At 47.1% G+C, this 214,959-nt stretch overlaps 2 protein-coding genes across 5 annotated transcripts; one reads left to right on the forward strand and one right to left on the reverse strand.

Annotated features, from left to right (window-relative positions):
• The first annotated feature begins 71,619 nt into the window (after positions 1-71,619).
• Positions 71,620-200,005, forward strand: Schip1 (Schwannomin interacting protein 1). 4 transcript variants are annotated; one of them, XM_077700618.1, is made up of 12 exons: positions 71,620-72,062; positions 80,165-80,212; positions 82,178-82,338; positions 160,179-160,243; positions 161,283-161,366; positions 163,152-164,174; positions 165,007-165,385; positions 180,062-180,349; positions 182,566-182,895; positions 187,967-188,078; positions 190,217-190,316; positions 196,098-200,005. In XM_077700618.1, exons 1-12 carry the CDS (start codon positions 71,936-71,938, stop codon positions 196,177-196,179), a joined length of 2,799 nt encoding a protein of 932 aa, XP_077556744.1. In that variant the 5' UTR covers positions 71,620-71,935; the 3' UTR covers positions 196,180-200,005. The 4 variants fall into 4 exon arrangements, with proteins under 4 accessions (XP_077556744.1, XP_077556745.1, XP_077556748.1 ...); XM_077700619.1 differs by lacking the exon at positions 80,165-80,212 and having other exon boundaries at positions 71,623-72,062; XM_077700622.1 differs by lacking the exons at positions 71,620-72,062; positions 80,165-80,212; positions 82,178-82,338 and adding an exon at positions 106,998-107,239.
• On the reverse strand, positions 91,711-92,938 carry LOC144170957 (uncharacterized). Its single transcript, XM_077700948.1, has one exon. The coding sequence runs from the start codon at positions 92,905-92,907 to the stop codon at positions 91,711-91,713; it is 1,197 nt and encodes a 398-aa protein (XP_077557074.1). The 5' UTR covers positions 92,908-92,938.
• Positions 200,006-214,959: the final 14,954 nt, after the last annotated feature.

Here is a 214,959-nt window from a genome sequence, read left to right on the forward strand (position 1 = left end):
TCTGACGAAGGCCGGTCTCTCGGCCGAAACGTTATTAAATCTGTTCTTTTTTTACCGTGGTCGAAACCATTTTTGTGTATATTCTACCGGCGTCCAGGAAAACTTTGTTCCTGTATATATATATATATATATATATATATATATATATATATATATATATATATATAGAGAGAGAGAGAGAGAGAGAGAGAGAGAGAGAGAGAAGAGACAGAGGGAGTTTTCTTTCCCGCAATTTTTTCTGTGCAACCCTTGTTAAAGGGACACTAAAGTGAATTTTCCGAGGTTCCGTTTTTTGCTTGCACTGCGTAGACTGGCTCAAATTAACACAATTTTTTATCGTTTATCTGGTTGATAAGTCGGTAATTATTTTATAAAGTCTGAAAAAAGAAAAACTACTATGCGCGGTCTGCGGCGGCCGGACCAACTAAACGCTGTGACGACGGGAGGAGGTGCACCGTGATTGGACGATGCCCACGATTAGCATTCAAACAAGTTTCGGTTCCGGGTCTCAGAAACAACATGCTTGACATCCGACGTTATCTGAGGGGCATTCTCGATATCTCAGTAATCGTCTTACGGCGCTTCTGCCATGTTGTTGGCGGTAAAATTCCTAAGATAAGCCTCCCAGGAAGGCTTGGAACCGTAGCAATCACTAGCCGAGGCCTACGCAGTGGATGAACACCCTCCGCATCACCGCAGACGCTAAAATGCATTGGGCTTTCCCCCCACATTTGGAGCATGCCTCACTCATGCCTGTATCGTAAAAAGCGTGTTCGCACCAGGCCAGGGGTCTGTTGATTCTGGCCTGTGCCCACTTCCCGCAAGCAGTCGGTGCTTATGCCAACAGCACGCCAACGAGAACTCGCAAGCGCGTCAGTGCCAGTCTACGCGCGGTCTGAGAACTCGCTCGTGAAGCAGTGAACGTTATGGCACAAAAATGGTGACCTCAGTATATAGAAAAGATCGGCCGAAAACGAAATCAACCTACAAAAAAAGAAAACGATTTACCCTCCGGGATTCGAACTTGTGATTTTCAAAATAACATACCTAGTGCCCCAGACCACTCGACCATGGGACCTTTTTTTAGCCTGCTTCTAGTGGAAATACAAGCTATATAACGTATAACCAGGTTACAGTTATGTAGTTGTAGCGTTTCAAGTAGTTTAGGGGACTGTTTGTTCTACAGCTCTCGTGCAGTAAGCGTTCCCCGAAATTCCACAATATCTCACGTCTAGCAATTGCATTGCTTAGACTGAAAAGCGTTCGCAGATGTGGTCGTGCTGCTGATCGCTGTGCTTGTTCACCCAGCGCAAAAAAGTGCTTCCTGCTCCCTAGTTTTACGCTGTACGGTAAAAGTTCCAGTTGATGTTATTTCCTTAGTCCCTATATGGACTTCGCTGACTCTTTTCCCGCCTTCAAGTGCCCTTAGATTTCCCTACTAGCGTACCAGTCAGCGAAGCGTCGTATGTGCGTTTGCGCAGCGCTTGTGTGGAGCGACCTGGACTTGGAGCTAGATACAGTGTACAAACTAATAAAGCAAAAAAAAAAAAAACACATTTTTCCATTCACAAACGTGTCGTGACTGACTCTGCCGGAATGTCGGCGGGCCGTGCAGTAGCGCAGTCAGACCAAGTCATCTCCTCCTGATGTCCCACGAAGACGCCACAGAAAATGTGCGAGGATACAGAGGGGAGGACGGCATTTTCGAATTGATTTTTCTACTAAATAAATTCGCGTAAACGCGTCCAGAATGGTCGAAACATGGCCTATGGACTCCGGACTACAATTTGCGCTAGTAATCCCGCAATGTTTAGAAATCACTTCAGTGTCCCTTTAAAGTGTGCAACAGCCTTCTGCATCTGCATAATAGAAGAGATGACGCACTTTTGTGCCTCTTAAGGTGAGAATGTTGCGTCGGTTCTGTGGCAAAGAATTTCCTTTTTCATCCCCCCTTCCCCTTCCCCCGGACTGGGTTGTATGCTGGTGAGCTCCCAAATGAGTTCAAAATATCCCCTGTCCACCTCTTTTCCATTTTCTATATCAATAAAGCACTCACTCACTCAATTTCTGAGTGGGACCGCATTAGGACGGCCTATAATTATTTTATAGTTTTCATAATTTTTAAAGAGAAAAACAGCTCTAAAGACAGGAGAAAAAGGGAGACTAGACACGCGCAGCGCTGACCGCCAACTGAAGTTTTGTTGAAGAGAAAGGGGGTTTTTAAACACGTTCTTTCAGAAAAAACATATGCAAAAAATAGTTATACCAGTACTAGTGATTATGAAGGGAGATACCTAAGATCCTTGTCTATTCCGACTTACTGCTGATGCAATCTTTTCCCGTTTAAGCATAATGCCCCAACTGGCCCGCGTTACCGCTCTTTCACAGTTAACTTACAATTTCTTGAGCCAATTTTTTAAAAGAAACAATTCGCGAACGGGTTCCACATCAGTAACCTTTGTTGTAGGGTAAAAAGAAAACTTCAACCGTCGAGCACAGGGCGGCAAAGAAACGATAGCAAGGCGGAATAAGCAGCATCCACTAAATCTATACAACTGTCCACACAAGGAATGACAACACGAGATAGCCTGAAAGTTGAAAATCTCCTAATTGGAACTTGCGATGTTTTTGTTCCTTCTGAATTATTACAATCAAGTCCTATCAAGTTTGCGGAAATTTTCACCGCTCCATCTAATTTCTTTGCGCAATGTTGGATTGCGGTTACATTTTGCTATTATGCAAAGCTTATAACTTCTTCTTTTACTCCAAAGTTCCTCAGAGCAAGTCAGAGAGCTCGCAAAGCATTGGATGTCGCGTTGATTAAAATCCACTAAACAATTTTTGTATGGTTGGCTTCCTACAAATTCATTTATCTGGTAGACAGAGCGTTTCGTTCTGCCCGGAAGAGCTGCAAGTGCTCATCTGATTCGTGCGCAGTAAGGATGCGCTGCAATGGGCACTGGGCCCTGCCGCTGCACAAATATGCTGGTTCGACTTCCGGAGGCTGTCTTGCAGTGCCAGCTGTCAGTGCCAAAATTGCTGCGATCAGGTTGTACGGCGTAGTTGATGTCCGCGAAAAAAAAAGAAGCTCGAAAGTTTACCAGGTGGCTGAGGTGGGTCGTTTCCTCGCTGGGGATTCGCCATGAAATTAAAGAGGGTAAATTTAAACTTAAGTGACCAACCTGCTAACGCTGAAGTCGACAGCACATCAGTGAAGTCACCCGCTTGATTTTTTTTTTCCCTACCTGAAACGTAATACGAAAAGCACCTATGTGTATGCGATTTTGGCGCACGTTGAGGACCGCAGGCGTCCGTACTAACTAGTATTTCTCGACTTTTGCAGTGTGTTTCCTAACAATGGCGGTCCGTCTGACCCCGCTATTTCTTGGTATTTTCACCGCAAGGAACGCATGCGAAATGACTAATAAACACAATTGGTTTTCTGGAATTAACTTCAACAAAATGTTTTACGATCCAACTATTTATTTGTATCCTGAAGCGCGATTATTGAAGAACAAAAAAGTTTGGTGAAAAAAAAAAAATGAAGCTCGGAGTAATTATAGGCGTAGGACCTGACGACTCGATTTCTTAGTCTTTGTATTCATTTTCTCGAATGAAGAAAAAAAAAACGTACGCACGCTTGAACACAGTCCCTGAACACTGGATACAGAGCTCAAAATAATAGATTTTCGAGCCAGCCTAAAACAAAATGCACCCTACCCCCTCCTCATCGCTTTACTTTTTTTTTATTACAAACTGAAGGGACTACCAACTTTAACGTACGATACGGCCCCGCGATGGTGGCTTATGATGTCTGTAGAAAGAGAGAGCACGTGAACGGCCATAAACGCCTTTTTCGCAGTGTTAGCCATTATTGGGCAAATTTTTACAAGGGACAAATCTCTCTGCGTCTCAATAAGCATTATTGCTACTGATAAATATTTCCTTATTGATAAAAATAAATTTCACATTTCAGAAACACCTTAATAAAAACGCGAGTTTTCCCTAGCTTGCAAGCTTCAAAAAAAAATAATAGTAATAATAAAGCAGTTCCACTCAGCGCTAAAGCGGTCGGAAGTGCAGAGCAGTCACTAATCGGTGCCGTTGTGCCGTTATTCACTCATTGCTGCTACCCCTCACGCTATTTCCCTCCCTGTCTCACTCCTCTCTTGATGAATTGAACAGAGGTTTGGTCCAATGCAATTCCAATTTCCCGCCTTCGCAGTGCTAGCGCGCTCTCTGCCTGGTGCCGCACGAGCGGGAGTTCTGTTATTTTAAATGCAGAGCATTTCAGTAACTCACGATGTCACCCGCGTTGGCGTCCGTAGTCCGCACGCTCACTGCGCATGCGCGTCGAGTCGAGGCGAAAGCGAACACATCTCTCGCGAGGGGCATTGGATTGGATTCGAACACTGTCTCGCGAGGGGCATTGGATTGGATTGGATTGGATTGGATTGGATTGGATTGGCTTGGATTGGATTGGCTTGGCTTGGCTTGGCTTGGATTGGATTTGGATTGGATTGGATTGGATTAAAGTGAATTGTGTTGGATTGTGTTGCGTCATAGCCGCGGCACGTTGCGTCATAGCCGCGGCAGACGCGCTTGGGCCGGCGCATGTGCAGTACTCTCTCTTCCGCGGTTTCCTCTCCTTCGGGCGCGCTGCGCATATAACCGGTGTGCCGTTCTCCGGCCAAGCAACATCCGCGGTTGGCTCAAACACCTAGAGTCCACGCCGCTTTACAAGTACGCCAACGCGGCTTACGCAGTCCCCTCAACGTATATAAGCGGCGGAGCGCGCGTTCGGAATTCAGTCAAGGGCGTCTTTGCATGGCTTACGCTTGACGTGACGCTTTGCTTGACTCGAGTAGATGCGACGCATTTACTCGAGTTCCCCCCGTGGGAAGATGCGGGCGGCTTTTGTGCTTGCTTTCATCTTGCACGTGCACGCTCTCGCACTGCGCTGTTTGGAAAACGTGATTTCTGGCCGCCACTTTTTTCCCTTATTATCGTAAAAACCAACCCAACGGGCGTTCCCAACTAAAGAGGCTGTCGGTTATTTACACAGAGTTTATCTGAAATACACCTGCAGTTTTCTTTGCGCTAAACAACCGCGAGGTGTATACGACAAGCGCCAGCAGTTCTAGAGTTTCGAATGGTTGGGACAGATAAACCGCTTGCTTTTCTAAGCCTCGCTTTGGGCACGTTACGCCGTGGGGCTCTGTTTGGGTGCGTTACATTGCTACGTCGCCTGATTGCGGCGGTGGCTAGACAGCGTGACAGCGAAGGTGCTACGACGACAGGGCGGGACCCTAAAGTGCTCTGCACTTGCCTTGTAACCACCTAAATTAAGAAAATAATAATAATAACCGTAAAAGTGGTGTACCAGATAACGGTACTCAGGGGGCCGCTTTGGTACAGAAAGACCCAAATTCGAACGTTTTTATGTTTCGAAGACAAGAAGGGAAGACAGCGTTCATAGTGCCGATGCGTGAGCTGGGGTGACTTGTGACAGCTTGAGGCTGCTGCATTACAGACTGGCCCTCCTTATCACTAGTGTGATCGCATTTGATTGTTATATATATTGCGAAAGAAGTAGCGAAATTTAGGTTATAAAGAAAATGCTGAAGTGTCCGAAACGACAAAGCTTGTAAAGGGAACGTAGGTGACTGTATTGGCTACTACTTCTTTAATTGAAGAGCATTTGGGGCAGGTGGTATCAAGGGGAAGCGATGTGCCGAGCCGGTGCGCAGGCCCATTGCGATTTGCTTGCTTGAAGAACTCCAAGCGTGACAAACGACACAGTGTTTATAATACAAAGCCTCTACGTTCCCGTTGCTGTAACACAACAGAACTAGTTGAAAGCAGAATAGAGTTAAGCATGTCTTCGCGTCATGAAGGATAGGCGAACATTAAAAAAAAAAGTACGTCGGGGAGAGAGGGCGGGGACTACCTGAATCAATGAAAAAAAAGTCAGATGCACTGATGCCAGGGGAAGATGAGGGGGGTCTATTTATAAAGCGCAGTCTTTGTTAGGCGGGCACCGCCAGCACGATTTCGCACAGTTGACGTCAACCTGTCTTCTCGGTTGATCTTGCCAGACAACGCGTTGACGTTTCCGTGGAGTCGCTTGGCAACAACGGCACTGTCGAGTCGATGTTTCCTCCGCGTGATGTGGAAACAATGAACGCACGCACCCCGTGGAATTACAGAAATATAGGGGGAAGAGAGATTTTGTGGAGATAGACGGATAGAGAGTAGGAGGGAGGGAGAAGGAGAGGGAGACAGGGATTTCATGGAATAGGGGCACACAGAGGGGTCGGTCTGCTGGCACAAGCTCTGGTCAGCTCTTGTTTCAGTTGTCAGCCGTTCGGTTCAAAATCCCCCCCCCCCCCTTCCCGGTGCGAATCCGTTCGGGGCTGCACGAAGGCTGCAAACAGTGCAGCCTACCTCAAGGCTATGAAAGGTCAAGTACTGAAACAGCTGGCATTGAAACGCAGTGCGAATTTTTTGTTTACTGCGAAGCTCTCACGATACAAAAGGTAATAAGACTGTTTAAATCCATATAGAACCTTGATCCATATAGAGCCATGTAGAAACTATAGAGCCTACTTCTGGGTCCAAAACGAAAACTGCCCTAATGCAGGCAATTCAAGGGAGATCAGTCATTAAGAGTCAACTGCTGAGTGAGTGGGAATATATTTTTTCTCGGGCGTCGAAGTTATTAACGAAGGGGTGAGGTAAATAAATGATCTGTGAAAAAATTTGCGAGCGTTTCAGAAGGTTAGATTCCCCAACGACAAGCAGCCGTGAGTAAAGCAGTGTTGCCTGCATAACCGTGGGTTCCCCTGTCGGGCGGACGCAAGCCCTGTACGAGTTGGTCGTGGGCCACAGCTGGCGCTAATTTGGTCCGGCGTGGTACCGCGCTGCCAAAGCAAGGGGAATGGTTTGGGCCTCTCGGTGGGTCCGAAATGGGAGAAGCGTGGCGCTGGCACCAGCTGGGAGGCCGAGGCACTCGTGCAATGGCCATGTTAATGAGAGAAGTGCTTTTTTTTAGTTACATTTATTCTGCAAGCCAATGTAGACAGTGGGCTTAAAAATCTTCGGAGGATTCATAGGTGACACAAGGGGGAAAGACTTTGGTAATATAAATACCAAGAATGGCGCAATAGATAAGTATAACAAGACTGTCACCGTCATCGTCGTCTATAGCCCAAACTGTTCGAAAAGCATAAGGTGTTCGAAAAACATAAATATAAACATAGGCCCGCTACTAGAAAGATCACGAAGCCATGAACTTTCCCCGTAACGGTGCAACACGCAGCCTGCACGACATTATTCGCCAGTGTGCCCCATCGCCGAGGCATTTGGCTAAGGCGGACGGCTGCTAGCTGCAGGGCTTCATTGCTAGTGTCCATGGCTCTCGGCAGTGGCGGCACCTGTTTCGTTTTATACATACAGCGGAAATTAATTCTGCACAATGACGGCCGCTTGCGATTCTTTTAATGTCATTTTTTTTCTCTTGTGTGTATGGGTAAAAAAATTTGTTCCAAAGGCTCCCCAGTGGGAGTTGCCAGATATGCGTTAGCACTCCTTCCAGGTGCTCACCTACATACATATGTCTTTCCATATGCTTGCCTCTCATTAAAATGAATTTTATTATTAATTTCGATAATAAACCAAAACAATTAGGTTTTTATTATTAATAATTATTGAAAAGCCCTAGGGCCTCCTTTTAAATAACCCGTACGACCCATATCCCAAATCGTGTCCCGCATTGCAACCAGACGAACGGATAAACGGACGTACGGACAGACAGATTTCTGAGAGGAGTCACCGAAGAATGCTTACGCATTAAAATATAACAACGCCGAACTTACAGCAATTGCAAACATTAAAGCATGCCTGAGTTTGCCGACATGGCCTTGTTCTCTGGCTGTACCATAATCTGCACGTCATCGCGGCGAGGCCAACTTTACATCAAAAGCTAGCATCAAAGGTACACAAAAGGCTGAAAACCTTTTTGAGTTAAATAGATAGAATATTCTGTGGCTGGTTTGGTTTTTCATCGGTGACAAATGATGCGCCATTTGAAATTTGTCACTCCTTCCTCTTCCTTGAGTTTTTTAAGGGGCGAAGCACCTCAGGGGCTCAGGCTGTCGGCGTTTCCTGTAGTCGTCTCGCGTAGTCACGGTACTGAAACACCGGGACACTCGTTTTCCAACGCCTCTCGCTAGACACTCCTTTTCCATCGCCACGTGCTAAAATGCTTCGTCGTTCAAAGACACGATACTTTTACGCGAAGGCGCCAAGGCCTAAAACGCCGAGCGCTGAGCATCACAAACGCATTATGGATGATAAGGCGCCTGACCCGCCCCCACCATGTGTTCCTGGTAAACATTATGTTTACACATTATTTTCGAATGCTCGGGAGGATCTAGCGACACTAGCCGAGCGCAAGCAACAAGCCCGTCGAGACGACGAGGAACGTTTCCGTCTCGAATTCCGAAACGATTCCGTCTCGAATTCCGTCTCGAAAATGATTTCAAACGCCAGTTTTTCTCCAGTAATGCGTACTTCTTAGTATGCTTCGGCGTGTGACACGAAGACAACTTACGGCCAGCCTGTCTCTAATTTAATTGCTTAAATCCGGTTTAACACAAGAGAGGGCCCCGGAGCGTCAGCAAGCGCGCGATTGCTCCTCCCACCGGCGCTTCTCAGGCACCCAATCAGCGCGCGCCGTGTGGAAAGAGAGAGACTTACAATCTTTGATTACATTTATACACTGCATGCTTCGTCGCTCCCTAATTTTAACGTTAGCGGAGATGGCCGGGAATTTTTTTTTTTTTTTCAGGAAGTCAAAGTGTGAGTCACGAAGTGCACAAAGTGGGCTCCATCGACGACAACCCAGCGGACTGATCTTACAGTTCTTCGAAATGTTCCGCGAAGGGCACATCCTATAGAGGGGCCGTAATAAGGAACTTTGGCCCCTCCCATGCGGTACTGCCACCTAGGAGAAAGTGCAGAAAATATCTACGCCAGTGAGATGATCAGTTAACTTTGCGGCGAGCCTGGAGCGTATTGTGTCTCGATTTCACCTTCATATTATTTTAGCCACCTTTATACACCAAGGCGAAGAAGTTACGAAAAACCACCGCCGGTGGTAACGGGACAACCTGTTTTACTACGTTTGCTACATAAGGTGTGTGCCTTTTTAACACGCGCGCAGCACATGTTGTATCACATATTTACATTTACACCATAGGAATATATATATATATATATATATATATATATATATATATATATATATATATATATAATATATATATATATATATATATATATATAATATATATATATATATATATAATATATATATATATATATATATATATATATATACATACATACATACATATATTAAGTGCAGATCACTTTATGGGAACGCCTTGTCATCGTAGCTCGCTAGCGGTCGATGTCAGCGACTGCCGGAATCAGGCGGCGCAGCGAAATAACGGACCCAAGTAGAGCCTGGTGTACCGTCGTCAGAGAGTCACGCTGAGGCTTCGAAAACTACGCGGTTTAAATGGTCATAACCGTTGGAATCTCGTTAACCGCTGGCGCTTCTCATACATCTCCCAGTGGTTTAGCGCAGAAAAAACTGCAGGTACATTTCAGGCAAAATCTGTGTATAGAATCGGCAGCCTCGCGTTCATTTAGTTAAAAACGTTCGTTGGGTTGGTTTTTACGATAGTAAGCGAAAAAAGTGGCCGCGCAGAAGTGGCGTGTTCGAAATTCCGCAGAAAGGCTCCAGCCGCGCAAGAAAAAAATTATGCTTTCGAAATGAGGCAAAACAGCTCCAGAATACGAAATTAAAGCAAGCATAAAAAGAACAGAACTCCCGCTGGCGCAGTTTCAGGCAGGGGGCGCACGAGCACTACGGAGGCTGAAATTTTGAATTGCTTTTGGTGGTAGCAGTGAGCGGATAACGCGTATCACTTTCTATGCACTTCCGTCAGCTTTCAGGTTGAGTGAAACGGATTTAATTTTTTTACATTCCTTAACATGGCCGCACCATTCTTTCTTCTCTCTCCCCCCCCCCCTCCCCCCGCCCCCCATCCCCCCCCCCCCCCCCCCCACACACAAAAGGAACACTTTACATTCGCCCTGCCAATTCCGTTACACCATCCATTATATCTGATATCATGAATTTTAGCGCGACAAAATGTATGGGGCGAGGATCTGCGTGGCCAACCGCACGTCGCTGCCATGGTTAACCTCCCTAGTCTTTCATGTTTCTTTCCCTCTCTCTCCTTTCTCGTCCGTCCGTGCGAGCTCACGTGCTCCATCACCTTCACGCGCTCGCCCCCGTGTTTCGCATGCATGATGAGAACGCGCTTACCACTTTGCGTGATTGTCCCATAATTGACAGCGCTTGTTCCTTTATTGTGTACCACCCGATTTTATACAGATATTTCCACACGAAAATGTTTTATTCTGGGATTCACGAAGATTTCACTTACGTTATGTCCGTCACGAAAGTGACGCCAGTACAGCGAACCAGCGGCCTGTAAAGGGTGCACCCCTGAACACAGGGTCTTCTTGCGGGGAAGCAACCTTTAGAACTGAAGAGCACGTTATACTTGAGGTTGTTCGTTTTCGGGTTTTATATTTTAACAAGAGAGTGTTTTATGCCGGGATACCCCAAGATTTCACTTACGTCACATCCGTCATGAAAATGACACCATTACACCTTTGCCGAAGCGACCCGTCACCAGGACGTCGTTCACCAAGCACACCCACAAGACAGCCGCCGACCCACAAATCATGCTCCACTGCAGATTTCGCTGCACATTCCAGTTTCGTGTTTTATCGATTCCTATGACAGAGGAATCAACAACAGTTTTTCTTTCTCGTTCGGCCCCAGCTCGATAAAAATTCTTTTGTAGTCTTAGAAAGTACTGGAAACAATAACCTATCGCTTTTTGTCGATGTTTGCAAGTACAACCAATAAGAGCCCGGAGGAGGGAAGGGGGAAATTTCAAAGCGATCTCGAATAAATTCCTCACGCGGTTCATTTTGCTAACTCATGCAGGTCCTCTCGCACGCGCAGTTATTTCCTCTCCGTTACCTGCGCGCGACAAGTATTTTGCTGCCATACAAGAATGAAGCCTCGTGCGCTGCTTTTCCTGAAAAGGCCCAGTTTAGGGTTTTATTGAAGCCGAATTGGTTTCAATACAAAGATATATGTACCGCTTCTGTTAAGCAGCGCGAAACGATTTGGCATGTTTTTGCACTCATCGGAACAACGTCATTTTTCTCGGTTTTCCTCCTCCGTCTCGTGTTCTCTCGCGAATAATTTCTTTGAACTTGGTTATGCTTCTCAGGGACGCAATTGAGCGAAGAAAGAAAAAGAGATTGAGCCAGTCATTGCTTAAAGAAGGTGCCTCCTGATATTGGGGCAGAAAATGCAGGAGCAGAAAAAAAGCCGAAAACTTAACAAGCCAACAAGAAGGCGTACAACGTGAAGATCAAAAGGAAGATCAACAGACGACGTTAAGAGAAAGAAGGGATGGGGCAAGGGAAGCACAAAAGGAGGGGGCCTGGTAATCAATCTTATAAAGCTCCTTGGTTAGTAAAAGGCCCAAATAGATGCGAGCGAGAGTGTGTGTGTTCACCGGGCAAACGCTTTAGAGGTTACGAAACGCCGTGAGCTTCGAAAAATTTAACGACCGGAGGAAAATGGCGGGCGGCCCGCCCATGCGAGAAAACAAAAGCGGGAAATGTCGATGCGGGAAGGAAGATGACCACAAGGGCTGCGTATCTAAAATGTCGGCCTTATCGCGGGATTGTAACAGAGTCGCTGGATGTCGTAGAGCCACAAAAACGGCCTCTGCGAGAAAATGTATAGCTTTCAGAAAAGGGAAGCCGCAAAGGCGATTGAATCTATATTGTTTGTATCAAATTTCGCATATAGTGCGCTTCGAAAGCTCAGAAAATTCTTCTTTCAGTAAGAGTGAGCAACAATACAGTTGACGAGGATATGTACGACTGAAAAAACTTCCTTTCGGTGAAATTTCTCGCTCAAGGCAGAAAGCATAAACTTTCCGGAGAACCCGAGGACGCTCGCGTTTATTATCGAGAAATTCGCAGAAGTTTTAGCGCCAGGTTACATAACCCGGAGAAGACCCCCACGCATGGTTACCATGGGTGCACCCTACTGCTTTAATTCAACCTGAACACTGCTCAGACAACTCACATTCAGTGCTTGCTTCTTTTCTTCAGTGCTTGCTTGCTTCTAATGGGGACAACTAGACCACAGGTGACCTCGAACATTTCCCCCCCACAACCGTGTAATAACCCATCTGATGATATTCTAGTTTGGCAATGGAACTGTAGAGGACTTCGAACCAAAAGAGGACTGCTTCTCCAACACCTTCAAAATGTTTCACGCAAGCCCGACGTAATTCTCCTACAGGAAACAATGACAACGGCACGTGTCGCTGGGTACCAAACATTTGATACCGCGGACATACGGGACAACACATGCAAGATAGCCACACTAGTAAACAAATCACTAACGGCCACCGAGGTGCACGCGCACGCCGACGACAGCCTGCACACCGTAACAATTGAAATTATACCGCAGCCTACGAAAAAACGGAGTAAGCCGCAGACAATATTAATAACAAACCTGTACAGTCCGCCGCGGGCGTATGGAGCGAACTTCAATCGATTATTTGAGAATATTCCAAATAAGCGCGTTGCGCACCTTATCGGGGGTGACTTCAACGCTCCGCATGCGGCATGGGGGTACGGCCGCATCACTGCGAAGGGACGTAAACTCGACGCGCTTGTCAACAAACACGGGTACACTCTACTCAATGATATAAATCAACCTACCAGAGAAGGAAACTCGGTCGAAAAGGACACAACCCCTGACCTTACCCTGTTCAAAGGACAGTACACATGCCAGTGGAGCAACTCCCACGAGTCACTTACAAGTGACCACAATATTATCAAAACTGGAGTCCAAGTAGCCAACCTCAAGCGCCGGAGAAAACAAGTCAAGATTACAAACTGGCACAGCTTTCGCTCACAGCAAGCGGAACAGTCACCAGTCAGTTTAGACGAATGGATAAACGAATTGAACGAGAGGCTCGTAAAATGTACCACCATAATTCAGACAACAGAAGAGCACCCGGACATCGACCCTCAGCTCTTTCATCTCTGGGAAGCCCGGAGGGGACTCGTGAAGAGATGGAAGAAGAATAAGCACAACCGCAAGCTCAAAGCCAGAATAGCTAAACTATCTGTTGCAGCACAGCAATACGCTCAATCTCTCACACGAAACAACTGGCACTCACTGAGCGAACGTCTCAGTGGGAGGCTTGGAATGCGCAGCACTTGGGCTCTCCTACGGGCTCTCATACAACCTAAAGAGACGATGGCGGATCAAACCAACTACGTCCTCCGTCTCTTACATCAGCAGGGCGTACAGCCCGATGTGCTGCTCCAACAGCTCGCTGCCAAATACCTACCTTCCGCAGACACGCCACGTTATAGTGACTACACTGGACTCCAGCCAGATGACCAAGAAATGGAAGCCGACATCACGGTAGCGGAAGTCCGAGCAGCTTTACAGCTAAGGCGCAACACTACTCCGGGTCCCGACAAAATCACTTACAAATTACTCCGCAACATAACGGACAAGGACTGCGAAACACTAACGGAGTATATCAACAGCGCCTGGCGGACAGGGCAACTCCCCCAAGCCTAGAAAACAGCGAAGGTAGTCCTCATCCCAAAGCCTGGGAAGAAGCTCAGCTTAGACAATCTCCGACCAATATCCCTCACGTCTTTCCTCGGCAAACTGATGGAGAAGATAGTACTAGACCGGCTCCACAGACATCTAGAATGCACGAAATCCTTCCCTCACACACTAATTGGTTATCAGAAATCTATATTTACACAAGACTGTCTCCTGCAGCTCAAAGAGGACATCCTGGATGACCCTAGCTTAGCGCAGATGCGGGCAATACTGGCATTAGGCCTATGTAAAGCTTTTGATAATGTCACACATGACATCATCCTACAGAATCTAGAAAGCACGAATTGTGGCCTGAAAATGTACAATTACATTTGAGATTTTCTTCGAGACCGCAGCATAACGCTCACCCTCGGACCTTATGAATTGAGCATCCAACAACCCCCAAACAGAGGCACACCGCAGGACTCCATCTTGTCTCCAACGCTTTTCAATCTTGCAATGAAGGATCTGCCCAAAATGCTCGCCCGCATACGTGGCGTTAAACATGCCATTTATGCGGACGACATAACAATATGGACCAAGGAAGAATCCCCGGCTGAAATAGAGCAGGCGCTACAAGAAGCTGCTGATGCAACCGCAAGATACGCGACCCGGGGCGGCCTCTCTTGCTCACCCGAGAAATCCGAATTCTTGGTGGTAACGAAGCACACGGCGCATCAGAAACAAGAAGAACTGCACATCACCATAGAAGGCAGACCAATTCCCCAACGCTCTCACATCTGGGTTCTGGGTCTCACAATCCAGAGTAATGCCAAAGCAACTATGACCATACGGAAGTTGCTAGATCAAGGGACACAGGTGATACATATGCTAACTATGACCATACGGAAGTTGCTAGATCAAGGGACACAGGTGATACATATGCTACGCCGCATAGCCATTCGGCACAGGGGAATGCGAGAGGCCGACCTTGTGCGACTCAGCGCAGCGCTCATCGACTCCCGTATATTGTATCACCTCCCATATCAAAATCCCACGAAGACGGAGCTCGAACGCATAAATGTAGTTCGAAGGAAGGCCTTAAAACAAGCACTAGGAGTGCCGCAATATACATCGACGCAAGCGCTCCAGGCCACCGAAGTCACCAACACACTGGAGGAGCTCCTAAGTGCGCAGCGCCTAGGACATTTCCACCGACTCCATAGCACCGACCAAGGCAGGGCCATCCTGCAGGATCTTGGCTACTCTGCGGACCCACCATCATCCGCATCGCAGGAAAAAGATGCCTCTCTCTTGAACACCGAGCACGCATCACCATCGCTCCCCTGCCAAAGAGACCCCGACCGGCATGCTGAACGGCGCCACATCAGGACCAACGTCCTCTCGAAAACGCTGCAGCGCCTCGGCCCCGTCAAGCACGTTTACTGCGTTGACGCACATCCTGGGGAAGATGAGGGAGGCATCACGGCTGTCGTCGGACCCCTCAACTACGAACTAGTCACGCTTGAAACAGATGTACACGCTTGAAACAGATGTACATGATATAGACGACCTAGAAACTCGATCTATTACACGAGCTATATACGCCGCTACCACCCATATAGTTCGTCCGCAAACACCCATCATCATCGTAACCGATTCGCAAGCCGCTTGCAGACAATTGATCAGAAATGATCTGCACCACCGCACAGCCCGCCTCATCAAAGACGCGCTCGACTACAAACCGTACACGTGCCACATTATTTGTACTCCTGGGCACGAGGGTTTGGCAGGAAATGAGTGGGCACATACGCTCGCCCGAGCAACTATTTACCGGGCAGCTGACCAGCTCTCATCAACCTTAATTAAGCGGTACACAGCCATCCTTAAGTGATGCACAGCCGTCTTTTAGCCCGCGCGAATACCTCGAGTCTTTTCGCGCGCAGCGCAAGGTGCATCCCTCCCCCCATCGTACACTCACAAGGCGGCAGTCCGTCCTCCTCCGACAGATTCAGACAAACACATTACCCACTGAACATCTCACACATCGCTTTCGAAATTTACCCGGCACCCCTACTTGCTCGTTCTGCGGAGGTTACCCAAACATATTCCACACAATATGGGCCTGTGATCGACATCCAAAGTTGAACCCCATCCCGAATCCAACTCTAGAATCCTGGGAGGCAAGTCTGGCTGACCCCAGCGCTGCGACACAGCTCCTGCTGACGTCCAGAGCGGAGGAAGCCATGGACACGGCTTCCCAAGACGGCGCCCTGGACTAAGGGTGCTCAGGAAAATAAAGTTTACGTCCTTTCTTCCTTCTTTTTCTCGTTATCTTCAATCTTTCTCCAGGCATCGCAGAGCGCAAGCTGAATTTTCAGGCGATTGCCCACAAAGTAAAATTTTCCTACCGGAGTCTTCGCTACAACCCAAAGCCTCGGTAGGATTTCATCCTTTCTTCCCCGCAAGGCCAAAGCGGCGTAAAAAATCGAGGCGAGCGAGTAAATGAACGCGAACAGCGGCAAGATGAGCGAGCGTGGGTGTTAAAGCCCCATCTCTTGGTTCGCGGCGCAAAGCGGTCTCGCCACTTGTCGTGGCGTGGAGGCTGCGCCGTCCTCTTTGCTGCTGCCTGCGGGGATTACGCGAAACGAAATCCGCCGGGACGACGACGTGCGATGAATCGGTAACAAGGCAGGTTATTGTAAAACGCACAAGAAATGGAAGGGTGAGGAAGGGCGGCGGAAGACGGTAGACGGAGGGAATGGGACGGGCGCTTTTCGCGTGTGCTTGGCTTGCGATAGTAACAGCTCGTGACTGCTCCGGCGCGCGGACGTCGGAGAAGCGCAGTGTCTCGAAATTGGAAGGAAGCTTTCATCGTCGAAGACGATTGTTAGAGGCCCCTTGGAAGCCTCCGTTCACAAAGCGCGCGCGATCAAAAGGCCCTTTGTGCCGTTACCTTCTCAACTTTGCTTTGGCTTTGCTCGTTTCCTTTCTGCGTTAAATGGAGCGAGTAGTAAGGACTGAACACCTCCGGGTACGTCCAAAGTTACCGCACTTAAGCCGCCTTATCTTACTATTTGCTGCTATCGCCATATGTGCCTTACCTGGTTTTATTTTCCACTTTTTATTGCTCTTTCATTGTGTTTTTACCCCTAGGATTTCGAGTCTTTGTCTGAATTGAAGAGCATGGTCGCGTAGTTAGCTGGTTCTCCTGGGAACCACGAAACTGCCCGCTTTCATTATTCTAGACAGCGAATACCCTTCCTTTGTCCACAGTGTCTACAAATAAGAAAAACTACAGCGCAAGCTATACCCAAGAACGTAGGAGTCAAAAGGCCCAATTGAGTCCTCGTGGGCTTCGAAAGGAAAACAAGTGAGATATATCGGGCCGTCATATAAGGTTGTCGGGACCAGACGACTAAATCATGTTCGGCTCTTTGTTTTTAGGCCGGCACTTCTCGGTCGGCCAGCGCTTTCATCGAACAATGCGCTGCAGTTTGATTGAATGAGGCGCAATTTAGGCTTCTTGAAGGAGTACAAAGCAGCAAAAAGTGGTCGTCTTTTGCTTCGCTAAATGAAAAAAAAGTAACGCTGCAATGAATTTAATTAAAATACAGGTTTTTGTATCAGAAATGACAGGACGAAAACGCAAGCGCCGGTGTTTAAAAAGGAAGCGCTGCAGAAACCGCTAGTCGGATTGTCTGTATGCGGTGTGGGGAGCATATCCCGCATGATGACGTACGACTTCACTCGCAAGAGGAGGCCAGGTGTTGTAGTCGCCGTCGCCTCTCAACGTCCACTTGCGTTGCGTATCGGCGGCGCTCGACGAAACCTCAATCGCGCCGCAGTCAGTCGGCTGCGACATGGGCGCTCTACGCACGCATGGCGCGGATTTAGCTCCTTATTTTGTCATTAAGCCAGATATTCCAGCAGGTACCGAATGGGTTATCCACATTTAAACATAACAACACAGCAACTGCGAGATCAAGTTACGCGAAAAAAAAATGTTGCAGGGAATTTTAAGCACATTCTTATGAAATTGGAACACGAAATCAGTTCTTTTGGCTAGTTTCATTAAGGAGTATGATGTCTATACTAAAACAGAAACGTCCACATCGTATTGACTGCAGCGAGTTATCGCACAAACTCTATGCACGCTGCTGCGACAATGCTTTCCCACAGGTTGAAGGCCAACTGTGGCTGCAGGAAAAATTTCCGATTCACTTGCTGTTCCTCTTCTTTTTTTTTTTTTTTTTTTGCGATACACATGCTATGAAACTCGCCACAGGCAATGGTAATTGAGGTGTTGAGAGTTTCGCGTCGAGCGCGCGTCGAGGGGTTCCTTGTATTTTATTTTACTTTTCTGAAGCACGCGCTACGGCCAATGAGGATTGAGCGCACGCCGAGGGTTACGTATTTTTTGTACGTCAAACGGTTAGGAACTTTGGTGTTAGAACCTTACAAACGACCAAGAAAGCATACCATTGGAATTCAAAGCTCGTATAAATTAGCTCTGTATGAACGTTACAATATACAGAGTGTTTCAGCGAACACTGCCAAAAATTCTTAAAAATAGGCTCTTCGAGAAAAAAAGAAACCCTCTTCAGAAGGAGATTGCTAGCTACGGCGGACGCCAGATAGTATCAAGGGTGTGCACATTAGTTAGGTGGGTAATTAAACTCTACTAATTAACTTCTTAATTAGCAGAGTTTGGTGGTTATTGTCAATGGTGATTTTGTAGCCCCGGGGAAGACGATTTCATATCAGGTTTTAAAACAACGAAAAAGTCGGTGTTTAAAGCCCTGTAGCGCGAGGAAACCTGCGTTTGTTTTGCGCTCAAAAACGAAACTCGCCGCTCGATGAGCGCTGGAAGTGCTGAGCGAAAGCAACGTCCGCTGGTGACGTGTTTCAATAGATTTGGCGGCCAATTCGAAATGTAAGTGCAATTTTCCCTAGCTAGGGAGCCTCGATGCGAGGCATAGGCAGCAGTGCATCATGTGCAACTTTTGCTTACTCACTGGGCGGAAGCCAAAGTCTAGTAATCGCCAACTACGTAGCTGCGGATTTTGAAATGCTGTTAGGAGCCAACCTGGGGCTCCGCCAGTGCACTTACCTCCGGAAGCAGCCTTTAATTACCATTTACAATGCACTAGCTTTGTTCAAAGAATAAAGGCACACTTTTGTGCCAGTGCAGAGCTTGTTTTGCGGCGCCGGTATTGCGGAATGCAACACTCGAGTTATTTTTACGTGGTATCGGCTTGACGGCTAAAATCGTAGCTGACAACTTTTTGGAATTCCAGTGCGACATTGTTTTGTACCAGCTTCCGTTCCATTTGTTGTAAGAAGTGCTGACATAGGATTAGTAAATCCTGACCTCATACTTTTTTTGTCTGTTTTGAGTCATGTAACAAATATCAATGAACAAAAATGGTTTATTTCAATGTTTCATTTGGTTGTAGGCCTATTTGGGCGCTCCACAACAGTAATATTTTGGACGACTGCACAGAATATTTTACATGATGTGCTCAAATTGTTTTCCGTCCATTGCAATGCACAGACGAAGGCGCTCTTTCATGGAGTTCATAGTGGATAAAATCATCTGTCTGGGAATGTTGTCGATGGAGCTCCTCACACGTTGCTTCATATCCTCGAGGTTGGCCGGCTCAGTCTTGAAAACCTCATTTTTAACATATCCCCAGAGGAAGAAGTCCAAAGGTGACAAATCGGGTGACCTAGGCGGCCATGGTGTGGTTCCACCACGCCCAATCCACTGGTTGGGAAAGGACTCATCGACGAATTTACGAGCCAGTGAGGAAAAATGCGGCGGGGCTCCGTCGTGCTGGAACCACATTTTTTTCAGCGCAGCCAGTGGCAACTCTGAGGCAAACTCGGAGACGACGCCCTTTAAGACGCACTCTGTGTACTTCTTTCCGGTAAGGTTTCCGTCAATGAAGTAAGGACCAACAATACAGCCGTTATAAATACCACACCATACGTTTACTGACCACCTTACCTGGTGCTTATGCTCACGGAGCCAGTGGGGGATCTGATCAGACCAATAATGTGCGTTGTGCAAATTGACATTCGAATTCCTACAAAATTGGGCCTCGTCAGTCCAAAGCACTCTGTTGAGGAATTCCCGATCTTCGTCGCATTGAATAAGGCACCAGTTATAAAAATCAAGCCGTTTTTGAAAGTCGCTTGGTCTGAGCTCTTGGTGAAGACACACATGATATGGGTGGTAGCTGTGTCTTGAAAGTGACCTCCAAACTGAAGCTGGGCTCGCTCCATATGCGCTGGCAATTTCCCTGACGCTTGCTTCCGGCCTGACAGCGACGTATGCCAGCACATCGATGTCAAAATCTTCGGTTGCACTGGCTGGCCGCTTCCTTCTCTGAGCATGGACTGATCCAGTGGTTCTAAACCGATTAAATATCGATACAAATGTGGCGCGAGCTGGCACACGACGGCCAGGATGTTGGGCAGCATACAGCATCGATGCCAGTTGCGCGTCCTTTTGCGCGCTCACATAAGCCAGTAAAATGTCCACTTTCTCGGCAACGGAGTACTGGAGTTGAGCTGGCGCAGCCATTTTCACAATAATAACGCGGTGGCTTTGAAACCTTGATCCTCAAATGGAAGAGGTGACACCAGTGGTACGGTCTTGGCTATGTCGCACGCACACTGCGTAAAGAAGCATTTTAAAGCGAAAAGCCGCAAGCACTACGCAAGGCCGCAAGCTATAGCCACGAAATCCCTCCTGGCTCAGCAAACAAGCCTTTCCTTTATCTGAGGCGCTTTCTAACACGCAGCGATTATAAACGAGCAGCAGATAAAGCTAACGAAAAAATGAACGGATGGTGACGTTTCGCACTTTGCACGTCTGGTAGCCACTTAAGATGTGGTCAAGACAATAAAAAAAAATAAAAGCAAAACTGTCGGCAACGTCCACTAGGGCTGCCGAAACGGGCGACCGTGTAGTGGGCGATGGCCTTTGTTTCTTGCGCCTACCAACGAAAGAAAAGATAACGCTGAAAAAATACAGGAGGCGATGGCGTTGATATCAGCTGGTTTCCTAGCGTGGGGAATCACCAGCCCCTTCTTGAATTGGGCGACACAGTCACAGCAACACGTCATCAGCGGATGTTGCGTTTGCACTACACTTCCGGCGCACCATGTGCGCTGAGTTTCGGTTTCATGGGGGAAAAATGCTCGATTTTTTGCGGGCTGCAGGGCTTTACACAGTGCCTTTTTCTTTGCTTTGAAAACTGATCGGTTATCGTCGTTTCCGTGGCTACAAACTCGCCATTGGCAATAACGGCCAAACTTCACTAATTAAAAAGTTAGTTAGACAATTTTAGTTAATTAACTATGTAATTCGCATGTTTCTTATAACTGCTGACGTCCGCTGAACCTGATAGCTTGTTCCTTAAGAGAATTCCTATTTTTCTTGAAAAGCCTACCTTCAGGAATTTTTGAAAGTGTTCACTGAAACACCCTGTATATATGACGCCACGACAGCGGCACGAAGTGTCTTTTAACGCACGGTAGGTGTTGTGGGCATATCGATAGGATTACATTAAGGAATAAAATAACGCACCGTCGCTATTCTCACTGCTTTCGCGCAGTACCGAACTGCCGAGAGACTCTGCCCACAGCGGGTTCGAGAGCGAGCCACGGCTCTCGCCGCGCGTGTACGTCGTCTGTCACTTCAAAGACAAGCAATAACTTTGGGTTTATTACGTGGAATACCACGATACAAAACAATACACTGCACAACGCACCTAGCCCCTGGGGCATACACCCGTCAGCATGTGCCCAGCCCGTCTTCGGGCGGCAGTGAGTACCCTCCGGCGTATACATTGGCCGCAACGCTCGATGAAATAGGGGACGAGGGCTCTCTGTGGCCGCTATACATTTTAAGCCACTGGACTCTACCGGGCGGCATCGGCGCTCGTCCGCTGACCTTAGACTGCGTGAGCCTTCACAACGCGGACGCGGGGGCAACCCACCAAGGAGTGTAATATGCCCGGAGACTCGCCGGACATCCTAGATAAACGCTCTGACGCAAACAAGGCATGCGCAGATCGGCACGGTGGGTTCCGTGACCCACGTGGGTGGAAAACAACGGCCAATACAAGAACGGACAAAAGTGGCCGAAAGTCATTTACGTACCCGTGCTCTGCGGTTCCGATGGCGGTCTCTCACCAGGGGTCTCTCCCACGCGCCCTGAGTCTCCCGTAGGGAGAGGAGGGAAGCGCGCGAGGTTCGCCCTCGCCCCACTAAGGTGGAGGGCGTCGCTAGCGCTAGCAACAATTTATCTCCGCAAAATTCTTGATTCCACCTGCCCACCTAATTTTCTGCCGCCCCCTGCCACGCTTGCCTTCTCTAGGGATCCACTCTGTTACCCTTAATGACCAACGGTTATCTTGCATTCGCATTACATGCCCTGCCCACGTCCATTTATTTTTCTAAATTTCTACTAATATGTTCTTAACCCGTGTTTGTTCCCTGGCCCACTCCGCTGTCTTCTTGTCCGTTAACGTTACACCTATCATCTTCCGTTCCATTGCTCGCTGAGTCGCCCTCAGTTTAAGTGTAACCCTTTTAGTGAACATCCAAGTTTCTGCCCCGTACCGGTAAGATGCAGCTGTTATAGACTTTCCTCTTCAGGGTCAATCATCATGACATTATCATCACCAGCCTACCTACTTCCACTGCAGGGCAAAGGCCTCTCCCATTAATCTCCAATTACCCCGGTCCTGTGATAACAGCGACCAATTTATCCCTGCAAACTTCTTGATCTCATCTGCCCATTTAACTTTTTGCCGCCCCCTGCTACGCTTGCCTTATCTAGGGATCCACTCTGTTATCCTATTACCCTTAATGACCAACCAGGGACAATGGTAGGCTGCAATTCATTATCTGAGAATACCTGCCGAATGCACTCGACCCCCTTTTTATCCTTCTAAGTATCTCTGCCTCGTGGCTGGGGTGCCGGTCCCTAGTTGGCCTAAGCAGATATATTCGCTTAGCACTTCAACTGCTTCGCCACCTATCTCAAACCGCCCTCATCTCCCGAGGGTATTGAGCATTACTTTATTTTCTGCATATTAATTTTCAGGCCCACGGCTCTACTGTGCTTGTGCAGTGCGTTAATCTTGCTTTGCATTTTGACCCCCCCCCCGCCCCCCCCCCCCCCCCCTTTCCCGGCTTGCTTAGCAAGGAAACGTTATCAGCAAATCTGAGGTCACTGAGGTATTCTCCATTAACCCTTACTCCCACCTGTTCCCAATCCAATGTCCTGAGTACCTCTTGTAAACATGCTGTGGATAACATTGGAGAGATTGTGTCTCCTTGCCTGACGCCCTTCCTTATTTATTACTGTCCTAATAAGCGGTTACCGTTTATTAGGACGGACACAATGTGTTGTTCCTAGGCCACACCGTGCGCGTGCTGCTCCATATACCAGTTGGACAAGAACGCAACCTTGATCATCATGGTCTATGGTTTGAGCCGAGATCATAAACTTAAGTTCCTATTGTTATCATAAGTAAGTACAATAAAATTACATGATTTCGCTTACCTGTCACAAGCCCACCGAGCCGGCAAGCTTGATGCGAGTCGGCACGTATAAACAGGTTCGGTTTTGCAGAGCGCAGAAGCACGTGCTCCCTCTTTTTCTCACCTTCATCCGTAAACAGATGGCCACAAAGCGCGGAAGAAAACAAATGGCCACCTATCTGCTCCTTTCATTGCAAATGTCGACGAAAGGCGATAGTCTTTTGTCAACATTTGCCAAGTAGATGCCTCCCTTCACTTACCCGTCGCTCTCCTCCCAAGGTAAACACGCTAGAGGTTTGCTCAAGTCAATTTAAATTTACTGCGTTCCACTCCTTCAGGCTGGGTTCCTAGATGCCAGTGCTGCCGTACGGCGTAGACGCGCGTGAATTGAGGTGCCCTACTTCAACGTATATAGAACCACGTTGCCCTACGTGGGTTTCAAGCGGAACGTGGAACCTGTCTAGTAAAACCTTCCGTAACTGTGGCCATTTCATTTCTTAAAATGCCGCCAGAAGCTATTGTGGCGCGGGCAACAGCAGGCGTCGGAGTGAATTTTTTTTTTCTGCATGTAGTATTTGCTATCGCAAAAATCAAGCAACCATGAGTTTCTTTTTATAAAAGAACACTGCAAATATACCTTATGTATTGATTTTTTTGCCTCATATTTACGTACTGTCTTGTTCTTGTTAAACAATGTTCACAAGTATGAGCATTGCCACTGGACTTAGACGTTTAGTTTGGCGGTGGGTACATAAACAATTGTGCAGCGTCTGTTTCACTTTGACCGCCTGGCTGAATCGAGTGACAGACAGACAGACAGACAGACAGACAGACAGACAGACAGACCAAAATTTCTGCTTTTATGTAGCCCAAGAAAGACTATCGTCTTTAAAAATTGTTTGGCTTGTTGCTTCTGAGCAACGCTGGGCATCAAAGGGTTAGAACAAGAGAGGGGGGGTGAGAGGCTGCCCCCCTGCACCAGGTTGTCCACCTCCGTGTCTGGAGCTCTTCGCGGGTCTGCTGCTCCTTGGACAGCGGGCACTTGAGCCGCGACAGGGAGCACCGGAGGCGCACCAGTTCCGTACCAAAGGGGCTCTCCTGCAGCACGCGGGTGAGGGGGGAGGGGGGGGGGGGGAAGTGTCTCGCTTGTGCATTCACAGACAGAAAACTTGGAAAATAAACTAAACAAATGGTGCAGCTTCCACAACTGGTGCAATGCTGGAGAAACAGCAGAGCTGAGAGTCAAACTAGCTGAGAGCCAACCCCACACTGACAGCGGATCCCAGGAGAGAGGGTGAAGCTGGACATCAACAGTGCAAAGACGTTTTGGACGGCGGCGTCAAGCAAAGATCATTAAAGTATGCATAGGGTTGCTCGTTTATGGTAGCTGGAGTATATATTTGCTGTGAACTGTTGTTTAATCATATAGTAGCCGTATGTCGTTTATAATTAGCGTGTGGTGTACAGTAGCTGGTCCCAGCAAAAGCAAGCAACTTCAAGTTGGGAATTTAACCATAAACAAGCTGGGACCAGCTTCCGTTTTCTTGTGTCTTGTATATTTTTAAAATCGGGGGATAAAAATCAGGTGCCAATTTTTCAAACTGGCAATCGGGGAGAAATGGAAATTTTTGTAAAACCATTCCGAAATTCAGGTTTTTCGGGTTAAATTCACAGGTGTACTCAGTAATGCACTCACTTTATTTTATTTATTTTTCATTTATCACTATACCCATTATTAGAAGTAATAACGAGCTTCTTAACTCTGCCACATTAAAATTGGTGTTTGTTTCAAGCTGGCAATCGGGGTGCAACAGGATTTCCTAGCAAATACTCGCTGAAATTCAAACTTTTGTTTGGAAATGAATCAGTAATGATGACAGTAAAGAGCAATGATAACTTCTAAGAAGTGAAACATATTGTTACACAAAATGTCAGGACTGCTTCACTGTACGGGCCAATCCTCCCCGCCAGCTGCACGGCCGATGAAGAAGGGAACGAAGCGCTTTTTTTGGGCGGAATCGTTGTTTGCTGCACGCTCTCCGGTGAACCACCGCCATTACTGTGAATAAACCCCACTTCGCCTCTTACACGCCTGCTTATCCCCGTAACAGTCTTGGTGGAGGAGCAGGGTAGTCCCAGCGGACAACGGCGTCACTGGATCTTCGTCGAAGCCGTCGCGTAGCTGGTCTCTCGCCCATCCGAGAAGACATGGCCCCTCCGACTCAAGGCAACTCTTCGGTGACACCTCCCAACTGCTGGCAGCAGCCACGAGAGCCGCGGAAGTTTGAAGGGAAACCCGAAGAAGATGTCGACGAATGGCTCACCCATTACGAACGAGTGAGCAAGTACAACCGCTGGAACGCTGCGGACCGGCTTGCGAACGTCGTTTTCTTCTTGGACAAGACAGCGTTGACGTGGTTTGAAAACCACGAGGAAAAGTTGACCACATGGGACGGATGCGTCGAGGAAATCAGGAAGGCCTTTGGTGATTCGGAAGCGAAAAAGAAGAAGGTCGAGCAGGTCGAGATACTGAAGTTGTGCCGGGTCGTCGACGCTAGGATGCCGGAGGACGACAGAGTTGGGCATATACTTAAGGGCATCGCGGAAGACGTTTTTTATTTTCTCATCAGTAAGGACAACCTGAACACCATCTCTGACGTAATCCAACACTGTCGCAGGTTTGAAGCGCTCAAGATGCGTCGGATAACGCCAAAGTTTGGTCGACTACCCAACGTCACAACGGTCGCAAGCGTGGACGTCAACTCGTCTGTCGACCTTGCGTCGACCATACGGCAAATAGTCCGTGAAGAGCTGCTCCGACACAGTGACGTTGCCCGTCCCTGGACCCCATCTCACAACAGCGACTCACGGCACGAGGTACCTCCGAATTCCTACTTTTCTACAACGCACGTGGAATCGTTACGACCATCTGTCAACGTGGCCGACTTCGTTGACGACCGGCGAGGTGACATGTATACTAGCCCGACACGAGATCGCTACTATCAATCACGAGGCCGTTTCCATCGTCCACAGGACGCCTACCACCCGGACGAGTATCGGCGTGCAAGCCCTTCCAGTCGCCAATTCCCATCCGGGCGGTTCGACTCTCCTCGCGAGCCACCTGTTTGTTACCGATGTGGGGTCGCCGGTCATATCTCGCGGTTTTGCCGGCGTCACAGCCCTGGATCAAGCGCGGGTCCGCGGTTTACCTGGCCTAGGGGTAGTAATTATAACCCTAACCGTTGGTCGTCATCATTTCCACCCACTGGCAACAACCAGCATCTTAATGGTCCCCGCAACGGCTCTCCCGCCTCCGACAGGAGTTTGACGCCACCGCCCCTACGCCAACGCCAATCTCCGTCGCCTCGTCGGCGCCCCTTGTCACCGCCGCCGGGAAACTAGCCGGCGCGGCCGATGGGGGTGAGGTCGCCGGAAAGTCTCTAGGAAACATACCTCTGCCCGTCTTTATGGTCAAGAACAAAGTGGAAGTGTTTATTGATGGTGTACAGACGATGGCTTTAGTTGACACTGGAGCAACAGTTTCCGTTATGAGTAGGGTTTTTAAGGAGCGTATTGGGCCTAAAGTGATGTTCAGCTGGGACCGTGGTGCCATATTTCGAGGTGTTGGGGGCGAGTCATTATGCCCCATCGGTATTTGTGCGGTTGACGTTTTCCTAGCCGGCAAACACTTACAGGCTGAATTTGCAGTGCTTCCGAGGTCCACACATGATGTTATTCTCGGTATCGACTTCCTCCGTGAATGTGGCGCTATGGTGGACTGTGCGACGGGCGAGCTCTCCATAAACAGCATGTTCCATTCAGTACTCGCCGAGGAGCCTTCTATTTGCGAAGAACGCGTTCTGGTTGTATCGGAAGACATGCTTCTGCCCGCCCGCTCAGCGTCTCTTGTTCCCGTGTTGGCCCGCGGTGCTGATGAGCCTACTTTTTGCGCTATAGCTGAGCCCATTGCATCAAACTGCATCAAAAAAGATGTTTTGTTACCGCATTGTTTGATTTCGGTAAGCGGTAGGCGCAGTCTTCTATGGGCCGTTAACTGTTCAGCTGCTGGTACTGTTTTGCCGCGGGGAATGAAACTAGCGGCGTTTGAAAAAGATGTGAGAGTATCCCTGGCAGCAGTGACAGAAGAAAATTGTGATTCTGGTGGGAGCTCGGCTACCCTCGACGGACCATTCCTGCAAATGATAAGCAAGGGTCTTTCTTCTACCGAGAGGGAGGCACTAGCTCGTGTCCCCTGCAGACATGCATCGGTGTTTGACTTCTCGCAAAGAGACGCCAAGATCGACATTCCGTCGTGCCGCTTGCGACACACCATCGATACTGGAACCTCCCGACCAGTGCGACAGAAACCTTACCGGGTTTCTCCGAGCGAGAGAAAGACTATTGCGGACCAGGTCAACGAAATGCTGCAAAAGGGGGTTGTGCAGGAATCAGCTAGTCCGTGGGCAGTACCAGTGATTCTCGTAAAGAAGAAGGATGGCTCTTGGCGATTTTGTGTTGATTACAGGCGCCTGAACGCAGTCACAAAGAAGGACGTCTACCCACTACCACGAATAGACGACGTCATCGACTGCCTGCACTCTGCTTCGTATTTTTCGTCAGTCGACCTAAGATCTGGTTACTGGCAAATTCCGATGGATCCAGCCCACAAAGAGAAAACGGCTTTTGTTACCCCCGACGGACTCTTCGAATTCAACGTCATGCCGTTCGGCCTCTGTAATGCTCCTGCTACATTTGAGAGGTTCATGGACACAATTCTGCGAGGCTTGAAGTGGGAGATTTGCTTGTGCTACCTCGACGATGTGGTAATTTTCGGCCGTACTTTTGAAGAGCATAACACACGCCTTGACACTGTCCTGAACTGCCTAGGAAAGGCCGGTCTTGTGTTGAATTCGAAAAAGTGCCACTTCGGTGAGCGCCAAGCACTAGTTTTGGGCCACCTAGTTAACAAACATGGCGTTAGACCTGACCCGGAGAAGATCGCAGCCGTCAGCCATTTCAAGCCGCCCCAGTCTTTGCGTGACCTTCGAAGTTTCTTGGGGCTATGCTCCTATTTCCGCCGGTTCGTGCCTACATTTGCAGAGCTGGCTGCTCCTCTGTCGTATCTTTTGCGCAAGAATGTGCCTTTCAACTGGATGCCAGAGTGCGAGGACTCATTTTCCCAACTTAAGTTTTTGCTCACTTCTGGCCCAATACTTCGCCACTTCGACCCATCGGCTTCGACCGAAGTGCATACGGATGCCAGCAGCATCGGCCTCGGAGCAGTACTCGTGCAGAGGCAACACGGGGCCCAACATGTCATCGCCTACGCCAGCCGCACACTCAGCAAGTAAGAAAGAAACTATACTGTGACCGAGCAGGAATGTTTGGCGGTTATCTTCGCTGTGCAGAAGTTTCGCCTTTACATTTACGGACGTCATTTTACGATTGTCACGGATCATCATTCTCTGTGTTGGTTGGTTGGACTACGTGATCCATCCGGGCGACTCGCCCGCTGGTCTCTCAGACTCCAAGAATACGACTTCGTTATATCCTACAAAAGCGGCCGCCGTCACACCGACGCTGATTGCCTTTCCCGGCTACCACTTTCAACGACTGCGTGCGACGCGGACAATTTCGACGACTACCTCGTGCCAGTATCTGAGGAATTTCCCAACGTTGAAACCTTTCGACGAGAGCAACAGAACGATCCCAAGCTGGCCCCATTCTTCGCCAGTGCTCGTGCATCCGCCCCTTCCAATCGCTTTTCTCTTCGGGACGGCCTGCTTTACAAGGCAAACTACGGAGCATCTGGTGCGCGGTTTCTTTTGGTTGTACCAGAGAGTCTGCGCTCTTGCGTACTTCGCGCTATGCACGATGATTTGATGTCTGGACACCTTGGTTACGCTAGGACATTACACCGCGCCCAAGAGCGCTTTTACTGGCCCAACATGCGGCGCACGACTGAAAAATACGTCGCCACCTGTACAGAATGCCAGCGTCACAAGCGTCCTGCCGCCATACCTGCCGGTCTGCTTCATCCTGTGCAACCACCCACTGCTCCTTTCGAGCAGGTTGGGGTTGACCTTGTAGGCCCACTTCCACTAACGCCTGGCGGCAACCGCTGGATTATCGTCTGTGTTGACCATCTGACGCGTTATGCGGAAACCGCAGCTGTTCCAACTGCTTCAGCAACCTCTGTGTCTGTATTCCTGCTGCATGCCCTTATTCTTCGCCACGGCGCCCCTCGTGTGCTTATCAGTGATCGTGGCCGCCAATTTATTGCGGATGTTGTGGAGGAATTACTTCGGCTTTGTACTTCGCAGTTCCGGCATGCTACCCCGTACCATCCACAGACGAATGGATTGGGTGAACGCACGAATCGCACACTCATCAACATGATCTCCATGTACATCTCCTCCGACCATAGAAACTGGGATGAAATACTACCATTCATCACCTACGCTTACAACACCGCCCAGCACGAAACCACCGGCTACAGTCCCTTCTACCTCGTCTACGCCCGCTCAGCTAGGACGCCTATCGACACCATTCTACCATTTTCCTTGCACAACGAGGCACCCATTGCCAAAACCCTTTGCCTGGCTGAAGAATCCCGCGAATTAGCCCGTCTACGTACACTGTCCTCGCAGCGCCGTTCTAAGGACCGATACGACGCTCGCCACCGCAGTATTGCATTTTGTAAAGGTGATCTGGTGCTGCTATGGACACCTTTAAGGAAACGCGGTTTGTGTACCAAGTTTTTGTCCCATTACACTGGCCCATTTGTTGTTGTGGATCGTGTCAGCGATGTCACCTACGTCATTTCACGTCTCACTGCGACCGGTCGCCGGGCAAGCAAGACTCAGCTTGTACATGTTGCACGCCTTAAAACATACAACCCGCGCGCTGCTGAATGACTCTCCCTGGAGGTTTCGTCTGCGAAGGGGGAAATGTTACACAAAATGTCAGGACTGCTTCACTGTACCGGCCAATCCTCCCCGCCAGCTGCACGGCCGATGAAGAAGGGAACGAAGCGCTTTTTTTGGGCGGAATCGTTGTTTGCTGCACGCTCTCCGGTGAACCACCGCCATTACTGTGAATAAACCCCACTTCGCCTCTTACTCGCCTGCTTATCCCCGTAACAATATTATTTATAAAAAAAATTGTCATCAGTTTTTTAGACATCCTTGTTTACATGCATATTATCTGCATGCGCAACGTGTGGGACTCCATTCGCGAGCTGTCCGGTTGTTGAACGTATCTCAGTTGGGAGAGAGTTTTCTTGACACCTCAGCTTCGGTTAGCTAGGCACAACAATGTCATTGCAGCATCTGCAGCCTGGGGTAGCTAGCAGTAGAGTCATTCCAATACTCAATGAGCTTGAAAGCTGCGTTTGTGGGGCTTGCTTCCAGCAAGTACTGGTTGAGAACGGCAGACCGTCAGCCTGTGATTGTGCAGATTGCTACTTTGGAAAGGTCCGTCCGGGAAGAAATGGGATTTAACCCGATTCTTCTGAAACATGTTAGTGGTGTTAAAATCAGGTAAATCGGATTTTACCTGAAATTGAACCCTAGGTATGCACAGTGCTTTATTCAGTAGCAATCGTCCTGGTCCCTTTGGTTGTTGCCTTCCTACAGCACAGCTGCATAGGGCAAATCGTCTTGTAGCGCATCCTCGCTTCGATAGACCTCCACTTCTTCATCAGCTGGTCCGGTGGTGCGTAGATTCTGAAGGGACGGCTTGACAGATTCGTCATCATCGGCATGGTGGTCACTACACGGCGACGATGACGACGTCGGGAGCTCCCCATGTGGCGTAAGCCATCGCGCAAGCCTGGGAAACGCCGGGCGGTCGCCGTGAAGCATGCGCTCGCATGCGCTCACATGCGCTCAGGGTTTTCTGTATACGCCAGATGGATTTGTGTTGGCCTAAACAACTCTGCTGTTAAAATATTTCCAGAGAACCCTGCTCACCCATCGGGTTGGATAACCTCTCAGGGCGATTTGGCTATGGTTGGCTATTTACAAAGAACACCCAAAGGGGTCCAGCGACTACAGATCGCACTGTAAAATGGTCCAGTCACAAGTAAGCAGCGCTGTGGCAAATTGGAAACTCTGTGGAAAGCTTAATCCTAAATGCTAATGACAATTGAAGGTACTAGGCACTCGGCATAAAGGACTCTGCAGTGCTTTATTTGTACGGTTGCAACACTACTATGGCTACAAAGTCAAGGCTCCGAATGGGGAGGGCGTCCCCCTGTTGTAAAACAAAATGGGCTCAGCTCCCTTAGTGTTGGCCTAATTAAGCAAGTCATAGCTCTGAGGAGGAGGAGGAATAAACTTTATTTATGCGAGCCTTAGGTGCTGCTGTCTGGGCACCCGCCTGGTGGGGGGTTTCCTCTAGTCCGGGATACCCTGGCCTGCACTGGCCACCCGGGCCCTCTCTACCAGGCTACGCTGGGAGGAGAGGTCGGAGCTGGTCAGTTGTGCCACCCACTGCTCGTAAGTAGGTTGGAGATTGGGAGTAAGGGACGGGGTTTGTTGACACCCCCATACCAGATGGTATAGGGTGCCAGGATGGGGGCAGTATTTGCAAGATGCGGGGTAGAGGGTGGGGTAAATTGCATGGAGTAGGGTATTGTGGGGGTAAGAGTTTGTTTGTAGTCGCCGGAGTATTGTACCTTCGGTTCTAGATAGGTTTGGGTGGGGTGCTGGGTATTGTTGGCGCCCGCGCCGGTAGTGGGCGAGTATATCGGCATATTTTCTCAGGGGCGTGGGCTTGAGGATGTCGCCATCTTGAAGTTTGTCACCCTCTCGGGAAACGGCCCGGTGTGTATGCGCGCGGGCGGCGGCGTGTGCCGACTCATTTCCTTTGAGGGCTTCGTGGCCAGGTGTCCAGACAATCTGTAGTTCAGGAAGTTGCTTAATTTGTTTTAGTATAGCCAATGCTGGTAAGGAATGAAACAAAACAAAAATGGCTGAAGTGTGCGTAAAGCGTGAGGCTCAATAGCATAGAATGCATTTTGCCATCCCGAATGATCAACCTGAAACGGCTCATTATTACTCAATTCCCGATCTGCATTGTTTCAATCATTTCTTCCTGTAGCTTGCTGCTGACACATTACTATCACTAGAGTTTCTGTGTTCCTGTGAACAGGAGTAACCAATTTTCTTTCAATAATTTTACTCAAGATGATGATTGTGTAGCCCGTCAAAGCGAATTGCAAGTGCAGTTCGAGGGCCAAGCAGGCAATACAATAGCGCTTCCCTAACCAAATGAATGATACTGAGAGGGCAAAGTAGGGCTAACAGCAGGAAAGCAGGCCACAGAACCAACGCCGATGGTGATGGTTGAAGAATAAGAATCTACTAATACACAGACAGATGATGGATATGAACATGGAGTGTAGAAGATCTGCTGTATGGACGTACCAGTTCACTCAACATTGTTCTCACGATACTGAGGATGTCGGAAAAAGTCATAGTTTGTTGGCTAGCTGTTAGACGAGGGCACATACCCACACAGAAGATTGCCCAAGATGTCTACCAAATTAGGCTCACTGCATGCACGATCCTCGTCTTTATTACGTGTCAATAAACACCTGATGTTCGCTGGTGTACCTGACAGGCTCGGGACTCTGGTCTTTTCGCGGAAGTTTAACTCTGAAAACCCCGAAAAGATGTGACGATCCTTCTTCTGAAGACCACCGAAGAAGCATCCCCAAGAATTGCAGCAGCAAACGGCACTTCTACATTGTTCCCAGTACAGACCCGATGCTTCTAGCTGCCCACAAGCTTCACTATCCCCACCTGAGCGCAGTGGCGTACCTCGCCATTCCTGGTTATGCTCAGTCTATTCCACGCCCAAGCCTCCCAGAAAATGGATTGAATCGACACAAGCGCAAGTGGGTCACCCTTCGAGCCGACGTGATGAAGACCATCAGCGAAGACCACCGTCTTCGATCGGGACGAATTTTTCTTCAACTGCAAAGTTTCTAAGAAAGCTGTATAGCTTTCCTATGTAGCCGTAGGGCTGCATTGAGGTGGATGTTCCCGCAGAGACGTTCCCGCAGAGCTGCAGAGACGTTCCCGCCGTACCTTGTCAGTGCGGCGGCGTGCAAAGACTACGTCATACAACACATGGCCGTCTAGCAAGTGTCGGACGCCCTCGAGCTTCAACGCCCGGAAGTGTCACCCCCACCCGGGGGTAAGGCATTAGTAGGTGACGGAAGCCGAGTAGCCGGCTGACACGACGTGAGGCCGCGTCGCGTTTGCAGGACAAATAAAGATGTTTTCTCTCTCTCTCTCTCTCGTGATGAAACAAGCAGCGCTTTGAGACACAGACAAACATATTGAGGACATCGTTACTGATGAGAATTTCGAACTAGAATGGGAAGCTGCGGAAGCATATGACGTTTCGATGTGTGTGGCAAAATCCAAAGCTGTCCCGAAGAATCGAAGAAAATCAGCGCCCACACATGACAAACCCCCCAATGAACAGCGTAGGGTCACTGAGCGCACCTTGTTATGACTCAGGCACCAGTGTGAAGCTTCCTCGACTTGAAATAGGAAAGTTCGATGGAACGATTCAAGGCTGGCACTCCTTTTGCGAACAGTATGAGGTCACCATTTTCTCGTTCCGTCAGTGGCTCTCGTAGCGGGATATGTCGACCGGAATGGAGATCCAGTGGTGTAACTTTACCACTTTTTCAAGTACCCGGCCCTTCGTGTGTGTGTGTGTGTGGGGCGGGGGTGCAGGGGGGGTGGAGGGGGTGGTATATAGAAGGTTGAATTTGTGTTGAAAAGAAGACACTATGTTTTTTGATCCGCAATACCATGTATTGTAGTGTTTTCCTAGGGAGAAATGAACACAACGTTTGTACTGAAAGTGACTGAAATTATGGCGATTGCTCTGAACGCGCGTTTCGCCCGCGTAATCTTCTCTGCTCGCGTGTCTTTATGCAGTTTTTCGACACATATTTACCTTCGTAGTTGCTGAATTGATGCTCATAAAACGCTCAAAAGAAATAATCGTGGCACGACAGCCAAAAAACCGGCCAATGTTGGCTGTTTTTAAGTAGGGACTGGCAGCCGGCCAGCTGGGTAAAAAATTCGCCGCGTATCAGCTACTTTAGTTCCAAATGTCGACGAAAGATTATAGTCAACCGCTAGGCATGTTCTTGGTTTTGTTAATGCCTTGCAGTCCCCGCATGGCCCGGGCTCACATGCGCGCGTTCGGCAAATTCCTGGTATTTTTAACTGCCGACACAAAAAATTACGATTTTCTAAACATCTTTGCTGTTAAAAACCTCTCTTTCTAGCGCCGAAAAAAAAACGAACGCGTTTTTAGCTCCACAAAATCAGCATCAACATTATCATCATCATCACTGATTGCTTTAAGGCCCCCACCGTCAAAAGACTATTAAAGCCATTGACTGCTTCAGCCGGGTTTGAATGGGTAGGTATTTCTGCTTGCACAAATTTTCTGGCAGCAGTGCAACTCCCAATTGACCCTGCTGCAGCATTGCAGACACCATTGTATGCCCACAAATTTCTGTCAATGGTCCATTCACCAGGTCCTTGCTGTTCCCCTGATTAGTGTTCCATCCCCCTTGCGCCATAAAAATCCAGTCATTATCATCTTCATCGTTTTCAATTCCGTAGTATTCACTATGCCAGACAGGTGGCCCAGCGGTTGTTACCCCTCACCTACACCACACGGCCCGCCCAACCTCTCATGTAACGTGTCCTCGACCAGCGTGCATTGCAGGGTCCGAGGCTGCGCACTCGACGACGCCGACATCACTGCTTCCGGTCGTCGCTCCTCCCAGACACCGGGCGAGCCTGCTTCCGAGCTGGGCTGCCCTTGTCTCGACGCCACTTGCCAGATGTGTGGAGTTGTTGACCATGGCGTAGATGCATCCGGCCTCAATGCGGCCATGTTCCCCAGGCGCCACGTAAGCACCGTTTGCATGGCAACGAATTTCCGGAGCACCGCTGGTGGCCGCCGAGCCACGCTTCTGCCGGGCTGGGACATGCTTCTACCGACGCTCACCTATGCATACGCTCACGCTCAGCTACGCTCACCTATGCATACAGGCGTGGTACACCGCACTTATGGCGGTGCACTGTGTACATGACACGTACACGGAGTCTCTAGACCCCAATGGACACTTGGAGCAATCTCGGTGCGGTGCGTGGCGAGCGCCGGGTAACCGTAGCCCCCACATTCAAGTTATGGCCCCGTGACGAGGAATTGTAAGCGGGAGGGAAGAACGCGCGAACGGGGCATTTTTTACTATCGTGCTCATGTTAAGAGTTCGTGTTTTATAGTACCCCCAGTATTTTCCCGGCAGCAAACGATGCTTTATTCACTGAGAAACAATCTGGGTTAAAATTTTCATACTCCTGGCAAGTGGTTTGTTTTTGTGACGTCTGCCATGAAGTCACAAGGGCGGCTCTTCAAGCCAACCTTAGGTGCACTGTTAAGTCTGCAGCAGACTGCTATGCCCTGTTTACCGGATGTCTTCCTAGGTGGCGACACCATACTGAGCCGCGGAACGTTGTCCACCTTTGCTTTGTTTTTGACCATATTTGCACCTGGCTTGTTTTTGTCACGGAAAAAAGTAATCGTTTCATGAAAAATGGGGTATGCTCGACAAACAGGGTCACGTTAGACAATGTCGTTTACGCCAATCGGCCAGTGTCGTTTGAGACAACCTCCAAGCGGCAGACATGTAGTGCACGTAGTACCAACAGCAGTATGAATCAGTACTTGTACGTGGGCTTTCGTAACTTCTATTGTTTACACCCCATTCTTACTTCTATAAAATAGACATGCGTAACGTTAGGTGAAAACAGGTCGTTCTGGAAGCTTATTAGCCCTGCCTAACTTGCCTTTGGTTTTCCCAGCCTCAGCCAACCACACGGCTGAGCATATGGCGTCATATGTTTTAGTACGGGAAATGTGCTAGTGAGTCGCATGGCCATTCCCTTTTTCCCTAATTTTATAGCTTACCTGAGCGAAGATTGCGTTAAAAGTGGGATCGGTATGATTCTACCGACGCGATCTTTTGAATGAACCAAACTTGCGTTTCGTCTGCATGGCCGCTTTGAGCCCGCCACAGGAGGTTGCTCTTAGAGGAGGAGTCGGCAAAGGCCACGGATGCCTAGAAATAGTGACATCAGACCAGAGGTCGGCGAACTCACTCATGAGTCCACTCACTCAGGCTCATTTGGACTCAAACTCACGCGTGAGTTTGAGTTTGAGTGAGCGCGAGGCTAGTGTGGCATGGTGAGTTTGAGCTTGAATGAGTTTGAGCCGAGTGATCACGACTGAGTTTGAGTCCGATTGAGTTTGAGTCCATTTTGAGTTCTGAGTACATTTTGAGTTTGAGTCCATTTTGAGTTCTGAGTACATTTTGAGTTTGAGTCCATTTTGAGTTCTGAGTACGCTTTGAGTTTGAGTCCATTTTGAGTTCTGAGTACATTTTGAGTTCGAGTCCATTTTGAGTTCTGAGTACATTTTGAGTTTGAGTCCATTTTGAGTTCTGAGTACGCTTTGAGTTTGAGTCCATTTTGAGTTCTGAGTACATTTTGAGTTCGAGTCCATTTTGAGTTTGAGTCCATTTTGAGTTCTGAGTACATTTTGAGTTTGAGTACATTTTGAGTTTGATTACATATTGAGTTTTGAGTACATTTTGAGTTCTGAGTAAATAGGTGTTATAAGTCCATTTGGAGTTTGAGTACATATGAGTAGCCTAGCAGGCAGCTATGGTTGGCTGTTAAGTTTCATGCGTCACTGTAGGCTCGGAATTCAGGTTACCTGCGGGTATGGCACCAATCGCGATCTGCATGATCGGTTGGGAGGGAGGTGGTGTCTGATTTTTTTTAGTTTCTTGTTGAATTTTTATGGCCATAAGCACTTGCTGTATACCTAATTTTCGCGGCTGGGCGCGTGAGTGATAATTGACTGGTGAGGTCATAAAAAAGGGTTGTCTTAACTTTTCCTCCTGGCGATCCACTAAGAGCGTGGGAAAGGGTGGTGGGAAAGCACACGGCGGCGCTGGCGTGCTGGTTGTTCGCCTGCTACTGTTAACGGCTTGGTATACTAGGGGTCACAAAGGAAGAGGTGAGAGCCGGGGGAAAATGGGGGCGGGGGCTGTCCTTTCTACTGTTTCAAATGAATTAGCTGAATTGACTGGGCAGCGCCCCTTAAGACAGAATAATGACAACATTAGATTGGGTGAAAAGTGAAACTGATGAGGCTAAGGCGTGTAAGGTATCAAATGAAAGGTCCGGATTAACGGAATCACGCGGGGTAAATAAAATAAATGCTGCCTCATTGTAGTCATCAGGCAGTCATAATGAGTCATAGATTGGGTTAAAATTCAAAATGACGCTGCGAGGGCATGTGGGGAATCAAATTCAAGGTCTCGATGTGGGGAATCATTCGGGACGAACATGAGATATGGATATATCATGACGTAGTCATGGTAAGTCAAAGATTCGGTTAAAATTCAGGTTCATGACGCTAGGGCGTATCAAATCAAAGGTCTCGATGAGGGTAATCACGTGCTTCCTGATTATTATCATGACATAGTCAAAATGGGTCATAAATTCGGTTAAAATTCACAATGAGGCCACTGGGTGTCCGGGGCATCAAATTGAAGGTTCCGCTAAAAAAAAATCAAGTGGGACAAAAATGTGGTAGGGCTATATCATGAGATAGTCATGGTTAGTCATTGATTGGTTTAACGTTCAAATTGATTCCGCTAGGATGTGATGGGTATCAAATCAATGGTCTTGATGAGCCGAATCACATGGGAGAAATACAAAAATGCTTCCTGGTTATAACCATTAGATTGTCATGGCGAGTCTAATATTGGGGTAAAATTCGAAGTGACCCCGCTAGGGCGTGTAGGGTATCAAATGTACGGTCTTGACGATGGGAATCACCTGGTACAAATAAAAAAGTCGTCGTAGTTCGAATCATGAGATGGTCATTATGAGTCATAGACGGGGTTAAATTCAAGGTGAGGCCGCTGAAGCATGTGGGGCGTCATATTGAAGGTTCCAGTTAGGGGAATCATGTCGGACACCTAAATAATGCGTCCTGGTTACAGTCATGAGAGGCATCGTTAGTTTGACTGGTATGAATTTTGTATGACCCTCCTAAGGTGTGTGGGGTATCAAATTAAAGGTCTCGTCGAGGGGGATCACGTATTACAAATATAAAAATGCTTTCTGGTTATAATTATGAGGATATAGCAAAAGGTATATAGCAAAAGGTACACACTCACACTCACACGCTCACTCACTCACTCACTCACACTCACACTCTCACACTCTCTCACTCACACTCACACTCTCACTCTCACTCACACTCACACTCTCACTCTCACACGCACACTCACACTCTCACACTCACACTCACACTCACGCTCACTCTCACACTCACACTCTCACTCTCACTCACTCTCACACTCTCACTCTCACTCACACTCTCTCTCACTCTCTCTCACTCACACTCTCGCTCTCACTCACACTCTCACTCTCACTCACACTCACACTCACTCTCACTCTCAGTCACACTCACACTCACACTCACACTCTCACTCACTCTCACACTCGCACTCTCACTCTCACTCAGTCACACTCACACTCACACTCACACTCATACTCTCACTCTCACACTCACACTCACTCTCACTCTTACTGTTACTCTCACTCACACTCACTCTCACTAACACTCACACTCACACTCACTGTCTCACAAACTCACGCTCTCACTCACACTCAAATTCACACTCTCACTCTCACTCTCACCCCACTCACACTCACACTTACACTCTCACTATCACTCACACTCTCACTCACACTCACACTCACACTCACACTCTCGCTCTCACTCTCACTCTCACTCTCACTCACACTCTCACTCTCGCTCTCACTAACACTCACACTCTCACTCTCACTCACACTCACACTCACACTCTCGCTCTCGCTCTCACTCACACTCACACTCACACTCTCACTCTCAGTCACACTCTCAGTCACACTCACTCTCACTCAGTCAACTCACACTCACACTCTCACTCACACTCTCACTCTCACTCACACTCACACTCTCACTCACACTCTCACTCTCACTCACACTCACACCCTCACTCTCACACTGTCACTCACACTCTCACTCTCACACTCACACTCTCAATCTCACACTCTCGAACTCTCACTCTCACTCTCTGACTGTCTCAATCTTTGTGAGGCCATGAATTCATTTTGAGTTCTGAATTCATGAATTCATTTTGAGTTCTGAATTCAGTTTGAGTACATTTCGAGTTTTGAGTACATTTTGAGTTTTGAGTACATTTTGAGTTTGAGTACATTTTGAGGTTTGAGTACATTTTGAGTATTGAGTTCACTTTGAGTTTGAGTACATTTTGAGTTTTGAGTGCATTTTGAGTTTTGAGTTCATTTTGAGTTTGAGTACATTTTGAGTTTTGAGTCCATTTTGAGTTGGAGTTCACTTTGAGTTTGAGTACATTTTGAGTTTTGAGTCCATTTTGAGTTTGAGTTCACTTTGAGTTTGAGTACATTTTGAGTTTTGAGTCCATTTTGAGTTTGAGTCCATTTTGAGTTTGAGTCCAATTTGAGTTTGAGTACATTTTGAGTTTGAGTACATTTTGAGGTTTGATTACATTTTGAGTTTGAGTAGATTTTGAGTTCTGAGTACATTTTGAGGTTTGAGTACATTTTGAGTATTGAGTTCACTTTGAGTTTGAGTACATTTTGAGTTTTGAGTGCATTTTGAGTTTTGAGTTCATTTTGAGTTTGAGTACATTTTGAGTTTTGAGTCCATTTTGAGTTGGAGTTCACTTTGAGTTTGAGTACATTTTGAGTTTTGAGTCCATTTTGAGTTTGAGTCCAATTTGAGTTTGAGTACATTTTGAGCTTGAGTACATTTTGAGGTTTGATTACATTTTGAGTTTGAGTAGATTTTGAGTTCTGAGTACATTTTGAGGTTTGAGTACATTTTGAGTATTGAGTTCACTTTGAGTTTGAGTACATTTTGAGTTTTGAGTGCATTTTGAGTTTTGAGTTCATTTTGAGTTTGAGTACATTTTGAGTTTTGAGTCCATTTTGAGTTGGAGTTCACTTTGAGTTTGAGTACATTTTGAGTTTTGAGTCCATTTTGAGTTTGAGTCCAATTTGAGTTTGAGTACATTTTGAGTTTGAGTACATTTTGAGGTTTGATTACATTTTGAGTTTGAGTAGATTTTGAGTTCTGAGTACATTTTGAGTTTTGAGTCCGAGTGAGTTCTGAGTTTTGAGCTCAATGTGAGTTTGAGTTTGAGTGAGCGCAGATGTGCTGCCCAGCATTGAGTCAGAGTTTGAGTGAGTGGTGATTCGAAAAAAAAAATTGTGAGTGAGTTTGAGTGAGCCGCGCCAACTTTGCCGAGGTATGCATCAGACTGACAGGCCGTCAAAGCTGGCTGCAATTTCATGAGCCAGTACTTCGGATTGGCTTGGATAGCTGTTTCCTGCTACGGACGTCCTTCGGGGGTTTGGTTTGGCAGGCTCCATAGTGGTAGCAGCTATGGGACATGTCCTCAAAGCATACCACTCGCCCACCGACATCGGGCTCTGTGGAGCTAGTATGGACCCTAGCCCCCTACTGACATAGGCAGCAATGATATAGTACATAAAGCGGCTTGAGACCTCCTACTCCGTGCTCCTGCTTCTTTTGCGTGTAACAAAATTAGCACACATCTCCGCAACGCACGACCGACGCGGCCTCCATCTCACAAAGGCTTTTGGAATCACTCGCTCCCACTTTCTTCGTCATTTCAATATTTTCTCATTTAAATATTTCTTTATTCTAACTATTTCGAACCACTGGGCATCAAAATGCAGTACCTCTGGCACAGCAAGTGGCTACTCCAGAGTCATTTACATTTGGTACCACTAAATAGCCTGGGGCCAGATGTCGGGACACGAGCGATGTTTGGAGTACTGGACAGTGGGCATTCAAAGTGTCGTAGTACCTTATCCGCAGCAAAATTAAGCATTCTCAGAATTTCACATGCCACAAGTTGTTTACCTGCGGCATAGGCAGCGCACTGACTCGAAATCCCCTGCTATGACTGTTTTATAACCAAAATAAGCTTGCTGGCACATGCAAGCCCAACTGAGCTGATTGAACAGATCCCCCCAATCATTCCGAGCATTGCTGGAACATTAGGCATCGACCCACCACGATGGCTCAGTGGCTCTGGCAAGGTGCTGCTGAGCACGAGGACGCGGGTTCGATTTCCGGCAACGGCGGCCGCTTTTCTGATGGAGGCCAAAAGTGAAAACGCCCATGTGTTCGAGATTTCGGCGCACGTTAAAGATCCCGTTAAAGATCCCGTTCGGCGCACGTTATAAATATTTAACGCGTAGTACGGAATTGTTGCGCCTAGAACTCGGCACACCTCTCAATGTGCAGTGTGGAGTAAAACCACTGAAAGAAGAACGGGCAGAAAAGCGGTTTTTACATTACCATTGGAGTCGCTTTGACAATAACTCCGTTAAAACGCTGTAGAGAAAACACAGGACGAGTGAGACAAGGACCAGCGCTGGTCCTTGTCTCCCTCGTCTTGTGTTTTCTTTACTGCGCTTAACGGAGTCACCATGGAGTACCAACTAGCTCGTACCTATCACTTTGACAAGTTGGGGGGACCCAGACGAATTGACACAGCGGGTTTCCAAAAGCTCTTTGTGCTTAAATCGCACAGAATCCTACAGAAAATCGGACTGTGGGCTGGGCATCGTGCGCCAGAAAATGGAAACAGCAGCGCTGGAGGGAAGAGGTTGCTACCACATGTCAAATACGAGACGCCTTGAGATGTGAAGGTATCGACAACGGTGAACAGGAGGCTGCTGGCAATGGCGCGCACGTTAAATGGGCTTCGCAAAGTGAACTACACCGAGCTTCTCAAGCGGGGATGGTCGCGGCTGCACAGTTCAGCAGAAAGTTCAACAGCAGAGCAACAGAAAGCCCAAATAGGCTTTAGCGTCCCCTGTAGTTCTTTTAGCCTCTAGATGAACTACTATCATGCATAGTTGTTAGCCTTGGTGTCTGTAGTATGGCTGGTATTCAATGGCGTAGAATGCATGCAGGCAACCATGAGAGTGCGCCGCCATATCTGTGGCCAAGCGTCTGTTGCTAGGCGACGTTGTGCGCACGGACCCCAGATCAGGCACCCCTCTTCTCCTCCATGCAACCGTGTGAGTGCACCGTCACTCGTTACGTCGGGCTCCGCGGAATGGCGGTACTTGTCCATGTCCGCGGCGCATCGGCCATGTCTGTGGCCATTTCCAGTGTTGCCAAGCGAAGAAATTGACCGCTAAACTTTTCAACGAATACCATCTATACGAGTCTATAGATTCATCACATCGTACGTTTCATCCCTCTTGGTCAATGCAGATGATTATGATTGCTACGACGACAGGACATGGTGTATCTACCTCCCTACCAACCCATGCAAAATCCTTTTTTTTTACTAAGTGCAGATCAAACCCCAGAGATGTCGCCTCAGACAACCCCTTCCAGGTGATTACCTCAAAGCCGATGAAATGAGTGCCGGCGTCCCCGCTAAGGCAAACGGAAGGAAGGAGCTGCTCGATGATGCTGGGTCTCTTATCCATTGGCGGTGGCGCTGGCTGCTGGCATTCCGAGGTCGCAGCAGGGTCGGACGTCTCAGGCGGGTAAAGCTGGCTCAAAAATGTGTCTAAACATGAATGCCGCCATGATGCCACGCTGTAGTTGCCAGATCAGTAGTTGAAGATATGGCTAACAATTTTTCTTGAAAATGAGGCACAAATTTAGGGCCCTAAGCTAAAATTAGGCAACTTTTATGGCAATAACTGAGTTTTTTTACGAGTTTGTATGCTTTTTATTAGTTTTCTTGAAGTATTTATGCTTGACAAACAAAAATAAATGAAATTATAAGCAAAAAGAAGACGTCGGTCTGAGGCGCCAAATTCAGTTTCGGTATATTGTGAGGAGCGTCAGTCGTGTGGGGCTAATTTACAAAGGTTCACTCTAACACGCCTTAGTGTCTGCTGTGTCACTCCGTTGCTTGCGAAGACACGCTTGCGAAGACTGCCGATGATACGGAATAAAGCCACCGCCGCCTATCTTCAAGGACACCTTCTCTACATGTCTGTAGTGGCTGCTGCCGATTTGAACTCGCCGTCAGCCGGTCATATCATGTTACGCGAAACATGTCTGGGCAGATCGGCTCCTTTTAATCGTATATGATTCACAAATTAAAAACAAACAAATGTACGAACCATTTTACCATGCCTAGCGTATAACTAGGCTCTTGTTTACGGGTGCTGTTATACTTTCACTGAACGGTTTTTTACTCGAGTCAGAGATAAAACAACCGCCAACTAATAATAATAATGGTAACTTTATTTGCACGATAAGGTGGTTTTCTAGAGGAGGACAAGGCGAAGCCGAAAGGTCATCCCGAATGTAGGTGCAGAAATCTCCTGTATGGGTGTGTGCGATTGGTGCATGCTCCTTCGATCGCTGAAACACGCAATCTGAAATTTTCGAGAATATATTTGATGCTTTGCATGACACATTTCTTAAATTCGGCGGATCAGCGACGTTGTTTAATTACGTATACTTGCACCTCTGCTCTAATATGGCCCATGTATTTACCTGCACAGAGGAGGTGGGGGAGGAGTAAACTTCGTTCATGTGAGATGGGCACCCGTGTGGTGGGGCGTTAAGAAAAATTATTCTGTCCTTCCCTGGGTGCCTTCGCCAATGAACGGAAACGGCCACTTCTGTTCACGCCCAATTATCAGGACCACCCCACCTGCAGGCGGTTTTGCCTGAAATGCCTGCGGGTTCGGCCGGAAATCTGTCTGTCAACAGAGACCGCCTAGGAAGCATGTTGAGGAAGCACGTTGAGGAGGCTATGGGTAACACACATATGCGCTTTCTTGGGTCGCGATGGGACCGTCATGTATTTTGTGCAAGGCGAAGTCGACGAAGGATATACGTCTCCCTTGAAAAGTAAATTAATTTGAGTGCACCTATAAATTGTTATTGCCGCTCATTAGTTCAATCATAGTGGTTAATTTTGAAACAGCTGCCAAACATAACTATGGCAGGTGAATCAGACTGCCTAGCATGAGACTATCAATCGCTAATATAGAGTATTCAGACAATGTGCATTGCATGTGGCAGTCATTAAGATAGCCGACAATAAATTGAACTCTCAATTTTATTATTTGCGACAGTTACATCTGCACGCATCGGTTCAGCCAAGGCCATCTGGAGACGTTCTTCAGCTGTATACACTAGATAAAAGGAAGGAATGCAATATGCGAATGCGATAAAACGAAGGAATTCGATATGTTAGCACAGCCTTCTCATTTATGCCAACATCAAACCGGTGGCCACAAAGGTGCCACACCAGACCTTGTAGAATTTCCACGCTTCCATTCCAGCGTGCTCACAACAACAAGGATGATGACAAAGTTGCATTACCGAAGCTGGGTTCCAGTAATGCTGTAGCTGATTATGAAAGTTCTGGCTAATGCTCATTCAGATTGTGGTCATCAGCATTCTTATTTTCATCAAAAATAGTGGGCCATCGCAATGCCATCAGTCCGTGTATCAGAAGCAAAAATAAACACAGAAAAAGCAAGAGGGTCATATGTACAAGCAATTCTTATCCAACAAATTTTATTTCACCACCAGTAATACCACCAGACTTCTAGGGAAGTTTGTGATGGTAAGAGCAAGGCTAAGATGACCTAATGTGCGACTTCAAAGAAAGGAAGAAACTGTAGAAGAAAGCTAGGGAGGTTAACCAAGGAAAGAAGAAGAAGAACTGTCCAGCTGGCTGTGCTACATGTGGAAATGAGAACAGCAAACTTGAAAGGAAAGGAAAGGACTGGCATAAAATAAAGGATAAAAAATTCGGGAGAAAAAAAAACATGGCGAGGAAATGGCCAGTACAAAGACAGCACCATGGGCGAAAAAAAGATAGGCATAAAAGAAGCAGGCAAAATGACAAAATGGGCAAACGAAGGATGCTGCATGCTGGTAACACCCCTACAGCACTTGTGACTGTTTTTCTCTCTTAATCACTGCAATCTGCTTCTTCAAGGCAAGAACTGATTTGGCTACTTCAGCTCCATCTTGTCTAAAACCACTGAAATATGTCTGATTTTCTGTGTACATAATGTAAATAGGGTACATAATTTCTAATTTTTAAAAATTTCTCCTGAAGTGTCTGCTCCATCGTGGAAGCTTTCGTGACTAACTGCCTTTGCTTTGTTGATTTTTTGCTCTTTTATGCTGCCTCTGCTTGTATTTATTTCGTTCTCCTCTTCTCCAGTGCTTAGGTTTTTTATCATGAAATTGTTTTTTCTTCAAAAAGGTTTTTTGGCTTTTAACCCTGTCTGTTTATTGGCTTTAAACCTGCCATAGCTTTGCTGGAAATAGTTAGTTCCTCACACAATTTTCCTCTTTCTTTATTCTGGGAGAGGAGGCATGAAATTTTAAAAGGTAAAGAGCCCTGCAGCGACTAATGAACACTTGCACTACTTTCTTTGTAGTTGGAAGTACTGAAAGCTATAGTTCCACAAACCCAGAATGGAAATGCGCGTTCTACATGATATCTTCTAGTCTCTGGTTTGCTTTTGTCGAGATTTTGTTTAAGCTGCTATTAAATAGAATTATTGCGACCTAATGTAACCTGACAACATTAATCATGTACCTTGTGTGACGTCCCCAAGCATATAATCAATGACAAATCCTCTAAGCGTATACCTAGAAAAACAGAAAATCTCTTGAGAGAGTTTCTTGATGCACATAACTTAGTAATATTAGGCTTGGGTATTTCACGGTTATTCAATCTAAGCTAATGCAAGGGCCACTACCTAGAAGCATTTCAACTGGAGAAAAAAGTTGACACACGTGCTGCAGGGGCCTCATAGACAGGCACAGGAACAGGCACAGAAAGCATGTTTGTTTAGCATAAAGTGCAGTCACAAATACGATTTCCATTTACATGCATTTCTTGGAAGCATTGTCCAGTTCGAACTTCCATTCGCTAGAAAAGCAAGTAGTTGTAAAGGGCACCTCAATAGATTGCAAAAACAATCAGCTGACGCATACAGGGGGGGGGGGGGGGAGGCCTGTGAAACATGTTAAAATAGCGCTGTACAGACGGGACAACAAAGAAAAAACTACACAGGACTAGCGCTGCATATCAACTGAACTCTTTTAGCACACACAAAATGACATATACAGAAACAGCGCATGCGCGAATACAGGGGAAGCCACCAGGAAAAAAATCAGGGGAAAAAAGCAATCAAGGGGAAGGGATTTCTCGTTAAAGGAAGCAGGAAAATAAATGGACTGGGGATATTATTAAGCTCTCATGGGAGCTCACCTACATTTAACACAGTCCGCAAGCGGGAATAGTTGGGGAAATAGGATAGGAGAAAGAAAAGTAAAGATTAGAAAGGTGAGGAAAGAGTAGAGAAGAGTAGTTCCACTGTGGTCGATTCCGTCGCACACAACACACCACGAACACTGTTGGCTGGCGTAATGCTGCGTCCGGGAGACGAGAAACCCCGAAGGGAACAGTGAAGCGCGGAGGCGAGCATGGTGCGACGACGAGCGAAGTCTGCGGCGGTCCCGAGCGCTTTGGAGACGGGTACTGGGAAAGGGGGGGGGGGGGGGGGGGGAGCTGGCACTCGACCACCCACACCAGCAGAGCGCGAAAGCCAGGCGACGTCCAACGGCCCGCGAGCGCGGGCCGCCGAAATGAAGCCCCTCCGAAGCACAGGAGCACGAAAAAACACGTCCGCTCAACTCCGAAGCGACGACCGAACTCCCCTGACGCACCCGCAAAAGCTACCTCTCCGAGCGTACGAAGTACTCGCTAATCTAGGCGCTACCCTTCTCAGTTGCGGAGAATGCAAAACTGCATCTAACGCGGCAGCATGGCACAAAAGTTCTCTACCTACCACAGGAAAAGCTTCACACAACGTTTCTGCACAGCAAACTTTTCACGGCGCACTCACAGCAACGGTGGCTGCCATGATGGAATGCGTTGGTTACTAGGTGAATACCGACTACTGCCGCCAACTCTAGTAGGCAAAAAGGCAGCGGGCAACGCTGTGAGGGTGGCATCATGTCAGCGCCCGGGTGTAGCACGGTTTCAATGCACGGGCTGGCCGGGCAGCTTTTGCTCTAGAGTCAGTAGTATTAACTCTATGGGACGTCTCGTCCCCTTAGTCCTTGGGCCTGAGGCTGAGCCTGAGGTGGTCGGCGATCTCCTGCAGCTCCTCACACTTCTTCTCGAGCACGTCCACACTCGTGCTCCGGATGTGTCGTGAAAATTAAACGAGAGCGGAGGGAAGGGATGTAAAAATTTCCAACTTCAGGTTTAATGCGCCGAACCTGCACATGGGCTATTAGGCACACTGCAGCGGAGGGCTCCAGATTAGTATTGACTGCCCGGGGATCTTTGATGTGTGCTGTACGAGGAAGCGGGTTTGATTCCCGGCCGTTGCGGCCGCTTTTCTGATAGAGGGAAAAAGCAAAAACTCCCGTGTGTACGAGATTTCGGCACCAGTTAAAGATCCCCACGGGGTCAAAATTAATCCGCAATCCTCCACTACGGCGCGCCTCATCGCCTGCATTGTGTCGTCGTGTTAAACCCTACAATCAATCAATCAATCAATCAATCAATCAATCAATCAATCAATCAATCAATCAATCAATCAATCAATCAATCAGTCAATCAATCAATTTAACGTGTGCTGAAATCTAGACACACTGATGTTAGCTCTTCAACCCGCATTTTGGGCTGAGCAGCATGTCTTAGCCACTGAGCCATTGCGATACGTGGGGGACGGGCGTGATGTTACACAATCTCTGAAGATCACCGTGCGACAGAAAGAGTCCAGACTATACATTGTCAATTACAGGAAAGTTTTGTCGTGTGAGTAAACAGACGCTCGCCAAAATAAAGAACAATAAGATAAAAACAATGACAGTTCATATGTACAAATATGTTCGAGCCGGCTTCCGGTCCGTATGTGAACAAGGAATCCATACAGGCCCAAAAACATCGTTTTTACGCAATTGTTCTTTATTTTGGCGAGTGTATGTTTGTTCCGACCATGTTATTTTGACGCTAGACGAGCTCTGGTCGAATTTTGAAATAGGGAAGTTTTATGCATCAATTAACTTTCCCAGGATACATATTTCTGTTGAAACGAAAGTTCTCTAAAATCCCTAGCGAAAGGTTTTATCTAGTAACATTACCTTAAAAAAAGTTTGACTTAAAGAAATGTCGTTCATCAAGTAAAGCTATAAGCCACTTGTAAAAAGAAATTAGGCCTTTCAAGACATCTTGTGCAGTTGTTTTGATGTTTTTAAACATTGTTTTTAAATGTTTGTGTTTTGTGTGTTCTAGGTTCAAGTTGATAAATATTCAGATGACAGTCAGCACCCATGTAGTAGTTTCTCACTTTGTAGTGTTTCTTGTAGCTGGTTCCATGCGTCGAAAAATATGCAGAGCTTTAATCACTCCTACAATCACGGGAAAACGGGTACCAGGGCTTTGAAGTTTGGAAAAAACTGTTGCAATTATAATTTATAAGTTCATAAAACTCTGATTGATTTACCGTTATTCACTAATTCAAACAATTTTCACAACGATAAATATTTTGCTGCTACGTACTTCACCGGTGGTCGTTGTGGCGTTTACAACACCCCGCTTCACTATCCCTCCGTAAAATAAACTGTACATGGTCGCTGTAACAATGCGCTAATTTAAGCGAAGGAAAGAGGAATCAATCCACTGCCTCCCTCCCTACTCTTCAAGCATTGTGCATATAACAGTTGGCACCCCTTTGTTGATGGTGGAGGGAATGCTTGCTTGCGACAGTGTGTAGAAAAAAGTTGGCCCCGTATCTGCTCGCTTTGGTGCAAATTTCATCATAATACTATAGCCTTCTGCCACCCCTGCCATTTAAAAGCCGCTTTTCTCTTACCCGCCCACCTCTCACGATCTTCCCCTCCTCTCCCGCTCCTCTCATGATAAACACGGTGGAGGTTTGCTTAAGTCAATTCAATTTTCCCGCGTTTCTCTGCCAGCGCTTCATGCGCTGGAACCTTTATAGTTACTGTTGGACTTCCTGGAATGGTGCCATGAGGTCTTGGGTCGGGCACAAGCTCTTACTGTATTTTTTTAGTCGAGACAATGCTTTAAAGCGTATTTTTTTTTATTTGCTATCGCTGGAATTGAGAAGTCGTGTATTTTTAATTAAAAGAACACTGCTAGTACCAGCCTCAAACATGCCTACTGTTTTCTTTTTGTTGAACATTTTGAAACGTATGCAGTGTGTTAGTGGTTTGGTGATTTGGAAAAGTTCTGCTTATATACGTAAATTTCTCGGTCCAGAATTCAACTTCTGTACAGACGGACGGACGGACGATTGGACTGACAGAGAGATAAAAATCTTCGCGTTTAAGTAGCCGCAGAAAGACTACAGTCTTTAAAATTTGCCCTTGCGTTAAAATTACTGACTCGCTAGCCCACAACTTTCCGTACAGTGGGTTTTCCGGCACTGCTTTGATGTTGTGCAAAAGAACCAAACAATTTAACTGCTCCGATTATGCGAAGAAGCCAGGTAGACGAACCCTTTCGTGTGGTGAAACAAACTTCTTGCACTGCGACGGAATCTTGCACTGCGACAGAAGGAAAAAAGAAGGGGAGGAAAGGGGGGGGGGGGGCGCTCTCTGAGAGGTAGCTCTACAGGAAGAAGTTACTTTGGGATTTCGCGTTACAAGTACGTGAGAAAACGGCAAACACGGTTAGTATGGCAATAGATACAGCGAGGTGACTGTCGTAAATGTCGCCATGACGGCTTCTTCCACAGAGATGTCACGCAGCAGCGTCGCATAAACGGTAGGGCCGTGGCCCGTGCATTCCGAGAAAATCCCGGGTCATCTCCACAAACGTGAAACGTGGGAAGGGGCGAAGCATGCAGTGTATAAGCGTATTCTTGGCGCCTTGGCGTTTTTGCCAACGGAGATAAAACCGTTGGGGGCTACAGCTATACAGCTTTGCTGTAAAAGTCTCAAGCACGAAGCGTTCTAGCGCGAGGCGTAAACCGAGTGTCCTGGTGTTTTTGTTAGTACGCGTTACGAAGATGAGCGGATGTCCCGGTATTTTTTTTCAGTACGCGTTACGAAGCGTTCTAGCGCAAGGCGTTAACGGTTGTCCCGGTGTTTTTTTAGTACGCGTTACGAAATGTTCCGGCGCGAGACGTAAACGAGTTTCCCGGTGTTTTTTACTACGTGTTACGTTCTAGCGCGAGGCGTAAACGAGTTTCGCGGTGTTTTAGTACCGTGGCTACATGAGACGACGTGGCTAAGGCGTGGCGCTACTGAGCACGAGATCGCGGGTTCCATTCCCGGCCTCGGCGGCCGCTTTTCTGATGGTGGCGAAAAGCAAAAACTCCCGTGTGTACGAGATTTCGGCGCACGTTAATGATCCCCAGGTGGTCAACATTTATCCGGAGCCCTCAATTACGGCGCGCCTCACCGCCTGCATTGCGTCGGCGCGTTAAACCCTACAATCAATCAATGCATGAGACGACGATTACGACGACGACAGAAGACGCCAATAGCCCTAGACCCTAAGGGACTTCACCCTTAAAAAGAGTCGCTCTGTGACATCGCCGTGCTTGCGCTGCACGTTGTCGCAGCGCAAACAATAGGTGACCGGTAAAAAGCGCAAAGGCTCATGGGTACATTGTTTTCTCCCGCGGAGAGCCGCCACTTCCGGTTCGGGAGCTCTCCTGGCCTCCCGTACGTCATCGGCTTTCACGCGCGTGTGTGCTGGTTGTTTGTCTGTTTCCACCGGGGGAAAAAACGCTCATGCCTCGGGAATTCCATAAATAACAACGATTGACCCTACTGAGGGTTTATCTGACAGGTAAGCCCCCTGTGACAAATAAACAACACGCACACACGCGCCTGAAAGCCGCCGGCATACGCAGTCATACGGGAGGGCAGAACAGATCTCGAACCGGAAGTGGCGGTAGCAGACGACGTACCCGTGAGCCTTTGCGCTTTTTACCGGTCATCTATTCAAACCGCACACCTTCACGGGTCCTCGATCAGATAAGCGGATTTAAGAACCGCGCGTACGCGAGCCATATGTCGTATACACCGCATGACCACTCACATGCGAATACGCTTTTTGTCGGATCCCGACTCCTGCTGGAGCCGCTGGTTGCTCTCCTGCAGCTCGGCCATATTCTGCTCGAGCTGCTCATAGATCTTGAGTCGAGACTCGTTCACCTCCCGTAGGCTGGCCGCTTGCCGGCTCAGGTGCTGCGAAGAATAACAACGAAAAACACCAGCGTGAGCTAAAGTTCGCAACCTGCATGTACAGGTGCCGCCAAAAGTAATTGGAACACGGTCTCGCAAATTTACAGGAGTTCCCTCTTCCGGAAACTGCCTGGCTGCAATGGTGTGCGTTTAAAGGAGAAAGAGCTTTCTGTAAACCGGTAATGGCTGTCATTAAGCCAGTAAAAGAAATATTTTGTGATATTCACAAATTCTTGTTCCAATTACTTATGACTGCACCTGCCCGGCATACCTCAAACGGAAGTAATGTTTCAAACCAGATTAGTGCAAGCAAGTGGCTACAGCGCAGCTTCGACAATGTGGAAAGTCCGTGAACTTGGAGTCTTGGATAACGAATTTTTTAGGTTCCGTAAAGACGGTTCTTTCCCCGTGCTCAGAAAACGGGTCTGAGCGGAAGGGGGTTCCGTTAACGCAGGTGCGGCTTTTTACGGAACCCGTTCCGCTGGGGCCCGCTTTAACAGCCCGGAAAGACGGAAAACACCTCATGCCATTAACCTTTGCAGGGGCGGAACAGGGTATGTGGCTTTGGGAGCAGTCCTAGGAGCAGGCCAAATTGCCTTTTGTAGCAGGCTTGGAGCAGCCAGAAAGGCATTTCGGAGCAGGCTTGGAGCAGCCAGAAAAGCCGTGTGGCAGAGGGCTGGCCAGTTTGCTCTGCCAGCCCCCTGCCAATTAAGTTAGTCTATTTATCTACTATATAAGAGTTCTGCCGTGCACTACAACTATACTCCGAACGAGGGACGCAGTTCTTGTACTATACCTGGAAATATACAATATGCCGAGCAAGTGCACCGTATTATCACAGTTCGAAGGGTAAATCTGACTGCAGAGTCAAAGGGAAACAGCAAAACAGACCTCTCTTTGTGCCCAGTAGACGGCCGTGTTAAGCGAAGTCACGGCGGCATTCAGTAAAGCAAGGCGTTTGCTTATAGTTTTTCTATGGAGCAGCGGTTTCAGTGCGAGCAAATCAGAACATAGCTTTGTCATCGCCCGTAACGGTGATGCGGGAGTCGACAAACGTACGCTGTAGACTACGTCAAGTGAGCGTGTAAGAAAACATAATTAATGCTGGACCATACTACACATAAGCTACACTAACCACAAAGCTCACAGGTTAACAGAAGTAGTTACCTCACAACATGGGCAAACAAAATTAACTAGCAAGGACAAAGCTTCCAAGACTGTTTGTTCAATACATGCAGCTACACTCGTCTAAAATGGTCGAATTATTGAAGTTCACCTCCAATAAACTAAATTTTTCGAGCCAATATTTTGTTTTCTATCAGTTTGTGATGTGACACAAAAACATTTCGGTCACTTTTGGTCATTTTTCATTGATTGATGCGCAGTGGCCGGCACTAGCTAACAACACCGTGCTAATGTATTAAAAATAAATCCAAAGTGAAGGCGCAGAAGCTGCGTTGTGCCTCCGGCCTTACAGCTCAGCAAAAGACAACTTCCATACCCACTCATAGCCTTGATGAAACCGAAACCGAAACCATAACCGCATTGAAAAAGAAAAACACGTTGTTTCAGCCACGTTTTAGAGCACGGGACATCATGGCAGTCGTATCTCGCTGTCTGCGGCGCAGGACGGCGCTGATAAAAGAGGATGGCGCAGGTAGAGTGTAGCGCAGGTAAACAAGTTCGGCGCTCAAGGGCGCAAATGGCGCAGCTGTACCATCCCTGTAAAGTAACATGTTTTCAACAGTACTAGCACCGAATCTATCGACGGGTAGAGCAACCGGCACAATGTGCTAAAACATCTGGAGCCAGAACTTTCGCGCATATGGACTAGAGGATAGGTGACGTGCTGCCGCCTGCCGTTCCTCCCTGCACCCGAGCGGTGCACACTTAGCTAGACCGACAATGGATGGCGCTCTATTTTCTTTCGTCCAGAGTTCGTGCGTATAGCTGTCGTAAGGGAGCGCTGGAGGCGTACCGAGAAACCTGCGGTCGTTGCCTGCGGTGGCCTGCGGCTGCGATGTCCATTAGGTCAACGGTTCAGTGGCGTCCGCAGGTTTCATTTCGGGGGAAGGACTCCTTAATGAGGCTCTGCGAGTGATTGATTAATATCCCGATTGATTAAATAATGCTTTAATAATCTTTATCATAGAGGGCAGTGGTTATTTCTGTCTGTCGCGTAACCTGGTGAACCAGACGTCCCTCCTAAGTTTTCGGGAGGTTATTGTAGGAAAACTCCTGCGCCCGCTGTCATCGCGGCATCTTCTTGCGTATGTATAACGCCGCCATGAAAACGACAAGTTCAAAATAATTTTGTTTTGTATGACGTCATATTGCCATGGGAACAATCTCGTGAAAGTATGCCAACAAAAAATTCTTCATAGAGTTGTCAGATGTAACCGACGATGATTTTGTGGAAAAACCAGGAAATGTTTGGGACAGCCAAGGCACTTAAAAAAATCGGTGAATAGAGATTACTAAGATTTGCAAATAAGCGAACCTTCGAACACTGAACAAAGAGCGTGCGCTTTTCGATTCGACTCGCAGTACAATTTTAAAGCCTGAATGATGCGTTTTGTAATTATTAAAGAGAAGCACCATCTCCGTTGACTCTACCTGTAGACATGCCCATCGTAATGGCTTTCCTGCGCGGCATTTGTTGGCTTCTTGCATGAAAACAATCTGTGCGGGCAGGCCCCGAGCCGATAGGATTAATACAAAACAATCGCTTGATGCGATAGTCTTTCATGAGCCACCAAATGCGAAAATTTTGGTCTGTCTGTGTGTCTGTCTGTCTGTCTATCTAACCAAATGCGAAAAGTTTGGTCTGTGTGTCTGTCTGTGTGTCTGTCTGTCTGTCTGTCTGTCTGTCTGTCTGTCTGTCTGCCTGTATGTCTCTCTGTCTGTCTGACTGACTGACTGACTGACTGACTGACTGACTGATTGACTGACTGACTGACTTTGCCTCTCGACTTGTCCGTCCTAATGGCTTTGTTGCACGTAATGTGTTCGCTTTTTTGTATGACACAAAAATTACGCAAGAAAACCTCGACGCCGAAAAAAGGCAATTGTTTAAAGGCGATGCTCTTTCTTGGGCTACCTAAACGTTAAAATTTTGGTTTGCTGTCTGTCACGCACACACCCCAGTTGGCCACGCCACCGCCGAAGGAGGGCGCATTGAGCAAGTTCCAGAAATATGCCCCCACCTTCTCCCTTTGGCAGATCTAACGCCACAACTTCGCCTTGTTGTTGCATATTCATGAAAATAGCCCGAATCTGTTCCTTTCGATCACGCCAGGGCACCCATTTTATTGTAATTTAAATATTACGTTTAGTTCTTAAGTTCACGCAGAATTTCGAAAACCAACCTTCTGGGTGTAATGAATAATCTTAAACCCCAATTTAATAGTCATTCTTAGCATAAAAGCTCTATAACCGTCAAACTCGGACCGTAAAATTAATTTTACGGACTTTTCCTTAAAGTTTTCAAGTTTACAATGAACGTCCACTAGACCTGTTCTGCACGCTAAACCCCTAGCTCGTCGAATACGTCCTTTGTTGTATGCCTTATGGGAGGAGAGAAAGGGGAGTGGGGGGGTTACATGGCAGCGGAAGCAGAAACGGCATCATCCTCCTCTGATGTCATTTTCAGCGATGCAAGCAGATTAGCCGCCATAACGACGCCGTTGGAATGCGGTAAGCCCTGCAGAAAGGGACCTCCCTATAACGCACCGTTCGAGTCCAGTTGCTTGCACCCAGGAGCTGCTGCGTAGAGTTGAGAATCTGTTAAAGGTGGCGTTCTTCAAGCTCTTGGCGGATGAGTAATGGCTGGAGGTGCGTGCTCTACCGTGGCACATTCCAGAATACTCTGCTTAAGTCGCTGTCGTGAGGAACTGCCCAAAGCTGCCTCCACGACGTCCGCCACCTTTTGGACTACATCAGAAAACGGGTAGCAAAGTGGTGAAACCGACAAGTATAAGACGTGAAGCGGTGGGGATCCAAGGTGGCTTTAACTTGGGAGAACTAAATCGGCCGTTCTTGCCCAGAACTTGCAGAAATGGGGCTGCGTTGCTGAAACGTCTCTTGGGCAGGAGGTTGTGTCAAGCGGAAGAAGTCCTGAGAGCACTCTCGGCCATCTCTTAGGCAGGAGTGACCATTGCCGGGAACCTGAAAGCCGCAGTGGAGCGCCAGAGCAAGGGGACCAGCGTAGCAGCCTTCCTGGAAATGAACTGCTAGCACGGTGTTTGCGCACCAGGCACGGGTCGCTTGTCCTGATTCTCATCTTTTCGGAGCAGACATCAAGACGCCGGCTAAGAGTGCCAATATTAGCGGTCTCCCATTGTGGCGTCCGTGGGCGCAACGTTACCTTCTCTCACTTCACTATAATGCGCCGCTGTGACCCCACACAATTTCTTCCTCACCCCTCGTCTGTATAATTCTGCTTTGTTACCTTCATCTTCTTGTAAGATTGAATAAACTTCTTCAACTTCTTCTTCTATATATATATATATATATATATATATATATATATATATATATATATATAACACAGAAATAAGGGTTGGCAGTCGAGAAAACCTCGGAAAGCAAAGGGGAGGATGTGGTAGATCATTGAAACAGATTAAGAATTTGGAAAGAAAGAAAGAAAGTGAAGAAAAATGCCCGCCAGGTGGGATCCGAACCCACGACCTCCAGAATACCGGTCGCACCAGAATCGCACCAGACCGGTATTCTGGAGGTCGTGGGTTCGGATCCCACCTGGCGGGCATTTTTTCTTCACTTTCTTTCTTTCTTTCCAAATTCTTAATCTGTTTCAATGATCTACCACATCCTCCCCTTTGCTTTCCGAGGTTTTCTCGACTGCCAACCCTTATTTCTGTGTTATTTTCAACGAGCCCCTCATTTCCTATTCTGATTCGCTATATATATATATATATATATATATGTATAGCCGCGAACCATGAATTGTATTTGTTTATGTATCTTTTGCTTTTACGGCCCGGCTGCGCCGGTCTGTGTTATCTGTTTGCCAAGGAAAGCGCGTGTTCCATTCTTATTTCTATGCCGCACGTGTTATCTCTTTCTCTTTTGATAGGCAGAGCGTTTCCAACGAACGCCAACAGCCCAGAATAATCTTCTTTGATCTACAATGTTCTGGATGTAAATAGACAGTTCCAGAAACACTCGCACTTAAACATAAGACACCCCGGTATTCGATTCATCGACGCTCGCCTACGCACGTCAGTTTGTTGAGTGCTGCTTCGCCGCCTGTCTATTCTTTGAGTGGTTAGGGGCGCACAAGTTCGCTGCAATAAACTTGTTTCCTTGAAGACAACTGCGTCGTCTTTAGTTTCGTGACAATATATATATATATATATATATATATATATATATATATATATATATATATTTTTTTGACTGCCAACCCTTATTTCTATGTTATTTCTACGAGTCCCTCATTTCCTATTCTGATTCGGTACATACATAGCGAGGGCCTCTGTTCTGGCAGTCTTGGTGCCATAGGGAGCTTAAGGGGGTCCAACGCTGGTTGACCACTCTCGACATGTTGTAGACACTCGAGTCACGGCGCGGGGATTAAAAAGAAGGCCCCCTTCACCCCGAGAAGTCAGAGTGGCGCTGGCTACCACCCCCAAGCACAGGAATAAATTACATTGATATAAATACCCCAGAAAACGGGGGGGGGGGGGGGGGGGGGGGGGGGAATTGCCCCGCCGGTAACGTAGTCGTTATCGCACCAGACCGGTATTCTGGAGGTCGTGGGTTCGGATCCCACCTGGCGGGCATTTTTTCTCCGCTTTCTTTCTTTCTTTCCAAATTCTTTATCTGTTTCAATGACCTACCACAACCTCCCCTTTGCTTTCCGAGGTTTTCTTGACTGCCAACCCTTATTTCTGTGATATATATATATATATATATATATATATATATATATATATATATATATATATATATAGTAAAAAATGGGTATAGCTTCTAACAAAACTGTTTATTGGTCGACGTTTCGATCGGATGCCGATCTTTCTCAAGGTCTTGAGAAAGATCGGCATCCGATCGAAACGTCGACCAAAAAACAGTTTTGTTAGAAGCTATACCCATTTTTTACTATTTGCTACGGCAACCAAAGACAGCCCTTCTCGCAATCAATCTATATATATACACACACATCATCCCCATCAGTTTAGTTGTGTCCACTGCAGGACGAAAGCCTCTCCCAAAGATCTCCAACCACGCCAATCCAGTGGGAGTTGAGTCCATGCCTTCCCCCGTTTCGCCACTCATCTCGCCATCTTGTCCTCGGCCGACCCCCATTGCGTTTGCGGTTTATTGGAAGCCAATCTGTTAAACGGATGGTCCACCTGTTGTCCGTCACACGCATTATGTGACCCGACCATGCCCATTTCCTTCGCTTAATTTGAACCAGAATGTCCTCCACCCTAGTCTGTTCCCTAATCCACGCGGCTGGTTTCCTTTCCCTTAGCGTTACCCATGGAATCCTCCTTTCCATAGCCCGTTTGGCCGATCTAAGTTTCCTTTCAAGTCGTTTAGTGAGACCCCAAGTTTGTGCCCCGTGCGTCATTACTGGTAGAATGCACTGATTAAGTACCAGCTTTTGGGGGCCCCGCAGGGACACCTTGCGTTTCAAGGTGACGGTAGTGGCGACACCGCGGACCCCGAGCCCATGTGGGTTGGACCCACCCACGCCCTCGGCTGTGCGTGGCTTTGCCGTGTCCGGGGAAAAGGGCATCCTGGTGGTTGAGCCAAAGCCAGGTTTGTTTTGGACCTTCATGGCCCCCTGGCAGAGGCAACACACCACTTCGGCCCCTGCTTCCCGTAGACGGTGCCCCCAGTCTGACCCGACCTGGGGGGAATCAGCCAGTCGCCTTTTCCTGTCCTCTTCTTCATTTTTTTGCTTTCCTATTGTCTTTCCTAACCCTCTCCTGTCATCTTCTCTCTTCTTTATTTATCCGTTTTTTTCTCCTGGCGGCGAGGGTGAACCCTGTGCGAAGGTTTCACCCTAGATCCCGAGCATAGGGTTATAGTGGCTAGGTACAGTTAACGTGCGCTTCAAAGCCACGTTCCCTTGTTGGGCTCGGTGGTAGACGACTGGCCTTGCCACCGAATTGATTCCATGTTCTATGGCTATCTTCTCAGCTCCCGCAAAACACCCTGATCGACCTCCTAAAAGGGGTCGCACCGAAGCACTCCGCACCCAACCACCTCAGGCAGCTTTCAGCAAATACCTTGTTGTACACTCGACCGACGAAAAACCTATCACCGACCTGTCAGTCTTCTTCATTGCCAAGTGTATTGAAAACATTGTTGGCAAAGACTACAACGCCAAAAAGATGCCCTCTGGAGACCTCCTTGTTGAAGTTATGCGAAAAAACCAAAGTGAAAACCTCCTGAAGCAAGAAAAAATTGCCAACTTGACTGTCACAGTTACGCCACACCGCACGCTAAACACTGTCCAAGGTGTTATCTCTGACAAAGAACTCCTCCATGAGACAGATGATGATCTCCTTGAGGGACTGCATGACCAAGGTGTTGTTGGCATCCGTAGAATCATTATGAGAAGAGATGGAGTAGAGATCAAGACCCGACACATCATCCTAACATTTGCTAGCTCTACTCTGCCAGAGACAGTGAAGGCAGCTTTCCTTAGCTGTCGTGTACGCGCCTACATTCCAAACACGAGGCGATGCTTTAAATATCAACACTACGGTCATAAAGCTCTAGCTTGCTGTGGCAAGCTCACCTGTGCGAAATGTGGCGAGAATGATCACTCTTCTGATGACTGCAAAAACACAATCATGAAATTTCCGAACTGCAGTGGTTCACCCGCTGCATACTCACGATCTTGCCCAGAATGAAAAAGAGATCATTCAGATTAAAGTAACCGAAAATATCAGTTTCCCTGAAGCACGCCAAAAGCACAAGATGTTTTCGGCTGCATCCTATGCAGACGCCGCCCGCCGGCGGTTGGGGCGACGTTTGGTTAGTACTCCGACACAATGCAGCTTAGCTGATGTGTCCTTGTCGTTAACCCCCTCCGAGCAACCACCAGTTCCTGCCTCTACAGCAGAGGTCCTGGTGGTTCCTCCTCCTGCTGGGCTGCCGTCCACAGCCGAGCACCCCGCCACTACTTCTGCGGAGCCCGTGGAGGATGTGGTGACGGGCGCTGTTGGGACTGGTCCGGCCTCTTCCAGTCCAGCTCTATTGGCCCGCACGACACCCGAGGGCATTGAGAGCATGAACTCAGGGGGCCCCACACGTAATCCTTCCCTTCCCGCACCGCGGGTTCCAACCAAGAAGCCTGCGGCCACCTCAGGAACCAATCCACGAGGTGGATGTCGGATGGACACCATGTCGGTGCCGCCTGATTTGTCGGACGAGGACATGGACACATCGGCATCTCAACCTGCCCAGCAGACGCAAAATGAGCGCCGCAGCACTTTTGGCCGTGGGAAAAAACCACCTCCTCGTATCACAGGCCCTAAACAGGACTCACTGACATTAACCAAAATAGGCAACTTCTCAACTACATCTTTATTATCTTTAATCCATAATTGCTGTTGAAAGCATAGTTCAATGGAATTGTAAGGGTCTCATAAAAAACTTAGATGATGTATATGAACTCCTTTATAAACATCAATCCAGTATTGTTTGCCTCCAAGAGACACACCTGAACCCCAAGCAAAGTAACTTTCTTAAACAACACACTGTCTTCAGGAAAGATAGAGATGCCTTTGCTCATTCATCTGGTGGGGTTGCCATTGTGACGCGAAAATCCATTCTATCCCAGTCCATTAGACTACTCACCAGCCTTGAGGCAGTTGCTGTCCGCGTGATCATTTTTGGTCGGCTGATTACAATATGTTCCTTACACATTCCCCCGGATCATCAATTGTCTACCTCAGACTTTGAGTCGTTGGTGGATGAGCTTCCTGAACCATTTATCTTAGTTGGAGACCTAAATGCACACAACAAACTCTTGGTTTCTGGGCGAACTGACGCTCGTGGCCGCTTGATTGAACATTTCCTAGTATCATCTGGTGCGTGTTTGTTCAACAAAAAACAGCCCACATATTATAACAGCACACACAACACGTACTCACACATAGACTTGGCAATCGGTTCTGCTGTTCTTTTTCCACGCATTGAGTGGCAGGTGGAGAAAAACCCGCTTGGAAGTGACCATTTCCCAGTATTCCTGAGATGCCTAGACAGAGACCCCTACACTCCCATCTCAACTAAAAGGTTTAAAGAAACCGCTGCAGACTGGGAGAAATTTAAGCAGAAATCTCAACTCACACACAGTTCCATAGAACACTTGGGTATTGATGAAGCTTGTAATCTTGTCACGGCACATATCCTTGACGCTGCAGAGAACTTCATTCCCCAGACTTCTGGTAACACAAGTAACCCAAGGCGGCCCTGGTGGAATGAAGAGTGTCGACAAGCACGCCAGGCAAAGAACAAGGCGTGGGGCATTCTTCTGCAGACAACCTCGTAGCGTTCAAGCGCACCAAAGCCATGGGAAGGCGCATTCGCCGTCAGGCCAAAAACAATAGCTGGAGGTCCTTCTTAACTTCAATAAATTATTTCACCGATGCAAGAAAGGTTTGGAACAGGATAAGAAAACTAAATGGACAAAGCACACATGGCTTACCCCTTGTTAACACCACTGGTGGCACCCTAGAGGACCAGGCAAACGCGTTGGCACAACACTTCGAACACGTCTCAAGCTCTTCACATTACACAAGCACATTTATACACTACAAAAAGTCAGCTGAGCGGAAGTCCATACGTGACCACAAGCAATCAAACGACTCCTATAACTCTCCATTCTCCCTTCACGAGCTCATGACTGCGTTGGCTGGTTGCAAGCCTTCGGCGCCAGGTGCAGATAACATTACGTACGGCATGATCAAACACTTTCATACAGACACAATCAATACTCTCCTGTTTTTATTTAACAGAATATGGCGTGCTGGGCACTTTCCTAAGGCATGGAAACAGGCTATTGTTGTGCCACTGCTGAAAGAGGGAAAGGATGCATCCTGTGTTTCAAGTTATCATCCAATTGCCCTGACCAGCTGCTTGTGCAAGCTGTTCGAAAAAATGATCAACAGAAGGTTACTATACTTCCTGGAATACAATGGTATTCTTGACAGCTGCCAGGCAGGTTTTCGGTCGGGCAGATCAACAATAGACCAACTTGTCGCTTTTGAATCCTATGTGAAAAATGCCTTTGTTAGCAAACAGTTTTGTATGTCCATATTTTTTGATCTGGAAAAAGCACATGACACTGCCTGGCGCTACGGCATCCTGCGGGACCTGAAATCTTTTGGTATTTGTGGGAATATGCTTAATGCCCTTGAAAGCTATTTGTCTGAACGAACATTCCGAGTGAGGGTCGGGGCTTCAGTATCCGCGCTGTATATGCAAGAAAATGGCGTTCCTCAGGGTGGAGTACTTAGCTGCACACTTTTTATAGCTAAGATGAACACACTTGGAAAAGCTCTGCCCCGTACCATTTTTTACTCCATTTACGTAGATGATGTTCATATCAGTTTCCGGTCCTGTAACCTGTCTATCTGTGAACGGCAGTTACAACTTGCCACAAACAGGCTTGTAAAATGGGCTGACGAAAATGGCTTTAAGCTAAATCCTCAAAAGAGCACATGTGTCTTATTTTCCAAGAGGCGTGGTATTCACCCTGAGCTTACCGTCCAGCTCAGTGGAGTGGCTGTGCCTGTGAAGAAGGAACACAAGTTTTTAGGGATTGTGCTAGATGAAAAGCTGTCATTTATTCCACATATAAAGCTACTCAAAATAAAATGTATAAAGGCAATGAATATCCTAAAAGTCCTATCCCACCACTCCTACGGCGCAGATAAGATGTGCCTGCTGCGTCTCTACAACAGTTTAGTGAAGTCGCGGTTGGACTATGGGAGCGTAGTATACGGGTCAGCTTCGAAAACCGCTTTAAATGCTTGACCCTGTTCTGCACCTTGGACTTTGCCTTTCGTCAGGAGCCTTCCGAACGAGTCCTGCACAAAGCCTATATGTGGAATGTGACCAGGGGTGCCTGGAAGACTAGCGCTTATACACAGACCTATTGTATGCCATGAAGGCAACATCCATAAAAAATCACCCTTCTTTGTTTATTGTCAATGACACCTCTGCCATGCACTCGTTTCTCAGTCGGCCCTCTATATCTATGCCTTTTTCGTTGAGAGTGAAAGTGCACGCCGAAGAGCTTGGGATTTCTTTTAGCGAGACTTACAAAACTTCGATCACAGACCTTGTTGCTCCCTGGGAAATGTCCCCGATTTCTTGTGATTTATCTTTTAGAGCCATTAACAAAAGCACTGCACCAAGAGAACTCATCTTGCAGCACTTCCTACATCTACGACACAAATAACCCTACACAACGTTTTACACAGATGCCTCCAAGTCCGCCCATTTCGTGTCATGCGCTGCACATGGCCCAAACTTTGCTATCACAAAGACAATGAACAAAAATACCAGTATTTTTACAGCTGAGGCACACGGCATTTTAACCACTGTGGAACACATTACAGAAACCAGAATACACAGTTCCATTATTTTTACAGACTCCCTCAGTGTAGTACTAGCTCTCCATTCAGGAAAACCAACGAGAAACATTATTTTAAACCGTCTTATCAAACCCATAATGTCTGCTTACGCTCTAAAATCGACTGTAGTAGTGTGCTGGGTACCTGGGCACAGCGGAATTTCGGGCAATGAAATTGCTGACCAGAATGCTGCTGTGGCGGCTCTCCGCAGTGTTGTAGATATCCCACATGTGGCCTACCTAGACATGAAGCCACTAGTTCGGAGTATGCTTCGGAGGCGCTGGCAGGTACAGTGGGACACACAAATCGAAAACAAGCTGCACATTATAAAACCACACATAGGGAAATACAACACAGAGAAACGGAACAGGTTCACAGAAATATCAATATGCGGATTAGGAATAGGTCACACACACGCTACGCACTCATATCTTTTAAACGGAACCCCACCACCTTCTTGTGAGAAATGCGGACGAAGACTTAGTCCTCCACGTATTGATTGAATGCTTGGCATACCATGAAGCAAGGAAACGACACTTCCCAGAACTATACACCTACACGATACCCTTACACCCATCCTTGTTTTTATCTGATCAACCCCCGATTAGAAGCGAACGCCTTTTAGCCTATCTCGCGGACATTGGATTTTTAGCACTCATCTCATGCCATGTGTGACATCAGGGCCACCCGATGCAAATAGTGAGGGTGGTTCTGAGCGTTTTCATAACGAGCCAGGGACGTCACCGCCATCCCTGTTATGTTATGGCGCTCCCAGCACACACATAAACATCGTAATTGTTACCTCTCATCTTGTTCATCTTCGCTTTTTAGAGTAAGGGCCCTTTACACCCATATATACACTATTTTTATCAAGTACATTACAATCATCGCCTTGGCATTTTAACAAATGTGACAAAACAAACATTGTCTTGGCGCTCTTTGGCCTCAGACGCCCTTGCGCCAATAAAATATACATAGTAGTAGTAGCTTTTGGGGGGACATCGGAAGCTTGCTAGTTAGGATATCTGAATTCTTACCGAAAGCAGCCCATCTCATGGTAATCCTGCGGGTAATTTCCGTTTCATGGTATGGATCAGCAGATCTGATTTGCCCGAGATACATGTACTAGCGTACGTTTCCAAGCCCTCGTTACCTACCTTAAAGTCTCGTGTTGTTGCATGCTGATTGAACATTACCTTCGATTGGTTTGTGTTGATTTTTAAGCCTGCTGCCAAACTTTCGGAGCACAATTGGCAGAGCATGCGCTGCAAATCCGTGCTGCTTTGATTGAGCAGGACGATATCGTCTGCAAACGTTAGGCGGCTGAGATATTCCCCATCAATCCTCACCCGTGTTTTTCTCCAACTAAGGTTTCTGAACACATTCTCCAGGCAGGCTGTGAATAATTGGGGGAATATTGTATCCCCTTGCCAGACACCCTTTTGTATAGGAAACTTACACGTTCTTTGATGATGCTGCAAAGTTCCCGTGCCCCCGTTGTATATATCTTTGAAGACCGCCATGTACGGCTCGTCTACTCCGCGTTCACGTAACGCCGCCATTAGTAGTGCTGTTGTGGGCACTGAGTCAAATGCTTTTAGGGGCGAAGCTCCTCTTGCTCGGGCCCTGTCCCGTCCCTCGTTGCTGCTGTACACGGCACCACGATGATGATTGTGGCAGGATCTTCCTCGGGATTGGCGAACCAAATATTGGCGGAAGAGGTCAAAACTTTCAATGCGTTCGTTGCTATCCAACAAGGAGGAGCGGAAGAAGAAGAGGTTTGCGTTCGTCGCCTGCGAGCTCAAGACACGTACCGGGGGTACACGACACAAGACGCTCTGTAGAAGGAACGGCCAAGGTGCCTAAATTTTAACACACCGAATTCGCCAACTTACCCATAGAGATTCTCATCGTCCCAAACAAGCCCTACATAACCACCACAAACATCGCCGTCGTCGACGGGCTTGTCAACGGAGCGGTGGGAAGTCTTAAGTCCAGGCGCCGCCGCTTCAAGTCCACCAGTCTTGAAGCGGTGGCGCCCGGTTTTGATCCCACGACTCTCTGGCCGCGACGGGAGGTACGTGGCGCAATTCCCACTGCGCTACAAACCGAGACGCGAGTATGGCTACGAACGTGCCTTATGTCCTTCACTCATTCAGATGCTGCGCGCTGTCAAGAAGACCTATAACAATGTTTCACGGTTTCACCGATAAGCATTTTAGCTTCTCCCCTCTCATCATCATTCACTTCGTGGAGATGGCGGGATTTTTTTCATAATCTATGAATGCCATATAAGGCGGAGCATTATACTCCAAACACCTTTCGATTAGCTGGCTGATAGAGTGAATATGGTCTAATGTTGAGGAACCTTTCCTGAAACCGGCCTGTTCTCGTGGCTGTTGAAAGTCCAAAGGGGCACTTATAGGATTGAGAATTACCTTTGTAAATTATTTGTAGGTAACGGATAGCAGGCTGATGGGCCTGTAATTTTTAAGCTCTTTGACATCACCTTTCTTATGAAGGAGAACTAAGTTCGCATTTTTCCGCGCCTTTGGCACCATGTGAGACCTCAAGCACTGCGAGAATAGTGCTGCAAGCTTTGCTAGCATAATGGGCCCTCCGAGGCATAATATATCAGCCGTAATGCCATCTGTCCTGCAGCTTTGCCTTTCTTCATAGCTTGGAGCGCCGTTGCGACCTTATCTGTGGTAATCGGCGGAACCCGACCGGCACAATTAAGTTACGGAAAACCTTGGCCCGGAGTCAGGGGCACAAGCGAAAAGCTTTATGTAGAATTCCTCAGCTTTTTTTTAGTATATCATCAATATTGTTTGTTATGTTGCCATTGGCGTCCCGGAGTGCGTATATACTATTTTACCAATAGCGAGCTTTCAAGTGGATATTAAAGTTCCCTCGTGTTTCAATGTTGCTTCACCTTTTAAACATTGAATGCGCGGGTGTCGGTAGTCTTGATCTTGTTGATCAATTTGGCAACTCTGCCATTTCTGTTCGGTCCCGCGCACTGCAGGCTAACATTTTTCGGCACTTGTCAATAAGGTCCTTGGTTATCTGGGAGAGCTTGGATTCATATAAGTTGGGCTGCTTTCCTCTTATGGCTAGGGCTCACTGATTGACCGCATTTGTGAAACGAGAAGTGACAGTGTTCAGATCGTTGCTTTCATTGAACACGGGGAATTTGTTCTCAAGTAATAATCTGAATTCTTCCACTTTCCTTCCCGCAACGGGCACGTGAGGCCTCTTCGGCTTTTGCATCCTTATTCTTTCCTTTCCTAAATCCAACCGGATACGACTACTGACCATTTTGTGATCACTTGTTCTAACCCTGCCAATTACTTGTACGTCTTGTACTATGCTTGGAGTTCCAGTTAAAATGAAGGCGATTTCGTTTTCGGTTTCCCCATTTGGGCCTTTCCAAGTCCATTTCCTATTCTTTTTTTTTTTGCGGAAGAATGTATTCATTATTCGAAGGCGGCAAAAGCAACCAGCCTTTCCCCGCGGCTGGTTCTAGAGCCTAAGCCAAATTTCCCTAAGCTTCCTTAGGTGTTGTGCCCCAATTTTTTCAATTGAAATGGGCCATAATGATAGACTGCGAAGATTCAATGGCTGCGTAAAATGCGTCCACAGTCGCGTAATTGGATGTAGGTGCATAAGCCTCTCTCTCTCTCTCTCTCTCTCTATATATATATATATATATATATATATATATATATATATATATATGTATAATATATATATATATATATATATATGCACTTACAGGGTGACCAAACGATTTTTAAAATTAGGCACTTTGATTTACGTGAAAACCACGTCTACAGTAAAGTTTGGTGCCCAGGGTGATACAGAATTAGGTGGTGATTATTGATATCGGTGGCTTCATTAACTGAAATTGAATAATTAACTTTTTAGTGGCTGCTGTAAGCAGGCATGTTTGTATTGAAAAGTTGGACGCAATCGTGTTTCTACGCAGTTGCATTTAGCAGAATTCTTCTAGCGCATCCGCACTCCGAGATATCGTACTGCGAAGTTTAATTATCATTCTCATGATTACGCATGCAAGACAGTGAAGAACACGGCAAAGCTCCTCCCTTTTCTATCGTGCCTGGTGGGTGCGGTCTTTAGTTTGACAACAAGGTGAAGGCATAGGCAAAGTGATAACTGGCACCCTTTCAGTATTGGCTGGCGTTATCGCAATCTGCAGTACTCGGAACCGCTATCGAAACACAGAACAAAGGGGAAGAGCTTTCAGGCTGTCTTCGCTGTCTAGTATGTGTAATCATGCGAACGGCAATTAAACTTCGGAGTTCGATATCTCGGAGTATGGATGCGCTAGAAGAATTCTGCCAAATGAAACTGTGTAGGAAGACAATTGCGTCTAACTTTTCAATATAAACATGCCTGCTTACTGCATCCCCTAAAAAGTTATTTATTCAACTTTAGGTAATTAGGTCACCGACATCAAGAATTACCACCTAATTATGTGTCCTCCTGGGCGCATAACCCCACTGTAAAGGTGCTTTTTATGTAGATTTAAGCACCTCATTTTAAAAAATCCTGTCAACTTAATTTTGATCACCTTGTATATATATATGTATCTTTCTGTTCTGCTACATGCATTACGAGGGCTCTGGCTCCAGCAGTTCGGATATGCCAATTGCTAACCCCGACCTCCGACCACGTCTTACGTGGCGGCCGCTGGAAAAAAGACGTTCTACGTCTCCCGCGGTGGTCGAGGGGCGACGCTAGTTGGCCGGCCTCGGAGCACTTGTAAATATAAACCCCCCCTGTAAAGTCGAGAGAGGAGCCGCTGCGGGGTAGCGTAATTGGTTAACGCACCGCACGCGTTATGCGGAGATGTGGGTTCGACTCCCGCTCCCGGAAAAACGGCGGATTTTTTCTCGACTTATATTTTCGCCCATTTATTACTGTATCAAAGAAACATGACGAACACACGTTATTCGGCACTATTAAATATTTCGGAAACAGCCGAATAGCACTGGCAATGACGACTGCAACCTTGATATATGTCCTTACAGAGTCCCTCGTCCCGTATCTTTCTGTTCTGCTACATGCATTACGAGGGCTCTGGCTCCAGCAGTTCGGATATGCCAATTGCTAACCCCGACCTCCGACCACGTCTTACGTGGCGGCCGCTGGAAAAAAGACGTTCTACGTCTCCCGCGGTGGTCGAGGGGCGACGCTAGTTGGCCGGCCTCGGAGCACTTGTAAATATAAACCCCCCCTGTAAAGTCGAGAGAGGAGCCGCTGCGGGGTAGCGTAATTGGTTAACGCACCGCACGCGTTATGCGGAGATGTGGGTTCGACTCCCGCTCCCGGAAAAACGGCGGATTTTTTCTCGACTTATATTTTCGCCCATTTATTACTGTATCAAAGAAACATGACGAACACACGTTATTCGGCACTATTAAATATTTCGGAAACAGCCGAATAGCACTGGCAATGACGACTGCAACCTTGATATATGTCCTTACAGAGTCCCTCGTCCCGTATCTTTCTGTTCTGCTACATGCATTACGAGGGCTCTGGCTCCAGCAGTTCGGATATGCCAATTGCTAACCTCGACCTCCGACCACGTCTTACGTGGCGGCCGCTGGAAAAAAGACGTTCTACGTCTCCCGCGGTGGTCGAGGGGCGACGCTAGTTGGCCGGCCTCGGAGCACTTGTAAATATAAACCCCCCCTGTAAAGTCGAGAGAGGAGCCGCTGCGGGGTAGCGTAATTGGTTAACGCACCGCACGCGTTATGCGGAGATGTGGGTTCGACTCCCGCTCCCGGAAAAACGGCGGATTTTTTCTCGACTTATATTTTCGCCCATTTATTACTGTATCAAAGAAACATGACGAACACACGTTATTCGGCACTATTAAATATTTCGGAAACAGCCGAATAGCACTGGCAATGACGACTGCAACCTTGATATATGTCCTTACAGAGTCCCTCGTCCCGTATCTTTCTGTTCTGCTACATGCATTACGAGGGCTCTGGCTCCAGCAGTTCGGATATGCCAATTGCTAACCCCGACCTCCGACCACGTCTTACGTGGCGGCCGCTGGAAAAAAGACGTTCTACGTCTCCCGCGGTGGTCGAGGGGCGACGCTAGTTGGCCGGCCTCGGAGCACTTGTAAATATAAACCCCCCCTGTAAAGTCGAGAGAGGAGCCGCTGCGGGGTAGCGTAATTGGTTAACGCACCGCACGCGTTATGCGGAGATGTGGGTTCGACTCCCGCTCCCGGAAAAACGGCGGATTTTTTCTCGACTTATATTTTCGCCCATTTATTACTGTATCAAAGAAACATGACGAACACACGTTATTCGGCACTATTAAATATTTCGGAAACAGCCGAATAGCACTGGCAATGACGACTGCAACCTTGATATATATATATATATATATATATATATATATAATATCCTCTTTCTTAGGTGCCCCTTTTCTCTTTTCTCTTTTTTGTACACCGTGTCAACAGGGCACTGTAGCGCACCTTCCTCTTTCCACACGCACCTTTAAAGGAGCCATGAAGAGAAAATGCAAGTTGGTTTTATTCGAAAGATTTCGGGTTTTATAGTGCCCCCAGCGCTTGTCCGGATACAAACGGTGCTTTATTCACTGAGAAATTAAACAATTTAGGTTAAAATTTTGATTTTCCCGCTCAATCGTGCGTTTTCGTGGTCCCAAGTGACATCACAGGAACCGACCGCTCTGCAGCCTACAATACCTTCGTTCACGCATCCGCCGTACAGGGTAGAGACACGTATACGCTGGCGCCGCCATTTTCGGTTGCTCGCTCGCCGCCGAAGCAAGTCATTATGTCAAAACCGCGCTAAAATTATCGCCGCAACGCGGTTTACTGAAGAAGTTTGAATCATATTGTCTGTTTCGCGTTGCTAGGTCTCGTGGGAAACGAAAAGAATAACGCGTTGAGCCCGTTGGCCCAATCGCGGCGTCACGGGACCGTTCAAAGGTTGTCTCCACCCTGTACAACGGTGTTGGTTTTTTCCCGCGTTTTTTTACGTTCCGTAACCTAGATGGCGCCACTATACCGTGGCAAGCGTTTGGTTTGTTTTTGCCCGCATTTAAACCTGGCTTTTTTTGTTCTGGGAGAAAATATTCGTTCCCTGAAACAGTGCTCGCTCGACAAATGAGGTCACGTAGGACACCGTTGCTTGCGTCAATCGGCCAGTGTCGTCTGAGACAACCCCAAGCCCCGTAGTGCTCTGCAGCTAAACCAAGCATGCTGTGCGCAGTACGTACAGCAGAACGCATCAGTACTTCTATGTTTACATGTGCTTTCGTAACTTCCACTGTTTGTCCCATCATTCTTATTGCTTTGTAAAGAATGTGCCCTAAATTTAAGCGCAAATCGCTCGTTCGTCTAGTTTGTAAGCTCTACCTAATTTTCGTCTGCTTCTGCCAGCCTCCGCCAATCGCAGAGCTTAGCTCATGTGACATCATAGGTTCTATTGCGGGAAATGAGCTGGTGGGTCGCATGACCATTCCCATTTTTCCTAATTATGTAGCTTATTTGAGCGAAGTTTACGTTAAAAGTGGTGTCAGTATGATTCTAACGAGACAATCTTTTGAATGAACCAAACTTGTGTTTTCTCTTCATGGCTCCTTTAAAAGCGTGCTGCAGTGTACTCTACTTGTTACTGCGATGAAGATTTGTCCTCGAATCGAAACGTTAGTAAACCTTCTTGTTTTCGTTTTTTGAGACATGCGTCGGACACTACTTTATATATCGATATACATATATATATACATATTTTTGTACATATAAGTATACATGAGGTGATGTTCCTTGTCTATTGGAACGGTAAAATCAGCGTAGAAAAACAGCAACAGAGCACACAGTTCGAATTTAGCACATAAACGATTCTAAAAATCGTGTTATGTATGGGCTGGTGCCACTGCGCCCCACAACAACGGTAGCGTGACCAATTTCCCGAGCCCGACGTGCGCGACGACCACCAACGCCAGCGGAGCCACTCCATCTCATTGCGAAATGAGGAGCGCTGCGTGGCTTCCCTCTGTTTTTCTCGTTCCCTGGACACGCGCGGCGCTCTCGAAAAGGGCGTTCCATTTGGGCGACGGGCCACTCTGAGTCATGCCTCTTCGCTTGCGCTTATTACGGACACGATCGAAAAGCGCGTACGGGTACGAGCGCACCAGCGGCCACTGGGCCCAGGTCCGGCGCAGTCCGCGACAATCTGGCAACCGTGGTCTACTCGCCCCTTCAAGCTGGCGCGCCGCTTTCCACGGATCTCGTAAACGCGTAGCGCACGATCTGGTCATGCAGTAAAGCGCTGAAGTTCTACCGACTACACCAAGCTTTTACTACGCCATGTTCTCGACGACTCGGCCCCGAGTCGCGGTTGCGTATCCGAAGAGCCTCTCGGACGATGCGCAGCCGTACGGAAATGCTTAACCGTGGCGGCCCAGGAGACCGCCTTTGGCTTCTTTGCATTTAGTTCCGTCGTTAGGCAACGCGGCTGCGGGCTGGATTGGGTCCGACGAAAAAATGCGACGCGGTTGGCGACGAGATCTGCCGGACCATTCGCCATTCACTTTGCGGCGGATAACACCGTTTCTGCACCACTCCGAAGACGACGCTTTCGAAACGCAGGATTATATCAATTGTCGTCGAGGTAAGAGCCTTCTCGATCTATTGTCCGCCCCGCAATCTTCGGTCGCCGTATTTTCCGGGCAGAAAATAGCGCGGCGTAATGGTTGCACGGCAGAGAAGAGACATTCGAGTCGGAGCAATTGGTTGAGGGGCGTAATCTTGTCGAAGATTTGGGGTACAGTCATCGCGTCGAGTTCATTTTACAGAAGTTGGTGAACTGGTACTGGCTGTACATTAAAGCGTGCCGTCTGAATACTGTTCAAAATGAACGGGTAATACCACTGTTACGAATTCGTTTCTTTTGTTTATCCTTGCGCTCTGCGTTACTGCTATCGGCACGACAGTCGGTTAGCGAACGGTGTCGACGACAAAATTTAATATTCTTAACAGCTGGATATTTTTAAATGCTGCAACAAGTAAAATTGCTGGCCCGTCGCAGTTGCTTTTCACCCAGCATATAACGAATAGCCTCCGTCACTACTGTTAACTACAGACGAAATTGCGGTCCGGCACCCCAAAAAGCGGGGGGGGGGGGGGCAAACTATGATGCTGGAGTAGTTTAGTACTGCAAAAACTACTGGAGTACTCTTCGAGAAATTTTACGCCTCTGCCCACGTGTGCGCGTAAAACTGTAATGGCGAGGAGACGTACCGCGGCCGCATTTTGAGACAAGTATGCTGGTGAACGTTGCATTTCAATAATTGGTATACCAATGACGGCAGGTCGTAATGTACGTACGGACAGACGAACAGATTTTGCTTGAGAGCAGACTTGTGTGTCACATGCTATATAAGATGCGGCAGGACAAGCCCTCTTTCATATTAATGTGAGGAAGCACTCGCAGAGGCCACACTCATGGCTACACACATAACGTACGAGCGCACGTGCGAAGGAACGCACGCAAGTTTATATATATATATATATATATATATATATATATATATATATATATATATATATATATATATATATATATATTTATTTATTTATTTATATATATATATATATATATATATATATATATATATATATATATATATATATATATATATATATAACAGAGAGATAGGGAGAGAGAGAAAAAAGCAAGTAGCCAGGAAGGAAGGCATTGGGGAAATCGTTCATCGTTTTCTGGGGTTGCAACAACATTTTTGCTCTGTTTAAAAGACAGAAAGCGGAGGAAAACATGCTCTCCGGGTGGGACTAGTACGTACGAGCTTCGGAATTTTGGTCCGATGCCATACCAACTACACTTGATTTATTGATTATGAGGTTTAACGTGCTAACGTTATAGAGGCAATAAGCCGCGCCGTACTGGAAGGCTCCGGATTAATTTTGGCCACAAGGGGAACTTTAACATGCGGCGAAATTTCGAACGCATGGTTCCAACTAGACTACGGGAGGCTACGTACCCCCTACTTTTCTGGGTTCAAGTATATATCTACAGCAATCATATGACGCGACGAATAGGCTACAACAATCTATTCGTTATCGATTGCACAAGAACTTTTTCTTCGAGCCTGACAAATTTAGCGCCATTAGTGAACTGCCCTCGAAACATTATAAAATGATACGGACATGTATATAGCAAAAAAGCCGCATAGAAAAAATTTGAGACTTGCAATGAATAATGGAGAAGAGGAATTACCTACAACATTGCGGCGTGATGAGTATTGCCATTGAGATTTATGGAATGCCGAAATTCGCCTGCAACCCACGCCAGGCCCTTCGCTCACTTGCACCACAGTAATCTTTATTCACGTTGTATATTCAAAAACAACAACATGCAAATCTTTTCTGAAATAAATGAAGTGGTATATAATAATGTGTAAATAATAATATTTACAGTTTAATTGCAAAGGTGTTTCGTAAGGCGAGTTGAACATAATGTTGGATGCATGTGCAAACATAGGGCATGAGCAATTGGTTAGCTCAATACGATAAACATGTTGAAATGATTCTTGCGCCTTTTTATTTTTGCATTTTGGGCCGTGCTGTGTTGGGTCTTTGTTGAATTCGGCGCTCTTGCAGGGTAATTTTTTAGACATGCAACACTGGGTCCGCAGAGAGCATCAACCCATTTCAGGCCCCGAGGGGCACTAAACTAGTTATCTTCTGGCGTTTCGAGCGCGAGGGAAAAAGAAACACGAGCCGACTTCATTTTAAATGGACTAATGATGATTTATTACCCGTACACGCACAACCGAAGAATACTGAGTTACGGGAGACGCCGCTCTTCCAGTTTCGAAATTTTTTTGACCGAGGCTCGGTGACTGAAGGTTCTGGCTAGGCAAACACCCTTGCGAGGTCACCATCTCCTTTCACTCCCAGATCTTATTTGCGTAGCCTCCGGCAGCCCGGCCGTAATTGGATGCGTCAATATATGTTCCACCAACGTTTTTATTTTAACATACTGAAAACATGATGCAACGGATAATTAATTCTCCCCAAACAGGCAATTTCTCAAAAGAGGGCGGCGTTTTTTAGCGTAAAAAGCCTTGCCGCACCAACAATAAAAAATGCACGATTACCGCGAAAAATATGAATTTCATCGTGCGTCCAATCGGCCCCTTCATAACTCGTACGTACGCCAAGGATGAAGTCTTCTTCTAGCTTTCTTTCCTTGCTGGTCTGCGCTTTTCGGCGCTTTTGTTTCTAAGATGCTGAATGGGGCCGGCGAGGTACTACTTGATGTGCACACAGCCTGTAGTAGTATATATAGTATCGCTACGTCGGCCAGCTTTAGTATACACTAACAAAGCGTTTTCGATCGGAATTCACATAGCGATTGGAAAAGTGCCTGTTAATGCCTTCGGCGAGACATTGCTCGCGGTCTTGTACTATTCGTACTTCAATGCTTCATTGAGCAAACCTCCATTGCACTCATCGGGGGAGGAGCGAGATGGAAAAAAAAAATGTGGTTGATCCTTGTTGCATAGAAATCGCCAAAAAACACGAAAGGGAAATGTTTCTTCACAGGAGCGTTTGAATGTTTATTGTGCATGGGTATGAACTTGCGCATCGCTATTTATATTTCATCGGAATGGCACCGTTAGACGCATCATCATTAGACGATGGTTTACACGCACCGGAGCATTGCGTAAATCCGGTTGAAACCCCAGGCGCTCGCAAACCATGCGAACGAAACCGAACGGGTTGTCGGCGAATCGTTTGGTGAAGTCTCAGTGCGCTATAGCGAAAGGAGCATGACTTGCGGGTCGGCAGCAGTCTTGTGGGTGTGCTTGGCGAGCGACGTCCTGCTGGCGAGCGACGTCCTGCTGGCGGCGTTCCACAAGCTGAGCGGCGTTCCTCATAGGCGGCGGACGGATAAACGCAGCAGCTTCCGCTGCTATACGCTGCCCTATCCAGGCACCAACTGTTGGCGCTCATTAGCGCCATGACGCACTACTTCGCTTCACCTCTCCTAGACGGCAGCACCATCTGAATGAACAAGTTAGAGGGAAGGACATAAGGCGCGTTCGTACAGCTATCCGGGCAGGACTTCATGGCTTAGTTGGCACAGCGTTACACCTCCCCGCGCGGCCAGTCTGATCGTGGGCTCGAATACTAGCGCCGCCCCGCCAATGGAACTTTTTCTGGTGATGTTATTTCCGTGATGTTTGTGTACCCTGGAATAAAACACTTTCGTGTTAAAAGAGCGTGAGGGGTGGGAGAGGGGGAAGAAGAGGTAGCGACGTGTCATGGGTGGCAGTAAAATATTGTCTTTCGATGACATTTGCAGCGAAGCAAGGGCGCACGCGGTCACTTTTTTAACAGCTCACAGAAGGCCGTGTGCCTCCCTACAGCGTTTCATACAAATGGGTCGCTCGGAAAGAAATTACAGTGGTGCGGGCTGTTCAGAGCGCAGACGTTGTAATTTGCAGCCTCGTTTTTCTCAGCCCAAAGTAACATGCAAAGTATAATCATCATGCAAAGCAAGTTTTTAATGCATCCGGTTTTGCGCGGCATCGCTATACTTTTACACGTCAATGAATCACAGCAGCCATCGCGTATAAACGTGTGCACAAATTTCAGTTCTGTCTACTTGCCACTTCCTTTTAAGGTTTCAACATTTCCCCGGCAAATGAACTCGTCGTAAACCCATTCCGCACAGCCGTCTCAGCAGCTCGCAAAATTTCCCCGAGAGGAAGGTAATTTACTGCGGCTGCTGGCGAGACGCGGTACAAAATTAAAAGTCACTTATCTGAAACCATTTTCCCGACAGGCGCATTACACGTAAGCGTGCTGCCGTTTTGTTAGCTTGCGCGAAATGCCTTATTTTACAGGGGATTCTGTGCAGGCGTTATGCTTACAAGCAGCATGTACTGGCTCTCGACCTGGCGTTGTTCCGGGGTTTTTATCCATTGCGTGAAAGGTGAACTAGCAGTGTAATATGTTCATGCTTTCTGGACAAGTTCAAGTTTTCGTTTCCTTGAGCCATCCCTTGCGACACAGTGGTGCCTATTTGTGTTTGCCTCAGGTCCAGGGACGGTTTCAGCATCGACACGCGAATGAAAATAATATATATATATATATATATATATATATATATATATATATATATATATATATATATATAGCGAATCAGATTAGGAAATGAGGGGCTCGGTGAATAAGACAGAAATAAGGGTTGGTAGTCAAGAAAACCTCGGAAAGAAAAGGGGAGGATGTGGTAGGACATAGAAACAGATGAAGAATTTCGAAAGAAAGAAAGTGGAGAAAAAAAAGCCCGCCGGGTGGGATCCGAACCTATATATATATATATATATATATATATATATATATATATATATATATATATATATATATATATATATAAACCGATCGCACGATGATTATGGTTAGGTTGTACACGAATTGTAATGACGATGGGCGACTTACTATTACTATAGTGATCGGGGAGCGTACCCTCTTGGTGGCCACAATAGATGATGACGATGCCGAATTCACAGGGGAATATTCTGAATGCCCATCCCTGATTCTCGCACTTCTTCCCCTGCGGCTGAAAGCGGGCGCCTGCCACCAGAAGGTTGCATTTGGCGACGGTTGAGCGGTTTCAAGGGCGAGACGAGCACAGTCTCCTTCCCACGACAGCGACGATCTGTTGAAGGATTAACTTGATGACACGTAATAATTGACTGGAGCAGTCTGGTCGATGAATGCGTATTGGACCCGTGAAGTAACTTCTCGAAGAGTGTTGGTGTTCGCACAGGTGTAAAAAGCACCACCTTTTCGCCTTTCTATAACTTAACGGTGCGGTGGGTGTCGTCATATCTGGCCTTTCGATCTTGCTGGTTGGGAATCGAACTTCGGTCTTTCGCGTTATGCAGCCGACGTCTATCTGATTGCGCCATTCTGATACGGTTAAAGCAGTTTGGACTTTGACTTTGACTTCACGTGTCATGGCAATTACAAAAAATATAATTATTTAATTAATTAACTAACTAATTAATTTATTTAATTCAAACAAATCCCTCCCAAACGCCCACTTATCTCGCGCACAGAAAGCTTTGCGTTTCAACCTTATTTTTCCTTAGGTAAAAGGGGCTTTGATTTTTTTAAATAAACACATTTATTTAATCATTAGGCGTTTCCTTCTACAAACGTGCCTTCGCAGCCCTTTTCAGATACAAATACTGAAGCGACATTTTTACTGGCTAAGGAATGTTGTGTGAGTATATGTGGAAAATATGTTCAATCCATGTGTATCACTTGACGCCACCGCAAGTAATATTTCTTTTAACCTTGAAATTAGTTTTCTGCATGTGTATGGTAACCCTTAGATCCATAAAGTAAATAGGCAACTATAGTGGTTCAGTGAAGATTGTGGGAGTTGTGAAAGCACGTCAACTCTTTATGTTTTTGCCTAACCTTGTAAATGCTGGAATTTACAAAAAAGCCTTAGCCTTAATTTCAAATGTTTGCATTCGTAATTTTTTCGCGAAAATGAGGATATAACATCTAAACATCATGGGCGTTTTAAAATGCATTTAAGTCAGATGTTACTCAGTTAACCTCGTTAGAAAATTATATTTAGCAAAATGTTGACTTTTTTGCATGTTGTCACAAAATATAACGCAAGAATGAGTGCGATAACTTCACAGGCGTAAGAAATAACAAGGTGTCTGAGAAAAACACATTCATGATCAGCATCATTGTCGTCGTCACCGTCGTGGTCTTCTTCTTCTTCTTCTTCTTCTTCTTCTTCTTCTTCCTCCTACTCACGTCCACTGGAGGACGAAGACCTCTCCCATTGACATCCAACCGCTCCTGCCCTGAGCTGCTCGAGTCCACAGTATACTCCTGGATTTCTTTATTTCATCCCTCCATCTTGTTATTGGTGTTCCCCTTCTTCTACAACCATGTCTTGGTATCCACTCGGTTACCCTAATTGTCCGCCAGTTGTCGGTTCGTCTCACCACATGACCAGCCCAAGTCCATTTCTTTTTCTTTATTTGAACTATGAGATCGCCAACTCTAGTTTGTTCTCTGATCCAGGTAGCTCGTTTCTTGTGCCTGAGTGTCACTCCTAACATTATTCGTTCCATGGCCCGTTGAGCCTGCTTTCTAGTTGTTCTAATAGCGAAGCAATTGCAGATAATGACGGTCCCATTGTGTTAAACACCTCGTTTGTATTGAACTTTTCTTGTTCCGATTCTTCCGATATTCCATTGTTTAATGCTTATGATTACCCGGACATGCTTCCCATAACAGTTGATGCATTTGGCGTTGATAAAATTATAGGCTCTTTAAAGACTTATTCTGCTTTGGTGTCGATGGAATTAACGCGAAATTTTTGAAAAGTACTTGCACCTACTCATCAATAATTCTTTCAAAAAATTTTCAACAGTCTTTGCAGTCAGGAATTCTTCTCGACGATTGGATAATTGTTAAGGTCGTTCCAGTATTTAAATCTGGCAACAAACAGTCTCCTCTTAATTACCGACCTATATCCCCCACAAGTATTCCTTGTAAAATATTTGAACATATCATATTCTCTAACCTCGTTAATTTTCTTGATTCAAATTCATTTTTTACACAAGCACAACACGGATTTCGTAAGCACTACTCCTATGAACTGTGAAACGCAGCTTATATCTTTTACACACAGAATACACGCCATTCTTGATAACCATTTCACTGTAGATTGCATTTTTCTGGATTTTTCAAAGGTGTTCGACAAAGTATGTGATAAATTACTACTCCATAAACTCAGTTGCCTTAATATAAATAACCACCTTTTAAAATGGATCGAATGCTTCTTACTTAATCGACAGCAGTTTGTTACCGTTAACAACTATGACTCACCCTCAATTACTGTCACTTCTGGAGTTCTCCAAGGGTCCGTGCTTGGCCCATTATTATTGCTTATATATGTTAACGACCTTCCCAACTGCGTTACATCCAATATTCACTTGTACGCTGATGACTGCGTTCTTTTTCGAGAAGTTACCAATAACAATGACATGCATGCACTACAATCAGACCTAGATAACATTTCCACTTGGTGCGAAAATTGGCTGATGAATTTAAATATCGCGAAATGTAAGGCAATGAGGATAACACGCACATCGAGCACCATACCTTCTTACTTCATTAAAGGACTACAATTGGGAGAAGTAAACAATTACAGATATCTTGGGGTCCACATATCCGACAATTTAACTTGGAATGTCCACATTGATCACATTATTAATAACGCTAACCGGACCTTGGGATACATTAGGCAAAACTTCGCTCTGGCCCCCTCCTCCTTAATGTTACTTTTTTATAAAACACTAGTTAGAACCAAACTTCAATACGGAGCCGCGATATGGGACCCAGACCAAACATACTTAATCAATAGACTTGAAATGGTTCAGAATAACTCTGCTCGTTTTATTCTCTCCAACTTCCATGGCACCGCCAGTATATCATCCATGAAAGCCAGCCTCAATTTGCCTGATTTAGTCACCCGTCGCAAAATAAAACGACTTTGCTTATTCCACAAAATATTTTATAATCCCACATTAAGCAACAACCTAATTTCTCCACCAAACTACGTATCATCACGTTGTGATCATGTCTACAAAGTTGCCATCCCTATGAGTCACACGCGTTCGTACGCATGTTCATTCATTCCAGGAACATCACGCGACTGGAAACGTCATTCCGGCAGCAACTGCGACTATCGTAAGCAATGACGCTTTCCGATCAGTTATCAGCAATCAAAACCACTCCAATAACTATGAATGATTATTTTCTCTTGTGTTGGCTTGATCATTCTTGTAAAAGCAATGTTGGCTTCTTCTTGTAGTTCTTGACCCTTTGTGCACAAAACTTGTGAACATTTTTTATTGTGTGTTCTCGCGCAACTCCTTTTTGTATGTTTGCCTGATATGCACTGTAAGCTGTACTTGTTCGTGAATCCTAAAACCCACTCCCCTCTATAATGCTACGGCCCTCAGGGTACCTGTAAATAAATAAATAAATAAATAAATAAATAAATAAATAAGGTGCCAAGTTCTAGCTCCGTGTGTCATCACCGGCAGTATTCACTGGTTGTAGATTTTTCTTTTGAGTGACATAGGTAGCTCACTTTTCATTATTTGGGAGTGCTTGGGGAGTGCTCCCAACCCATTAACTACTCAGCGCCAGATTTCTATCTCATGGTTGGCATCAGCACTAACCATCTGTCCGTGATAGTTATATTCTTTTGCTCCTTCTAGAATTTCGTTTCCTCAGCTCAACGGGACGTTTTTACCCTGTTCATACTCGTATATAATGTTGAAATTTCGAATAGTTCATGCATTGGCTGACGGGGTTTTTGTGTGGAGGAAGGAATCGGCTCTAGTAATTTCATAACTTTATAACTAGTGATTTGGGTTGTACGATGAGCTCTCAGCCAGTCATTCATCCAATGAGTCAGTGGGTCTGTCGGTCGGTAGGTCACGTCAATTTTCCTTTATTTCCTTGGATAATGCTTGCGCTTATATTATAACGCCTTGGGCAGTCTTACGTAGAAGCACTCGGTGTTTACTTGTGGTGTTCACATGTAGTAAACCGCTGGCCAGCCCTTTTATGAGCCCTTTGAAGATGAAGTCAAACATCCCTCCCTTCAAGCGATTTGTAAAATTTCAGCGTTGACTCCTAGGTGGCAATGGTACAACTGATTCAGTACCATCTAAATATATAACACACATTCATTTGTGCGCGCGCTCAGCTTACGATAAGTATGTCTTAGGCCAAGACCGCGGCGGAGGTACATATACGTTTACACTGTATTGAAGATATCAGTGAGCAGTTGTTTGGTAGCCTTTGAAACCAAGGCACCGCGCTGCGTCTTACCCCGACCACTAACCCTGAAGCCTTGGAATCCTGTTAACCAGGCGACGAACTGGAAGGACACGTACAAAATTGATAAAAGTAGGCATATAAATGCTGAAGCAATTAATAATTCTCCTATCATGAGAAATCCCGGAATAGCAGCAGACGCATTTTATTTTGTTATTTTGTGGTGCTTAAGGCGCCATGAAAAAGTACAAGTTTGGTTTATTAAAGAGACTTCTCTGTCCAGGTAAAAATTATAACAATTTTATTACAGACTTTAAACAAACAATCAATATGTTAAAGGGGACATGAGGACAAATTCCAAATTTAGTTCATCAAAAAGACGGCTTTTTCCCGGAAACAATGGTGTTAATTTTATCTCAAAGTATAACAAATAATGGAGATAAAAAAGAAAATGTGTGAAGCAGTGGCGACTCCCTAGCCACTTTCCAGCAACTTTTCTACGACGTCACAAAATCTGGTTTGTGCGATTAGCAGCCGTCGATCGTAACCAGCGCTAAGACATCACTGGGTAATTTTATGGTGCCCTTAGTTATGTTTGATCGCATCACTTGAATGCTAACGTGCAGTTAACACACTGATAAAGATTTTTTTAGTGCTGGCTCACATGACGTCACTCCTGCCTATAACACGTCACTGTAGCGCGAAATTTGAAAGTGTTTCAGTACTTCTTGGGTTTTTCCAATTAAGAGACGTCTGTCGTGGCTGGAATGGAGCTGAGTGAAGTACTAAAGTCTAGTTTTTTTTTTTCTTTCAAATTGAGCAAAGTTGTATTTGGTCGCCCCTTAACAGAAGTTGTTGTCGCAGGTGAGCGGCAGGCATGGCCACGCTGGAGGGATTATCAGGAATGTCCCAGGGCTCCGCCACCGGCACCGGACTACTACTGGGACGGGGCACTGCCAGCGGAATCGATGACAGACCCCTTGGGAGCACTCTGGGAATCGGCTGGCTACCCCTGCAGCGAAGAGGTGAGTGTTTTGTGGTTGCTGATACCGAAAGACTAAAAGGTGACGGCCCTTCTTTCGGATCTGTGCTGTGAACGCCATGTTTGGAAGCGTGGTCATCTTCGACTGAAGCTGTGTGAACCAATGAAAGCATTGGATGGATTGTAGGGTTTAACGCGCCGACGCAACGCAGGCGATGAGGCGCGCTGCAGTGGAGGGCTCCGGATTAATTTTGACCACCTGGGGATCTTTGTCATGCGCCGAAATCTCGTACAGACGGGCGTTTTTGCTTCCAATGAAAACATTAACTGGAGGACCACACACATAGCCTTTTCATGCAACAGCCTGCCTACAGCGGTAGGCCCGTTGGGGTCAGGACGCTGGCTTGAGCAACGATTTTGTAACTTTATGGGGAAAACGGCGAAGTCTAATAGCAATGCTATAACAATACCAATGAAACGAGCGGAAATGAAGAAAACCTAAGATTTTACATTTTTATCACTTATCGTTCAAGTCATGAATTGCGTTGGGTTCGACAACGCACTTACTGCGCAAGCGTGGTTAGGTTGCAAGGACGAATGAGGACATAAATACCTCACTCGCACAAGTTCAAAATTGCCGTATTATTAAATTAAGTGCCTTTCATTCTTTCTGGGGTTACGTTTGTGTGGCCCTATGCCTCGCTCCAGTCCCGTCAGATATGAATGAAACAATAAATGCATCCATGAGCGGAGGCAACGATGCATGCTTTTGAAATATGTTCTGCACTCGCAGAGCAAAAAGAGAGGCGGCTGCCAACCAGGAAGATTCGAACTATTTTTGCAGCGAAGCTGTTAGCCTCCGTTGGTCGGAAAATTTCGTGTCGTAAACGAAAACCCAGGCAGGACCCAGCAGTTCCCGCCCAAGACGCCGAGCGCATGCGTGAGGACCCAGTATTTGTCGACAGAGAAGCCGAGTGCAAGCGACAAACCCGCCGAGACAACGAGAAGCATCTCATAACCTCCCCCATCAGAATATGTAGTGGTTTACAACCGCTGCGCTGGATATCCGCTTTCGCAGGGCGGGATTGTGTCCATTTTTTTCGTAGTTCAGTTCTTTAGCCTTTAAGGGTAGCCCAATTACAAAGCGCCGGAAAGTCAGTCATCCTAAACTCCCCGTATTCGACAGGCTGTTTAAGATAACAAACTGCTGGCCCTAGCAGCAGAGAATTAATTTCCACGAGGTGCGTGCGGGTCTTGCTACACGATCTACGATAACACAAACGTACAAATAGGATGAACATGGAGGAATACGGTAGTTTTCGCTATCATGTTCATCTCCCGCAATACTTGCATGTGGCCGGAAGTGCGCGGGTAGGGCAGGGATCTCTTCTTCGCGACGCATAAGTGCGGCGAAGATGCATTAATTAGAAAAAAAGGTGGCAGGAATTCGAGATAAACGCGGGAAAGTGGTGAAAAACCCGGCAGCGAAATTGTGAGCTTTACGCTGTTCGCGAAATAGTGATATTCGCTTCAGGTGCCCTGTAACACGCCACCTCGCGACTGGGCCAGTTCATTCATCTCGTTCAACGCATGTTTCGCAACCCGTTAAATGACCGTCAATATACAACCGGCCACTTTCTTAATAATATCTTGAGAGCGTCGATAAGCGTGTAAGTCGGCGCCTTATCACGATGTAAAGCGGCGATATGAGCGATACTAGTCGCATGAGTTTTGCCATTCTGCCAGTGCGACTGCCGTCAGCTCGGCTGTCCCGCCAAGCATTAAGCGAGCCCCTCATTTCTTAATCCGCCGGTTCTACTCATAGCCGAACAATGCCAGGAGCAATACCGTTAAAAGTCTTACTGAAATTGATAGTTAGAATAATGCCTTCCCTTTTTTTTTTCACTACCTGTTGTCGCTCTGAGCATGGGCCAAGAAACAAAATCAAACAAAAATAGGAAAAGCTTAGCTGTGACTCACGCCATCGGTCAGTGACAGACGAAATATAAGTGCACGAAGAATTTCCCCTCGTGAGCGCGCACGCATGTGTTATGACAACAAAGAAAGGAAAAAAAATGGCACCATCTACACTCTGTGGATGATGGCGAGGCTGTGGAGTACGGGGACTCGAAATGACATCCACGTTGCGCCCTGAGTGACATCCGATTTGCGCCCCGACCTTCATTCGATTTGAGCCGTAGGTTGCACCTTGATTATTCCCTAAATGAAACTACAACTCACGGCCCAAATCGAATTTCGCTTGATTTTCGTTTGATGGTGGTGTGCGCACTGATGGAGGTGGACGCACATTGGGAGGTCTTAAGGTACTCCGCACCGTTACAGGCGAGAGAGTAAGCCGTTTGACTCTCGGGTACTAACTCACGTTCGTAACCCATTAGGTAAGACGACTGACACTAACTCTGTCTGGTCTACCAGACACAGGCTCGAATCCTGCCGCTGTCTGTGTGCTTTTTTGCGATTGTAAATGCGATGCGCACGGACGCGGACGGACATTGTGCGGTCCTAAGGTACTCCGCAACAAAAATAACAGTGAACAGGGCGCATGCAAAACATCTGTCAACGTTCGGTGGTCAAAGGAGCCGGGTTATCAACAGCGGAAGGATATGTGTCGTTTTTGAGGGAGCAGCTAGCCCAGCAGACGGAAGCCGCACTGACGTGATCGTCCTGCACATGCGACTACTCTCGCTTATTTTGCCGCTTTCCACCGCGATAGGGCGCTGGCCGACGCTCCGGTCGATGCTCCCGCATGATTTAAAAAATGCCAAGCTGTACTCCGCTCTACACAGCGTCTATCTACAAGAAGCGGTCGTGTACGTGAAAGGAAATACACTGCCTATTAAACATCTCAATTCACTTGGTGCTGAGCAACTGCATCTAAATGGCGGGCCAAGTTATGTCGCCTGACTGGCAATGCATAAATAAAAAAGGACGCTAAGATTTCACTTGCTCCTTCCTCCTCCCTTAATGCGTTTTCCTGGTAATGCACGGCCGGAGCAAGATAAGTGCGTCGGTAAAAAAATAATCGCATCGTGAGGAAAGTCAGCGGCGTGTTGATGGAAGCTTAATGCAGCGAACACCTCCGAATAAGGCGGGGAAGTGCAGCCAAGAACATCAGGCCACCGAGAACGCCAGACCGCGATCCGTGCGGTGCACAAGCACGCACGCACCAACGCACGCACGCACCTACGCGCCCACTCTCACCCAAAATAAATAAAGACACTGCATAATGTGTTCGGAGCTGTCGTTGTGAATTTGCCCAAACTAGGGTGACGTTGATGTGGCTTGCACTGACGACTTATGGATTTTTGTTTGAGCCGATTTGCCGGCGTCGCAAGTTTTTTTCTTCTGACTTGATTTTGCGAGTACTTGCGCCAAACACCCAACACGCCAGCTGTTTGCATTCCTGCTGTTTGAACACATTTGGCCGAATTGAACAGTTCTCAAATTCAAAGATGCCGCAAGCAACTCACACAGAAGAAAAACGTGTAACGCGTTCACTTGGTTTGACGGCTTTGGCTAGAATAAGTTGGGATGTTTACTTCTTGTTTGTCTTTTCACACCGAGAAACGCAAGCTGGCGCCGTTGTATGACGACCGTTTTGACACGCGTCTGGTTAAAAAAACGCATAAGAAAACTAACGTTTTCGAGCGTGATGGCGTTTTAATATCGGCAGACGGCTTTTCGAGCTCGTGCAAAATGCTTGCGCGAAATATGGCAATTCGATAGGTGCTTTCCTGCTCTTGTCAAAAACAAAATGGCTCATGATGCGGAGGGTATGCGGCGGCGTTTGCGTAACGTTACTGGATTCAATAAAAGTTTGAACCTTGATCACCTACTTTTCGAGCTTGCGGCCGTACTTCAGGTGAACGGTAAATGTAAACATCTAGATGGTTTGCTCGGGAGTATGTGCAATAACGAATGGTTGAGGCCGTGCGCTGTGAGACTTGTTCGTGATGTGTCAGCTGCGCTAGCCCGGCCCAGATTTTGTTTTTCTGTAAAGGGTACTTCACCGCAGTTAGACCATTAATGTGGGGAAGCTTGCTAAAAAAAAAAAACGCTGTGTTTAAAGATACGTCGGACGTACCCGCAGCATTTCTTAAAGATACGTCAGACGTACCCGCAAAATTTCTTAAAAATACGTCGGACGTACCCGCAAGATTTCTTAAAGATACGTCGGACGTACCCGCAAGATTTTTTAAAGATACTTCGGGCGTATCCACGAAACTTTTTTAAGTACGTCGGTGTATTCGGTTTCACTCGGCCCAATCATGCAGCGTACGTTCAGCGTTTTCTCATGTCGACGTCGCGTCGCCAGAAATGCAGACGCGAGCTGAAACTCGAGCGACGCCGATGTCTACGCTCGCCACATATCGGCGTCGACGCAGCGCGAGAGAGCACCGGAAAGCGAGCGGCAGCGTCCGTCTTCGCGTATTTTGGGGCGTTCCTTTCAGCAGAAAACAATCAATTTCTTTTTAACTTACGGTAATCGGTTGCCTTGCGACGAATTGCAAGCTATTTCTGTGCGCAAGCGCTCATCCATTTGTGGCTTGTTCGGATTTCATCGGGGAGATCGGGGATCTGCGATAGCTTTGTGTGAGTTAAATGAGGGAACTCTGGTTACATCGCATCCAGTATTAGCATAATGTGGCTTGTCAGCCAGATCCGTGCGTGACGAGCAAGCGTTATCAACGCCAGAATTCTGGCGCATTCCATTCCATTCGTAGCTCCCGTGGCTTGCGTAGGTGAGACCGGGGATGTGCGATAGCTTTTTTCTACTCAAATAAGAGAGCTGTGGTTTCATCGCTTGTAGCACCAGCATTATTGTCCTCGCTTCCAAGATCGGTGCGCAAGAAGCAAGCGTTACCACTGCTCAAATCTCTCAAATACGACCAAAAGAAAGCACACCCGACACTATTCGTGTGCAGCTTCAGTTGGTACACCGAATTCTTCAAACCTTCTCGGCTGCTCGCGTGGTCGAGCGGTTGAGAGCAAGGCTACTGTTTTGAAAGTCCGTAGTTTTTTTGCAGGGTACAGACAGGGTGCCAGAGTACCCTGCCTTTCAACCTACAAATGACGTTCGACGGTAACCTCAGTATCAAAGCAGCGCTGAAATTTGTTTTGCTTACAATTTGAATTCATGAACGTGCAGTCGGTACGCAACATGAAGGTTAAATCAAGTAGCAACTAAAGCAGTTTTGCGAGGTGCGTCTTCGTTTAACATTCTATCTTATTTTGTTCTGATTTGACCGTGATGGCTCGAGATACATTTCGCAGCATTTCAATATTTGCCCGCCAACATAGCAATAAATAAAGACGCCAAGTGATTTTTTTTTTTGCTAAAGCTAAAGTCTTGATAATTGCAGTTCAAGAAGTGACAATAACTGCTCATAAACGACTTCAACAGGATGGCATACGTGTCCAGCAACGCCCGCCGACGCAGCGACTGGCGCGCGACTTCGTTGGTCTCTTGCGCGCCCGCGCGTTGACGCCGAACGACGCCGACGCTCGCGCGACGCGTGATTTCGCGTCCAAGTGGTTAGGGCTTTAAACAGAAACATATGAGGGGAAAACAAAGAAAGATACTCGCGTCGCACATGATTTTGTTTCCCTCTTGCGAGAACCCGTAGTGGTCCGCATTCGATCTCTGACCTCAGCGAAGGCTCTAACCGCCCGTTCAAATAAGGTCAAACTAGAGAACACGAGGAAAAAAATACATTCTGCGTCAGGTTAGGCATCGTTAGATTGTTGGCTTATATACAGCAAACGCGTGATGGTTTTGCCGTCTATGGTTCTAGATAACCACGCTAGTTTCGAGCGACGCCGCTTTCGAGCCACTCTGGGCCCTGTACGTCCGACGTATCTTTAAGAAATCTTGCGGGTACGTCCGACGTATCTTTAAGAAATTTTGCGGGTACGTCCGACGTATCTTTAAGAAATATTGCGGGTACGTCCGACGTATCTTTAAGAAATTTTTCGGGTACGTCCGACGTACCATAAGACACAGCGAAAAAAAAACGTAGACGGGCTATTGTAAGAAAGCAAAAAACGTGTAATTTAAGGTCGTGTCACATAATTTATGACTTCCCCATCAACATCATCATCACCACAGTAAACACCTGCACCTTGTTAATTCCCACTGTAGGAAGGAGTCCCCCCTCATACTTCTGAATACATGATGATGATGATGAGAAAACTTTATTTTGAAATCTATGGTTGGACGGAATCCCGTCTGGTCGGGGTGGGTCATGACACAACGAGGAATAAAAACTCCCCCCGCATTTCCCCGAGTGGGAGAATGTGAAAGTGCGAATGCACGGTTGTCGGCCCGCTTGCGGCGCTTGCGCTTGGCACCCGCAGCCCACCGCCTCGCCGCCTTCTCTTCCATCTCTTCCATCGGGTTTGTAGTATCACGTGTACACCACGCAGTTATCAAGCCGCTATAACGCCGCTGAGTCGCCAACGCAACGCCGCTGACGACGTAGTTTGAATGCGTTAAAGATATAAGCAGCGTTCCTAACTCTAAAATCAGCTTGGCTTCCGTGGCTTAGTCACTTGAAGACACAACAAAGTCAGGCAGCACATTTTTCAACCGCACTTGAATTACAGTGCGCAAGAAGGCGTCTTTTTGATCCCGCACAAAACAAAACCTTGCGACAACTTGTCGTAAAAATAAATGACAAAGACCAAGACCCCCCTTTTTGACTGGGCGAAAAATGTTAGAGCGACTGGTTCTTTCCCAGCTGGAAGACCAAATAAAGACCGCAAATACTCTGTGGATTTTTTGGACATTAGCACGTGACATACACAACACTTGCAGCACGTACCAAACTTTGGCTAACAAAAAAAGGTTGCAGATAGTGGCACGGGCAAACATAGAAAAATTGCGCCCTTGCCAGTTTCTGGTTTTGTCTCTCAACTTTTCGGTTTCGTTAGTCCAGTAGTCTCGGCTATCCCTATAATGATCCAGAGGCACCCCTAGATATTTTGTTGGTGCCGTGGTCCATTGTATACATTCAAAAACGGTGGGGGTTGAGCACCAGTTCCCGTGCCACAATCCCGAACATTTATCCCAGTTAATTGCAGCCCCAGATTTTTCACAAAAGGACTTAACCACCTTAACTGCTTCGCTTATGCTCTTTTGATCGCGACAGAAAACCGCTATATCATCTGCGTATGCAAGCAGTTTTACTTCAGTGTTCTGTAATGCAAACCCCCGTATTCGTTCATGCTTGATTATTTTTAAACAGAAAGGCTCGAGATACAGCGCAAAAAGAAGAGGCGATAACGGACAACCTTGCCTGACCGAACAACCAACATTTATACTTTCACTTAAATTTTTGTTAACGATTATGCTCGCCTTGCATACGGCATACGCCATCTTTATACCATTCAATATAACAGACCCAACATTCGTGTATTCTAAGATTCTGAAGAGTATGTCATGGGACACCCGGTCAAAAGCCTTCTCAAGGTCGAGTTGCACCATCGCCACACGACCTGAGAAGGCATCACAGCACTCTAACACACTTCTGGCGACGTGCACATTGGTACTTATCCTGCGACGCTTAATACCGCAAGTTTGATGCGGTCCTACCAAAAACTGAATTACGTTTTGCAACCGTCTAGCTAAGACTTTCATGTAAATTTTGTAGTCAACGTTGGCTAGACTAATTGGCCTATACGCCTTTACGGACAGCAGTTTTACTGCATCTTCACACTTCGGTATCAAGATGATGTGTGTCTCCTTAAAAGACTGCGGGAGAACATGTAGTTTGTAAGCCTCTAACAATACTTCATATAAAGATACAGCTACTTCCCTTTTGAAAGCCTTGTAAAATTCCGCGCTTAACCCGTCTGGCCCGGGTGACTTACAAGTGTTCAGATCATCTATTGCATTTTCTAATTCCCACACACTAATTGGTGCTTCCATTATTTCACAAAGCTCTGGTTCTAATTTGGGCATAAGCGATAAAAATTCATCAGCAAAGCCATCGTTCATTGGAATGTGCCTGTCTAACAGCTCAGTGTAATACTCGACGAACGCCCGCTCAATCGTTTTTCTTTGGGCCGTAACACCATTTTTGTACCGTATTTCCCTGATTTCGTTTTTCTGCGCGTAACGTTTTTCATCAGACAACGCACGCTTTGTAGGCATTTCACCGAACCACATCTTATCTGCTCGTGCTCGCACGATAGCTCCCCTATAACGCTCAGTATCGATGACTTCTAGTTTATTTTTTGTGTCTCTTATTTCTTGCTTAAACTCGCCGGCGTTTGCGCTTTCTTCTAACAATAGAGTCCTTAACTGGTGGCGAAGTTCTTGTTCCTTCTCTCTTTTCTGTTTATTGATAATTGTGCTTCTTTCGACAGCACCTATTTTAACTTGTTCTTTAAAAAGGTCCCACTTGACTCCCCAGCTCGTCTGTGTATCACTGTGCATATTAGTAAACAGTTCACTTACCCTAGCTGTAAAAGGTTCATCTTTAAGTACCCGCCTATTTAATTTCCACAACTTCCAATTCCATTTCGTGGCTTTCTGTTTGTTTCCCAGACAGAAAGCCACAAGGCAATGATCGCTGTAGGACAAGGCCTCGACCTTATAACTGTCACACAGTGGCACAAGTTCACTTGATATGTACACTCTATCCAGCCTCGCGTGACTGGCACCTTGAAAATGTGTAAACCAGATTGGATCTCTAGTCGTACAGAGAGCTACGTCATCCAAACAATATTTTGAAGTTATGTCCATTAAGCATTCGGCGCTTTTATCTCTAACCCGCTCGTGGGCTGCTCTGTCCTCTGCCATGCACACACAGTTGAAATCCCCAAGCAAGATAACAGCCCTTTCGCACTCAAGGTGCTTACTAATAGTTTGGAAAAAAGTCTCCCGCTCACCCTGTCTGTTCGGTGCATAAATACATATAACTCTCCATTCAATATCGCAAAATGAAAAGTCGCAATACACATAGCGGCCACTCGAATCAGCTACAACGGTCTGTTCAACAATCCCTATTGATCGCCTGATAAAAAGGGCACACCCAGCCGATTTTCCCACGGCGTGCGAGACACACACATTAAAATTTGCTCTAAAAGGTTGCAACATGCGGTCTGTCATTTCCTGGCTTTCCACTTTAGTTTCTTGCACCGCAATTATATCCAGTTCTCGGTCCGCGAACAGCCTACCAAGCTGGCATTGCTTCCGTCTCTCTGCCAGGCCTCGCACATTAACCGTGGCAACGTTAATTGCAGCTTCTAAGCGTACAGCCATTTGGAAAAACTAGACCGCATGCCGCTCACCTCAGACATATGACAAACGCGCGAGTGTGCGTCCGCTAGCGTAGGTCAGTGCGGCATGAGGCGTTCGCCCCGCGTTCTTGGGCACACATAAATCTCGTCACGAGGGGGGCTTTGGCGGCCTCCTCTCTCCGACTTGAATGTTCGTCTTCGGTTCAGGACGCTTTTTCCTCGCTGTGGGCCCAGTCGAGGCACTACCCACCATGTTCTTCGCGTCAGCGTCCGCAGCACTGTCCCCACGTGGCCGCTTGGCCGCGAGCTCATTGAATGCACCATCCTTCCCACGAGTGGCGGCGTCCTCGGCGTCCATGGAGGCGTCGCTTGGGTAGCCGTCGTCAATACTTGGCAGCGGGGTATCTTGCGGCTGCACCTCCGGCGCCTGAGCTGCCGCTGTTTCTTCCGTGCCCGTCGTCCCCTCAATAGCACTACCTTCGTCAATGTCCCCTTCTTCTGCTGGTGTGTCCGTGTCCGCCGGAATCGGTGTATGTTCCTCATCCAGGCCCTTGACAACCTCCTCCGCCTCCGCTTCGTCCATTATGTGCTTCCAACGCTCTTCTGTTGCTCCGGGTCCGGTGGCCGCCGCATACGTTTTCACGCATTTGGCGCCATCATGTCCGAAACGCCGGCAGACATTGCACTTGGGAACGCGACACTCCCTCCGAATGTGCCCAGTCTGTTGACACCGTAGGCACAGCGGTGGTCTTCCCGGCACGGCGACGAGAGCGAGCTCGGTTCCGATACGCAGCTGGTGCGGCAAATCGTCCCTTGCAACTCCCCCTTTCAGCCGGAGAACAACAATGCGTGTCATGGTGCTGAAATTCGCACACCCTGTCGCACGCCACTTTTCTTTCGTCACTTCAACCACAGTTCCGTACGGCGCGAACGCTTCCTTTATCTGATCGTCGGGAACATTGTGCAGGACCCAGTGAAGCTTGACGCGGACGTCTTGCTGGCACGGGTCAATTACCAGGCACCTGTGGCCCTTGACGGTGATTTCTTTCTTCGCGAGCACTTTCTTCTTCCCTTCTTCGCTCGTAAAGGTGACTGCCCAGATATGATTCATCTGGTAGGTGCCGAGGGCAGCAATGTCGGCGAGCACAGCGTCTTGCGCTAACGCGTCTCGAAAGTCTTCAACTCGGTACGGTCGAGCCCTTACGTCTCCATGCAGAAAAATGGTGTTAAAAACAACAGACCCGGTTGGCAGGGGAGGCAGAACAACAGAGTAATCCTGGGCATCTTCAGCATTCCTGTTTCCGCGGCGAGACTGGGCCGCAAACGCCGTTCCGACGGAGCTCATGATTCCGCGTCCGCACGCTGCGGTGACCGGAAGTTTTAAAGCCAAGTAGTCAGCCAAGTAGGGTTGACAGATCATTACATGACATGATGTGTGATGTGCTGTACAAATGTCAAAGCAGGCAATTAAAAAAAAAAAAAAAAAGCTTCCGTGGCTTAGTCGGTAGAGCGTCGCGCTGCGGCCGCGACGTCCTCGGATCGAAACCGGGCGCCGGATGCTGTTATTTTTTTATATAGTGTAGTGGCCTGGCTGGCGCGCCGAGAGAGGGTGTTGTGAGCTGGAGAGCAGGCGAGGGGGGAGAGGAGGCGCTACGCGAGCGCCCTCACGCGTCGGAAATCCGGCGCCGTTGCTAGGCACGCTAGCTAGCTCCTTTGCTAGGCTGCGGACGGACGGTGGACGAGTGATTCAGGGTCGCTTAAGAAGTGCATTCGCACTTAAAAAAAAGCCGACCAAAAACTTTATTTTTCCCAAACTGGGGGAGGGGAGGGGACGAAAGGGAGCGTGCGACGGTCCTTCCCCGTCAGATGGCGGCCACGAGCCCGTGAGCCCTAGCGGCATCTTCGGCCAGTTAGACAAGGCTGCGTTGAGTCTCTTGGTCGGAGCTAAGCAACACGGCCTCCCGTTGCTCCAGAGTTGTTATCACTATTGTCTGTGACGTGTATTGTGGTTTCTCGGGACAGGCCCATACGATGTGCTGCAGGTTGGCTCGTTCCGAGCACAATCTACAATGCTGTTTGTAAAGGTGAATACATGCTTTCCTGTGTATTCTTAATTCATTCTTCGCCTCAATTCTCCTGATATAAACAAACTAAAAAGTTATCGGCCTACCGTGCCTACTTCACTGCTCATTCCTCGACAACCATTCTGTTACTCGGATTGTCCACCTTTTGCCGATACGCCGTAACACGTGTCCAGCTCAACTTCCCGCTTGAAGAAAAAGAGCGCTAAAAACCAGGGCAGAAAAACGAAGAATGGCGAGACAGATGCGCTCTGTCTCGTCATACTTCGTTTTTCTGTCGTGACTTCTCGCGCTTTTTTTTCTTCAAGCGATATGCACCAACAAGCCCAACAGCATATTCTACTGAATAAACTTCACGTCTCTCTGTATGCTACTCCTTCGTGTCCTGTATTTTGATATTTATTTATATATCTAGTGTTTCGTTTTTTGTTTTTGTTTTCTTTCACCGAACGTTGTATATATGTTATTCTTGCCCATGTGTTATATATTTATGTTAGCCCTCTACCCTATCCCCCTATTCCTATGTGCTCTTTCCTCCCTATCCCACCTCCCCATACACCAGCAGGCGTTCCATGGCCGCCCCTAGGCGAGACAATTTACGCTTGTTGGTGGACCTTCCTTTCTTCCTCTTGGGCAATAAATACATACATACATGTTAAAAGTAGTATGTCTTCTATCCGAAGTTGCCCTGAGTTCATTGCGCTCACTTGCTAATTGCAAACATTGCACCTATAACACTTTTCTTCCGGGAACTTAAGGCTAACCTACGTTTTCCTTTAATATTCCCTGAAGTAGCCTCAAATCTCTGCCCTATAAGTCCCCGCCGGGAAAACGGATTGTTTATATATATTTGTTAAGTGACAAAGGTAACGAACGGGCTGTGTACCACGTGTGAATGCTTTCAAAATGTGCCGCATCTCTGACTGATTCTACGTTTTATAGCTTTCTTGTGCTCCTTATCACCCTGAAAAATTGGTTGGGAATCTTTATATTCAACGTGGCGGCTGTTTTTTACGGAGGTGGAGGCAAGGGAAACAGACGCAGTTATGCACGAGATTTCTGTTTTTGTGCGGGGATTATTGCATTCGTCAGAATCGCTCAGTATTATGTTGCTAGGCCGAAGGGCTAGGCAGAAGCGCTGGCTGTTTAAAGATAATTGAGATTTTGCAGTATTTACTTTTATGTTTACAACTAAGCTTTCCCTGTGTGGGTCTTGAACTATTCTTTGCACTCCTTAAGGAAGGAAGGAATAGTACAGAAAAGGCAGGGAGGTTAACCAGAATACTGTCCGGTTGGCTACCCTACTCAGGGAGGAGGGGATACGGGAAATAAAAGGGAAAGAAAGGACAGCGGCACATATTAAAGGCGAAAATGAGAGAAAGAAAAGTAGAAAAAACACAAGGCGTGACCAGGGAACTATAAAGGCGGTAAAAACAACGCACACAACCAGAAAATGCACAAAACTAATACGGTCCACTGATAAAATGGGCGAACTAAGGGCACTGCACTATAGTAATGTCCCTACAATCGTTAGATTCACAGAACAGAATCGTGCTAATCTCAGGTGGTTCAAATACTCTTCTAGCACACCTAAGCGCCTACGTTCGTATGTATCGAAGAGGAGGCACGTTAAAATTATGTGTGCATGCCATTTTATTTGCTCCGTGCAGAAAAAAAATAATACCCACCGCGGTGGCTCACTGCGTTGCGCTATTGAAGGGGAAAAGCAGAAATGCCTGTGCGTCTCATGTCCGAGGTGTAAGACCGGAAAATATTTCCGTGGCCAGGTGTAGCTTCTGCGGCTGAGACCCAAATTTGAATTTATGAGAAATAATATAAGAACGTTATTACACGACAAAAACTCTTGCGGAAATGTTTCAATGTGTTGGAATCACGTTGGCTCGCTAAGGACCACGTTTTACGCCCCTAACTAGATTTAGGATTACCAGAGGCTCGGCGAGCTCACTCAGAAGAAGGTCACGCAGAAATTATCATATAAAATTGGTCTAACGTCAAGTAAATGCCTGCAACATTTTTGTAAGTTACTTTTAGGTACAACAGATCAGACTGATTGATCAGTAATTTTTCATCCCTTTGATCTTTTTCTACGCATTTTTAAGGCCCCGGGTTTTCTAAGAATAATTGTACAGAATTTTTAAGCAAAGTATATCTTCCAACCCTTTAGCAAATCCAGTTGATCTATCGTTCCCTGATGCTTTATTTCTCTTCTTGTAGTTTACGTCTTCTGTTACTTTGCACACCACTTAGTTCGCATACCCTTGGCATGCGAACTTGGCGCTTACTTCGCATACCCTTCGCCTACCCTTCGCATAGCCCCGTCATTAATGAGGCGGGGATAACTTGGTAGGTTTCGAACGGCATGTTTGTATTGTCGGCACTGTTCTCTACCAATATTGGCGAAGTTGTTCTCACGTACTATGTCCCGTCCAGTCGAATTCTGGTTCGAAGCTTAAGGACGGACTCGAGAGCGTACATGGAGATAAAGTTGACCGCGTAAACGCAATTGAATTTAAACATAAATTAGACAAGTAGAGACCACCATCGGATTTATTTATTTATTTATTTATTTATTTATTTATTTATTTATTTATTTATTTATTTATTTATTTATTTATTTATTTATTTATTTATTTATTTATTTATTTATCGCTGTGCTCACATCGCCTTTTCCAAGGCGATGTCTATGCAATGGTGCAAATATTACTAACAGAGTAGAAAAAAATCATAAAAGCAAGAGAACGGCAAAAGCTTCAAAGTAGGTAAGCAACCAAATCACACATGGCTAAATAAAACATACTACAAAGACCCCGAAAAGACACCACTAGGCCTAATAAAGACCCTACGATTCGGTGGCTCAGTCTTTTTGCTAATAGTTCTAGCGGGGAAAATTACGTGCAAGAAATTCAATTCTACATCGCATTTTTGATCCTAAAGGAGAGACTAGACGTCAACGAAACACATTATTTGAATAGCAACAGCCTCAGCGACTGCATATTCTTCGTTTATCGCAAACAATATTTTAAATAAAATTTAGTCTGAGCGCGTGCGTACGATGCTCAAGTGAATTGCAACGTAGGCTATGATTAACTCCCGTATACCAGCCTTATTTTAAATATGCATATTATATGCCCATATTTTGTCTGTCAGGTCGACCTCTTCTCCTTTTAATTAGCTTTTCCCAGACACCCACACATCTATATCTTATTCTTTTTGTATATATTTTTTTTCTGGGTCTAAAAGAAAAAAATAATGAAGCAATAAACAATATACAGATCCGTACAGATTTCCGAAACAGCACAGCCCTGCTCTCGAGGGGAATGCATTAGCAGATTTTGGGCTAGATAATGACTGCTGAGTCTTATAATTGATTTGAAGCGAATATAAAAAAGGCTAATGCAGGGGTGAACCAGACCGCTTCTGACAGTGCATAAGCGACAAGTGAAATGAATACCTGTGAGACTTGAGTGCAAGACACTTCACTGATGAAAACAGCAAAGTAATTGCAAGCGTAAAGTCGAGATCTTCTCCTCCCTTGTTCTGTGCCTTATAAAACCATACGCGATAAAAAGATGAAGCAGTCACTTTCAGCGCAAGAGCAGAATCCTGGTGGGTGAAGGAGCGTAAAAAAAGTGAGGAAATGCTCTCTACGGAGCCCAGAGAGCTCCTTTAGCGACCATCTCTCCAGGGGACTATAGGCCGCAACGGTCGGCTATTCCCTGAAGGAGCCCGTGCGGCGGATGGAGTGTCAGTGGAGTGATAAACGTCTCGCCCGACCCCATTCTCTGCACCCTCAACCCCGAGAGCTTTTAATCTTTAACCGTCGTGTGCGCTTTTTGCTGCCTTCATTCCTTCATGCTCTCGGACCCTCAATTTATTAGCGCTCTAGTCAAAAAATTAAGCTACATGGTATTGCGTTGAAGGCGTTTTGAAGGATGCGTAGTTTGAGCCTTGTTTTGAAGGAAGATAAGAATTTTGAAATGCTATAAACGCAAAACGTTAGCGCTATAGTTAACAGCAGGCTTCGCGAAGTCGCCTACGTTTGTAACCACAGGGCCTAACGCTGGCCACCGCACTTTGTGGCGTGTTCGCTTACATCGCACAAAATGGGAGAGGAACGGAAGCCAGAACTATCAGTTGTAGTTATATATTTTAAACAAGCAACGCGTTGCTTCTTGCCTAACAAAATTCGATAAAGTGAAGTAGGTTGTGATTTTTTGAGCTAATATAGGAGTTATTCAGACTTTTAATGTCCCTTCATTATTGTACCACTAAAGCCGCTGTCCGTTCATTAATGTTCCACTGAAGCCACTAGGTGCCGTTGATATCACTGAAACCAAGGCGTTATGGCATTTTGCGCGCTCAACGTCAAAAACCTTCTCCCTGCATTGCAAAACATTTTACCAAAATTGAAACAAAAGCTACGGTTTCCACTGCGACCTCTCGCGATGCAGCTTGCGTGGCTGTGTCTACAAGCTGCAGTTCATGTGCTCAACAAGAGTTGACAGATATATTCATGGCAGAATTTGATTCGCGTATGTTACTTTCATTTTCAGCCAAACATCGCAACAAACTCCGCCAATCTCCCTTTTACCCTACACGATTTGTGCCTTCACAAGTGGCAAAAAGAAATGTATGTGTAAGAATTTGGTATTTCCTTCGTTCCCATAGAACTGCTACTTCTCGGACTGCTATGCTTAAACTATTCAATGTGCTCATGTAGACCGACTTGTTTTTCAGTTTTGGGTCCCTCCACCTGATTCTTTTTATGCTTCGGGGTTTCTTTTTTTTTTTTTTGTTGGCATTTCGCTCAAGCAAGCTAAACTCAGAAAGTTACAACTAACACCAGTCTTCAGGCATTTGAAAATGGGGTGTCGTAATCTCTGCGCGAAAGAAAAAAAAAAGAAAGGGTTGAGACACATAACACGGGAAAAAGACACTGGGTAACCGTAACTCTGAAGAGCATGTTCGGCTGCCTCGAAGTTTTCTGCATGGCAGAAGGATATTCGCTTTGCTGAACATCCCTGCTCACCGATGCCTGTGGGCATTCAAGTCGAACCGATTCTCTGTCTGCCGTAAGAAAGAAGCCCGAAACAGGGAGAAAAGACTGGAGAGAGAAATAAATGTCCCACGTACAGATTTTGCTGCTACGTGTCGTTGAACAGGAAAAAACAGATCGATTTCTTCTTCGATCGCCTTGCCTGAGATTCCCGGGAATGCACACGACCTGACTGCGACTAACAGCAAGGCACGCCGAATGGGCGACGTGCACAATAACTGCCGCTTGCAGCGGCGAGCGGGAAAAAAAAGACAGCTTTAAGAAACGTGAGGCGTTGCGGGCTATAGAAGCGTGCAATGACTCCTCCATCTGCGAACAGTGTCGGCAATATCTAAAACCAGTCTTCAAGGCAGCTAGATAAAGCAATTACATAAAAGACTAGGAAAACGTTAACTTGATAAGAGCTTAATCAGAATACGAATAACTTGCGCTTGACTACCCCAGGTATGGCATTATTTACAAGCACCGGCCCGGGTTTTCACCAATCATTTTTCTTTCCCGTGTTTCGTTGTGGTTCTTTTTTTTACTGTGTGTTTTTTTGAGTTCCGCGTCTTCTCAGTGCTCCTGAAGGAAATATTAAAGACCAGCTGCTTGTGTTTATAGCACTGAGCAAGCTTTCTTCAGAACTCCTGGGGGGGGTTCCGAATGCCTGATGCAGGCATACTCAAAAAAAAAAAAAAAGAAGTGGGAGGGGGGAGCGGCTTTTAATTCCTCAGTAGAGTGGATGCTTGGGCGTGTTGGTAATTCATACTGGAAATAGGGGTTCACAGCGCGGGAGACAAGGACAACTCGTCTTGTGTTTTTCGTTGTCCTTGTCTCCCGCGCTGTGAACCCCTATTTCCAGTTTTAATTCCTCCCGCAGTTAGAATAACTATCCGGCTCACTTTGGAGCCCCTTTCAGAGAGACGACTCCCTTTATACATCAGTGAGCTGAGCTAAGTGCTCTAAGGGCTGGCATAGATATAAGATAACGCTCCACAGCAACCGAGTCCGGTTGAAAGTTAAGGCCTCAACGTCTGTCCCGACCCATTAAAGGTAATTGACATCAATTAAGCGCGCTCAAGGAACTTATTTTCTTTCTGCTTCCGGAGGTACGCGGGGGCTATGCGTCAAGAAACTTGAAAATGCGATGTCTCGTTCACCTTAGCGGTGCCGGGGAACAGAACGACCCTATGAGAGAACGTCGGGCGAAATGAGGAGGCCAAGCATTAAGATGAGGACCGAAAGGAAAGTGAGACTGAATTAGTATAGAGACAAAATAAACGCGCGAAGGTGAAATAGAAGTGATAGAGCGTATAGAGGGAAATAGAGAAAAGTTAGTCAGAACAGGTAGCACGGGCGCTCTTTGCAGATTCCAGCTTGGAATCTGCAACGGGGACACGACGTCCTACAGGGACACGAGAATTATACCCGGTAGCGGGGATGAACAAATCCGATAGTAAGCAGCCATTACATACGGGAGTGCCCTGCTTACAAGGCATCCACATAGCGTCCTCTCACTTTTCACAGCCTTCACTCTCTTTTACTTTAGGTACGGCTACGCACCAACTGACTATTTCTTAATTCTAATTGGTAAACTTTGGCATATTAGTTCTCCATTAAATCTGTTACCTATATGGCACCACATTTACGTACTCATAATGCTGCTGACATCCCTATTGCGCCAGGCTGGGTAGAGCAAAGTGCTTTTAGTGAGGCCCCATTTAAATATAGGTTTTGTACCTGTTCAGGTGTACGCTGGAATGAATATCTGAAGAAAAAATACAACGACAGAGGGCGTTTTAGTTACTCGAACCAGGGTTGACAGCAACGCATGTAAAAGCTGCAGTTGGTCATTATTTGTTCGCAGGGTATTTAGTTGCTTCTTATTTTGCAGCGCTTCGGACGCGTTAACCCCTCGGTTGCCGGCATCAATAAAGTTATTCTTACCTACCTACCTATTTTACAGCGCTGGAAAAAAAGACATATTTTCACTTGCTTACAGCAACATAAAACCGTGAAGCACCTTTTGCTGTTAAAAAGAGAAATAAAGTGTGAGCTAGAAAATAGAATAAGTGCCAAAATTGACGAGTCGCATCAGTGCAACTATTATATGGAGACCCAGGGCAGCACATGATTAGTTAGTTGTCATAGCTGTTGCAGAAAGTCACCAAGAGGAAAAATAACACAATTTTCATTTCCTGTCTTGCGGGTCTTATAAAAACGATAGTATTTTGGGGGTTACCTAAACGCAAAAATTTTGGCCTGTTTTTCGGTCTGTCTGCCCTCGATACAGCCGCCCAGCCAAAAGTTGTAATAATTCTTGAACGAGACGTTTATATTGGCGAAAGCATTTCTAAACTGTTGAATCTGGTGGCAATGTCCATAATTGTCAATATTGTTCAGCAAAAAGAAAACATTAGTCATATTTGAGGCCACGCATCTAAACACGGGTGATATTTTCTTTGTTATTTTAATTTAAAATGCATAACTGCTTGATTTTAGTGATAGCAACTTAAAAATACGTCTCGAAAAAAATGTCTTGACCTCAAAGTAGACAGAGCTTTCGCGGCGCCCCTTCGTGGCAGTGTTCAAAGTTGAAAAGCAGCAAAAGGTGCCAGAAGATGGCGCGAGGAGTGGAACGCGGCAAAAATGAATTGACTTGAGCAAACCCCCACTGTGTTTATCATGGGAGAAGGAGGCATTTATGAGTCGCACCGTCTATCGACGATATTTGCAGAGTTTGCGGAGATGTGAGCAGATACGCGGCCATTTTATTTTCTTGCTTTCATTTTGAATGCTTGCTCTTTGTTCTTGCTTTCACTCTTTTCCCTGCTACTTTTTAATAATATCCCCTGAACAAGCCGTACCTAAAAACCGGTCATGTTCTTGATGTAATAGCGAAAAAAGTTCCCACGGGAACCTCTGGCGGAGCTGCTTGTCTTCGTGCAAGTAAAGCAATTTGTAACTGCCGATTCACTGCTCTATAGGACACAGGTGCAGCACATTCTTTCGCCGTTGAAAACGGTGAACTAAAGAAATGCACTAGAAAACAAATATAAACGCATTCACAACCACTGCAGCAACTGGCAAAGAAGGCCCATTGCCGGGCGGCGCTCGTGTACCTCAGTGGCGAGTCATTATTTGGCAATTTAAGGCACACATTGTAGACAGAGCTCGGAGTCGCGACGACTAAGTATACGGTAGCCGAGAATCGCTACACTACCACAAAATTCGCTGCCGAAACGCACCGCACCCCGCCTTCAGAAAACACTATTTCGTTTTGTTCTGCGCAACTTTTTCCCCCGCCCGCTTGCCTGGACTCTCGTTCCCGGGGGTACGCCCAAAGAAAAACGTACAGGGAAATAAAAAGACCAAAACACGAAGTTTGCGGAGATCAAATTACGATCAAATGCTTTGCGGGAGGCTTTCAGGAGAGCATGCGCGACGTCTAACGCTCATAAAATATGGAACGTTGATCCAGGCTGCTGCTACCTCCCTGGCGTTACGCTGCCGAGCCGGCCGGAACACCACGCTCGTAGTGGGCGCCGCTGGGCGCCAAGCCGTCGCTACGTCTCGTAATCTCCGGGGAAGACCAATGAAAAAGCCGCAGATGGTTCGTCTATACGCTGGTGGAACCGCGGGATCCAGCGAGAAGCGTATTCCGCTCCATATACAAGGAAGGCCGAAGTTTGGTGTGGTGGGGAAATGTACGCCCAACTCGCCGCATCGAGACGAGGTTTCTTCCGTTCTTAGAGAGGTCGGTGTAATGTGCCTTTAGTATTGCTTTTTTTTCGGGGCTTTGGAAGTGAGTGGAATCGATCGTATATGAATGCTGCGCCAAGGGTACACCAAACTGAGCTAGTTCCGAGATTTTCTCTACTGCTGTGAGTCGGCTATGCGCGGTGGCCGAAACCTAACTGAAAACTCCAAAGGAAGAGAATCGTTACTTGTTCTTATATTCGAGTTGCAATAGCTATAAGGTGGTCATGTGACAAAAGCTAGTGCTGCGAAGTCCTGTACTATAATTGTACTACCTCCTTTTAGGTCGAGGAGCGTGTTACATAAATCGATAATGAAGCTGTGCGTAGAGGAAATACTGCAGGCGATTACATTTTAGTCACCGGTAGCATAGTGCACTCTGTTAACTGTCGAAACGATTAACTTGAGTGAGCACAATGCCGCTACAAAGTAAGGTGTAAACAAAAAAATTGCTAAGGTTTTACACTTCTAAACTTATATCACGAGCGAAAGCGAAGACTATGCAGACAGTGTTTCGTGACATTTTGTCTTTGCTTGAGATTTCGCTGTCTACCGTCTAGCTAGCTATCTCTACTGGACAATAGGACTGATCCGCTCGCTTGCGCTGGGGGGCGGGCACAGACAGCTCAGTCGGTGTGCCATCGGTGGCGATACTGAGGAACTAAGCGCCAGCAAAGCAGCCGGCAAAGCAGCGCTTTCTGGCACGTGCATCGTGATTTTGTCTCGTCTTCCTCCCTGTAAGCTCAGTCCGCGCAGTGTTCTCATAAATCATCCTTTAAACCCTGGCCTAGTCAGGCGGTTCATTTCCGCTGAACCCCACGCACTAACGCTGACGCTGGGCGTTAAGATGCAGGCTAAGAAGTCGTTTCACACTCTACTAGCCACGTGATATCCCACCAGCTAAGCTCGGAGCAAGCGAAGCCACAAGAAAGAAATGCACAACTTGCGCGCCGGCGGCCTTGAATGATGTAGCGTAGCAGAAATTTCGCCCCAAAACATTCCAATTGGCATTTCGCGTGTATAGCTATACCGAAGCTGTGAGGCATGGTTTTGTGGAGGACTCGGACCAGTTCAGATCCCCCGTGGGGTGACCACGTGTGCCGAAATCTAACCTCTTTCACAGGCCTTTTCTGCTTTTTTTATCTGCTTTTGTGGTTGGTCCATCAGACCAACAGCAGAGTACAACACGGTTGCAGATTCGCTGAGCACACATTCTAAAAATAAGGAACAAAACTTGAAAAGTATTTGCTCATTAAGTATTTCTCCATAAGCAGTTCACAACTGCTCAAAAGACATTTTTAAATGCTTACGATGCCTCTGACCGGATGGGGGCCCTAACAAATTCATCCTGATTACGAGTCAAGTGTTTGCCTCTTTTTTACATAACTTCCACACGACATGCGCTGGTGTTAATAAGTTGATTTCATTGACTATGCCATAAGCAAAATTAGAACTAAGAACCTTAGAAAGACCATAAAGATAAATTCAAGCTAGTTTAATTTGATATAACTAGCCTTCGGTATCTATACTGTGGCCACAAATGATGTTGTTTTCACCAGGAAAGATCAGTAATACCGAAAAAAATATAAATTCAGCGCTTACCGGCGTCGCCAGTGACGTAATAGGAGAAATATTAAAGACAGCACTATCAGTGTGTTTATCTTCACTAGCCTCTAAATATTACGATTAAATGAAGCTAGAGGAGCCACTACAATTGCAGTCATGTTTCTTGACGGCGTCTTTGGTCAGAGTCTGCCAGGAGGAAGAATAAACGTGTCTCTAAAGCAGTCAGCCTTGGGGAAGAGTCCTCATTCCAGGACTCAGGGGCCGAGCTGGAGTCTGGACAGTGCTCTCTCCCAGTGCTCGGGGAAGGGGAAGGGCAGGCTTCCAATCGTAGGTTATAAGGGTTGGTGAAAAGGGGGCTGGTGAGTTGACAACGCGCCTATTTTCCTTTAAAACTAGACTATCTGTAAAAGTTCGCGTTAAAGTTGTTATCCTTATTGTCGAGACGAAAGTATCATTTTATTGAACGAAGCTTGTATTTTGTTTTAATGGTTCCTGTATAATACAGACCACAGAAGCTTCATTTCGTAACGTCACGTTCGGACGTGGTGTTACAGACTTTGCGAAACTTTATTTATTTTATTCATTTTATTTAGAACATACCGCAAGCTTCATTGTAGAGGATTTCGCAGGAATTAGGGGATACATTCCGAACAATGACATACACACGTCAACAAAAATTTCATAGCTCACTTCGTGTTTACAACAGAGCAATGACATAGCACACACCAGAAAAAAAATTCACAGCACACTTCGCGTTTAGAATAATGTAGTTGAAGAAGGGAAACGTAAAGCATGGAAAATAAGACAAGGATGTACGAAAGCTGCGACCCTACACAATTCAAGATTACACAATATACCGCTTCTGTGAACCAAAATTCGTCATGGGGGGTAAAGATGACAACGGGTGAACAGTATAATGAACACGCACATGTACATGCGCACAAAAATGACAGACTGAAAACCGCAATAGATAATTGATACGGGCAATGCTCAGACATGGTCCGGGATTGATACTGCCGATATAAAAACGTCAAGGGCACTGCATGCAACCACGCTATCTGGTAACGTGTTTCAATGTCTGGTTGCATGGGGCAAAAATGAGTGCTTGAATGTCTCTGTGTGGAATCTGTATTCGGTTAAATGTCGGCTGTGTCTCGTTCTAGAGCTTCAGTATTCGACGGTGTTAAGGAATTAGTTTTTTTTTTTCATCTTGAGTCTATCATTTAAAAGAACAAGAGGAAATGTTAAGGGCAGGAATCTGGCGCGACTGCTGATTGTTGAAAGGCCAGCACCGGCGAAAGGCTCTGTGGGGGAGTCTTAATTACAGCACCGGAGATGCACCTACTTGTAGTACGAAGGTCAAGATTACAAACAATGAGGCTGTCGCGATTTCATAAACGGAGCGTCACAACGAATTTTGGCGTTTCGGGTATGTCCGCATGAAATATCTCCCCAAGCTGAAACGTTCCTGTAAACTAACAGAAAAAATACTTTATAAATAAAATCGCAGTTTTCGTGTCTGGCGTAGTTTCTGCCGCAGTGTTGGCACATAACTGGCGCAGATTTTTGCAAGAGAAGAAAACAGATTGAACCGATGACGACACTCGAAAGACTTAGTGGTTTGTCGTCCCTCGCGTTAGTGGCTGCGCCTACGCTTAATTCTAGAATGTCTTACCAGCTAGACCAAGAATTTACCCTCGAAGCTGAAGCGTTTTAATGAAATGTCCATAAATGAACACATCTAGTACTAAAGCGAACAAGCGGGATGCAGGCGGCATCATTGAAAACATTAAAAAATCGGAAGTACTACGAATGTTAAATCGAATACGGGGGCGATTCTGCATACGTTTTAATATAATTGGCATTGTTTAAAATCGCTGCCCGAAACGAGGGACCAAAACAAAGATGACACTCAGCGCGCTGGTCCTTCGTCTCGGGCAGTGCTTTTAAGCATCGTCAATCATGTGCCAACTCACTCAAACTACTACCCTGCTGAGTCTTAATATAATTCCTTCTTTTGCACACTCAATTGTTTATTATCTTCCGCTTTTGATTATTTTAGGCTCTTTCCGTTAGATTTTACATGCACAGATACGTCGACTGTGGCATCTTATTTTCTCAATGCAGGAGCAGCTTCGGGTGTTGTTCAATGCACTAGTTATAATTGAGTTACAGGCTTCGTATATTTCAGTACTTACCCGTCGCAGACCGGCAAGTAAATAAGAAAAGTGTTGCTATGACGAGAAAATATGGTTTAGCGACACCAAACTTTTTATCCTCTAATGTAAATACGTGCAACTTCTCGACCAGCTCTTGGTACGGTTTGTGGAAAAACACTCGATTCGCTATTGGCTATTTTCATAGTAAACTTTTTTTTGTCCGGAATTTTGTCTTTTCACCTAAAAAGATACTTCATGCATTGCCCCTAGTAACTTTGCTCTAATTTTACTGAATGCCACATCTTTATTCGTTGATTTTTTATTGCGTTGCGGTTTTGACTTCTTATTTTCCAAGGTGTTAGGTGCTTTCGCTGCTTCCTAACAAGCTGCTTCCAGTCCGCAAACTTTCTCCGTACCGGCTGCCCTACACCAAAATCAAGAAGAACGCGCGTATATAGCTCACCGAGAAAGCGTGCAGAAAGAAGACGCCAAAGAAGCAAAATTACGCAGCCGACCTACTAAGCAAACGTTGCGTGCCGTTTCGTTTCGGGGCCTCTTTCGGGTTTTGAGCCCAGCCGCACTGACTTTTCCTTTCTTTCCCGCTATTTCTCCCCGTTCCTCCTCTGTTTCCCCAAATTGGGGCGGCGCGAAAGGAAAGAGCCCTCGCTCCCAGGTTGGCGCCCAGTGCGCATGCGTGGCGACGGCGCTGACAGGCACAGCCGCGTGACATCACAGGGCGCCGCCAGCGCCATTCCCCGCGCGCCGCCACCGCTTTTCGGAGAACCGATAGAGGCGCTCAGCATCCTCATCTCCATCCCTGCTCTCGGTCCTCCGCTGCACGCGACGTGCATCGGCTTCGGCACCGGGCATCGGTGACTCACACACGGTCGGCTCCTCCGCGTGCTGGTTCGTCTGTCGCTTCCTGTCAGTGAGTTCTCGAAGTCGGTGGAAGAACAGTTTGTGTGCGTGTGCGTGTGCGTGCATCAACGCCCCGCAGAACGTGCCGTCGGTCAGAAGGCAGCAGCGCGTTGACGTCATCGTCACCCAACACAGGTGAGCGTCGCTAAGCAAGAGGCGAAGGGAGAAAAAAAATAAGCGAGGCTCGTGCCGCTGACCGCTGTTCTAGGCCGGACGTCATCGCGTGAACTCGCCGCGCAAACCGGATGTTCTGCGGTCAGCGGGCGGGTTGCTACGAACATGCGTCTTTGTCAGGTTCATTTGTGTTTTGAGGTGTTAGTCTATGTTGGCAAGAAAATAAAATGATGGAGAAGAAGTGCACTTGCAATGCGCTTCAAATTACTACTGCGGAAAAATCAAACGTCTACTAAAAAAAGCGAATGAAAACGCACCAGCTGTACATTTTCGCCGACTGAGGTCCTGCAATGGGTTTCGTTCGTTTTAACCTAATCTCGCTAATTAACGTCAGCCATGACAGTTGATGTCTACAACATTAATTTTTGAACAATGTGACCTCCCTGATTTGTACATTACAATACGTATGCGCTTATATGGCTCACTGTGCAAGAAAGTTCACAAGTCCACGAGGACCATGAAAAAGTTCGAATTCACCGAACTTTCAATTAAACAAAGAGCACAAAACAGCATCGCTACTAGTCCGCAACACGTCTTTCTTCCTGATTACGTTCAGAATCTCGACTTTCTTCTCAAAGTCGAGCGTACGACGCGGGTTGCTAAGAGAGTTGAGTCTTATCCCTAAAATCGAAGTCTGAAGTGTTCACCCCGCGCAACAACAGCAAAAAAAAAGGTTGAAAACCTCAAAAGAGAAAGATGCATTCGCTGGCGTGACTCTAACTGGCCTGTCGCTTTATCAATTGTGCACTGCCTCAGTGGCGATGGCGCCGACGTCCCTACCGAACACGGCGCTGTTTTCGGGCTAGAAAATTTTGAATTGTATCAAGAAAGGATGGTCACCTCCATGATTCTTATTCAAAATAACGGTCAGTTAACCGATGTCATGAGTTTTTGCTTCGAATTACCAAGCGATTTCTTGCATTGGATTGCAAGTAAAATTTTCGGCACCAGCACATCACTTCCAACTTACCGAAAATTCCAATTATATGAATTCGAAATGACAAGAGCCGACTGCGTACATCAGCCTTATTACAAAAGATACGGACATCCGGGTTCCTTCTAAGATCGGCAAGAACAAGAACTTCGGTAGAGCCATGTGTCAACTCTTAATCAAAAACCCAAGAATTTTAGTTTATGTAAATTTGGCAACCTGTTTTTTGCGCACTATACTGTTAGGCTTTAAAACACTTGGGTTACAATCATGCGCAAAGTTTTTGTTAGTAGTATTTGGGATTTTTCTTGGAGCAGTAGAAATCGTACGGGTGAGAAAAAAAACATTTTTCGTGTAGTGTTGATGCATGTCGCATATAATCAGCTATTTAAAACATTTGCTGTTTATAAATGCACGGCGAAGAATTAGCTTTAATGACGGCACAAAGTACAAGTATCACTCGTAAGTACAACTTGCATAAATTGCGCAACCAGAAATCACGGGCGTTCGCAAGGCGTTTCAGAGAGCCTAATAAAAATAATACAATTTCATCCGACATCAAAATATAATTTTAGGCCTTTACTAAACACCGCAGTTCTGGATTATGCAGTACGGCTGATAAACTATAAATACAAGCCACCGGCGAGTAAAGCCGAGTTGTGAGGTTGTTTGCTTATTGTCTGTGAAGTGCTATATATACGGGAAAAATGAAACGAGAAAATCATCGGGTTTATTCCGGCTCCGGCTCCTAAAAAATGGTGGGCTGAACAGAACGAGTGCACTCAAAGGGCTTACAATGTATGGAATGGCCTCTTGGTCCTTTCAATTCCCAGAGCTTAGATCATTTTCGTTGCGAAATTCGCCGTTTCTAAGCACCCAGTGCACATCGTTGCAGGGCGAATCGAGCATAGGCGGAGCTTTCCTTTCACAAAACTCCCGCTTCGTCTCGTTCAGCAATGGCCACAAAAATTGCGGACATCCACGAAAGCGGTCGCTTGACAGCGCACTCGTTTCTTCAAATAAGACTTTTTTTTTTTTCTCCCAGTACCTGAGCGCACCAATTGGGCCGCAGTCCGTAACTCTGAATGGAATACTCTAGCAGTTCAGCCCACACTTACGTTAACTATAAGGGAACTGCAGCAGCTGCTACCTTACTATATTAGCACATGCGATAAGGATTTCGCGTTATTCGTCGTTCTCCATTACGTTGGATCAACTTCGAAACATTTATTGATGAATAAAGTTCAAAGGAAAATGATAGTGTTTGCCAGTTCTGCAACGCGAAGCATTTCGTTCCTGCCATGAAAGCCTCGTCCCGCTCGTCAATCTTCTTCGTGGAAATCTACGAGAGGAGCCGTACTTACCTCTCTACCTTTCACGCTCAAATGCGGAAGTTGATGATTCCCCTTTTATACTCCTAGCTCTACTCCTTCCCGAAGTGAGTATCAGGATCAAGGAATTTCCGCTCCCCGGTTCACTGTTAAAATGCCACATACCTGGCCTGTCCAAAGAACCGCTGCGGTGTGCTGAAAATTTGGCCGCGAAAACTAATTGAGCAAATATATGAATGAGGAGAAAACTCAGAAGCCTTAAAAGTGGTCGTTCTGGCTGAAATTGCCTTTCGAATTTCTTATTTATTTACTTTTTTTTGCTTTACTTGCATCAGAAGTGTGCTTTCTGAAGCGAAAAATCTCTGTGTACGACGCATAGGCTCACGCCGCATGCGAGCAAAGAAGGCTCCCCTATATGTTCAGTCTGGACGCGGAGTATGTGTGCTCAGAGAGAGAGAAATGATGTACCGTATTTTGTGGCTGATTTGATTTGTTCCCCGCTGATGTTCTGCAAGCGGGAAGAACCAACCAGAAACATCACAAATATAGGGTTGCAACAGAAGCACAGCGCCAGCACAGTCGGAGGATCAACTGAATCCCTTCATTCGGACGAAGCGCCCGTTTCCAAGGCAACCAAGGCGGCTCGCAGCCAGCTCGCAGCCAGGCAGCTCGCAGCCAGATCTCGACGACGAGATCAGCCTCGGCCCTGCCGTGCATACCTACTTTGCACGCCGTATGGTCACTGGAGCGATGGCGGACGTGAGGAGCAGGCGCCCAGTACGAGGAATCCCGTCGCGTCGCCCCTCGAAATTAAACGCCCGGTGATGGATACAGGAGCTTCTCTCTCGAGGACGAGCAATTAACGGGATTCAACGGGAAATGGCTCCCGGGATGTACTTTGGGAGTGGGCTTAGCGTTGCTGTCCGCCGAGCGGGTGTGTACGCGCGCGTGTGCGTGCCTCCCCGGTAAACCGGCCCAGTTGAGAAAGTGCGGTGGTCTCGAAGGAAGTTTCCTGGAATTTTGTTCTGGAAATAGAAGGGGCAGAAACGCTAATTAAAATGATAAGGCGTGTCAGCGGGCAATGCTGCCTTTTTGGAGAAGCGCTATCATGATTGCATTTGAAAGCAAAGAATACTAACGATGACGACGATGACCATTTTCTCTTCGAGCTAGACGGGAATGACAATCTGCCGCAGAGCAACAGGGACGTTAAGGGAGATTCTACCAGCAAGATGGCGAATGCCGGTTTTGGTGTAACTTCATGCGGAAAGCGGTCCTGCCGAACTGACCGTGTGACCGGTATTGAGGGAGCCAGCGTCGAACCTGACTAACGTTGTTATTGCAGCCTTCATCATAGAAATACTGATATTGCGATTGGTTTTCCTTAGTTACAGTTAAACTGCTAACTTTGCTGTTTCCCTGCCCACCTCACGAATTCTTCGCGACGTCCGTGGCATGTACAAATACTGCAGCCCGACCAACCAGCGCCGGCTGTTTATAGCGTAGCCTCTGTAACTCGATTCTATAACACTGCCTATTTCCACGTCCGTCTTGTTAACATTTAGCGCACGGCGCAGTTGCAGCGGTCCACCATCAATACAAGAGGTTCTACAGGAGGAGTGGCTACAGGCGGACTAAAATAGCCATAATGCATCCTGAGAGATAGACATTCTCGAAACATACTATGCTTCATATGAGTAGAAAGGCTACCTCATGTTTTTGAAAAACTTGATATCAGTGGGTACTGTAGATAATTAGCAGCAGCAGTTTTCATTTTGAAAACAACTCCGCCGCTTCCAAAGCTGTTCCGTAAGCTTCGAAAAACGGCTGTGAACCAGGTTGCAATGGCGCGATATTTCTCCGCAAGTGTGAATCTATGATCCCACCAAGTTTCATCAAGGTAACTCACTCATGAGTCACGAAGCTTTCACCCAGGCTTCACGGAGACGACTGCAATATCGTAGTTCTTTTTTTTTTTTTTTTTGCGAAATGACACTACCACTCTTGGGGTATCAAAATTTAAAAAAAAAATGATTAACGTGAATTCCCAGCTTCGCTGCTCATTCATGCCATCACAGAGTGAGAATACCCATTTTTTTCATCCCCATTCGCATTTGCCAACAGTGAATCGCTTCGCTTCTAATCCCGTCAAATTTCCACCGATGCTGTCTCTAGTGTGTACGAGGCATGCATGGCCAAAGATTCGGCGCTTTTGTCGCTCTTCTCATTCCCCACTGCTTGCCAGTGTACACCCATACATAGAGAGAGAGAGAGAGAGAGAGAGAGAGAGAGAGAGAGAGAGAGAGAGAGAGAGAGAGAGAGAGAGATCACTCTTTGATGAAACGCCGGGAGAGTTTTCCCGCGTGATCCCGTTCTGTTCTGCCCCGCATACCGGAGTCGGCCTAATCCCTCTTCCCTCCTCCTACCCCCTGCTTCATACGGCGGGGCGCACCATATTTCACGCGTGCAATCAGTCTGGATCAGGGAGGTGACTGCAACAGAGGGAGGCCTTTACGTGACTCACGCTTGAGTCTCCCGAGCAGGCCAGATTTCTATCGGCACCCCATTTCCCCTTGTTATCAGCTGCCTCCCACGCGTATCCCTGCTGGCTACTTCGCTTATTGCCCGCGCTTTGTTATGCCGGACGTTGCGTTCTCAGGCCCGCTTTGTTCCGGTGGGTGGGATTAACTCGGATCCCCCATTTCCGGAAGTAAACGCGTAGATTGTGATAAACTGATTAAAAAATAAGTTTCGAAGATCATGCCGAATATGGGAAGAACAAAATTGTGGGGCTTTTTGAAATTGCTTCGAGGGGCTATTACAATTTGGAATATGATATGTCGGGAAAAGAATTGATTGGGTTTCGATGCACAGAGGTACTATTGGGATATATTTTTTTATAAGAAATGACTGGCGTAGTTGATTTTGTTTCTTTTATAAATAGCTTTATTAAAATGACGGCGTGCTTGGGTATCGTAGGTCAGGTTGGGTGGGAATGGGTATAGAAATGCGCAAAACAGGAAGAACACACAAATAACAGAAGAGTAAGCGAAAGATGAAAAGTCAGACGCGAAAATTCTGCGACAAATGAAGAATTTTCGCTCACAGAAGGCAAAAACACTTTGAAGTTATCTTTAAAAAGGTGGTTCGTTAGTGGGTGAAAATGATTATAAATTAGGAATGTAAGACGCCATGAGTAGCGTTAGGAAGAGATTGCAATAAAACAATTTTTTGGCGGGTGTCTGGGGTGAGAAAGCCAATATCATTTTCTTTGCCTAAAGGCCCCTTAATTAACTGGATTCCCGATCAGCTTGGGTGGTGGTATTTGTGTGTTGTTCTAAGAGTTGAATGCGGGACTGAAAGGAGGAATACTTCTGGTGTATTCTGCGAAATTCTACACCCCGCCCCCATCAACCAGCCCAGCGTTAGCGGGCGAGTACTGTTTAAACCACTCCTTCGATCTCTGCCCCACGTACCGGCATATTGCAGCACTGTCCATTAAAAAGCGAATCTGTTTATGGCCAAAGGTTGGTGATCCCGTAATTTGTGACCGTGACTGTGTCTTAGTGAGCAGAATATATTAATACAGGCTGAAACAGGATTTTAAACGCATCATCCATTAAATTGAATTTTGCAGAATATACAGGTGAATACTTCAAGCTTCTTTATTATGTTGTGCTTTACACAACTGGGGAGCTCATGTATGAAGATGTCATGTAGCAATGTTGAAATTAAGTCTTACGGCACTGACCAAATACTTATGGTGGCATCTTAATAGAATGCTTTGTTGGGCGAGGTGGTTCATGGCTTCAAAAAAATTAAAAAGAGCGCAAAGGACGAGGACAGAGAAACACAGTTCTGTGTTCTGTGCGCAGGCGCGCCTCTGATGTGTTGCAGTTTATATGCAGAGAAGGGTTTCGAAATAAACTAGTTGGTAGTGAGCGCTCGCCCAGTCTATTGTGTTTCTCTGACCTCGTCCTTCGCGCTCTTTTTAATTTTTTGAAGTTATGGTGGTATTGCGATGTCTGTTTTTTGTTTTTACATCTATAGCGCTCTACCGCATTTGATACTGGCAATTGTGAAGCACCAATTCCTTTGATAACAATGATGCACTGGGCTATTCCACCTGTCCTTGTTCGAATGGCGTCTAAACGCCTGCAGTTTCTGAGATCATATACGTCACTGCTTAGGGCATCAGTTGTTAGCAGCAGACCAAGTTGAACACAGAAAACGACAGGGATGCCGGGTCAGGTTCGACCATCCGGAACAGTCCGCCCGGTTACAAAGCCGTCTGGGAGCACAACACACCGCACTAATATATTTTCTTACAATCTGTAATATATCGAGAGGTTCAAGACATAACTTAGAGAAATACGGGTGGGCTATCACCACTCCCGACATCGTCGTACTGTTGTTCGTTGCTGCGGTAGGGGCTTCCATGTCATCTACAGAGCGGGGACATCGGTTCGAATCGATGCCGCAGTCCATGCGAGTGGCAGTCCCACGCGGTGGGGCATTTCCCCCGGGTGAGAACGAGCGCCAGACAGCGTTCCGTCATCATCCGGTGCAGCGACCGAACGAGGGGAGGTTGGGGGGAGAAAATGGGGGATCGCAAGGTTCCCCATACCTTTTCCCGCGCTTTTTGTTTTCTTTCCCCCCGCCTCCCATCCCGCGCGGGAGCACGTGGCTGTGGCATTATTCGGGAACGCTTGTGGACCCCGACTGCCTGACTCACGTGTCATCCGCGGGAATCTCCGCGTGCAATGGTTTCTCCCATGCCAATTTCGCCAGCATCAATCCGGGCCCAGCCCGCTCTCACGGGTACGCACCGACGCATAGCGCCACGAAATGATGACGAACTCGCCCCCTTGCAGCCGCCATTACTTCCCGCGCATTTTTCGCGCTCCTCTGGGAAATCGCATACAAGCGGGATTCGCAAACAAAACAAAGCGGGGACGGTCGTATTCGCCGCGGATATTGCCTCGTCGCAAAAGAACGCCCGTGCGGGGTTGCTGCGACGAACGAAGAGTGGACGTGACCGTGAAAATGTGGCGAAATTGCTCGCGACGCGAACCCGCTGGCGCAGTGTACGCGTACACGTCCTTAGGGGACTATATGGGAAGCGAACGCGCTACATGAGATAAGAACGAATTGCGTCATACATGTGAATGCCCATGGACCCGCTGTTGCTGTTCTATGACATTAAAAAAAGTTGTACGTGGCCGTCGGAAGACGGTGAATTCACTGCATTGCCTGCTCTTGCCCTGCTCTTCGAAAGACATTTTTAATTTCCACCCACATCAATAGCTGGTATTTCTGAGGTGGGAACGAAGGCATCTTCGGGTAAAAGGAGAAATCGTACACATGTCACACTGCTAAAAATACACGAGAACTCTTGTCTTGGTTTTAAAGAATGAGAATAAGTTAAACGAACTAGCTGCTATAAACTGTTGCTATTTTTACCTGTTAGTCTAATGAAGTGCGGGTTTTAGAACACGCTATCCTTTGTTGTTTGATGGTGCTTAATGAAATACCTCTGCATGTTTTCGCTGAATCATGCCCAACAAAAGTACGAGAGACGCAGCCACGAGGGCCACGCAAATAGACATGCATTTGTGAGCGCACAGCCCAAAAAGGGAAACATTATCAGGCCTACTCCAAACTCAAACGGACCTTGACATCACCGTATAAGATAAGCTTTTTGCGACACCCTCATTCGATGAGTTTTAGCTCTCTGACCATCTAGGCAAACCTACGTGCGGGTACGTTCCGAAAAAGGACCAGGGAACAATCATCATCATTACCGTCGTCATCGTCGTCATCTTTGCCGTCAATTTCATCGACTCTCCACTCGTGCCACACTCCCATTCGGTGCCCCGATTCCCAGCATGCCTTCGCCGTGCTGTTCCATCTTCACAGCGGAGCTGCCATGGTAGCCCGCTACCCCGGAGCTCTCCTGCCAGCCGCCCAGCAGGTAATAGCTGACTAGGTGGGGTCAGTCTGCTGCTGCGCAATCCGTTGCGAAGACTGGGTATCATCTTCCCTACCGTCAGCGGGCTCGTCGAAGCCATCACCTTCACCATATACTACCAGGAGGAGTGCTTCGGCTGATTCTCCGCTGCGGCGATGTTCCCAGGGCCTGAGCAAGGGACCGCTTCATTCGGCAGAGGTGAAATATGGCGCAAGCCCCCTGCTATAATAACCGACCTGCAACTTCATTGCGACAGACCCAGCGGCCGTGTACCCTGGATGGCTGCACGGCATCGGCCAGTGGAGATTGTGAGACAGCCTATATGTGCACGGGATGCTACCAGACCTCCTGTTTGTCTCACGCCCACCGACAGCCCGCGGGATAGGAAGCATGGACGAATGTGGCCAAGAAGCGCATGAACTTCCTGGACAACCGTCGTGAATATGGTGCTACAATAAAGATCGATTAGCAACGGCACAACGGAGTATGTTTATCTTAAAAAGCTGCAGCGTGCATGAGTATTGTCCCTTTGGAAGTAGGGGTTGTGAGATTAAACGCCTTAGTTCAGCTGCAGCATTGGTGGTAACGTAGTGTTCATTTGGGGTGGGACCGTACGTGTAATCTAAAAACATTTTTCCCGGTGTATCCTACAATTGTGCGTACGTAGCTAATGAAGCGGCATTTAGAGGTAACGTTCTGGGTGGAGGTGGTGGTAAAGCACCTTTATTGAGCAATCAAAGGAAGGGGAAAGGGATGTGGTCAGCCTCCTATGTCCGGGAGGCTGCGGGCCTGCACCGAATCTAGGGCTCGTAGCACCAGGGCGAGTTAATTCTCCGGCGCCGGAATGGTCAGCGCAAACTCCCAGTGCTATAGGAAACACTTATTTTGCTACCTCATTTATACCTAGAGGACTCTGAATTCTGCAGCAAGCTTAATGGTTTCCGACAAAGACAGCAGACCACAGAAGGCGCTTAGCTCAAGCGTAATGACCTTGTATGCACTACGCGTTTAGTTAATCCTCCTTCTGAGCGTCTGAAGGCCATTCGCAGCGTTCCCGCCGATATCTTGCGAGTACCGTTTCCCTCTCACAGCAAGTGCTGATGCTATGGCGGATGGCAACTTCAACTATAAATCACCCATTTGCAGCCTCTTGACCAATCTTTTTCGCGTGGGCTCGTGCAATCTCATTGATAATAATAACTTTAGTTGCAACATTGAGGTCATGACCCATCACAAATACCATCATCATGAGCCTGATTCAAGCCAATCCTAACAAGAAAAATGACAAAACAAAAGTTATTACGCCATAAACACGCATAAACACGCTGCGAGAAAAAGTTGTTCGTGCCCGTAGTTTTGAAAGCGATAAATTTATTACCCTCAGTTAGCGCGAAAGCCATCACAACAAAATTAGGAGGTGCACACATGAGGAAAACGCAAATAGGCACGTATATTTGTGGGCGCATTGACACAAAATGGGTAGAACTGCTGAGATTTTTAAACATCAACCGCATCCGATCTCTTTCAGTTATGAGACCCTCTAGGCAAACCTACTTGTGGGTGCGCGCTCGACGAGGGCGGTTCCACTATCATCATTATCACTGTCGTCATCTTCGTTACCTTTGGAATCAACGTCACCACCCCTCGACTGGTGTCATGCTCTAATTCGCTGGATCGGGGTAGGTCGCGAGCACCACGCGCCGCGCTTCCCGGCATGCTCTCGCCCTGCTGTTCCATCTTCACAAGGAACCTGGACGCCCATGACGCCGGAGCTCTCGTGCCGGTCCCTCTGGTAACAGCTGACTCGGTGGGGTCAGTGTGCTGCTGCGCCAACCGTAGAAAAATCACCTGCCATGAACCCCACTCTCAGCGCGCTCCTCGAAGTATCGGCTCCAGCTGCTTCTTCGGCAGCTTCTCTGCTACCACGATGTTCCGGGGCCATAGCATGGGCCTCATTCCTTCTGCCGAGGCGATTTGTGTGGCGCGAGCCCCGCGCGAATGTCACGAACCAAGATCTTCATCGCGACCGCCCCAACGGCGTCTGCACCGGAATGGCTGCACGACATCGGCCCGTGGAGACGTCGGGATCGTCGACGTCCTCGGTATGCTATCGGGTCCCCGCGGCCTCTGCAATGGCTCCGTGAACTTGTTTGTGTCGTGCCCAGCGACAGCAAACGTGGAAGGAAGCGCGCTGGTATGGACGAAAACTGTGGACAGCAAGCCCAACAATTTCTTGGACATCCGTCGCAAATATAGCTCTACAATAAATATCGATTCGAAAAGGCACAACGGATTCTGTTCATCTCAACAAGGCTCAACTTGCACAAGGCTCAACTTGTTCGTTTGGAATTAAGGGGCGTGGGGGGAGGCCGGGGGGGTGTCGTGGTTTGCTAAAAAGGCTATCGATAAATTGGCGCGTTGTTGGGAGACGATTAGTGTCTATTTCGAGTAAAAGACTACGCACAATCATGCTCCAAAGTCATCTGTTTGTTGCAAGAAGTCCTATAATTAAGCGTACGCAGTGGAGAAAAAGATAACGTCCCGGAAAATGTTTTTTTCTATCTCATCATACCTGGATAGCTCCAAGTTTTATCCTTATGACAAAGACGGGAAAGTGCATGATAAATTACGCCCAAGCATAATGTATACTACCCTCCGGGTTCCCTAGTTTTCCGCTCTCCTGAAGCTCTTACGCAGTTTGTGGCGTCGTGGCCGACCTCTTGCTATGACAGGCTCACTCTTGCAGAAAAACCTGATGAATGAAGAACTCTATTGGACCACTCTTGTGAACCATAGTAAAAACACGCCACGGCTATAGGCGAGTCCCTGTAACCAAACCAAGAAGTCGAGTGGTCATTAGGACACAGGCTTCAAAATTTTCCTCCCTCTTTCTAATATAAGTCAACCTCGTTTAGTCTTCTGGCCAATAATTCCCGCGTGGGCTCCTGCAGTCTCGTTGATGATTATAATAGCTATAGTTACGCCAGTGGCGTCATGTCTTATTAGCAACACTGCCATCATCAGCCCGACATAGCCACATTAACCGGTAAAAAAAAGAGCAAAAAGAAAAATTATTGCGCCATTCGCGTGCATGGACCCGCGGTCGTTGTTTTATGACGTCAGAAAAAGTTGCACGTGCCCGTAGTTTCGAATGCGATGAATTCACTGCACTGCTTTTACGCATAGCCGCTTAACAAAATTACGATACCGCAAGCAAGAGGGAAGCGCAAAGGGGCACGTATTCGTGGGCGTATTGACCAAATATGGTAAACAACATTGAGGTTTCAGCCGCATCCGCGGTGCGTTTGAGTTGTCTCACCTTCTAGGCAGACGCACGTGTAGGTGTGCAACAGAAGTACGTGGCCACAATCATCATCATTGCTTTCATCATCGTCGTCATCTTTGGAATCAGCGTCATCGCCCCTCGACTGCTGTCATGCCCTCATTCGCTAGATCGGGGTAAGTCGCGAGCACTACGCGGCGCGCTTCCCAGCATTCTCTCGCCGTGCCGTTCCATCTTCACAAGGAACCTGCATGCCCATGGCCCCGGAGCTTTCCTGCCGGTCCCCCTAGAAATAGCTGACTCGGCGGGGTTAGTGTGCTGCTGCGCCAACCGCAGCAAAAACACCTGCCATGAACCCCAACCTCAGCGCGCTCCTCGAAGTATCGGCTGCAGCTTCTACCAGGAGGAGCGCTTCGACAGCTTTACTGCTACGGAGGTGTCCTGGGGCCGGAGCATGGGCCTGATTCCTTCGGCGGAGGTGAAACGCGTGGCGCGAGCCCCGCGCGAATGTCACCAACCTGGAACTTCATTGCCACAGCCCCAACGGCTGCGCGACATCGGCCAGAGGAGACGCCGGGATCGTCGACGTCCTCAGTATGCTATCGGGTCCCCACGGCCTCTGCAATGTCTCCGTGAAAGTGTTTGTGTCGTGCCCACCGACAGCAAACCTGGAAGGTGTCACGCAGTGAAGTGGAAGAAGACGGCGGCTACGAAGACACGCTCTGCGAGGTACGTTCTACCCCGAGCGCACCTTCGTCTTGGGGGGTCACGCACCCCACACTCACGAGCCAAGCGCCCAATGAGAAAATTCCTGCAAGAACGGAGGTAGGGAGGATGGTAAGGAGAGGATAGTTGCGTGTGGAATGCTGCGCTGACACACAGCCGTCGGGCGTTCGGACCCGAGCATGTAGCAGCGGTCCCCTACCGAAAACACCCGCACCTACCGCCAGCAGGTGATCATGTCAAGCATCGCGAGGGGACGAGCGTGCATTCACGACTGCTGCAACTGCGAGATTCCGGGACACGGTTTACCACAGTGGGCATCTATGCGCGACTTACTCCTACTTACGCCGTTACGCCTAAACCGGACTAAAGGTGCTACAGGACTGAGGAAACTGTAAGCCGTGTTCTGTGTTCCCACATGCTGTTAAACTTTTGTTTTGTTCTTTGCCGGATCGTTAAGCTATAGCCCTTTGTTATACGTGTCTAATTCCGTGTGTCTGTCTTCGGTTGCTCGGGAAATATAGACACAGGGTCTTCGCCAGTTCATAGCGCGAACAACGAGGACAAGAAGAGGACACAGCGCTGTGTTGTGTGTCCTTTTTCTTGTCCTCGCTCTTTGCGCTATGAATTCGTAAAAATCGCCACACCAACTTGCCCAAGAATCTGTACTAGTCTTCTCCAGTGTTTATCTTTATTATTCTGTTTTTTCTAAGACCCTCACAAAGGGAGGGCTGTGGTATGGATGAAAATGGGACAAGAAGCGCATGAACGTCCTGGACATTTGTAGTAAAAATTGTTCTGCAATGAATATCGATTCGAAATGCTGCACAACGTTGTCTATTCATTTGAACAAGGTACAGCTTTAACAAGTATTGTGCCTTCGCTAAACTGGAGCATTCGCGGGAGACTGATAGACTGCGCGAAATTTAGCGCATAACTATATAAAGCCATCTATTTGGCTCAAGTCGTAAATGGACCTTTTTCCAGTACCGGTCCCTCTAGGGGCCGCCACGGCGAACTAAAAATGGCAGTAAGGCACACCCCCAAGAAAGTTTGGCTTTCGGAGAACTCGTGCACAAAATATCCTGGTCCTGCTGCCCCTCCCGCACTGACCCGTCACCCACACCTTTCACATGAATGTCACCGTAGCAGGCGAACGTTCTTGTGACTAATCTGCAGTGTTCGAAGCGCCCGCCACTCCTCTCCCCCCCCCCCCCCCCTTTTTTTTTCATTTTCGTAACCCCCTCACTGGCAGCCACGTGCTGGCAGCGTGGTCAGTCTCAAGCGTCTTCGCCCCTTTTCTTAGAAATCCATTATTGTACGCACGTACGAACCCACCACGAGGAGTCCAAAGAGAAAAAAAAAAGAAAACGTGCAGATTATAGCCGCTCCCTCAGAAAACCCAGGGGCGCGCTTTTGTTTATTTTGCCCGAGGCGACTGCCAAGAATGGCGGACCGGCAGCCCGCGCATGCGCAGATCGCTACTGGAAAAAGGTCCATTAGGCTTTCGTGGCTAATTAAGATAAGATACATAGGAGTACTGGTTTGTACTGTTCGTTTCATCCCTGGATCACGACAAAATGTAGGAGCAAGCTTGATCATTTCGAAAAAGACTAAAAAGCACGATGTGTTTAGCTCAAGCATAACGCCCTTATATGCCCTGCTAAATCCTACCCTTGTAGCTCTGATGGTCGTTTGTAGCTTCACGGTCGATCTCTTGCGAGACGCAAACCAATTCCTCATGCTATCGTGAATTGTCACTTCTAATGTAAGTAAACAATTTCTAGCTCTTGACCAATATTTTCCGCGTGGACGCCTGCAGTCTCATAGAATGCTAATAGCGTTGGTTATGATATTATGGTCGTGAGCCATCAACACAATCATCATAAGCCTGCCTCGGGCCACGTTGGCCACATCCGCCAGGTTGTTTCCTGGCATCGGGGGTGCTTCCTATAGCACCAAGATTACAAAAAAGATGTCCGCACGACCGCGGTAAATACCGCCCCTTGGCGAATTCTAGCTGTCGTAAGCTCGCGCTTCGAGCTCGGTGGGCATCCCTTATAGCTCGTGTAAAGCCAAATTTTTACAGCAAAGCTGTTAGGCTCCCGTTAGTCGGGACGTTTTAGGAGTCCTTGGAAGTTTAGAGGAGGTTAAATCAGGAAGGAGGTGGGAGCGAAGAGAATGAACGCGACACAACCCCTCACAGAGCTAATACCGCGAAAATCAACTCTGGGCCGTCGAGCAGGCCCTGGGGGCGCTCGAAAGACACGAGCCTTGCGAGACAGTAACGGCGAGCGGATGGCTCGGGCCAAGCAACGGCTAACCCCTAGGACGATGCCGGACCCGCGTCACGGCGCGTAAAAACGCCGATCTGCAGGAACAAATACAGTTTACTGCAATCCAATCCCAAGAGCAAGAAAATAAAAAGAAAACAAACAGAAAAAAAAAATGAACGCGGCAAAGCCAGTCACGCGACGCCTCCCCATTGGGCTTCCGGGAGAATACCGCGTGAGCATCTGAAACGCGAGACCCCGTTTCTTTCCAAGACGTTCGGTTCAGTTCAGTTCGGTTCGGTTCAGAGATATCGGCTCGCGTGCCGGAAGCGGCGAGTCGCGCCTCAACAGCCTCCACATTCGACGTGTCACACCCGATGGACATTTTGGACGAATAAAGGGCTCCACAGTGACGCGCCTGAACACGGCCAAACCATGTTGCTTAGAGAGAGAGAGAGAGAGAGAGAGAGAGAGAGAGAGAGAGAGAGAGAGAGAGAGAGAGAGAGAGAGAGAGAGAGAGGCAGATGTTCACCCCAAGATCATTTTCGTCATGGTTCGGATGTAATGAAATTCTACCAACATGTATTGCTTTATGTCAATTGATATTGTGGTGCGCTTGGTGCCGTTCCTTCTTTCGGAGCGGACGACCCCTCAATTTTTGTTTGGAAGCATTCATTGGCCCACTGAGTGATAAAGCCGGCTGTCTTTACAGTAACTGATGTTTTACGTAGATTCTTGTTCGGTTTCGGGGCGTCGTTCAGCGACACCTCTGTTTACTTCGCGTACGCTACAAAATGACTTAAACCCCTAACGGTGTAAATCCGTCTATAACTAACACGCCTACACCCAAGTAAAATAACGAAGAAAAACACTCTTGACGGTATTTTGTCTTTTATAATATCCTTACGCCCTAACAAATACACGAATACAACCTCTTAAAGGGTGTTTTATTGTTAATTATACCCTTTTAAATGGTAAGTTCTTATTTTTTGGTCATTTGTTAGGGTGTTAGTTATAGACAAAAAGGGCGTAAATTAATTCACAGTGTAGCCTTCCCGGTGCAGAAGCCGCTTAGAGCTTATCGTGAAAAAGATTCCACTACCTCTGGACCTGAACACAAATTTAATTGTATAAGGGCATTAACGGTATAACGTGAATTTCACGTTTTGTGCCGACCAGCTTGGTTAGTTTTCATGCTAACGCTCGAATTTCAAAATGTCCGTACAAAAAGAGAGCACGATATTTTGAGGTAAGTTCAGGCTTCTTATTCATAACATTTATTCATAACAAGCCCTGATAATGTCGTGTTATGAATAAGTGATGTGATGTCCGGTTTACTTACACATTATTTATTTTTACGACACGACTCTCATTATTCCCTAGTTTATCAGAGATTTCTTTTTTTCCCCTTCGGCGTAAACTACAGCCAAAGATTGCCCAAAAAGGGGGAAAAGGGACAATTTTTTGTATGGACAATCAACCACTGCGCACGCGGACCTCTGAGAATTCGTCCTTGTCCCTGATGGGCAAAGGGATTATAATACCGCTCCTCCCTATGCTCCCAAAACGTATGCTGGAGGTGAAAACGCCCCTTTAGGCACGGCAATTTTTCTCATGCACGAACGCGCCGAATGAATGTGTAAAAATTGTCATTTAGCATTAAGCGCAGCTGGGGCTTTAAAGGAGCCATGAAGAGAAAACACAAGTTTGGTTCATTCAAAAGATTGTCTCGTTAGAATCATACTGACACCACTTTTAACGTAAACTTCGCTCAAATAAGCTACATAATTAGGAAAAACGGGAACGGTCATGCGACCCACCAGCTCATTTCCCGCAACAGAACCTATGTCGTCACATGAGCTAAGCTCTGCGATTGGCGGAGGCTGGCAGAAGCAGACGCAAATTAGGTAGAACTTACAAACTAGACGAACGAGCGATTTGCGCTTAAATTTAGGGCACATTCTTTACAAAGCAATAAGAATGATGGGACAAACAGTGGAAGTTACGAAAGCACATGTAAACATAGAAGTACTGATTCGTTCTGCTGTTCGTACTGCGCACAGCATGCTTGTTTAGCTGCACAGCACTACGGGGCTTGGGGTTGTCTCAGACGACACTGGCCGATTGACGCAAGCAACGGTGTTTTACGTGACCCCATTTGTCGAGCGAGCACTGTTTCAGGGAACGAATATTTTCTCCCAGAACAAAAACAAGCCAGGTTTAAATGCGGGCAAAAACAAACCAAACGCTTGCCACGGTATGGTGGCGCCATCTAGGTTACGGAACGTAAAGAAACGCGGGAACAAACCAACACCGCTGTACAGGGTGGAGACAACCTTTGAACGGTCCCGTGCCGCCGCAATTGGGCCAACGGGCTCAACGCGTTATTCTTTTTGTTTCCCATGAGACCTAGCAACGCGAAACAGACAATATGATTCAAACTTCTTCAGTAAACCGCGTTGCAGCGATAATTTTAGCGCGGTTTTGACACAAAGACTTGCTTCGGCGGCGAGCGAGCAACCGAAAATGGCGGCGCCAGCGTATACGTGTCTCTACCCTGTACGGCGGATGCGTGAATGAAGGTACTCTAGGCTGCAGAGCGGTCGGTTCCAGTGATGTCACTTGGGACCACGAAAACGCACGATTGAGCGGGAAAATCAAAATTTTAACCTAAATAGTTTAATTTCTCAGTGAATAAAGCACCGTTTGTATCCGGACAAGCGCTGGGGGCACTATAAAACACGAAATCTTTCGAATAAAACCAACTTGCATTTTCTCTTCATGGCTCCTTTAAAGATACCACGGATAACACTTTCCTTTCAGACTTCTGTAGCATTCAACTGCCATGTCACCCTCTGCTGCAAAACGAGCATTCTGGTGAAGCGGGAGAGATACTCGCTCGTGTTGATAATGCGAAAATGAAAAATGATGTTAATGCCGCTGCCTGTTATCGTGTAGAAGGGGGAAAAAATATAACATGACGCCATACGCTCTTCCGCCCATTTACCGTGTTTCTTGTGTGTCCGGTGCGGACACCAAGTTCTGTGCTCGGTGGCTGGATGAACCTACGAAACAGTTCGCAGGCCCTTCGTACTTCTATCCCTATTGAGGTGAGATGCACTCAACAACCTGCTTTCTTGACGTGTTTGCTCTGTACCGTGTCGTCCGGTGACCGTCCTAGGGCTCTTCTAGTGCCAACGTTTGCACAAGCCATTGCCCCGAAAAAGCTTGGGCGAGACTGGCCGCGGTAAAGTATGCACGAAGGCACATTCAAATAATGGCCTTTCCCTGTTTCCTCCTGCTCGGGGTCCTCTTGTGTATGCAGTCAGCCTTATCCGCCCTATTTTCTACTGCCTTCTTGCATCCCTGGAGACCGTTTCCTTTTTACTTTTTTGTCGTCTCCGGTGGGTTGGCCTTTTTGTCCGAGCGCAAGATGAATAAATTGGTGCGAGCGCTATGTAGTTGCGTTAAAGGTATGTCCTTTGTCTGCGGCGCTTTAAATTTTCGCGCTATCACTCAAGTCGAGCACTTGCACCACTGCTGCAGAAGAAAGCGAAAAAAAAACTAGTTTATAGTTCGTAAGCATGCAAAATTGTGTTTTCTTTTAGCCCCTTTAATTGTTATCCCGGTGAGTAAAGAAATTCTATGAACACATTGCGGATAGATGTCCTGAAAGCTGACGACGGTCATTGAAAAGTCACGGGGTCGCCACGCAGTAGTCACGGAGGAGTTACGGGGAGGTTGCGAGGGACGGCAGACCCTGTGATTTCTAATCGAAGACGATTGTATTGCATTCTCCAGCGAAGCGCTTGTCGTGCTGGTGGTTTATGTACTTATAGAAATTATTCCTTGGATTCGGTTTAATGCAACGATAGAGCAGAACGTCAAACACGACTTATACCTATGAAAAATTCGTATTGAGCAGCCATAATAGCAAAATGGCCATTTTACAACGGCGGCGCCCCCTAACGTTTGATTGATTCTACAGTTTAACGCACCGACGAAACGCAGGCGATGAAGTGCGCCGTAGTGGATGGCTCCGGATTAATTTTGACCACCTGGGGATCTTTAACGTGCGCCGAAATCTCGTACACACAAGCGTTTTTGCTTTTAGCCTCCATCAGAAAAGCGGCCGCCGCGGCCGGGAATCGAACCCGCGAACTCGTGCTCAGCAGCGCAACGCCTTAGCCACTGAGCCACCGCGGCGGGTCGGCGCCCCCTAACGTACTCAAAACGAAACGCGGGATGCCGGTTCGCTGCAGGGTGGAGCCGAATGCGGCGGCAGATCAGACATTTCTTTTTGCCGCTCGTTTATGGTGACGGCTAAGAGTTTCTTTAGTAAGGAAATGAATTGTAATAAAGTAATCTATCCTCCCGTGAACCCGCATCGCGAGTTTTATTTTTGATACGTCAGGTGAAGCCACTGTTCTAAGGGGGCCATTTTTTCGCCATTGGGACCGTACTTCCCAATGGCGAAAATCGTCTTTATAATATTTGTAAATACACAGGCACATTTTGTCACCGTTCTTGGTGTTTAGTAAAATATACAATGAAATTCGACCTCCGTGTGAAGTTTGAGCGCGGAAAAAAAGGAGTATTTTACTGAGAAAAAGTGCTAACGACGCGTATTTGTTGTTGCAAGAGCCTGTTATAAGCAGAGGCTAAGTGCAAACCTATATGAGGCTGCAGTGCAGGGTCATATCCAAGGAGGTGGCTTTGAAAATAGACATCCATACTCCTACCGACTTCCTTCGCAACTTGCTGAGCAGCTTTGGTTCACCGCCCCTTGAAATCCCTTATTCCCATCTATCATTTTCCACTGTAAAATCCGACACTTACCGATTAAATGACACGCGTGTGGTAGAAAACTACCAGAAAAAGAAGAAACAGAAGTTAGACTTTACTCCCCGGTGTTTACTACTAATGTGGGTACGGAAATAGAACCTAATCCGGCATTATTGTTGTGTTCAAATAAACAAACCGGAGCTTTGAGGTACCAGTCACCGGACTCAAAAAAGGCATTGCAAATTTTAAGACAACTCTGCTGCGTACGTGAAATGTTCTCTCTCAGCCATCTGGTCAGAATTAACTAGGATTTTCTCTCTCTTCCTCTAACCCCTTCTTTTTCTTTCTCTCTCTTTTTGTCTCCCGTTCTCTAAAACAGCCACCGTGCTTATCCCCGCGTGTTAACCTTCGCGGCCACCTGTCAACCCACCAGCGGAGAGTCGTCCTTCTAACGTACTCTCCAGGGTTCACTTGTTTAGGCTTCACCTTCCTGGACTTAAGCCTTATACGGCTGACTTCAACAGCGCTCATGGCGTATCTGGCGCGAGTATTTTGGCGCAGGTAAAAAATACTCAAGCCTCATCTTAGTTTAGTACGCAAGCTGTGTCTTCGCTGTGGGTCTGATCGCACGGTTGAGAAAAACCACAGGAGGGGCACGCCTCGGCATCCAAAATAAAGAGCGTTTAGAGTGCTCACTGCAGTCCATGCTTGCATCCAGCTAGCATCGCCCACACCTCGCCCTGGTTCTCCGCGCTGCATGACGTTTCCCTCACTCCTCGTTCCAAGCCCCAGAACTCTTTATGCCGCTCCGACGCGCGCCTTCATTCGTCCCCGCAGCAGCAGCGTCGCTTAATTGAAGCCACCGCTGACGCTGTTCCCACACAAAAGCGCTGGTGCGTGCGGCGCGCAGCATCTCCTCCCGTGGCTCTCTGATGAGCGCGAGCTGGCCCTAATTGGATCCAGGGCTGAACACAAACCACTCTCGGCAGCGGGACGTTCCTGGATCGAGAGTAACGACCTGGCTTGCCTCCTCCTTGCCGCCGCAGCTGCTTATTGGCGTCCACGCGTGCGGCCCGTCACTACTGTCGCGCCTCCATCGACCAGTTATGGAGACGAGCGCGTGTTCCCGATTCGGGATTTTGTCTTGTTATTTCGTATCGTGCTTGGGTGTGAGTCAGACGGCGGAACTTGCATGCCTAACCTAATTAACTTAAATTGGTGTACATTGGCCCGGCTTTGCAGTACCCGCAAGGAGTGTTCGGTTTCGGGCAAGGTTCGCTGTAGGGTTGTGTTTGAACATCAGACGCGCTGCACTTTGGCGCGAACCAGGCGCCCGAACTATGATGTTCGGATAACCTTATTTTTTATCGTTAATTACTTTACCTGTATGTATTATACTTAAGTGTCCGTAAATCTTCTGTTTGCAGAGTTCATCTGAGGAAATTCAGTTTTTCTTTTTTCATTTTCTTTCAAAGAAAGTATTAAGCGTACAAATCGTAGGTCTGAAGTATTGAAACGTCTGAGCTTCTTGCGGCAAGCAGTGCCTGGTTGTCATGTTGTTGTTATTTCTTCTTTTATTCGGGCATCAATACTTTAACTCCTCTCCTAGGAGGAGTGCTAACCTTGGCTTCTTATAACTTTGGAACTAATCGCACCCTTTCTTTCGCTTTTTTTGGCTACCTAGTATACAGCAAAACTGGGTCCTTTCGGATGTACTGTAAGTGCACCGTTTTCAGACATAACACCCGTTCCAGCACACTATAATGACTTGTTCTAGTTAGGAAAGAGGGAAAGAAAAATTCTGTTTGAATCGAACTCAAGGAATTGAACCATGAAGCAGAATTGACTTAATGGTAGCAAGCAGACGTAACGCGACGCGTGAGCGACAGGACTGTCGGACACAGCGCTTAACTTTTTAAAGGGCCTCACTGGGCGGCATCTTCGACGCTGCATAATGCATGGGGCTGGGTTATTATCCTGAGTGCCACTGTCCGACTCCGCCTTTTCCGACGGGACATATAAAAGAAGGCTTGGATGCCGTTCGAGGAGGTGTCAGTTGGGTCGAACACGTCATAAAGACGGTCCGTGCAGGGGTTCCCCTGCCTGCAGTGACGCCTTTCAAATCACTGTACTGCCGAAAGGTCCCCCCACCCCCCTCTTTGAGTGCTCAGTGCCAAGAACATGTCCTTCTTCGGACCGATTGAATTGGTAACGAGAGAAGGAGGCGAATGGAAGGAGCCCTTCTTGTGTATCTGTGGTTGCGACACTGATGGCACATGCACCCAGTGCGCCCCAGTGCGCCCGGTACACGTGACCGCACAGGCGGCCAGGCGCCGTTGCAACGTCTTCTTTCGCGGTGTGTTTATTGACGCCTCGATGTGGACCAGGCGCCAGGACGGGGCACTTGGAGACCGGCTTGATAGATGTCGCTGCCCGTCGCCAACGCCGCCTAAAGGCCGCCCCGGGCCACGCATCTCGCGCCTGGGTGGGCTTGAATCGATCCGCTTGGAAACTGCGTAGCTGTACTTTGCATTGGAGAGATTTTCCTCCGCCCTGGTTCGCATCCTTTCAATTTTGTTCTTTCCTTTTGATGATCTCCCGCCCGTCTTCTCCTTCCCTCTCAACGCAGCTTTTTCTTTTTTCGTCTTTCCCTCCTCCCGACGCGTTCCTGGATTTCCTGTAGCTTTTGTTTTCAGTTAATTCTCTTGCTTTCTGACTTCTGCCTATGGTTCGCCAACGTCGCATGCTTGCGCAATCTGGAAGTCGTGCCGTGGTGTCTTTGTCGCGTCGCCCTTATCGCCGTCATCGTGAATTCCTTCCGCGTATTGACCACCAGAGCTCTTTTTCTCTCTATCTTCTTTTCCGCGCCGCCGCAATGATCTACAACCTGCGAACCATTCAGAACAATAGCGGCGTTTGTTGGCTTCCGCGCCGTATTTTCATTTTCTTCGCTATCTACTCCCATGAATTCTAGACTGTCCGCGGGTCGCGTCTGATATGGACGGTGTCCCCGCGCTCGGCTCATGGACTGGGCCCTTCCATTTGGGTTCGAAGGCCAGTGCTCGACAGGGTTGAAGGGAACGCTAGCTGCGAATAGACAGCTTTACGCTAATGGAAACTTTAAACGTGGACGGTCAGCAAGTGCTCATCCTTTTTTCTTTGATTTGGATAGAGTGCGTCGGGAGAGCAAAAAATGATGAATGCTTGCTTGCACGCACAACGGCACCGGACATTGCTGGCACTTGTTGACGGCCTCTCCGCAAAAAGGAAGCGATAACTGATTATTGTTCAATGAGGTTTAGAAAGGACAGGCATTCGCTCGACTTGCTTCAGCAGATTTATAACCTAGGCGCTACGTTCAAGGCTGACTCTCGGGTGGCTCTTCTTTTTTCGTCAACTTTGGTTCAAGCTTGTGTGAGGCTGAAAATCTCTATCTTCGGGCTCTCTGGTAATCTAAACTTTCCATAAAGTTTTTATTATTCTCAACGGCTGTCAGATTTGTGTTTGTATTGCATATGACCTCCAAAATTTCCGTAGCCACTCTTGTAATACAATACATGCTTGTGCGTAAAAAGGGCAGAACAGGAGCCTTAGGAGGTACGTTTCCTCAAAAACTTGGTCAGAACGACGACTTGGTTTAAACATATACGTCATTAAATCACTGCGTCGAGGTTATAACAAGAAATAAAAAAGAAAGGGCGTCAATGCGATGAAGACACAATTTTGCTATCAGGTCTGCCGTAGGAAGGACTACTGATTAATTTAGACCGACTGGAGCTCCCTAACTTGCGCCGAAATGCCATCACACAGGCATTTGTGTTTTTCGCCTCCAACAGAAAAATTGCCGCTGCTGCCGAAATCACACCCCCATCCCTGGGTTCAGCAGCTCAAACCTTGCAATGGAGTCTCCATGGCAGATTGTGGCTAGAAAAACAACCTTTTTCCTAGTTCATTTGTAAAGGGGAAATAATAAGAAAGCTATAGTTGATTTCTCTGTCGTAGGAATTGGTAAACTTGAAAGTGAAATGTGCAGCGAAATCTGCAGCTGAGCATGATTTGCGGGTAGGCGGTTGCCTTGTGGGAGTGTTTGGCAAGTGACGTCCTGCTGCTGGGTCGCTTCTGCAAAGATGTACTGGCGTCATTTCCGTGACGGATATGACGTCAGTGAAATCTTAGTGTGTACCGTGTTAAAATATAAAACCTGAAAACGACAACCCGAAGTATAACGTACTCTTTAGTTTGAAAGGTTGCTTCCCCGCAAGCAGACCCTGTGTGCAAGGGTGCACCCTTTACAGGCCGCTTGCTCCGTTGTACTGGCGTCACTTCCGTGACGGATATGACGTCAGTGAAATCTTTGTTTGTATCCGGGAATAAAACACTTTCGTGTTAATATACAATTGTATTACAAATCAATCTGAAATGTCAAAGTCTTAAGCTTCTCTGCCACCCGATCAGCATACCCAGGAAAGCTAGAGAACGCGTGGGACTGTTTTCCCATTGCCTTAGGAAGCAAACGCCAATCAGAAGTGCGTGCGCAGAGACTGCCGCACACGTTCTCCATGCTCGTCTGCTGTTGACGTGTAGCGCAACTCCTCAAAATGATTTCCCTTGGCGTCACCGAGATGAGAGACGGGAAAGCAAGGAGCACGAGTAAATACCACTCCGCTTGCAATTGCCGCTAAACTACAACTCCCAGGAAATGAGAAATCCTGCCCTCAACAGCTCTCTGCGGATTCAAAGGGTTAACACAAGTCCACAGGGGACTGTGTTCCGCAATATCCGGGAGGCATCCAAAATGGCGAGAGTCGCCGCACAGAAAGATGTCTACAAAACAAATCAGGACCAAAGACCGTTGGAAAAAGGTGTTTTGTTTCCTCGTCATTTCCCGTCTTACGTGTTAGGGTTTAGTAGCCACGCTTTCGGGAAGAGTAGCCGGACCCTTCAGGATGCCTGACGTCTTCGTTTTTTGTTGTTTCAGTTTATTTTTGCTAGTTCGACCTGTGTGCAAAAATGTGCCTAGAATTTGAAAGCCTTTCTGTGGCTGGTGTGTTGCTTTATAGAAATTCTCGCTCTCTTTCTTTTCTTTTAATTCTTCGCGCATTATGATTGAAACGACGCTTTCGAATGAGTCGTCTTTCTATTTTTTTACTTCGGAAGCCGACGCCAGACGCCGGATTGTTCGCTCAGCTCGTGCTGCAGATCGCCACGTGCTATAAAACGCCTCGTGCCGTGGAACACAGGGTGACGCAGCCATTTCTGTCCTTTGGACACAGGACGCCAGCTTTTCCGCTGAATGACCACTTAGGCTTTGGCCTTAATAACCGCACTGAAAGAGTGGTTTTGTTTGACCTCGTTACCCATGTATTATCTGTGTTTTCGTTATTTTTCTTACACCCGTGGGTCTTTTTCCTTCCTTCCTTCCTTCCTTCCTTCCTTCCTTCCTTCCTTCCTTCCTTCCTTCCTTCCTTCCTTCCTTCCTTCATTCATTCATTCATTCATTCAGGCATTCATTTTTAAGACGTGCAGCCATTTCTACAAGACGGGTGATAAAAATAAAAAAATATGTATATCTACAAGAAGTAACAAGTACTGGGCAGTATAAAAAACGGAACGAAACACCGGTACGTATTTGGATTTCAGAAACGATTAAGAACGGCAAACATTTGTTAATATAGATACGTGGACTTGTACGAACATTTATAGTAATTTATTGCGACTTATCGAAACAGCTCTGAGTTAATACAAAACAATGCGGAGTGAGCGTGTTTTTAATGCACTCCAAGCGTTCGATTGGCTGAATAGGTGAAAGTTGTGCGTCTTTCGAACCTTTAACGTGAGGGAGATTTCATAAATTCTCCCATTTTCCAAAGTCTCTTTTTATTATTTCTGCCGCTCTCGTAAGCGCATTTAGAACAACAGTGGAGCAGTTGTGAGAATTCATGCGGCGAAATAAGGGAGAAAAAAATTTAGGAAGGAAGAAACAGCAAATTTCACTCACGCGGAACGAAAACTGATTTATGCGGGGGCTTAATGATCTGAAGAACAGTGAGTGAGTCACTCTGAAGAACATCAGCAAGAAGAAACTGTGGTTTATTCCTCTGTCATAGGAATCAGTAAAACACGAAAGTGAAATGTGCAGCGAAACCTGAAGCTGAGCATGGTTTGCGGGTCGGCGGCTGTCTTGTGGGTGTGCTTGGCGAGCGACGTCCTACTGGCGGGTCGCTTCGGCAAAGCTGTATTAGCGTCATTTCCGTGACGGATATGACGTCAATGAAATCTTGGGATATCGCGGCATAAAAAACTTTCGTGTTAAAATATAAAACCCGAAAACGAACAACCCTAAGTATAACGTACTCTTCAGTTCTAAAGGTTGCTTGATCGCATGAAGGGGTGCTTGATCGCGTGTTCAGGGGTGCATCCTTTACAGGCCGCTTGCTTCGTTGTAATGGCGTCACTTCCGTGACGGATATGACGTTAGCAAAATCTTCGTGTATCCGGGAATGAAACACTTTCGTGTTGAAGATTATGCATCCCTCCGTCCAGCAAGGATGGTTGAACGCGAAGCTTGCTCGTGATGGATTCTTTGGTTGGACAATCCCCCACTGCGAGTGTGTGCTATTCTGGACGTACGCAGCACTTTTTTGGAATACCCACGGCAACTCTCGGGTGCGCACCCCGTAGGCCTAACGTTTGGGTTTGGGGTGCACAGCGCGAATCGGTACCTGCTGCTTGGCGTTCACTTCGACCATGTCGAAATAGAGTGATCGGATAGACGCCGCCTTCATAACGCTAGGGGCCCTGGTGCCATTCCCGCCCCGGGAAGCGGTTTTTATTTTTTTTTTCAGCTCACCCAGTATCATTCGTCATCATCGTCAGAGAAAGTTGGCTTTCCTGCAGGGCGTAGTGGCGTACAACGGCATCAGGGAGGACACTAAAGCTTCGCTTTAAAAATCCGGCTATTAGGAGGGCGTTTCCAGGGCTCAGGCTCTTTAGTTGCCTCGAGTTTCCGTAGTGTCTTCGCGATCGAAAAACTCTTCCCACATTTATTCCATACTTTTTTTTTTTCTCGCGCATTTTTCACATTTTGGATTTCGTGATCTCCGCGGGCCTTCCCTCATTTGCTTGCGTATACAAATGTTTCTCGGCGGCGGCGTGTTTTCTCGTAGCGCAAAACGCTGAGCTAAATCTGAAAACCCGGAAATATTGACAGAAATGTATTCCCTCGTTTCTTGAACGCCCTAGAAAGATTCCTGCGCACGGCAGGCACATGTGTCGTTACGCTACCGCTTTCGACGCTCCGCCATGCCGCTGGAATTTGAAGAATGATACTGCTTGTATAAATAAAACGATAGCAGAATTTTTTCTCCGTGTATGTCTGTAAATTGGCTTTGCTTTTGCCGTTACTGGTGTGAGAGCATAGCACTGCATGGTCCGTTGTCGCAAACATTTTCCGAATAAGGGAATCAGATTGCCATGGCCCGAATTTTGAAATTTTTTCGTGTATTTCATCGAGACATCTTGCCTTTTCTGCAACCAGACGCGCGAAAATGATCGATTTTCCCTTTTCCTGCTTCGGAGCAGCTTTCGAAAGAATTCTGTCGAATGGTGCACACCCGTGCATATACAAATCGGCGATATGCACGGAATTCTAGCTGCAACAGGATCAAATGGAAAGCAATGCGTAGTGGGAAAGCCTGTACGGGTAAGATGAGCCCATCTATTCCTATTTCTGTTGTTTCTTTTAAGGGCTTCGACAAACACTGTTGTAGATACGGCTCTGAAACCAAGGCTTCAGGTTTAGAAATTCAGGTATAGCTTCAGGTATTAAATGTATGTGGCTCTACGTGACCTGATTTCCTAATGTTCGATAAAAAAAAAGAAATAAACCTATGCACACCCAATTGCAAAAGGCAGAAAGCTGAACTAATTCAGGGCTCCTCATGCTGCCACCTGAGAGAGATGCAAAGGTTAAAGCCGATGAGGCCTCCAATCACGTGATACTGCTCATATCCTCTTTGTTAAATCGTGAAAATACGCTTGAACCCGCCATTGGTGATTTTGTCTGAAGGCTTCAATGGTGGGCCGGTCTGCTACCCCGGGCGCGTATTGGCGAGTTCAACAATAGAGGTACCAAGATTGAGCCTTGAGGGCTACCATATACGCGTAGCATGTAAAATGACCCCATTCCGAGCCCTACGGGCCATACATTACAATAAATTCTGAATCCGAGTTTGTGCCCGGCTGAGGCCTGGGCCAGTTCTTCAAGCATCACCAACTGGCTAATAATGAGTTTGTAATAATGAGTTTGGTTGATGATCCGGCGCAGTAACCTCAACCTGCCATACGTATTATTGTTGGGTTGAAAACCAGTCTGTGCAGTATGAAAGTAAGGTCGTACATATTTGAAGCACTGGAAGATGTCATTATTGGTGAGTCTTCCGACGAGCTTGCAGGGTACAGAGGTTAATGAGATGGGGCGCGTGGTTTAGTCTCTGTTTAAATAATGAAAACCTGGGGACCTCTAGCTAACCCATCACCCCTCGTTAGGGTTAGCAAGGAACTATGGGTTAAGGTGGGAATGGGGGAGAAATGGCAAAGGGAAAAATAGCGTTTCGGAGTATAAAATAGGGTGTCCGCGAGTGTTTTTGCTAACTTTAAGGTTGAAGCACCTGTTTGTGCCCTTTCTTTCTGTCCCCGTTCCTTGTGCGCTTTCAATTTTTCGGCGATGCACCAACAAGCCCGACTTGAGGGTTGGGGGTGGGCGGTGTAGTGGGGAAGCAGGATTAGATCGTTTAAGGAATGTGAAAGTAAGTGAGCACGAAGGGTTTTACGGAGAATCTGTAACTTTGGATAAAAATAGGCCAAAGAATATGTTCAGTTGCATCCAAAATTTCTCCGGTGGCATATATGCCGGGGTTAGAAGAACTATGAAAAAACATTTGACTTTTTGTAGGGGGGATTAGTTTCCGTAGGTGGGCTTGTTGGTACTTAGAGTACGACATATGGAAATGGGAGCGTGGTTAACTGGGGAAGCCGGAAACCATTTGCGGTGATTTTTAATGGTGTTCCTTCGTTTTTAGTGGTCGTAACCATAATATAAAGGCGCCCAGCTGCTCGGGCTCCATTTGCGAGCAATGTATGTGCGCCACATGGGCTTCCTCTTTTTCGGGGTTGCCAGCATGACCGGGTGCCCACGTGATGGTGACGTCGATGTTCGGTTGCAAGATGCTATTGATTTCTTGGATCTTCCTGGTAACCTCCATATTCCAAGAAAGCTTCCCGACTATCTGTGTAAGCCTGTTGTGTATGTAAGTGGAACAATGTATCATGAACAAGGTGACCGGGTGGGGAGATATTTTTGAGTTCTGTCCCTTCATTAAATCGTATCTGGTGGAAACTAGTAAACGTTATCGGTGTTAAGTGCTGGCGGATAACTCACCGCAGTTGTGCTTGATTGCGTTTTGATGCATGAGAGTAAATGCTGAGCGTGTCCCAGCAGCAAGAGCTTTTCTTGCGTTTTGTTGCAGATTTACGCTTACTTTGTGGTTGAGTATCGGGTTTACGACCAGTTAACCCTTTCAGATGCTATGTACACAACTGTGTACATTTCAATCTTGTGGTTTTTACAAAAAAATACCAAAACAAATTTTTCGCTAGTTTAGCATAATTTTGTACCCTCCGTCTAACAATGAAGATTGTAGGGCCATCTGGCAACAAGTGAGGTTACTACGTCGGTAAACAAACAAAATGGCGACGCACGCCACAGCTTCAGCGGGTGAGCTTTTTCATTTTTTTCCTCGTTTTCTCAAAGACTTGCGGCCCTTAGAAATATAGAAACAATGCAGATCACACAAATATATGCGTACGTGGAAATATTCAGTGCTACCTGACGCTCCTGACCTCAGGGGCGCCATGTACAAAATTCTGTACATGACTCAAAAAAAAAAAAAAAACTAAAATTTTGTTGGGGTCAGTAACCTGCCGATTCGTCTTATTTGGTGAGATACAGAGCATAGAAACAAGAACCAGAAATTGTTTAGGGGTAAATAGAGAGCGCTGTCTGAAAGGGTTAAGTATCGGGTGGTCATGATGCTAATGTATGGGGTGTGCCAGCTTACGCACGAAAAGAAACCATAAAAACAGATGACAGTTTTAAAAGCTGAAACAAAAACTTTCTGCTGGCCTTTATCGGAGCCCAAACTCATTCCTTAATTCATTTCTCCGCTACTTTCTGACTGCTCGCCTTAGTTTCCCATGGCGCTCTCTCTACTCAGCTCTCCCCTAGATTTGTTACTCCGAAAAGTAAATAAAGCGTTGTATTTCTTGACCCACCCGCAACTCTACGGGCATGATGGACGCTGCGGTCGCAAATATCGGGCTGAGGTGCTCTGCGATCGTATATTTCATTCATTCTTCCGGTAGCGTTGTGGTTCCGTAGGGAGCTCTTAGCATTTGTGTCATCTTTAGTTATCTAGCACTTTTTTCTCTGATTTCGTACCCCCTGTCTTACGCCCTTAATGGTGCACATCCTTCATCTACTGCATCCGGTGCTTCACATAACCCCCTTAAGTGCGCCTGAAAAATATTAGAGTGTACCGGTACGCGGCCTTCTCGGGAAATGACGTCGGACGCGAATACAGCCCCGACGACATAAAGACAGCGAACCCAGGATGACCCAGTTTTGTAGGTTTCCTAATTTGGCAGGAAAATAAAAATAAAAATAACATTGTGTATGCCCTCCTAGTGCCCTATAGTGAAGTGGATACTTTCAGGTTGCACCTGGTGGCACGGTGAGGAAAGAAAGTGGAGGGGGTGGTGGGGGGAGAGAAAGGGGAAAGAGAAGCAGCAGTTCGTGTGTGTCCTGCGCCATTTCCGAGCTTGTTCCGCACAGCGCGCCGACTCTCTCCGGAAGTCGCAAGTTCGACCGCGGGCCCGGCGTCGTTGACAAACGGAGCCGCTAGCTGCCAGGGGGGAACGACCGGACGGGTGACCCGAACGCCGGCTCGGACCCAGAGACTGCTGTTCAAAAAGGGCGAGGTGAGGAGGGGGCGAGGAGGAGAGAGGTGCGGGGGGTGAGGAAGTAGGAAACGACGAGACAAAAGGCGGGTGGCCAGAAGGAGCGGAGGGACGCGTAGAAACTGAATAAACGGACTGCTTCCCGCGTGCACTCAGCAGAATTTGAGGGCGTGTTGTCGCCACCGGGACATTTCACACGCAGGAAAGACGTCGTTAGCGAGTCGCAGTGGAGTTTTTTACCCACGTTTATCCCTTGCGATTGCACTTTGTTTCAACTAGCTTTTTTATTTGTCTTTTTTTTTCTTTTTTGCGAAGTTAACTCATCGGATGGGCTTGAGGTTTGTGTATTTTTCTGTATGTGTTGACTTATTCTACACGGAGCTGCTGCCGGCATACGTAACTTGTAATGTTTCTATTCGGCAAAGGTTAAGAGTATGCTCAGAAAACGAAGAATACGTCAGGGGGGAGGGGGGACGGCAGCTGGTGCATTGTAGCGCACATAATCCAGGCATATAAAAAATAATCAAAGCGAAAAGGCAGGACCAAGACGAAAGAAGCCAGGGTCTGTACGCCCAACAGGGGGTGTGAAACAAGAGCAGATTAATTAACACAGTAAGAAGTTCAGTTGGAGGACTAATTTTGACATGAGAATGGTACAGCTGAACTTCAACGCATGGAGCCAAGCGGGAAGAATGAGCACGATGTTATGCCCGTCTTCCTTGCCTTAAGCTCGCTCTTTTTTTAGTTGAGCTGTCCTATCCATCTGTGAAACAATCAGCCTGATTCCCCGCGTTGCAGAGTAGGTTTCCTGTATAAAGGGTGCCAACTGTTTATGCATACAGATTCGAATTTTAAATCATTGGCAACGTGTTTCCATTTAAAGGACTTGGCTATTTCAAGCCGTTGTACGGATTGGTCTTTTCTATTCCTCTCCTATTTGTTCCACATCGACACATTCTTCCAAACGTGCCTGTCGTGTTACAAAAGCTTTATTGACCTATCTAAAAGCCACAAGCCTCGAAAAGACTTTGTAAATAGTTAAAATCGTGTGTGTTCCTCTTCACCATTACAATCACCATTGTCACCACATTCATCTGGCGTAGCAAGCCAGGAGGCTTAGCTCGGCTGACATCGCCAGACTCATTAAAGATTGTTCTCTCTCGAAGTACAAGCCTATATATGTGTCGGCATGGAATTGGCCGGAGGTCCAATAGCGGCTAAAGTATCTATACGACAGACTAATAATGCTTGCTTGCTCGCTTGCTCGCTTGCTTGCTTGCTTGCTTGCTTGCTTGCTTGCTTGCTGCTTGCTTGCTTGCTTGCTGAGAGAGACTTAAAATTTTATCCCTTCGGCTTTTCTCGGAGCAAATGCGAAAGCTATTTTCTTTTTCAACCCTCCTATATCTAAACTGTTCGTTGTACATATATGAATAATTTTTACAGCAAAGCTGTCTATGGCTGGCATCCAGCACAGTCTCCGGCACTAGAGCGATGTAAACAAGAATCTCACGCAAGCGTAGCGCCACGTTTCGGCGCCCACTCGGATCCCCGGGGTCGTAAAACTGTGCGCCACACTTTTGCCGCATGCTAAAACGCATAGGAAGTTTAAAAAAAAAAGTCTAGTACCTTTATATTCAATATAATAAGGCAATGAAATTAGTCAATTCCTCTAATTAATGTCTTTCTAGCAACGCACTTGTGTTTAGAGGTGAAGCCAATTAAGAAGATTGTTTTAAGCTTGGTTTTTATAAGATGGATTTCCCACATTGGGTGTTGCACATTGAAGCACGCCCAACTTTGGAGGGAGTATGATTACAGAAAGTGGTTCTAACTCTGGTTTTATTGAAATTATTCCGGAACAAATTATATGACAGTTAGCCGTTAATACGACTCTAACACTACGCCAAGTTTTATTTACCTTTCAAAATTACATAGTTCGCAGTGAAATTGTAAATATTGTGGAATTCTTGTCTTCTCTCAATATACGGGCTCCTACAGGATGGAGACGGATGGTCCCATGTTTTTCCACTGGAAGAAAACTCTTGTTCGTCTAAGTTTCATTCAGGTTATTGTAATCAAGAAGTATGCTCAATCTCAAATTACAAACAAACGTGTTTTGCTTCGTGCACCCCTTGGACTACCACCCGGCCAAAGCATATTGTCGCTCACGTTGAGGCTCGGCACTACAGCTTTGCTGGTCGTCCATCTCCACAGAGTGGAAGGGCCCCGAATATTTTTTCTTTGAGCTTTTCATATTTAACGCCGTTCTTTACGCAGTCTAGGCACCAGCTAATGCCTATGGGGTGGCTCAAGGTATTCTTACACGTCAATCACATGGTGACGATGTTGTTGATACTCAATATCTACATTTATTATTTAATTATTATTATTATTTTGCTGTACGAGACCATCACAGGAATAGAGAATAGGACGGGATATTCGTGCTTCCTGTCAGAGTCTTGAACTGCAACCACTTAGTACAACAAGTCCCGTTGCAGCCTTTTGTTGTAGGCATTACTATGAATTATTTCTAGAGGCTAAAAAAAACCTGCCACAAAAAGGTACAAGAAATCACTAAACGCGGAGCACGGTACCTTCAGTTCAATATGTATACGCGCATCCCGCAGGTGAAGAAGCTGTGATATCCATCCCCATTTCGATTCCCCATCTTTTAAAATCGACCCGCTCCACAGGAATGAAATTACAGAGGAAGCAATGCCTCCTCATCAGTACCCGACGTCATTTGATGGATAAATGACGTGCATGCCGAATTTCTTGTTGTTTCTTTTGACCCAGCAAAATATTTGTTGTTGAACACCAGGAAACTGAACACCAGGAATCACGAAGCAGGCATGGAGGGTCGAAAAAGACCCTCCATGCCTGCTACGTGATTCCTGGTGTTCAGTTTTTTTAGGGGGAACACAATCTACGTAGCAGGGCCAAAACACATGTAAATGCGTAAAATGACATGTAAAGCTATTAAAAACACTTGACAATCCTTAAATAAGTTCGTCAACAAGATCTTTGCGATTGGAGTCACTTAATAGGCAGTCGTATCATACCCAAGAACACCTGCAATCGGATATCCGTCTCGTATTCTGAACCCTAATTACTTCGTGAAGCAGCTAGGCCAGTTCTCACAAAGTGATGAGCACTACGGAGCCCTGGAGTTCACCAGTAACGCTTTTTTTACTTTAGTCTTGTGGCGCATTAGTCTTGTAGCGCAGGGCAGGAAAAGTTTGTAGATGAGACTCCACGCGAGGGGAAGATTGTCTCGCCCTTTTTCCTACGCGAGCATGTGGGCGCGTTGCTCGTGCAGATCTGTTTTCAAGGGCGCGCGCTCCATATGTTTCCCTTCAATGTCGCCTGAGTGGCGGCGGCCACGGATAAGGCGAAGGAATTTTAAGCAGTGCCTCTGAACTGGAGGGAGCGTGAGAGCTAGATTAGGTCGGGAGAGCGCCATCGAAACATGTGTTAGTCTGGCAGCCATATCACTGCGTTCGAGAGACACTGCGTTCGAGAGACAAACTAAAGACTGCGAACTTGAGGGAAGCGAGTATGCCTCGAGCGAACGACGATGCCATGCTACGGGCGACGTTCGTGCGCTCCACGAAGACGTTTATTCATGTAGTACGTACAGTCTTTGTCAAAATCTTGTGAGCTGCAAAAATTTCAATGTACAAGCTTACGTCCCGAGCGAGGCTGCAGTTTGAAAGTTTTATGAAGGTAAAGCCGATTCTGTGAATTCTTTGTGGTCGAGAAGGCTTAGGATTGACCATAAAAAGTGTTGACAAAGGGTGTACCTACACGACATAGGGAAAACACAGCGAAAGAAACAGCGCGGGGCAGTCTAGATTTGTGACGTCTTTACTTGCTCTCGCCAGCTTGAGGGAATAACAAAGCACTTACGTCAAAGTGCTTCCGCTGAGTTTACTACAACGAATCTTAGAGAGCTGCGGCGTGACGGTCCTGGCGACCAGTGCAATAAGCCATCAAAATTTGCGAACTTGTAAGATGAATGCAACCTTGTTTTGCTTTTAAGCAGCCGCGAAGCCTGGGAAGGGACCTAAGTTGGCGAGGCGGCCCCCTCTGAAGCCTTTCGTTTTTCCATTTTGAGCATGTATTGATAGGAATTCTTCGAAAAGACAGTTTTTTATGTTTAGGACTTTCTGCACTACCCCCAAAAATTTGATATCCTGGTTGATAGTTTGTGGCACGCAAACGCAATAAAATGAGAGAAAAAAAGTGGGGCAATCACGTGGAATGAAATATCAGTGTCAGCAAAATGATTTCGCAAATATTACTTTCACACTTGACGCTTTTTTCACGCGTGCAGTTCCGGATGTATGGTTCTACGTAAACAGAGGCGATCACGAGCCCACAGCCTTAAGAAAGGGAGAACGCTTCACATAAAACCTAAACTGCGAACTCAACGACTGCATGCAAGCTCGTATTCTCTCGTCAAATATGCATAGCTGGATTATTGGGTTGGAAGGGGCTCCTTACTATAAATTCAAAATTCCGAAGGAGCACATAATTGTTGTGTTTTTAGTGCGGGTTGCTGTGCCTGACTGGTGCTGTGCCCAAGAGACTAGTTATTTTCTTTTAGCTCAATGATTTATTGCGCGCAAGTAGCGTGATGGCGAGCGAACAGAAATAAGAGAAATGCAGTTCCGGAAGGTATTCCGGCACTTTATATTCATGTTGAAAATTTCCCGTTTTACACAGACCAAGCAAGAAGTTCTCGGGATTTGCATTTAATGCCCACTTTGGCTCAATGGTCTTCTTCTATTTTTTGCTCTTTTATGCGCATATGAAGAAGATGAAACGCTTCTCCTTGCTTTTTCCTTGTTGGAAGGCGCGGTGAGAATCAGGACTTAATTTTTTTACTACACGTGGTTAGCTCCGTCGCATGAAAGCAAAAGGGGTGTACGCACAACCTCTTGGCATTCACTGCGGTTAGTTACACATGTACGTCAGTTGAAAGTGAAAAGCGTGATTCCGATTGGTGTATTGGGGGTTTTGGGCTTTACTATGAAACCCCGCTGAAGTCGGGAGAGAGTCGCCGCCGTGGTAGCTCAATTGGTAGAGCACCGCACGCGTTATGCGAAGTTCAGGGGTTCGATGACAGTATACAGAACACCGCTGATTTTTCCTAGTCCTCCGTAGGTTGCGACAAAATTTAACAGACTGCGAAATAATGTCTCAATCGTTTTTTTTTTTTAATGAACGATAATCATGTGCTGAAAAGTGGACTTTAATCATCTGATTCAGCGCCCCGTTGTATGTGAGACGTTTATTGGTTTTACTGCTTGTAAATACTTCATTTGTCGAGTTCATTGTCATTTCCCATACCTTCCATATTCATTTCTTTCTCTTTTTATCCCCATACCCTCCCCCCAGTGGGAAGTAGCAAGCCAAAGATCACTTCCTCAGGCCGACCTCTTCTCCTTTTCAATAAACATTTACTCCCTCTATCAGTTGTTGGAGGCCGTAACTGGCCGTTTGCTGCAGCAACGTTACCTTTAAGAAATAATGCGCTGAAGTTCGTAGTAGCATCGTAGTAGCACAGAGAACCAGGGGAAAGCTGAATTTAGTGAAAATTGTGTTCCACAGCGCCATAAATATAGACGAAGCAACTTCTACTTTCGTAAAACCTTAGAGATAACGAAATGTATATTGCTAACGATATCATTAGGCAACGTAGTGTAGGAATTCTGGCGGGCCCGTTTGCGTTCCACGGGAGAAGCGACCCATGGGACAGAGAGAACCTTTTGTTCGTTTTGCTTCTGTAAGCAAGCACAAAAGATACCACGTGCCTGCCAGCGGTGGTTGTCGGGTAGGGCGCGCTGATAAAACGACGCCAGTGAAACGACGAAGGAGGGGAGGGGGGGGGGGGGGGTGGCGTCAAACAGTGCCGCAGACGTTGTCCTTCGTTATTGGAGGGTGTCCGCTGCAAGGCGTCGAAGTGACCCACCAGGGAAACGCAGAGGGAGTTTGAAAATTCTTACCCTTTTGTTCTTCCTTTTTTGTTCTCTGCGCCCCTCGCGAGGCAATAAATGCACGGTGCTGAGGGAACGCTTCCTCGAGAAGGTGGCGTGGGCTGCGAAAGTGGCAATGGAGGAGCTGTACCCGAAACAGACAACAGCAGCAATACACCGGGCGGGTGCCACGCAAGTGCATACAGGAAAAAAAAAAAAAAAAAAAAACGAAAGTACCGATGCGCCTCCTTTGCCGAAAAAGTGAGCAAGGAAAGTGCGTAAACGTGAAACGACGGCAAGCACAACACAAATGAAGCAGTAAGAAATAAAAAAAAAAGCAGGAGCAAGGGAGCAAGCAGGGATGAGATGGTCAGGTGAACTTGGACAACGTCAGCGACAAGAAGACGGAACCTTGAGAGAAGCAGCAAAATAGGATAGTCACAACTGGAACAGAAAACAGTCGCCGTTTTGGCTAAGCAGCTAGTTTAAGAAAATTACACGCCTATCGAGCACGGGGCGGCATGTTATGAAATAATGCTGAAATTACCTTCAGCAGCCGGCACAAGATGTCAATTGGCGCCAAGTATTTGGACAATAAAAAACCTAAAAAAAGTCGTGGCAATACTGGTCACCGCGGGGCTAAAAGGAAGCATCACTGAGCCCAAGGAGATGAATAGAAAAGCTACAGCTGGACGCAAGTATGCGGCGAGGCACACAGCCCACAGGAGAGGGTCAGAGGAGACGCAATGGAGTGAAGAAAGGGGCCAAGAAAGTGGCTCGAACTGCAATGTGGTCGCAATAAACGCCAGACAGAGAAAAGGTGGTGGACAGCAACGAAAACACGGGCAAATGAGCTTTGGATGCCGAAGAACGCGCGAACGAGGGGGAAAAGCGGGAAAGACTAAACAGGCGGCCAGGCGTGGGCGGGAGCACAGACAGAACGCAGTGGAAGTGTTGGACAACGCTGAAAAGAGCGAGGAGATGAGGGCGGTGAACGAGACTGAAAGAGAGACGAGGAAAGAAGGGAGCAGGAGAGGAGGAGGTCGGCCCTCGGTTGCCCTCTCGCCTCTCCGCGGCGCTAGCCTCGGGGCTCGGCAGCGGCGGCGGCGTTGGGCTCCCTGGGAGCTGGCGGCCATTGGAAACAGCCGGGTGCGGCGCTGGCAACCGCCGCCATGTGAGCGGGCCGACTCCGCCGCTCGGTTCCAACCCCAGCGCGGTATGGACGCGGCGTCGCCAGAACGAGGTAAGAGCGCCAGTTTATCCACAATCACTGGTTAGAACCATGCGGGTTCCTTCAACCGGTAAGCGTTGGCGGTTGCGGGCGAAGCGACGCTCCGCATCCCATCCGAAAGAGAAGCAAGTGGTAGCCAGACGACGACCGAGGACGCCTCCGCCCCCTTTTTTCTGTCCCCTATTCAGTTCCTTCCTTTCCGGCCAGATCTGCTGCCTCGCTTCCGATTCTCCGCACTTCCAAGTTCCGACTCGTCTTCGAAACCGGCCGACGGGATCCGGTGCTGGGTGACAAGAGCGCCCGTGTCTGTGCGTTGCGGTGTAGTCACCTTGCGGTGCACGCGAGGGTTCGCCACGAATCCTAGAAAACGGTGCTCGCGTCGCGTTCGGTTTCGCGTTGCTCGGGGGACCGTGCCGTTCAAGTTGAGGCCCCGTGTTTCGTCCCCATTCACCGGGGCGGCGCTTTCTCTGCATGTGAATTTTCTGGGATTAAAGCGAACTTCTACCAATCGCACAAATCCTTGAATTGAACTTGACTCTGGCGTTGTACCGCATCGAATTGGCGGCTGCTGGGACGTTTATGGACCTCAATAAAGGGGCGCTTATGTGGTGGTTGGCCCTCCCCCGACGAGACGCGCAGTAACCAACATTCCCTCTTTACCCTCTTGCCTCACCCTGCCGACATGGAGAATAGGGCGCACAGCAACATGATACAGATCCGACAAACACGTCTCTAGTTGTTCAGTTGAATGGACACCAGCTGCGCGGATGGCTTGGTAAACGACTGTCGCAATATAAAAGACGTCCTGTTATTCAAAACCACGGTTCCGCGGTCACGACCACTCGCTGCTTTTTCTTACTGATATTTAGCAGGGGAGCTGTGGTACTCTGCCGATTACGCTTAACAATCAGCACTGCTCCGGCTGAGATGCAAATAAATAGGCTGCATACATTTGTATTATTTAAAGCCCCTATAGATGTATGGTTTCGTACAGACATTTAACGGCAATATGAGAAGCCGGGAAAATATGTGACTGAATGTGATTGCGCACGGGGCCATGCGTGTTTCTCTTAAGTAATGTCCCTTTCCTTTCTGACCCAATGGTCTGAGTTTTTAAACTGAATATAACATTTCGCCAGCATACGTCAAATGGCTAATAAAGTAGAAAGCTCCGATGTTAGTCTTATTCGGTTTTGTCTTTGTTTTTATGCCATTATGTGTATACCTTGCTGCGATACAAATCCATGTTTATGCGACGATGGAGCGCTACTTCATTAATATGGGTGCGAATAACCCCAAAAGGATTTGTGTATTTAGCCCATCCGCATAGCGTTTGTGTTCCAACAAACCGTTCGCTAAATCCGCTTCTTGCTTGCGACGTCACAGCTCTGTGATACTTTGTAGGCTGAGTTGCGCTTTTGTGAACGCCGCATTCTTGCTCTCTTGTCTTTTCATGCATGTGCGAAGGATGAGATAGGGTTTACCATGGTCGTAATCTCCTAAAATACAGCCACAGATCAGGCTGTCGGCCTAGTACTTCCAATATTTGAACACGTGCTCTTATTGCTATGACGCGTGGACGGGCATTCACTGGTAGTTCGGAGTGAATAACTAATGCATATTCTCGAGCCTTCGTTCTCATTTTGTTTCTTGCGTTTTGTTTTTCACACTTAAGCCTACAGCATACAAAGTGTCGTAGTTACTATTGCACAGACACGTGAATTCAGAAAGTGGAAACAGCGGTGGTCTTTTGACACCATTGTGAAGACGGTGAAGACAGCTCGAAAACTGGCGGAAGTAGCAATTGTGTTATAGTTTTAACATTACTCATCGACATTTCGTTTAAGCGTTTTAAGGAACTCGACTGCTGCCAGTGATTGCTAAATTCCAGGGGCTTATATTTAAAAGAATATAAAATTATGAATCCGCTATACACAGTAGCAGATGTGATGTGCTGAAATTTGTGGTCGAATACGAGCAGATTGTCGTTTCAGTCGGTATTGCTACAAGAAACGTGTGCACACTTTAGATTTTAAAAAAGATATATTGTAGGTTTAACGGCAACTTTGCCGCGGTTCATGGTGCAAACTAAATACTTGCCACGAAGTTTCAAGAAACAAGTCATCCTTAAGCAATGATCGGTTCCCAGCCCGCAACCTTCTTGTCAAGTGAAACATCCAGTTAAATGGGTAACTGGAAAAATTCCTGCCCGCATAAAATCACCCTGTACTATTAACCCTTTCTTCATTACTTTAGACGCTTCCCCGGAGTTTCCACCTATGCTTTTATTCCTTGTAAAAAAGTATATCAATCTGGCAGCTACTTTCTTACATCCCGGAAAGCTGTGATGATATTATCACTATTCGCTCCTAACCCGCCGTGGTGTCGTAGTGGCTAAGGCGTTGTACCGCTCAGATCGAGGTCGGGGGTTCGATCCCGGCCGCAGTGACCGCTATCCAGATAATAATAATAATATACTTTATTTCATGTTCCAAGTAGGACATGAGGGGGCTAAATAGAAGCTGCTATTGGCGACTTGACTAGCTCCTGCCCCCTTTTTACGAGGACAGCATACAGCAAGACATGAATAACAAGAATGTGCAAAAGCAAACGGTCTTGGATTTTGGCTGTTTCCCAGGTAAAAATCGGTGAAGGGTTTTAAAATATTACAATACACTGGGTAATAAACTTCCCTGAGCAGTCATACAAGAGAAATTACATGATAATACACGTTAGAGCACAACAGTAGATGAATTATGCGTATTAGAACACCTGATAATTAGGCATCTTGAAAAATACAGTACAGCTGCATACAGTAAGGTAAGGGACAACTTTAAACAAACAAGAAAAAAGCAAAAAGAATTCTGAATTACACACAAAATATAGATAATGACAAACATATAGTTTACAAGAACAATTCGTATATTTCCTTAAACAGTAAGCTTGTCCATTTCTATACTTTTTTTAGCGACAAGCAACAACTCCTGAATGTCGAGATTTAGGCACACGTCGAAGATGCCCATGAGGTTAAAGTTAAATCGAAACCTTACATAACCGGGCTCCTCACAGCCCAAGTATAGCTTCGGCGCTTTGAACCCCAAAAATCTACAGAACCCACTACTCCCTCGCAATTTGTACAACGAGGTAACTGGTAGTATTCAGCACCGAACGGCTCGAAAACTTTGGACTTCGCCCAAACTCGCTCCCAAAAAGAGCTTCGAAGTATCTCGTTTTGCGCAGCCTTGTAGTAAGGTTTCTTGTTCCCTTAACAATAAGCGCATTTCTTTAAAAAAGGACAAAGTTACAAGGGACGCCGAAAACTGACAGGCTGCGCTTACGGAGCATCCAATTACTCATCGGAACATGCCTGCCGCCAGCAGATGCAAGGAGCGAGCGCCGACGGTACGGGTACACCCGGCGAAAACTGCGGCCGAGCCTAAAGATAGCCAGGTGGGGCCGCCTGCAGGGTTCTTCCATTAACAAGCAAATAACTCTTGAAACGGAAAGGAAGTTTCCAGCTCGTCGAACTCTCTTTACGAGAGCGCGAACCACGCTTAGCGCCTGGCCCCTCGCTTCTCGTCTTTTCACAGTTTAACGTTGCGAAAGTATTTTAAAGACAATAGTGTTTCTTGTGCTACTTAAACCCGAAAATTTCGTCTGTCTGTCTGTCTGTCTGTCTGTCTGTCTGTCTGTCTGTCTGTCTGTCTGTCTGTCTGTCTGTCTGTCTGTCTGTCTGTCTGTCTGTCTGTCTGTGCATCCCTACATTGAGCCATTCGGCCAAAAGTTAAAAGAATTCTTGCAAAAGTTTATGTAGCCAAAACCTTTCCAAACCCCTAAATATGGAAACATACTCCACACTTGTCCACATTGTTGAGAAAAAAAGAAAACAATTGGCATATTTGAGGCAAAACGTCAATACATAACTGGTACAGGAAAAGTGTTCTTTTTATTTAAAATAGATGTGCACTTGATATTTCTGCTCGCAAATAAAAAAATACGCGTTGAAAACAATGTTTTTATCCAAAAAAGAAAGGAGCGCGCTACCGAAGCTAGAACTTGTGGCGGCATTCCAAGAAGTACAAAAGTAACGAAAGGTTGAAGTAGATGGCGCTAGCTGTGGAACTCAGCAAAATTGAATTGACTTAGCAAATCTCCGTCGTGTTTATTGTGGGACGAGCAAGGCTTGAGGGAAAGAGCATCGGTGGTGGGCGAGGGAGACAAGAGAGACATTTGCGTGGAGCGGGCGGCAGAAGGCGATCGTCCTTCGACATTTTCAGCGAAGTGGGCAGACACGCGGATTTTTTTTTTTCACTCATTGTTTAATTAAAGAGAACAGCCTGTGTGTTCGCTAGATGCGAATGATGCCTTGTACGTTTTGTTTCATTAATGTTAGCAAAATACGTCACCTCATCAAACGTTGTCCGCTTACACTCAAACGTTGTCCGCTTACACTGTTTTGTAATTCCTGGCTTTCGGGGCACTTATGGTACCACACCACTCCACTAGGTGACAACACCACACTGGGGCTAACTTTGGTATCCCTATTAAAATCTTAAAGAGAGAGAGAGAGAGAGAGAGAGAGAGAGAGAGAGAGAGAGAGAGAGAGAGAGAGAGAGAGTTGGTGTTTGTATAGCCTCACTATGTGTGTGTGTGCGCAAACAACTGCATTGTGCTATACATTGAGAAGTAGATACAGTAAACCTAAGTAAAAACAAAATTTAAAGGTATGATTGTCGCTTGCAAACATATTTCGTTTATGTGCAACCAACGCTGAAGCGAGCCTGATTCAGCGCATTAAATTAGGAAACTTTTAGAACATTGCGGTTGAAAGTGAAATAAAAAAAAGGAAATGGCAGGACTAGATGGCATTGAACTCCGTGAATAGCTTTATTCGTTGTTTTGCGCATTGCTGCCAACAATTAGTATGCATTGGTCGATGGGTGACGCTCGAGGTTCTAGCCCTTGCGTTCGCCATCTTTCCAATGAATGCTAATTGATTATAACATACAAATAAAGTATCGCTGTCTGGAATGGTAGGACATTCCTGGAGGATTTTTTCTTCTTTTTGCTTGCGTGCGTGCATGCGTGTTCATGCGCCATGTATGCACCATCATATATCCGTCAACATATATGCACCACCATATATGCACCACTTAGGAACTCTTCTCAATACTAATGTACATTAGTATTGAGAAGTACCTCATTGGCTATTATCGCTTGAATGCCGTCTCAAACCAGACCGTAAAAAACTAACCCAGATTGTTTTCATTTTCTTTGGAAGGGGGAGAGGGGGGCGGGAGGAATATGCTTTCACTATGGGTATGACCTTGAGCGTGGCTACCTTTAAGGCCAGCAATGTAAAATATACCACTAAATAACGCACACCTGAAACCGGAAGCAAGTAAAACGCCCACGAGGTCCCATTACAAGCCATTTCGGTAATCTGAAGACAGTGTACGTTTTATCCCACTAGTGTGGTAAAAATAAACTCTAAAATTATGCGGGCGAGAAGTCGAGGAGGGGATGTTCCAGGGTGCGGCTACTTGGCATATTCACCCTTTGAGTATAAGGGGCACCCTTCTTGTCGCTTTTAGCAGATTGGCTCCCTTTCTTTGGCATTGCGCCACACGTGTGTAAACGTGCTAGCGTATCATGGATGCCCGGTGCCCTGCTTTGAAAGCAAGCAACGACGTAAGAAAGAAGCAAGCGGAAAGAGCAGCCACGAAAGGAGGAGAGAATAAACTTTTTTATAGGACACAAATAGGCCAGTGAGCGACCGCGCGGGCACCGCTCCACTAGCCGGAGCTCCTATAGTAGCGATGGAGACGGACGAGCTCGGAAAACATGTCCGTTTTTCGTGACTACGCGCAAAACAGGGGCTGAGGAGCGTACATAATTGCGTATGTGTAGGGATAAGCTGTACTCATTCAAGGCAGAGAGATAATACTAATTTGTTGAAGAGGTTAGCTCTTGCCAAAAAATGAGCTGGTTACTCTAAACATTGGAGGGATGAAAAGGTATAGTGTCTGCATTCAAAAACCTCGAGGTGACCAAAATCACATAAACAATGGTAACCACTGAAAGACCCCACGTGCGCTCAGTGAAAATTATGCTATGTACAGCATATACACCTGCATACAGCAACAATATGTCTATAGCGTGTACGCAAATGTATACAGTATACGCGTATGCACGTTTTCTTACAATACCGGACTGTCGTGCAGTAAACATATATACATCCCACTACAAACTGCAAAATGATTATAATGTGGTACCCAAATATTTCCCTATATACAGCGCAACACATAACTGATTTTTGGCATAAATGCGCATAGGAACGTTAAAAAATTGCTGTGGGTGCTCAGAGCATTCTAAGAATGTGAAAGCGAAAGCCTAATTAGGCCTGTTGATCTGGTGTACAACCGTTTGTTGAACTGTCATGTCGTTCTCGGCAGGCCGCCACCGAAAACGACCCAAAGCCACCCAAAGCCACGTCCTCCTCCCGACCGACTATGATTACGACTAGAGGCATTTCGTGCTGCTCTAGCCTCTTCCGCCGTGGAGTTCTGTCTCGTTCATCCCCGCCCGTGACTATCGGCCCGCTGCGCCGCCCTTTTTCGTCCTAGAACACGATGTGTGCCTGGACGCAACCGAGAATTTGTTGGTGCACACCGACTTACGTCGCGTCCTTTTCATCTTAATTGTCATCGTCACAATAACCCGCTCCTCACAACCTGGAAATTTGAAATTATTTCAGCGTACTGAGCAGCTATGGGTAGAACCCAGATCCCGCTCCCCATAAATGATCCTGTGGCGTACGAGTCAGCAAGGTGCCGAAAGCGATCCTGGATCCCATCCTCGACGCAGTGGTGGATCAGTAGGTAATGAGCAAAAATCACATGCCTTTTTTGTCCCGTAACATGCCGTCAGGAATCCCCCTCCCTCCCACCTCCTCTAAGAGGGTCAGTGTAAGTACGTCATTCCCTCGTCACGTCACTCCGGAGTGGATTCAGGGGGAGTGAATTTGAACGTGCATGACTACTTCTAGCACATGTCACGATATTCTATGTTCCTTCCAATTTCTTTCAAAAAGGGGTTAACACATTTTTTTTTCCTGGTGTAGCTTTCCGACAGCTATATATGCTATAAGAGTGGAGACGGCTCTCCCAGCAGTAAATCCTGACCCGTGCGGCGCCCTTGGAGATGGCATAGCTGGGACTGCTTCCTCTTCCTTCCATCCTCCAACCCTCATCTCCGTCTCGTAAGCCGCGGCCCTGCGTCATTCTCAGATGAGGCGTCCAGAAATAGTTCCTTGGCGGCAAACGGGCGAGCGGACTGGCCGCTGCATGGGAGGGACATTCGCACTTCCCTCTTGACGGCCATTTCGAGTCTGTACGTGTATACTGTTCCCGCGCCGACTGAAGAGGGAAGGAGCAATGTTTACAAGCGTAAGAAGGCGACATTTGTTGTGTTCAATGCTTGGAGTGCGCTGTCCAAGTGTCGTGAGTGCTTCAATGATAAAAAAGAGTGCACGAACTGCTGTTAAGTGAAGTGTTTAAGTTCGCTGCACATTACAGATTTCAGGTAGGATCGATGTTTGAAGGCACAAGTAAGTGCTCCTTGCTTAAACTTCTTGCTTAAAGGTTGTCGTCACTTTTCGTGGCTGCGTTTCCTGTATTATGCAGCTACTTTAGAGAAGTGTTTTTCCGAAGAAGTTCTTTGTATATTCCAACTTAGTTACAGATGTGGTGCCAAGACAGACTTTTGCACGCTTTGCAGTTGCAAGGATGCAGTTATCAATTTGCACTATAGTTTTTATTTTATTATCCTCTAACACTCAAAACTGTTGCCTTCTAACCTTGAAAGTGCTCCGACTCTACGTCTATACTTATATATTATGTCAAGTTCGAAAAAGCGAAAAAAAAAATGGCGTATGTAAAAAAAAAACCATTCGTCGAGTTCAACTCTATAGGTCAATTCCGGTTTGTGTAGAGTTTGCGTATACACAATTTACGAATAAGAACCAGGAGTAAGACTTACGGTTTGATCTTTTTTTCTTAGCCGTCATGCTGGTGTAGCGGATTGATGCTATGAGGCTTTAGAAGTTTTCCGCCTACTGGGTGTAACCGAGGTCGACAAAAAAAAAAGACTACATAAAACGTAATCAGAACCTCTTCTTTTCTTTTCTTTTCTTTTTTTTTTGTACACGCCCTCGCTTCAACGCCAGAGTTACTCAGTCGTAGTATCACTGGTAACGTACCAGCTTGAAGCAGTCACACGAGCTGAAAACTATACTTTCTTTTTGCGCTGGTTCTGACATCTCGTACTGGCATACTTGTCTGCGTGTAGAAAGCAAAACGCCTTCGTACTAGCTTTGCAGACAGGTGTCTCGCAGTCATAGCAAATGCCATGAAGTCAACGTGTTTTCGACCCGTAAGCTATTGTTCTTGCTCTACGAGCACAGAAAGCCTTTTAAAAAATGTTCTGCCATTTATTGCTCTCTAATTCTTTTTTGCGAGAAGTGATGACGAATGGTGAAGGCCATATATTCTTCTACAACGGTGAAGCTTCTTGGGTCGACGTCTGGAAAGAACCTCTGCCGGCTCTATTCGAGTCATTTAGCTGTGTCTGATTGTTCATATTTTTCTGTGTGCTCTCACCAAGATTAAATTGACACACGATTCTCCCGCTGGACTGTACATTTTAGTGTGTGTGTTCCTACGGTGCCAGCAGCAGCACGCCTTGCGAATACTAGACAATCCACACTGCGCGTTCTCGTCCCACGTCTGTCTGCCTGACTGACTCCCTGACGTCCCGTCGACAGCGTTAAAGGAGTACTGACACGAAATTTTCATGTTACGTTTTTTTCGCTGCTATGCGTGCCTACCAGCCCACTAATCATAGAATGACAGATTAGACGGTCGAGCGCAGCGTAAACATTCATTTACGGCGTCGTTTATTCGTGCCAGTTTCGGTTTCGACAAAAAAACGCCGAGCGGCCGCCATGACAGGATGTATCACATGGCGTCACCATTCTTGCCGTATCGCTGCCTCTTTGGAAGCGCGAGCGAGCGAGCGCACGCGCGCGCCCAGACCGGCCGAGGTCTTCGCCGTCCCCACAGGCCCGGGCAGCATGACGTCAGTCACAAAACCATGACGTGTACACACGCCCGAGCAGCGCGCGCCAACCACAGCCAGCGCGTCGGCTTCGTCACGGGAGCCCCGACGTCGGCAGCTTGGGGCATGTAGCAGATGATGTCACGTCGGCCCGCTCTGGGCTTTCTCGTGCGGGCGCAGATTAAAATGGATTTTAAATATGTTCCGCTGAATGGTTGCTGTTGAAACTTGATCGGAGATATCTCCTGATAAAAAGGAAGCGTTTTACATAGTTATCTCAGCTTTGAAATTTCGTGTCAGTACTCCTTTAACGAGCAGTGGCTCGCTTCAGTTGACTGCTCCACAGTCGCCAAGGCTGTACAGTCGTTTGCCGTGACGTATTTGTTTGCACATGCCGCCGAAAGGTGACGTTAGCGGAGAAGCCGTAGAAGTAAGTACACCCTTGCGTAATGTTTGCCATAGGGACGCGACCCTGAAGGGGAACAATGGCAGATATGTAACGTAACCGTGAGACCACATAAGCACGCTTAAGTCGGGACAAACGCTTGTTTGGAGGTCAGGCTTTCGCACTTGCTTAGGAGCTCGTAGCCGCAATTGATTGATGCGTCTCCAAGCCTAAAGTTACTAGCTTCTAACAATAGGGAGGTACAGTAAAAATAAAAAGAAGAAGAGAACGACGGTATTCAGAGAGAGAAAGGGGGATAAAGAGGTGGCCGTGGCAGTAAGAGAAGTGTAAGCATAAGAAATTAAGATAAGGCGTACATTACTTAAACTCCTCTATAGTTAAGGCGGAAAGTTCGGCAAGTTGGTGTTGACTTAGAACCATTTTACCAGCGAAAAAAGGCAGGGACTTAGAACGAAGCAAACGGGTCAATCGCTAGGACAAAATAGGACAAACAGCACAATCTACAATCTAACAATTGTCCTGTTTGCTTTGTTCTAGGTCCCTGTCTCTTTTCGCTGGTAAAATGGTTCTAAATCCTTTTTAGTGCACGTTCTATTTCTTGGGCATTCTTTTGGTGCACGAAAGACAAACGCAGGATTTTTAAATGTGCAAAAAAATGTTATCACGTTAAGCAGCGATTACACGGCTCGATACCTTCTCAATGTGGCCAATTTTCGGCGCTCTTAATAATAAAGCTCCACAAGTAGCCAAAATTATTTCGCACTCGTCCCCTACGCCTCACCGCGTGCTTTATAGCCCTAGCGTAGCTTTTGCTCTGGAACATTGACTTGGCTTCCTTTTTGTTTTTAGCACAATGCCTTCTCAACGGTTGCCCGAACGAGCTGGAATTGAAGGAGGTGCCGATGGGCAGAAATGTGAGCTGTTGCTTTTATAATGATAAGTTAGGCGCGTAATAGTTATCCATACGTGGTGGTCGCAAAATTTATCGCGCGGTAGCCACACACAAAGGCGAGGCACGAAAAAGTCTCTTCTTTTGTAGGAGCACCCATTCCTTAACTTCATAGGGTGGCTTTCTCGGAGTAATTTCCTTTCGTCATGGCATCAGCATTTGTTCGCTCAAAACAGGCTGCTCAGCGAAACTTACGCTTAGAGGACGCATGTTTTCCGCGAAAACGCAGACGTACTAGGCATATTCCGAGCAAAGAAAGGAACGCCGGGACGAAAGAAGTGCTATGCGGTAAAGCTAGTCTTGCGGGTCGTTGCGACAACATCTGGTGCTAGGAAAAGGAAGAACAGGGGGAAACGTTGCCGTTCGTTGTCTCCGAAAATAAGAAGTACTATTGTGTTGATAGGTGGCATTGTGAGAAGGCGCTCGGGGCCAATACGCGCATTATCTCTCGCACTAAAGGAAATAACAGCGAGGATAAAAGCGGCAGTAAAGTCAGCTTCGGCGAGTGAACTATGTGTGTACTGGCGCGGCTTTGCTCCATCTCTAGGCTCTTTTACCCAACGTTACTTATACCCTCTTTTTTTGTTTTTTTTTTCTTTTTCGGCATCTCCTTACCCGCAGCCGAGGCGTAAATTCCAATTCATGATAAGAGGGATCTTGAAAGTCGAGCAATGCGCCTCTTTTTTTTTTTTTTTTATCCTCTTCCGTTTCATGAAGCCGTAAAGAACCAGGCACTTTGGCTTTTCGTTGCTGCCTGAACTCTCAGACGAAATACGGCGGGCCAAGCTTTGATCCACAATTGCCGCATCTTTCTCGAGTTTTCCGAAGGCATTTTACGAATGATTATGAATTGTTTTTTTTATTAATAACTCGAGATGTATTGATTGCTACAGGTAGATTGGATTTTGGGATCAACCTAACGATATTGCCGCTAATATTTGCAGGAGCGATCCATATTTATGTCCATTTTTTTCATCTTTTTCGCTGTTTCCAGGGTACATAATATCATTAGCTTTATGCACTTCGTCCCCGCGTGATCGATCAGGCGCCAGTGTCTTTGCGGACCCTGATACGTGGACGTCGCTTTCTGGTAGCCGTCTATTGAGTTGGCTTGCGGTCGAGTGATCGATAGTGATTCATGAGGGGCCCCTGGCGCATCTGTCATTTGTCGGCGATTCCCGAGGCGCCGTCGCATTTGTCAAGCGTCGACGGTGGCCCGGCCATATCGAGACGCCGTGCAAAGAGCCCGTTCTTACTTAGGCAAACAAGTTCAGCATCGGGAGCTGCGTAAGGCTCACGAAATATTCCTTTTGGGGCAACATCACTTGAAACAGCTGAATTTAGCCACTCGGTACAAGAATTCATATCGCCTAGTGTTGCTCAATTTCAAGACATTGATCAGTCAAATCTCCAGAAAAAAAAAATGGGCCTAGAGAGTAGCAAATTTGCTTCTGCTTTCCCTTACACATCTTGTTCTTGCTTTATTGTCGGTTTTCTGTTTTTTTAGATTGACGGTATCTACGTTTTGTGGTTTGCGCGAGGGAGACATGAGGGATCGGGATTGTGAACACTGAATAAATTATAAAACCTTGTGCTCATTTGTGGCAGCGGTTCTCGCTAGGCTACCGCAGGAGAAGGGAAATAGCTCAGAATGGACATGAACCAGAAGAAAAATTGCCAGAAAATAGGCAGCTTGATGCGAACAACACGTTTTATTTCTGCACATCGCTGTTTGTTTTTTTCTACCAAACATTCAAAACTGAAAACGGTTGCTAGAATTTAGACTTTTCTGGTGATAGTTATCAGGTTTGTGAACTGCACGAAAGCCGTGCTACACACTTTTGCATTGTTCAAGTTACCGAAATCATTACCACGTTTACGTGCGCACAGTGAAAAACACCTGTGAGCTTGCACAAACGCTGTTTTAATGCCTAAGTTAGATTATGGGTACCTTTGACCAGTAATGTGCACGCATGGCGCGGCGCGGTTTCGTTGCACTTTCCACTTATCGAGACTGCAGCTGCGGATAGTATGACGGAGTTACATTCAACGTTACTCGTGCATTTTAGTTTCCTCTCGTTTTAGGTATTCTGCTTTTCTTTTCCGATGTCTGATCTCATTTCGCGCCTCCTTTTCCGAGTTGGCAAAGTGACAGGTTTTGTCCTAGTGACCGTCTAAGGGTGGCGTAATCTATACTTACGGTCTACGGAGCATTTGCAACCGTGGCCAGCAAAGAAGAGAGAAATGACAAATTGCTCTCCCTGCTAGGGCGCTGTAACGCTGCTCCAGCTAGTGGTGATGTCCCCTAGTCTACGCTGTCGCCATGACGACAAAACCCAGCCGCATTTTCCTTTACTCGTTTCCCTGTTTTTCGGTTGTCGTGCGCACCGCCCGGCGCCGGCTTCGCACATCGCTCGCGTCTCGCAACAAGCCTCAGATATTCTGCATGAGTACGTGCGCGCTTATTCCTTTCTTGTTGCTTATTCAGGCAGCTAAATCCATTTATGACTTTACTTTTGTTTTCTTCCTTCAGGCCTCGCCAGCGTGCGCGTCACGAAGCATCGATATATCTCCGGCGATGCACGCATGTCACGCTGTCCACGCTGCAGGCTTCCCCGCGGTGCGCGCGAGCGAGCAACGGAAGCACGACGCCGTTTGTGCAATCTGGCTGCCAGCGGTTGTCGGGAGCTGCAGGGCGGTCCGCGATCGCGAGGCCTTCGAGTAATGAGGACTAATAACATGATGCGCTTCTTCCGAAACTTGCTTGTACTAAAAGCAAGAGTTGCCTGACGCGGAATAAGCCAGATTGATTTCTCCCATGGCGCAAAAATCAATTACGCCGTATGCGTTGTCTTTATACTTTCCGGAACTATACCTAATGACCGTGAGACGACGAGGAGTTCCGAAGGAAAAAAAAAAGTGCTCATTTCTTTTGCCAAGATATAAATTTATGTTTGACTCACTTTATATATGTACTGTGCGCGTTTGAGGCAGGTTAGCGTGCATCCACTCGCAGCGACTGAGTCGTCAACCTTTACCTTCCGTGTGCAGGGTGGGAAAATTTAACTTGGAAAATTTTCAAATTAGGTCCTTAGGCAGCAACGCTACGCCTCTGCTTGGAGGCGCCCCGGAGTGGAAGGCTACAAACTAATTTAGGCCACCTGGAGATGTATGAGGCTCGCTGAAATTTCGGCAGACAAGCCTTTTCGTTTTTCGCCTCCTGTAGCGGGGAACCCGCTTTTTCTTTTTTTGCTTCTCGTGAAACCGTGGTTTACGTGTGTGCATGACACGTCACAGGAAACCAGCTCATTAAATACACTTTCATGTCGCCAGGAAGGTCTACATTTCGCTCTTGAAACAACAAAATAGAAGTGAGGCAAACGATGACCAGCACGGGTAACTTATTTGTTTCGCGAAAGTAGATCCTGGCCTCTGGCTCTGACATCGCCACGGTGGGATGATGGATGGGCGTCGGACAGAAATAGGACGAGGGAGCGGATTACTAAGGTTCCGGGACGAACTGAAGACGCTGCCGCCCAGGCTCCTTCGTGGGTGATAAATTTAGTGGAGTCCCTGATTAATTTTCTGGCCTGGAATTTTCTCAGCTCTGTTGGTCCCATCGTCGTACTTTTCGGCTCCACTTTCGTCTTCGAGAGTAGGAACAACTTTCTAGGTGAACGGTGCTGTTTTACAGGTAGTCTGATATACCAAGCATGACTACGGGTTGATTGTGTATACAAATTTGATGCGTATACTTTCTGACTGGTGGCAGCTTTATACCCGGCTGTTTCAAAACCCACAAATATCCTTGATGAGGTTTTTGGGGTTTGGGTATATGCTAATTGATGCTTGTTTCGGATCGCGATGCCTCTCTTTTTTTTTTTTTGTGAGGGGGGGGGGAAGGGGGGAGAAAGTTCTTGAAAAGGCAATAGAGGCTGAATGACTTCATATTACAACTAAAAGGTCCCAATTTTCACCCCTTTTTTTGGCTTTATTCAACGACGAAGAATGATTTTGTTGTTTAATAGTGAATGATTACGGACGTTGCCCTTTCCTGCTTCCCCCAGATATTTTTTTTTCTTTGTCGTGGCGTAACACGTGCGTCAAAAAGTAGGCCGACCAGCGCCGAACGAACCTCGAACGTGCGTGGACACAAGCGAACTTCTGCACTGCTACCACCGGGAGAAAGGTCTTAAAAATACATTCGCAGTTGACTAAGAGTGGGGATCAGTAAAACTGACTGCCTTATTCGACGTGAAATGAATGCGCGTGTAGTTCATCGACTGTGTGCTCCGGCTGTTCAGAAGATTTCACCTTTGCCCACACGAAAAACTACGCTGCAGTTGTGCACCCATTGGCAGCACATTCGGTTTAAGTGAAAGCTGAAACAATGCTTGCCGACAGTGGCTGCCGGGAAACCTGTCTGGGAACTTTAAAGAACTGAAGTGCCTTTCTAAAAATGCCTCCCCGGAAAAGCTTGCAGAGGCGCTTCTGTTACATTTACGTCCTTAACTTGTGATTCCTTTCTGAAGAACGGTACACTAGCTGTGTCATTTTTTTTTTTCGGCGTGCACACTGGTAGCAATACGAATATCGGAGTGGAAAAGTTTATGGGATGGCGACACAAAACCTTAAGGTCTTGGCATTTTCTGGTCTATAAAACAACTGCGGCTTCTACGAGTTGTACATTTGTGTACTAGGCATTGTGATCTACAGATATAGGCCGATGTGTATTCACATTTTCGTGTCTCTTTAAATAAAGTTGCTTCTGAGCGTTGGTCACATTTAGCGTTAAAAAATAAATAACCAAACTTTTTCTGTAAAAGCGTTATAATGTCTTAATCACTAGATGTTGGCTTGAATGTAGCCTTATCTGATATATTTTTTTATTCGTTATTCGCAGGAGCCTTCCGCCATGAGACTGAAACTCAACGTTCCGCTTCCAGAAGAAAAATGTCTCCTGGGAAGGTAAGTTTCACAGAGCCGTCAAGACAAAACACAACTTTGTTTAGTTTTGAAATAGCTATCTTTCGGCAACTCACTCAGCGCTATGCCATTCCTTGAAAAATAAGGAGGAACAAGCGTTTATTTTACAAATTTAGAGCAGATGGGTGGCCGCCTCAGTCCAGAGCCGCGTGCTTTCGCTGCTTCAGTGGTCCCTTAGATCAGGTATCACTGTTCCTGCAGGTCCGAGCTGGTCAGAGCGCATTCCCGCTACTCGAGACTAGGTGGGTTGGGGGGGGGGGGGGGGGGGGGGCAGATGAATACGATGGGGGGGAAATGGTGGCTGGGGTGTAGTAGTCAAGGCAGTTGTAGGTGAAACGGCTGGGGAGATGTGAGACAGGATGTTTGTTTGGAGACGGCGCCAGATTCAGGATTCTTTGTTGGTGAGGGCAGGGTGTGGCGGAGGGTATTCTCGGCGGGCGTGGCGACAGTGCGATAAGATATCGGAGTAGGGGGCTGGTAATGGGCCTAGTGTGTCTGTCGTGGTGGCCAAGTCGTCCGGCCTCGTTGGGAGGGCCGGATAGTGGAGGCGTGACCAGGGGTCCAGACGATGGTGATCTTAGGAGGGGATGCTGGGCTTGTAGAAGCTTAAAGGCAGGAAGGGGGGCATTCTTCCGAAGGGGTACCCCGGAATTCGTTTTCTTTTTAAACAAATATTGAAAAGCCTTCAAGTTTCGCGCTACGCGACGTCAGCAGTGACGTAATATGGGGTACTAAAATGAAGTTAGTACGTTAACTGCACGTTAGCACTCAAATGGTACGATGAAGTAGAACTAGAGGCACAGCTACAATCGCACAGTTATGTTTTTTGCCTTTGGCTTTGGCCGCCAACTGTACAAAAAGTATTTGTGACGTCATAATTTATTGCCGAGAAAGGAACTCAGGAGTGGGCACTGCTTCTTGTTTATATATATATATATATATTGTTTGTTCAAAGTTACGATCCTTAGGTCCAATCTTGCTAAAAATCTCGTGTTTTTTCATTTTCACCTCATTCCAACAGCCGCCATGTAAGCCCCCGGTATGAGGACCGACTAAGGTCCTACAGAGGTCTGTCTGAGCGCAAGTCACCGTCCCAGAACTTTCTGTAAGTACCCACGCAAATTCATTAATTTATTCATTCGATCGAGAACTGGGTATTAGTGTGCAGACGACTGAACGAAGTTAATCGCTTTCATCGATCTTGGTCAACTGCGGTACGGGGGCCAATGAGAGTGTTATTTTAATTTTTAATCGACATCTTCAAAAGCAAAAAAAAAAAAACTACTTGGAAGTGGCGATCGCCCATATTGGGATGTTGTTTCTGACATATGGTTTTATCTTGTTTCCATTCTGACTCCCCCCCTCCCCCCGCGCCCTACTCCGCACCTGTTTTTGACATTCGTCGCCTTTATTCCCTTCATCTAGTTTTACTCCGATGCTTAACAGCTGGCGCCTTTTGTTTGTTTCCGTCAGTGGCTTGCGTATTGAGGGAGTTAGCTCGCAAGACACCAAATTTTAAATAATTTAGAAAAAAGGCAAAGAACAAAAAGTAAAACCCCTTCATACTTCTCTCACCAATCCATATTTTAGATGCGTTTTCCAACGAGGAGTTCTCAATACGCACCAATGCTCGTTCCAGATTCGTAAAGCTAACCGTAAAAGCCTGGAAAAAAACTAAGTGCTCGTCTTTTTGCATCTTGAGTGTCAGTCGAATTGCATTTTTTTTACATTTAATTGTTTCATGATCATAGCACACTAACAGTATAGATACATAAGAACTAGACTCTAGCTGAGCGTGCAGCGCGATCGTTATTATTAGACGTTGAAAACTCTCAGAGGCTCTGTCCCAGCAAAATTTATCGTGCATTTTCTGAGATATTTTTGAAACGTTGCCAACATACACGCAGCAAAACATGCTCATTTGTGTTCTTGGCATCCACGAGAACAAATGACAGTCCACATCTTTTTTGGGTACAATAATATTCAGTGGGCTCGAAACTACGCCCACAGCCATATGACGTTATTATATGAGCGCATTGCATTAACTTAATTCTTACAACGACGGCCCGCTTCGCGGTGTCCTGGGCGTGCTGACGAGCAGTTCTGCCAAATATGCTGGATAAAATATTTTTCTGAGTACTTGGAAAACCTGCCATTCTCGTTGAACATAAACGTCCCCACAAACGCATGTAGACTTCTTTGCCCAAAGACTCAAGCTTCAGCACCTGAGATACGGGGAACAAATTTATGCTCATTGCAAAGACAGAGAGAGAGAGAGAGAGAGAGAGAGAGAGAGAGAGAGAGAGAGAGAGAGAGAGAGAGAGAGAGAGAGAGGAGAGAGAGAGAGAGAGGGAGAGGGAGAGGGAGAGGGAGAGAGAGAGAGAGAGAGAGAGAGAGAGAGAGAGAGAGAGAGAGAGAGAGAGAGAGAGAGAGAGAGAGAGAGAGAGAGAGAGAGAGAGAGAGAGAGAGGGCCCTCCTCTAAAACGGACTCTGCAAGAATCCCCTGTCACAATACAATAGCTGAAGTTGCGCTTTAGTCACTATACGTACTGCTGTGTTAAAACTAATTTCGTCACTTAATGCTTTTCAGCCGCCGTTCATGAGCGAAAAAACAAATATGTCCCGAGAACGACGTAGACGGAATATTACAGGAAAACAAACTGCCCTCTCCATACTACATTTCGTTGCAGTTCCTTGGCACTTATTGTAGTGCTTTTGGGATCAGGTACTCATTGTACTCAGGTACTCAATTCCAAACACAGCGCCGTGTTTCTGTTTTCCCTTCTCTGTCTTCGTCTTTTATGCGCTGTTTTCACCATGAGCATTCCCCAACTTGCCCAGTTCGCCACACTCGTAAATGTCTTGGCTATCTGTCTGTCGCTCTATTCAGGTTCCGACAGTCGGCATGGCCCTCGGAGCGTGGCGTCGCCTGCTACCCGGGCTCGCCGGACTCCAACAGCGTTCTCGCCATGTCGCTTTCGTCGTCTGAGCCTGAGGACAGAGACGCGTCGGATCAGGAAAACGACGAGGAAGAGTTCGAGGACACCAGTCCGCTCCTGGCCGCAGCCAAAGCCAACATACTGACCGGCGACGCGTACGGCTCGGTCTCTGACAATTCCTCTGCTGGGTCGTCGGATGAAGAAGATTCGTCCGAGGATAGCGGCCTTACCGCAATGAACGATCAGAGCATCCTTAACAAGAGAATTGAACCCAACAACAACTTCCTTGACACAGCCCTTCTGGAAAGTGCGGACGCGCTTTTGATCATCGGCAACGACGAAGCGACCCGCTTTGTCACAGCCGAACCTGTCACTGCTCCTATGGCCAACGTCTTGTCCCTGAACGTGGGCTCGTCGCCAACCTCCGAAGATTACAACGACTTCAGCCCCATGAGTGAAGGGAGCACAGCATCCTTGGCATCTTCGCTGACGTCCTCCATTACCGGGATGGCCTCGATGACGTCATCGACCATGTCTGTCGATTTAGTGAGCAACGTGAACGTCCTCCGGGACGTCTGGAGGCCTGAAGATGCGTTTCCCATGGACAAAGGGAAGAAGACGGACGCCAATGTGCGTGAACGAGCGGCCGTAGAGGACTTTGCTGATTTGAGGATTGTGGACACCGTAGACGAATTCCTTCCGGTCGCATCCGCACTGGAAGCTGAGAAGTTTGCCGCTAGAGGCCGGAGGAAACCTTTCAGGGAAGATGTCCGACTCCTGCCGGACCTGCTTCCTCCGCTGAACATAATGGCAGAGCGCGAGAATGTGTTAGACTCGGCTGCGGCTGCCAAGGCGGAGATTGACCTGAAAAACGCCTCCCGGCGCAAGCACCTCCTGGAAAGCAACGCCGAGAAGCTTCCGCCTTACGACGCGACCATCGGCGATGACTCGGCGCTCGCCGACGACGTGTCCAGGTAAGTCGTTTGACAGTGCTGATGAGGACGGCGCTTCAGTCGTAAACTGTTCTCGATGATATTTACTAAAATGTCAAACGAAGTAAAAAAATGAACCGAAAAAATCAAGTTACAACTGAAGGATTTTGCTTTTTTAAAACTGTTTCGATAGGAAGACATCGATGTCATGCTCATGACTTCTGATTTTAACATCTGAACTTTCAACACTTACTCTGTACTCTGTGGCCTCGTGTATATTTCACAATCTGTTACTTGTGCGGCAGGTGAGCAAGTACAAACCGGATGCACAATACCTTACCGTTTTGACATATTTTTTTTTTCTTCTCAACCCCACGGGCGTGTCTGAACGCGCTGGTGTACCTTTATTATTTTTTAACTGGCCTTGCTTTTTAGTAGGCCTTGCTTTTTAGCTGAGGAGATATGTTAGGTCGAAAGCGGAACTGCCTCCTTTACTGTAGGTTACACTGAATATAGGACACTTGAATTACTTTGCATAAAAACAAAGCAGCGTGCAGACTAATTCGATCAGATCGCGCTTGCATGAAAGATGGTTAGTGTCGAAAGGCCGGTAAACCATGTTTTTTTTATTGTTGCAATAGCTCTCTTGGAAGTAATGGGAAAAGTTGTAAGACCAAGCTTCGTTTGTCAAAGCCAGAAGATAAGGAGGGCCATTTTGCTATCACCATGTGTAATGGAGTCGTTAATTAGCTCCAGCATCTGGTATGTTCACAGGTATCATCTTTACACGCGCCCTCTGCATTGACCGGTCTTTGCCGCCTCGGTGCCCTACCTTAATGGTTTAACAACGCTCGATACTCCCTCCTGCCCGCAGGTGGACGCTTCCCGAGAACGTGGCCAAGATCTTCGACAAGGCTGAGCTGACACGTGAGGCGACCACGTCCGCCGCTTCGCTGCTCAACTTCACGCCCGAAAAGGTGCGCCGTTCGCGGCTCTCGCTACCGCCGCCTCCTCCCGCCGGGGAATCTTTCACCGACGGAGGCTGCCCTGCCAGCGTCGCCGCGACCGCGGACCCCGTCGCCCCAGCCGCCGGGAGCAATGCAAGCAAGCGCAAGGGTCGCGGGTCTCTGTCGCCCGAGCGTTGCGGGGACTTCGACGTGTACAACATCGAGACGAGCATGCCCACCATCGACTGGGACGCCATGGAGAGGCACCTGAGCCGCGCCGCCAAAGAGGACGACTGGCTTGCCAGGGTAAGCGAGAAGAGCCTACGCAGTTTATATGCAATAAACCCTCGCTATAACGAATTCCTAGAGACTAGGAAACTAGCTTCGCTACAAGCGATACTTCATTAAAAGCGGAGATGATTTGCCTTCGACGGAGCGCCACCATAAAAACACTCTCAATAAAGCGAGATTTCGAATAAAGCGATTACGTTGCAACCAAGGTTCACTATACCGGCCTTACATAACTGTCGACGAGCCCTTTAGATACAAAACGGCGAACGTTGTAGTCGCTTTGGAAGCACTGAGTAGACAGAAAAGCAACTAAAACTCCGCTGTTACTATTGCAAAAAATGTCAACGGGAGCTTTTAACCCACCTGCTTCTCAAGCCCTCATTATTTATACCCCAGTGCAGCGCATTACGACAGCATCACGCTTAGTTTCTCGTGTATTGATAAAGTAGCCAAAAACAAAACTGACCTCCGTAGCCCCATGAATTCGCGTTGTAACGGCGAAGCACGGCCCATGAAACACAGCCACCGCTCCAGCCGGGTTTAGCTTTAGGATTCCTCAGTCATCACTGCAGGAGCTGTATATGCATTAGGTAACTCGTTTTGGGTTATGAAATTGTTTATGATTGGTCAAGTAGAAATTCCGGAAACCGCTATTCAAGCGTTATATTTTTAGCTCCATTTACAGGCTACGTTTTCATTCATGTAACACTATTTCTCCGCCTCACTACCTTTAATTTTAAGCAAACGCCAACGCTTCAACAAAAATCCACAGCTATTACGTTTATTACACTTTTCTACTGACAAAGAATGTTTCCACCTTCTTCAATAATTCCACCGCGAAGGATATCCAAACCTTGCACTGTTCATGTGCTCTTGACGTTGAAAAGCAGCTTGCACTGTCACTTATTTGGACATAGCTAGCAAGTATGTGTAAGTTTTTCTTTTCCTCTGACAGCTCCTGGTTTTTTAGTTCACAGAATGCAGCTGCAGCCACTAAATAATAATCGTTCACACTGTACGTTAGCACGAGTGGTACGTACAAGCACATCATCTGAGGCATTGAAAGCAGCAGCGGCTAAACAAAAAAGCCGCTCAAGGGAGTGGGGTGAAATACTCAAGTTCACATAGTTTGATAGCCAATCAAAAGTGAAAATTCAGGGTTGCCGTGTGTCTTAGCGAGAAAAATAGGCGGGAAACTGCAGGATCATGATGCCATTATTTGGCGTGAGCTTGCCTTGCAGCTTCTGCGTTCTTTGGAATAAGTTATCATAAATTGAAATTGCAATTATCAATAAGAAATGCTATACTTTTCCCTCGCTAAATCCTCTTTGCTAGCTTCCCCGCAGTATAAGTTAGCTCACCGTGAAGCACCCTTTGAAGGGTGCTTCACGGACGCTAATATTCACGAGGACACGTGTCACAACTGGCGCTTCCCTGTAACACCCAGCAGTGTAAAACAGAGGTGAAAAAAAAAGTTTTGAAAGTGTAAGGCAGTTTTGGCTCTCGCTTCGATGTACCGTTCTCTCTGCACGCTGAGCAGAAGCGAACAGACAGGGCGCAATCCGAGCCGTTTGTAGGTGCTAATACTCGTCCTTCAAACCAACCCCATTGAACTGACGGGGCTGCAAGATTTTCTGGAGGTTGCTCTGACTGGCAGTCCTCGAAGCTTCTGGCATGCACTGTGCTAAACAACTATAGGGAGCGCCCACATCTTTCTCCGCGGTTGCGCGCCTCTGTCATTTGTCCCGGAATACGACTCCATCGCCCAGTTCGTCTCGGCGGCGCAGTGCGACGTGTGTCACCGCGTCGTTGATGTCTCCGTGTGGCCCCGGGCGTGCAAGCACCGACAACGCCGAGGGCGACGCGTCGGCGTCGTCTGCGAAGACCGCGCCCTTCTAAAGCCCATTTGCTCTCTCGTTGAAGGCCCGGACCGGGTCACCGCGCCTCTCGAGGAGCTTCTTTTACTGCTCGCGCTGCGGGCGGCTCCGCCGCTTCGCGTCTTGAAATAAAAGGGTTCACACAGGAGATTGCTCCGTCGTGAGTCACGGAGCTTAATGTACGACCTCTTTCCGGCCGAGGGAGAAAGGGTGGGTGTGAAGGGCTGGCGGAGCGTTAAAAAACATGCTGTTACTCAAATTCCCGAAGAGAAAAAGGGCAGGAGAGAGCATAATGGTGGGAAAGTAGGCATGGAAGCAGAAGTAAAAGAAAAAAGATTACCCCCTTGTTCAGTTCGATATGCGTTGGCAACTAACGTAGCAGTTATCGTCGACGGCCGGTAATAAAGCCTACCGGAAACACAAAAATTTTGCCTACTTTACCTGAATTTCCGTTTCGTAAGAGTTAATCTTGGCTCAGCAGTTTTGTTCATATCATAGAAACAACTCTCACTGTTCTGTTCAAACTGTAACTCCGCTCAAGTGATTTCCATTGAACGCAATCACGTGTATTCTTCGATTCGGCTATGGTATTCTGAGGTAACCAGAAGGAAAAAAAAAAACGTTTTAAGAAACCTGTCACTGAATAGCGGCACAACTATTCTAGCTATTTCATTGTTCATAAGTTTGATTGCGGAAATTTCAGGAAATTGCTCATATGTTGAAGACATCCTGATGCTCCTTCACGGCACATGAAAGCAACCTGTAGGGTTAAATAACCCCTGTGCAATTACTTTTGCAGTAAGAAACCGTGTCTTGAGAAGCTACTACCAAGCTCCTCTCATTGCCGCTTACTTTATTTTGGCAAGCCGTGGCCACTGTGCCGATTAAGCCACACGGGCCTTACAAAAACAAATCTCATCAAGTGTTCAGCGCAAGGGCTTGTATTTGTTCAACAAGCCAATGAGCGCGAATGGATTGGGCACGCCCATCTCGTCCCAAGGACAGTCTGCAAGCAGATATCCTGACACTTTCGCCGCGTGCCCAACCTTAAGGTTCTGTTTCACTCCGTCTTCCCCTAACCCTGCAGGCATCCAACACCAAATATAAACGACTCACACCAAGATCGTTACTTTGCGAAGAAATCATCGTCAACCGGCGCTTTCTTCTGTCGCATCCGCCGCGCGTATGCCGCCAGCGTGGGGGCGTGATATTTTTATGGTCTTCTATCGGTCGTTAGGAGTCTTTCGCCGCCGCGTCCACAAACGGAGCCAATCTTATCGGCCTTGCGAGCCACTCGGAAAGACTTTCTGAGCACAGCCGTTTCGGGGCTCGCTCTCGTGGGGACACAAAGACACTTTCCGTGTTCGTGCGGACATAGACGTCTTACAGGCGAGACCGTCGTCGGGATTCTATAGCCGACGTTCACTGGGCCGATATGGTGGGACGGCATTGAACTGCTCCTCCGAGCTATCCGACCGGGGAGGCCGCTGTTCCGACAAGCGAGGACGAGCTTGGGTGGCTTTTGTGGAGCTGCTTTCCGACATTCGATTCCTCCGTTTCTTTTTTTCCTCGCGATAAGTAAACGCGTCCTGGGCGAAAAAAAAAAAAGAAAGCATTGGTACACCTTACCTTTAAAAAAAAAACTTTCCAAAAGCCGTGGTTCAGCACACATTTCAGACACCGAGTAGCACGCAATTTTAGGTTTTCATATGTTACTTCTTTTCACGAGACATTGCTACTAATTTTGTTCACTTTCGGTGAGTATAAACTTTGCCGATTTTGATTTGAGAATCTTTAGCTTGTTCGAGTCGTAACAGCAACATTGAGGTTCTCTATCGCTGGCTTTCTAGTGACGATACTTAGTGGGGGAACGGCAGGAAAGGCCAAGAGAGCCGTGCCGATATGCAGTTCGTGAGTGATGTTAAAAGCTCAATAACCCTTTGTGGATTAACTTTTGCTGTACATTCGTTTACGTTAGCGTAAGATGCGTTTTCTTAGGTATAACGCAGTATATCGTTTCGATTAGCGCTCCTGCATGATACCTGACTCTGAGGCCGCGTAGAGCCGATCGACTCATAAACCTTGCTTTAGTGTACGTGTAAGCCGATACGTGCTCCTCTGCGTGATTCGCTACAGACGTTTAAGTATCCAGGCATCAGTAAAAATACAGACATAGTTGCGTAGACAAGAAGGCTCACTTGAGAGGGGAAAAAACCTAACCGCCTGTAAATTTACGTCCAAAGGCCCAGTGCTGTTTGGCAAAGAAGGTGTTCCCTTTGTAACGGTGACCACGTATGGGATAGAATCTAAATCAACTACAACATGAATCGATCCTTGCTTTGGGCGGCATTCGCGGTGTGAGCTCGGCTGAGATATCCATAAAAATAACAGCAAGTAACGAATGTGTTATTCTTTCACAGACTGTGCTTATAATGCTTGCACCGTTGCGCATCCATTTTATTCATGAGAATGCTGACACCCCCTCCTTTTTTTTTTTACTTCGGTGTTCCCTTTGTCCCGATATTATCAAACCTGGAGCAGGCAATCGGATTTCCGTTGTCTGTATTAAAACAAAACAAAAAAAACACGGGTTTTTATCACGTCCGCCGTGTGTTTGTTCCGTCGATATAATGTCATGCACCCGGTACTTGTTTTCGTTCTGTTTCGTCTTTCTTTGCAGTCACTTTTCTGCTGTATGCCTGCCCGGATATAGTGTTTCTTCTTGTCTTTTATCTTAGCCAAATGCTAGAGGGCAAATAAGGCATATGGCTGCAGACATACTAGATATGGCATAAAATTATTCAAACGTAATATCCCAGGATGACAGGTGCGAGAACGCTAATGTGTTCAGTAAAGGAGGATATTTTACGCTTCTCGTGATTAAATAGTGAGGCCAGTGATTTCCGTTACAGCGGAAAAACACAGCGGAGGACGTAGAACATAGTGATGCTGCCTTTTCACTCTTGCAATCGAGGTCATCATGCTTTGAAGGGGCTTATACTGGCTGAGACAGCTGAACCTTTCCCCTCGCTGGCAGCTGCCTTGTCCGGGTGTTGAGAGGGTGAATTATCGCGTCCTGACAAACGATTGCATGCGGCGCCGTGTCCGTGTCGTTTCATCTGTAAGCGATCGAGGCGCCCAACTAGTGAGCAAAAGGGCGCAGATGAAGTCAATCTGTCTGGAGTGTCGTACTACTTGAAATGTTATTGCGTATGCGACCTTCTTACGGGGCTGGATGAGCACCCTGGCCCGTGCGCAGAACGTTGTACAGTAGCCTAGAGGGGAACGAAAATATACTGAATGAAAAAGCAGTCCGAAATATCGGCGAGTCGCAAGAACGAACTTCATTTCATTTAAACAGGACTAAAGAAGTCGTGAATGGTTCCTTGCCCTAAATTCCTCCTTCGTGTGTGAACGTCTGCTTCCATCTCTGCAAGCGTCACATTTTCTTCATAAATATTGGACAACGACAAAGCGTTGCCAGTGTCTTGCGTTGACGGTTGCGGGCGGTCGGGAGTGTCTTCGTCGAGAGTCAGAGTCGCTTTGCGGCAGCGCGGCCAAAGTTGCGCACGACCTCGTGGTCCGTTAGCTCCGCGCACAGCAGTATGTTGCTGTCCCCTGCAGCAAACTCTCGAAATGTCGCGAAAGATCAAAGTTGGTTACCCCGGCGGGAAGGAAGCCAATCCCCATCAAATCCGAAGCTAGGCAGGTAGCTTAGGATTCGAAATGGCGTCGCCCTGGAGTCGCACCGTGGCTCTGTCGCGGAAAATTCTGTCCGAAATATTCGTTGTTCATACATACATTACTCCTATAGGGCAACTAGTGGTTCCTCGGGAAAGTCAGGAATATTCAGCGTCCGAATTTTCGGAATCTGAAAAAAACGGTCAGCTACTGTATACAGGGTGATCAAACTGTAGTAAGTCGACAGGTTCTTTTTAAATTACGCGCTTACATATACGGGAAGCCCAACGCTAGAGTGGGGGTATGCGCCAAGTGGGACACACAATGAGGTGGTAACTGTTGATGTCGGTGGCTTAATGAACTAAAATCGGATAGTTAACTGTTTAGGGGCTACAGTAAGCAGGTATGTTTGTATTGAAGAGTAAGACGCAACCTTGTATCTATGCAGTTTCCTTCGTCAGAATTCTTCTAGCGCATTCGTACTCCGACATATCGAGCTGCGAAGTTTAATTGCCGTTCGCATGATTACGCATGCTAGAAAGGGAAGATCGGCGCAAAGCTCCTCCCTTTAGTGACGTGCCTGCTGTGTACGGTGTTTAGTTTGACGGCGAGGTGAAGGTATAGACAAAAATGATAACTGGCGCCCTTTCAGTCTTAGCTGGCGTTATCGCAATCTACAGTAGGTGGAACCGCTATCGAAACGCAGAACAAAAAGGAGGAGCTTCGCGCCGATCGTCACTCTCTGGCACGCGGAATGATGCGAACGGCAATTAAACTTCGCAGCTCGATATCTCGGAGTACGGATGCGCTAGAATAATTCTGCTAAAGGAAACGGCATAGAAACAAGATTGCGTCTAACTCTTCAATACAAACATGCCTGCCTATGCAGCCGCTAAAAAGTTAATTATTCAATTTTAGTTAATAAGCCACCGACATCAATAGTTACCACCTCATTGCGTGTCCCCCTTGGCGCATAACCTCACTGTAGCGGTGATCTTCACGTAAAGCTAAGCACCTAATTAAAAAAAAAAAACCTGTCCACTTAATTTTGATCACCTTGTATAACGTTATAGTATATGGTGTACTTTGGCCGTCAGTATACTGAATGCCAAAATACATTTGAGTATTTGAGTATTTGATTTTTATTTCTTGGCAAAACCATGGGGAGGCTGAGACTAAAGGCGGACGTGGCCTGACAGGGGCCTCAGCCACCCGATTTACAGCGTACATAATAACGCGTCTGTTCACAAATGTGCAAAACAAGAAAGCAGTTAACCACGCTAAGGGGGGTCTGAAAAGGCGGTGTATATGTTTGCTGGTGGCGCCCACCATATATGTATACACACGCGTTACAAAAATATATGTGAGGCAATGGATTCCGTGAGTGCACAACCTGGGTCAGGATGTTTTTTTTTCTTCAACTGCGAAGTTTTCGACAAAGCTGTATAGCTTCCTTTTGTAGCCGTACGGCGGCATTTCAAGTGGATGCCAAATTTACCTTCTCCTGAGAATCTTACTCCAAACATACCAAGGAAGTAGCAGTCCTTGATTCCTCATACCATCAGATCACTTAAAACAACCGATTTATAAGTATGATGTTTATTTTGATGATAAGGGCATAAATTGAAGTTGAGAAAATATTATCCGAATTGCGCCTATGTTCGCTATAACTAGTTTATTCTAGGAATAAAGGGTATTGAGGAATGTGGGCGCCGAAACACAGCTGCATATTTTGATCTCTATGCGTCGTTACAGGTGGCCGTGGATTAATATAGGCCGATTTAGGTTATTAAAAGTACTCAGAGAGGCAGAGACACAACGCACCCGTCTTTAAGCAAGCAAAACAGGAACTGATGTTTATTGCGATCGTATCTGCATCGTTCTTCAGTAGTTGCCTCCTCAGCCGGCTTGACCAACCCCCACTGTTCCGACCTCCCCGCCCCCCGAAAGCGCAGTCGGATCGACGAAGGGGGTCACCAGCAATCAGTGGCTACCACTATCTGCTAACCCGAGCCATCTGAGCGCGTCCCACATCTGGAGATGCCTGTTGCTGTCCGCATCAGTGACGGTGCAGGGTTGGCATCTCCCCACGGGACCTTGACAGTCGGTTCGCGTCAAACAACCTCCCTGCACGTGCCCGTTCCACGTGTGCCCCCTTCGGGACCCTCTCCCGCCCTCATATTTAGCTGCGCAGAAAACGGCGGGAGGGTCGAATTTCTGGGGTGAAAGCTATAGCGTGCGAGACGCCTTATGGCCCGCGCGTTCTTCCGAGCGCCTTCTTTCATCGGCCCGGAGACGCGTCGTCAGCCAATTGAAGGGGCGACGGTTTTGTGTTCGGCCTTCTTGGAGCGCGGCCAAGCCTTCAACGCGCAGGGCAGCCGTTGTATACGCCAAGGAAGAGCCCCGACTAGAGCGCCGAGAGAGCGGACGCCGCCGGCTCGCTCGCAATCGCTGGTAACTTTCAGCCTTCTCCGTGGGCGCAGCCCGTATCGTCGTGCCTCCCCCACGTGACTCACACGGCTCGCGGAGGGTTTCCTTCCAGGGCCAGCGGACGTTGAGCGTATGTGTACGTCTGCCGCTGATCAGTCAAGCCGTAGAAAAGAAAAAAAAAAAAAAAGAGGAACTCGGCTGCTGTGCGCTCCTTGCGGGCCTCTCCCTAGCCTGCGTTTACTGTCTGCCGCCAAGAGGGAGCCCGCGTGGTCGTGGCCTGTTCATCTGTTCCTTCTGGCGAAAAGGAATCCTGCTCGCGGAAGCGGTTGGGGTGGTGCTGCTGATGCTGCGACAACAGAGAGGACGGATGTGATGTCACGGATAAAAGTGGAATGAAGGCCGTCGCATTAAGGCGCAGCGCCGCGTACACGACACTGCGCTGGATTCCTTGGTATTTTTTGAGGTCGGGATTAGACGCCGGTTCTCGGAAAGGACGCTGGCTCTTCGTTGTTTACAAAAGTGCGGCCTGTGCAGTCTCCGCAGACCGGGTTCTTTGCAAAGGCGTGAAGACTGGCGAAGGTCTCTTCAATGAAGCTGTGCATCCTCTTTTAGCTTGTTGACAAGATAAGGCGAGGCAACTCCACAACTAATCAACGGAGCCCGCGAAGAGAAATTCTCGAGCGTTGACGAGTCGACACCTCGCCTCTGGAAATGTTATAACTTGTGATGAATCTCTACCGTGTGTTGTAGCATATCTACGATACCATTCCAGGGCATGACAGGAAGTTCCGACCGAGCAAGCTCCAAAGCTTAAGGTCTTTGGACAGCGTTCTCTTGAAGAAGGCGAAGCGGACACGCAATAAGGGAGGAAGAGCGGCCTGCCAGGATGTTACTACCTACGTAAGCCGTCGTTAAGGGCGAGCCGTGTGTTGACGGCGGGGGGCCAGCATCTATCACTCGTGTGACACATGCCCGTTTTTCGCGCGACGAAGCGCTCCCGACGCGTCGGCGAGCGGCAGCGATAAGGCCGGTGCTCCGACTCCTCGATTCCGTCTGCGTTGGCGAGTGCACCTAGCTCACGCTCGCCATGGGATTCGGACCGCGGGTGCATCGGACAGTGACGATGACCTCCCCATTGGACCCCGCACCTTTGATCGTGGAGGAAGACGACTTCCGAGGTTCGCAGGCGGTGGTGAAAACTCCGCCTTCGCCGCCTAAAAGGGCGCTCAAGGAGCTGCGCGGACTTCTGAGTGACGCGGTCTATGTGTCCTCCATGTACCAGATTTGCTTCGCCGATGTCGGTGGTCACTCGTCTGAGGAGGAGGAGGAGGAGGAAGAAGGGGAGGTGAGTTGGGTGTTTGGGTCCTGTCTGCCAATCTTCTTGAGTAGGATACGAGCCATTTCTGCCTTTCGCACTTGTGCTAGTTATGCAAAACCGCTTTGGGCGGAGTTTTCAACTTTTACCAAAATCTGTACGAATGTTGCTTTTTTTTTCTTCGGTGAGTGAGGAGGGGGGAGTCATTTTGCAAAGAACAATGAGAAAAATGCCACGTCATTGTCGGTTCGTTTTTGCCGTTAGGATGTCCTGCACGGCGAACCACCCTCTTCGATCGTTTTAATCGGTTTTTGTAGCCGTGTAAATTATGTTGTAGGCCTGCGGGGCCACATCGATCAACAGTCTTAATTTCTGGGCCTGCCCCTATCCCTCTCTTCAGCAAGGCACGCTACATTTAATACGCCTGTTTGCGTTCGCCCGATTTTTTAAATCTATTTTTGTGTGCCTGAATTTTGATCTATTCTATCTTGTTTGTTAACCTTGTCATGTCTGATAATGACGTTATGTTGGTGCATCTTCTACCTTGTATTAAAAAAAAAACGAATTGGGAGAATTCGTGCCAGCCTGTTACGAAAAACATCACGACGGTTTAATTAAAGTGAACTCTATTCGAATAGGTGTACTTCGTTTTATTGCAAACATTCCACGTTTCGTTTTTTTTTTTTTCTATCTTGAAAGCGCAACATAAGCCGTGTAAATAAGGATGTCGAACACGTGTATGTTTGTTTGTGACGCTGTGCCGGGGTTTTATGAAGAGCATATGAGAGGTCCACCTTAAGCGCCAGATATAATTTGTAAATGTGATTTTGTAGCCATGGCACGAGATAGGGATGTGTTTTGAAGTCTCCTGCTTTTAGTTATACTTACAGGCAAGGCTCATATATGTTCAGGTGAATTTTGTGTGGGGAGAGAACCTGTTTTTCTTAATCGTCTAAAGTTATCGGCCGGGCCCTTCATCACAGATTTACATTACAGCGCACGGAAATGCATCTACTAAAAGTAGGTTTTCGATGGCAGACACAACAGCAAAGAAAGCAAGAACGGCTCAACTTATAGGCGTACCTTAGGGAACCCTCTCAGTATTTTCTTAAGCTAGTCAAGCGATCGCTTCGCTCAGCAGGACTGCTGTTGGGCTAGATAACATAGCTTTTTTTACAAGTATTCTCTTCCGAATATGCACTCTTAAAACTTTGAGCGTGATAAATTCCCAAGTTATTTGTAAAATGGAGGCAGTTTAACCTTATTTCACTGTCTCTCTCGACTCATTTGCGTGGCATTGTTTCGTTTCGTGCTGAACAAGGGGAAAAGAAATACATGAAAAGCGTCGTACAAATAAAATGCGAATAATTCATGAACACTGGTTCCGACCAGCCAAAAAAGTCGAAAGCCCACGCTCACCTATAGCTGTTAAAACAGGTTTCAGTATTTCACAAGATTTAAGGATAAACTACTATTGACGCTGAAGTCGGTGAATTTCTCATGAGAAGTACCAAGTACAGCACAACAACAATTGCAGTTCACACTGACCTGCTCTCTCGCAGGCATAAGTGTGCCGTTATTGATAGTGTAACACACAACTCAAAACATGCCCACATCTGGAATAATTTCGATACATATTTATGGAAATCTGGGAGATCTCTGGCAACTCAAATTTCCCGCCAGCAGTGCGTTTCAACTTGCCCTCTGACGCTCGATTCTGTAACCAAGAGATAGTTGAGGCTTCCAAGCATAGAGGGCGCGGCGTCCGCTCTCACGCGACGTGCGCTGACACAACTTTCTTTTGTTAGCGGAGAACTCAAACCGAGATTACTTTCTCGTTGTTGGTGTTGTCTGTGTTGCGGAAGATATGCTCACTTGTTGGAACTGCGCTTCGTTACTTTTTGTCAGCGTGTCTATTGTTTCATAATACCGCGTTTGTTGTGTGTGCCGCTGGCTCTCGCGATGCGCTTCGAAGAGACCCAGCCGTCCCGCCGAAGGGGACAACGCCTGAATAGAGCGACCTCGTCGAGTCGACGCCCACTTGTCAAATTCATGACCTTTTGACCCAAGACGGCTTCTGTCACTGCATACTGGCGTCCGAAGCTCTGGTGTTATACATCGTCATGCGTCGTCGGTCGCTGGCTGGAATGCCTTGAATGCGAACTCCGAGCACGCGCAGTGGGACTTCGTACCAGTACCCGATCCCACGCATCCTAGCAGGCGTCACGTTACGACATCAGACCGGCTCCTTTTTTTTCTCTATCGTCTACGGTGTGCATTTGGTCGCTCTCCAAGAGTCGTCGCGTGGTGAGAATCCTTTGTGTTCTGCGATTGTTCCCGGTGTGCAGTGACGGGCGAAAGTCATGAAGAGCGTTTTGGGCGGCGTTTGGAACAAGATCGACGCCGGCAGGTCGTTTCTGCCGGCGAGTATGCGCTACGACGTGGTTCGCCAACAAGACTACGGCGGCGTCGGGTTAAGTTCTAGAGATCTCGACCTGGACCCTCCTTCTAACTCTGCCTACTCCGATGACGAAGACGCGTCGGAAGATGAATGGCCAAAGCCACAGCTAGCGGAAGAGCGCAAGAAGAGTCAAGGCGACGAGGACTGGAATTTCTTCGACAATATCGTGCAGCTCCTTGGCGATGCTGATTCGGAAGAGGTAACCAGGCAATTGTAGCCCTCGGATTATCTGCTTTCGAGTTATGATCACGGCTGAACGTTGCGTTGGTTGGTTTAATCTTTCACTGAGAGCGCTTTTCTTCGAACACATTTTACTGTGAGCCTCCTTGTTAATGACTTTAAAACATGACCCGTAAGGGCATCGTATGCAGCATTTCCTCTAATTGGAGCGGCGTTCTGCACGCATGCAGACGCAGAGGCTGCAGCTGCAGTGCTGTGTGCAGCACCAGCGACGCTGCATCTTTCTATACCTCACAGGCCAATTGTGTGGCAGCGAGTAACAGGGGCAGATAACATTTTATCTTAAACTATACATAAGACACACTATGCGCGAGGTAAACTACCAGGATGTGCCAACGTTTACGTTGTTAGAGCAGGGCTTGTCAGTTGTAAAGCACTTATGCTATTCCATCAGTGCAAACGCACTGTATGCCCCTGTCTCCAGATTGCAGTGTCATGGGCTTTGATCCTCTCAAAAGAGAGATTCATTGTTATTTTGACGTTTGTTTCATGTCCTTATCTTTCATACACATTTTTTTATTCTTTTGTTGGCTCCTTTTTTCGGCTATTCACTTCCAATTTCTGCTTGTTTTTGGTCGTTCACTTGATATTGGAGATGTGCTGGCTGTACCACTACGAGCCTTATTTTTCTTTGACCTCCATGTAAGCCTTTAGAGTGGCTTTGAGGGGTAAGCACGTAAAGGAGATTTTGGCGAAGGATGCGACAAGCAAAACTCGATGAGTGAAGTGACCTTGTAGTACAGGGGACTAGCGACAAGATAATACACTTCAACCGATCCTCTCCATCGCTGTCGTTTTGAGTACATGTTTTAAGGTTTGTGTGGTACAAGTGTAACAGCCGCCCTGCATATATCTGTGAGTACCTGTTTGGATGTGCCTACCTTGTGTGCTCATTGGGTGTCTTTCTTAGTCACAGCGCTCTTGCAGCAAGCACTCTTGGCATGTCGTTCTGAAAAGGGAAACTGTGTCTAAGCTTACCCTGATTTAAAAAAAGAATTGACCTGCGTATGGCGGTAACTACAAATTACAGCGTGCAGGTAACTGAACTAAACTTCTGTGGTCCATCCATCGTGATTTCAGTATGACACAGTTGCAGTCGACCGACACCTTGTGTAAGTTGACCAAGTTTGGCCAATTCAGTTGGATACCTGTTGGTGTTGTATAAAGGATAATTCGCCCACACCAACCACAGTCGACGTTCGTTAGTTCTGCACTGGTGGTGCTGCATAATTTGGTTGATTCAAATGGAAAATCAAATGAGGTATTATCAAAATACCTGCCTTTCTTAACCTAATAGAAACTTGAAATTCATTGAGTGATAAAATTGAACTGAGGTTTAATGAATCAGGATGGACTGTGCTAGACATTGCAGTTGGCTTACCCTGAATGTATCTGTCAGTCTCTTTCAACTGCAGCTGGAAATGGGTAAGGTGTTCAGACTGCAATGAATAATGTGGCAAACAGATATGAATATACTTTCCAGCAAATACTGCTAAAGGAATGCGTTGACATTCACAATGGCTGCAGAAAGGCGGGATTGTGGAAATGCTTCGGGAATCAATGCTTGGTGTCTTGCAATTTGGAAGCTATCGTCAAATGGATCACTTTTCATGGGAAGTAGTGGGTCTAGAGTAATTTTGAGAGTGAAACCTTGAGAAGTGAAAACTTTTAATGCCACGAAAAGGAAAAAAAAAGAAAAGCTCGATAAATGTTTTTTTTGTGCTAAGGTCATTGTGTTCCTAGATTTACTCATCAATGACAGTTAAGACCAACAATGCAGTTGAAGTGGGGACAGTTCCATCAAGCTGAACTTCAGTCGGCCAAAAGGGGTTTTCATGGCCTCTTCAGCAACGTCACAATGGATGCATAGAAAAAAAATGCGTGTCAATCCATCCTGTGAAGTTGGTTGGAAAGCAAAGGTGTAAACGCCACTTGAATTCACACACGTGGCTCTTGGAAGAGTAAAACCAGAGACAAGTGAAATGTACTTCACCACACCCTTTGTACTTAGATATGCTTTGCTGAGGTTAAATCAATGCATGGTTCATAAATGGTGGTTGGTTGAGTTGTGTTGGTGAAGCACATGAGTGGAAACATTTTTTTATAAAATTAAAGGAAGCTCAAACCCGGTGTTAATGATCTCTCTTCTTCTCCGTCCCTGCTGCCGACCTCGTCGCCGATGGAGGCGATGAGATGCATGTGTTGTTGTGAGCTTCCTTTAATTTTTATAACTCCTAGCGCAAGGCGCACCCACGCCCTTTACACGTACCGTGGGTGGAGCGCGCAGCGGCGTGAGAACGCAGATGGTTAACCCACAGATGTGCTCAGTGAGTGTACTGTCTGTCTCCCCTGTCTACCAGTGGGCTTTTAGCTCAACCGGTAAGACAATGGGCTCTCGCTTCATTTCTCTATTCGTTCCAGGTTCGATTTCTGGCGGTGCCAGTAACTTCTTTTATTTGTTCGCGGGAGTTTTTTGTTTACACCAACGGTCACTACAGAACCCTGAAGGGTAGAGGTAAAAAGCTTCACTTTAAAAGCAAAGCAAAAATGCGTATTGCACAGCTTGTACATTCTCTTTCATTGGCGAAGTTCAACGGGAAAAGGCACATGGCACGTCGTAGTTTGCAACTTCGGTGGCTGCCCAGTGTGTGGTCTCACGTGCGTGCACCCCTTGCTTTCCCCTGCAGAGGCGCCATGACCGCGAGGCCATTCGGCAGAAGCTGGCCATGGACACTGATCTGGAGGAGTGCTTTGGCGCCGAGCGCCCCAGCCGCAAGCCAAGCCTGGCCGTGCGGCTGCAGGAGAGCAAGAACCTGCAGATCTGCTTCATGAACGAGACTGCTGCCGAGCTGGACTCCCTCGAGCTGGCGACGGCCGAGGACGGCGGACAGACGGGGAAGAAGAAGGCCAAGCCTTCTCCTGCCGGGCTCCCCAACGGGCTGCTCAATGCAAGCGCCAATGTCTCCCTGCTGCAGGCGAGTGTGCTGCGCAGGCCTGCACTTTGGCCTGGTGATGGGGAAAGTGCAGTTGGGCCACACGTGTTGTGCACTCGTCCCACCCTTGTCACACCCTGGCTACTTATGTAACTGTATTCAAGTACCAATTCCCCCAACGTAGCAGTTGCGATGTCATGCTTTCTCATTTCGCTTTTTCTTTTTTGTAGTTCCGTGTGCTATGCAGGTTGTATTTTAGATGAGGAGGTTAGGCCAATCCTGTGGAGAGGCACAAGGCTTCATAACTTCAGACAGACAAAATACATTGACTAGACGAATTCATAACCGAGTACATGAATTAAAAAAAACGCTAATCTAATCAGAACAGTCACTATAAAAAAAAAAATGTGCGGGCCAATCCACCCTATGGAGGGGACTGGGAAGTGATACACCACCTACCACAGGTAACTGCGGCCCGCTTGTGTTAATCACACGTTACACGGTACCTGTAACACGTTCTTTATTACTGCACTTCAGCACGACGTTCAGAACGGCCTTATGAACGGTGTCATACACACTCAGACTTTGTGTTTTCAGCGCAGTTATATTCTTTGTGAATGTTAGGGCAATGCACGTTCTACTGATCGTAGTCGGTTGTCTGTTATCGGTGTTGCACACAAGCCCAAACTCTTAGAGGACGAAATGGACGAACCACTGGCGTGCATATGGCCATTACACGGGCGGCCGTGGGCAGGCAGTGGCGCTATCATGTGGCATTCAGTGAGAGCGCAGGGGGTAGACCCGCAGCTGTGCTCAGTGAGTACACCATCTGTCTCCCCCGTCTCCGTGTGCACTCACAGCTCAGTTGGTTAGATAACGGGCTCTCGCTCCGTTTCTCTGTTCGGTACAGGTTCGATTCCTGGCGGTGTCAGTAATTTCTTGTATTTGTTCGCAGGAGTTTTTTGTTGATGCCAACAATCACTCCAGAACCCTTGGCTGGTAGAGGTACAAAGCTTTGATTTTAAAAGTCCAACCTACAAAGGTCCAAGCTCACGAGTGAGGGTTGCTGGTTATTGTCTCAGTCGTGGGTGAGTGATGACACGGCATTGTGGCCTAAACGACATATTGACAGCAGTACCGCCCCGTGCTACATTTTGCGGATGTCTGTGCGCGGGCCTGTTGTACGTGCGCACTCTTGCATTTCAGTTTGTGACGTTCAATGTATGCCGGTAGTTAGGTCTCTGTTAAAACTGATTAAATTCGGGTTTTATAGCAGTGGAAGCGGACTTGTTCACTCAAAGTTCTCAAAGGGACTCTGAAGACAACATGCAACTTAGCCTTAGTGAAAAGATTGCCGTGGGGCAGTAACAAGTATGCCATGTACAGTGGAAACCGCTTATAATCAGGCACAAACGCCTGGAGGCATTTTTTTTCACTCACGGATGGATGTCATTGGGCAGACGGTGTATACTTACTGTATTTACCACTCCCCTACATATGTCACAAGGAAGTATCGTTATGCATATTATAGGGGTTAGCAAGTGGTCGAGCAATGCAAAATACGTACTTTCTTTGAATGGCTCAGTGTCATGGAAGCATCGTTTCCTGTCAAACAAAACTAGGGGATTATGAGCTGCCCAATTATTCAAATAAGCAGGGTTGCATGCCGTCCTCATAGTTCTTTTGAAGATGCTGTAAAACAATCTACAACTTTGGTTTGTTCAAAAAACTGCATTGACCCTTACAATCTTACACCAACTGAGCTGCATTGAGTGTAACACTTGTAATGAAGGTGCTAATAGCAAATAAATAACAGGGAAGGATGGCCGCCCATTGTATTGTAAGCAAGGAGGCACAAAGTTGGGCTTTTTTGGTCCGCCAATATTCTCAAGACCAACAGAACCTGCCCCAATGAACGTTGCACATTTATCGGCCGCAGTGGTGTACTGAGGTGGGCAATTTTGAGGGTGTTTTGATATAGCCGTGCATGGAAGTGGTTCGGAGTGAGGCACTGGCTGCTGTACTTGAGGGGGAAAAATTTCAAATTGAAGTGTTAATTGCGGTTTGAAATACTCCAGATAGCCCAAATTGATCCCAAGTTGAGCCCAATTCCATCCCAAATTGACTCTCTTGTGGTCATAGTTCGATCGTGTGTCAGCTGAGTTTATCACCAACGCAGCATTGATGTCAGTGCATTTTAATGAATTTGGTTATTGGTTGCCAAACAAAGCAGTGATGACCCGTCATTTGCGGTGCAGGCCAGCGCGAAGCCGGCTCAGAGTGCGGGCGCGTCGTCGGTGTCAACCAGGCGGGCGTCGCTGCAGGAGGAAGCGGCCCCCAAGCGGCCGTCGTTCTTCTTCAACCGACGCAAGAGCTGGCGCCAGAAGAAGGCCGACGGCGAGGCCAAGAAGGAGTGTTCCTCCGCTGCAGCGGCGGCGGAGGAGCGCTGGAGTGGTGAGGACTTTGCCACTCGCCAGGCACGTCTCCAGGCGGAGGCGAGGGCGGCTCTGGCTCAGGCCAAGGAGATGGCGCGCATGCAAATGGAAGTGGAGCGACAGCAGAAGAAGAAGTCGCCCATTGCCGACATTGTGAGTAGAGCATTGAACGGTTGCTTCTCATGGCACTGTGCACCTTGGCCTTTTTTGCAGTTTGCAGCTTTTTTTATGCATGTTAACAGACAGATTGCGCATTTAGGAGGCATACCACATTTGCCCGATTCTAATGGGTACATTTCTCCCCGTGATAATTGGTTCATAAATTGCATGCAAGGTAGAGTTGAGTGTGGAGTGGAACCACGCTAGCGAGGGCGTATCAGTACTAGTTTTGCGAGGAAACTGTCGTAGCGCAATTGTGTGAACAAAGCATTTAATTCTACTGTGTGCCCCAATGCAGGCACGAGAATAACAAAGGGAGCAGTAATCTTTCCACACAGAACAAAGGCAGCTAGTGCATGGTACCTTACTGCCAACTCTGAAGCAAACGCCAAAGTGAGAATAAGTAGCAAAGATGCATCACAGGTGGAAAATAATCCTGTTGCAGAGTGTGAAGGCAGCTGCTGGGCTATATTGCCCAACCTTCAAGGAGTTAAAAGGTAGCAAAGTGCTCAGTGACATCCAGCAACCACCGCAAAAGGGGTAGGCCTCCAAAGAACAGCTGTTTGCCTTCAGTCTACCCAAGTTTGAGACTGGCCGCAGGCAGCATATGCCGCTGACCACAAGCATGGTCAGTGGTAGCAGTGAATCAGGGCTTGCTATATAGCCTGTATTCAATAGCGAGGCACGCATGCAGGCAATCATGGGAGTGCGCCGTCACTGGTTACGTTGGTCTCCGCGGGATGGTGGTATTTGTCCGTGCTAAGCGCATGATATGGGTTGGACATTCCAAGCTCTAGCCCACTGAACGCAAAGCAATGCTTCAACTCCAATGTGAGTGCGATTAACAACAACTCTGTCGACGCCACCGTTTAGAATCGGGTTGAAACGGAGCAGACGATGCACGCTGGTGTTATTTTTTTCTTTGGCGTGTGGCCGCAATGGCACTAGCCGCGCCATGTCCGTGGCGCTTCGGCCATGTCAGTGGCCATTTCAGTGTTGCCAAACGAAGAAATTGACAGCTAAATTTTTCAAGGCATACCACCTATATGCGCTGCTTGGCGCACGTGCATTCATGTTTACCTTGGCAGGGTTCACAGCTTTGTTGTTCGTATGGAGGTTGTTGTCGACAAAAGTGAAATGGCTATCACCTTCTGTGTTAGAAACATCACAAAATATTTGCCCCGTGCAAGTTGGTGCTTTTAATGCATCCAAGCATTGCATGCGGGTGTGTTGATCTGCGAGGGCACGGACGTTCACTGGTCTCTGTGTGAAGTTCGTTGTTGCGCTTGTTAAAGGTCATGAAACTTGCCTATAGCAAGCAGCCCTGCTTTGCCTCAACACACTTGTAATAGCAGTTACTGTAATACTGTGCAGTGTGCCGCCTTCTTAGGACTAATTGCGAGTGAGCCTGACGAGGCCTGTTCACCTAAACGCATGTGGCGGTGGTAGCACAAATGTTGCGGAGGAGGCAAAAGACCTATTTGCAAGCTATGCACAGAGGAAAATCTATTTACTAATTATTTACGAGGGAGCTGCAGGCAGGGCAGCTAGGTTGTTTGGACAGTGCGCACAGTAGTCCACCGGAGCATGTTCATCTTGTTCGATGGCTGGCTAGTCCAGAAACAGTCCCACACAAATATGGCACATACTCGTTTAGGGGATGGCACCCTCCGCATTGGGGTCCGTCTCTCGATACTGAGCGGTCTTATATCGGGCAGCCGATGCTCTGTGGTACAGTTGAATCCTGCTACAACGAAATTGATGGGACATGCGAAAAATTTCGTTGAGGCGAAAATTCGTTGAGGTGAAATCTGCCTCAACACACCACGGAAGGACAAGAAAAATAGCCCTGTATAATTCCGCATCATTGACACCATAATACAATGTTTAAAAAAGGAGTGACGCACAACAACGTCGTGTTTATTCGAATAACAAACATACTAATGGTTGTCTGTTTTTTACCTGCGCGTAATGAGTGCGTTGCGGAGGGGGTGGGGTGGGGGGGTTGAGGGAAGAAGAAATGTCGCAAAATGTATGTCTGTACAACAAGGTGTATCCACTGAGCTGGTTACTTGCAGATAGCTGCTAGGCCGTCGGAAGCCCCCCTCCCACTTGTGGCAGTTGCGGTGCCGTTATCCTATCCTCTGACTGGCACGGCAGCAACTGAACTTGGCAGGCGAGCCGTGCGCGCTTGCATTTATTTATTTTATTTTATTTATTTATTCAATACTGCAGGGCCCAAGCAGGAGGGACATAACTGCAAATGAAAACTGCAAACAACAGAAGTTCAAAGAACATGAAAAGCGTGAACATTAAGGACGTCATTCAACCAACGCATAAGAAAGAAATTTAACACATTAACAATGCAGGTCAAAATGCAATATGGTCAATTGAGTCAATGCTATTTAAGAATGATGCAGGTAATTGATTCCATTCGGTTACAGTGCGTGGAAACTCGATTGCGCGCTCGTGACTAAGATAGGATGACGTAGGTTCAAGACCAAACACGAAAACATTATTTTTGCTTTTGACTTTGGAGGATTGTGGAAGGAAAACGGCAAGTACAGCTGCTTACTAGGCATACATGGTGGCGCGGCGCCAGCAGCAGAGCACATTTGGGCGATTTCAACGGGATACGGATTGGCTGTAGCTCCGGCTTGGCGAACCGTGCCTGCGTCCCATGTAAAGATGGCCAGGCACATCGTTATCACCAGCAAACAATGGCGTCCACCTATCAGTTTGTTTTTCTTTTTGGTGGTGGTGTGGGCGCGCGGCACACATTTTCGGTGAAACTAAGCGTTCTGAATGTATAAAAAGGTACAGATAGCTAGCATTATGCTTATTTTAGTGTAAAACAAATGTTCAAATCAAATCCCAATGATCGAAAATTTCGTTGAAGCGTAAGCAAGCCAGACAAATGGTTCGTTGTTGTGAGAACTTTGTTGCATTGACTTGTATGGCTAAGTGATGGGGAATGGAAATATTTCATTGAAGCGGAAATTTTGTTGAAGCGGAGTTCGTTGTAGCAGGGTTCAACTGTAATGTAAAAGGGCTGCATATGATCATCAGACTGAATCAGCAAGTGTGCACTCGTATAACTGCATGGTATACATATACAATAGAGACTACAGAATTCCAGTATATCACATTAAGTTATTTACACATGTTAATTATCGAAACTATGCATACATAAATCTAAGCCAAAATGTTATTGGGAGTCGTTGGGAGTCGTAGTTGGGAGTCGTGGGAAATGTAGTTGGGAGTCGTTCTCAGTAAAGGGACATGGAAGTCAAAATACAAGTTGCTCTAGATCGCTCACTGAGAACACAATGTACCACTCTTACGTGTAGCTTTTTTTAAAGGCAGAGAATAGGCAAACCGTAAAGACAGGTGGTGCCGCCACTGGCTACACCGCGCAACTTGCCCCAGAAGTGATGGTTGAAATGTCTGGCGTGCTCAAGGCCTTTCCTGGCTGCCACGTCATGGCACTACTCGTCCACACTTGGGGCAGCGGTACCGCTTTCGGGGAAGTGTGCGAGCTACGCACGAGCAGTTGGTTCGATGCCAACATTCCTGGGGCCTCAAAAGGACATGTTTCTCTTCAACAAAGCATCAGTAATGGTCACGGGTTCCATAGTGGCCTGGAGCTGCAAAGGATGCCGGAGTTTGAGAAAGCACGACTGATTTGAACTAAACTGACCAAACCACTCGGTACGTGGTAGCGTCATATTTGGTTGCTTGTACACTGCTATACACCACTGATGCCTCGCTTGCTTCTGGTTTATCGTGACACACACAGCGGCTGCAGTCACCGTTTGCGTCACGTTTTATCAGCGTTTGATTAGCAATTTCTTAGTACTTGAGGCCCTTTCGGCGCCGATTCAAGGCTAAAAGGTCTATGAAAAGGCCAGACTTTCGTTTGAAACCAACTTTATGTTTGCCTTCAGTGTCCCTTTAAGTAAGTGTTCGATTATCCTCTTATAAAGGGTTGGGTGAGAAGTTTTGTTTCGGAGGAAACATAAGCTAAGTACTACCGGCATTTGGTAATGTAGACTTTGCTTGCCATAGTTTTATTTCACGATCGATTGTTGCGTCATACTTGGAATTATACTCATGCATAATCATTATATGTAATCATAACTTGTACATAATCATAATGATTCTATGTACTCATATGTATGTAGTCATATGTAGATGCTTTGTCTTGTGTACCTCTCTCCAATAATACTGTTCAGATGTGAATGGGATATGAAGTTTTGATAAACATAGTGCATCAGTGGAAGTTCTGGATTTGGTTAGGTTTGACATAGAGGCTGGGTAGGAAAGTTTATGACCTTCTGTGGTCACATTTTCTGGCCTTTGGACTCTCTCATTGAGAAGAAACTTTTGAAAGTTTCCTGAACTGGGGATGTCCCACACTGTGATGCAATACTACTACAAGACCAAGCAAAAAAAAAAAAAGGTTAAAGCATAGCGAGTTGAAGCTGAACAGGTATTCACTGCAGAACATTGCAGGGGGCAACTGATCCTGTGGCTTATTTTAGGCAGCAATAAGTTTTGAGCAGGGAAAATTTCGTGGAAGGTTTTAATTGAACCAGACATGAAGAAAGCTCAAAGAAGACTGGATGGTTATGGTGGTGTTGGTATCTTATTTGGTGATAAAGAAGCGTCTTGAGTTTTTCGCAACAGTGGGGTTAGAAAGTGTTATTTTTCATTCTGGTTTACTGGGCCGTATAAAGTAAAAGGCAAGCACCAGGGTGGTTGGTTGTCTGCAGTGCTTGTGCTTTGTTTGGCCAGACCATGCCAGGAGTATTATATATGGATTCTATTTGAAAATATTCATTTTTTTAAAGTACAATGAGGCGAGCCCTGATTTAGTGAGTAGCTTTTATTTAGTAGCTCCCACTGGAGCTACTAAATAAAAAATATCTTCAAAACAGTCCTACACGACTTGCCTTGGAAAACTTAGATTCTTCTTTAACCCACTGTACGTAGCCAGATGTCGTCCTGTGGTTGTGGCGAACCAAGCTCAGACGTGCCTGCCTGTGGGCCTCCATTGTTCCAGGTCGGCATCTCTTTCCCTGACAGTCGTCACCGGCTAAGCCGTCAGCTGCTGAACGACATGAACGTCGCACAGCTGCAAGTGATCGTCAACGACCTCCACTCGCAGATTGAAAGTGAGTGGTCTTCCCGTAATCAATGTGATGTGAGGGGGGATTGTGGTATGCATGCCTTTTTCTCTTTACCTATTGCTTTGCCTGAGGCAGTTCGTTCAGGCCACAACCTCCAAGGTGGCCCAGGCCTTACACAAGCTTCGCAGGGCCGCATCGCTCTTGGCAATGAAAATGCAGTTATTGAAGGGGCCATGGAGGGGAAATACAAGTTTAGTTCATTAAAAAGACTGCTTTGTACCGATAACAATGGCATCAATTTTATCCCAAACTTTTAGTAAAAAAATCATGATACTGAAAAAAACATTGAGCAGTGGCGACTCCCAGCACCAGCCATTTGTGTATGATGTCACAGAATCCTGTTTGTGCAATTGGCGATCACTGACCAAAGCCACCACCGTGAAACACGACTGGGCTATAGTAGCTGGGTCCTAGTTCCGTCTGATTGTATCACTTGAATGCTAACATACCACTTGCACACTGGTAACTATGTCTTAGTGCACCCCGCCACGGTGGCTCAGTAGCTAAGGCGTTGTGCTGCTGAGCACGAGGTCGCGGGTTCGATTCCCAGCCACCGCGGCCGCTTTTCTGATGGAGGCGAAAAGCAAAAACGCCTGTGCGTACGAGATTTCGGGCCATGTTAAAGATCCCCAGGTGGTCAAAATTAAGCCGGAGCCCTCCACTACAGCGCGCCTCATCGCCTGCATTCCATCGGCGCTTTAAACCCTACAATCAATCAATCAATCAATCAATCAATGTCTTTAGTACTGGCCCGTATTATGTCAATCCTGCCCATATTACTTTGCTGTAGCATGAAATTTGAAAATTTTTAAAAATTCCTTGCATTTTTTGGTGGCAATTAAGCTGCAATTGTCATGGCTGTAGAGAAGCTGAGTGAGTTTCCAAGGGCTAGTTCTTTCAATTTGAACAAAGTTGTATTTTGTCTTGATGCTTGTTTTGTAAAGATGAAGGCTAAGCAATAGCAGTGCCGCTTACCTGATGACCTGCTACTGCACATGTACGGAAATGGTGTCTGTTGGAGTTGCCCTGTTGTGAGGTTAGTTAATTCTATCTGTTGAAGGCACTGAGGCTTTCTTTTTCTTTTTTAGCAAAGACAAGCAGCAAGTAAAATACCTCTGAGATTTTGGATGAAGTGCAAATGTTTCAATAAAAGTTGAAATGAATGTACAGTCAAACCCGACTATAATGAACCCGGATAGAGTTAATTATGCTATATATCGAACGAAAATAAATCAGTTACGGAAATACACGCGAAACATATTCCTTATAACGAACTTCACATCTGATATATCGAACTCGGCGTAACTAGAATGGCCGCCAAAATGCATGGTCTCGGAGTGGCAATTGAGATGTTGAGATGTTGATTGAACTGTTTCCGACGTGCGGAACTCACGACGAAACCCGCCCAGTCAGTGAGTCCGGTCCAAGACGGCAGCTCGCCAACGTTCCCGATGCTGTGCCGAAAGGAGTGTCCTTACAAGATTTCCTGAGTGTCGACGACGACGTTGCTGTCCCTGCAAGCCCCTCGGATGCGGGCACCGTCAGCAGAACCGTCGTAATGCTGATGAAAAGCACCGAGGAGACAGAGGATGTCGCGAGTGAAAGACGTCCGACGCTTAATGAAGTGCTTTTGGCAGTCGATGTTCTCTGCCAATGTTTCATCGATACTTAAGGACACGGACTTGAACTGGTGTAAACAATGTCTCGTGTAAAGAATGCTGTGCTAGTTGACGCTGCCAAAACGAAGGGGAAAACAAAAATCACCGCTTTTTTTATTTGTGGAAGTATAGGCAGTTAAGGCGAAAGTAGCTTTATTATTTGCAATAAATCGATTGCTTTGTGTGTGGTAATAACATACTTTATTTTGTTGGTTTCTGCATGCGGGAATGGCAAGGGGATTATCGCGTATTGCGAACTCGTAACAAAAAACTTGTTATAGGCGGGTTCAGTTATATCGAACTGATATATAGAACTAATCGTAGCGCATATTATTGCAGTTCGCTATAGCCGGGTTTGACTGTACCGCTACTTGAGCAACATTCCCCCCCCCCCCCCCCCCCCGCAATCTGTGTATCACTGTGTCACACCAGGAGTCCTCAGCGTGCCCTCATTATAATTTGCAGGCCACAATGAAGACCTGGTCAAGTTCTTGCTGGAGAGGGACGACCTTCATATGGAGCAGGACTCCATGCTTGTCGACATCGAGGACATGACAAGATTCTTGTAAGAAAGCCCTTTCTGTCATGGCAGGTTTTAAGTCGTCTCTGGCAGGTTTTAAGTTTATTTTGAAATGACACACAAACGAGGAACAAACTGAGTAATCTACACCCGTCCCCCATCATGCTTGTAGGAGCACTGTAGGCAACTGGCAAGTTTGTTTTATACAGAAGGCCAATTCTGTGGTGGCCCTATCAGTATTTACATATTTACAGTATTTAATTAAGTGTGTATTTACAGAGAGAAATGGGTAATTTAAGAATGCATTTCCTTTTTTTTTTCCGTCGCAGTATTTTAGTGGTACAAACACGGGATTGCTGCTTGGTCATGAGGAATTAAAAACCAACAAGGCAGCAGCGAGCAGTATCGTATAATTGCTACCGGATACCAAAATACAGTGAAAGCTCGCTAATTTGAACCTCCATAATTCAAATTTATGGATAATTCAAACTGCACAATTTGGTCCAACCAAGCTCCATGGAAGCATAGAAGCCTATGTATAGAGAAGCCTGGTAATTGGAACAGAAGTAGGCTCCACCACAGATAATTTGAACTGTGCACCACTGCACCAGCGGCTCAGCGCCTACACACGAGGCCACATTACATCGAGAATGGGCTAGCACAGAGAGAATGAAGGAGGAGGTAAAAGTGGGTACGATCAATCCAAAATCTTTATGATGGACGTTTCGGAAGTTGTATTCTTTGCGGGCTACATTGGTGTAGGTGCGAGTGCGGTGATGTGTGGCACGTTGACAGATGAGGACATCATATACGAGGTCAGCAACGCTGAAACTGTCATGCCAGTGACGACGTGGAGGAGGAGGGTGAAGCACTAGTGCCGCTGTTCGTTTGGAGGTCATGACCAGATAGGAGGCCACGCATTTCTTCTCCAGCTTGTAATAGGGTAAAGAGGAGGCCTTGCATTACATCGTTAAATTCGCTAATTAGATCAAAAAGTGCTGGCTGTCGCTTTCAACGATTAAAGGCAGGCTGCAATCACCTGCTTCTTCAAGCATTTAATTCATGTCGTGAACTACTGTTTCCCAGTCGCGGTGCACTGTTGTTATCTTTTATTTTCATTAATTGGAACTGAGATGGCGTCCCCTTGCAGTTCGAATGAACAAGCTTTTATTGTACTTTTTACAAAGGGATCTTATGAAATGCAGCCTCCTCTATAAACGATGCGTGTGAAATCATCCACTTTCCGATGCCAGCACAGGAACTGCTTGATTCGCATTTCACCCATCTGCAGTGTTGCACTCTCAAGTGTACGGCCTTATGATAGTTGGTACGGCTTTTTAAGTGCTGTTTGCTACATACAACTACAGTCTACGGCCGTTACAACGGACCCTCTTAATCCGGGAAAAAAAAAAAAACGATTGCTGTAGCCGAAGTATGCAGTATCCGATGGGGGGTATGAGCGCTAAAATGGGTACTTTGACCGATATTGCACATACATAGTACATACACTTTGTTCTTTCTACATGCCAGCAGCACCTCTGCACAGTGTTCGTGCAAGAGCAAAAAATCGCCTAAACACCGTTCCCAAAACTTAGCACTGGCACTTGGAAAAGGCCTAGTGCATGCGGTCAAGTGTGTAAAGATGCTTGATAAGCTGAGCAAATAAAGCAAGAATATAACGATGAGTAGTTATTAACCAGCTATAAAAAATCATTCAGGATGACCAGAATTAGCTAGGCTTTAAATCCCATCGTGATAAGGCAGGTTTTCCCAAAACCGTTCGTCAAACAGATCGAATCGCTGCCTGATGTTCCCGCAAGGCAGCTTCCATATTTTTTGTGGTTTTAGTCTGGCCATTGAAACAGCTGTTACGAAATAGTCTGATGATGGACAGCTGTGAAATCGAAAGTTAGACCAGCTGGAGTGCGCACGGCCACCGACAGATTGCACACAATGAATGGGAACCAACCCCACTACTTGAGGCATTTCTTACCTTTTTCACTGGACGGAACGGGAGCGATGCATGCGTGGGAATAATGAAGACCGAACTTCACTGAACCCGAGTTGTTGATAACATAAAAAAAAAAAAACTGTGACGAGGGCAGACTTGACTCTGGGTGCACCGCATCTTGTGTTCGATAGCGCTGTTTTCAATCTCACCAGAGTCACATTTATCCGCAGCGGCCTTCTTCTTGACGGTCGAGCGGACCGTCTGCTTAGACAGGCCTGCACTTCTGGTGATGTCGGCCTGTTTTTCCCCATGTTCGACGACATCAATTACGCTTAATTTATTTGACAGTGACCCTGCCGCTCATGCCGCTGGTGGCAAAAAAAAAAGAAACAAAGCCACTGACACTGGCTTGGCTTGGCGGCTGCCAACAATGTTGCTAGACATAACAGCCTTCTTGCCAAACCAAACAAAGAAAAAGCATATCGGGTGCCGGCCCCGCGGAAGGCCGCTATCAACATTCAGTTGAAACAATTTTCGCCTAAAATTTAGTCTGCTGTAGCCGATAGTCTGCTCTAGCCGGGTCTGTTATGAGCGGAGTGGGCTCCCTTAAAATGCATGGGGACCAGACAATCCAACAGAAATGGTCTATTGTAACCAAAGGTTCGTTGTTGCCGGATCCGCTGTAACGAGCGTAGACTGTATGCCTGCACACCTCATAGCCGTCCCAAGCCAACATTAAAAGGCTAACCAGCAGGAAGGACAGCAGGGAGGGGTAAGAAGGGGCTTGATCCACTATCTTTAACTATACGCCATGAGCGACGCCTGTAGTGGCACCAGTGAAGGCCCCTTTAATGGCTCACTTCGAAAGCGGCCGCGGGTCCCTTCAGGCAGCTCCCCACTGTCGCTGCACACTTCTGCAGAATGTTCACGACTGAGATTTACCGTTTGTATGCGTTGGAAATAGATATCTTTGTGGAGCAGTCACTGTGTTAACAAATGAGGTGTATTTAGGAGAGTGTAAACTAGTGGCCACAAACATTTTTCCTCTGCTACGTGGCCTCCGCAAGCGGCACGCTGACAGGCTCATTGAGAAAGCCAGTTCTGCGACTATAACATTTCTTGAAAGTATCACCATTTGACAAAGGAAGACTGCAGAAATTAGCTCGAGATAAAATCAGAGGGCCTTACCAGATACCACATTCCTACCACAAAGTGAACGTGCAGATTGTGTGCGGGATTGCTAAAGCGTTCATTCGTTGACTTCGTTTCACATTCGGTTACAGTGATAGTGAAGTGTTCTCCCGAAGTCCTGCAGAACAGCAGTGCATTTCGTATCGTAGTGGGTCTCGTCACTCCTACCTAGCTTAAAAATTCAGCAGCATTTCCAAAGCTGCACTAGGTTTTTTCATTCCCGTATGGGCTAATCTGTTTCTTTCCGACTTGAAGACTATTTATTATTCCATGAATTTATTAACTTTTCCTGCTTCTAGCTGTAAGGTGTGAGAGTGCATATATATGACGACGCAGAGCTTTGCACAATTCTTAACATTTTTTCATGGATCATATTCTCATAAAAGGCACAATTGGTTGTCAGGTATTGAGTAGTGACTACCAGGAACATATTTTTTTTGCAATACATATATCAGAAACAAAGCCACATTCGTTGTACGCACTGCAAGACAAAACCAACTCACCAGTGGGCTAGTATCGTGTCTAAACAAGGCGACAATATAATTCACTTCTGCCTGATGTACTTGTTCGTTTCGGTGGCCGTGGTGGTATGCCGTCGTTGCTGACGCTAGTAGGGGTGGTCAAGAAGCATGCAGAACTGTGTCCTCGAAGAGATTTTGTTGGCGTTCGAGCACTCTGCCAGGCCGCAGGTATTTTTTTAAGTGCCCTAAACGTGTTATTCGCTCAAAGACGGGCCATAAGAAACTATTGTAGGGCACGGAAAGGCAAAAAAGAAGCGAGAGAGAGCCAAAACGCAGCATGAGCCCCTCTTAGCCATGCAGTGCTCACCCTGTAGATGCTGCGGATGCAGTGTAGTAGAAGATAAAGGTGTGTCGTGCGGCGGACAAACCAATGGTGCGCGAGGGTCCCTTTTGCGATGAAAAAAATATATGGAGTACAGGGGTTCCCCAGAGGACTCCAGTTTCTTGGGAAAGTTTTGGAAGTTGCTAGATCTGCCATTTGCCATGGTGGGGACCCTGCAAAGAGCCCAGTTTGAAGGTTTGAATACAGTGTACTAGAATTGGGAAGTGTGTCGTCCGCGGGGCCGAACAATGGGAGCGGAGGGGTCACTGCCACGATGAAAATCGCGGCGGGTCGGTAGGGGCGCCACCAGCAAGAGGGATGCTACTGCGGCTGCAGCAGCTCCGGCTGCCGGCCTAACGATACGTTGCAGTGGCGCTCGCATGTTTTGTGGTAGGTGCGTAGTGGATGAAATTTCTACCCATTTTTTGAACCTACGGCGAAGAATGTGCTCGTCGTGAACTGGTGCAGCGGCGACGTGAACCAGTGGGATGGCGGAACGACGGCAGGACAAGCGCGACCGCACGTGTTTTGTGCCCAACTGCAGCAGCGGCTATCGGTCGTGCAAAGAAGCGCGGTCGCTGTTTTGCGTTCCGGCTGACGTCGATAAACGCGAAGCTTGGTCCCGGCTTATTAAAAGAGCCGACAGAGACCTCAACGACGCATGTGCGGTTTGCGATCTGCACTTTGAGGCCCACTTCATTGAGCGGACTTTCAAAACAACTATTAATGGTAAATACAGCACGCAACTTGGTCCAGCAGTTTATTACTATGTGCCTCCGCGATCGTATCACTAATCTTGTTAGACCTTCGCCCCATTGTCACTGCGCTTTTAATCGGAAGATAGGAGCCCCCTCGGATAATTCTTTAAAGTGTCCGAAAATATGCGTCCATTAGCTAAGCTGTCTTCGAATATCAGAAGTAGAGCGGATGCAGTCGCCTTGTGCTTGCTAGGTTTTTGCTACTTCGGGCATCGCCCGATTGCGCTACAACGGATCTGACCCCACAGGCTACTAGGCTAGAATACGCATGCTGCTATGTCCTCAATGAAGGTAACACAATCTAGGGGCTAAGATAATACAAAATCCACCGGGGGATGTTCATTGAGGTGACGTTCCTGAAAACGACTAAGGGTGAAGTTGAGATCCCTCGAGACTGACTGCGACAAAAGCGCCCAGCATCATATCCGATTCTCCCAGCGACATTATAAAAGCACCATAAAAATGGGGAAAATGCCGACTATCTGTGAACAGCATGCTTACCGCACACGAGCGTGACATCTTTTTTCTTTCTTCCGAGGCACAGTCTTAAGGCAAGAGTCAAAATAACTTGCGGCTTCCCAAAGGCGTGCGCCGTTGCGAAACAGACAAAATTTCCCCGCCACCGCGGACTAGCGAAGTGGGCAGTCTCAGCGGTGACTGCTCCGCGCGCCGTGAGATGGCACTGCATGTAAGAGGGATGCTGTTGAGAGCTGGTTGGGAGAGGAGGGTATCATCGCTGAGGCGACTCGTTTTGCGCCCGCGCACGACACACTTCCCAATTCTAGTACACTGTAGTTTGAAGGTTTATTGAAAAATATAGTTGGTACATTGAAATGCAATAATTGATACATACAGAAGGAGGTCCCAGAGTGAAACGCTGCCGGGGGGGACCTCCTGTAACAACGTTACATGGTACAAAAAGTCGCAGAGGTGTAACAGCATTCGATTGTGTTAGTGTAGTAGAAATTACAAAGAAAAAGCGAAAACATGGTGCAGAAAAAAAAAAGCATGGAACCGCGTAGGTTGTCCGTTCATTCCGTTCATAAGCCTTTGTCTAAGCACCTGTCGTGTCTTTCCATTCAGGGGAGCCAAAAACTCGAGTGCACCCCAAGACAACCCCACAGTGGCGCAGCCTCTTCCAGCCAAGGCTGTCCCCTCAAAGTGAACAGAGCCGGCTCGAACAGAGACGTAATGATGGGGAACTCGATTGGACCCTGCCGTGCTCTTGACATTTGGAAGTTTTGTTGAGTTATGACATTCTTCGTCGTCTGTGCTTTTATTTTTGTGTCTCAACTTACAAAAGACTGTTTTTACTTGTTTTACGCTGTTGCGAGACATAGAGCAGAAAATCGATAACTCGGTCGACGTGATTTCAGCACCGGGCATTTTTCTCAACTCTCAAAGCAGCACGGTGAGAGACGAAACTGCGTTGCTCTCTTATGTGGTCAGCAGTAACTGTATAAAGTCACAATTTTTTTTGCATTGTGTGCCATCAGGAAACTGATGGTGAGTGTACGCCGGCTGCCAACTCATTACAGCCGATAGCTCTCCTACTCGTGTTTTTTTTTTTTTTTTTACTCCTCTGAAAGACTTTTGCAGGCCTAGAGAAACAATTTTAAACTGAAAGCAAGCCCCCAAATCAAACCTCTTCAGTTGTACAAGGTAGTGCAAGTTAATGGTGATAGGTTCCATTGATTCATTCTTTCTCCATTGTTTTTGTTGTTGCTTCTTTAATTGCTGACTGCTTGGGTCGGCGGTACTGTTAAGTTGCGTATTTTTTCGTTTTTACCACTAGCCTGCTCGCACAACCACGGGAAAGCGAGAATTTCCTTGACTTCTCCCTGCCCAAGGCACCTTGTTGACTGAACATGAAACGTGCCATATTTATTTGCTGCCGAGTCTCCCAATGATGTATACTAGCTGTTTGCTGGGCTGGGCGGTTTGCGTGAAATGTCTGTTTTCTGTCTCTTGTACATAGACTGGAGTTGTTGTGGAAACTCGTTTGCTACCACGGTGATACCCAGTGTCGACAGCTTCGGGCCACCTTGCTGCTTCTCTGATATGCCACTTAACCTGTGTAGCGTGGAATGTTTTGCTACCTTGAGTAGCTTCTGTTGTGGGCTGTTGCTCTCTCCACTTGAGTCACTGCTGTACACATTCTTAATTCTTAACCCAACACTTGCATTCTGTCTGGTTGGGTTGACTAAAAGCCCTTGCTTGCTTTATTTCATTGTTTTAATGGGAGTTTTTGTGCGTTGTTACAAAAAAAGTTCATGGCATTACATGAGGATTTCGTCTTCTTCATTTTTTTTTTTTTCTGCTGTCTTTAGTGTGTTGCAGAAAAGAGAAAATGGCACTCAGGTTGACATGCAGGTGTGTGATACAATATGATAGAGCCCTTTGTTATTTGTCATCTTGTTCCTGCTATTTCGTGCCATGTTTTATTGTTGTAAACAGTGTGCAATTCATTTGTGACAGTTTATAGCTGCGACTTTTGCCTAGTAGCTATTTTTGCGAGACCAGGCAGAAGCTCCATGAGGCTCACTGAAGTATGTTTTTTTTTAGGTTTCATTTTTCACATCTTGGTTTCTTGAAATTGAATGTTATGCAGGTCAGTGTGAACAGCTTCACTGGAAACCAATCTCAATGTTGCATGTGGGCTTGTCTATTAATTCAGTAGCTGCACATTGCTTGCGACATTCTGCTAGGCTCATTACTTAAACTAATAATAGTTGTCACACATTGCGTATATATCTATCCCACATACGTTTGCAAGACACAAGGACAGTAAGTTGAGTCCAGGGCCCCAAAAGATCATGCAGAGTAAATGCCTCTGGGATTGTAAGTTTGACAAGTTTTAGCCCTTATAGCCTTTCATTTTTTAGGCTTGTAATTAGTGAGAACATACTTCGTATATGTAATAGGACAATTCATAGCTTTCATTTTGTGTTCCTATTTTGTCCAGGCGGGCAGTTTGGCAAACTTATGGTGCAAACATATTTCTATTGCACACAGCTTTCACAACAGGTGTAGGAGAGTGTTTGACTCACACTTTAAATGTCATTGCACAGAAGTCAAAAGGCCTACTAAATGCCAGAGGTATGTGTCTTGGTTTCACCATTATGCAATCTTAATTTTTATCTTTGGCTATTGCCATGTATTATTTCTCCTTTTAAATATCTGGTGTAAACTTCTTGCTCCAATTAAATCACACAACTCGTACAAAATTGCAAAAAATTTAAGACAATTGATTTGCCTAATTTAAAGCCTTAACTCAATGTGCCGGACAGTTTGCAACCTCATTTCAGCATTGTTGCAGATTTTTTTTTTCTTCACTGTTAGCTATCATTAAAGACAGTCGTTAAGATTCACTGAGTGCGACTTTAACGGCAAAGGTTTGTCACACGCTCCACTGTCACATTGAAGTCTGCTGCGATTGAAGGAGGTGCAATGCAAAGAGCGAAGTGCAGAGCATAAAATTCTTGGAAGAGACGACTTTTTTCCCTTCGTGTGAATCAACCTGAAGCATGTATGAGCAAAATGAAAAGTGCTAGTAATAGCTTCTGGTACATGCTTAGTTGGAGTGTTGGGAACAAGGTGAGGCACATTGCGAGGCCTTTTGCCCGGGGTGTTTTTTTCTTGAAGGGCCTTGTGCTGTTCTCAGCAGAGAAGGCGTTAAGAGTGCTCGCAGGCGCCAACTGGCCTGCCTTTTATTCTGGCTGTCGAGGAGCAGTGGTGAAGCCGTGTACAGAGAACAGCCAAGTGCTGTCAGGGCGTGTGCGTCTTTGTACGACGCTAGCTTAACTTTTCCCGCATCGGTGATGCACGCGTGTGCGAATCTACACTTCTTAGTGCCATCGTAAAGCACAGGCCTGCAGCTTCCATTGCTGTGTGTGTCCCACTGTTTGTACCGTGTTTAATACTTCCCGTATTCCTGTACTCGGTCCCGGTTTCTGGGGGCATCTTGTTTGTGGTGTTTGTGTCTCGTGGCTGGGTTGGCGCACAGGCTGTCGCACGAACGAAGCTAGGACCAGAGTTTGTTTTGCTTCCAAGGAAGTGGGAAACGTGTTTACTGTTTTAGGAAAGCTGATTCTCTTGTGTGTTCTGTTGCGTCCCTGTTTCTTTCTTTCATCAGCTGCCTTGCTTTAATTAATGCATAAGTGTTGCACATGCAGTAGATTTGTTTTTGCGTGCAATCTCTTGGCACGTCACCAGGAGACATCAATATTTTCTCTGGAAAATTTTCGTGATTGAGGCCTGGTATCAGCGGTGACTTTACTCAGTACAGGAGGGGCCACAATGAACGAACTGGGGTCAAATTCTGAGTTAACATTCATTTCAAAAGTGCCCGCTTGCAGTTTCCCCAGCGTAAACTACCACAGGATTTACAATTATGCAAACACTGGAAGTATATATGCACAAGGGGCACACACTGGGCCACCTGTGCTTATGATACGCTTCAAAATGAATGCCCTTGAAAAGGGTGCAAACTCAGAATTGCACCTGGGACTTCGAGACCTCATGAAGCACTGCAACCCATTGCACTGAGAACCCAGTGCAAGGCTGCATGCATACGTTTCAAAATTTGCCAGGATGTTGCTGCACTAGGTCTGATGTGCACTTGCGTGGGTGTAAATTGGTCTTGAAAACGTAATTTAAGCTGGCAGTCTTTCTTTTTTTCATAGTGCGGTTGCATCATCTCAGTGGTGTTCAACAGAGCTTTCCTTTGATGTAAATGTTCTCGTTCTTCTATTTATTAAGCCACATGAGCGGACCACTCGTCAAAGGGTCCATATTCCTCTGAATGCTCTCGTTTGTAGTGTGTAAATGTTTAGAGGAGGAGGGGAGAGGAAATGTGCTGCTTATTCGTTTCCATGCAGTGATATGCCTACGGACAAGGAAGAGCTTTGTTAACATGCCCAAGCAGTGGCGTGTAAGCATGTATGGTGAGCAACAAGCTGTGGAATCAATAAACGTACATTTAATTTAGGGCCTGTGTTCTGCGGAAGTTTCTGAAGGCTGCATCATGAACTTCGTTCGATGGAAATGTTACCTTAGGTTAGTACAGCTGAGCTTACAAAGGATTAGAAGATATCCCTCTGAGCGTTGCTCAGGTGGTGTGAAGCACATCCTTGCACAATTGTATAAGGATACTTGCTGTGAAGGATCCAAAGCCCCTGTCTGCCGTCGCAAGCCAGTGCAACGGCTCAGCTAACATAACCACTTTTTCATTAAATTTATTCTTTCTCTGTCTCTAATCTATGGGGTCTGATTTGATGAAATGAGCCTGTGTAATATGGCTAGCACAAATTTGTTATCACGCGCCTCAATGGACATCAAGACTTCCTTGGAACAAGCACATGAGGATATACTAGTAAGCAAAAAATAGTCATAGGATAGTGAGGCAACCCATGCGGCAACCCATGTGGCCAGTGGTGACAGCTTCTCTTTCTCGCACTTTTTTTCTTAAATGCAAAAGCATAATATGGCCCATTGAGCAAAAAAGTCGACCTCTGTGGCAGGCTCCTGAATTCTTGCTGCTGAATTCCTGCTGGTTGTGATGCGTTCTATAACGCATGCCTCAGAAAAACAAAAGGAACAAGCCTATTGGCTGAACACAAAAAGGGAGTGCGCAGAGAGAATTCTTTAAGTTTGCTATGCATGATTCATATTATAATTGTGAAGGACGATTGGTTTGATTTCAGCTTGTGCTGAGCCCTGCGCGCCCAGCGGTGTTCAATCAGCCACTCCTCGACGTCCTGGACAGCAATGCTTTTACATTCAGAACCCTTAAGTGTCTAAATGCAATCGGAGTTAGCTTTCTTTTAGAGTTAAATATGAAGTAAACTTGACTGTTGACTGGATCCACACAAGAACGCAGTTATTGGCGCTGCTCATGCCAGCAGCGCGCAACACTGTTAGCGTGCGCAGATCTTCGCACGTTAGGGTAAGTGTCTCGTCTGGGAAATCGGCGAGGAGTGTACGCCTCCAAGGAGACTGCGGATTAACGCCTGCCCCCGCCCAGCTCGCCTGAATCTTATGTTCCCTACGGAATACCATCCCTCTGCAACCACTTTTCTCAACCCGGTACCCTATACCACATGATGTGAGAGTGGCATAAAATTCCAGTCCACTCCAATCCCCAACACCTCTATGGAGCATCAAAGGAAGTCCCTGGGCAGTCCAGATCCCGACATCCAGTCCACCTTAGGGGCGAGGACTGCCAGGAAAAGCGAGGTATACAGGAATAAGGACGGCTGTATGGGGGCCTGTAATAACAAGGGGCCTGTAACAACAGTCCCCTGGTCGTTTGAATGAAGATTTGGTTAATCAAGCGGACGCCGCTGAGCTGGGAGAGTGTAGCGAGCGCAGGAGGAGGAGGGCGTCTACAGGTGGAGAGGAGGAGAGTCTAGACTGTGTTCGGCGGGTTGGGAGAGGAGGGGCGAAATGGCCTTAGAAGAAATTGGCTGCACGCGCCACGCACGGTCAAAGCGGGCGTTCCTCAGGAACAGAACACAGAAGAACAGCGACGTGCCCCCACACCTTCTGTCCCGGGAGATGCCCACGGGAATAACAGAAGAGTGCAAGTTCAAGGCCACGCCGTGTACATGGGGAAAGCCAGCGGCCGATCACGTGCTCACCACCGGTAGGAGGCACACTGTGGCAAGCAGCTGTCAACGAGCCGAATAACAAGACCGGCTGTTGATCTATAGTTCATCTCACAAGCTAGCTGCAGCACTGTGGAGGCTACATTGTTATCAATAGTGCGCCCACTGAGGGCGCCTAATCCGCCGTGAAGGGGGTCCTGAAAGGACACTCCCTTCTCCCCTCTCGGCAAGTGGCACCGCACAGCCCCGGCGCCTTTTGTCGCTTCCTTCGCGGTAAGTTAGGCGCCCTGAGGGGGACACCAATGTTGCCTCCACAGTGCTGCAGCTAGCTTGTGAGATGAACTATAGGCGTGCTCAGGAGGCTTGCACATCACCCATCTTCACGAAGTGAAACACCACTGCAGTTTTAAAGACTGCAGTCCTTTATGGGCTATCTAAACGCGAAAATTTTGGTCTGTCTGACACTCGATTCATGCTGACCGGCCACATAGCACATGAAAGAACGCTTTTAAGATCGTACCAATAAGTGCTGCCATGGCTCAATGGCGAAGGCATATTTAAGGAAAAATGCAACGACATAACCGAGGGTATGCAGCGTTCTTTCTAATCGAAATTACACATTGGATTTGTTTTACGGTAACAAATGAAAAAAGAAACGTGATAAAACGATGTCAAAGAAGCTAAATAAAAGAAACACTGAAATAGAATTTTTATGAGCTGTTCGAAGCAGAAAAGAAAAAAAAAAGTCCCAACAGATGGCGTGCGAGGAGACCGAAGGCGGTAATATTGGTAATATTGAACTACATTAAAAGAGCCTGGATTGGATTAATCATGGGACCGGGCAGAGGAGAGTGGAAGAGCGTGAAGAGTGGAAGGGAACGTGTTATGCGGCAGAGGTGGCAGAACACTATCGTCCTTTGACGACATTCCTAGCGAAGCAAGCAGATATACTACCTTTGTTTCGTTGAGTTCTTTCGCTCCGGTTAGCCAGGTTTTTTAACCTATATAGATGTGGTTAAATGTATTAGTGCTCGTTGGTCTTAGAGGCCTTTGCACCAATACAAAAATACACAAATGGGCCCAGAACTAACGCCATAAAATTTCTAAAACCAGCATGTCAGAGCCCCGTCACTTTTTTTTGTAGTATGCCTACACACGCCATGATTCCATGGTAAAATACCTGAAGGTCCACATAACGTCTGATCAAAACGTGGAACCATCATATCGATACAATAACCAGCAAAGCATCTAAATCACTCGGATTTATTAGGCGCAATTTAATATGAATTCAGTTAACACGTTCACAAGTGACAAAGGCTACAAAACACTATGTAGTTGTATATCAAAGAATATGCAGCACTAATCTGGAACCCCCATCGGTTCTGAAACCCCCGACTTAAGCCCTCCCAAACAAAGCAGCCTGATTCATTCTCAGGAACTACTTACGAACATCAAGCATAACAGAAAGAAAATTCCTAGATGTATCACGTACCTCTACAACAACGCCGGCTCATAGTCCTTTATCGGTGTTTCATAAGGTGTACCACTGCCAGTCTTCTTTCACTGTCTCGCACATAAAACCCGCTAATCGCGTTTTTTTGCGCCTATATCATGCTTCAAAGTCCAGCCTTTATTCGCACGCGTACTAACCTATTTTTCTTCTTGCCACTCTTACTTGCTATTCGTCACTGGAATCAGCTCCCAGGTAACATCATTACCCTCATTAACCACGACTCATTCATTAAGGAGCTACAATTATTCCTCAATATATAAATCATTTTTCAATGTTTGTGTCATGTTCGAACCTGTACATCGAGTTTTTGGAATTGGATAAATATTGCCCCCTTTTTGTCTATCCTTATTGTGTAACTATGCATTTCGACATGGATGTGTACGTATTTGTATTTCTATGAAGGTTAATGTTTTCTGTGTTATTTTTTTTAACCCCCAGCCCGAATGACGCCCGTAAGGGCCTAAATGAATAAAAAATAGTGCGTGAACATCAGTCACGTATTACTTGGCTCATGATCAGTTGGCGAAACAATTGGCAAAGTTTGCACTAAGTCGCGCAAGGCTTGAACCACAGCGAAGCTGGAGGATTTATTTCTATGTAAACACTGAAGGACACGCCACCACGCATTGCATTGTGTTTGAAATGGTTTATTTACAAGTTCCGTCGTCGCTTTTCACTGTAGCAGTAGTAGTCATCGTCATATCCATCTATATCGTCCTCTTACTCATGCATGACTGGCGAGCCCGGATCGTTTTGTCCGCAGGTTTTCACATGTCTCCCAAAGTGGAACGCGCCAGCACGCGCTAGAACCGGTGGCAACTGGCTTCGCGAACTGTGCGTCTGTAGCGCGAGCTGTCTTTTGCTCCCGCTTCATGCACGGACGTGCGTGAACTCTTCTTTTTAAGTGCGAATGCACTTTATAAGCGACCCTGAATTCCGTTGACCGCCGTCCGTCCACATAGCAACAGCTGCGGGTGCGCGCGCTCCTCGTCTTCCTTGGCAACGGGGGGGAGATGACACATACCCACGTGGGGGATTGGCCAGGGATCTCCTCGTCTTCCTTGGCAACGGGGGGAGATGGGCGCGCGCTGCCTGGCCGCTGACATGGCACATACCCACGTGGGGGATTGGCCAGGAATCGGGCGTGAGAAGGGCTAATGCACCCGCTTAAAGGAGTACTGACACGAAATTTCAAAGCTGAGATCCGCTCTAGCAATCAAGTACAACGACAACACAAATAGGTGTCTGTGAATAAATGCATCTTTCTTTCTTTGTAGTTGTGTGTGTGTGTGTGATCTCTCTTTCGCGAACATTACCGAACCGCGCAAATTCAAGTCGTGCATTCGCACTTTCACATTCTTCCCCTCGGGGAAATGCGGGGAAATTTTCGTACTTTTGCGAGCGCCACGCGCAAGCCTGAACGACACGGGGCGCTCCTCGTAAAACGCGTACTCACGAGCACGGTAAACGGCAACTAACTATGACGACGTTTTTTTTTTTTGACACCGCTAACATTACGGCCAGCAGCAACAGCTCCGCTTTTAACAAAGCGTCATTCCCAGCTCCTCGTGGGTGGAAAAAAATTGCATTTGGGTGCCGAAGTATGCGCCCGCTTAATGCCCCTATTGGCTGGGACCGGTAGTATGCGGCAGCCTTAGCTCCTCATGGGTATGGTAAGGCCTGACGTAGCCCTTCCGTTAAGATTTCTCGTATAACGTCACCAACCGGTACCCGCTGCTTGACGTACAGTAACAAAATACCCACTGATGTGAATTGACCAGTGACGATGACAGCCTCCGACAGTCCGCCGGAGCAGCCTTTGAACCATGTGCACCCCTAGCTGGCCCAACTGCACCGATCATTTGTACCATAGCCCCTTCTCCGAAAATCATCATCTTCATCAGCTTGTCTACGCCCACTGCAGGCCAGAGGCCTCTCCCACAGATCCCCAATTATCCCGGTCCTGTGCTAACTGCGACCAATTTATCCCCGCAAACTTTTTGATCTCATCTGCCCGTCTAGCTTTCTGCCGGAAAGTTAGATAGCCCCAGAAATACAAGGATATAAATAAATATAATATAAGAAGGACGAGGGTGTCCTGGTCATCATCACCTGGAGAGCGTGCGCGCGTGTCTTGAGTGCACGTTCTGAAGAAGAAGAAAACAGAAGCGCCCGCTCGCGGCTACTTCGAGTGCTCATCGTGAACCCTGGCAGCAATGAAGTCAGCCTCCTCTTCGAGCACCCCCAACCCGAAGGGATCGGCTGCTGAGCAGACGGTAAGCCGCCACTCGTATTCTTACCGATTCGCTGCGCCAGACAGTCGGAAAATCGGCTGTTCAGAGCGTTTGCAGCAGCGCGTTCACAGCCAGCCCAGCTAAGCCTATTCCGTTCTCACGCCACTGCTAAGTCGTGTGGAGATTCATGGCTCGATTTATTACCGCTCGGCTTTTGACCAAACTAACAGTAGGAGAATAGCCCCAATGTGCGGGGCGGGTTAAAAGTATGAACCCCAGTTCGCACCGAAGCCCCCAGGTACGGCATGCTGCGCTCAGGTGCTGGCGTGCGCAGGGAGATTCTCTAAGGACGAGGGAAGGGGGGCGCGGTGAAGAGGGGAAGTAGTCGGGGGCACTGGCTCTGCCCGTCATCAAGTACCGACTACTGACAGTTATTAACAGCGACGCTGTTTAGGAAATCGTCATTTTTCGTGTCCGCATGCAGTTAAAAATACAAAAAAAAAAGGCCAAGCGCGCGCACGTGAGCGCGGGCATCGCAGTGACCGCCCGGTAGTTAAAAAAAAGAAAATGCCGAGCGCTCGTAGGTGCGTGCTTCGCGGCGACCTCCCATCTTCCCCGGCGCATGTTTTTCAAGCCAAGCATACCCACTTAGGGAGATTAGCCAGGATTGGCAAAAAGAAAAAAAACTGCAGCGTTCGTCGTAATCGTGGCAGCATTTGCTGGGAACGAGAAAGATACGTCATAGCGTACGCCCCTCCAAGGTGGTGTCCAATGATGAACACTTCCAAAAAAATGAGTCACTGCGACAATGATGGAGTAAAGGTCGTTGCGTCTGCGAAGAAGCAAATCGGCTGCAATCGTGGACTTAAACCTTCTTGATAGTCGTGAAGGTTGCGTACAGCTTCGATACCTTCGTCTTACGGGGTAGTGTGAGCTTACTTCATTTTTTTTTTTCTGTCGCAAGCGATGTACCAAGCTTACGCGCGCCTTCGACCTGTGCTTTTACCCCGACGCTAGCGTATTTAATTTTGAACTGATTCTTTACACTTCATCTCCTCCTTTCTCTTTTTTCCGTCGTTTCCACCCTCCTCCTCCTGTGTAGTGCAATACTGCACACGCCCATGCATATCTCGGCTGGTCACGTTACTTTAAAGCCAGAATGACTCAATAGAAGGAAATGCCTGGGGACGAATGCAGAGTCCACATTCTCAGACCCGATCTATTTCGGCTCGTGTGAGAACAGCGGTGCAGGGATCACTATACGACAAGTCACGGACAATGCGGTAATACAGTAAAGCCCGCTTATATCGTACACGGATATATCTAATTATTGCCGACATCGAACCCTTGTATAATTCTGGTAAAATTACATGCATTTAAAACTTTTTATATCGAACGCGATTTTGCTCACAATGTCTCGCGCGGGATTTTTCGCTCTCCTTAGGCATGCGGCAGGCTTTACTGCAATACAACGGCGCGCAGCGTTGGCGCGGGTGCGCGAGCTCGGCGCGTCCAACCCGGCCGTGGCAGAGGGGACCAGCTCCACGCATGCATGCCGTCGGAGCCGAAAGCGTCACATTGGGCGCTCCACACATGCATGCCGTTGGAGCCGAAAGCGTCACATTGGGCGCTGCGGTTGCGGTGTCACCGAACTTCAAGCCCGCGCCACTCGCTGCCCGCACTTGCTCGGTTCTCTGGGTTCGCCGTTATTCGCTTGTCTTGTATCCATGCTTGTCTCCGCTCTGTCGAAGACGCCGAGGACTCCGTACCGCTTCCGAGCACGAGCGAAGCCGTCGCTGCCGTGGCCCTGCTACGGCGATACTGCAGTGCCATTGAGGGCAGCGGTCTTGTGCTTGTCGACTGTTTAGATACCGTGGAGCAAGCAGTCACCAGCAAACCGTTGTGCTCCAAGAAGCAGGCTACACTCACGCAGTTCTTCCGCCCCAATAAATTAATGTTCCGAGAAAGTGTCGTATCAATAGTGAACTGCAGGGTGATAAGAGCTCAGCGTTAGCTCGTGTCTCCGTCGGCAAGATTGCTCTCATATGTTTTTTTTTTTTGCTTCACTTTCTATATCGAATTTTTGCAATATCGAACTATTTACGATGCTCGCGCTGTTCGATATAAGCGGGCTTTACTGTAGAGGGCCATCTATCGTGGGGGCCGTATGACGTGGCCGCGGAACAGTTACGTGAAAGCTTTGTCACTGTGACTGTGCTCTGGGGTGACGCCACCGCAACAACGGGCGTAAATGTTTGCCGAGCCACCATGTCGTGCTTGCTGGATGCGCGGCCCAGTGTGACGTTTTTCGGAGACAGAATGGGTCCAATTTTCCGCAAAAAATTCTAAAATGGCGGTGCTTTCTTCCCTTGCGAACATTCTGCTGATGGCAAAGAATCGCATGCCGCTTAAGCTGTATTAATTGTCTGGCCGTTGTGCTATAGACGTACTTCTCAAGCGAGCTAACCAAATGGGACAGCTTGTTTTTACGCTCTGTAAGGTGCGAAACGTTCTGATAGTATCTGATATTAGTCTCAATTTTTACAGCGGAGCTTCCTTTGAGTCTTACCCTGGTTTTACGGGGGCTGCTGCTGCTGCCGCTCTTTTTCTGTCTGTTGCACAGCTGTGTCTATCTTACACCCGGCAACGCTGGCCTCCGGGTATCTCTCCCACAAATAAGGCTGTGAAAGCGAATCGCTGTGGTAGGTGCCCGGGCGAGAAGTTTACAACACGTAAAGCTGTCTTCCCCGTACCACACCCTAGGAGCCAGCCGGGGTAGCGAAAGGAGAAGAGCCCGCGAGAAGCCCCAGTCCACGCGTGTATTACGTTCCTTGAAATTGGAGAGGGCGGTGCTTGAACCAGGAAGATTTTGTACGTTTCCCGTTACGTCTTGTATTTCTCGGATCATTCGCCACTGCTCACTGTTATGAAAAATCAACAACTACGCCAAGCACAATAACATTAAAAATACCACACGCAATTTAATTTCAACCCTGCCCCATTTTTTCCCCTGATCACATGGGGAATAGACTACATAGGAGTTTGCTACGATTTATCCACTGCTACGGACTGGCGAAACAGACATGAATGTTTAATTTAGGTAGATGATTTGTAAAAAATCGCGCCAATCCACCCTGTGGGGGCGGTTGTAAAGCAAAGCTGTAAACGACACCCATAACGATTACCCATGCGACGTCACTTGAATTCACACACGTGGCTCTACAAAGAGTGAAACCAGAGACAAGTGAAATGCACTTAACGACACCCTATATTACTTCTAGGATATTCTTTGTTAAGGTTAAATCAATGTATCATTCATGGACGGTGGTTGGCTCAGTTGTATTTGTTCAGTTGTAAGCACATGAGTGAAAACACTTTTTTTTATAAAATGAAAGGAAGCTCAAACCCGGCCTTAGACGATCTCACTTCTCCTCCGTCTCTGCCGCCGATTTCGTCGCCTCCGTCGGCAGCGGCAGAGACGGAGGAGAAGTGAGGTGCCATGCGTAGGTTGAGCTTTTATAACTCCTAGGGCATGCGCAAGGCGTGCACACGGCCGCTACACATGCCGTGAGTGGAGCGCACAGCGGTGCGAGGGGTCGCGTGACGCTATCACGTGGAATTCAGTGAGAACACAGGGGGGTAAACCCGCAGATGTGCTCGGTGAGTGTCTGTCTCCGTCTGCCTTCCCTGTCTCCGTCTGTCTCCCCTGTCTCTGCGTGGGCTTGTAGCTCAATTGGTAAGGCAATGGGCTGTGTCTCCGTTTCCCTATTAGTTGCAGGTTCGATTCCTGGCGGTGCCAATAACTTCTTTTATTTGTTCGCGGGAGTTTTCTGTTGACACCAACGGTTGCGACAGAACCCTTGGGGGTAGAGGTAAAAAGCTTCGCTTTACAAAACAAATAGGGCTCGTGAAAAAACAAACCAAAGGCATTTTAGTTCTGTCAATGGATTCAGGCGGGAGCTTCCACTGGGATTGGCTGCGGTGCTTGTATTCTGTACTGAGGTCAAATTATAATGAAGAAGGAATGACCTTTTTTGCAACGACTGGTGTGCGTTTCAGGGCATTAGGCGGCCCACATTAGTACGGAGTCTTCTAGTACGACGCGATGCCTGGTTTTTTCATCAGAGGGAGGGTCCGGAATCACGTGGAGACTTTACTTAACTAAACAACAACAAAAACTGAACCCGCAGTTCCACCCAGTGTGCAATCGGCTGAAACAGCGGAGCTGTGGTTCCGGTGTTTCAGCTCGAAGTTCATTGGGCGGTCACCCGAGAACGGGAGCGCCGTCGCCGCGCAAGCGGAGCACTGGCTCAAGCACTGGCTCAGGCTCAAGCACTGGCACAAGCGAAGCACTGGCTCGTGTTCTGCGCAGATATGATGTGCACGTGGCACGCGGGCCATCGAAGCTGCAACACACACTGACCCACGTAAAGGATAAGCTTCCTAAAGAAAGATTTCACTGAGTGATATACTAGGTTGCTTGTTCGAACTGCAACTCTGTGTACGTAGGCGAAACGGGCTGTTTTCAAAAGCGCCTAAAACAGCACTGCTATGATGCGAAGACGAAAAAAGTGGCGTCGAATGCCCTCGCCGAACATGCAGAGCTGTCGGGCCACGAGATAGACTGGGAAAATGCTCGCATCATCTCCACGGAGAAGAATTGGGCCGCAAGATTGAATTTAGAATCTCTAATAATACAGACAACGTCTAACACCCTTAATCGCGACATCGGAACCTTGCACCCAATGTATGCACGCTGCCTACGTCACGTTTTAAAGCCTACTTAAGGCCGTTTTTGTCTGCAATAAATTCACTGTGAACAAGGCTCCCGTGCGGGAGCCGAGACGTCTCAAGTTTTTCTTTTTCGTTACTTGGTCGGTGCCCTCTTTCTTTCTCGAACTTTACGGTTAGCGCACGCAAAGGAATCGGCAGCTAAACGTTAGAGGGAGGGAGAGGAACCCGCCCCTGCGAGACCACTGGCCCTCTATCGGGGGGGTCTGCGAACAGGTTTCTGCTGGGCCGTCGGCGGTTCTGAGTACCTGCTCCTACGCCTGCGTGACACACGACCTTCAGCAGACGTACGAAAAGGCTCGACCGGTCTACAACAGCTCCGCTACTAAAAGTGACTCAGCCAAAATTCCATTTACCTTAAGCGTCAACGGAACCGCACCTAGAGGGCTACAGCATCACGTTTCTGGGTACATCGTGATCATGTGCCTAGATAGCGTGTGTGCACATTACACATGGGTAAGGACGTGAATGAATGCGGTAAGCCTAGGGGCTAGATATCACGAGAGTGCAAATTTAAAATATTTAGCTCGTCTTGCTTAGTGGCAGCTCAAGCACGATGCCCACTTCTCCCCTTTCTTTATTTTTGAAGAGCCAACAGAATTAGTTTCATTGACAAAAAGGTTTAGTGCGTACATATATACTGTGTACATTTACCTATATAGCCCTCTATTCCTGTACCGGAACACTGCACCGTAATTACTTTAAAGGGAGGAAATCACTCTAGAACAAGGCTTAGCAAACGCCGCTGCAATTTTCGCATGAGTTCTAGCTCTGGGGAAAATGGGATCGAATGGGTTGTGCGGCCAATAAGGATTCGCTTGCTGCATAAAGGGTTTAATAGTGTGTGTAATCTCCGACGCAGCCTTCGGAATTTCTTCCCTGACTAAAACTGCATAATAATTGCTGACGTATTAGTCCTAAGAGAACCTTGGCAGATGTAGCTGTGTCGCAGTGGTAGCACATGGTAGAGCGTAGCGTGCATGTCGACGAGTTGAATAGGGATTCCGTTCAGCACGTTGAAAGCAGCGCACAGTATACAGTCAAACCCGATTATAATGAACCCGAATAGAGCGAATTATGCTATATATCGAAGAAAAACAAATCAGTTACGAAAATACATGCGAAACATATTCCTTATAGCGAAGTTCACAATGGATATATCGAACTCGGTGAACCTAGAATTGCCGCCGAATTGCGTGGTCTCACAGCGGTAATTGAGATGTTGATTGGCCGTGGTTGAGACGCTGAGCCCCACATGGAGCGACGTGACGCCCGACACTTTCAATAACTGAAGCAGAGTGGAAAGCCGGGCTAGTTGAAAATGGTTCATGACTGCAACTGCGCACAACAAAACGGGCCCATAGAATTCCTTCGGGGATTTCCTGGGTGTTGTAGACGACCAGGTTGCCGTCACTGTGAGCCCCTCTGATGCAGACACCGTCGTCGATGTCATGGCAGCTAGTTCTGTTGAAAGCTACAAAGAGGCAGAGGATGTCGCGAGTGAAGGCCGTCCAATGCTTAATGAAGCGCTTTCCGCAGTTGATATGCTCAGACGTTATTGCTTCGATAATGAAGGACCCGGACTAGAATGCTGTGCTAGTTGACGCCGCCAAAATGAAAGTGAAAACTAGAATCATTTCTTTTTTGTGAAGTAGGCAGTTGAGATGGAAAGTAGCCTTATTGCTTGCTATAAATGGATGGTTTTGTGTATGGTAAGGACATACTTCATATTGCGTTGGTTTCCGCATGGAAGGAGGGGGGTCCCGCGTATTGCGAACTCGTGACGAAAAACTCGTTATCGGCGGGTTCCGCTATATCGTACTATTGGCTATATCGAACTAATTGCGGCGCATACAGTCAAACCCGACAAAAATGAACCCGGATAGAGCGAATTATGCTATATATCGAACAAAAATAAATCAGTTACGGAAATACACGTGAAACATATTCCTTATAACGAACTTCACATCTGATATATCGAGCTCGGCGTGCCTAAAATGGCCGCCAAAATGCATGGTCTCAGAGAGGCGATTGAGATGTTGATTGACCGCGACCAAGACATTGCGCATCGTATGGAGTGACATGACACCCGACACTTACCGTAACTGTTTCCGTCGCGCGGAACTCACGACGGAACCCGCCCAGTCAGTGAGTCCGGACCAAGACGGCAGCTCGCCAACCTTCCCGATGCAGTGCCGAAAGGAGTGTCCTTCGAAGATTTCTTGGTGTCGGCGACGACGTTACCGTCACTGTAAGCCCCTCGGACGCGGGCACCGTCAGTAGCACCGTCGTAATGCTGGTGAAAAGCACCGAGGAGGCAGAGGATGTCGCGAGTGAAAGCCGTCCGACGCTTAAAGGGGCACTTACACAAAATTTTGAAGGTGAGATAACTTCGGAGATAGATTGGTGTGAACACATATACATCATCTGCAAAATATCAGCGGCGAATACAGCCTAGAACATATTTAAAATCAATTTTAAAGTGTGCGAAACGCAACCGAGCAGCCAGCAGAGGACCACGCGCAATCGACATCCCGCGGATATTTTGTAAATAAGCAACATCCAAACACGTCACGAGTTTTTGTTTGCCGCTTCCGCACTGCCGGCGTTTTTCGCCGGCTCGCCCGGCTCGCCGCTCCAATCGGAGGGCCGGAGGGCGGAGCTTCTGCTCTCGAGAACGAACGACCCGATCGTTGGCGGGGAGGCGCCGTGATTTCGTCAGCTCATCGGGCAGCTGGCCGCGACCAAAGTTCTACAGCGATTCCAGGCACTCAGTCTATTACTTTTTTATTACCATTGGATGCGAAAACGCGCCGGAGGCACGAAAAGCCCACTGAGCTAGCCGCACGGTCGCTGTGCAGGCGGCGGCCACGGCCGCGAAGTGGCCCAGGCCGGCGCAGGTAGCTCGAGTGATAGCTTGTTACCGCTACACGAAATTGTCCCCAAGTCCCGACCATGGTGGCTTACATGAGAAAGGAGTTAATGATGCGATGGCGGATTGCATTAAAAATTGTCATCTGCACCACTTACGACAGCGGCACTCGAATATCCGCCGCAGTGCTAAGCCGAACACATCTGTAGGCGGACCTGTAGGCAGACCGGCCGGCTGCTCCCAGCGCGCGTCTTGGGCCACCCACCGTCTCGAGCGTCGCGCGTCGTTCTTTAGCCGCGGTAGCATTTGCACTCGCAGCGCCTGCGTCACATCCACGGTCGCTTTTTAATTAAGCGCCTCACGAGATCAGTACGTGGGGGGCATTCGCAGAAACTGTCGTCGATGCGGATTCGACAGTGCTACGGCGGCTCTGCTCTGTGATATCCGTCCGACGGTCACGTGGTAAGCTTTGTTCACTTGAAATCCATCGTTTCGCGGCACCCGCTGAAGCCGAAACTGCGACTGGCCGCATTGAAAATGCCTCTAATTAAACAACCGTCGCACGCTGAAGCAAGTGAGGTTTCTACAGGTTATAAGTAGGTCACTAGCTGCTTATCGCAACAAAAAAAAACAAGATGCAAAATTTTTGTGTCAGTGCCCCTTTAATGAAGTGCTTTCGGCAGTCGATGTCCTCCCAATACTTCTTCGATACTGAAGGACATGGACTCGAACTGGTACAAACAATGTCTCGTGAAAGAATGCTGTGCTAGTTGACGCTGCCAAAACGAAGGGGAAAACAAAAATCGTCGCTTTTTTTTTTTGGAGTAGGCAGTTAAGGCGTTAAGGCGGAAAGTAGCTTTATTATTTGTAATTAATCGCTTGCTTTGTGTATGGTAATGACATACTTTATTTTGTTCGTTTCTGGATGCGGGGATGGCGAGGGGATTCCCGCGTATTGCGAACTCGTAAAAATAAACTCGTTATAGGCTAGTTTGGCTATATCGAACTATTAGATATATCGAACTAATCGTGGCGCATATTCCAGTTCGCTATGGCCGGGTTTGACTGTATTGCAGTTCGCTATAACCGGGTTTCACTGTAAACGTGCATTGCCCAGCCCTCCTAACAAATCCCCGTAGAATGTTACGGAGGTGAGGATGGTGGGGAAAAAATTGCACTAAGTGACCCAGTGTCACATTGGTTATAATAACACATGATTTCGAATTTTTGTCATTGACAGTCGGTCCCGGCAACCGAGCCCAGTTCTCGCTACCTGTGCGGCAAGGGGACTATCCACTTCTGGAAGAACTTCGCCTTTGAGCAAGAGGTGAGAGAACTGTGCTCGAGACTAGCCAGCACATCCTGCTACTAAGGTGTCTGCTGCAGCGGCAGTCTCCACGGCCACTGGATGGATCGAGGGGCCGTGCTTTATATACCAAGTGACCCCCTCGAAGCTGTAAAAAGTCTCACGTAATAGTCGATTTTTCAGTACGTACTTACCAGAGTTTTTACAATGTACGCGCTATTCGTGGGTTCACGTGCGCTTTTTTGGTGTGCGTGCGTATAAATTGCGATAGTCGGTTCTCCCATTTCGTGACGTCAAAAAAAAAAAAAAAAAAGGAATGTTTTCAGTTTATTTATGCACTGCCGGCTGCAGGAGGCCGCTTCCGGTCAGATTCAACTGTCCTTATCTTGTGCTGTTTGCAGGGCAAAGCTGAAACAGTTCTTTTTTTTATTTGCCTCTTGAATTTGATAAAATGAGCTCTGTAAGTAAGCTGATCGACAAACGTAAAAGAGTTGTGAAATGAACGAATGTGCACGGCTTTGACAAACAGTTAAAGGGGCTAATGCGACCAGTCGATGTCCAAGGGCAATGACGCTGCTGATCTTTGCTGCATGAGGACAATTTAGACTTTTTTGGATGAGG

Source organism: Haemaphysalis longicornis, unplaced genomic scaffold (assembly GCF_048455015.1).
Source record: "Haemaphysalis longicornis isolate Haplotype H1 unplaced genomic scaffold, Haemaphysalis longicornis Haplotype H1 scaffold_2, whole genome shotgun sequence".
Lineage (NCBI taxonomy): Eukaryota > Metazoa > Arthropoda > Arachnida > Ixodida > Ixodidae > Haemaphysalis > Haemaphysalis longicornis.

Excerpts from the sequence above, each read along its gene's own strand:
- Schip1 (XM_077700618.1), top strand. The coding sequence starts at position 71,936 with ATGCGACGCGGTTGGCGACGAGATCTGCCGGACCATTCGCCATTCACT. Across the intron at positions 165,386-180,061 it reads AGGACGACTGGCTTGCCAGG|AGGCGCCATGACCGCGAGGC; the intron begins GTAAGCGAGAAG and ends TTTCCCCTGCAG. Across the intron at positions 188,079-190,216 it reads CCTCCACTCGCAGATTGAAA|GCCACAATGAAGACCTGGTC; the intron begins GTGAGTGGTCTT and ends TATAATTTGCAG.
- LOC144170957 (XM_077700948.1), bottom strand. The coding sequence starts at position 92,907 with ATGAGCTCCGTCGGAACGGCGTTTGCGGCCCAGTCTCGCCGCGGAAAC.